Source organism: Schistocerca serialis, chromosome 2, assembly GCF_023864345.2.
Source record: "Schistocerca serialis cubense isolate TAMUIC-IGC-003099 chromosome 2, iqSchSeri2.2, whole genome shotgun sequence".
In the NCBI taxonomy this organism is placed as follows: domain Eukaryota; kingdom Metazoa; phylum Arthropoda; class Insecta; order Orthoptera; family Acrididae; genus Schistocerca; species Schistocerca serialis.
This window is the reverse complement of record NC_064639.1, coordinates 453,632,386-453,920,743: the sequence shown is the minus strand read 5'-3', so window position 1 is coordinate 453,920,743 and position 288,358 is coordinate 453,632,386. Positions and strand designations below refer to the sequence as shown.

The following is a 288,358-nucleotide window of genomic DNA, read 5'->3' as shown; positions in this document are numbered from 1 at the left end:
CCTCATTTTTTCGGATGAATCCGGATTCTGTTTACAGCATCATGATGGTCGCATCCGTGTTTGGCGACATCGTGGTGAACGCACATTGGAAGCGTGTATTCGTCATCGCCATACTGGCGTATCACTCGGCGTGGTGGTATGGTGTGCCATTGGTTACACGCCTGGGTCACCTCTTGTTTGCATTGACGGCACTTTGGACGTTACATTTCAGGTATGTTACGACCCGTCGCTCTACCCTTCATTCGATCCCTGCGAAACCCTACATTTCAGCAGGATAATGCACGACCGCATGTTGCAGGTCCTGTACGGGCCTTTCTTGATACAGAAAATGTTGGACTGCCGCCGTGGCCAGCACATTCTTCAGATCTCTCCCCAATTGAAAACGTCTGGTCAATGGTGGCCGAGCAACTGGCTCGTCACAATACGCCAGTCACTACTCTTGATGAACTGTGGTATCGTGTTGAAGCTGCATGGGCAGCTGTACCTGTACAGGCCATCCAAGCTCTGTTTGACTCAATGCCCTGGCGTATCAAGGCCGTTATGACGGCCAGAGGTGGTTGTTCTGAGTACTGATTTCTCAGGATCTATGCACCAAAACCGCGTGAAAAAATAATCACATGTCAATTCTAGTATAATATATTTGTCCAATGAATACCCGTTTATCATCTGCATTTTTTCTTGGTGTAGCAATTTTAATGGCCAGAAGTGTGCTTTACTGTCACCTGTGTATACTGTTTTGTGTCAAAATAAACACAACTTTTCTAAATTTCGGTTTGTTGCTTTACTTTTGGACACCAGTGTTGTATACGAACTTTAAGGAAATAGGAAACGAATGTGGTCTTCCTAGAGCAGGTAGGCATGGACATAGTATGCAGACAATTCAGCCAGTAAGAGAGGCCTTTGTGAGAAGTCTCAAGAAGGCAGTCCGCAGAGCCTCACGTGAGTTGCAGATTCCGAAGACATCAGTAAACCACATCGTACATAAGCAGTTTTTTTTCCGCGCGTTCAAAATCCAGATCCTGCAGTCCCTTTAACCGACGGATTACAGTGCTCATTATGACTTTGCTGTGGCCATGCTGGCTGAGACTGAGGAAGACGATGAATATCTGAAATGTGTCCTGTACTCAGATGAGGCCACATTTCATTTGAACGGCGTTGTCAACCTTTTTTCTTGAGTGAAACGATAGTCAGTCAATAGCTACCTCGATAAGTTGCAGTTATCTGTTGTGCCACAGAGTCAGGATATTCTGGACTTAATTTTCCAACAAGTTGGTGCGCCAACTCGTTGGGAGTTAAATATTTGTATCTATTTGGATACATTTCCAGGAGAATGGATCGGGCATGGTGGTCCCATCAACTGGCCTCCACTATCGCCGGCCGTAACAGCAGCGGATTTCTTCCTTTCGGGTTATGTCAAGAACCAGGTTACCAAACGCCAGTAAACGGCATCGCAGTATTACGGCGCAGAGTTGCTGACGTTATAACATCCATCCCTCACGAAATGCTAACCAAACATAGGTAGAATTGGAATATGGCCTGCATATTCTTTGGGCAACGAAAGGAGCACGCGTCGAAAATTATTAATTGTGTGTCTGTCTGTCTGCGTGTGTGTGCGTGTGGGAGGGGGGGGGGGGGGGGGTTACACAAAAACTTGAATACGTTACCTGCACTTCAAGATAAAAGGTATGAGACTAAGTGTTCTATTTTCTGCCTTAAGCATGTTTGTAGCCAGGGAAAGAGTTTTGGGACACTCTGTATTGGAATCTGGCGACTGTGGCGCGCAAAAGATATGCGACGATTCACACTGGTGCTCACAAAACCAGTCCTGGACGATACGAGCTGTACGAACAGTGGCCCTGTCATCTTGCAACTTAGCATCACCATTGGGGAGCAAACATTGTACCATGGTATGGACCTAATCAGTCAAAATAGTCATCATTATAATCCTTGAATATAATGCGAGCTTCGAAGATTAGCATGGGACTTCAGACGCACACCGGCGATATGCACCTATACATATGGCTGTAGTATCGTGTACACAAGAGCAGTCAATTGGCGGAGCTGTGTGGGACGTACGACGAACATATCAGTTAGGGCAATGCGGCGGAGTTTGGCATAAAGGGGCTATGGCAGCAGAGACCGGCGCGAATGCCACTGCTAACAACACGAAATCGCCTTCAGCCCCTCTTCTGGACTCGTGGCCACATCTTTTGGACCCTAGATGAATGGAAAACCGTGTCCTGGTCAGATGAGTCCCGGTTTCAGTTGGGAAGAGCTGATGGTAGGATTCGATTGTGGCGCAGACCCCACCAGCCATGGACCCCAGTTGACAACAAGTTACTGTGCAAGCTGGCGGTGGCTTCATAATGGTGTGGGCTGTGTTTACATGGAATGGACTGGCTTCTCTGGTCCAACTGCCTGCGAATGATTATGTTCGGCTTCTTGGAGACCATTTGTAACCAAAAAACGATTATTCAAATGGCTCTGAGCACTATGGGACTTAACATCTGAGGTCATCAGTCCCCTACAACTTACAACTACTTAAACCTAACTAACCTAAGGACGCCCTCCCGGTTGGCCGTGCGCTCTAACGCACGGCTTTCCGGGCGGGAAGGAGCGCTTGGTCCCCGTCACGAATCCGCCCGGCGGATTTGTGTCGAGGTCCGGTGAACCGGCTAGTCTGTGGATGGTTTTCAGGCGGTTTTCCATCTGCCTCGGCGAATGCGGGCTGGTTCCCCTTATTCCGCCTCAGTTACACTATGTCGGCGATTGCTGCGCAAAACAAGTTCTCCACGTACGCGTACACCACCATTACTCTACCACGAAAACATAGGGGTTACACTCGTCTGGTTTGAGAGGTTCCCACCGGGGGCCGAGCCGCACAATAACCCTGGGTTCGGTGTGGGGCGGCGGAGGGGTTAAGTGGACTGCGGTAGTCGTCGTGGGGATGTGGACCACTGTGGCTGCGGCGGGGACCGTCGTTTCTAGGTCCCCGGTTAACATACAATACACTACAACCTAAGGACATCACACACATCCATGCCCGAGGCAGGCTTCAAACCTGCGACCGTAGCAGTCGCGCGGTTCCGGAGTGAAGCGCCTAGAACCGCTCGCCTACCGCGGCCGGAAAAACTATGGAATTTTTATAGATGACAACGCACCGTGCAGCCCGGCCGCAATTTTTCGTGATCGCAAAATTCAGGTAAGTTCGAGCGAATGATCTGGCCACCCAGATCGCTCGGCATGAATCCCATCGAATATTTATGGGACATAATCTAGATGTCAGTTTGTGGAGAAAATTCTGCACTGACAACACTTTCGCAATTATGAACGGCTATAGAGGCAGCATGGCACAATATTTCAGCAGGGGGCTTCCAACGACTTGTTGGGTCCTTGCCACGTCGAGTTGTTGCACTACGCCGTGCAAAAAGAGGTCCGACGAGATACTGGGAGTCATCCCATGACTTATGTCACCTTAGTGTAAACTCGGCCAGAAGCTGGAAACACTGTGAAACAACATTTATCCAACCAAATGCCCTCCATCCGTTGCTCCTTAGTCCAGGCTTTATGGTTTCAGCACTAAGTTTTCCCTGTTACGACCATTTTCATCACTGATGGGTGCTTTTGTAATTCCAGCTCGCACTGCAATTCCCTACTTCTGGAGCTCCCTTCGTATTGTCTTGGCACTGACAGGATTCACGAACGGGAAATTCAATTCTGCTGTGACTTTTGCAGCTGTCGTCCTCGTACACTCCTGGAAATGGAAAAAAGAACACATTGACACCGGTGTGTCAGACCCACCATACTTGCTCCGGACACTGCGAGAGGGCTGTACAAGCAATGATCACAAGCACGGCACAGCGGACACACCAGGAACCGCGGTGTTGGCCGTCGAATAGCGCTAGCTGCGCAGCATTTGTGCACCGCCGCCGTCAGTGTCAGCCAGTTTGCCGTGGCATACGGAGCTCCATCGCAGTCTTTAACACTGGTAGTATGCCGCGACAGCGTGGACGTGAACCGTATGTGCAGTTGACGGACTTTGAGCGAGGGCATATAGTGGGCATGCGGGAGGCCAGGTGGACGTACCGCCGAATTGCTCAACACGTGGGGCGTGAGGTCTCCACAGTACATCGACGTTGTCGCCAGTGGTCGGCGAAAGGTGCACGTGCCCGTCGACCTGGGACCGGACCGCAGCGACGCACGGATGCACGCCAAGACCGTAGGATCCTACGCAGTGCCGTAGGGGACCGCACCGCCACTTCCCAGCAAATTAGGGACACTGTTGCTCCTGGGGTATCGGCGAGGACCATTCGCAACCGTCTCCATGAAGCTGGGCTACGGTCCCGCACACCGTTAGGCCGTCTTCCGCTCACGCCGCAACATCGTGCAGCCCGCCGCCAGTGGTGTCGCGAAAGGCGTGAATGGAGCGACGAATGGAGACGTGTCGTCTTCAGCGATGAGAGTCGCTTCTGCCTTGGTGCCAATGATGGTCGTATGCGTGTTTGGCACCGTGCAGGTGAGCGCCACAATCAGGACTGCATAAGACCGAGGCACACAGGGCCAACACCCGGCATCATGGTGTGGGGAGCGATCTCCTACACTGGCCGTACACCACTGGTGATCGTCGAGGGGACACTGAATAGTGCACAGTACATCCAAACCGTCATCGAACCCATCGTTCTACCATTCCTAGACCGGCAAGGGAACTTGCTGTTCCAACAGGACAATGCACGTCCGCATGTATCCCGTGCCACCCAACGTGCTCTAGAAGGTGTAAGTCAACTACCCTGGCCAGCAAGATCTCCGGATCTGTCCCCCATTGAGCATGTTTGGGACTGGATGAAGCGTCGTCTCACGCGGTCTGCACGTCCAGCACGAACGCTGGTCCAACTGAGGCGCCCGGTGGAAATGGCATGGCAAGCCGTTCCACAGGACTACATCCAGCATCTCTACGATCGTCTCCATGGGAGAATAGCAGCCTGCATTGCTGCGAAAGGTGGATATACACTGTACTAGTGCCGACATTGTGCATGCTCTGTTGCCTGTGTCTATGTGCCTGTGGTTCTGTCAGTGTGATCATGTGATGTATCTGACCCCAGGAATGTGTCAATAAAGTTTCCCCTTCCTGGGACAATGAATTCACGGTGTTCTTATTTCAATTTCCAGGAGTGTATTTTTCGTCACAATCCTCTTCAATGACCGTCTGTCGCGATCACTAAGCAGTCACCTTCATCTGCGTTGTGACTTCGCAGATGACGTTCTTCTGTTTTCCATGTATACGGTGCGTCTTGATAGACCAAACACTTCGACTCCCTTGGTTACGAGCACCAAAAGTTTGCTCACGTTCGAATTCAGTTTCGACATAACGTAGTCACAACTACACAGAATACTGTTTTGACCACGACTGATATCTGCAACGTATTGAAGGCTTTGCTCGGGTGCCGTTCGTGGTCAAACACAACAGCGTAACCTGTGTGTTTGTCTAGCACCAGCATTTATGTTCAGGCTAGCATTTTTCACGATGTTCCCTTATTTTTGTCCAACCCCTGTACGTCACCTCACATTTTTATTAACAGCTGAATAACTAAAACTATTGTATAGGGAAATAAATCCATCCTGAAGTCAGCCCACTTTCGTGTAAAACATTGATGAGGAAAAAAAAAGTTGTTTGGGAGAATATTGTACTCATCGGGACATGTGGCGCAATCGTCCGAAAGCAGAACGTGTGACATAAGAAATCTAAAACAGCTGGGGACCGTACACCACAGCAACGCCGGTAACGCCACTTCACAACAGAGAGAGGCCTCAGGCTCTGAAATTGTCGGGCGCGACGGTGACGACTGTGCGTGATATGGAGTGTTGTTGGAATATTGAGACAGTCATCAGTTTTAGGCTGAACACGTGAGGACATAAGATGTGAAAATTGTGGAACGAGTTTTATTTTTTTCACAAAGTGGTGAACGGAGTGTATTAATTTGGCTCAAGCAGTAGTAAGTGTGTGATAACAATTGATGCCAAATCAAATTCTAAGTTTTTATGCCCAGACAAAACTACAGTCATCTGGCCATAACTGTAGGTTCCTTAATTGCTCTGGGAGATGTCTCATTGGAACTACAACGTATGAAATATTACTTCATTTTATTAAATGAATAAATAAAAACATTTACGTAACTAGGTACAATTCTTTGCCACAGGAGTGTTTATTAATTTGCAACTGTCATTGACCATTAAAGCGTCTCTTGATGCACTAATTAACAAATTATTCTATTGAAGTACAATGTTCAACATTTACAAGAGTACATGTCCATTTGTGACTTGATAACACTATAATCTTACTCGATGATGTTGACTGCGTCAGCTGGGCTCATGAACTAGGGCAGAGCGCTTTCATGGTTGGCTCTATATTGACCCCCATGTGGGGGGTGCTGCTGAGCTGAGAGAGAGGGCATGAATTCTTCAGCCTCTCCCATTCGTCATTGGAGATTTGCCGCGAGACTTTGCTAACGTCTTTGATATGTGTTGCAATTTTGGTGTGGCACCGCGATCTCCGGGCGATACCAAATAAACGATAAATCAAAAGAAATAATTATAGTTCTCTTATTTCCATTAATTGCATACATAAAAAATGATTTCAAGAAAAGTCAGTGCACTCAAGCTAAGTTCAGCATCATCTTAAAGGGAACACACAGCAGATTTATCACATGTGTATCAGCGGATTCTTCTAAGATAAAGGCTCAGGACTTGCCTGCAGCAGATTCTTTCAATAACATTGCATTGCAGTCAAATGACATCATATGGACGAAATATATATAAAATCTGTTGAACAAATAAACACTTAAAAATTAACATTTAGAAGTTCATAAACAGTTTAATAAAGTAACATTACGTTTTATCTGGCTCCTCACACTAGGTTAAAAGAAAACCCAAAAATTATTCTTGACTTTCCACGCCAGAATAAATAAATCCCCATCATATACTTGCCTCCACATGAGAAGATTTCAACAGAAAGAAAGAGAAGAGACAGTTTGTAATGAAAGAGTACGTTACAGTTGCTCATTATTATGGAACTTAGTAAATACTTATATAACGCCTGTATTAGTTCTAGTGGCAGTAGTAGTAGTTGTTTTAGTCAACGATGGGTCACTTTTATAGGGGTACTCGACATGCCATGGTACTGCAATTAAAGAATAACAAAAATAGCAACATTCATACACAAGGGCATTTATACAGGGTGTCCCAGGAGGAATGGTCGATGGTGAGTGATATAATGGGAACGAACATTCGAAGCAAGAAGGTCCAGAAAACATCGGCTCTAAAATGCATACCTTAAGAACATTGAGCACAATTTCATCTTCGCTACTGTGAGACATATCTCTTATACTGAACAAGTGCTCATAGCTCTTAAGATATACAATTTAGCGCCCATGTTTACTGCATAGTCTTCTCGTTTTGGTCCATAGCACCTCCTCCCAAAATATGGAAAACAAAGCGCAACAGATTTATTTCACAGTATCTAAGATGAAGATAAATCTTTTAGAGACCTTGTTTGTTGGACTTTTTCGCTTTGAGTGATCGTTCCTGCCATATCGCTGAATATCGACCAATCGTCCTGTGACAGGCTGCATACTTATAGGTCTAGTTCGACAGGGATGGAAGAGGTAGGCGGTTGCTGTCTTATAGTAGAAACCATCCCGGCATTTGCTCCTAGTAATTTAGGCAAACCACAGAAAACCTAAATCAAGATGGCCAGATGAGGAGTGGAAGCCCCATAATACAAGACCAGTCTGTTTAAAACAGCATAATCTCATTCGATTTTTCTATAGTGTACAACACAGTTTTACAAACAAGTTATTTAATAATGTAAAAGGTTAGTGCTAATCCGTTCAATCATTTCTCGCTACCAGTCACTGCCCTCACTACACTATATATACATTATTTCGTAATGTCACATTAGACAGACTATCAGCTGACATCAGGGCCATAGTGTCGATGTCTGATGTCCATTTTTATACCGCAACCACGCATAATGAGTGAGATGTTGAGTTCAGAAAGAGGATAAGTAGTTGTACAGTATTAGACACTGCATAGCTTTGGGAATACAAGCTAGAGAAAAGGAAAGAAAAAAGAGAGAAGAACACAGTGTGAAAGATGTTTTATTATATTATATTGTATTATACTATTATGTTATTATGTTTCATTACATTATTATCGTTATTGTTATTATTATGATTAAGTTATTATTTACTCTTTTATCTAAGTAATCCTACACTGTACACAGTGTATTGATAAAGAGGTACTTTTTAACCGCATTTTTGAAAAAATTCCTGTTAGTAATCTCTTTGAGGTGACTTATTACACAGTTTTATCCCTTGGTAGAGTAACACCATTATGAAATCGTTTTACTTTGATTCTGGATTTTCGTGGTTCCAGATTCTGTTATCAAAGGTTTCTTCTCCTTTTTCTTTTTTTGGATAGTTTCTGTATCAGACACCCTTCAATGTCTTGAACGCATGTTGACTGGAAAGACAGAAGAACAATATTAAACATGTTTGGCTGCCACTGCAGCATAACTGGTTACTAACACATATGTCCTATGTTCGATTCCTGGTAACCACCTCGCATTTTCCTGTGATGTAAAACTCTGGAATGGCATTCACTCACCCTCGAGAGGCCTAATGTTTGTTAAAATAAGTAGTGAAAAAAGGCACCAAAAAGATGTCAAACAAAAGACTTGCACAGGGTGGGCCCCATTTATTAGCAATGTGTGAGGGTAGGTATTAATGAAGAATTATGTGCAGCAAAACCAGAAGTAAGACAAGGATGCTCACTATCCTTATATTTGTGGAACTTTTTCATTACAAATTAGAAGAGTAAATAACATCTAAATTGAAAGTAATGAAATAGGAAAAAAATTGATAAATTTTGTCATTTAAATATTTTAATTTCAGAAGACAACGTCTGCAGCCGAAAATTAGGAAAAGAACTGCAACAGCTTTCTACGAAAAAAAGGCTAGCGAACGTCCATCTTGACAGCTGCAGTCAGTGTGGCGGATTGCTAAGGAAAGGGGCCCAGGGTCGATTCCCGGGCAGATCAGAGATTTTCTTTGTGCAGGTATTGAATTTTGTGTTGCCCTTACGGTCATATCGTCATAATAAGAGATAGGTGAATTTGTACAGCCTGAAGCTAATAAAAAAAAGACTAGTGAACAAGCCGTTTAGTACAGAACAGAAAAACCGGTGTGACACATGTTCATCTGGAGTATGCTCCTACATGACTCTGAAAGCTGGACACTGTTGAAAACAAGAAGTGCTTAGAAGGGATGAACAAGGCTAATGAGGACTGACTGGACAGTCCACCAAATGAGCAAACTCTCACAGCATTTATAATGATGTAGAACATGCAAACAGAGAAGCAAGGTGTCTCATATCGCTCACAAGTAGGGAATTTAAAGTTAATAATTACGTAATCGACTGAGTAGTAGATACTAGAACACTTTATCCATGTGGCGAATGAACGTGAGTAAGCATTCATCTACATCACTCGTTGTGCACGCACACGTGGAATCACGCGGCTGGCAGTTCACGTGGCGCTCACACACCGAGTGATGGGCGACAGTCATGTGGCCTTGCTACAAGTGTAATGAAACATAGACTCTACCCATACAGCTTCCATACAATGTAGCGGCACTAATAGGCATGCGAAGCGTTCAAATGAATTTAGAATTAGAGTTTCTTTCCAAATGTCGATTTTCCATGTTTTCTGTGGAGAAGGTGTGTGCTGTATACCCAAGATTCGTCAAGTGTTATCACAGTATAACTATAATTAAAGTGATAACCGGATACTGAATGTTGTTTTAGCTATGGAATTGTATATTTCCGTGAAATAATATCTGCTGAATTGCACGCTTTCTGTCAGCCGCTAAAATCGCACTGGCATTTAAAAACATTTCGAATAGAATAAATTAAAAAGATTTACGGTGAGGAGTGAGACAACAGACAATTGTCAACTTTGTTTATAATTGACAAAAAAACTTCAGTCCAGCTACACTGTAGGTTTTCGTGAGTAAATCGATCAAATGAACTAGCAGGACTCGTTACATTTGATAATAAGAACAGAAAGAGAAAGGAAGCGTAAGGTGTAGTGGTGAAAAGAGATGGGCATTACTCGAACAGATTTCTCTCTGGATAGTTGTTCGAATAAGTAGATCATTCAAACAAATTTATTCACCAATAAATAATCTGGAAATTAAATAATGAGCAACATATAATGTCACTGTATTTTCTTCATTTTAATTCTTGTGCAGAATTAGTATTTGTTCTGTTGGCTCAGTGCAGTTTCTGTTTGAAAAACAACTTACTAATGGTTTGTCTAGAAATGTACCTTTGTGGCTCAGTGGCTTAAGTTCCAGACTACAAAACGTAGGGTTCGATCTCCTGTTGGTCCTACGATTTTCTCTGTTCTTATCTCTTCTTTCATCTATAACAATGACAATAAAACCAAATCAAGTTGCATCAGTCTTTAACCCCTTTCTTAGATTCCTAACACTATCGGATATGCGTGTCTCCTTGACATAATTACGCAATTCTTGGTTGTAATGTTACAAAATGAGTGGACCAAGCAAGAACTCAGTGATTCCTAACTATTAACTTCACCAGACTTTTAATCTAAAGTCTCCTAAAATGTTTACAGGATGCTGCTGGGTGTCCAACGTCCTCAAAAGTGTTTTGGACTGACTTTGAGTAAGCTTCCGTTAGAATATGCAATAGCTTTTAGATCTGACATCTATCTATGCAATTACGTAGGGCTTTGAGATACAAAAATTTTGAAAGAGACACTGGCTTCAAGTATATATAAGAGTTCGCAATATTGCAGCACACTGGCAACTTGTGTATCATGAAAGAGTTAAAAGACGATTGGAAGACGTTTTTCACGTTTCTATACCAAATGCAATTTTTGCAGCAAAGTGTTACCCACGATTTTAAAAAAGTAGTTCACCTCTATTGCTCTCCATGACCAATAAGGCTTATAACACACTTCAGTCATACAATACCCAAAGAAATGTCAAGGAAATCGACTCATGTATTTTCAGTGACATTATGACTCCAAAAAGAAAATTTTATTTGGAATGTAACTTGAGAAGCGAATTTAAAATCGAATTAGAACAAATAATTTGCCAAAAACTACAGCAGAATTAATGGTTTTTCAAATTTTGCTGAAGTAGATTATGAGCTGAAAGTCTTACATTTAAACCACGATTAAAGACAAATTCAGGAGTGCACTGCATGTATAGAACGTGTTTTCTTTAGTGTCACAACAGTAAATACCCTTAAATCAAATAACATTTCTGATGAGACATTTCAGAGTTGCTCCAAAAACTAATTTGAAAGAAATGAAAAGAAAAGAAATGGCAAAGAATTGGAGCAATAAATGTAATTGGATTTCAAATTCATATATTATTCTTAATATTTTTGTGTACAAATGGCCAATGAATGTTTATATTTGTGTGAGTGAATAATGTTCCATACAGCATTTGTTATTCACGAATAATGATTAGTAGTTTATACCTGTTTTAGTTATTCATCATTAACATAAATTTCACCCAAGTCCAGTGCTAAGCGAAGCGAATCGCGCATGCGCACACTGCAAATTCGCAGCCCATGTGGAAGTGAGTGTAGGCGCGTGAAATCCGCATAGCTACGGACAAGATCTCACGCGGCTGTGCCAACCGCGTGGCCGGATTTTATGCGCTCATGTGGCTGTCATTAGCATTGGTAATCTTTGGCAACTTCCTCCAACACTCGCGAAGCATACTCGCACTCTCACTTGGCCACGCGGTTGCAGGGCTCTAGTAAATACAATGTACATGTTCTAAAAGAGATAAATAAGCTGAGAAAGCTCTTAATAACGATCCAAAAAAGAAAGCAAAGCTTTTTGGAAATGTATTGAGATACAAGAAGTTTTTAACTGTCTTATTGGAAGGAAATTATTTTGAAAAGAAAATCATGGGCAAGCCAAGGAAGTTGAATGACCTGCTGGTAGCAGCAAAATTATGAAGAAGTCAGCACAAAATAGGTGATAAAAGTTGCAGCGACAAGGCATTGCCTTTAGAAGATCTTATTTTGCAATTTCTGTCTTCTGCATCTTCAACTCTTTCATGACAGCTTTCGTCTATCCTGTTGTTGAGAATCACAACTGAATGTTTGTGATCCGAGCTACAAGACATACAATCTAAACTATGTTCAGAATGTTTATTTTGGAAAAATAGAGAGGTACTGTCACTGGGGTAACTGGCATCCAGGGCAGACTCTACCTTTGTGTCACCACTCTACATCATCCCATTTTTTATTTGATCATCTTTGCTTCTTAGCTTGTTTATTCGTTTGATGAGGTGACCACGATTTTACAATGAAGTAAAAGGTACACATTTGAATAGTTCTTTTTGTACAGTACAGTTATAAATCGAAAAACACACAGTCCAAAGTCATATTGCATGCAACAGGAATGCAATGTCTTTTCATTACTTCATTACCCATCACTGTTAAACTGTAACAAACAAACCAACTGATGACGAGTCTAGTATCGAAACTGGCCAGTCACAAAATTTACGGAAATGAGTTAAAGTTATCAGTTTAAAGTACAAATAATTCTCTATCAGGTGAAACAAAAATATGCTTCGAAAGTGGCTAGGTCTTGATGTTACAGAGGACTGAATTCTTGGTTGTGCAACAGAATAGGTCAAGCCTTTCTGGCAGTTATTTCATAACCAGTCGTATCAAGAAAAGAACAATAAACTTCAAGTCGCAGCATTTTCGTCTGGAATCTTGTGCTGATAGATTACGCAATAATGGGACAGTATCAAGAAGCAAAATAATTCCTTATCTTGTGTATTCTTTGAAGAGGTAATATTTCATTTGTACATTGGCAACACCAATCTTTTGCACTAATTTCCGTGTTCGCGTCCTTTTTGCGGCAATTAGCGCGAAAGCAATCCTTTTTGCTGTACTCTTGTAATTTGTCACTAGCTGGGGTACCCAGAATAAAAGGATACCTTACCAGGCAAGAATTAAAAAAATTTATTGAAAATATTCTAACTATTTATAATACTAGTTTATAAACAAAATTTTTCATTTTGTTATCCTGGGTATATATACAAAATTTTTCGAAGTTCCTACTCTGGAGTAAGCTACGGATAGTTGACCATGAGAGAAACAGGAGTCTCTGAAGTTGATACCATGATATTTTAAAGTTTGTCCTTGCGCTTTGTTAATTGTAAAGCTGCAAGCTAATTTGATTGGAATGGCAGTTCAGTAGAAATCAGTGGCATTCTGGGGATAAATAACTTTCCAGTCATAAGTTCGGCTTCGATGATTTTATTCGATAACTGTTTGACGTTAATCCTTGTTCCATTACACAGTTTTGGTGAGTTGAGATTTCTGAGTAGTATGATCGGAGAGTCAAAGGTAGTGTAATGGCATTCCTGGTGCTTGCAAGGAGTCTAGAAATTCTGTTGAGAAGTTCACACATTCTTCAACGTTTATTGTATTCTCGATCGATTTGTATATTTTCTTGTCACCGGGAATTTTCTTTTGAATATTAAAGTTAATATCGTCGATAAAATTATTTTTTGTTGCCAAAATTTCCCTTTCAAATAGCCAGTCCAGATTGATATAATTGTGAACAATGTTTGGATAAATGTGGTCGGTGAGTTTGTTTTCAAGAGTGACTATGTTGCAGAGTTGGGTTGATTTGGTAGAGGAGACCAAACAGCGAGTTCATTGGTCTCATCGGATTAGGGGAGGATGGGGAAGGAAGTCGGCCGTGCTCTTTCAAAGGAACCATCCCGACATTTACCTGAAGCGATTTAGGGAAATCACGGAAAACTTAAATCATGATGGCCGGACGCGGGACCGAACCGTCTTCGTCCCGAGTGCGAATCCAGTGTGCCGGCCCACTGCGCCAGCTCGCTGATCACCGTTGAGTTCAGTGAGACTGGTCGTCTGGTCGGTAGGGTGTGTACCCTCGCCTGTTTGTAAAAGCTGTTGAGCAAAATGCGCTGTGGTTTCGATAGTTCAACTCTCACATAATTCGTTATTTCCAGTATTTGTATGTGTGGCCAGAGATACAATTTTTTTAAGCATGCATTGATGTCTTGTTCTGGTGTTGACTTGGGAATAACTGGAAGTGTTTGTCGAAAATGAGCATCAGTAGAGCTCCTCCAATCACTTCAGAGCTTCCTCGCAAGTCTTGTAATGTTCTGTCCATGACTCAGAGTGATTTTTTTATGTCCCATTGTGCATTCGTCCCAGAAGAGAATTTAGAAGTTCAACCCGTCCAGATGCTCTTGAGATTTTACATACCGGGCATGGGTCTTCGGCTATATTCAGTGGTAGTTGTAGGGCGGAATGGGCAGTTCGTCCTCCTTCCATAAGTGTGGCTGCAATGCCGGATGATGCCAGTGCGAGTACGATGTCTTCTTTAGCACGTATTTCCGCCAGTGTAGATTTATTAGGAACGTTTTCCCGGTGCCGATCCGGTCCATAATAACGTTGTAAATTTCCTTTCATTGAGGGATGGTCTGTTGTGAGCAATGTATTGAAATAGTTCGTTGACGTTGTAGCTTTTTTCCTTTGTAATTTCGAACTTTAGCACACTGATGGCATCTTTTCATGGTGCTTGCAACCAAAGTTGTACTAAGGTCTGGTTGTTTATTGCTAAACTTTTGTCTTATAGGAGAATGAGTGTTTCATTGATGATGTCGTCATTGAATTCTATGGTCAGTTCAGGATGATGTTGATTTGGTACAGTATGTCATCACTCATAGTCTCTCTGAAGGAGTCCCAAGTTGTTTTGGATTCGATGGGTTCAATGTTGTTAGAATTATGACGAATAAGTCTCATTTGTTCTGCTGAGGCTGTGTATGAGGCTCTTGTAGTATTAATTCCCAGTGGTTGTCGTTTTCCAGTAGTCCTAAACGTTGACATACTTCTCTGTACATCTAGCATAGGTAACTGTCAACAGTCTTGAGATCTGTGGAACTTGTGGTCCCCGTATTCCGTGTAGAAACATCAGGAGATAGGAATATTCGGCGTTGTTCGGATGTGCTGTGCATACTCCGCCTAGTGCGCCAGTTTTCAGGATTCCTGGATGATCTACCGGAATTCCTTGTTTAAGACGTTGAAAGACTTTTCTTGTTGTGTTCCACGTATAATAGGTAGGGACGTCGACATATAGTAATGTCTTTGCGAATGTAGCTATCTGTATGTCACAGTTGGTATAAAGCTGTTAATTTTGTGTTCTGAGATGGTTCGCTTGCAGCTTTTCTGGCGATGTCTTTTGTGTACTAAACTCTCTGTCCTTTCTCCAAACGTACTGCTAGATGCACAATTGGTTCTTGCGTTCGTGCATGGGAAAACCGTAAATTCGCCGCGCTGCTTCGTTACTGTTGATGTATCTTCCGATGTGGTACATGAGGACCTAGTCGTTTCTGTTTTGTTGTTCGCTGTCTTTGGCTATTTGAAATAAAGCCATGTCACTGCCTTTGTTCTTATACTTACAGACATATTTAATGGATTTCACTGAATTGTGGTATTTTACGTTTATGTGTGTTTGGAACTTTTGGAGTAGTGTGTTATATGGTACCACCTATTGATTATTTATTTCCAGTTCGTCGCTGCCTCATATTTGTAATTTTTGTTGTGAACCCACAGTTTTTGGATGATCGTCTTCTGTATTTGGGATATCCACACTCTCCGGTTCGTGTGTCGTCCAAGTATGGATTTGGGTATTTTTTGTACATTTTCCATCACTCTTAGATGGCGAATTATGATTTAATGGCTCGCATGGTCCGTGAATCACGTTTTTCACTAATATGTCGTACGGTTCCGCATCTTCTTGTGGATAGGGAAATTCAGAATAGATGATTCTGTCAATATACATGCGATGAATTCTGTCGTGTAGCCATATGAGATTGTATGAATGAGGCAGTCCTCGTTTTTGCTATTCAATTGTGTACATCCAGCCTCTAACGGTTTCAAAGGTGTGTTATTTTGTGAAGACTTCAGTAAATCTAATTTGTTTTTGTCGGAAATATCTTGCTATTATGTCGTGTCGATACATAGGAATTGACCGTATCTCCGTTGTTTTTTGATTTCTGGACACGACCAGTTACATGTGAACGTTATGAAACGCTCAGGTCCTCCATATTTTCTTATGTAGACCATGGCATCTTGATTGTATTCGTGCATGTGTCTCGAACTTCCTGTGTATGATGAGGGTGCGTTACCATTGTTCCAATGTCGTCAATGTATCCATCATTTAGGTCTTGAAGGTGGGTATATTCTTCAGTGTGTAGTTTCTTCTGATTCAGTCCTATGTAAAGCATCTGTTTTGCTTCTATTTTTGGATACATATCTACCAGAAATTGTTGGAAAAAATGGCGAGTGTTGAGAATGTGATTGTATGTTTCATTGTCTCTGATCAGTAAGCGGTAAACATAGAACTCCTTGGAAGTGCCTTTCTTGCTTGTTTCTAAGCCTGTTTCAGGTTCGATTTGTTTCACATTAAAATGATATCCGTCCTCTCCGAGCAGAAATATTAGTGGATGTTGGAGGGCATCATACGAAAGGCGTGTGTCTGTAATGCGTTGTAGTCCTCTTCTTCTTTGTACAATTGCGTCACGTTTCGTGTTTTCATTGTCCACTGTTACGATAGTGACTTCGACTATCTGAGGCGTATTAAATCGACGTTCGTGTCCCCCATGTGGCCTTTTGTCGTCTCGATTTACGACTTTATAGTCATCAGAAATCATTCAGTCTAGTGCTGTTTTGAATATGTGAATCAATTGATTGTATTCGTGTAAGAACCTCTGTACATCTCGGACTGCTTCACGTCTCAGTCCACTGATGTTCGTGCGTCGATGATCAATTTCTGTTTTATTTCCGATTAAAACTACTTGCAGAAATTTATGGTCTTCTTTGGGTAGTGGTAGTAATGATTCCATGTTGTGATGAAAAACATAACCGATTTTATTTCTGTTAATGTTGATAAAAGTGACACCGAAAGAATTCATTTGAAAGCAGGAGCTGTACGCTTTTATATGTTGAAGAAAGTGTTTTTATTATAGAGTTTCCCCGGTCATGTAAAGTAAAAATTCCTGCGGAGGTGCTTAACGTTTCTCTACTTAAGTTTTTCGCTTTGCAAAACTTACAGACATTATCCACGTTTCTGATTACGACGTGTTTGTGTTTGTTATATTCTTTCGTCGGTTCGTACTGGAATGCTTCATTTGTTGGGTTGAACTGTTTCCTTGTCCTCGTAAACACTTCTCGTAGGCTGATATTTTCATGGCTGGCCTGATATCGCTGTCTTTTATCATAAGATTGTGTCACAATTTTTTTATTCCTCAATACATTCACTTCGTTGTTCTTAGGTTTCTCTGCTTCTCGCGGTGCACATTCTCGTTCGTTGGAAACTTAATCGTGCTTCGCGCTCTTCGTCTATTTCGTTTCTTCGCTGTTATTTTTGTTTTCTTCGCTGTTATTTTTGTTTTCCCTGTTTTGCTTCAGAACTGGCAGGATCTCCTCCTCTTTTACGTTTGGGCATTCTCTAAAATATAAATCAAATCAACTTTTCGTCAACAAATTCACTAAGCACACTTTAAATAACTCACACTACGTTGTTCCTTTTTGTTCACTCACTGGACTACTTCCTCCCATCGCCACTAATAAGAAACTGACCTTCGAACCCACGACGGGGCTTGCTTTATATACACCTACCAATCTTTCAGAACATTCCGCAACATTTGAGAGTGTTCTGGAATGTTGCATTGTGACTTGGGATGTTCCAGGATGTTCCCGAACATTCTGGAATCTTCCCGAACGTTGCAGACCATTCTCGAACATACCACAATATCCAGGATCATTGTGGAACATTCTGGAATGTTGTGGAATGCTCTCGAACATTCTCGAATATTCTGGAATGTTCTCGAACACTCTCGAATGTTCTGAAATGTTCCATAAATTTCTAGAGGGCGAAATTTCCGAGCCCTTCTTTTTATCTTCAAAAGCATGCCCTCCCTTGATCGTAGCGGAACTCGTTTCTGAGTTTTATCAGCACGCACGTTGTACACTAACTTTTATAATGTATATTGACTAGCCCACAGACAGGAAAAACGGATATTTGTTGAACTGAAACTGACGCTGTTGTTTCTTACTTTTTTTTAGAAAACTTGCAACGCAAAGCTGCAATGATGCATGTCTTATGTTATAGCCTTATGAAGTAAAATACACACACCAAAAAACGTTTTCCATCACCCCGGTTCCCAGAACTCCTGAAGATAGACGTTTTCTGCGGATATTGTATCACAGACACAGTCCCTTTGATTGTTCAGTGATGTCACAAAACTCACCCAAAGATGTAAACAACCATGCATGAGCAGCGCCTATTGGACGGAGGGGGTCAGACAGCCGATCAGTTCCAGTCATTCCACCAGAAAGGAGGTACACGGCTCGTGTTGTCTGTAGCTCAACCATGCCTAGACGGTCAATACCGCGGTTCGATCGCGTCCACGTTGTTACTTTATACCAGGAAGGGCTCTCAACAAGGGAAGTGTCCAGGCATCTCGGAGTGAACCAAAGCGATGTTGTTCGGACATGGAGGAGACACAGAGAGGAACTGTCGATAACATGCCTCGCTCTGGCTGCCCAATGGCTACTGCTGCAGTGGATGACCGCTACCTACGGATTATGCCGGGGAGGAACCCTGACTGCAACGCCACCGTGTTGAATAATGCTTTTCGCGCAACCACAGGACGTCGCGTTACGACTCAGACTGTGCGCAATAAGCTGCATGATGCGCAGCTTCACTCCCGATGTCCATGGCGAGGTCCATTTTTGCAACCACGACACCATGTAGCGCTGTGCAGATGGGAACAAGAACATGCCGAATGGACCGCTCAGTAATGGCATAACGTTCTCTTCACCGATTAGTGTCGCATATGCTTTCAACCAGAAAATCGTCGAAGACGTGTTTGGAGGCAACCCAGTGAGGCTGAACGGCGTAGACAAACAGTCCAGAGAGAGCAGCAAGGTGGAGGGTTCCTGACGTTTTGGGATGGTATTATGTGGGGCCGACATATGATCGTGAAAGGCTCCAAATAGCTGATGATGATGTGATGATGATGTTGGGGTTGTGGGGCGCTCAACGGCGTGGTTATCAGCGCCCGTACAATTATCCAATCTTTGCTCAGTCCAATTTCGCTACTTTCCTGGATGATGATGAAATGATGAGGACAACACAAACACCCAGTCATCTCGAGGCAGGTGAAAATCCCTGACCCCGCCGGGAATCGAACCCGGGACCCCGTGCTACCGCGAGACCACGAGCGGCGGACTCCAAATAGCTGTGCGATACGTGAATGCCATCCTCTGACAGACAGTGCAACCATATCGGCAGCATATTGGAGAGGGATTCGACTTCATGGACGACAATTTGCGCCCACATCGTGCACATCTTGTGAGTGACTTTCTTTGGGATAACAACATCGCTCGACTAGAGTGGCCAGCATGTCCTCCAGAAATGAACCCTATCGAATATGCGGGATAGATTGAAAAGGGCTGTTTATGGACGATGTGACCCACCAACCACCGCCAGCCGGAGTGGCCGAGAGTTTCTAGGCGCTACAGCCTGGAACCGCGCGACCGCTACAGTGGCAGGTTCGAATCCTGCCTCGGGCATGGATGTGTGAGTGATGTCCTTAGGTTAGTTAGGTTTAATTAGTTCTAAGTTCTAGGGGACTGATGACCTCAGAAGTTAAGTCCCATAGTGCTCAGAGCCATTTGAACCATTTTTGAACGACCAACCACTCTGAGGGATCAACGCCGAATCGCCGTTGGGGAGTGGGAGAATCTGTACCAACAGTGCCTTGATGAACTTGTGGATAGTACGTCACGACGAATACAGGCACGCATCAATGCAAGAGGACGTGCTACTGGGTATTAGAGGTACCGGTGTGTACAGCAGTCTAGTCCACCACCTCTGAAGGTCTGGCTGTATGGTGGTAAAACATGAAATGTGTGGTTTTCATTAGCAATAAAAAGGGCGGAAATGATGTTATGTTGATCTCAATTCCAATTTTCTGTACATGTTCCGGAACTCTCGGAACCGAGGTGATGCAAAACTTTTTTTGATGTGTTTATTATCGAGTATGCCAAGTTCTTACAGATCAAATGCGTCATATGTTACTTACGTTTTCCTATCCCAGATCTATGTTATATCAGTTTAAAGGCATAAAATACAGGAATTGGACAGAAATATGGAAAAATCAGAAACTCAACACATTACCATGACTAATACAGTGTAGGATACCGTTGGCATTTAAAACAGCTTTCACTGGTCTCGGGATGGACTAATACAAGTCGTCAATGCTTTTGAATGGAACCTTACACCACTCTCACTGCAAAACAGTGACAAGAACAGGTAACGACAGTGGAGTTGGAAGAGCGATCAGACGTACCCTCCTCTTCAAAGTAGACCACAAAGGCTCAATAATAATGATATCTGGTGACTTTGGTGGCCAGGGGAGATGCGACAGTTCATCCTCGTGCTCCCAAAAGCAGTCCTGGACGATGTGAGCTGCGAAATCAGGAGGCCTGTCGTCTTGACACAGTATCACCACTGGTGAATAAGCATCGTACAACGGGATGAACATGATCAGCCAAATTGGTACATAATTCGTGGCAGGAATGCGACGTTGCAGAGTAACCAAGAGGCCAATGGAGTACCACGATACGGCTGCCCAAATCATCACCGAACCCCATCCATATTTTACTGTTGGGACGTAACTCGGTCACAAGTTGGAAACTGCGTGAAACAAGATTCATTCGTCCAAATGACTTTATTCCATTGCTCTACAGTCCAGGTTTTTTAATGGCTTCGAAACCACGTTTTTCTATTACGGGCTTTTGCAACACTGATGAATGGTTTTGTATTTCCAAGTCACCCTGCAAATCCCTTCGTGTTTTGGTGCAGACAGGTTTCGTGAGTGAGGCACTCTGTTTTGCAACGAGTTTTGGAACTGTCGTCCTCTTATTTTTCATCACAATCGTCTTCAATGCCCGTCCTTCACGATCACTCAACATACACTTGCGTCCGCGGCTGAGGTTTTCCCACTTCCCCTAAATCCTTTATAAATCTTCGATACGGTGGCTCTTGCAACAGCAAACACTTCGACTTCTTTGGTGGTGGAAACACGCACCATATGTGCCCTATCAATTTTCCTATATTCGAATTCATTTAGCTCCGACATGATGCACTATCTGTTACATAGAACACTATTCTGATCACGACATACGCTTATAACGTATTGAGGACATTTCACATTCGTAGTCATATACAACAGCGCAACCTGCAGGCTCCCCTAACATCAGCAGTTATGTTGGAGCATATATTCCTGCGTTTCCATATTTTTGTCTAACCCATGTACATCGAGCTCGTTAGTCAACGAGTCTGTGAGGCATTAAAACAGGAATAATCATGCGTGAATGCATTTGTATCTTGTAAGGTGTGGTTTGTTTTTTTCTTATTCTAGAATGGAGAACAAATGTGTAAGGCGAAATGACAAGTTTAATGTCGCAATTTTTCTCACAAAATTACACGCTTTTACAGTTTTCAACTCAACAACATAAAAACAGCGCAATGGATAACGCATCTTGCCAACACCAAAAAGTGAAATAATATTATACACAACACTCTTAAATATTAACTCTCTGAAAGAACATTAATCCTAAACACAATATTATGAAAGTTTAATTGGAAGTTTCTTTACAAAATTGCTCCTACATATACGTTATGATGTTGGTTAGTACTAAGAAAATCGTCCGATTCCGGTTCAAAGTTCGGTACTATTTAGGATGACAATCAAGTTTACGATGGATGGTTAGTCAAGTGACAAATCTGAGCGCAAGATTACACAAAGCCGCTCGAGTTTACAGTGGACGCAAGCTGGTGATTCAACAAAGTTTACACCTCTGCACGCGGTATTTACCTTAAGCTGCAATGTGCTGCTGACTGCAAGGCCGCTCTCTCCCACTGAAATTCCTACAAAACTAATCTGGCCTGTGCTGAACTTTCCAGCAGAAACTTTCCCTATGTTTCTCGATATGCGAGAAAACGTGTACTCAGCCTTAGTCTTATTACGTGGCGATATGCACGCGCATGGTTGGAGCAACGTGCATATTATAGTGGCCTCTCAGTTCTCTCAAGAACAATTAACTAATTTGGCTGGTTCGTTTCTCCACAGTTGGAGCTAAACGTTGCTACAGCTAATTTCTAGCTGGAGTGCAGCCGCTGTGAACGCAGTGTCCACACAAATTTCTTCTCTGCATCGTACGGAGCGTTTAACGCTCCTTTCTGCACTTGACGCCAGTTTAGTGAAGAGTCCCCATAGAAAATTTCTCTCTTGTCCTACTCATGGCAGAACTGCCTCCCTCCACTTGGGTTCCTTTTTCACGTCATGGCCTTTTTCGATCAATAGGAGCGTTCCTCTTATTTTGTAGGAACTCTTTCTACCAATCACAATGTCCCTTCTTTCAAACTGTGTCGAAACTTCAGTATTTTTCTCCTTCCTAGTGCGTTTCCGTCAATCGGACGCTTTGTGCCCATTCTAGATGCCTAAAGTACATTGACCTTTCTGAGTGTCACACTCACTGGACAAAAATGCGTCACTGGCTTTTGTTCGTATCCTGTTGGAATTCTGAAACGCAGCTTTCTAAAGCTTTTTTTCTTTCCCTTGTGCAGAGGTGCCGCTATACGCGTCCTCCGGCCTGAATCACCTAGCCTGGGGTCGCTGACCTTCCTCCTGCCACCCCTTTAAGTGGTTTCCGTCATAACTCCTGCAGCGCGGCTTTGCTAAGCCATTATGGGCTGGCTCTTCAAAACTAAAAGTGACTCACATTCCCTGTTCCACCTTCTGTTCAAAGACATGCATTGTATAGGAATGTGTGTTAATTACCATCGATTGGCTGTCATCCCTTTTTGCATTACATACTGATCGACAAATGTTCATAACTGCCGAATTACGTTAGGTATCATCTTCACCTTCTTGTTGCAATGTGTAAAGGTCTCATGTAAGGTGTGAATCTGAACATTTATTCTGCCACCTCACAACGATACATTAAGAAAATTTTGAAATCATCTCCTGCCAGAATGCGAAAGTTCATACAAATTACAGGACTTCCTATACCGACTACTTGGTTGAAAGCTGAAGTCCTCATCTACAATAATTTTCAGGCTATTTGTAGATTTTTAGACGCTTGTCCAGATGATTTTCTGGTCGTAATAAAGCCTAAAGAAACAATCAGACAAAAAGGACCTTAAGATGAACTTTACATAGGTTTTGCACACGTAGGAAAACTGTGGGAGGAGTGCTTTAAGAAAGAAGTAATGTAGACTATTTTCACAGACTTGAAGCTTGTGCTTGAAGATATGGGAAAACAGAGGCTAGTGCAAAGCTTACCCAAAATCCACTATTTGGAGGACGTGGTAACAGAAAAAATATTGACTAATGTTTTTTAAAAACAAGAAGCTCCTCTTGTATCTGTTGACGCAGAACATTCCATTTTTATTTACACATTTTAATGAGCATTCAAGGTTGAAAACTCACGCAAAAAATGGGGAAATGAAATACTGAATGTTGTTTCTACAGTGACAAAGGTAGGTCAATGTGTTCGGTGATGTTTCACTTGATTTCTCAGTGCTTGAATAAATTATTTTGGGAGGTTTGCGACTGTGATTTAATTACTTAAATATGCATTTGTTATTGACATTTTAGCACACTTTTCGCCAAAACGTCGTACATTTTTGCATCAAAAAATCGTAGGACTAATTATAACGTTCTTTTTTTATGTCCACCCTTCTGATTGTAGATTTGAGAGACTTCGACCATTCACTTATGTACTGAAATGGAATACCTACATCCATTTTCACGATGTTATTTATTATATGCCTATCAGCTTCGGTGCTTCAGTGCTGCCTCTTCAGGCCTTAACTGACACTGAGGATGTGCATGATAACACGTTCCTCATTCACCACATCTTTACTCACTCTCTTTCTCTGTATGGCACACTCACTTAGCTGCTCAAACCCCAGTACAAACACATCACTGTTCAAACATTATCGGATATTGTCGTGATCTACATATTCCAACAAGAAATACTGATTCTAAATGAAAATGTTGTCCTAACTATAATATAAGGACGTGCTGAACGATGTCTCCGAATTTTTTATGTGAAAACTCTTAAATCTTTTTAAATGAGACGGCGCTTATTAACATTCTTTGTCTTTATTCTTCATATCTGCATATTTATTTCTCAACACAGTCGCCCTGACGACGAAGGCATTGCTCCCAACGAGAGATGAGTTTGTTGATACCGTCACTGGAAACTGTAAATTTCGGTGATGGAGCCACAACCTCACCTTTGCTTGCACTGATTGATCACAACAACAGTGATGTTTTTTAAGTTTTGAAAACCCATAAAAATCGAATGTTTCCAACTCAGAAGCATGATCGAGGACAGTGAACCCAAGGCGTCGGATTGTAGCAGATGTCGAAGCGCTCGTGTGTGATCTGCATTGTCATGGTGAAGGACGAACATCGACTTCGTCTTTTCGGTTTTTCTAATACGCCGACTTCGTTACGTTACACACCGCCATGTTACAAGCTACAGTTCAGAGTCCTCTAGCAGCGGACGTTTGCAATTTGCGTCAGTAAGGCGGGTAACGCGACCGAGTAATATGCAGGAACATGTAATACCTCAACCGATAGTGAGAACGACGTAAAAAATTCGGAGACATTACTTCCCAGCGTGCCTTCGTAGAATACTTCAGGTTTCGTATTTACGTTTTTTCCAACAGCCACTGAAATTTGCATGGATAACCCTGCACCCTAATATTCAAGAGACTCCCGTATTAGCTTAGGCTAATGGTGGTATTGTCAGGTGGAAACGCTTACATTTGGCGAAATGTTGCTTCTGCTATCGTCTCTTATCGGATGAATTAAGTAGGGTCAACTTGAACATTACATACATCTCCTTGTTCAGCGGGAAGCCAAGGTTTAGCAGGACTAGCCAACAAGCTGTCGCTACCGTACTGTTTCATTGTGATTCGTAGGACTTGAGATCTGTCTGACCCAACCCAACTGAGCTACTCGCTTTTTTTTTTTTTTTTTTTTTTTTTTTAAATGGACTTGTAGTCCGGGGTGATATGTTGCAATACAGCATCACCGGTCTATTGCGGTCTAACTGTGTTGGTGGGGCAGTAAATTTCCACAGGGCAGTGATTCCGTCACTGCAATTCACTTTGAAGTTGTGGCTGTGGGACTTCTGGTCCCGTACCACCCTCTGACGGTGATAGTATTACAAGAGTCACGCAGAAAAATTTTGCCTAACATGGGCAGGTGAAGGTGTGGCGGTGGGACTTGTAGTCCCGTACGAGCTACTCGCGATGTTGTTGGGCATAATGTACACACACAGTGATGAGCCAACTGCGAGACTGAGTGCAGTGGAGTCGTGGACTACAGAAAGTATGTAAGCATAGAAGGGATGAACTGGGAATCACTCTGGCTACTTAGGGTCCGCAAATGGGGAAACTGTCGACATAGGTGGCTATGACGAGCGGCAGAGTGTACAACATAGCCTACTACGATTATGGAGGGCGAGGAATCATCGAGATCGGACGGTAGATCAATGGAAACGTGCTGCCGGGTTGGATGAATCACGTTTCTTGCTATACCAGATCAACAGTCATGTCGCGATACACCATCATCCAGGCAATTGGCTGTTCGAAACATGCACCATACCAGTGATGATGGCCAGTGGGGGCAGTATTATACTATAGGGGACATTCACCTCGGCCTCCACGAGACGTGTGGATGTAATCAAAGGCACCATGACAGCCGTGGACTACGTGAAATTGCTGCTGACCCCTTGCATCCCTTCTCTGACAGTGATGGCTTTTTCCAGCAGGATAAGTGCCCTTGTCATAAGACCAGAATCGTTGCAACAATGGTTTGAGGAGTGTGATAGGGAACTCACGATGATATCTTGGTTACGACATTTGCCTGATCTGAACTCGATGGAACGTATCTGGGATACTGCTGGGGGTCAGCAGGCCAGCAAAATACCCATAGTTTACGGAAAGTGTGTGACCTGTGAGTAGACATTGGAGCCACATACCTGTGGAAAGCTACTGAGGACTTGTCATATTCATACCGTGTAGAATCGCGGCTGTGGTGCATCAAAAGATCGACCATGACGCTATTAAGCATGTGGTCATACCTTTTTGGCTCATCAGTGCAGTATGAGGGCGAAGAGAGACTTCTCATTGCAGATGTTGTTATTTTTTAAGTCGAAAATTCACTTTTTTATTACAATTCCCTTTTATATCAAAGCACATTGATTGCTTTCCAGTGAATAGAAGTAGTGGGACAAAGCAGGTCCTGGACAAAGGGCCCATTGTTCTTATCAGCAAGGTTAAAGGTCATGGACAATTACCATTATCCTCCATTCTGAGGCAGTCCTCGTTCTTACCTTCACAGTCATAGGTCATTGTCCTGTCTGAGACAAGTGGTCTATTGTTCTCTACAAGTCAGTCACTCAGCCTTCTCAGTTTTATTAATGACCTGTCATATCTTAGGGTTCAATTAATGTCATTAATGACACCACTTTTAGCACTATTATTAACGACCTGTCAGTTTTATCATCATTATGAATTATCTGTTACTTTTATCACCATTACGATGATTTACTACCCAAAAATAATGATTTTCCTCCACCAGTCCAAAAAAACACCAATCCAACCTTCAGATTGACTCCTCACTTGTGTTCAGGTCACCATAGTGAGAGCATCAGTTGGGATAAGAAAAAAGAGAGAAAAACGCAGTACAGCAACCAGTGGGGTTGGTTTTGAGGAATGAAGGTAGGTTTTGTAAATCACGACAAGGAAGTACAGTAACAAATTTTCTATATTTATTCATAATTTTTTCGTTCAATATGTTCTTGGTTACAATGCAGCTCTCACAGCAATTTTTTTGGATGGGATACTTTTTCTCTTTGCAGTAATAATAATAATGACTACTAGCATGAAAATATAACATAACTATGTTCACAGTTCAGTATTTTTCCAATGAAACTCTTCACAGTCGCCATTCTTTGTTGGAATGTGAAAAAATTCTTTACAATGTATCTGGAAAAACTTTTATTGGAGAAGCTTTTACCAGTGATAAAAAGACACATTTGGCATGGGATACATTACACTAGAAAGTAAAGACTCTGAAGACTAGCATTAGGTGTAAAACCTAATGCAATATCTACCACACACACACATACACACACACACACACACACACACACACACACACACACATTCTCAGATGTGTACACAGTAGCCTCCACATACAGTATACAGTGTATACATACATGGTCTGCAGTCAGCCCATATGCAAGTGCATATACAGTCTACGCTGAGGTGACAAAAGTCATGGAATTCCTCCTAGAATACCTCCATTAGGAGGTTGGATCTCCTTTTTCCCGGCATAGTGCAGCAACATGACATGGACTCAAGAAGTCATTGGAAGTCCACTGCAGAAATATTGAGGCATGCTGCCGCTACAGACATCCATAATTGCGAAAGTCTTACCAGTGAAGGATTCAGTGACACTTGCAGGGAATGACACTTGTGTAGAGAGGGAATGCGTTGACATTTGTACGGAACCCGGGACATGATAGGTAGTGGACAGGGGGTTCCAGAAATAGGATACGCCGGCCATTTCGCCGCTACCTGTGTCGTATTCCGGGGAGGGTCATTTCCTGCACGAAGTTCCCTGTCGCTGCACCAGTTCTCCCAGAGTTCAGTACTGCAGTTGAACTCTGACTAGCAAGTAGTATTCCGTGTTTCAGTGCTGAGATAACTGAGTTCACTGAGACCATCGAAGGGATGCCTCTGCTGATTTACAACGGGTATCGGTATATAGGGGACTACACAAACAAGAAGGTGATGTGTAAATTTTTAAAAGTATAAAAGCAAAGGAAGGCTATTCACAAAAAATAATACAGTTTTAGGGGAAGGTAGCCACGTTTGTATTCCAGATGAAGTTGCAAATGAAGTACAAATACATTTTTACAGCGGAAAGAAGTGGGCAAAGAAACAGACGCTACAGTTCCGTCAGTTTAAGTTGAAGCAGTAAGGCAGCTCTTCAATCGAGACTACTACTTAGTAACATCGTTACCATCATACAGAAGTGCGAAACAATCGTTACTTCGCATTACGCAGAAATATGTGGGAACTACACCAGATCCCACCGATTCTGAAGGAATATTCTTCCAAGAAAATGATTTGCTCTTGAATAATGGTAGCAGTTTTTTTTTTACTTGCAGATGATAACAAGGGACCGAATGATAGAATACTGCCGTTTCCCAGCGAAAAGCATGTTTATCAAATTGCGAGTCATTATTTTGAATGGAACGTTCAAGAGTTCGAGCAGGCAGTTTGGATAGTTGTTTTTACTCCACGCCGACCTGAATAGTTCCTGGGAGAAAACAAACGCCATTCTAGTTCTTCACGCTTTGCTACCGAATATAAAGCTCGAAAGCAATGAACTTCTTTTAACGCTATTAGAACTAATGTGCCTGGAGGGAACACTGCACCTCTGATGATGGATTTCGAAATTGCCATCAACCAAGCAGCTGGAACAGAGATAAATGGGTCCGCAGCTCGTGGCCGTGCGGTAGCGTTCTCGCTTCCCGCGCCCGGGTTCCCGGGTTCGATTCCCGGCGGGGTCAGGGATTTTCTCTGCTTCGTGATGACTGGGTGTTGTGTGATGTCCTTAGCTTAGTTAGGTTTAAGTAGTTCTAAGTTCTAGGGGACTGATGACCATAGCTGTTAAGTCCCATAGTGCTCAGAGCCATTTGAACCATTTCTAGAGATAAATGGTTGCATTTATTATTTTAATCAGTGTTTGTGGAAACAAGTTCAGCGTTGCGGCCTCGTTACAGCACATAACGAAAACGAGGAAATACGCTTTCTCATAAGAAATGTATCCTATAGCAGCTCTGTTGAGGATGTGGCTAGGTGAGCAAGAACACCCACGCTCGCTCACCGACGTGGTCATGAGCGCTCGCGGTAAAATGATACGGTCAGACGTCGTTTCGTAGCGCAGCACGGTCAACCGTTAGTGCAGGAAAAGTGCAAACAATGTGCTGACTTCGGAGGACTGACCAGATTCGGCGTAGCTTTAGATACAAATATACAGTAGATACGGCGCATGGCTTAAGGGGAGACTACAACCAAACATTTACCTTTTCTTCTACTTTGCCGACAACAACAAAATTTTAAAATCGTGTCTACTCCGTAAAGATGTAGCGACACCCAAGTTTTGAAGTCCACAACTTCAATGGTTTTCGAGTTTTGAATATTTCATGCGATATAATGGCATTATTCAAAACCAGCTTCTGGTACTCACATCACAATTTTCACGCGCCAGATTTTGTAGGTACATTCACAAGACAAAGTTCAACGGTTGTGTGCGTTCATTTTATGAGGAATATTAATAATCTGTTTTCAGTATTTATTTCAAATTTCAGCCCTAAATTTTCTTTAATTGTCGGTACATAAATGTGATGATAAAATAAACAAATTACATTTCCGATAATATTAAGGCATAAAAGTATGCAAACACATCAAGCCTACTTCCAGCAAAAATTTCATTCACTCTGGTTAATATTTACGACAAAAAAGTTGTCACTGAGCTTAGAAATAGAAACTTATGCTAAAATGGATTTTAACATTTTATCAAAAAGTAAATGTTACAGCAAGGCACATAACCATTAAAATTCACCGGCACCATAACGTTTTCCCTTTCTCCCAATATGAGGCTTCTTCTTGTAATTTCTAGATGAGGGTAGCCTTTTTCTCCAGTTTTCTGAATAGAAATCTACTCACAGTCTTCTTGCGGAGTTGCAGTTGTAGGGATATCTGATTGTAAGCCAATGCCCATTTCCTTGGAGCTTGCTGACTGTACTGAAAAGGACTTCAGTGTATTCCCCAAATTTGCATTTACGCAGTCAACAGGCAAAGTAGTTGATTTTCAACGACTGGCTGCCAATTGTTTCGCTACAGTTTTCCTGGAAATCTTGCAACTTGTTTTTCCCAGTTAGAGTTTATGCGAAGTTGTAAGTAAAGATCTTTTAGATGGTGACAGAAATAAAAAATTATCTTTTGCATCTTTCGGTGTACCGCAACCCCTTACGCAGTCGGTATTTCGATCATTTCTTAGATGTACTTGTAATTCGTATGCAGCCAAAGATGTGAAATAGTCATTACATTTTCCTAAAAAAAATTGAAATTTTAGAATGGAGTCTCCCTTTATACTAAAGAATAGCTGTTTTTAAAGGAATGAAAAGTAGCGTGATGGCTGGGTTATTAAAGTGATCACCAACGTATCAGTGCAGGATGCCTAGTCTATACATTTATTGTATGCGATCGTGTCTTGATACGTTTGGTGTTCTATTAATGTGTTCCAAAGCTTTGAACATAACGAAAAAATTCAGTTTACAACAACAATACAATGGATTATACGCAAAAGATTATGTATACTTGGGAGGCGAACAGCAAGAAGCCGATGTGAAAAAATTAAGAAGAAAAAAAACCTTTTAAGTGATTTGATTGAAGAAAATATTGATCATATGGGAGTAGAGAAATAAACGTCTAAATAATTTTCCAAACATTTCCTTAATGAAAATACATTTTTGTTTTCAGGAGGAAGACTCAACGAACGAATTTGCAGTTGGATCAAGTTACCATACCTCAGCAGTTTGGTCCCTTAGGAATTCACACACATTTGAACATTTTTTGCGAGACCTCATTTCGTAGAACGAAAGTTGCTTTATACGGATACAGGCAGCTTTATCTACTCGATCAAAAACTGTGATCCATATGAAGTAATTACGTGCCACAGTAGAGAATTCTATACGCATTCTTATGAGGCCGATAATCCTTATGGTATTGTTCCTAAGAACAAGAAGGTTATCGGTCTCATGAAATACGAGGCGAATTGAAGAGTTTGTGGGATTGAGGTCCAAAATGTATGCATATCGTACAATAGACAGGGGCGCCCAGACGCAGGCAAAGGGTGTTAGATGTGCGGCATCTCACGCCCTCGCAGTGGAAGAATATTTGCAGTGCCTATACGGTCGCAGCGTTCAAGCACTACTCCGCACATCGTTCAGCAAGCTAGTATTCGATCTCGAGGTCACGAGGTGTACACTCTATTGCAATCAAAAAGTCGGATTGTCTCCTCATGACGATAAAAGAATCATTTGTGAGGATGGGGTAGAAACCCTCCCATACTCTCACTATTTACTTGAAGCGAAAGTACGGGTGGGGGACTTATAGAGAGATAGAGAGACAATGAGTGTGTGAATGAATGAGGTGTGGGGGGGGGGGGGTTTATGTATCAAATAGTATGGTTCTTTTATCATAGTGTAATTATTGGTTGTGAGTGTTACGTGTGGTGTAAGTGTGTGTGTGTGTATATATATATATATATATATATATATATATATATATATATATATATATAGTCCATATATATGGTCCATATATATATATATATATATATATATATATGGTCCATTGAACGTGATCAGGCCAAATATCTCACGAAATAAGCGTCAAACGAAAAAACTATAACAGCGCCACCTATCACAAAGCGAAAAAAGTGGTCCAACTAAAACTTTCATATTTCTTTATGTGCTACACGAACATGTAAAAAAAATGGTGGTTCCTATTTTAAAAAACGCAGTTGATATCCGTTTGACCTATGGCAGCGCCATCTAGCGAGCCAATCATATCGCCATCTGGTTTCCCCCTTCAAGCTAGATGAGTTTCGTTCTTTGAAATTTTTTCGTTTGATGCTTACTTCGTGAGACATTTCGCCCGCTCACTGTCAATGGACCACCCTGTATACGCAAAAACTCTTTGAAGTTTCGCCTGTACCTACCTTCACTCAGTTTTCTTGTTTTATCAATAACGAGAAACCCATACTGTGAATGATTCCAGCAATCAGCACATATCTTTACAAATTCATTGAACGACATGTCAGTTCCGACATGTGCCTGGTAAATGCATTTTAAATTCAGGTTGTCTTGTTTGAAGGCTATAATACCAATTGTTTGGGGATTCTGGAGTATGTTTGGCTTAGAGAAAATACATCAGCAATCATATGACGACCGAAACAGAAATATTTTCGAATTTGGTCTTGGTTTTCCACAGCAACATCGTCAAATATAAAGACGGTGTTTGGCTTTGCTTTATCAGATGGAGGGATATAACTGCTTTCACTGAATGTCGTGTATGCAACACCATCTATATCGCGCAATATCTCCTGCAGTAGCTGATACTTGGGTTGAAACTGTTTTTGAGAATACACAAACATGTTAAAATCGGACTCCATTACATGTGTTAGCATACTCATGAGAACATTAGTCTTCCCACAATTGGATGGACCTACAATAATTGCTTGTATATTATCAGAGAGGAGAATTCTGTTCTTCTTCTTCTTCTTCAGATCTTCTTTTGTATCTTCACAGGACCAGTCACAGACAACAAAGTCCTTGTGATGAGGGTGTTTCACCAACTCTATCATGATACTAACTACACCAGGTACCAACCGGTAGTTGACATATATAGAAAAGGAGAATAATAGTATGTGTAGCCCCTATAGTTCCATCACTTAACCGACTGAACTATATTGACTACACAGAGAAAACAGCTATATATTTCACCCATGAAGAGTAACTTGATCAGTCATCATCTCAATAACTCGTATAGCATTGAAAAAAAATAATATTTGTAATACTTTGACTATAATGAGAGAGGTATGAAATAAAACACAACCATGGTTTGAGATTATATAATCATAAATTATTTATTTATTTAAATATCATATATGGGATGTAGTATTTCAGGAATATCCTTACAATTTGTATGTATCTTCTTCTTCACACCTGTACAGTATTTACCAAATAAAGCTTTTTGACATGCAATAAATTCAGTGCATATCTCCCTCAAGCCAATAGATGCCTCACAGTACTCATGTTTTTCACACACACATTTAATCTGTTTCTCTTTAGGTTCAGCGTTCATGTGCAAACAAAGGTGCTGCTTAAGATCATCAACATGTACCCTATGCACATGTAGGGAAGTTACAACATCATTGTATGCAGAGTCTGTGCTAGGCAACCAACGATTCAGTCTGTCCAATGAAAGACATATGGCAGTGTCCAGATGATGTAACTTTGTAACTGAGGAATGTCCTAGATAAACACAGTTGTCACCCGATTGCACACATAATGCACAGTCATCATACACTGTTGTAATAAAAAGTGTCACACCAGTAAGGCAAATGTCTGGGCGAGAACTAGTTGGATAATACTCTGTAGTCATCTGCTGATTGATGTAGCACTTTGCACGACATATTTCATCCCAGTCGAACTCGGAAATTGGCACTTTAACACGCTTGGATACATCCATTCTCACATGCAGACCCCAGGCATGATGCACTTCTACAGTAATGTTCACATGTTTGGATCCACTGGGAGTTAACTTGTATGTGGAGGTGAAAAGCATAGGTGCACTTGACGTCTTCTTATCCACTGTATCTGCACTCTGTGGTTGCACTACCACAGGGATGTTCTGCTGGATGGATCATATGTTGGTGACCAGTACTGACCTCAAACAGCAGCAACTCCTTGTTCTGCTCCAGCAAGTGGGCTATGTACGCTACCGAATCCCATGTGGCCTCTACTGGTTCAGACGCGCTGGAAGCTGTTGCTGCACGTCTCGACAAGATGGCAGCCAAGGTTGCTACAGGTCTGGACGTGGCAGCAGAGCTTGCCATATTGGCGCTCAACCCTGTTGAACAAGCGTTAGACATGGACAAAGACACAAAAAAATTTGAATATGGTTAATATTAATAATAAGACTAACCAGAGAGAAAGGAGTGATATGGGATGCTTACTTTTCCGTTTAATCCTGTTGTGCATGACTGTGCTGGAGTGCGACTGCTGTTGATGCTTCGTTGTTCTTCTTCTTCTTGTGCTGCTGCTGCTGACTGACTGACTGAACAAGACTGAGGTCCCAGAGCTGCTGAGGCTTGCCTATATCTCCTACAATGACGTCACCAGATACTGCCATCCTATTGGTTGAAATCTAGCACATGACCAAATCAAGGGTACCTATTGGGTCCCGCCATTTTCCCCCACTGTAGACCGCCATCTTGGATTAAATCACGGAACGGACGACACTGCCCTCTGGTGGTGGTACCCTGTGTACTAGACCACTTGTGCCTCATGGTGAACACACTGCTTGCCAACATCTTGGATCTTGGATAACGGTACTCATCTTGGAGGACAGCACCCTCTGGTATCAGTCCAGACCTCATGGTGAACACATTGGATGGCTGTACTGCATGAAATTATTTGAATTAAGATTTATGTCCAGCACAGGTCGAGTTCTCTCCTCGCCATTTCCTAGGAAGAGGTGGTGGTCTGATGACGTAGGTTAGTGGAGGTAGCCCAATTGACCTATCTTCCCTCCTAATTTCAATCTTCCCACCAATTCGTAGGAAGAGGTGGCAGTCGGGTGACTTAGGTTAGTGGAGGTAGCCCAAGTGTCCGTTCTTTCCCGCCATTCTATTAGCTTAGTAGAGATACCCCAACTGACCTATTTCACAGCCAAAATTCAAACTTGGCGCCAGTTCCTAGGATGAGGTGGCAGTCAGATGACAGGTTAGTGGGGCTAGCCCAATTAGGTTAGTAGAGGTAACTGTGGTGTGATGCATTGTCCTGATGCAATTTAAACTTCCCACCAGAGTGGGGGCATGGCAGGGGGGCAGGGCACTTTCTTGTCATATTAGATAATGGTACCTGCATCATCTGATAATGTCACAGGTCCATTTTGGATGATGCCATCAACTGACATCATGACCGCCATCTTGGATAACGGTACTGTGGTATAGAGTCGACCTTGGGGTTGGGTGACATCGCCGCCATCTTGGATAACGATATTTTGGTGTAGAACCGGCCTTGCCCCAATACTAATGAGAACTTTAAAACCGCCAGTACCACCACTCATTTTCCAACACATCTTCTTGGAATGATTCTAACTGACCCATGTTTCAAAATGGTTCAAATGGCTCTGAGCGCTATGGGACTCAACTGCTGAGGTCATTAGTCCCCTAGAACTTAGAACTAGTTAAACCTAACTAACCTAAGGACATCACAAACATCCATACCCGAGGCAGGATTCGAACCTGCGACCATAGCGGTCTTGCGGTTCCAGACTGCAGCGCCTTTAACCGCACGGCCACTTCGGCCAGCACCCATGTTTCATCAAGGTAATACTCTGTTGAACTACTCCGACTCTTGTATTGTGAATCTTTGTATGGGATATAGTTCATTCTGCATCCAGGTCACTTCTTTGAACTAAAAACTCTCTTCTTAATATATCTGGAAGCAACATCTTTTAAAATTCTTTACCTTGACGAAGTGCTTACCATTGAAACCTGCATAATTGTGACACATTTTTGTTATGTCAAGCATTCATCATTCACATGTAGCACTTTAAAGCATCATTGTTAAAACTATCCATTTGTGTTACAGGTTCCTTGCAATTTCAATGCTTTCTAGGAGTCACGAAACCAACTGTTTCTATGGTTCCTACAGCTCTGACACTTCCCTTTACAATTCTCTTTACAGTTCTCTTCCTGGCAATATATGGTTCTGGAGTCCATTCTTGTGTTTTCCAATGTCAACGGTTGGAGACTTGCTTTTAAATTCACATTTTAAAAAGTTATAAATGCTGTAAATACTCCACTTCGCCTGCTTGTGAAGCACTTCATGTTTATTGCCATCACCTGACTTTTTTTAAATCGAACTTAAACATTTACATGATACACATTCACAGTTATACTACTGCAAGAAAAAAAGGAAACAAAAAATGGATAACTGCATGAATAATTAGGTTGTTGTGAAGTGCGGCAACAGTGCAGCATGTAGGAGCGAGATTCTCGCTGTCTAGCTGTAACTCTCTGCTAGCCACTCGGAAAGAGAATGAATATTATTGGCCGACAATGGCTAGTGGAAGGGGATGTGCAAAATGGCTGAAAATTGGGCAGCCTCCTTACATGATATGAACAATAGCCCAGTCGATGCCTACACTTCAAGATTAGCACACACACGAAAATCTTCCAAAAAGACACCACCTCTAATCCGCGTTGGTGTGATTACATAATTAGAGCATGTAGTTGCTGGACAAGATAATACCTGCACCTTGAGCCCAACAGCTCAGCACAGACTTAGCATTTCCCAATTTAATTAATTCTTTTTGTTGTATTTTACAAGACCTGCATCTTCCAGAATGGCAGAGAATGATGAGCTTTTCCTGCCAAATAAAAGAGAGATCCAAGCCCCACAAATTTAATTGGATAAATAAACACAATATTGTTATACCTCCTATAATGTAGTTGAATTTCCTGTCATGTGATCCTTCCAGTCCATCAGCTCAGCGATTTTTACCACCTATTTTTTCTGGGAGGTACGTAGAGGGAGGGGGCAATGGGTAGGACATCCTGTGGTGGTGGGATTGTGCATTAGCTCAATCAATCTCTGCAAATCAAGGTGAACACACATGTGAAAATATTTGAACAATACAACACCCTATTCTGCAGCATTGTAATCACATAAATAGGACATGTTGTTCCTAGACAGGGTGATACTTGCACCTTCCGTACCAACAGTTCTGCACAGACACATCGATTCTCCCACCCTTATTTTTCTTGGTGAAGAGGGGGAAGTGGGGGTAGGTGAGGGGAAGGCTGGGCGATATGCCAGGAGAGAAAGGGGTTAATTAATTCATTAATTTAATTAATTAGTCAATTAATTTGCTATCAAAAGTGTGCTTATATCAGTGAGGGGCAGGGTGGAGGATTGGGGATTTCCCAGAGGCATGGAGGAGGAGGAGGGTTAGGGGTGGGAAGGGCTTCTCAGAAAGGTGATTATCCACAGGGGTTCCTAAACCAACCTCCATTGGATCATAAATCATTTACCATAATAATAGGTTTGTCCTGAACAAATACTTGCACCTGAATGTACACAACCTGCACAAACGAAATGTGCCACAACAGACATTGCCCTACTACTACCATCCTTCTTCATAGCCACAAATCTTCCTTTCAAATATGGGAAACTGTTGCTTGTAAGTGTTAACTCACCTTGATGTTGAATAAGAATTATTATCTCATTGTTATTCTTAAATGTCGTTGAGGCAAAGAGTTAACGAGAGAAATGTTCCTGACAAATGGTTTAATCATCATACTGAACTGAAAGGTATGAATTGTTTGACCAATATAAGCTTTCCCACATTGGCGGGGGATTTTGTACACACTGGGCTTCCTTAATTCCAAGTCATTCTTTACTGGGCCAGGGAGCGCTCTAAGCTTGGTTAGCAGATGAAAAACACTTTGATCCTATACTTTCATAAAATTATTTCTATTTTCGAAGATATGCTCCAGCAAAAGGTAGGATTGTCACCGATTTATCTATATTTCTAATGGTTCCCATGAAGGTTCAAAATGGAAAGCTTGACACATCTGTTTGTCCGCATAGCCATTCTGCTTGTACACAACTTTAAGATGATGCACCTCGTATGTCAAGCTTTCTGCATTTGAAACGGCACAAGCTCTTCTTGCCAACGTCTGCATGCCACTGCGCATTGGAAGATGGTCGACATCTCAATGCATGCAGGCAACGGTCTGTGTGCATGAACTTTCTATAAGTACGAGGGCTATTCGGAAAGTAAGGAAGCTGGCCAGAGTGGCCGTGTGGTTCTAGGTGCTGCAGTCTGGAACCGAGTGAGCACTCCGGTCGCAGATTCGAATCCTGCCTCGGGCATGGATGTGTGTGATGTCCTTAGGTAAGTTAGGTTTAATTAGTTCTAAGTTCTAGGCGACTGATGACCTCAGAAGTTAAGTCGCATAGTGCTCAGAGCCATTTGAACCAAAGTAAGGAATGCTAGGTCGCGAAATGGAAACCACAGTGAAAATCAAAACAGTTTTATTTGCAACGGCTAGCTACACCTTCCAGCTACTTCTCTACACACGGGTCACTCAGACTTAGACATCTGTCGTAGCGTTGTACCAACTTTTCAATTCCCTCGTTATAGAAGACAGCCGCCAGTGCTTTTCGACAATTTTCTACTCTGGACTGCAGCTCGTTGTCTGTATCAAAATATTATCTTCATAGCCAGTGGTTCATTTGAACAGAGATAAACCTCAGGGGTAGCCAATTACGGGCTGTATTGTGGATGAGCAAACACTTCCCACCAAAAACGCTGTCGTAGCATCTTCATTGCCCCTGCAGAGTGCGGCCGAGAATTGTCGTGTAGAACGAACCGCATGACTGTTACGATATGTGGATTACATAGCTTCAGGAGAAATCTATCTCCAGGCCCTCATACTTGGCGGAGACGCTAATTCCTAGAAGTCTTTACATTCTCACAGTCAGCTCAGAACTGAAACGAGCGACATGATGCGATCGACGGGCGTACTACACACAGTGCCCAATGGATCTGTGTAAAGCTTCATCAGATTTTCACTGTATTTTCCATTTTGAGATCGATCGATCCTTACTTTCCGAATAACCCTCATACTATGTCCCAGTGTTCCATCGTCCTTTCTGTAGACCAAGACATCTAGAAACGGCAGCTTTCAGTTCTTTTCATCCTCCATCATAAACCTGATGCCAGGTTGAAGGCAATTAAAATGATGTAGGAAACAGTTAAGAGCTTTTCTCCAATGTGGCCATACCACGAGCATATGGTACTGAGGAAGCACAGTGCCAACAAAATTCCCTGCCATTGTGGGAAAGCTTATATTGTTCAAACAGTTTGAACCATTCAGGACCAATATGTTGAGCAGTAGCACCACACACATTTGTTTCAGCCTGAGAAATCTGCAGCAGTGGAGCACTTTCTTAGTAAGCTACATAAAATGTTGTATGAAGAGACACAAATGGTTGCCCCTGTATCCCGCTATTGGGACTGCATTTTAAAAGAACACCATGAAATTCGACTATCTGACAATCTTATAAACAGAGACAAGGGTTACCCTTTAAATAAGATTTAGAACCATGTTTTATCAGACGTTAAAAAACAATGGTTCTTCTTGTTCAGCAATCAGAATAGTTGTTTATAGTGATTTACCGATTTTGCCAGCTTCCACCACTCGGGTGTTATATCTTTACTTGTGCTAGAGGGCAATTAAGACGATTTTTTTGCATCTGCTCCTGATGTACCGTGGCATATAAAGGAGCAGCGCTCACAGCCTGAATTCAGTTCTGTCGAGTTCCGCGTCTCAACTGAAGACCTGGTGGACTGTGGAAATACTGTTTCAAGATGACAGTATGATCCAACTACAGACCCAAGAATAATATTATCAATTATTACATGAAGAAAGCCTACACAGTCATATTCCTAAAATGGTGTTTGCTCAGTTTGTTTGTCATTTGCCTATGTTGTGTGTGTGTGTGTGTGTGTGTGTGTGTGTGTGTGTGTGTGTGTGTGTGTGTGTGCGCGCGCGCGCGCGCGCGTTTTCAGGTCACGTATTTTTATTAGAACCTAGTGTTATTTAATAGTTGATTAGGGGCAATACAGTCTATAAATATTTAAAGAATCTTAACACCATAATTATGATTGGTAAATATTCCAAACCATGTCGAAAGTTGTGACTTTACGTTATCTCTACTGCCCCTCAGTCACTTAATAATGAAAGCAATAACTGTCAGTCAATAACATAGACTATATTTTTCTAGGGTGTAGCATGATCTTTGTCCCTTGAGAACAACTGACGAAGGCATACCGAAAATTAATGCCTCCGAATTTTTTATGCAAAAACTCTTAAAGCTTTTTACGTAAAATGAACGTCATTTAATTCTTAAACTTTATGGTTCACTTCTGCATATTTATTTCTCGTCATAGTCACCCTAGTAACGAACACATTTCTCCCAAAGAGACTCAGGCTGTTGATACAGTCACTGTAGTATGTTTGACTTTGATGATGGGTTCACAACCTCACCGCTGCTTACATCACTATCGAAGTGAAGTCCTCAAAGGTGATCTTTAAGTTTTGGAAACAGGTGAAATTTGAATGGGGCCAAGTCAGGACTGTATGGAGGATGCTCGACGACAGTGAATACAAGGCATTAGATTGTTGAAAATGTCAGAGCGCTTGTGTGTGTTCTGCCATTGTCATGCTGAATGACACGGTGCTCCATGTGTAGACGAACTCTTCGAATTCGAAAATCGATTACAGCATGCAGTTCTTCAAGCACTAACTTCGTTATGTCACTCACAGCTATGTTACATGCAAAAATTCAGAGCTCTTTAGCGGTAGAAAACTGCATGAGGAATAAAGGTATAGAATGTGAATAACAATTGTATTATTTAAAAAGCTTTAAGAGTTTTCACATCCAAATTCAGAGGCATTACTTTTCAGAAACTCTTATAGATGTGGAAATATTTAATTTCATGGTGCATTGAGATTACAAGTGTAGACTTACTTAATAACATTCTTACAATAAATCACGCAGGCTATTTGTTTGGATGATTATCTGCTTAGTGTAATATTTTAGCTAACACATATTTTCTGCAGTTATAAGACTATTAAGATTAGTTTCACAAAATTGATCCCTTAGGCCTAACTTCTGTTGTCAAATATTATTTTATCGTGTTATTTGTAACTCTTTACGCATGAAAATAGCATTGGAGTACTTACTTTATGGTTGGCAATCACGTTTTAAGCACTAATTTGGCGCATATGTGGAGTAACATTGCGATTCTTGACATAAACACTGCACTTTCTAGCACTAGGCCTACTGACGTATTTTTCCAGACATTTGAGACATTGGAAGAACATTGACACATTTGACAAGCATTATAGATGTGTGAAATAATTAACTGGAGGCATTATTGTGTCTTAAACCAAGTCTGGTTCTCAGATCGAACACTGAACGTCGCCAGGCATTGATAATGGTAAAGTTAAGGTGAATACAGATTACTCTGAAGTGACATGGGAACACGTGGGCTCACGTCATAATGCACATGATATGAAAATGCACTACAGGGTTTTGTGCTCATATGTTTATACTGAGCTGACGTGATATGGGAATGTCTTGGATGATACAATCTGACGCAACATGCCTTATGACGCATGGGAAGATTATCAAAAGATCTAGATTTTTCGTCATTAGTAGGAAGGCGTCAGATGAGTCAAGTGGTTTCTCCTGTACCGTTTCCAGTTATTATCTGAAGATGGAGGAGATGTTGATTGAGTACATTCGGTCAGATCTAGTGCTGTATAACCCTACAAAACCGAGAATATCATAACCAGCATTCAAGGAAAGAGACTTGGGACGAAATAGGAGAAAAACTCGACGTTCTAAGTTAGTGAAAACAATTATTTTTTCCATATATTTTATTAGTTTGTTCTTTTTTTACAATTTGTAATAGTTCAGTATGCATTATATTTGATACTACTAGGAAAAAGTATAAATTAATATCAAATAAAACCAGATATGAATATAACATATATTTATTATATAGATTAGATTATATGAATTTATAACTAAAAATAACACCCAAAATTGAAATCAAAACTAGGAAACTTCTCTGTTGCTGGTAGTAGCTCTTTGTCTTGTGGAATGGCATACTTGTTGCTTTCAAATCTTTTCCCCATCTCAGATCGCTCAAAAGTTATCCATCGCTACTTTTGCAGTAAGCTCCAACGTCAAAAACCGTGAATTTGTAATTTGCATCTAGCAAAGCTAATAAAACAATGGAATATGTGCCTTTGTAGTTATAGTACATGAACCAGAACCAGCTTGACATAAGATTTGAACGTGCTTGCGTCCAAAGTTCCCATGCAGTGTGGATTATTCCACTTCTCATCGTAATCTTTCGCGATCTGTTTCCATCCGTCTTTGTTTGGTTCTGGCATGTAAATCGGTTATACGGTTTTCCAAATTACCTTGCAACGCTCTTTAACTATTCCTCCAATGCAGTAGTTGAAAATCCAATCCGAAAAGAAAAGCCCAATGTTCTGTAAGAATTTCCAGTTGCCAAATAGGGGAGACCGGGGACCAAAGTAACAGGGTATGAACGTAACATCCCTCACGTACCTTCGTATGTAGCTTCAAAAATCATGTGATTCAAACAGTTATTCCCTTCATGTTTCCCAACTGCTTACCAACTGTTGGCCAGTATTGTAGAGTCTGTGTTGAGTGCGGCGCAGTAAAAAGTTTTTTCAGTGTCTCACATACGTTTTCTCAATTTTCTTAGTTTTGTGATAATAGTTGCATTATGCTGTAAACGTAAGTCTGCTGTAATAATTTAACTATGCCACCATTATCAACTTTTTCATTACTTGTACAGATTGTGTCTAAAATATCAGTTAAACAGAAAAGCTTGGTCGGGGACAAAAGAAACATTACTGCTGGGGACGAAAGTACAAGTGTTTCTTTCGTCCACGTTATTGAAAAAGTATTATTGGCTACAGGTCCTCTGGTTTCTTTCATTTTTTGGGTTAGCGAACAGTAAATTAGGTATGATACTGTTAGGAGTAGCAGCGTCTTGCTGAACAAACTCGTTATTACTGAACAGACTCGTTATTTACTTAGTTATTTCGTTACAGGAAACTATGCTATCAACACGAGTTAGGACAACTACAAGAGGACTAACTCCTACTACTATGTATCAAACTGCAGCAGATGATGTTGCAAATTATAATATAAGTATGAGAGCAGCAGCAAAAAAACACAATGCATGCCATGTGACATTGCATCGGTATATAAAAAAGAAAGAGAAACATATGAGTGATAGCAGCATACCAATGCCTCATGTTGGATATAGAAGTGTAAAACGAGTGTTCTTGATGAACAAGAAAAAATTGTAACTGAATATGTGATTAAAGTGTCGAAGACATTTTATAGACTTTGCCCTAGGGATATCCGTAAATTAGCTCACGAACTGGGAACGACAAACAATATACCAATTCCATCAACTTGGATGGACAATCATACTGCTTGTCCAGGCTGGTTTTCAGCATTCATGAAGAGGAATCCCCAGTTGTCTATTTGGTTGCCTCAACCAACAAGTCTTGCTCGAGCAACGAGCTTTAATCCAACAAATGTGAATGTCTTTTTCAACAACCTAGCGTTATGGGCAGATATAAGTTAGATCCACACACAAATGGAATATGGACGAGACAGGTGTCACCACTGTCCAGAAACCAAACAGGATTGTTGCTAAATGGGGAATAAGGCAGGTGGGAGCTATTACGTCGGCTGAAATGTCACTGTTGGTATTGCCATCAACGCTCAGGGAAACAGTACACCACCTCTCTTCGTATTCCCACACTTGAGGTATCATGGTCATTTTATTCGAGACGGTCCTATAGCTTGCATTGGAGCAGGAAGTGCGAGTGGCTGGATTCAAGAAGAAGAATTTTTGTTATTCTTGCACCATTTCGTAAAATTTGCTAAGCCAACTTCTGAGTACAAATGTTTACTGCTTCTCAACAATCACGAATCTCATATATCCATCAGAAGCCTGAATTTTTGCAAAAGCAATGGGACTGTTATGCTGTCATTCCCACTGCACTGCACACACACGATGCAGCCTCTAGAACATTCAGTTTATGGTCCATTTAAAAAGACGATAAATGCTTTTGCTGACAACTGGATCAAGAACCATCCGGGAAAGACCATGTCAGTTTATGACATCCCTTCAATTCTAATGCTCGGTTTACACTAGCAAGTTATTGCAGCAATTTACTTGCGCGATTTGCAAGTGTAAACACATCGCCAAGTCGACTCGCGACCACAGCAATTTATTGCGAAGTGACTTGCTGCATGTTTTCCGCTTCCACCTTCCAGTGTGAACATCACGCAAGAAGTATCTGCAAGTAACTTGCAGCTTTTAGGATTTATTTCTATTTCCTGCAAGTAGGAAGCGCAAGTTATAGTAAGTATGTCGTCTGCATAACACTCATATTTAACATTTGACTTAATGTAGTGACTTAATTTTATGCAACCATCTTACGTATTATATGTAAACAAATTTCAGAAATGGAGGAGAAATGGGAATGGATGGAGCAGGATACAGAACATCTTATTGAAGCCGTGGAGAGCTTCCCCTGAAATATGGAACGTGCATAACCGAGACTTTAAGGATAGAGTGAAGAAGATGAGCGCATTAAATGAAATCTCGTCGATATTCGACACATCTCTGAAAGAAGTACAGAGAAAGTAGCATAACTTGAAGACACAACCCCTTTGCCACCTGCATCCACTCGTTTGTTGTTTTAGGAGTCTAGAAAAAGACGATGTGTAATTATTACATGTTCTACTTAATTAGCTTGTCACTCTCCATTTTATGAACACTAGGAAAAAAACATTTTTATAAGCATAATATTCTGTAAAATGAAGTTTATTTCAATAAAAATTTAATTTCATTGTTGTGTTTTCACATAATAATTTCCCATTTTCAAGACGTCAAAAATGGCTGTACATACATCGGGTATGATCAGAGAAATCATGCTGACGGGATATGAAACAAGTACATTAGGGACTTGTATGAGTCTCCTACAAAGAAAAGATTTCAAAATGCAAAGTTTTTTGGTTGTTTGTTTCACATAAACAAATGAAATGCCTATTTTATTCGTAGCTCACCTGTAGCTACAAATCGTAGAGTGACTAGCAAACGTTCCTTTGCTGAAATAGCAATACAGAAGTTTGTGCCTCGTTTTGATATGACAGGCGCTATTAACATTAGGACATTCTGCAAAAGTTTTCAAAAGTATCCATGCTCTCGATACTAAGTTCTTGCAAAAGGTTATTATAGGCACCATTTTGCGATCTTCTCATTATCCACTCTCTAACCCAAATACTTCTCTATTTCTTTTTCACGTTTTGCATTACAATTATAAGAGCTGCAGCATATCTCACCTGCCTACTTGTCATTTTATACTTCGGCTGACACTCGTAGTGGTACTGAAAGCAAATGTAAACAGTATCAACAAGCTGTTGATGCAAGTTTCTTGCCAAAGAACTTGTGGAAGAATCTTGGTTAATTCTTGCGCTGCTGTGTAAACACAGCTGCAAGCGGCTAGGAATAACTTGCAGCAATAACTTCTGCAAGCAACTCGCTAGTGTAAACCCAGCTTAAGGGAAACACTTCCACTTGCTGTAACTCCCAAAAGCATTGCAGCAGGGTTTCACTGCACAGGTGTAGTACCATTTGATACGAATGCGTTCAGTGAAATCGATTTTGCACCATCTTCTGTCACTGATCGCCCAGCACAAGCTTCCAATTATGGAAAGCAAACTATGTCCTTAGCAGAATCATTAACGATTACTAGTGACCCATCTGAAGCTGGGAGACCATCTGATCCAGTAGCAATATGCGAGAAAAAACATTCAAATGTCACAGCCTGTGATGCAGGACGTAGTGGTTTACAATCATCTTCTTCAGTTCGTGCAGCTTTTTCACCCGAAGGTGTTCGTCCGTTACCAAAGGCAGGTCCAAGGCAAGAAACAAGAAAAGGAAGAAAAAGGAGAACGTCTGCAATTTTGACCGACATTCCAGAGAAACTGGCTATACAAGAGCTAAAGGCCCATCCCCAGGCGAAAAAAGCGGAAAAGAAGCTAAATTTAAAAAACAGCTGGCCAACAGTGCGAAAGCAGAAAAAACCTGAAGAATCATCATTGGAAGACAATGATAGCTACTGCCTTGTATGTGCCGAGACTTTCCGCCACAGTCATCCCAAAGAGAAGTGGATTCAGTGTTGGGAATGTAAGGGTTGGTCTCATATTGCTTGGACCAAAGGGGGGGGGGGGGGGGGGGGTGATATTTACGTGTGCCACAATTGTGAATCTGAAGAGGACTAAGGTATTCCTTACCTTTCTGTTTTATTGACTCACTGAACATGTACTCATAAAACCTCAATTCGTTTAGTGCTATTAATTGCTATTTCAATTAATATAATAATTGTAAACGAATGAGAATTGAAGTTTATTGATGTTTGATTAATTTTTTGTAATGGTAATGTACCTTAAGTTACTGTATGAGTCCTTTAGGTAATAAAATGTGGCTTAACTTATTATGTTACTTTCGTAAACTACCTGAGTCGCTATCGTCCCCGGTAACGGGCACAAAAGTAACCAGTACACTGATGCCTTAAAATTAGTTTTACAAATACCAAATATATGTAATTTTGTAGAAACTAAATTCATTTGTGTTAGGAAACATTCAGAGAACACACACACGAGTTCCTTTGGTTCCAAACGTTTATAGGGAGGTAACAAAAAATGCAATGTGCAAAATGTTACTTTTGTCCCCGGTCTCTCCCCTGTGAACAGTGAAAAAAAGCGCAGTTATTTAAGTGTTACTCTTTACGTTGTCCTTTGGCAACTAGGCAAACTTTTATTGTCTTTAGGCGCCCAATGAGAATAAATGAATAACTAATAGATAACTAAAGACTAACATAGAATTCTAAACTAATTTCTCTGTTCTAAGTAATGAATGTAAAGACAATTGAAGTAAACTATGGAATGCGTAGATCCAGGCTAAACACCGTAGAGCCACAAAATCAGGTCAGGCAGCAAAGAGTTTGAGCAAATGGGAATTTGAAGATAAATTGACTTTTTTGAATCCAACCCTCATAACAAGAAAAACTCGAAGAAATGCGGAAGAAAGCCCCAATAATGGAGATTAACATGGAGCACACGAAGAGACTGGCTTATGTCCAATTGATAAAACAGAGTCACAAATGGTCTCGCCAGGAAGTTCCCAGTCCAACCCACCAAGACACGACCTATTGCAAAGTGCAATCCCTACAATGGCGTAGGTCATCCACAATCCCATGGCCAATGTGTCAGATTCTCCAACAACTTTTACTTAACCTTCAATGAAACCCATAAGACCTTAGGTTGGTAAAAAAATCTTTATTGTCATCGGTACAAGAAATGGTTACAATTATGCTTTATTTATTTATTTATTTATTGATCCAACATCAACTGATTACACTTATAAAAGGTTTTTTTATTCCAGCCTTCTGTATAAGTCAGAGCCTTATTTACTAGAGTTACATATATTGCCTGGCATTTTTATCTATACAACTTTTTCTAATTTTAGTTGAGAGAACAAGGTTACATATATGGACTATACATAAAAACAGTTTATTATTGCAATATTTAGATTAAGGAATCTACAATTTGTGACACAGTATTCAGATCTGAGATTCAAATATTTACAGTTTGTGACACATTCTAAGATCTGAGACTACATACATTTTTAGATGGATGATCTTCCATCATACAAGTGTACTAAATCTAGAAACTTATCTATTGAGTTTACAGGATTCTTTAGGAGCCATAATTCTAATTCCTTTTTTAGTTTTGCAATGGGCAATTTGAAGGTATTAGGATGGAAGCAATTCAGTAGTTTTATGCCTGCATTATGAGGGCTTTTCCCATAATGTTGTTCTATGAGAGATAATGTGGGGTCTCTCTCTACCTCTAGTGTTGTCATCATGTGTTATGTTTTTCTTTATTAAGTGTTTTGTTAGTGTTTACTGCCATGATCATTACCTTCAGTACATACAAATTATGAACAATTAGTATTTTAAATTATTTAAACAAATTTCTGTAGAACTCCCTGGCACATTTCTTTCCCATAATTCTAGGTGCCTTCTTTTGTAAGATAAGTACACTTACCGTATTACCTTTACTGCTGGATCCCCATACCTCTGTCCTATAGCATAGATGGGATTCAAATAGTGCAAAATATATTTGCCTCAGAGTGGTGATGTTACAAAAAGGTGTCAGTTTTCTTAGGACATATATGGTAGTACATAGCTTTTTGCAAATTTCATTTACATGATCAGACCAGTTTAACTCTGCATCAAGTGTCAGGCCAAGAAATTTGGTCGAGTATTATTTTTTAATGTATTTGTCACCCATTAAAATTAGGTTTTCATGAGTTTTTTGTCTCCCAAGATCAAATTCAATATAGACAGATTTATTTGTGTTTAATTTTAGTTTGTTTGCATTAAAATACTGCAGAATTAAGCATGCTGCAGTACTGGATTCCACTTTGAGCCAAGAATAGCTTGGATTGCGGCATATTAACGTGGTATCATCTGCATATAAGACAGCTGTAGCATGGTTTGTTATGGACTGAATATCATTAACATAAATAATAAAAAGAATTGGTCCTAATATTGACCCCTGTGGAATACCAAAATTTATGTCAGTGGTGTTTGATTTGTATGCTCCCTCTGTAGTGCTAATAGACACAAGCTGCTTCCTATTTGTCAAGTAGGACCTCATCAGATTATGGGCTGTGCCTCGAATTCCATAGTTCCACAGTTTGTCCAGCAATGGTGGTGGTGGTGGTGGTGGTTAGTGTTTAACGTCCCGTCGACAACGAGGTCATTAGAGACGGAGCGCAAGCTCGGGTTAGGGAAGGATTGGGATGGAAATCGGCCGTGCCCTTTCAAAGGAACCATCCCGGCATTTGCCTGAAACGATTTAGGAAAATCACGGAAAACCTAAATCAGGATGGCCGGAGACGGGATTGAACTGTCGTCCTCCCGAATGCGAGTCCAGTGTGCTAACCACTGCACCACCTCGCTCGGTGCTGTCCAGGAATATAGTTGTGTCAAGTCAAATTGGTTTTGTAAGTCTAGAAAGATGCCACACACATGTTCTTTATTATCTGTTGCTTGAGTGACACCTTTGATTAAGTTGGATTCTGCTGTAATGGAGGATGACCCCTTGACAAACCCATAGTGCCCCTTAGAAATCACTTTTTTGCATACCAGGAACTTCCAGATTCTTGTGTATATTACTTTCTCAAAGATTTTGGATATTATTGGAAGAACAGAAATGGGTCGAAAGTTTTCTACTAGATTTCTTTTCCTTTTTTAAAAATAGGCACAACTCGAGCAATTTTCCACTCATCTGGAAATAGACAATATTCCATATGAAAGTTGATAACTGTTGATAAAAGTGATGCAATTTTATGTATACATTTTGTAAGAGTGTCCAGACTAAGAACATCATATCCTGCTGCATGGGAATTCTTTAAGCTACTCATTATTTTAATTATTTCTTCTTTGCTTGTTGGTGTCAAAAATATACTTCCTGACACTGGTGTTCCTCTGAATTTGTATTTATGATTTTTAAGTTGATTGTTTATGCTGGGGCCAACAGAAGCAAAGTAATTGTTAAATAAATCAGCTACCTTATTCTTATCAGTTATTATTGTGTCGCTTATCATTAAGTGATTTTCAGTTGTATGTTTCCCAGATTTACCTATTTCTCTATTTACTAATGACCATGATGTTTTGGAAATATTATTTGAATTTTGAATGACACTTTCAAAATGTTTCTGTTTTTCCGAAATTAGGAGATCTACATAGTATTTTTGATACTTTTTGAACTCTTCTTTTAATTTTTTATTGCTCAAGTCATTTAACATAGCATACTCATACCTTCATATTTTTTCTCTAGCCTCAGTGACTGAACTTGATATCCAGTATCGGGTTACAGCACGTGACTGAATTCTCTTTTTTATTAATGGGCAAGATTGGTTGAGATTGTAGTATAGTTCACTTGAGAATTTGCCATAACTACTCCAGTACTCCTGGAAATGGAAAAAAGAACACATTGACACCGGTGTGTCAGACCCACCATACTTGCTCCGGACACTGCGAGAGGGCTGTACAAGCAATGATCACACGCACGGCACAGCGGACACACCAGGAACCGCGGTGTTGGCCGTCGAATGGCGCTAGCTGCGCAGCATTTGTGCACTGCCGCCATCAGTGTCAGCCAGTTTGCCGTGGCATACGGAGCTCCATCGCAGTCTGTAACACTGGTAGCATGCCGCAACAGCGTGGACGTGAACCGTATGTGCAGTTGACGGACTTTGAGCGAGGGCGTATAGTGGGCATGCGGGAGGCCGGGTGGACGTACCGCCGAATTGCTCAACACGTGGGGCGTGAGGTCTCCACAGTACATCGATGTTGTCGCCAGTGGTCAGCGGAAGGTGCACGTGCCCGTCGACCTGGGACCGGACCGCAGTGACGCACGGATGCACGCCAAGACCGTAGGATCCTACGCAGTGCCGTAGGGGACCGCACCGCCACTTCCCAGCAAATTAGGGACACTGTTGCTCCTGGGGTATCGGCAAGGACCATTCGCAACCGTCTCCATGAAGCTGGGCTACGGTCCCGCACACCGTTAGGCCGTCTTCCGCTCACGCCCCAACATCGTGCAGCCCGCCTCCAGTGGTGTCGCGACAGGCGTGAATGGAGGGACGAATGGAGACGTGTCGTCTTCTGCGATGAGAGTCGCTTCTGCCTTGGTGCCAATGATGGTCGTATGCGTGTTTGGCGCCGTGCAGGTGAGCGCCACAATCAGGACTGCATACGACCGAGGCACACGGGGCCAACACCCGGCATGATGTTGTGGGGAGCGATCTCCTACACTGGCCGTACACCACTGGTGATCGTCGAGGGGACACTGAATAGTGCACGGTACATCCAAACCGTCATCGAACCCATCGTTCTACCATTCCTAGATCGGCAAGGGAACTTGCTGTTCCAACAGGACAATGCACGCCCGCATGTATCCCGTGCCACCCAACGTGCTCTAGAAGGTGTAAGTCAACTACCCTGGCCAGCAAGATCTCCAGATATGTCCCCCATTGAGCATGTTTGGGACTGGATGAAGCGTCGTCTCATGCGGTCTGCACGTCCAGCACGAACGCTGGTCCAACTGAGGCGCCAGGTGGAAATGGCATGGCAAGCTGTTCCACAGGACTACATCCAGCATCTCTACGATCGTCTCCATGGGAGAATAGCATCCTGCATTACTGCGAAAGGTGGATATACACTGTACTAGTGCCGACATTGTGCATGCTCTGTTGCCTGTGTCTATGTGCCTGTGGTTCTGTCAGTGTGATCATGTGATGTATCTGACCCCAGGAATGTGTCAATAAAGTTTCCCCTTCCTGGGACAATGAATTCACGGTGTTCTTATTTCAATTTCCAGGAGTGTAGTTTAAGTAAGACATAATATAAATTCAGTAATAGATACAATGTCAGCTAGATAACATAACAACCATTTAACAGAAAAAGGAGTTTCGAATAAAGGTTAAAGATAAGAGCACAAAGTTAAATCAGATATTAGGCCTACAAGAGTAAATACAGGTACAGCCAATTTGTTGTTACAAAAAGTGTGCTAATGCTCAAATGCACAATAAAATCAATTGAACTACTTCTAGACACAATAAGTTTAGTGATGGTATACATTTTCTTTCAGATATTCATCCACAATATAAAAAGATTTCTCCGTCAGGTAATCTTTGAGAACTTGTTTAAATTTTGGCAGTTCTGTATGAACACATTTGATATGCAGTGGTAGAGCATTGAACAGCTTAATGCTGGAGTAGTAAACTCCTTTTTGTACCAGAGTGAGACATTTCATTTCGAAGTGTAGATTGTTTTTGTTTCTGGTGTTATAGCCATGGAATTTACTGTTGTCTTGGTAGATAGAATAATTTTTGCACACAAAGGTCAGCAAGGAAAAATATACTGTGAGGCAGTTGTTAGGATACCTATCTTCCGAAACAATTGCCTGCAAGAGAGTCTTTGATGGACCCCACACATTATTCTGATTACTTTTTTTTTGGATGGTGAAACTGTTTTTTGCAAGTGGTTGGTTCCCCCAGAATATGATAGCATATGACACCAATGAGTGGAAGTAGCCAAAATAGGCAACCTTAATGGTGTCAACTTCAGCCATTGAATAAATTACCCGTAATGCAAATGTTGCCAAGCTAAGTTTTTTATATAGATTTAGAATGTGAACTGACCAATTACATTTGCTGTCTATGTAAGCACCCAGGAATTTTGTATCTTCAACTTTCTGTATTGGTTGATCTCTACATTTCATGTTAATTTCATCGAGATTACTTCATGATGTATGTAACCTCATATAATGAGTTTTATCTGCATTGAGTGAGAGACCATTTGAGGAGAACCAATTTAAGACGTCATTAAAAACAGTATTTGTAGTTTGTTCAAGATTGTGATCTATCAAATCGTCAATTAGAATTGTGGTATCATCAGCAAACAGGGTAAATTTGCTGTTTGTCTCAGAACAAAGAGGAATATCATTAATAAAGACGAGGAAAAGCAGTGGGCCCAAAACGGAGCCTTGAGGCACACCACACGCTATTGTGCCCCATTCAGATGAGGCAGGTTCTCCAGAAGAGCCATTTAGCATTACAGTCTGCTTCCGATCCTGTAGATATGATTGTAGCCACAAGCCAACAGTACCACCTAAACCGTAGTATTCTGCCTTTTTCAAAAGAATTTGGTGGTTTACACAGTCAAAGGCTTTCGCAAGATCACAAAAAATACCCACTGGAGACAGTTTTTTGTTAATGGCTTCTAAAACTTGGTTGCTGGAAGAGAATATTGCCTGTTCAGTACAAAGACCGGCACGAAAACCAAACTGATTTTTGCTTAAGATACTGCGGAAGTTAAGATGGTCTACAATCCTCATGTGCACAAGTTTTTCAAGAATTTTCGAGAAGGTAGTTAATAGGGATGTTGGGCGATAGTATGTAACAATGCTTTTATCACCTTTTTTAAAGAGAGTAATCACGACAGCCAATTTTAGTCTGTCAGGGACAATCCCTTCTCGTAGGGATGTATTGTGTATGTTGCATAAGACAGGACTAACAAATTTATAACAGTGTTTCAGTATTTTACCAGAAATATTGTCCACACCAGCAGAATTTTTTATTTTTTAATGATCTAATTACTCTTATGACTTCGCTTACAGTAACTGGAGGTCAAGATAACTGTAATAATCCACAGTGAATGATTTACTGCTTCCAGTGAAATTTACTGATGCACCTGGTGATCCCATACATAAACGATTTTTTGAAGTCATTAATGAAAACGTATTTGACACAATCCAGATACTTTTTAGGATTCCAATAGTTAAAAACAGAACCCTTATTGGATCATACTGTTGTTTATCTGCCCATTTGGCTGCCAAGAGCCCTTTCTGTCAGAAACAGGTAGATGTATCGACTTGAAATTTATGTGGCATACTAAAATATATCGCCCCCTTTGGTTGAAAAAAATTTAAGCTTCTACATGAATGGAATCAAAAGATTGGTCCATTTATGTCATGTATTTTCATATTTTCATATACTGACATGAATAATAGGCAAAAATCGTCGAAATTCTCAATTCCTGGGATGGAGAACTATCTACACTCCTGGAAATTGAAATAAGAACACCGTGAATTCATTGTCCCAGGAAGGGGAAACTTTATTGACACATTCCTGGGGTCAGATACATCACATGATCACACTGACAGAACCACAGGCACATAGACACAGGCAACAGAGCATGCACAATGTCGGCACTAGTACAGTGTATATCTACCTTTCGCAGCAATGCAGGCTGCTATTCTCCCATGGAGACGATCGTAGAGATGCTGGATGTAGTCCTGTGGAACGGCTTGCCATGCCATTTCCACCTGGCGCCTCAGTTGGACCAGCGTTCGTGCTGGACGTGCAGACCGCGTGAGACGACGCTTCATCCAGTCCCAAACATGCTCAATGGGGGACAGATCCGGAGATCTTGCTGGCCAGGATAGTTGACTTACACCTTCTAGAGCACGTTGGGTGGCACGGGATACATGCGGACGTGCATTGTCCTGTTGGAACAACAAGTTCCCTTGCCGGTCTAGGAATGGTAGAACGATGGGTTCGATGACGGTTTGGATGTACCGTGCACTATTCAGTGTCCCCTCGACGATCACCAGTGGTGTACGGCCAGTGTAGGAGATCGCTCCCCACAACATGATGCCGGGTGTTGGCCCTGTGTGCCTCAGTCGTATGCAGTCCTGATTGTGGCGCTCACCTGCGCGGCGCCAAACACGAATACGACCATCATTGGCACCAAGGCAGAAGCGATTCTCATCGCTGAAGACGACACATCTCCATTCGTCCCTCCATTCACGCCTGTCGTGACACCACCGGAGGCGGGCTGCACGATGTTGGGGCGTGAGCGGAAGACGGCCTAACGGTGTGTGGGACCGTAGCCCAGCTTCATGGAGACGGTTGCGAATGGTCCTCGCCGATACCCCAGGAGCAACAGTGTCCCTAATTTGCAGGGAAGTGGCGGTGCGGTGCCCTACGGCACTGCGTAGGATCCTACGGTCTTGGCGTGCATCCGTGCGTCGCTGCGGTCCGGTCCCAGGTCGACGGGCACGTGCACCTTCCGCTGACCACTGGCGACAATATCGATGTACTGTGGAGACCTCATGCCCCACGTGTTGAGCAATTCGGCGGTACGTCCACCCGGCCTCCCGCATGCCCACTATACGCCCTCGCTCAAAGTCCGTCAACTGCACATACGGTTCACGTCCACGCTGTCGCGGCATGCTACCAGTGTTAAAGACTGTGATGGAGCTCCGTATGCCACGGCAAACTGGCTGACACTGACGGCGGCAGTGCACAAATGCTGCGCAGCTAGCGTCATTCGACGGCCAACACCGCGGTTCCTGGTGTGTCCGCTGTGCCGTGCGTGTGATCATTGCTTGTACAGCCCTCTCGCAGTGTCCGGAGCAAGTATGGTGGGTCTGACACACCAGTGTCAATGTGTTCTTTTTTCCATTTCCAGGAGTGTATATACATAATTAAGTTTATACAAAACCCTCAGTACACAAGTTCAGCTTGCACTTACCTGGATTGACTAAATGTGCAATGTATTTTATGATGAATGATTCAGGTTGTTCGGATATTTTAAGCACAGCCAAAATGGGGCTACACTGTAATTGGTTCTTTCGTTTTAATGGTGCCTAAAGTATTAGGCTGTTATTGAAGAAGAGGAGAGGGTTGTCTGATGTATTTCTTTTTTATAAACAATTAAGATCATTCAGATACTTTCGAGCACAGCGCAGATGGAGCTACTTCACCGTGACTGGCTAGAGGAGAGGAGGAGGAGGAAAGGAAGGTGGATGTTCCTTTTTTTCGTTCTGGCACAATTGGGCGAGTTCCACCATCTTGATGTCCTTCATTTTAGTAGTATGCTTTGACTGGCTGGAGGGACAGTGCAGGGGAGGAAAGATTATGTCGTGATGACACCCCTGATAAGAATGATGACATCTCTGATAAGAATGATCCCTGATAAGATTTATGACGTCAGTGGTATGTAGTAGTAGACCAATGACGATTCTAGGGCTCTATTCAACTGCTATTCACACGGGAAGTGGCCTGGAAGTCTCATAGCTCTAATACTCAGTTTAAATAGGCCATGCGTGTTTGAGCAACTTAAGAAGGGATTTTATCAGTATTGTCTCAAACACAGTTATGCTAGATTCAACAGGGAACAACTTAATGAAATGTTGCAAAAATGAAACATGTCAGTGGAGGTATTCTTAGATAAAATTAGGAAAACCAATGCACAAATCTTTAAGTTGACGCAAAATGAGCATGTTGATAAGATTATTCTGCAATAAGCAGAGCACACAGTCACAGATGTTTTTTTGAGGGCGTTTCCAACTGATATGTCAATGAGAGGGTGATGGAAAATCCTGAGGGTCCGGCTGCTACCATTACAGATGCTGCACGTCTTGACTCAGGTGCAGGAGAAGTGGAGTGTTTCTCCCTTTGGGATGTGGGCATACTGTCCACATTTGTAAACAATGCCACCAACTGCAGTGTTATGAATGTGCAATGGTAGAGCATCAGTAGTGGAATGGTCGAAACAGAAACCAAAGTTAACTGGGTCATAGTAAGTATTTGTTAAACATAAACAGAAATTTATCAACTGATGAATGGCTTTCCCAATGAAACAGAATGCTGCAAAAGCATATGCAGAAATGGAGTGCTGCTTGGCGGTCATGATGCAATAGAACTGGTTTTTACTGGATACAGGGACTCATGTGTTGATAACACAGCGACAGCGTTAATGGCCTCTGCACACACAGCTCGCAAGAAATGCTGAATTGTAAACTTGGCTGAAAGTTCATAGACAGCAACTATGTTAAGGACAGCTGCAACAGTGGAAATTTAACCTACCTCGCTACAGTCTGGTTCATTGTGTGCTACAAACCATTTCATGATAAATTTATTAAGTGTATCTAATGATATACACATTTCAGAATGGTATGTGTATTTAATCTTTCCTTGCATCTTAAAGAATGGTATACACTTTCAGTTGCAGGATGAACAGCATTTTAAACTACATTGTACTGTAGTCAGAATAGCAGTTGAAGCAAAATAAAATTTCCTTTACAGAAAAGATTGTGCTCTTAACTATTTTCTGCTGCACAGACAGCTTGACAAGAAACTAAATGTTCCATGAAGAGTACAAAATAAATTTACATTCTATTCATATACTTTTTTCTATCCAGATGTTCCACTGTCACTTCCCTCAGAACAAGAGTCGCTGGATGTGGGTAGTGGTTAGCAAATCCATTATTTTGTCACTAACAACTTCCTTCTACTAATCTTCTTACTGCACTCTGTCAGTGTAACATATGCATGCTTCCCAATCAGCAACAGTGATTTTACCTGTTGCTACTGGATTAGTCGTTCAGTGCTGGCTACTTTAAACATTGTATTTTTATCTGCCACATATTTCACCTGTGCCCACACCAGTTCTATTGGATTATAATAAAAATGATAAGGAGTTACTCGAATCACACTGTCAGCCTGTTGCAGAGCTCTATAATCAGCTTTGTATTCTTCACCATTGTCTTTTGAAATCTTAACAAGCCACAACAGCTCTGCTCTTGTCTATGTTTCAATGTGTTGTATATTATTACTTTGCAGCCATGAAAGAATATTACTGTTTCTTGTTTTTGTAGCAGCTGGCTTCGTTGACAATAACAGAATGATAGCTTCCATTGTCTATAACAATGACAGAGCCTGGATGCAAATAAGGCAACAGTTGATTCTGAAACCATTCTTGAAATGTTTCTCCATTCATTTTCGAATGGTAATCAGAGTTGGTCTTTGATTTTGATCAGAATACAAGTTTACTTTAAGGCACAGATCCAGTAGCAGTGGAACTGGTATAATATATTATAAGATACCCTCCTTCTTCCACTGGAACTTTCAAGTTCTCTTACTCCTTTGTTGTTTGCCAAATAAAATTTCTAGTGTGGTTGCCATTTACCCAAGCCACATCCAAGTAATATACAACTGACGTTCCTTTTGATCTGTTTTCATTCATCAAACCCAGTAGTTGCATCTATAACAGTGAGCAATTTCACTGCCATGGGAAACCAGCTTCTTTCTTAAAATCTGGAAACCATCCAATGTAAAACAGGTTGATTGAGGTCATTGGTTCCTGTTACCCACTTTGGCACACTATGTTTATTCCCTGGAGACAGAAATTCCACTTTTTCAGTTGCCTGCTGGGACAGCTAGGCCCCCTGCACAGTTTGTGTGACATTACACCAATATCACCACAGGTCACTGCAGTGCATTCCTGCACTTTGCCAACCTCACAAACCAGCTCGCCTGAATCTGGTTCATGTTTGAATAACGAGTACACTTTAAAAATTAGGTCCCTTGCTTGGTTGTGAAATACTTGGTGCCATCTAGATGTTTCAACCAGTTAGAGAAATTCACAGAACACACAGAATACTACAGAACTCAGCCAGTCATAATTTCACTCAAATATGACACATGTTTACACAGTATGGAATGCGGAAACTGACTGGGCACTGATCGGCTAGCTGCGCAGCTGTCTACCATGCATTCCTGGTCCAGGGGTCATAAATGCTGTCACATACTGTAGACTGGACCTCCTGAGTAGGAAAAAACAAAGTCCCATGATGTAGGTTACGTATTGTAGGGACATGGTGTGTCATCATTGGGCATCAGCATTCCTCACTTTTTGTGCTGGAGCAATGAATTTTCAGGAATATATAGAAGTATTAACTCATGTCAGTGAGGGGCTTCTGTGCAATCCTAGGACAGGATTTTATGAGTAAATATTACCCAGAAATTGATATTTTGCAGCATACTGTCAAACTCATTGGGACATCATTCCAGCTGGGAACGATTGCTGCAAGTGATATACAAAGGTTCACCAGTCATGGATGTGGAACCAAATAAGTGTTGTGTACATCCATTAAAATTCAAATCACGTGATAAAGTACTGAGAAGTACATGAAAATTATACTAGGTGATTGTAGGTGCTAACCTACTGAACAATGTGTTGCTTGTTATACAATCATTGGAACATGATGACAAATTGAAAACTTTGCATTGTATTGCATGTATACGCATGGCACATCTGCAGGAAATGCATGGAGGGTACATGATTGTGGTGATTGTAGATAATTTTGGCTCTAGTGAAGTGGATCTACAAAAAAAAAAAAAAAAAAGGTTAGAGTTGCCATTCTGGACATCCTGGATGATGATGATTTTGATAGGTCAAGTGGAAACCCTTACCACAAGCAAACCATTGATGCAGTTGCATTACACAAGAAGGTGAAATATTTAAAAGGTAAGCTATGGAAACTTTTTTAATAAGATTTGCAGATTTGTTCAGTCCTGGTGGGCCATTACCAGCATCACTGATTACTCATCATGGAATACCAGTGGGGAATAAACTCCCAGTCTACAAAAATCCATATGGAATACCAAGGCACCTGCAACCCATAATGGAAGGATTCATCAATCAGCAGTTGTCTGGTGCTGTTATTGAGGAGAGTGATAGTCATGGTGAGCAACCATTGTGATTGTTCCAAAGAAGTCATCAGATGGAATGAAGAATTACAGGTTTTGTTTCAGTGACCAATAACATATCTAAATGTATGCATATCCTATACTGAACAGGACAGAGACTTTGGACAATATAGGTCAATGTAAATATTTCTGTGTGATGGATTTATAGAGCAGATATCACTAATTGGAAGTGGTTCCGGAAGACTGTCTGAAGATTGTGTTTACCATTTCATGGAGTGACTATCAATACTGATGGGTGCAATTTGGGTTTAAGAATGTGCCAGACACATTCTAAAAGTTATTGGATGGAATGTTACAGGGATTAAAACCATGGCAATGTATAGTCTATTTAGACAATGTTATTGTGTTTTCTAAAGATCTAGATGAGCATATAAAATGATTGGTAGAAGTGACTAAGAAATTTCGTTCAGCATGTATGACATTAAGTATTGAAAAATGTTATTTCACATCAACAGAGGTGAACTATCTAGGCCATGTGAGTAGGCAAGATGGTGTACAGACTGTCCTGTGGTTGATGTGTGTTGTCTGTGACTTCTTACCACCACTAACAATGAAACAACTGCATTCAATTTTAGGACTGTATAATTATTATAAAAATTTGCTAGAGGGTTTGCTGAAATTGCTAGACCATTGACTCACTGGAATAAAAGATGTGAATTTCCAGTGGTCAGCCAACTGTCAAGCCACATTTGAGAAGTTGAAAGATATAACAACTAGACTGGTATTAGTATTTCCAAATTATGAGAAGGAATTTATTCTATCCTGTGATATACGAGGGTAATCCCAAAAGTAAGGCCTCCTATTTTTTATTAGTACGTAGACCAGTTTATTTCTACAATGGTTTACATCAGTTTACAGTTTGAACATTTAGCTATTTTTCGACATAATCACCATCTCTGTCGATGCATTTTTATAGATGCTCTGGCAGTTTTTGTATGCCCATGTCATACCAGCTCACTGCCATGCTGTTCAGATAGTTATGAACCTCTTCTTTCACCTCATCGTTGGACCTGAATTGCTTTCCGGCCAAATGTTCTTTTAACCTAGGGAACAGGTGATAGTCACTGTGTGCCAAGTCAGGACTACAGGGTGGGTGGGTCGGTGATTATGTCCCACTGAAACTGTTGCAGAAGAGCAACGGTTTGCCGAGCAATGTGTGGGCTAGTGTTGTCATGGAGAATGTGTACGCCCTTGCTCAACATTCCTCTTCTCCGGTTCTGAATTGCCCGTTTGAGTTTTTTCAGAGTCTCACAGTACCTGTCAGTGTTAACTGTGGTCCCAGCGATTCCAATTCCTGGAATTATGCTATGGGGAGCTGTTGGACATGCCAACAGAACTGATTTGGTAATTACTGCAGGGAGACTGAATGCTTGCCAGTATGTGAGAAGAATGGAAGTGCCCTGTTGTCATGTTCTTCATGACCAGCGTACAAAATTGCATATTCCAGTACAATAATGCAAACACTACACTCCAGTTCACATAAAAAACACCTTAAGGAATGTCTAGATTCTTGAACTGGCCTGCCTGAACCCTTGATTTGTCACACATAGGGCACGTCTGGGCTGTGGTGGGAAATCCATACTTTTATACTGGCTTATAGCAGCTAGAAATTTTCATGAACTGAATGGCATGTTTTTCAAGATGGCAAGAGATTCTCCATTATGACATTTGGAGACTGTTTGAATCCATGCCACAATGAATACAAGAATCTGTTTGTGCCTGTGGGAGTCACACCTCATATTGATGTTGATGATAGACATCACTTCCAAATGAAATGAAAGTTTAATCATCTAATACCTGTTCTATGATGAACATCTCCACAAAGTTTGATAATTATCTGACAGATGCTTCACAATGTAACACTTTCCATTTTTATTAGTGTATATCTGTCTGATGTTGCTCATCATTGATCTGCCACAATTATGGAAGATATCTGTACTCATCTCGGTGGGAAAATAATTGACAAGCTGCCACTGAACTTAAAGTAAGAAAATGGAAATCCCTACCAACTGAAAAACATTGAAAACATACATCATTAGCCACTCTTTCTACAAATTATCTTAATAGCTAGATCCAAGAATTGACAAGTTTTGTTAACTATATGACAAGTAGCAGTGTTCGTTGTAAAGCTACACATCAAACAGCAATTTACTCTCAATAAGGATCACAAAATTTATGTTAGTAATTATTTTCTTCAAAAAATGCCATTGTAATCTAGTAATAGTGAAGCTGCCAATGTAATCTAGTAATAGTAAAGCTGCCAATAGCAGTAGCTGGTAGAAAATTAGTATAACTGAAAAGGCTGGTTTTCTTTTTCTTTTACTTGATCAGATTTAGCTTTTACAATCCTGAATAGCATTAAGCAGTATAATGGCAGCTTATTGTTAAAATACAGATACAGACGAAGTTTATGTGGTTTCCTTATCTTTTGTTAATACACACATCAAAAAAAAATTTGCATCACCTCGGTTCTGAGAGTTTTGGAACCTGTACACAAAATTGGAATAGAGATCAACATAACATAAATATCATTTCTGCCCTATTTATTGCTCATGAAAACCACACATTGCACATTCTATCACCAAACAGCATGACCGTCAGGGGTACTGGTCCAGATTGCTGTACACACCGGTACCTCTGATACCCAGTAGCACATCCTCTTGCATTGATCCATACCTGTATTTGTCATGGCATACTATCCACGAGTTCATCAAGGCACTGTTGGTCCAGATTGTCCCACTCCTCAATGACGATTCAGCGTAGATCCCTCAGAGTGGTTGGTGGGTCATGTTATCCATAAACAGTCCTTTTCAACCTATCCCAGGCTTGTTCAATAGGGTTCATGTCTGGAGAACATGCTGGCCACTCTAGTTGAGGGATGTTGTTATCCTGAAGGAAATCATTCACAAGATGTGCACAATGGGGGTACAAATTGTCACCTATGACGACAAATGCCTCGCCAATATGCTGCCGATATGGTTGCCCTATCAGTCGGAGGATGGCATTCACGTATCGTACAGCCATTATGGCACCTTCCATGACCACCAGCAGGCGTACTTCGGTCCCACATAATGTCACCCCAGAAGACTCGCTGGACAGTGTGTCTAAGGTGTTCAGCCTGGCCGGGTTGCCTCCAAACATGTCTCCGACGATTGTCTGGTTGTTGAAGGCATATGTGACATTCATCAGTGAAGAGAATGTGATGCCTATGCTGAATGGTCCATTCAGCATGTTGTTGAGCCCATCCATACCGTGCTGCATGGTGTTGTGGTTGCAAAAATGACATTGCCATAGATGTTGGGAGTGAAGTTGTGCATCACGCACCCTATTGCTCACAGTTTGAGTCGTAACATGACGTCCTGTGGCTGCACAAAAAGCATTATTCAACATGGTGACTTTGCTGTCAGGGTTCCTCCGCACCATAATCCGTAGGTAGCGGTCATCCACTGCAGTAGTAGCCCTTGAGCGGCCTGAGTGAGGCATGTCATTGACAGTAACCCTCTCTCTGTATTTCCTCCATGTCCAAACAATATCGCTTTGGTTCACTCCAAGACGCCTGGACATTTCCCTTGTTGAGAGCTCTTCCTGGCACAAAGTGACAATGTGGACATGATTGAACCATGGTATTGACTGTCTAGGCATGATTGAATTACAGACAACACGAGCCCTGTACCTCCTTCCTGGTGGAATGACTGGAACTGATCAGCTGTTGGACCCCCTCCATCTAATAGGCGCTGCTCATGCATGGTTGTCTACATCTGTGGGTGTGTTTAGTGACATCTCTGAACACTCAAAGGGACCGTGTCTGTGATACAATATCCACAGTCAATGTCTATCTTCAGGAGTTCTGGGAACCAGACAGATGCAAAACTTTTTTTGATGTGTGTATAAACTTACATATCCTTACACGTTCTCTTCCTCAATGGGATGTATGGAACATGATGAACAAGTCACCAGCTTATGGTCTCCATCAGCCTATGGAGGCTCCAAGTGGCTTGTGCATTTATGATATTAGCTTTTCACACAAAACTAAACACAATGTTTAGGAGATATTTCCAAGCTGAAAACCAGTACTGTGTTAGATCTTGAGGCATCAGCAATAATTAGCAAGAGCGTCTCTTGGAGCCGGGTCAGTATAAACTGTGTGTGGCATAACTGAAGGCTGTCCAACTCTCTCTAGTAGTGCAGGACACCCAGACTGACTCAAGCATGGTATTGGCTGTAGTAATGACTTCTTCACTGCAGGAGTATAGCTGAGACTTTGCAAAATTGTAGGATGTGCTTCACACCTCTGTTTTCGTCCGTATTTTTTGGTCTGACATTGAATTATCCACCTGAATTCAGTTGGTATTTTCCTGCCATCTCAGGAAAATGTTCTAACTAATTCTCATATAAGATGTGAGACTGCCTAAGCAAACTTATTCTTTTTAACTTAGGAAGATCATCCCACACACAAACCACAGTTTCTCACATTTTCCATATTGCAAATAATCTACTCTATAACCTGTATGGTGAAAGGCGGGCCCTGGCAGTTAAAGTTGGCTTATCATGACTACTTTGCATATCTACTATAATCAGTCATGTAATGCAGTTTTGTACACATCTCTTTGGTAATGCCTCAATGTTGCTGCAATGTTATATACACCTGTTGTTTTTTGTGATGTAGCTTTGGTACTGCAGTTGAAACCTGGTTGATAGTACTGCCAGCTGTTGGGGTTTTTCTTTCACCATGCAAAGTATAGAAACCATCATAACAATGAGATAGTAATAAATGCAGCAGCATTTATTGCGTTAAAGATAATGTGCTGATCTTCCAAAGCAAATACTAATATGATTCAAGTTTCATTGGAGGGCCAGTATACTTTGTCATGTACTTTCCTTAATCTTTTAAAATAGCTACAAACAACCTGAAAAATATTCAGTTACAATGTCTTAAGAAATCCACTGTGCCTTAAGTCTTTTTCATAACTTCAATACTGTACATAATAGTAGCAGGTGCTGATCCAGCACTCAGTTCAGTAAGGTGCAGGGAGGGCTGGAAAAGGGGGAAGGGGAGGAGTCACAGTTTGTTACATTCTCCCACCATAGGCACCTATAACAACAATAAAATACCAGTAAATAAAATATTTTAATACAGTAACTATACTAACAATTTCTTTACATCCTGCTTAGTACATCACCTTAGTATAACTTCCAAGAAATTTTAGCACAGAGAAATACAGCATTTGGAAAACAATTTGAGTAGTGCATGTGTCACGCAACAATTATAAAAACAACAAACTCTCACAAATCTGACAACACAAAAATTTACACAGTGTAGAATCAAAATGTGCATTCACCATTACCAGAATTTCACTTAGTACTATGACTGTGAACACAGGTGTGCAGATTATTGCTGTGTGATTATGTAAATGACAGGAATGCTCTTCATTAGTCTTCCCATATCTGACTTGACTAGCTCAACGTTTTTATGGCAGCAACATCTGGAGGGCACAGTGCAACAACCACTGACAGTTTGTTTTTAGATTCAAAAACTACCTTCTTTGACTTAGATGTAACATACTGCCTCTCAATTTCAATATAATATAGTGACCAAACAGATTCTGATGAAACAAAGATAGTGTTTTATCTCATAATCATAAACAATGACCCAAGTAAGTGTTAGAGAGAAATTACAGGAATAAAAGTGAAAGAGATGCATAATGTAGACTGTGTAGACTGAAAATTTAATTTCTTTTCTACATGTGCTTACACCAACTTGGTTGTACATCTGAATCTACACAATTAAGATTCGGCGAATTACAGTATTCACAGAGCTATTTAAGCAATCGTTCTTCCTGCACTCCAAACATCACTGGAACAGAAAGAAACTCTAACCCCTAACATGTGGTACAATGATAAGTACCCTCTGCCATGCTCTTCATTGCAGCTTGTAGAGTATGTATATAAATGTAGAGGTCCAGCACAAAACTTTGTATTTTTCCATCTTCAATTTTGCTCAAGAGATAGGATGTCAGCAGACTATTGTTGCATCGAATAACTATTTATTCTCCATATTTTGAAATTATTTGAAACAATTTTTTTTTTATACCATTTCAGTTTCACCAATCCTGTTCAGTAATGCTTCTTCACTCTTTGCTGAAGTTTATCATCATTAGAGGCAGACAATGCAAAGGCCTCAGCAAAGCTAAATTGGTTTTAATGTGTTCCATTAGCATATATTTCTCCATTGTTTTTCCAGTTTAAGGACCTGAAAACATCCTTTATGACTACCAATAAGAGTTTGGTAATAGAGAATTTCCTTAGCTGCTCCTCTTTTGGTTCTGAACTTATCGCTATACTGGTGAAGTCTAATGGAAATTGTATTAACAGTTGAAATTACAAACCCTAGGTCTGCTTCCATAGCTGATGGGTCAGTAATATGGAAAACCATATGAGGGGACTGAGTATTGTATTGTTGAACATTAGTTCATCCTCATTGACATGCAAGTCACCAAAGTGATGCCAACTATAAAGACTTGCACCAGGCAGCTATGCTCCCCACAGGCAAGGCTCCAGGACTAGCCACATGCATTATCATATGAACCCCAAACAAAGTGGTAAATCATACTCACTATTCCATTTTATTTTTATTCATGATGATATTACTGTCTTATGGAATGGACTTGGTCCCAAATAATTAAACTCTGAAGAGAATCACATACTTGCCTCTTGATACCCCACATGCCCCCCCACCCCTTTTTCTACACACACACACACACACACACACACACACACACACACACACACACACACACACACACACTCTCTGATGTCACTGATTGTTTTACTGTAATTATATAAAAGTGAATGACTCTGACTCTGATGTGATGTAAATAGAGACAGTCCTATGTTAACTTGTATGCATAATTAGTTCAGGAAAAGTAAATTGTTTCCACAGCATGGTTCTCTGTATAATTTTGTGTTTATCTTGATAGCCATCACAACCACACAGAGCCAAATTAAAGCCTGATTCAATGGGACCAAATGAGTCTATAATTTTGCAAGCATATTATCAGAAACTCCCTAATTTCTACAGTTGCTCCTCCTCCAGGCAATGCCTGATCTCCCTAATTTTTTTCCTTTCATTATTCTGTGGGGGTGGGGCCACTTGTTGGACAGAAAAATTTCCAAAAGCTTTGAAATAACAAGTTTGGTGGAAGTCATCAAGTGCTGTCATTCTCAAATACTGGATGAATATAATCTGGGTAATTTGCACATCGTGAGCTATGCTTTCTTGTTTCAAAACGTGTACATGGTTTCTGTCTTTAATACTTGACTTCTTGCGTCTAATCTTAACATTATAGCTCTTAATGATTAGATTATGACAGCATGTAAGGTCAGTGTTATAGAAATGTAGCCTTCTACAATTGTCACTATTGTTTCAACAATGGCACTGTCAAAAGCAGATTGCTGAGCTTACAAGACATACGCTTACACCTCATATACAAATGATGTGTCCCATTCACCACTCATGACAGTGCTCCAGTAGAAGACGATGACGCTGATCTGTTCACAGAAGTACTTGCTACTACCAAGAAAAATCTGGAGTGAAATCTCAGCAGTATTGCCTACCATGCCTCACAGAAGTTCTTGCTAGTATCACCGAAAATTTAGAGTGAAATCTCAGTAGTGTTGTCTACCATGTTACGTGGGAAATGTATCAGTAATTCTGTACTGACATTGACTGATTCCAGGAAAGGTATTCATCAACCTCCTGTAACACAATGAACAACAAAGATACAGTTCCTCATTGACACTTCCATCCTTCGCCCCATCTCCCACTATGCAACACTGATAACAGCCACCCTGTACACCTCCACCATTGTCAATGTTCATCTAATTATTGGGGTAGACTTTCTGTCATTCAGCGACTATTTACAAACTTCACCATCAATGTCTATTGATTCAAGAAAGTTGTGGATGAAGCTGCAGACATTTACAATGTATTGATGCAATCATCCACACAATTGCTGGTGGATCCCTGTATAATAAACTGCTTCACCAGTCACCAAAGTTCACCAATCTGTCAGCAGCTTTAACAACTGCACTCCAATCTACAATCAGTTCATAGTTACAATATCTGGAAAACCTGGAAACTGATTCCAAGGTGATCATCAAACAGGAATTTCTCTTCATTCTTGCCAAAGGAACCTGTTGTCTGCCAGATAGCAGTTGGCCATCTCTGCTCCACATTTTAATGAAAAATAATATTATTTTATGCCCATGCAGTGATTACTGACAACTAAATGCTCATACCATGCTCAATCATTACCACTGAGGACACTATCACTAACAGCTATGGCACACAAATGTTCCCAATGTTGCCTTGCACCATATTCTCATAACTCCTGAAATCATTCCGGAAACTGCTACCTATACTTTTGGACTTTTTGAATTCACTCATATACTATTTGAGTTAAGCATTGCTGCACAGACATTTTTATGAGTCTGTATGAAATATCTTGAATTCTGTAATGTCTACAATGATAATAGTCTCAACATATCATGTAAAGAAGCAGAGCATTCTTGCCATCTCTTAAGACTGGTCACCTGATTACAAGAACATTCAACACATAATGAACTTGACTGCCACAAGGCAGAGCAGAGGTGATCTCTTCATTTCTGAAACATATTACAGTATGTAAATTGAGCCTTATGTGTATAACAAATTTCTATCAAAGATTCATTCAAAATTATGCTCTCATGTGTACACCACTATGTGTTTCTGAAATGCTCTCGGAAGCTAGGGGACACTTTAAAATGGACTGCAAATGCAGATGCTGCATTTCTTAATTTAAAAGCCATAGCTACATTAGTAACCCTCACCATAAGCACTCGTAGCTCTTCAGCGGACACCTCATCAGCTGTGATTGGAGCTGTTTTGCAGCAATCTGTTATTATGGCAGCTCTTAGCATTCTTTAGTTAGCTACCATCCTTGCAAACTACAGCTTGATGTGTGACAGAGAATTTTATGCAGTCTATACTTCCAACAAGAATTTTTGACATATGGTTGAATGTCAAAATTCAGGTTTTTACTGATAAACTGTTAATGTTGGACATAAATCAGAAGCAAAAGAAATGATTTCCATGTGAAGACTGACTCCTCCACTTCATCTCACCATTTACAATGAGCACTGAACATACTGACGGTGAACACAATGTCCCAGGAAATGTCTAGTCTCACATCAATACCACAAAGAAAGAATTGATTTTGAAGCCCTGCATATTGCATGTAAATTAAGTAAAGTTACTCCTCACTGCCACACCTGGTCTGCAGCTCTGATGCGTCAAAATTCTACATACGAACTTAGGACAGCATTATGATGTTTCAACATGAAGGTTTTGATACAAGGCCACCTCTTTACTAGACAAATGTCACACCATGAATTAAAGCCCACAATACAGTTGCTAGAGAAAACACTTATTTGGCCGGGCACAGAGAGAAACTTAAAAAGTTTACTTTTCTGTGCAATGCTTGCCTATGCAAAAGATGAGCATGCATCTTTCAGGTCAAATTGGCATATTTATAACATTCATCAAGTGGTTTGACCATGTGCATATTGAAATAAGATTATTCCCACCATCTTACAGATAAATCTACTGCTTGACAACAATAAGCAGGTTTTTTACATTGACCTGAAGTCCTTCACTGGAGGATTCCATTCCGTAAAATTGCCAAAACATTTTTTCACAGATGGATTAAACAGATTCGTCTATCACTTCACATCAAAATAGATCAAGGTAGACAGTTTGATTTCTACCAATTTAAAGCTCTTGGGGCCACCACTTGCTGTAACCACAAACTGAGTAACAGCCGACAGTTTAATGGAACACCTAAACACTTAACTTATTATATCCTAGATGCCACACCTCCAACCACAGAACAAAAAGAAATTCCTAACTGCCTAGCTGGGTTTGTGAGCCACTCTCAAAGACAACCACCAAATCTGCCTATGGATTAACACTATGCTTGTCTACAGAATTTTCCCCGATACATAAATCTTATCAAAGCATCAAACTTTTTTCATGTTTTGGCCTTAAATCTGAAAGCTAACAGTCCAAGAACATGGTACACAACATCCTTTCATCTTCCACAACCAGCAGATATGCAAACAAGCTTTTGTTCACCATGGTTCCATCTGAAAGTGACTTCAATCACTTGTACGGTGGTTCATTCAAAGTAATTAAACATCATAAAAAAGTGTCTGATACTGATATAAATGGAATACCTACAACAATATTTATTGACAGATTAAAACAAGTCTTCACACAGTAGAACTTGTCACATATTGAGGTAAAAGAGTCTGCTAAAAATGTCACCAACATCCAGTTCTGTACCACCACCTTGCAGCTCACTACTGAGGACTGGCAATGTTATTGAATCACATCCCAGGAATTACCTGCTCTGAATGTCATGTCTGCTTTAATCCAAAAGTGCTGCTGAAACTTGATGGGGAGTGCCTATTACTCCTTGAATGGCAGGGAGATAGTCTGTGCGTCAAAACGACATTGCTGTAACAATTACCGTGCTATATTTTCTTGAGTAATTACATGTGATGACTATATTCTACATGCCATTGCAGTAGATTTGCTATAATTAAATGTTTTTTTCTGAACATGTCTATTGTTTTTGTGTCTTTTCTGTCTTCCTGTTTCCTTTCTTTTAGAGTACATAGAAATTAATCTTCTGGAATAACCCAATATTTCTCTTGTACATTACTAAACATTGGATTGTAGAAAAATGTTTCAAAATGCAATATAAACAACTCAAAAATTATTTATTCAATTTTGTAACTGCTATTTCACTAAAGAAAAAAAGACTTCCAGAAACACTGGTACCATAAGTACCTGTGAGTCTTACCAATTATCAGAAGAAAATTGTGAGTCTTACTGCATGATTTGAGTTTTGGTGTTTTTGCAGAGGACAGTTTCCAATGGACTGTTTGTGATACAGCTGATAGTGTGTCACATCACATCCATTTCATGAATGCCGACAAATCAACAAAACTTATCTCAATTGTATAATTAAATGTTTATAAGTTAAATAATTCACAAATAAAAATTAAATATTTCACTCCTTCACTGTTTATTTAACTCTGAGAAGCTATTTTTATCTCTAATGTGAAGTACTCTATTCAAGCTGAGAAGCAAGTTCACACTATTAGAGCCTTTCCCAGTCTATCTACTGCAACTTGTAGCCACGGACTCTTCAGATTCCTTATCACAATGGTGTAAGAGGTCTTCCTTGTGATTATACCCACTTGGATTCCACTTGAGGACTGCTTCCATTCACTTTTAACGAATTTTTTTCTCCTCTTTTCATATGCCCTGCCCATTTCCACATTGATGTCTTAATTCTAAAATGTCACTTCACTATGCAAATATTGTCAATTCTTTAGTAGTCCATTTCTTTTTTAGGGGCTTGTGTCAATCTTTCATTTCCCTCTGCAAAGTTCTCAATTTCCATTTATCCTTCCAATTTGCAAATGTCTACTAGCATTTTAGACTTTAAGACAACTGAGTTTCCTCCACTTCACTACATGAAAAGCTGATCATTACTCAAATACAATTCCCCTAAATTTACTAACGTGTATCTAGTAAATTCAACGCATGTTAATTCATCCAGTGATGTGATATAAGAGCAGAAACTGATTTTTTGCAGATCTTGTAGAAACCATATAAACAGTGGTAAAAGTTTTCAGTAAACACAAACTAGCTGTCTCCACACAATGAAACAGGTAATAATTTGGCAAACTCAAATGACGTGGCTCATAGAGACCTGTGCTACAGTCAAAGTCAATTATCTGTCTGTTTTTGGCTATTACTGAAGCTTAAATAACAGCATAAGTGCATGAATTAACACATTACCTAAAAAAATGCTGAATGGTCTAAAATAAATATAGAATGTGCAAATGTACAGACAAAGAGACTTTTGGTGGACACCTCAACAAATAGCATCTTCCTGAAAATGTGTGTGTGTGTGTGTGTGTGTGTGTGTGTGTGTGTGTGGTGTGGTGTGGTGTGGTGTGGGTGTGTGTGTGTGTGTGTGTGTGTGTGTGTGTGTGCGTGCGTGCATGCATGAGTGCGTGCGCGCGCGCGTGCGGGGGCGCGCGCGCACTTGCGTGCATGTGCGCTGGGAAGTGTGAGAACACATGGGACATGTTTTGTGAGAAATACATCAAACTGATAATGCCACAAAGTATTTACTGAGTAGAAAGCATAATTCTACACCTTATCACTCTATGTGGAAGCAAGGAACAGCACCAGCTGCAATTTTATTTTCTATCACTGCACCCAGTTTTAGCCCCCAAGGCCATTTTCAAGTGGTTATGAGCCTAGCATCTTGAACAGACATACTGTAGTTTGTCTGTGTGACTTCCATGGTTCCATGCTCATAACAACTTGAAAATGGCCGTAGTGGCTGAAACTGGTTGTGGTGATAGAAAATAAAATTGCAGCTGATGTCGTTATCTGTTTGCAAGTAGGTACTGCAGCCATGGACTCTGCACCATTGTGTTCCACACACTGCACAAGGAAATGTATCACTCTATATTTGGTGCCTGTATTGTTTCTCATTCATTCACGATGCTTTTGTCCGTTACCTGTTCACACCTGCAACCATCTGCCAAACCAAGATTATTTTTTGAAGTTGTATGCATACTTTAATTTTGCTGTTTTCAGCATTTAATATTTCAAAAGAATTTAATTTAATTTAATTTCCCCACAAGTTCTGTAACCCATGACAGATTTTTAGTTACATCGAAATCTGAAGCATACTCAAAAGACATAAGTAGTAAAACTTCATGATGAATGTAACACTTGAAGAAAATCAGAAGACATTAACATCAGTTTCTGATGAATTGTAAACAATTACACAATTACAAGGTAAGATACATATGTACATGTAACTTAACATGTTTGTCTTTGATTCTATACTCTTGTGCAAAACTGTTAAGCAAGCCCATGATTCACCATTTCAAGAAAGACAAGAGTCTTAAAAAAAATCATTTCTCATGTGGATTTAAAATTCATGTGTTCTGGTAAAAATTCATGTGTTTTAGTAAAAAAAGTTCAAAATAAAGTAAGCATTATTCGTAAATCATTTAAAGAACAGATTGACACTAATGCCTCTAATTCTGCACAAGCAGTTTGTAATTAATGATATACAGCAGAAGCTTCTGTTTATTAGCTGCTGTTGCCCTATTTATTTATTAACTCATTCCATGTACCTGAAGAGCCTTCCTACATGCAGCAAAGCATGTTACACACTGTGAGACTGAATGAAGGAATGGGGGAAGGAAAACAATCATGGGGATGTGAAGGTGCAAGGTAAGTAACTGAACAATTCTACGCCATGTATAAAACGAAAATTTCAATTTAGAAAATTGTGAAAATCACAAAGGGACAAAGACAATAGATGACAAAAGAATGACAGTTAAAAACAATACATGACAAAAGAACAACAATTGAGACACTGGGACAAAACAAGAAAAAGAATAGGCAAAAGTCTCTCTGTGATTTTAACTTACACAATTTCTACAAAAAGTGCAATTTAATGCACCATGTGAAGGTCTCAACCATATTGCAGCTGTTAGTAACTGCAGTACACGTATTTCAAAATTCTGACATTAACAGAAAAAGAGAAACTTTTTTGTTTCACTTTCGAAGTCATCAAATATGCCACACTCTTCGTATGTGTTACCAGTACATTATTTGCAACAATGTAGAAACATGAAAAAAAAAAAAGCTGATTCCTTAAGAACTGAATAGAACTGAGGTTTAAGTATTACAAAAAAGCAAGACTCTTATCTACAAGTAAAGGACTTGCGAGCAGTGTGTCGACTATACATGTTCAGAATTACAAATAATTTTGGAAAAGCATTTTGAAGCAAGTTTATTGCCTATTAATACAACATTTCTCTGCAGCTATTACAAAACTGCACCATATGCTTTAGATAACAGTAAAACTCTTTATATGGTGACTCATTCACATAGCATTCTGTGACTTCAAATATATTTAACATGTAGATGCAACGAAATACCACGCTACGGGTAGTCTGTCACAAGCATGACACACACAACAAATGTTTAAAGTTGTGGCCAGCAAACAGTGTACATGAAACTAGGCAACAAGGTAAAAATATTCAATATTTTTGGTCACTTTTATGTAAATAAAAAAATAATATATTTTATAAACATTATCACAGCACAGAAAATAGAGTGTTACTAGAATCATCAACACTGATAATGAGATTACTTATTTGCTTCTTAATCAAGTTGTGCAGTTTTAGCTGAAAGACTGAACTACATGGTGATATAATGACAAATGAAAAAATAAGAACACTAACATTATAGCAGGTTATGATATGCGTCACCTGTCTGGTGACTACAAGAGCTTTCTCAATTTGTCGTATTGACATTTTAGTCTGGTGACTACAAGAGCTTTCTCAATTTGTCGTATCGACATTTTAGTACCTAAACAAATATTATCATTCTCACGTAAAAAACAAAATTTGTTTACAAGACTGCAGGGAGCAAAGTAAGCACTGGAGTAAAGTGTGAGGAGCAATTACCTAAAATTTGCTAAATCAACAACTGCTCTGATAAAATATATAGTCTACATTTCATACAACATGGGTAAAAATCGAAACCAAGTAGAAAGTGGGAAAGAGAATATTATTCATTTTGTCCCAAAAGCTGAAGACCCAATGTACCACAACTTTTTTCTCCCTTTATTCCTCTCAAACATCTCAGATCCCACCTTCATCATCTAACGCCCATTTATCAGCTTAGCATAGCTGATTTTGTTTATTAGATGTTACATATGCTATCTGCTCTTTTATGGCAACAACAACATAAACTTCACTACAAAAAGAAAGAGATTTTCCCTACTACAAAAAGAAAGAGATTTTCTCCAGGGTAAAAATTCATTCTGAAGGAAAATATATGTAATTTCAAGTTGGTGATGAGGGAACTTACTGCAAATGGTACATACAAACTGCACGAACTAATGTTAACAGATATTGCCATGTGGCACACTAATCAGCTAGTCCTAAGTTGAGTATGAATAATCTCACTGGAGTATAATACATACAAGTGTGTCAAGTTTCACACATAATGCTTAAATCATGACTGCTACATTAAGACAACACATAACATGGGTAAATCAAATGTACATCTCAATAAATATACACTCCATACACAAAGACATACCTATAACACAGCAGTCTATAAACAGACACAAATGAATAAGCAGGTGGTGGCATAACTGCTGGCAATCTATTCAACACTTTGTTCCATTCAAGTTATACACAAGAAAATGCACTCTCGCCTCTTCTTTTTTTAAAAGAAAAGAGAAAGAAAAGAAAAGAAAAAAAGAACAGTACTGTGACCACTGCAACGAGGACTAAAAATGAAAGATGTGATTCCACTGTTTGAATGTTCTTTCTCACAATAACTCCGTATAATTAGTGCTTGTGTAAATATTCACAGTCAACCCCAAATTTGACAAACATTCATTCCATGTATGTTAATATGAAATATGAAGAAGGGACAATGGTACACATCCCCAAATTGTTTTAAACTGATTGCTGGGATTAGAGAGACGGAAACAATGTTTTCTGTGTATTAGTCTGAATTGTAGATTCTGTTAGAAAAAGAAATTATCTTGTAAATTGCAAACAATTACAATAACAAAACAAACAGAATTTGAATATTAAGTTGTTGAAGAAAGAACAAAAATTGGTGCTTGTTTCTTTCCTTTTCTTTTCTTTTGTATAAAAATAATGGTAACATACTGATAAGAAAGGGTAAGGCATGGATCAATAAACTGTGTGAATTGGCTTTGTACAGCTATAACCACGTTAAGTGAAAAAATAACCAATATACAACTTGCTGGAAGTATACTGGTTACAGTTACCAAAAACAGAAGTACGTGAATACATAACTTTTGGAAAAAAACCTCTTGCTTCGAGGTAATTCATGAATTGGCAGTATGGACTTTCGATCACAAAATATGAACTGCTACAAGGCTCTTTAATCACAAAACAAACAGCAAGAGAGAGATGAAAATAAATGAGATTGACAATGGAAATTGGAATTTTGAAATTTACTCATATGCTTAACTGAATTACTCATGTAATTCAGATCTATGACGTTAAAGAACAGCACTATACTTCAATCTTAATACACTAACTATACAAGCTTTTGATGCAACACCTTTAACTGAGGATTGGGAAGGGTGGTTAAGGAGCCTCATAGTATATTTTCCATAGATTCTGGGATCCTATTTTTAATCATGTCCTAATCTCTGCTGTCCCTCGGCCTGAAAGCAAATCTTTGGTTGTAAAATATAGAGATTTAATTCAGTTTTTTTCCTACAATATCGCACAGTTGCACTATATTCCTTTGTATAGTCTTTTTAATTATCTACTCTAGTTCATAATTATTGGGATTTTCTTGTTTTGTTTTAAATTAGCACACACAATGTAGACTACCATCCTTTCAAGTACACAGAAAGCTTCACTCTCATTAGGATACACAACAGAAAAAGAAAAAAAAATCAGATCATACAAATATTCATGAACTCATCAGTACATAAAAGTCTTAACATGACAAGTACTGCAACAGTACCAAGTATCTCTAACTCTGAACGTGTGTAACCAAAGGTGAGCATTACATGAAGCTCCATCCGATGTTTTTGTGACACTGACTGTAGATTCCCCAGTTTCATTTACTTCCAAATTATCTTATTTTATGGCACAAAAAAGTTTTCCCAAGTCACTCACTGGACAATACACTCATGCAACTAGATCTGGTCTGGAACTCTTCCATACTTCAACCTGCTATCAATACATATGCACAGAGAATTTTGCTATAAAATTTCAATCAGAGCACTTCCATCTCTACACAGACAGTAAATAATGCAGATGCTGGCATATGAATGGGCAATTTATGACAATTTTCTGTCAACAAGGTAAGCAGGCAAATACAATGGCTTCTACAACTTTTTTGGATTAGCTGCCTGTTTAACTTCACATAAATGTTTCAGCAATAGTAACTAACCAAAACTGTCAGTATATTAAAGACAAACATGTATACTTCAATCTTCACATACAAACAAACAAAAATAATGTTGAATAACATCCCCATTATCATTACAATGAATTAAAAAAATAGTAAATTTAAAAATTACATTCACAATTTGGAATCTTTGCTTTTACATGCTCTCATATATTAATAACTACATGTTCAATTACAAAGGTCAACAATAACAATATAAAAGGCATATATTGAGCACAAGAGAGGTAATCTGTCTAGGAAAAACTCCCAAGATAAAAAATACACCTCTGGCCACAACTTCCAAACTTCTCAGGCAAAACAACTCAATTGAACAAGAGCACCAATGTACAAAACGTACAGCACTAACACAATAATACTTGTGGCACCTTGAAGCATTATTTTAGAACACCATAGTAACTGCATATACTCTGCAAAACAAGCCAATCTGGAGTGTCCAGCATAGGTTTTTTATGATCTCTTGACTACATACAAAGCACATTTAGCAGTCAATGCCATTGACTGTTGCTCAGTAAACAACACATTTTAAGGAGGTCTTTTTACTATATTAGTAACTGCCTGGAACTTAAAATGATCTAACAGATTTTTTCCCTTCTTTCTGACATACATGTCAACATATAAAATAAACTGCACATTTTAACATACATCTATGTCAAAAACTATCTAGCAGTTTCAACCTTAATTCTCTTCATAGATTATTACAAAATAGCATAATAAACATATATATTTTTTAGACTCCACAACTGTCTCTTATCCATGCAATAAAGAATTCTATAACTGAAAATTGCCTTGTATCCAGAAAAGTACAAGACAGTACTTTGAGAAATTCCAGTACACAATATACTCTTTAATTTAAGGGCTTTCATTCTGTTAGGTGACTTCTGAGATGCTCCAACTGCATTTCCAAAGAGGCCCTTTCTTCTTGAACTTCTGCTAATTCTTGGTTCAGTTCCTGGCACACTCTAAGCAGCAGTGTGTTTTGTTCTTGAAGTTGACGCAAGGTGTTCGATGGCCTAAAACAATGAAGAATATTTACAGTGTAAATAATGTAGCAAAACAAAATGAATGTACTACAATTATATCAGTTTCGAGGGAGGGGGGAAGAGGCATAGATGTCACTCATATAACATCCGAATGTTGACAAGCAACAGTACCACTGCTTGTTCATAGTAATAATAACTGCACTCCCACCCAGTATCTTATCCTTAACAGACTTCAAGAGTTGCAATGCACACCCAAGAATTGATTTAATATTTACTTCTTCAGGATTAAGTTTTTCTTACTCATTAACAGTCACAGTCAGTATTTTGCTCTTTTCCGAAGAGTAGGGTTTTTTCCCCATGTTATTTCCGCAATGGCTTCAAGCTTTGCCTATTACTGCAGCCACATCGTCAAAATACTACTTCCCGTTGTCTCATTTTTTGACAGTTATTGGGTGCTATGCCAATTCCCTGGTCTATAGACATCATCTGTACCAGCTCATCGTCGTTTACAACATACAAATAAATGTCCTTGTGTGTTAGGTTTTATTCAAATGCTGAGGTTATGCCATAAGCTGACCTCTTTGTTACAATAGGGCAGCACATTACCTTACTCCACAACCACAGAGAACCTGATGTGGTGAAGAACGCTGTCTCAGTGTTCTAATAATGCAGCTGGAATTTCCTACGCATTAAACCAAAGAATGACTGTATCAACAATATAGCAATAAAAGCAAATTATCTTTAAGAAAACGAGGTCTTATACATGATGATCTAACATCTGTGTATAAAAATTTAATATCACTTGAGACAAGGAACCCCAAGCGGATAATCCACATCAAATAATCCTTAAGCTGAAGCAAGGAGAGCTCTGTTCTTAGGTGTCTACTGCTTGATGAAGGGCTCCTCTGGACATCACACTACAGTACAGACTTCAGTTACAGGCATACATACTGCTCCTGTTTATATACATTCTAATACCTTCGATCCACCTACATTAGGTCATAATCCCTACTGCTTCTTATCTCTCAGGATCCAGCCTTGCTGAATCTATCAGTTTAGCTGGTTTATATATCACAGCTACATCTATTTCATTTTCACTGCATTCATAATTACACTCCTGGAAATTGAAATAAGAACACCGTGAATTCATTGTCCCAGGAAGGGGAAACTTTATTGACACATTCCTGGGGTCAGATACATCACATGATTACACTGACAGAACCACAGGCACATAGACACAGGCAACAGAGCATGCACAATGTCGACACTAGTACAGTGTATATCCACCTTTCGCAGCAATGCAGGCTGCTATTCTCCCATGGAGACGATTGTAGAGATGCTGGATGTAGTCCTGTGGAACGGCTTGCCATGCCATTTCCACCTGGCGCCTCAGTTGGACCAGCGTTCGTGCTGGACGTGCAGACCGCGTGAGACGACGCTTCATCCAGTCCCAAACATGCTCAATGGGGGACAGATCCGGAGATCTTGCTGGCCAGAGTAGTTGACTTACACCTTCTAGAGCACGTTGGGTGGCACGGGATACATGCAGACGTGCATTGTCCTGTTGGAGCAGCAAGTTCCCTTGCCGGTCTAGGAATGGTAGAACGATGGGTTCGATGACGGTTTGGATGTACCGTGCACTATTCAGTGTCCCCTCGACGATCACCAGTGGTGTACGGCCAGTGTAGGAGATCGCTCCCCACACCATGATGCCGGGTGTTGGCCGTGTGTGCCTCGGTCATATGCAGTCCTGATTGTGGCGCTCACCTGCACGGCGCCAAACACGCATACGACCATCATTGGCACCAAGGCAGAAGCGACTCTCATCGCTGAAGACGACACGTCTCCATTCGTCCCTCCATTCACGCCTGTCGCGACACCACTGGAGGCGGGCTGCACGATGTTGGGGCGTGAGCGGAAGACGGCCTAACGGTGTGCGGGACCGTAGCCCAGCTTCATGGAGACGGTTGCGAATGGTCCTCGCCGATACCCCAGGAGCAACAGTGTCCCTAATTTGCTGGGAAGTGGCGGTGCGGTCCCCTACGGCACTGCGTAGGATCCTACGGTCTTGGCGTGCATCCGTGCGTCGCTGCGGTCCGGTCCCAGGTCGACGGGCACGTGCACCTTCCGCCGACCACTGGCGACAACATCGATGTACTGTGGAGACCTCACGCCCCACGTGTTGAGCAATTCGGCGGTACGTCCACCCGGCCTCCCGCATGCCCACTATACGCCCTCGCTCAAAGTCCGTCAACTGCACATACGGTTCACGTCCTCGCTGTTGCGGCATGCTACCAGTGTTAAAGACTGTGATGGAGCTCCGTATGCCACGGCAAACTGGCTGACACTGACGGCGGCGGTGCACAAATGCTGCGCAGCTAGCGCCATTCGATGGCCAATATCGCGGTTCCTGGTGTGTCCGCTGTGCCGTGCGTGTGATCATTGCTTGTACAGCCCTCTCGCAGTGTCCGGAGCAAGTATGGTGGGTCTGACACACCGGTGTCAATGTGTTCTTTTTTCCATTTCCAGGAGTGTATGTCTTCCACTCCAGACTATCACATAGTCGATTTGTTTGTTTTCCTATCACTCCTGCAATTCCAACATGCATCTCTCCATTACCCGGTGAATAAGCCTTAATTTTCTTTCAGTACTTGATCTCTAATATACTATTAAATTTAACAAAAGTGCTTCAGACCATCTTACTCTTCTCTTTAACATTTTTTCTGCTTGTCCAGCTGTCTTAAACTGCCATAACAACTTATGATTTGGTTCTACGACTTCATTGTAAATTTCTGCTGTTTTCTTTTCAATATAGTGGTTACACATGATTTAGGATTTTTTGTTAAAGCTTATCTGGACAAGAGGCAAATAGTACAACAGCTTTGGCAAAATGAGGGTCGTTAAAGTAAGTTACATCCATGTGTAGTCTTCCCAGTTTGAGGATATGGAAATTTCCTCTAGGACTGCTGAGAATAGTTTTGGAGACATGAGTCTCCTCGGCTCATTCCTCTTTCATTTCTAAATTTTTCATCATTCTGGTGAAGTCTAATGAAAGCTGTGGCATTAGCATATGTATTATTCCTTATTATAACATTTAGCAACTTGCAAATGAACCATTGCACTATATCCAATTTTAAAGCAAATTTGTTTTTTACCAATTAAAAAAAAACCATAGTTTTTCTATGCAGTTGGTAATGCTTTCACTGAATATGATGAACATTATTTAGAGGGAGGCGACATGTCTGTAGTTTCTTATGTATTTGCTCTCTTCTTTCGTTTGAACTACAATAATTTCAGCATTGATCCAGTATCGTGCAACTGTCTTCCTCAGAGACATTCTGTTAATACTTTTGCAAGATTCTTGTGTGCTACTTTGCCTGGAATACTATCAATCCAAGCACCTATAACTACTTCTAACCTCAACAGTTGCTACATCTCCTCTGGAATTACCTCCAGACTGTCATTATTTCTTAATCAACCATATGTATTTCTGACTAATCTCTCAAACTACACAAAATTCTTGTACAGTTTTGTCTTTATTGGTACTTACTGTCCCACCTGCTATACTCACCGACAAAATGTGATTCCTATGCAACATAAGATTATTTTATTCATACTTTCATTTCTTCCCATCCATTTTTATGGTATTTTCTTACTTCTCCTGTAAACATTTTCAAATAATTTTGTTCAGTTCAGCACAGTCTATCAAGTTCCTGTTATTGTTTGCTTGAAACTATCACCATACCTTTAAAAGCTGCAATGTTCCATTTGATACGCGTAGTGTTTAAAAATTACACCGACAAACTTCGAGGGGATGTAGAAGGTGTCTTGAAATAAATGAGTATAGGAAACAGTGTCCAAAAATGTCATCCAGTGAGGCTATAAAGCATCGATATTACAGGTGCCAGTTTCTCTGTTTGTATATACAGGGTGGTGACATTAAAAACTTTTGGGGTGACAGAAGGTTAAATGTATCAACATGAGGTAAGGGACCCTGGTCCAGAAACACACGATTCGAAAAGTATAAGTGAAAATCGTTCTGATACCTCTGACAGTGAAATACATGTACCGGTAATGTTGTTGCTCAGATTGTGTGGTAGGTAAGTTTCAGAGGTGACAGTATGGACCAAAAGAAGAAAAAAAAATCTAGTAAACATGCAGTGAAGATGAACAAGTGTTCATAGCTCCAAAGGTATGCATTTTAGAGCCAATGGTTACTAAATATTTATTTCTAGTTTTCCTCCATACTACCACCTCTAAAAGCTACATACCCTACTACCTTAGCAATACCAGTATCGGTACACATGTTCCACTGTCAGAGGTATCGAAACGATTTTCACTTATAACTTTAGGCTCATTCGTCTCTGTAACCAGGTCCTTACCTCAAACTAATACATTTATCCTTCTCCACCATTCCTGAAAGTTTATAACATCATGACGGAATTACCTTGTATGTATATACATACACACGCGCCGGTGCCTACAACTTCGACACCCTTTAGCAACACTAGATGACATTTCCCGACACTGGTCCGTATTCTAATTTTGTTCCTCAAGATGTCTATAACCCCTCAAAGTTTGTCGGTGCAATTTTGAAACAGCCTGTTTGTGTCTACCACATTTTCCTGACTGGTTGAGGATATCACTCAAATAATCATTCCTTTACTACATCATTATACTCTTCATTTTTTAGCTGATGAACTTCTTTTTATTCAAAACATAGAAAGAGAAAAGTAAAGCTTTTGAAATTACAAATTGCTTCCACAGCTACCACCCTTGGCTGTGGCAGTTTTTGTGCACGGGGCATCAGACTCCCACTGCTGGCGTCACCTGTGCCTGTGTTAATTATAGTGCAGTCAACCACAATTTCATATATTATTATGAAAAGGAAAGTTGCTGTAGCTTCAGTTGTCAGAGACTGCAGGTGTGTGTGTGTGTGTGTGTGTGTGTGTGTGTGTGTGTGTGTGTGTGTTTGATGAAGGTCTTGCTGGCCAAAAGCTTTATTTGTGACGGTCTTTTTGTTGTGCCTATCTGCGACTCTGCATCTCCGCTGTACGGTGAGTAGCAGCTTTCCTTTTCATAATATTGTTACATTAAATCCTGGATTTTCCATTGTTTGACAGTTTCATACATCAAATATAGCTCCCCTAACTACTGCATTTTTCTACCATATCCTTTCCAGTCTCTGCAACAACTGACAAAAAAGAAACAGCAACAAGGGTCTGTAGATTTTTGGCAGACACTTCAATGATATTCCGCAACCCAAAACATTTTTATGTTCCTACTGTGCAACTTCTATCAAAACTAGGCACCCTCCCCCTCCACCTCCCCTCTCCCCCCCCCCCCCTCTCTCTCTCTCTCTCTCTCTCTCTCTCTCTCTCTCTCTATCCCTCCCTCCACCCCCCCCCCCCCCCACACACACACACAAAACAACAACAACTAATAATACCACCACCACCACCACCACCACCACCACCACCACTGCTGCTACTGCTACTGCTGGAATGAGGAGTTGTATCAGATGGAGTAGGCAAGGGGACAGAGGATGCGAGGAGGGAACTGAGGGATGGAAGGAAGGGAAGTTGGCAGCTGGAAAGGTGAGACAGCAAGCACACAGTACATAAATGTGGCACCAATGAGCTAGCTCTGACACACAATGATGTGGAAGAGTGGACTCGATGGGGAAAACAGAACACAGGAATACGGAGACTGCTGAAAGATAGCTGTTATTGTGGGGTGAGTGAAGTGGGGAAAGGGGTAGGGAGGGTCAGTGTATGAACAGGGGTGCAGCTGAGTGTGACCAGGAATATCGGCAGTGATTGAGGCCAGGAGAACTGAGGGATCAAAGACTCTGTTACTAGGACAATTCCTATCTAAACAATCAAAAGAAGCTGATACGTAGTGGGGGACTGACATGCTATACGATAAGACTGATTTAACAGGTGTCCCTACCTCTGTTAAGCTAAGATATGTCTGTGACAGGGCCAGAACAGGACGTGGATGGTGAATGAGGCAGGTCTTGCACCTGGATCTCCCACACTGATATGACCCTTGTAGCAATGGGTTGGAGAGGGTGTTGCATAACAATTTAATAGGATATTTCTTAGACTGTGTGGATTGCATGCTATCACTCTGGGAGAGTTGGAAAGGATTGTACTTGAAACTTTCCTCATTTCAGGACATTTTAAAGTTAGTTGAAGCTTTGCCACATGATATGGTCAAGTTATACCAGTCCAGGGTGATACTGACTAATGAGTGGAATTCTCCTTTGCAGTTTTTTCAAGGGGATGCTCCTATGATCAGAGGCACGTGTGCATATGGTACAGTAGATCTGTTAGCAAATCACATTTCGAGGGAAATGTGTTGTCGGCTAAGACCTTTTTAGAGTGAAAGGGATGGCCTGAAGATCATGCTATTTTGGACATCAGATAAATCTCTCTGTTTCTGCATTATACCAATGACTGCACTGTTTTCCGTAACCCCCCCCCCCCCCAACCACTTTATATACCCTATACTGCTAGTGCTGGCACCTGCTGTTTGTGAGTTGTGGCACATTGATGTCAAACATAGGAAGTGGTGACATTAATGTGACTGGATCATGTATACTGTATGCTTGCTGCTTCTACTCCCAGAAACCGAGCGAGGTGGTGCAGTGGTTAGCACACTGGACTCGCATTCGGGAGGACGACTGTTCAATCCCGTCTCTGGCCATCCTGATTTAGGTTTTCCGTGATTTCCCTAAATCGCTTCAGGCAAATGCCGGGATGGTTCTTTTGAAAGGGCACGGCCGATTTCCTTCCCCATCCTTCCCTCACCCGAGCTTGCGCTCGGTCTCTAATGACCTCGTTGTCGACGGGACGTTAAACACTAATAGCCTCCTCTCCTCCCAGCCATCACCCACACTTCTGTTCACATCTCACTATCCCTTCCTGCTTCCTTTCATCCCTCACTCACTCCAACCTATGCAATCTGTCATCAGGACAACAATGTTGTAGAGACAAATGTGAGTTTGTAAAGAGATAAGAGAGTGTGTGTGTGTGTGTGTGTGTGTGTGTGTGTGTGTGTGTGTGTGAGTGAGTGAGTGAGTGAGTGAGGGGGGGGGGGGGGGGGGGCAGGGGACATGCATGCACTGCATGGAAGTACCATCCCCCTGTCAGTCAGTCAATTCCCAGGCAATTACCAACATCAGGGGTGGGGGGGGTTACTTCTCCATGTATCATATATGACTATAGCAACACTCAGGCCATCTGCCATCTGGTCAAGTAGGTCACCACTCGAATCACCGAGTCATCAGCAGTCACGGTGTTCGCTTCTGCCATGAAGTCACCATCGCTTAGCCATAATACTGACAGGATTTCCTGCCAATCATGTCCAGCCACTGCCTGATGGGCTGAGGCTAGAACTGCAGCCCTCAAGTAACTGTGTGCTTGCCAACAGTGACTGTTGCCAGCCAGATGTCACGTGCCTCAGCTGGGCAGGACTCAGGTCACCCCGCTAGCAGCGTAACAACAGTCAGCCACATCATCATCTGACAAAGCACTGATAGGAAACTTCTACTATGCAAAGTTCCTCCACACTGAAGCCACATTGTGTGTAGCAGCCTAATGCAGTCTTCACAACAACGATCCTATATCAACGGCTGCGAGATCAGTGCCTGACCATGCTGCACCACCGGACAAGGGCATGCACCTGTAGCTGCTCAAATTCGTTGGAATAATAAAGAGTTTACATTAACGTTCTGTCTTGGTGCAGCTATCTTACTCCTCAGGTGGACTCTTCTAACCCTCGCCATTCCACTGAAACCATGATGCCCAGATTCGAGAGCTGATCTCCATCCTGACAAACAGAACATTTCTTCCACCTCTTCAGAGAGATCACTGCACACCAGGCCACTATAATTTATTCTAACTAGTTACCTCTGAAGAAGGAAAGCATCCAAAAACTTCTTTGTTTTCACTCTTGTTTATTTGCCTACAGACTACTCAATATCTCAACTCTACAGCGAGTTTTCATCTTAACTCCTTCCGTTATTTATTGTCCACCAAGGATTTCCTGAAATTTCCTAGCAGATTAAAAGTGTGTGTCAGACTGAGACTTGAACTTGCCTTTTTGTGGACAAATGCTCTACTTTGAAACCTCTGTGAAGTTTGGAAGGTAGGAGATGAGCTGATGCCACTAGCAAAGCTGTGAGGTGAATCATGTTAAGCTTGGGTAGCTCAGTCAGTCGAGCACTTGCCAAGGAAAGCCAAAGGTCATGTTAGAATCTTGGTTCAGCACACAGTTTTAATCTGCCAGGGAGTTTCATATCAGTGCATACTCAACTGCAGAGCGAAAAATTTATTCTCTGAACTTTGTAACCATATGTATACTTTGTTGAGCATTGTCGGTAGGGAGCAGCACAATGAGAGCTGTTGCTGGATAAACTTTCATGCGGCTGTAACTCATTTCACAGAGATTTCTCACACAGTTTCAACAGGCATATTATGGACAATGTGATGGCTTTTCTTATTCTATCACAGAACAGAATACTCAAGCATGAAGATGGACCTCTCTTACTGTAACAGTAATGACACTGTCTCCTAATGAGCAATGTCCACTACATTATATTCCAGTTGTGATAGTAGGCCACATTTCCCCTTCCACTTCTGAGTGACAGATGTCAGGCAGCAGCAGCTGGTCAAGAGACATAACAGCAACAGAGAAGTAACAGATTTTGTGACATTTTACAAGTTTCTAACCAGGAGCGAGTTGTATAGTTTCATCTGTGTGTTTTCGTAGTTTAGTTTTTTAAGTTTCTGCATGTTAATTTAACATGTAACAGACACAGTTCTCAGGTTTTCATCTGTGTCAGAAAGTAAACCAATTTTCTCACATATTACAAGATCCTAATCAGGAATGAATTATTTAGACTCACCCAAGTGCTATGGTGGTTCAGTTTTTGAATCTCTGTGTATTAACCTCATTTAATGGATACAGTTCTTGCATTTCCTCCATGTCTATAGTAGAGTTCCGTAGTGTGTGTCAACTGTCATTATTTGTCTGCCATGTATCTGGCAGATCGAACGAGAAATAAATAATTTGTCTGTGTAGTGTATTTTTCCACGGTCGTTAGTATGCATAGGTACTGTGATTGCTGTGTGCAGATGAAAGCCAAGATGGTGACACTTCAATCTCAGTTCCAAGCTGCGATGGCTTTGGTTACACAGCTTGAAGCTGCAGTGGACGGGCATCAGTATTGTGTGTCAGTGATGAGGATCAAACGGACATCCCGCACGTTTGAGTTCACCGATCAGTCCATGGCAGTGGTCAGCCCAGTAACTGCTTGCACTGAGGTTGACCCCTCCTCCACAGTCGAGTGGGAGGTCGCCTAGGAGCACGGCAGGTGGCAAAAGACTTCCCAGTGGGCCGAATGAAAGGCCTCTCTAGTTAGCCTGACAAACAGGTTCGAGGCACACTCTGTGGCTGACGCTGTCCCTCAGCTAGATGCAATTGCTTGCCCTGTTTCAGAGGAAACCTCCTGGCCTGCAAGATGCAGATAATCATAAAGGTAGTTGGGAGCCCCAATGTTAGGCACATTATAGGGGCCCTTAGGGACATGGCTGCCAAGAAAGGGAAGAAAGCTAATGTGCACTCCATGCGTGTACCGGGTAGAGCCATCCCAGACGTGGAACGGGTCCTTCCAGATGTCATGAAGAGCACATGGTGCAGCCAGCTACAGGTGGTGGCTCATGTCAGTGCCAATGATATGTGTCGCTTTAGATCAGAAGAGATTCTCTCTGGTTTCAAGTGGCTCACAGAAGTAGTACAGGCTACCAGTCTTGCTTGTGCGAAGAAAGCAAAGCTCATCATTTGCAGCATAGTCGACATAGCTAATTGCGGACCTCTGGTACAGAGCTGAGTGGAAGGTGTGAGTCAGTAGTCCCGATGGTTCTGTGACCATGTAGGCTCCAGATTCCTCAACTTGCGCCATACGGTGGTTAGGTTTTGGGTTCTGCTGAATAGGTCAGGAGTCACTACAAGCAGTAGGCGGCTACCCAAGTAGTAGGGAGCGAGTGGTTTTTTTAGGTTAAATGATCTTGGGGGTGGAAACAAAAAAAAAAGAGCTTCGGTCTCAAAGGGAGCAGGTTGAACACAAGAAGAACGTAGATCCAGGACCATCAGTATAACAGTCGTAAATTGTCATCGCTGTGTTGCGGAAGTATCAGAGCTCCAAGCACTAACAGAAAGCACTGATGTTCAAATGGTTATAAGCACTGAAAGCTGACTAAAGCCAGAAATAAGTTCAACCGAAATTTCTGCAAAGAACATAATGGTATTCAGAAAGGATAGGCTAAACACAATTGGTGTGTTTGTTGCTATTAGAAGTAGTTTATCTTGTAATGAAATTTAAGCAGATAGTTCCTGTGAGTTAGTATGGGCAGAGGTCATTCTTGGCAACCAGAACAAAATAATAATTGGATTATTTTACCGACAATTGCTGAAAGGTTCAAAGAAAACTTGAGTTTAATTTCAAACATGTACCCAATACATACAATTATAGTTGGTGGTGACTTTAATGTACCCTCGATATGTTGGAGAAAATACATGTTTAAATCTGGAGGTACACATAAAACCTCATTCGAAATTGTGCTAAACCGACTATCTTAAAATTATTTCGAGCAATTGGTTCATGAGCCCATGTGAACAGTAAACAGTTGTGAAAATACACTTGATGTCTTAGCAACAAATAATACTGAGCTAGTAACGAGCATCAAAATGGATATAGCGATTAGTGAACACAGGTTGCCGTAACGCGACTGAATACTGTAATCCCCAAGAGTTCCAAAAATAAACTAAAAATATACCTATTCACAAAATCAGATAAAAATTCACTCGACACCCGTCCAAGACACTATCTCCACTCCTTCCAAATTAACAATGTAAGTGTGGGCCAGATGCGACTTGAATCCACAGAAATAGTATCAACAGCAATTGAGAGAGAGAGATAGCAAATAAATCAACAAACAATGGAACTGACCTTATTGATACACAAAACGAGTCAGAACACTATTTCAGAAACAACAAAAAAGCATGCCAAATTTAAACAAAAGCAAAATCTCTGAGATTGGCGATCTTCTACAGAAGCTCGAAATTTAGCATGGACTTCAATGTGAGATGCTTATAATAGTTTCCCAATGAAACTTAAGTCTCGAAATATGGCAGAAAATCCTGAGAGATTCTGGCCGTATGTAAAGTATGCAGCGGCAAGACACAATCAATGCCTTGTGTATGCAACAGCAGTGGAAATACTATCAACGACAATGCAGCTCAAGCCGAGTTACTAAACACAACCTTAGCATCCAACCATCATAACTTAGGTTTTCTGTGATTTCCATAAACTGCTTCAGGCAAATGCCAGCATTGCTCCTCTGAAAGGGCACGGCTGCTTTCCTTCCCTATTCAATGGGAACGAATGACCTCACTGTTTGGTCCCCCCCCCTGAACCAACCAACCAACCACCTTCCAAAATTCTTACAGCAAAGACAACAAAGTAAAAATTCCATAATTTGAATAATGAACAGCTGCCAACATGAGTACCGTATTTACTCGAATCTAAGACGCACTCGAATCTAAGCCGCACGTGAAAAATTAGACTCGAAATCAAGAAAAAAAAAATTTCCCGAATCTAAGCCGCACCTGAAATTTGAGACTCGAAATTCAAGGGGAGAGAAAAGTTTTAGGCCGCACCTCCAAATCGAAACAAAGTTGGTCCATTGTAATATGAGACACAATTTAGGTTGAATGAATGACGATACAGCTACAGTAGGCTCGAGTCATAAGCTTAGCAGTTAAGCTTTACTAGGTAGCCATTGCTATGCGTCACGCGCTCCGTCCGTATATATACGTGTACCTTTCCTTTTTCACCTTGAATTAATTGCTTACTTTGCTTTGATCTGGTAAGTGCCGTTCTGTTTGTTATAGGTGTTTACGTCACTCTAAGCTGAAAATGCATTACTGTACTGTGTCATGAATTGTTTGTCGCATTCTGATAATGAGTGCTTATGGCCTGTCCCTGCTCGCGGCACGGCTTGTTTTCGTGCGCGCTACCGCCGCTTACAATTAAAAAAGAGAGGAATTGTTTCATTAGCAAAACAATGGCAAGAGACTGCTATTTGTTGTTACTTACACTGCTGCTTTCTTTGATAATGATCAACAAGAACCAAATAATATATTGCTTTTGATAGAAGACGTTCTGAACGAGAGTTTAGCGAAAATTTTTCTCCGTTTGAAAATCTTTGCAGACGCCTCTTTAGTACATTACATTCTGCACAGAAATTAGAGTCATCTTAGATTTAAAAATCTAGTCAATTGTCGTGCATCATTTCTGCCTGTATCACTATTAGGCATAAGAATAATACAAATATAAACATGACATGATATGTATATTCTTCCGCGTTTGCTGTTGTCTCACCCTAGTTTCGTAGTTTATTCGGCAGATAGGATTTAAATGAGATAGCAGCGAACACGAAAGAATACACGGCAAAATGTTTATATTCGTATTATTCTAATGGCGAAGAGAATACTGTATGTGATTCACAATTCATGAAAGTTCCTATTAGCAACCATCTCTTCTCACAGGTAGGAATAAATTCAGAACGTAGTGTTGGCCATATTGACAAACATCCCAAACAGTCTTGCCAGTCGGATTTTCGTACTACATTGAAATGCTGCTACATTCGAAGATGAACAATACGGAATTTGTATTTATTTCGTTGGATAATGTATAAAATGCAGTGGTCGAAACTCGGGGCGGAGAAGAAGGCTTGTCTTCCACCCTTTTTTTTTTTTAAATTTATTTACTGATGTGGAGATTTTGGCGCTAGTATTTATCTTTGTGCCTGCAAAGCATGCCTATGCAGCGCTGCATATATTCGATGGCAGAAGTCATTTGTGGCGGCACCTACCAACATTTTTCAGAACTTCCGCTTACTTTGCACTCGATTCTAAGCCGCAGGCGGTTTTTTGGATTACAAAAACCGGAAAAAAAGTGCGGCTTAGATTCGAGTAAATACGGTAACATAGAAGTAGATAACCTTGGTCTAGCGAAGCAACACAGATCCCTTATAAAATCAAGACTTCTGGTTCACACACTGTACCAATTAGGTTCTTTCAGAATATGCTAATGCAATAGCTCCATACTTAACAATCATATACAACCGCTCGCTAGAAGAAAGATTCATACCCAAAAACTGGAAAGCTGCATAGGTCACACCAATATCAGAAAAGGCAATAGACATAATTCACTCAATTACAGGCCCATATCATTAAAGTCGATATGCTGCAGGATTTTGGAACATATATATTGTTCAAACATTACAAATTAGCTCAAGACAACAGTCTACTGAGAGACAGCCAACACAAATTTAGAAAAAACAATTCTTGTGAAACATGGTTGGCTCTTTACTCACATGAAGTGCTGAGTGCTACTGACAGGGGATTTTGAACTGAGCCTGTATTTCTAGATTTCTAGAAAGCTATTAACACTGTACCACACAAGCGGCTTGTAGTGAAATTTTGTGCTTAATGAATATTGTCTCGGTTATGTGACTGGTTGCATGATTCCCTGTCAGAGAGGTCACAATTCATAGTAATTGACGGAAAGTAACAGAGTAAAACAGAAGTGATTTCTCGCGTTCCCCAAGGTACTGCTAGACGCCCTCTGCTATTCGTTATCTATACAGATGATTCAGGAGACAACCTGAACAGCCATCTTAGATTGTTTCCAGATGATACTGTGATTTATCATCTAGTAAAGTCAAAACAATTTAGAAAAGATATCCACATGTGTGAAAATTGGCAACTGACCCTAAATAATGAGATCATGCACATAATTGCCAAAGGTATCCATTAAATTTCGGTTACATGATAAATCAATCGAATCTAAAGGCTGTAAATTCAACTAAATACCCAAGAATTACAATTAAGAACAATTTAAATTGGAAAGAACACAAAGAAAATGTTGTGGGAATGGCAAACCAAAGACTGTGTTTTATTGGCAGAACATTAAGAAAATGTAGCAGATCTACTAAGAAGACTGCCTGCACTATGCTTGTCCGTCATCTTTTGGAGTACTGCTGCACGATCTGAGATCCTTACCAGACACGATTAATGGAGTACATCGAAAAAGTTCAAAGAAGAGCAGCACGTTTTGTATTGTCGCAAAATATGGGAGAGAGTGTCATTGACATAGACAGGATTTGGAGTGGGCATCATTAAAACAAAGGCCTTCTTCATTGTGGTGGAATCTTCTCACGAAATTTCAACCACCACCCTTCTCCTAGGAATGCAAAAATATTTTGCTGTCACCAACCTACGTAGGAAGAAATTGTCATCATAATAAAATAAGAGAAATCAGTCCCCACATAGAAAGATATAGGTGTTTCTTCTGTGCACTGTTCGAGATTGGAACAATTGAGAATTATTGTGAAAGAGATTCAATGAACCCTCTGTGGGGTAGTTAAGTGTGATTTGCAGCGTATCCACGTACATGTAGATGTATCTAATAGAAGTGTTAGAAAGTGTTCTATAGTTGTGGATGCAAGGTCAGGGGAGATCAGTAACTTTGAGTGTGGAGTAGTGATTGGATGTCGCCTGAGTAACAAGTCCATCGGGAATAATTAAAGTGGAAATGCAAAAGAAACTATCACAGCTAAAACAAGAGCAGGCACACAATGTACTAAACAACATGCACTGCTGAGCACTGCAGGAGGTGGTTGTAAAAAATCACACAAAATAAGCAGAAGTAATCACTTGTGAGTTCCAAAATGCTGCACACAGTTCTCCTAGCAGAATGACCGTGCATCAGGAGCCAAAACAAATGCAGTAAAATGGTGTAGTAGCTCCTCATATGCAACACATTTCCGTAGTCCATGCTAAGTGACACTTTAGGTGGTGTAAAGACAGTGAATGATTGGGAATGGATGATTTGGAGTGATTAACCATGTTATGCCTGTGACAATCTGATGCAAGGGTTTAGATTTGGCACATGCTTTGAGAATACTACTTGCCTTCTAGTGTGACACCAACAGTAAAATACAGACGAGGTAGTGTTACAGTATGGGATCTTTTTCATGGTTAGAATGTGGTCACCCTATTTTGCTAAAGTAAATGCTAAATGCAGAAGGACATGAACACATTTTACAGCGTTGTGTACTGCATACAGTACAGGAACTGTTCAGAGATGATGACTGACTGTATCAGCATGAAAATAAACTCTGTCATGAAGCAACATCTGTGAGGCAATGATTTGTAAACACTAAAATCCCTGATGCTGACTGGCCTGCCCAGACCCCCAACTCAACCTAATGTAATGCTTTTAGGACTAGTTACAATGTCAGCTTCACTCCAGACCTGAGCATCCAACACCACTGACTTATCTGGTTTTGAATCTTTAGGACAAATGCACTGCCATTGCCCTATATACATTCAGATACCTCACTGAAATTGTTCCCAGGAGAGTTCAAGCCATCATAAAGACAAACGGTGGACCTGCCCCATGTTAATGTCCTGCACAGGTATCCGGATACTTCTGATCAGATAATGTATGCAGCCAATCACTCATGTATGGTACTTCCTGTTACAAAAGGAATAGCAGTGGTTTGCAATGAACTCTGCCTTTTATCACCACAGTGTAGCAGAAGGGCTTAATAATTTGGTTGGTTGTGAGAGAAGGGGGGGGGAAGGGACCAAACTGCGAGGTCATCGGTCCCTTGTTCCTGGTAAAGTAAGTACACAAGGGAAAGAAGAAAAGGAAAGAGACGTACAGCACAATAACAGGCGAAGGAAGAACCAGAAGAACGACAGAAGGACACCAACAATACTATGGACAAAACAAGAAAAGAAAACCACAGAGAGAAGCAAGAAACATGTAGGAGGGATAAAAACAAGAGAGCAGATGACTTTGGCTGGCCAACCACAAGAATAAAAGGAAAAGCCAGCCACTCTGCGACACAGTAAACCATCCAGCCTAAAAGCATTAGAGTGGAGAACACAAAGGGACGAAGGACATGCCCTAAAACTTATATAGAATGATAAAACCAACCGTAACATATGAAACATAAAACTAAATTAGCCGATGGGTAATGAGTCTGGTAACTGAAGAGCTGCCGCAGGGCAGTCAAAGGAGGACAGCTCACCAAGATATGGGCCACTGTCAGCCTGGCGCCACACCAACACTCAGGCAGGTTATCATGGTGCAGGAGGTAGCTGTGTGTCACTCAAGCAAGGCCAATGCGGAGTAGACAGAGGCCCGCTTAGAGGTCTACCACACATTCGTAGTGTCCTTCATGGCACACAGTTTGTTGTGCGTACTGAGGTTATGCCATTCCATCTCCCAAAGCTGCAAAACCTTGTGGCATAGTACTGAACACAGGTCAGTTGCAGGGAAGCCGATCTCCATAAGCGGTTTCCGCGTAACCTGTTTGGCCAGCCTATCGGTAAGTTCGTTGCCTGGGATGCTGACATGACCTGGGGTCCAGACAAACATCACTGAATGACCGGCTTGTACCAGGTCATAGATGAACTCCTGGATGGTCACTACCAAAGGATGACAAGGGTAGCACTGGTTGATAGCTGGTAGGCTGCTCAAGGAGTCAGTACACAGAAGAAATGACTCCCCAGGGCATGAACAGATGTGCTCAAGAGCACAGGATATATCCACCAGCTCGGCAGTGAAAACACTACACCCATTGGGCAAGGAATGCTGTTCAATATGTCCTCCAGAGACATACACAAAGCCAACACGATCATCAGCCATCGAGCCGGCAGTGTAAACCACTTCATGGCCTCGGTATATGTGAAGAATCGAGAGGAAGTGGCAGCGGAGAGCCGTGGGGTTAACCGAGTCCTTAGGGCCATGTGAAAGGTCCAGGCAAAGCCGCGGCCTAGGTGTACACCATGGAGGTGTAAGTGAATGGACCATAAGTATAGATGGTAAAGGCAAGGACTCCAATTCGGAAAGAAGGGATCGGACACAAACTGCGATTGGAAGCCCTGACCTGGTCTGCCGATGCGGGAGATGAACCGCAGTGGGTGGGAAAAGGAGACAGTAATTCGGATGCGCAGAGGAACTACGAACATGGGCAAAGTAACTGGCCAGCAGTTGTCCACATCTAACCTGCAATGGAGGGACTCCAGCCTCCACTTGGATGCTGGTTACCGGACTCTTACTAAAAGCTCCTGTTGCTAGGTGAATGCCACAATGGTGCATTGGATCAAGTAAATGCAATACTGAGGGTGCCACCGAACCATAAACCAGAGTCCCATAGTCAAGGTGGGATTGAACAAGGGCTCTGTAGAGCTGCAGCAGTGTAGAGATATCTGCACCCCGGTTGGTGTTGCTCAAGTACAGCATTGAGGTGCCGCCAGCACTTCCACTTAAGCTGATGAAGGTGAAGAAGCCAAGTCAATCGGGCGTCAGAAACCAGTCCTAAGAATCGATATGCCTCCATTACAGTGAGTGAATCGTCATTAAGGTAAAGTTCTGGGTCTGGATGAATGGTATGATGCCGACAGAAGTGCATAACCCATGACTTTGCAGCCAAAAACTGGAACCTGTGGGTTAGAGCCCATGATTGTGCCTTGTGGATGGCTCCCTGTAGGCGTCACTCAGCAACACCAGCACTGGTGGAGCAGTGCAAAACGCAGAAGTTGTCTGCATACAGAGAGGGTGAGACGGGTGGCCCTACAGTTGCTGATAGACCATTAATGGCCACTAAAAATAGATACACTCAATACAGAGCCCTGCGGGACCCAATTCTCCTGGATATGGGGTGGGAAGGGGGGGGGGGACGACGACGACTATGGGAGGCACCAACTTGGAAATGGAAAGTATTAAGTGACAGAAAATTTTGAATAAAAATCGGGAGCAGGCTTCGGAGAGCCCACTCGTATAATGTGGCAAGGATACAATGTTGCCAGGTCTTGTCATACACTTTTTGTAAATCAAAAAAGATGGCAACCAGGTGTTGGCAGCTGGAAAAGGCTGTTCAGATGGCAGACTCGAGGGACACAAGATTATCAGTGGTAGAGTGACCCTGGCGGAAACCACCCTGACATAGAGCCAGTAGGCCACGTGACTCCAGGACCCAACCCAACTGCTGACACAACATACGTTCCAGCAGCTCACAAAGAACGTTGGTGAGGCTGATGGATCGATAGCTATCCACATCAAGCAGGTTTTTACCAGGTTTGAGCACTGGAATGATGCTGCTCTCCCGCCATTGCGATGGAAAGATGCCATCACACCAGATCCAATTGAAGATGACGAGGAGACGTCACTTGTAGTCAGATGAGAGATGTTTAATCATCTGACTGTGGATTCGATCTGGCACAGGAGCTGTGTCAGGGCATGTGCAAGGGCACTGAGGAGCTCCCACTCTGTAAATGGGGCGTTATAGGATTCACTTTGGCATGTAGTGAACAAGATGACTTCCCTCCCAGCTGCCATTTGAGAGTGCAAAAGGCTGGGGTTAATTCTCTGACCCAGAGGCTCGAGCATAGTGCTCAGCAAAGTGCTCGGCAATTGCAATTGCGTCGGTAGATAACCGGCCCCTTACTTTAACACTAGAAACACCTGTTGGGGTCTGGTACCTGAAAACGTGTTTGATCTTTGCCCAGACTTGAGAAGGTGACACATGGCGCTCAATGGTCAAGATGTATCTCTCCCAACACTCCTGCTTCCGTCGTTTGACAAGTTGACCAACGAGGGCATGGAACCGTTTAAAGGCTATGAGGTGCTCCAGGGAAGGGGTGCCCCTTATGCCGCTGTAGAGCTCACCGACACTCCTTAACTGCTTCAGCGACTTCTGGCGACCACCAAGGGATCACATTTTCTGCCGCAAAAAGGATAGTTGTAGTCACTTGCTCAACCTCCACATCGATGTTCCCATATAGGGGAGATTCAATGGTGACAGCGAAGGTGAAAGTTTCCCAGTCCGCCTTGTTTAAAGCCCATCTGGGCAGGCGTCCATGGGCCTGACGACGGGGCAGTGACAGGAAGATGGGGAAGTGGTGTGATAAACCTTTTGCATTTCTTTTATGTTTTCATCTTCTTTAAAGGCAAAGAGATAAGATGAAGTGGTAGCCCATCATAGAGCCTACGCCTACCGTCAGGTATTTTTGATTTTCAGTTGTTAAAAAACAGAGGAGTTTTTCTTGTACCAGTAGGAGGAAGGAAGGATTCGCGCTCAGCTAGTGAACGAGTGAGAAGCATGCCATTATAAGCGAGTAATTGTAGACCACCAGTTTGGGTTCGCTATGAATAAGTAAGGAGTATGTATTTCATACGTGCACCATTTAGAAGAATACAGTATTGTTTTATTAACAGAAAGGTCGTCTGAGTTGTTATTTTAAATAGAACGATAATTACAAAAACTGAGCCCACCTGCATACTTTGGAAAATTACGAAGATCCGGTAAGCTCAATGGGAACACAGTCAAGACTTTGAAGGTGAACACAGCGACCAAACCTAGCATTATAAAGAAGGGTAAGCGCAAATCTACAGTGGAGAAAGAAACTACTTCCCCCCTGGAAAATAATATGAACTAATATGAACTTGTTTCCAGGCATAGCTCAGCTTATTGTGCTTGTCATTCATGTCAAAACATTAATCTCATTAATTCAATGCATTTTAAAAAGCCACACATTTCAACATTTTATTATCATCTATTCCATTATTTTATTATATTATATACGGAAATAAGTCTCTTTATTTAGGGAGACAGTATAGTGGTCACTACTACACAGGTCGTCATGTGCTCTCCAGTGGATAGACAGGAGAAGTCCAGGGCTGCAAATTGATAAATCAATAGCCGAGAAACTACCATGAGCCACACTGAAATGTGTGGTGGCCCCAGTATTTAAGAGGCAGAGGTCGAACTGAGAAACTAAAGTTTCGACATCTCTGCCTCGGCAAGTAAGCACGGTGCCACCCCACAAGGGGTTATGGGTGTTAAAATCTCCCAAAGGTAGGAAAGGTTTTGAGAGTTGATCAATCAGTGCAGCTAATACATTCAGGGGTACTGCACCATCTGGAGGAAGATATACATGTCAGATAGTTATTTCCCGCGTCATCCTTATTCTGACAGCCACAGCTTCAAGAGGGGTTTGAAGGAGCACAGTTTCACAACAGACTGAGTTTAGGACATAAACGCAAACTCCACCTGACATACTATTATAGTCGCTATGGTTCCTGTAATATCCCTTATAGCCATGGAGGGCAGGGGTCTGCATTGCCAGGAACCAGGTTTCCTGCAGGGCACTGCAGAAAGCAGGTGTAAAGCTTGACAGTTGCCATAGCTCGGCCCTTGGTCTTGAGAATTTTTTTTTTTTTTTTGCTGCTCCTTGGGTTTCTGAGAATAAGCGTGAAGCCCTATGACAAACTGGTTTTGGGCTCTTCAGCTACTGGCGGGTGTCATCGTTCCCACTAGCAGAAACCTGGGAAGGGAGTGACCCAAGGGACCCCTTCTTATTGAGAGGAGCTGAAGAAGACTTAGGCTTCTCTGGCACAGAAGTGGGGACTGATATCCCTGATGGTTGGGGGGAGGGGGAGGGGGGGGGGGGGGGAGGGTGCTGCTCCTTAAGTAGGTGGTGTAGGAGCAACAAGGAGGGAAGTGCCCCCCACCACCACCATCAAGGGGGCAATGTAGTCGTCCGGCTCTCAGAGGTGACAGGTTGGCGGAGCTGATGGGACTAGAACTGTTGTAGCGGCGACATAAGACAATGTCATACGTACAGGATGTACGCGTTCGAATTTCCTCTTAGCCTCAGTGTAGGTTAGTCAGTCCAGGGTCTTGTACTCCACGATTTTCCTTTCTTTCTGGAGAATCCTGCAGTCAGGCGAGCAAGGCGAATGGTGTTCTGCACAGTTTACACGGATGGGAGGCAGAGCACATGGGAGTACGGGGATGTGATGAGCGTCCCCAATCTCGACATGTGACGCTGAAAGTACAGCGAGGAAGACATATGACTGAACTTCCAAAATTTATGACTGAACTTCCAACATTTAAGGCACTGCATCGGGGGAGGGATACAGAGCTTTACATCACAGCGGTAGACCTTCTCCGGTAATTTATCACCCTCTAAGGCCAAGATGAAGGCACTGGCGGCAACCTGATTGCCCCTTCGGATTCTGGTGGACATGAACCAAATGTACACCTCGCCGCTCTAAATTGGCGCGCAGGTCATTGTCAGACTGCAAAAGAAGGTCCTTGTGAAATATGATACCCTGGACCATATTTAAGCTCTTATGGGGTGTGGTGGTTACAGAAACACCCCCAGGTTTTCACAAGCAATGAACGCCCATGACTGGGTAGAGGATGCCGATTTGATCAAGACTGACCCAGATCTCATTTTGGACAAGCCCTCCACCTACCCAAACTTGTCCTCAAAATGCTCAACAAACATCCGAGGCTTTATAGTCATGAAAGATTCCCCATCAGCTCTCGAACATACAACATACCGGGGTGAATAAGAGCTGCTCCCATCCTTAGCCTAACATTCCTCCCATGGTGTGGCCAGGGAGGGGAACGATTTGGGGTCGTACTTCTGTGTGTTGAATTGAGGCCATGAACACTTAGAGACTGCTGGTATTTGACCACCAGCAAGAGATGATGGACTATGCTTCATTGCGTGTCATGTATACATGTCAGATAGTTATTTCCCGTGTCATCCTTATTCTGACAGCCACAGCTTCAAGAGGGGTTTGAAGGAGCACAGTTTCACAACAGACTGAGTTTAGGACATAAACGCAAACTCCAACTGACATACTATTATAGTCGCTATGGTTCCTGTAATATCCCTTATAGCCATGGAGGGTAGGGGTGACATTATACTGAGTGCCCTATCCGAAAATTACCTCGAGCAATTAAACAGAGAACCGACTCGTGGAGATAACATCTTGGACCTACTGATAAACAGACCCGAACTTTTCGACTCTGTATGTACAGAACAGGGAATCAGTGATCATAAGGCTGTTGCAGCATCCCTGAATATGGAAGTTAGTAGGAATATAAAAAAAGGGAGGAAGGTTTATCTGTTTAGCAAGAGTAATAGAAGGCAGATTTCAGACTACCTAACAGATCAAAACGAAAATTTCTGTTCCGACACTGACAATGTTGAGTGTTTATGGAAAAAGTTCAAGGCAATCGTAAAATGCGTTTTAGACACGTACATGCCGAGTAAAACTGTGAGGGACGGGAAAAACCCATCGTGGTACAACAACAAAGTTAGGAAACTACTGCGAAAGCAAAGAGAGCTTCACTCCAAGTTTAAACGCAGCCAAAACCTCTCAGACAAACAGAAGCTAAATGATGTCAAAGTTAGCGTAAGGAGGGCTATGCGTGAAACGTTCAGTGAATTCGAAAGTAAAATTCTATGTACCGACTTGACAGAAAATCCTAGGAAGTTCTGGTCTTACGTTAAATCAGTAAGTGGCTCGAAACAGCATATCCAGGCACTCCGGGATGATGATGGCATTGAAACAGAGGATGACACGTGTAAAGCTGAAATACTAAACACCTTTTTCCAAAGCTGTTTCACAGAGGAAGACCGCACTGCAGTTCCTTCCCTAAATCCTCGAGCAAACGAAAAAATAGCTGACATCGAAATAAGTGTCCAAGGAATAGAAGAGCAACTGGAATCACTCAACAGAGGAAAGTCCACTGGGCCTGACGGGGTACTAATTCGATTCTACACAGAGTACACGAAAGAACTTGCCCCCGTTCTAACAGCCGTGTACCGCAAGTCTCTAGAGGAATGAAAGGTTCCAAATGATTGGAAAAGAGCACAGGTAGTCCCAGTCTTCAAGAAGGGTCATCGAGCAGACGTGCAAAACTATAGACCTATATCTCTGACGTCGATCTGTTGTAGAATTTTAGAACATATTTTTTGCTTGAGTATCATGTCGTTTTTGGAAACCCAGAATCTGCTCTGTAGGAATCAACATGGATTCCGGAAACAGCAATCGTGTGAGACCCAACTCGCTTTATTTGTTCATGAGACCCAGAAAATATTAGATACAGGCTCCCAGGTAGATGCTATTTTTCTTGACTTCCGGAAGGCGTTCGATACAGTTCCGCACTGTCGCCTGATAAACAAAGTAAGAGCCTACGGAGTATCAGACCAGCTGTGTGGCTGGATTGAAGAGTTATTAGCAAACAGAACACAGCATGTTGTTCTCAATGGAGAGACGTCTACAGACATTAAAGTAACTTCTGGCGTGCCACAGGGGAGTGTTATGGGACCATTGCTTTTCACAATATATATAAATGACCTAGTAGATAGTGTCGGAAGTTCCATGCGCCTTTTCGTGGATGATGCTGTAGTATACAGATAAGTTGCAGCATTAGAAAATTGTAGCGAAATGCAGGAAGATCTGCAGCGGATAGGCACTTGGTGCAGGGAGTGGCAACTGACCCTTAACATAGACAAATGTAATGTATTGCGAATACATAGAAAGAAGGATCCTTTATTGTATGATTATATGATAGCGGAACAAACACTGGTAGCAGTTACTTCTGTATAATATCTGGGAGTATGCGTGCAGAACGATTTGAAGTGGAATGATCATATAAAATTAATTGTTGGTAAAGCGGGTACCAGGTTGAGATTCATTGGGAGAGTCCTTTAGTCCATCAACAAAGGAGGTGGCTTACAAAACACTCGTTCGACCTATACTTGAGTATTGCTCATCAGTGTGGGATCCGTAACAGATCGGGTTGACGGAGGAGATAGAGAAGATCCAAAGAAGAGCGGCACGTTTCGTCACAGGGTTATTTGGTAACCGTGATAGCGTTACGGAGATGTTTAACAAACTCAAGTGGCAGACTCTGCAAGAGAGGCGCTCTGCATCGCGGTGTAGCTTGCTTGCCAGGTTTCGAGAGGGTGCATTTCTGGATGAGGTATCGAATATATTGCTTCACCCTACTTATACCTTCCGAGGAGATCACGAACGTAAAATTAGAGAGATTAGAGCGCGCACGGAGGCTTTCAGACAGTCGTTCTTCCTGCGAACCATACGCGACTAGAACAGGAAAGGGAGGTAATGACAGTGGCACATAAAGTGCCCTCCACCACACACCGTTGGGTGGCTTGCGGAGTATAAATGTAGATGTAGATGTAGATTCGCCATGATACCATCCACTCCTACCAGGGGCTCTTCCCACAGGCGCCGCCTGGCAGGATGGCCACTGCTGGGAGTCCCGATGCCCCAGGATGACGGGCATCTACTCCTCGGCATATGTGAGGAGTGAACGGCGCAGGCATCAGCAGAGCGATCCCTGTGTGGTCAGGGAGCTACAACCAACAGGGTACATGGCTGCCCTGCCACAATGGACTAGCTACCGTGCTGGATATCAGGCACAACCAAGCAAACAAGTCCATTATCATCAGCGTAGAAAACGATACTGCACAGCTGATGGAAAAATATGCACCCAGGAGGGTGATCTCACTCACCAGTTGTAGAATGAGCAGAAGTGCATATCCACGTCGACAAAGGATGCGATAGGTCTCAACGCATGATGGACACAATGCACCATGTAAGGCATCCTTCCTCAATTGGCTCACTTTTCATTAAAAATTCTAAAAACTGGATATCAAACCACTCAGGGGACAATCACATACAGGCCAAAACATGCGAGACTTCTTTTAGTTGCCTCATACGACAGGCTGGAATACCTCGGGCCTATTCTAACCCCCGGACCCACAGGGGGAACTTAGCAAGTGAATGTTTTTAATGTGCAGCCATGAGTGTCCGCAATTTTTGCTGAATTAAATTCAGGATTTTTCCCATAAATTTTAGTCAGGCAAAGTTTTCTGTTTGTCTATAAATCAGCAGTTATGTCTGTAATTAATTTTACTATCAGGGGTATGATGTTTAATTAGCACATAAATATGTTGTTTCTATGTATCTGATATTCAGTATTAATTCAAATAATTGTTTAGTAATTTTTTTTATTTTTTTTTATTTGTCCGATGTACACCTTAGGCAGTGCAGCAGTGCGCTGTGGTTGGAGTTCACCAGCATATATTCTTACGTCACAGCAGATAGAGCATGGACCTACCAACACTGCACAGACTGCCAAGGAGAGCCTCCAAGTCTTGCACCACCCAAGAGTTGGCATGAAGACTCAAGATAATAATGTATATAACATTGATGTTGAAAATGTTGAAAAACTATTGGCAAAGAGGACATTAAAGATGGAGCAGAAGCTCAGATAAAGAAAGGGCGGGGAAGGACATCAGCTGTGTCCTCTCAAAGGAACCATCCAGTCTCTTGCCTGAAAAGATGTAGGGAAAGCACAGAAAACCTAATTCAGGAAACCGGAAATGGGTTTGAACCATCGTCCCCCCAAATGTGAGTCCACTGTGCAAACCACCATTCTATCTCACTCGGTAACCTCGTGCAAGCTTAGTATCTGCTCATTACACAACTCTGTATGCAAGCATCCAATAAATGTTGGCTGTTATACAAAATTGTCGCAGGTCATTTTGGAAACATTAATATAAAAAGATTACAATTTAATGAATACACCCAAATCAAGAACTGTCACATTTTTGCCACCTGAATCCCTTACCAAAACAAAAATTTTATGCCACATTTCCTCTCTTCTGAAGATACAATCTACAAATGCACATTTCAAGTCAGCAAAATATTCACAGACTTCTATGCAGATCCAGTAATTTAAAGTGTACAATTTTTTGATATTTGGTTTATGGACTAACTTTCACTAACATGGCTTCCATTTTGATCATATCACTGCTATTAAGTCATACAAGTCACAATGTTTTAGAACATACCAGATACGTCATGTTGGTAATACCAGTATCTCCCTTACACTTTCTCAGATCTGTTTCTTCTTCACAAGGACTGGGCTGAAGCCATGTAGACTGTAATCTGCTATATTTACTCAGATTATTTTTTAGAAATTACATTTCAGTCATGTTTATTGTAATACAGGGTTGTTCACAGGTGTAAAGTGACTCTTCTAAAATAAAAAAGGTGGATAAATAGACATTTAAAGTCAAGTAATATGAGATGCAAGGGGAGGAAAACCTGTGAGGCTATGTTACCAACATGATCGTCATTTTGAAAGAAGCAATCTTGGATGCAACTAGTCATTTTCAAATGGAAAGAGCGGTCACATGACATATCAAATACACACAGAATTATGGGGGAAAAAAAAACCAACCAACAATTATTGGTGACATTCATTTAAGCATAGTTTTATACATTTAATGTTTCCTCCTAATAAGCAACATGATAGCAGTAGTTTTAACACAATCCAAATACAATGAGATCTGCTACAAAGCCAGAATTGAAACACAAAGTTAATGACCATTGAAATGTGTGACTTAGTTTGAAATTATCCTATTTATTGACACTTTGTATGCATTAAACATTGTGTTGTCTGTTAGCTAAGTTGCTGATGAATGGAAATCATTCAAATCAGTCAATGTATATCAGTATCTGCTAATCCAGGTATTCCCATCAATGACCTGATCAAGTGTCTTCTTGGACTGCATGAACAGCACTGCTATAGGCAATAGAAAGGCGGGTGGCAGGATGGAGCAAGGGTACCCATACCCAGGGTAAGACACCCCCCACCTCTTAGGGAAAGGAAAAAAGTATGGTGTAGTCAGGTGGTGTTCTCTCACAATTTAAAAGTTAGCATTGCACAGGTTTTTAACAAGATCGGAACCGGAACATTTTTAATGCTACTTGTAAGTCACAATTCATCTTCAAAAATATTAAAAATACTCCAGTAACCAATGTCTAGCCCTTCCCACCTACAAACAACTGTATAGGCGCCCTTGGGATGGAGCGAGAATAAGTAGGTATACAGAAAATCTGGAACACACTAGCACCTGCTGTAACATCTTACCCCATTTAATAATGTTGTAATTTAAGAAACAGATTGTCACACATATCATTAACCTTTGCAATAGAAAAAGGGTAGGTCAATTCCAACTCTCTAATGTAGACCTTGTGTTGCTTTGTGCAAAAAGAAGAGCTAAAGGTCATTTTTAGCACACAATTTTCAGCTACTGCAAACTAGGATCAAATCACTGGTTGCAAAAGAACTAGCTATGATGGGGGAAAGATTTAGAAAAGGTATTGCTGATGGAATTATATTGGTATCTACATCAACTGATTTACAGAGACCATACATTGACTTTACTTTCTACATATAAAGCTAACATAGTCAAACTGCACAATGAAGAATGTGTGTATCACAACAACATATTATCTTACTAACTTAATATCTTCCTTTCCGGCTTTCCAGCAGCATGACCGCTTTTTATTCAACAACAACTATCGTATAAAGTACTACAGTGATGTTTCCAATCTAATTTTTATTATTTGTGTCTAATTGCTAATATTTCTATAACTTTGACTGAAACCTTATAATGATTAGTGTTACTGCAATTACAATATCCAAGAGAACATTTTGAATCTTTCAGTAAAATGCAACTAAAAATAACATTCTTGCAATATCAAACCAGAATGTTGCAGTAATGATGAGCAGATAATATGAAAGAGAAACAGACTTTAGAAAGAAAGCTTACCCTCCCCCTACAATAGATATGCAACTGTATATTGATAAAAAAAATTAAAAAATCATAGTCAGCTCTGTCACCCTATTACCTTAAACTTCATGGAGTATAATGAAATGGTTCACTAAAATTCTCACCTAGAAGTTGATGGCTCATGCTGGTGCCTTTGTTGCTGACTGTCATCCTGTGGGCTATCCTGTTCAGGAAGGACACCAACTCCAGCATCAGATGCACCTGACAATCGAAAGAGAAACGATTTATTTTATCTCTCTGAATTGTACTTATTTAAAAAAACACAAGTCATTTAATCATAGCACACCAGGCAGTAAGGCGGGCTCAACAAGTATCAAAAAAAGTAACTAGGATTTACAAAATCAGTATTAACACAATGGGCAATGGGAAAAATATTAATTCTGTTCACTAGGCATGATAAAGAGGGAGGGAGGGAGGGAGGGAGTGAGTTACAGGATGTAAATAAAAAAGGGGAGTGAGGATGGCTGTGATCAAAAAGGGTGAAAATATCATTAAAATTATTCAGGAGTCCTAAAGTCCTTGTATGTAAGTGTCGGATGTGGATAAACTTGAGGACGAGATAGGTAGCTTCATCTTTGTCATTACGTTGCATGGTATAGTTGGTCTGTGTCCATATATTCTGACTGACAGCATGGGAGTGGTTGTGTCAATGTGAAATCTGAACAAAACTTACATATCTGTTGACAAATTGGATGGTTACCTTCCCAAGAACACTTACAAACATTAAGGCAGATATATATGGTCTGGTAGAAAGTATTAAGCACATTTTCAAAGATGCGCCTCTCATGGGTAAACACCTAATAAGTATACTATGAAGATCAGACACATGGCAAAAGGTTATTGTGGAAATAAAGGAAGGACTTTTTGGCACCCATTAAAGAGGATAGCTTAAGAAGTTATAGTCTTAACTTTTCTTATAAAAGACTATCAAAAACACGCAAGTATTCAAAAAAGGACAGCACAGTCCAGCTATATAAATTACTCAAACCTACTGATGAATACGAGTATAATATCACGACTCAAACTTTTCCTGCTGCCACTCCTCCGAATTGAAATTAGTGCTCGTGCACTGCTAGCATGGAGTGCCTATTAGAATTTTCATCTTGGCTGCTTCATTGCCCTGCTGTGTTTGTGTCACCAATTTCTTCCTCACTAATCTCTTCTGTTTCTCTTGATTCAGCACGTAATATTTAAAAACAGTCACTTGTCCTCTTTCTAATTTCAGTGAACGACTAGCAGTACCCCTTGGTATGTGATAACATGCATTAACATACGACAGTTAACAGGCACAGCTACATCATCCACCTCAGATGCTTAGTTTGTTCCCCTGACAGTCCCTGACAAATGTATTTTGTGAAGCTTTTCTTTCCTTGGTATTCTTTTGTGAACTATTTTGTTCCATGTTGATCTTGTAGCGGGACTTTGAATTTCACCGCGCTACACTCGTTCCCTCAGATAAAAAATATCCCGTCGCAGCGGTATGAGCGCTCGACGGCAGAGAAAATACTAAAATTGTAACTCTTTTTTTGTTTTCTATTCGTGTCTTAATTGTCTCTCGAGAGCGGAAGCTTAATGCCGACATGATCTGATGCTGACGTAAAAAACTTATTAGCTAGTCTTGATCTGATTTTAATGTGTAGACATTGTGGAAGTTGTTATGAAATTCGGAGGATGGAGAGAAGCAACTAAAATAAATTCCATTTAATATCAAGACGGTTTTGGATACATTACAAATTCCTGGACAATGAAACTTACTGCAAGATTTTGGAGCAGACTTTTCACGCAGAATTGAAGGAGATTTTTGAAGACCTGGACGCCGCACGAAAGAAGACATGTTAACCTGGTAAAGGATGAAACCTTATCTGCGCCATTTCCCCCTGTCAGTTACATTTTGTTATTCTCTCTTCTTTTTCAATAATTTTTGTAGTGGAAATTAGTTTAACTTTTGCTCAAAAACGCCACAAGGACCACCCCAACAATAGCTTTTCCGAATCACGAAGTCCGATAGCTTTTCTGTAATACAAAGTCCAATTTGCATTTCTTTCTTTCTTTCTTTCCCTTTTTTTCATGGTCGTTAACGATTAAAAAAAAAAAAAAAACATTTTCACTTACGATTTCTTCCCACATTTTCAACCTTTTCTTTTTCTTTTTCTTTTCTTCTCTCTTTTTCTTTTTTTATTAACCACTAAAACTGGCTCCCGCGACAGGACGTAATTTTCGGATGTGTCGTTTTTGAGCGAATTTGAAACTTTAATTTGTATCTTTTCCCAACAGAGAATAAACAAAAATCCTGAAGTTTAAACGGTAACGAAAACACCAACTTAATTGTACCTAAGCAAATGATTATACAACAATATTGTAAAGACTTTTGTAACTAATTCAATCTATTTTCTTTTCATGGCATATATTGATGCAAAACTGTTATTTTGAGACCTTTTGGTGATTATCCGATGGAGATGTATTAAGAAAATCCATATTTTGCCGAATACGATTTACGCAGAAGTGTTTGACCAGCCGCTGCAGGACAGAAAATTTAATGGTGAGTCACACAATTATGTTTCATTCAAACATTCAATAGCCAACTGCAGAATCCATTTTTCCTTTTCCACACATCCTGTAATTTTCTTCTAGATTTTTCCAAAATTATCTATCTCTATTGTAGTTTGTGGTAATTATAGTATTGTTGTAGCATATGAAGATCGTGAATTTGACCGCCAAACAGTCATTTGTTATGAAAAATTTTGTCTGCCCTGCTGCATCTTTCTCAACCATTGTTTGCAATAGAGAAATCATTTACATTGACGAGAAAATATTTCATTCTAAATTTGAGTCAAATCTTTATTAATCAGACTTATATTATTCCCTTTTTGACTTACAATTACACATCCTATTACAATGGAACGCGGTAAGGTAGAGAGAGTTTCGGCAGATGAGTTAAGTGAAGTAGATTCATCTTTCAACCAACAAGAAAGTCCGCATTTCCCTCCATGGACGAGTTCACAGATCAATGCAATGATTTTGCCTCAAACTAGCAACATTTGTGATAATACACAGATGGCGACTTTAAATGACGAAATGTGGAATGGACACGAGACTACACCATCAGCGCCATTGTTAACATCAATGTCAGAACCGAATATGAGACAAATTCAGCAACGTGACACAAATCGGACACAGGAGACTGACAAACTGGACCGACTATTAGAGTTATTTGCAGACATGAAACGAGATGTTAGTCAGAAAATTGACGCAAAACTGGATGCACTTGGTCAGGACTTTAAACAACGGCTAGATAAAAGCGATGAAAAATTTGACGTATTAAACCATACTATGACCAAAAATTTTGAACGAATGACAAAACAGATGACAGAATTAAATAACACCACTCAACAGCTCAGCCAGCTATTTGAGACATTGTCCGACCGAGTCACTAAACAGGAAGAAACTTTGGTTACATTCACACATGAAACAAAAAACAATATCACCCGATGTGAGAATCAGTTAACTCAAATAGTTAATGTGCAGCAGGAAGTGAACACCCGTGTGGAAGAGTTAGCTCAGGCCCACACTTCAGCTAGCTCCACCCAAGAAAAGCTGACTGAAGAAGTGGGAAATATTCCAACAGCTCACAATGGTAGTTCTTGAACAAACCCACCTCAAAGAAAAGATAGAAAAATTAGAAGACCGAGCGGACTTCGCGTCACTAAATGACGACACCAACATGGCCGAGAGAATTGTACATGAATGTAAATTATGTGACGACTATCTGGACAAAAAACTTGAAACAATTACAAAAGACATACTTTCAAAAACAAAGACACATGTTAAAGACGAGACAAAACACATAGAAGACAAAGCGACAAAATTACGAGACAATGTTGTGCCGTGTTTGGCGATTGGTGCAAATGCATCATCAGGGAACGACAAAATAGCTAAAACCATGGCTAATGACACAGACAGAACACCTATTGTGGAATCACCTATTGTTGTTGTTGTTGTGGTCTTCAGTCCTGAGACTGGTTTGATGCACCTCTCCATGCTACTCTATCCTGTGCAAGCTTCTTCATCTCCCAGTACCTACTGCAACCTACATCCTTCTGAATCTGCTTAGTGTATTCATCTCTTGGTCTCCCTCTACGATTTTTACCCTCCACGCTGCCCTCCAATACTAAATTGGTGATCCCTTGATGCCTCAGAACATGTCCTACCAACCGATCCCTTCTTCTGGTCAAGTTGTGCCACAAACTTCTCTTCTCCCCAATCCTATTCAATACTTCCTCATTAGTTATGTGATCTACCCATCTAATCTTCAGCATTCTTCTGTAGCACCACATTTCGAAAGCTTCTATTCTCTTCTTGTCCAAACTATTTATCGTCCATGTTTCACTTCCATACATGGCTACACTCCATACGAATACTTTCAGAAATGACTTCCTGACACTTAAATCTATACTGGATGTTAACAAATTTCTCTTCTTCAGAAACGCTTTCCTTGCCATTGCCAGCCTACATTTTATATCCTCTCTACTTCGACCATCATCAGTTATTTTGCTCCCCAAATAGCAAAACTCCTTTACTACTTTAAGTGCCTCATTTCCTAATCTAATTCCCTCAGCATCACCCGACTTAATTAGACTACATTCCATTATCCTTGTTTTGCTTTTGTTGATGTTCATCTTATATCCTCCTTTCAAGACACTGTCCATTCCATTCAACTGCTCTGTCCTTTGCTGTCTCGGACAGAATTACAATGTCATCGGCGAACCTCAAAGTTTTTATTTCTTCTCCATGAATTTTAATACCTACTCCGAATTTTTCTTTTGTTTCCTTTACTGCTTGCTCAATATACAGATTGAACAACATCGGGGAGAGGCTACAACCCTGTCTTACTCCCTTCCCAACCACTGCTTCCCTTTCATGTCCCTCGACTCTTATAACTGCCATCTGGTTTCTGTACAAATTGTAAATAGCCTTTCGCTCCCTGTATTTTACCCCTGCCACCTTTAGAATTTGAAAGAGAGTATTCCAGTCAACATTGTCAAAAGCTTTCTCTAAGTCTACAAATGCTAGAAACGTAGGTTTGCCTTTCCTTAATCTTTCTTCTAAGATAAGTCGTAAGGTCAGTATTGCCTCACGTGTTCCAGTGTTTCTACGGAATCCAAACTGATCTTCCCCGAGGTTGGCTTCTACTAGTTTTTCCATTCGTCTGTAAAGAATTCGTGTTAGTATTTTGCAGCTGTGACTTATTAAGCTGATAGTTCGGTAATTTTCACATCTGTCAACACCTGCTTTCTTTGGGATTGGAATTATTATATTCTTCTTGAAGTCTGAGAGTATTTCGCCTGTTTCATACATCTTGCTCACCAGATGGTAGAGTTTTGTCAGGACTGGCTCTCCCACGGCCGTCAGTAGTTCCAATGGAATATTGTCTACTCCGGGGGCCTTGTTTCGACTCAGGTCTTTCAGTGCTCTGTCAAACTCTTCACGCAGTATCATATCTCCCATTTCATCTTCACCTACATCCTCTTCCATTTCCATAATATTGTCCTCAAGTACATCGCCCTTGTATAGACCCTCTATATACTCCTTCCACCTTTCTGCTTTCCCTTCTTTGCTTAGAACTGGATTTCCATCTGAGCTCTTGATATTCATACAAGTCGTTCTCTTATCTCCAAAGGTCTCTTTAATTTTCCTGTAGGCGGTATCTATCTTACCCCTAGTGAGATAGGCCTCTACATCCTTACATTTGTCCTCTAGCCATCCCTGCTTAGCCATTTTGCACTTCCTGTCGATCTCATTTTTGAGACGTTTGTATTCCTTTTTGCCTGTTTCACTTACTGCATTTTTATATTTTCTCCTTTCGTCAATTAAATTCAATATTTCTTCTGTTACCCAAGGATTTCTACTAGCCCTTGTCTTTTTACCTACTTGATCCTCTGCTGCCTTCACTACTTCATCCCTCAAAGCTACCCATTCTTCTTCTACTGTATTTCTTTCCCCCATTCCTGTCAATTGCTCCCTTATGCTCTCCCTGAATCTCTGTACAACCTCTGGTTCTTTTAGTTTATCCAGGTCCCATCTCCTTAAATTCCCACCTTTTTGCAGTTTCTTCAGTTTTAATCTACAGGTCATAACCAATAGATTGTGGTCAGTCCACATCTGCCCCTGGAAATGTCTTACAATTTAAAACCTGGTTCCTAAATCTCTGTCTTACCATTATATAATCTATCTGATACCTTTTAGTATCTCCAGGGTTCTTCCATGTATACAACCTTCTTTCATGATTCTTAAACCAAGTGTTAGTTATGATTATGTTGTGCTCTGTGCAAAATTCGACCAGGCGGCTTCCTCTTTCATTTCTGTCCCCCAATCCATATTCACCTACTATGTTTCCTTCTCTCCCTTTTCCTACACTCGAATTCCAGTCACCCATGACTATTAAATTTTCGTCTCCCTTCACAATCTGAATAATTTCTTTTATTTCATCATACATTTCTTCAATTTCTTCGTCATCTGCAGAGCTAGTTGGCATATAAACTTGTACTACTGTAGTAGGCGTGGGCTTCGTATCTATCTTGGCCACAATAATGCGTTCACTATGCTGTTTGTAGTAGCTTACCCGCATTCCTATTTTCCTATTCATTATTAAACCTACTCCTGCATTACCCCTATTTGATTTTGTGTTTATAACCCTGTAGTCACCTGACCAGAAGTCTTGTTCCTCCTGCCACTGAACTTCACTAATTCCCACTATATCTAACTTCAACCTATCCATTTCCCTTTTTAAATTTTCTAACCTACCTGCCCGATTAAGGGATCTGACATTCCACGCTCCGATCCGTAGAACGCCAGTTTTCTTTCTCCTGATAACGACATCCTCTTGAGTAGTCCCCGCCCGGAGATCCGAATGGGGGACTATTTTACCTCCGGAATATTTTACCCAAGAGGACGCCATCATCATGTAATCATACAGTAAAGCTGCATGCCCGCGGGAAAAATTACGGCTATTACAAGTCAAAATTACAATGTGCTGCTTTCTTTTCCACCAAACGAGCAATATTACGGTATGACACCTAGAGTAGCAAGTGACACAAACCACGTCAATAGTGCTATACCAACTGGCAAGGCCGATGACACGTTTGTAAGACATGGGTATTTCCAGACATTTTCCAGTGAGGACAAGCACAAAGTCCACCCTATTGTGTTTATTAGATCATTTGACGGTGTTTTTCCATGTAGTGGGTCAGAAGTCGATAAAATCAGATACGTCACCAATCTCATGAGAGGACGAGCAGCTAAGTGGGGTGCCGCTATGAAGCGGCAGTGCCTTACGTTTGAAAAGTTCGAACAAGCCTTCTTGGACGAATTCTGGTCCGAGAATGAGCAACAGAGTCTAAGGAGAGAAGTGTGCAACCCCGAGGCCTATGACCCTAAAAAAGAGACATTAAGACAATACTTTGAGAGGTACCTAGACAAGACACTGTACTGGACCAAACCAGCCGACTTGCCAGTGATAATTGACGCTTTAAAGAACCACTTACCCTTTCCATACTGAGACAGATTAATAGGAGTACCAGAGAATGATGTCAAGACTTTCTTAAACTTCTTAGATCAAATGGACGTAGTTTACAGAGGTGATTCACGCCATTCAAATTTTACTCATGTTAGTAACCAAAATCAGCACCCACCCCAAAGGAACCGTAGTGACGGTGGTTGGTGGAACCATCCCTCTGCACCGCGACACGGTACAATGCCTGCGTGCGAAACATATTCAAATGGAAACGTGTATGACGGTAGGAACAACCGCAGAAATTCGTGGAATAATAATAACAACAATAATTATCACCCATATCAAAATGGTAACTACATGCAAAATGAAAATCACAGACAGTACAACAACAACCGCAATGGGAGACGTGAGAATAACCGGTACAACCCGGGCTACTTTGACAAGAACATGCCATATAACAGACATAATTACCACCGAAACAACAACAATCCCAACAATCAATGACAGAATATGTGGAACACACAAAATTCACACATGACAAATCATAACCCTCCACGGAATCCGCCGCCGTTCCCCAGTACAGTTATGCACTCCCCGCCACGAAGTAGCAATAACAATTGCGGCGCGCCATCAGCTGACGCGTGGGCGCCAACCGGCCGGAATGTAAACATAGTGGAGCTGGTCAATGAACCCGGCCAAACACAGCAGACGACGGGAAAACAGTCGACGACCGAGCTAAGCGCTGGTGCTTCGGTCGTGAGGTGTTGTAAGAGCGCAACGGCTGAGACAGTTTGTTTCCTCAGGTACGACGACAAAAATGACAGAAGAACAGGAATTAACAAACCTATCAAGTTGATGACCTCGTTCTTTTGCGTTCACATCCCAAGTCTACAAAATTAAAACAACTGAACATAAAATGGCCTTTACAAATGTCTGCTTGTGTCTGTGTATGTGCGGATGGATATGTGTGTGTGTGCGCGCGCGCGCGCGCGCGCGCGTGTGTATACCTGTCCTTTTTTCCCCCTAAGGTAAGTCTTTCCGCTCCCGGGACTGGAATGACTCCTTACCCTCTCCCTTCTTTTGTTTGGTAAGTCTCATCATCTTTGTTTTTAGATATATTTTTCCCACGTGGAATGTTTCCCTCTCTCTCTCTCTCTCTCTCTCTCTCTCTCTCTCTCTCTCTCTCTACCTATCTATCTATCTATCTATATAATTATAATAGAGGGAAACATTCCACGTAGGAAAAATATATCTAAAAACAAAGATGATGTGACTTACCAAATGAAAGTGCTGGCAGGTCGACAGACACACAAACAAACACAAACATACACACAAAATTCAAGCTTTCGCAACAAACTGTTGCCTCATCAGGAAAGAGGGAAGGAGAGGGAAAGACGAAAGGATGTGGGTTTTAAGGGAGAGGGTAAGGAGTCATTCCAATCCCGGGAGTGGAAAGACTTACCTTAGGGGGAAAAAAGGACGGGTATACACTCGCGCACACACACACCTATCCATCCACACATATACAGACACAAGCAGACATATTTGGAGACAAAGAGTTTGGGCAGAGATGTCAGTCGAGGCAGGAGTGCAGGGGCAAAGATGTTGTTGAATGACAGGTGAGGTATGAGTGGCGGCAACTTGAAATTAGCGGAGATTGAGGCCTGGTGGAAGGTTTGGAGAGGGTGATTTTGATGAAGAGGAGGTCCGTCCTCCGTCACAGTGGGACTCACCTCCTCTTCCTCAAAATCACCCTCTCCAAACCTTCCAGGAATTTCTGACTTCCAGCCTTGCATCTCAATCCTTCTTAAAAAAACCTTAATCCTACTCCCAACATCACCACTGCTGAAGCCCAGGCTATCCGTGATCTGAAGGCTGACCGATCCATCGTCATTCTTCCGGCGGACAAGGGTTCCACAACCGTGGTACTTGACCGTCGGGAGTATGTGGCTGAGGGACTGCGTCAGCTTTCAGACAACACCACCTACAAAGTTTGCCAAGGTAACCCCATTCCCGATGTCCAGGTAGAGCTTCAAGGAATCCTCAGAACCTTAGGCCCCCTGCAAAACCTTTCACCTGACTCCATCAACCTCCTGACCCCACCGACACCACGCACCCCTACCTTCTACCTTCTTCCTAAAATCCACAAACCCAATCATCCCGGCCGCCCCATTGTAGCTGGTTACCAAGCCCCCACAGAACGCATCTCTGCCTACGTAGATCAACACCTTCAACCCATTACATGCAGTCTCCCATCCTTCATCAAAGACACCAAACACTTTCTCGAACGCCTGAAATCCTTACCCAATCTGTTACCCCCGGAAACCATCCTTGTAACCATTGATGCCACTTCCTTATACACAAATATTCCACACGTCCAGGGCCTCGCTGCGATGGAGCACTTCCTTTCACGCCGATCACCTGCCACCCTACCTAAAACCTCTTTCCTCATCACCTTAGCCAGCTTCATCCTGACCCACAACTTCTTCACTTTTGAAGGCCAGACATACCAACAATTAAAGGGAACAGCCATGGGTACCAGGATGGCCCCCTCGTACGCCAACCTATTCATGGGTCGCTTAGAGGAAGCCTTCTGTAGTGGAAATTGGTTTAACTTTTGCTAAAAAACGCCACAAGGACCACCCCAACAATAGCTTTTCCGAATCACGAAGTCCGATAGTTTTTCTGTAATATGAAGTCCAATTTGATTTTCATTCTTTCCCTTTTTCACGGTCATTTACGATTTTAAAACCCCCTTTTTATTCACCATTTCTTACATTTTCAACCTTTTTTTCTTTTCTTTTCTTCCCTTTTTCTTTTTTATTAACCACTACAATCTTATGTCAGTTCCTCACTTTGTGGATATTCTTCCCGATTATGTTCCACTCCTTTGTTGGATACTTTACTTTCTTATAGCTGACTCTTCCATTATTGTTCATTAGCAGGTATAGATGGGCAGTGGTTTGTTCTCACAGCATGCTAGTTTCTGCCCCAAGGTAGTTACTTTCCAGTAGAAACAGCCTGATGTGGTTCACTTTGTGATGTATTTCTCCCAAATTTATTGGGACTTAGGTATTGCCTGGCTTACATATCTTCACAGCTCCACTCAGTGTACTGTACGAGTATTTGTGACACATCTGCACGATTCTCTGTAACTAAATTGCCTTGCATTTTGTTGGACGTGTGGTAATCACAGAGATCCCTTTAAGATGTCAGGGTCGTAACATTCACTCCCAACTTGCAGAATCACCCCCCCACACACATCAGCCAATTGCAGCCCTTACTTTCCTAGATTATGTTTTGCAACACAGGAAGTCCAACATCCCACATTTTTGAGAGTATTTTGGTGTTGACAAAGTCTACCCTCTGTACCAAATACTGTAGTCTGCCTTTGTTGTGTTGCTAACAGTCTCTCGTCTTGGCCGGAAGTTGCTTACAGTTGTCCGCTTTTGTTTTTAGAGAGCAGCTGGCTCACCATTATTCCTAGCAGTTTGATGTTCTCATATACTTGGAATGGACTGTTTTTGTCTGTTTTGAAGCCTCTCCTGACTGGCATTGGGCTAGTTTATCTGCAGTTTAGTTTATAGTCAGATGTTTCATGTTCATGAACGCTACTATTGAGTTCCTCTAAGTCCTTCTCCAATCATACAATGACATCCTTGTTGTAGTAACACGGTTCACGTTTTCCGTCACACTTCAGAGTAAACCGAGAACTGTCTCATAGGCATGCCCAATGTGAACTCACTGGGCACAGCCCATGCTGCCTGAGTTGTTGTTGTTGTTGTTCCGCTGGCAGAGGTCGCGGCCGAATTCTCACATGCCCTCTGGTGGACGGGACTCTATTTGTGGCAACTACCGTCTGTGATGCGCCGTGCCGATGTGCACCTCCCGCGATCTTTCTGGTGGCTACTGCACTCCTCCTCCTTTGGGCGGTGAAGCCACTGTGATCCACTGCGTCGGAAGGTGGAGCGTCGTGCAGGAGTGATGACCTCCACGTCCATTGGAAGGCTGGAGTCGAGGGGATCTGCCAACCCTCGAGCCGGAACCTTAGAATACGGCTGGAAGTGACCGACACGAAGAGGCCCCCGTCGTCCCACCACCAGAACCCGGGACAGAACGGGAGACAGGCCGTCGAATTCTGGATCCCGGTCCACCCCGGGAGGGGCAAGACCCAATGGCGGGGACGATGGGGAAGGGACGACCACAGGTGAACCGGCCGGCTCTCGCTGGGGCATCGCGAACGATGGCGATGCCGGTGCTGGAGCTACTGGAGGCAGCCAAGGCTGAGAGCCATCACAGTGCGGCGGAATCACAGGGGGGAGGGGTGGTAGCGTCCCCTGAGAAACCAACACAGGTGTCGGCAATGGGGAAGCCGGTGCCCGAGGGGTCGGAGAGTGGGTGCCCAAACGTGGACGCAGCTGATTTTGGTGACGACGTACCTCCCGGTCCCCCGTCTGCAAGGTATAGATCCGGCAGCCATTTCGGCGCAGGACCACCGCCGGTATCCAACGTGGATTGCGTCCAAACCCACATGCCCAGACCGACATACCCGGTGGAAAGCCGGGTACTCCGTTTTGCAAAGACTGGCGAGGACCGGGCCGAAGGAGGTGCAGCAGAGTACTAGGTTGGTGCCCGTGGAGGAGCTCTGCGGGGCTGCATTCTCCCATAGGTGTGGTCCGGTATGCCGTCAGGAAAAACGTCAACACCTCCTCCGCAGGAAATTCGTGCACATACTTTTTCATCTGTGTCTTAAATGTGCACACCATGCGCTCGGCTTCCCCATTCGATTTTGGATGAAAGGGGGGAGAGCAAACGTGACGAATACCGAAGCGCCTACAAAAATCCTGGAAGGTCTGCGACATAAACTGAGGTCCATTGTCCGAGACCAGGGTGACTGGCAGACCTTCCACAGAAAAGATTTTTGCTAGTGCCTGAATTGCAACTTCTGAAGTGGTTGAGGAGCAGTCAACCACATTTGGGAATCGGGAATAAGCATCAATGACAATGGGCCAAAAGCCATTGAGAAACGGGCCTGCAAAATCGATGTGAACACGTTCCCATGCCTGGGTTGCAGGCGGCCATGAAGAGAACGCTGACCTGGGAGATGCCTGTTGGCTCGTGCACTGGGAACAGGTGGCCACCAAGTGCTCAATTTCTCTATCAATACTGGGCCAGTACACATGTCTGCAAGCCAAGGTTTTAGTACAGGAAACACCCCAGTGCGCCTCATGTAATAACGTGAGGACTTCCCTTCGCAAACTTGCAGGAACAACCACGCGAGGAGCTGTATCATCGGTAGCCAGAAGGAGAACTCCTTCCAGCACAGAGAGGCAGTCTCGTAGAACAAAATAATTACGAAGAGGGTCAGAGGCCCAGCCTGGAGGTCGGGATGACCACCCCTGCTGAATGAGGCGAAGTACTTGCCAGAGAACCAGGTCAGCTGCCGTTTCCCTGGCGACTCTAGAACTAGTGATCGGGTAGCCATCAACCGCTTGGCAGGACGCCACATCCAAATGAAAACACATAATCTCTTTTCGATCGAACTTAGGATCCGGGCCCACCAGAAGACGGGAAAGAGCATCTGCGTTGGCATGCTGTCCGGTAGGGCGAAAATGAATGTCATAATGGTACTTAGAGAGGAACAAGGCCCAGCGCTGTAGTCTGCGGGCCACCCTATCCGGAATCTGACAGGCGGGGCCAAATAACGATATTAACGGCTTATGGTCAGTGATTAACTGAAACTTCATGCCATATAAGAAAGGGTGAAACTTGGTAACAGCGTAGAAAATGGCCAAAGCCTCTTTTTCCACCTGGGAGTAATGGGCCCGTGCAGGACTAAGAGTTTTAGACGCAAATGCCAGTGGCTGCTCGGAACCATCTGCATTGCGATGGGCCAGGACCGCCCCCACCCCATACTGCGAAGCATCTGTAGCTAGGACCAACGGCTTATGGGGGTCAAAAGTAGCCAAACATGGCGCTGACGTGAGGAGGCCTTTCAATGAGGTGAACGCTCGCTCGCATGCAGGCGACCAATCAAAAGAAACACCCTTGAACAGAAGGCAGTACAGAGGGCGGGCGATTGTGGAAGCCCTGGGAATGAACTGGTGGTAATAGGCAATCTTGCCTAAAAAAGATTGTAACTCCTTCAGCAAAGCGGGCGGCGGAAGGTCGACGATAACTTGGACCAAACTTCCTAGCGGCTGGACGCCGTGCCGAGAGATTGTGTAGCCCACATACTGGATGGACGGTTGGAAGAAGGCTGACTTAAGCAGGTTGCAACGCAAGCCCACAGACCTGAATTTGAGAAAGAGGGTGCGAAGGTTGTGCAAGTGATCCTTCATGCTGCGGCCCGTGACAATTATGTCGTCCAGGTAATTAATACAATGAGGGATTGTCGACGTGACGTGCTCAAGATAACGCTGGAATATCGCCGGGGCACTGGATATCCCGAAGGCCAACCGCTGGTATTGGTAAAGGCCAAACGGGGTGTTGACAACCGCCAGCCGTTTGGAGTCCTCATCAAGAGGTATCTGATGATAAGCCTCCGAAAGATTGATTTTCGAAAAATATTGGCCTCCCGCTATGGCGGAGAACAATTCATCAGCACGAGGCAAAGGATAGGTGTCCACCACCAATTGGGAATTGATAGTGGCCTCGAAATCGCCACAAAGATGTAATTTTCCCGAGGGTTTCCTGACAATAACGAGGGGCGAAGCCCACTCACTAGAAGAAATGGGAAGAACGACCCCTAGGGCTGTCAGCCGGTCGAGCTCTTCTTTTACCTGAGGGCGGAGAGCCAAGGGGATCTGCCTCGCGTGTAGAAAACGCGGGCGAGCTGATGCCTTCAACGTTAAGTGAGCTTCAAAGTCTGAAACATGCCCCAGGCCCTCCTCAAAGATATCCGGAAAGTCAGAGATCAAAGATTCTAATGATTGATAGGGAACGTCTTCGGAGACCAACTGTATGCTGTCAGCGATAGAAAACCCAAAATCTTGAAAGGCATCCAAGCCAAAAAGGTTAGCGGAGCTCGCATCACGGACAACAATGAATGTAATAGGCCGAGTGACTGATTTGTAAGTCACATAGGTAGTGAATTGACCCAGTAGGGGAATGAACTGTTTATCATAACCACGTAGACGCCGGTAAACTGGCGCCAACGGGGGCGACCCAAGGTCGGAGTAAGTTTGTGCATTCCACAAAGAAACAACTGCCGCGCCCGCATCTACTTGCAGTTGTAATCGGCGCGACCAAACAGACACCTCAATAAAGAGTTTGTGGGCCGATGCGTAGGGAGCCTGGCCCGATGAAACTTCCTGAATGTCAACGTCCATGTCTTCTGTAACTGCTTCCTTCGATTCTTTCGAGGCTGAGCGGCAAACTTTAGCAATGTGTCCTTTTTTATTACATTTGCGGCAAACAGCCCAACGCTGGGGTCACTCCGACTGATCGTGATGTATATAGCACGATGCACAGGACGGTAACATGGGCCGGCGCCCGGAACTCTGTTTACGCGCCGTGCGGGAGCGGCCGTAACAGCCGGATTGTACGGCTCGCACGTCGTCCACCCCGGACGCAGTGGATGCGGCCACATCGCCCTGAACTGCCGCAATGTCGCACCACGCTTCCAACTGTTGACCGGTGGCGTGAGAGACTTCATACGATTGAGCACTGGACAGGACTTCCTCGAGGGGAGGGTCTTCTAACTGCAGGGCCCGTTGCCGGACCTCCCTATCAGGGGTCGAACGAACAATGACGTCGCGCACCATAACGTGGGCATATGACTCTCGCGACTGCTCCATGACAAAATGACACTTGCGACTAAGACTGATGGGGCTGCTTCTTGCATTGATAGAACTCGACCTTAGCCGCCACAACATGCATGCGGCGGCGGTAATATGAAGACAGTAATGAACACAATGCGTTAAAAGACAAGGACGAGGGTTCCTGCAACGGCGCAAGCTGCCGCAAAACTTGATACAGGGAGGGAGATATCCAAGACAAGAAAAGAGCACGATATACCTCCACATCGGCAACATGAAACGCCTGGAAATGCTGCCGAAGGCGATGTTCATACGCGTCCCAATCCTCCGCCGTCTCGTCATACGGGGGAAAGGGAGGAGGGAATGGCGCTGGAGCAGACGGCGTGGAGAGCAACGCCAGAAGCACTTATTTCATGGTAGCCATGAGCTCCGTCTGCTGCTCAACCAAAACCCGCACTAAATCCTCCATGCCGCGGATAAGCTGCGAAACCGGAACGACGACGCAACACGCGAAAGAACGACCCTACTCATCGCCAATTGTGTAGTAACATGGTTTACGTTTTCCGTCGCACTTCAAAGTAGACCGGGAACTGTCTCATAGGCATGCCCGATGTGAACTCACTGGGCACGGCCCGTGCTGCCTGAGTAGTTGTTGTTCCGCTGGCAGAGGTCGCGGCCGAATTCTCGCGTGCCCTCTGGTGGACGGGACTCTATTTGCGGCAACTACCGTCCGTGACGCGCCGTGCAGATGTGCGCCTCCCGCGAACTTTCTGGTGGCTACTGCACTTGTCACCTGCATACGCTTGAAGTTCACAATTCATCATTCCGACTAGTGGCTCAAATGTTAAGTGCCACACCACTAAGATTTACAGGCCTGGGGTCAAACGAAGATCACAATGCCCATAAATTGTATGTGTTGTTACATTTAACTGAGGCCAAAACACTGCAACATTACTGTAATGGGTTTGGTCAGTGTTAAATGTTTTACAGATGTTTAGTAACAAAATGCATCCATAGATGGCAAAGCAGTATTCTTTAAATCATCATCATTTGTGTTAAAATTTATCTTTGTGTTCTCAGTATTCCTCATATTGCTGCTTTATTTGTAATCATGATTCATTGAGGTTTATCATCAGATGCAAAACTTGCAGATGTGATAAACAATAACAACACTCTGGATAATGTAGAGTATGATTCATATGATTCTGAATACAGTGGTGTGCCTGAAGGTATGTATTTACTAATTTGCAACAGTGTATGACTGCTCACAATTGTGTAACATACACATTTCTGCTGAATGAGCTTTTCTGTAAGTGATGCACATAGTGTCCTTTTAGTGAATGAGATCGATGACAGCCCGTCTGCAGGTGCAGATGAGAATGATGAAGGTATTGGGTCAAATCCAATGGCTGTGCCATATTTGAAAGACAGTAACTGGACTGTATTTGGCATTTACTGACCTCTGCCTGTGAACAATACACCCAGGCAGATATTAGTCAATACTGATGACTCTACTTCTATACTGGATTGCAGTGAAGTCTTCCTTACTTACAGTGGCATAAATGAATTTAAAACACTGACAAATTTGTATGCATCACAGACAATCCAGATGGAAAGAAGCGGAAATAACCTGAAGCATCATTCAGTTTAGTTCCTGGAAACCAGTAACTACAAGTGAGACAATGCATTTCTTGGGTGTTCTTTCCCATATGTGCATTTCAAGAAAGGACAGAGATTTTGGATCACTGGAGAACAGGATAAAAAGAATGTGTGCACATTGTCTACAAGGCATCAGGTCATATTTGGTATACCAACTAAGGAAAATGGGAGTGTGGTATTGAAATTACTTCAAGTACTGACTTACAATATGAATAAAATTGGAGAGGATATTGGAGACCAGCACTTTCAGTCTAATCCATTCCAGCACAGAACTATGAAATGGTGGTGAAAATTATATTTCCCTCTGCTGCTGATAGGGGCATCAAATGCGTTTTGGTTGTAGAATGCAGTGTACAACAAGAAACTCATTCAACAGAATTTATAACAATGCTTGCAGCTCAGCTTGCTGCAGATAATACACTTTAAGCCGTACAAAGTAGTGAAGAAACAACAGGCTTGCTACCAGAGACACATTTTGCATCACATACCTGCAACTACTAAGAAATATGCTGCTCATGTGTGTCATGTGTGCAGTTACAGACACAAGAAAGAGAGTGGCAGGGCTTCTTGTAGAGAGACTTGCTACCAGTGTGAACAGTGTGGTGGTGCAATGCTTGGAATCTTGTTTTAAAATTTTCTACACTGAAAAATCTGTGTGAAATTTATATGAAATGATTGTAGACAAACAGTAAGATATAACATAATACCATAAAATTAGTTAAAAATAAAAGTTAGATTTTCTTCTTTGTATGACTTTTCTAAATTCTTAAAAACACCTAAGTGATTTTTATAACTTTAACTCAAAGCCGTGCTTTCCAATGCAGTTTCTTTCATACAGAATTAAAGCAGAAAATTGCAGCTTTAAAATGGTGCAAAATATGCCACATTCCAGTCAGCAGCTTTGATGCATTGATTTTTTAAATATTGTTAAAACTGCCTGGTTTCTATGGACAGGTACATAAATTAGACCTGGTACTGAGAATGATAACAGAGAGGCAGCATGGATGTCAGGTGAATTGGCCATTCATGATAATCTTAACAACTGGTGCGATCATACATATTTTTAATCATTTGAATAAAGTTTCCACCAAATCTGAAATGGTTCAGTAGTTTGAACAAGTAGTGGTGAGAAATCTGGTCAAAGGCTTTATCTTGGCCTGATGCTAAAACTGCTGCATTTGGTCATGACAGTGCACCAAAAGATATGATCTCTCTCTAGTCAGCTAGACTTACGAGAGTGTTCATGTTGATACTGCTACAGTCTGCTGTTCTGTATGACTATCTCTCTGACATTTTTTATTCTAGCCCCTACACAAGTTTGTAACAAGCGTTCAAGAGGGAGTAACTGCATTCCAATCTTCATATGATACATAGAATATGCCTTCCCCTCCCCAAGGAGGATCATTCTCCTTGTAATCAGTCAAAATACACTAACAAATTTGCTCACACTTAAGCCCATTACAATAATTTTGGTATGTCAAACCAGGCACAATATATAATTCTGAGGCACTCAATGAATATGTGCAGTGATTTGAGAAGAAAAAATTTCTTCGGAGCACTGTACTGTCCTACACATTATTCATTAACTTTTCTTGCAAATTTAACAAAAATAACCCGCAAGATAAAAACACGTGGTACCTAACAACATTACTTTCAGAAATCTCATTTAACAATTCTCTAGCCTGGAAAAATAAAAAGTAAAAACACATATATTCCTTGTATGTAACTACTCACGGGCAGTAGGTTTCCGGTAAACTTCAAACGCCCCATGTTTTCTTGGCATCTGCATTTCTGCAGTCTCCTCTTCCTCCTGCCCAAATCTGCCAAAATCCGCAAATCCAGTTTGATCTGACACTAGTGACAGCACATCGCCTTCACTATGCTGCCCAATCAGCTTTTTGTTTGGTGATGTCTATAATCACAAAATGAAATCATTTTAAAATGTGCAAATCAAAGAGTTATTTGTTTTAGTAAATAAGCTACCTACATAGCCACTTGACATAAGCTCTTCCACTTCCAAGTTTTCATTGTAGTGCCATTAGCTAATCAATGAACCACAGGATACTATTTAATATTATAATGTACACAAAACAAGTTATCTTTATAGCTGTTCATTTATTTTCTCCTAACAATTCATAGATACACGAATAAACAGCACTGAACAATACTCCTGTTTTCCAAGTATTGGTTTTTTTAGCTGTTACTGCTAAATTTGCACATCTTGTCATTGTCATTTTATTTGGTGTGCTAGAACAAGGTTGTGACAGCACTAACAATTAAAGAAAAATCTTAAAAATTGAGATAAAATATCATCTAAATAAATTTAGTCATTTAGTTAATGTATGCTTTCAAGAAGGGAGATTATGGTTTAATATACAATTGATTAAGAGGTCATTACAGACAGAGCATGTAATCATAGGCTCAAAACTGAAGACGGATGGAGAAGTACATCAACCATGTCCTTACAAAGAAAGCACCTCAGCAATCTCTCTCAAAGATTTATGGAAATCACAACATAAATCTGGATGGTCAGATGTGGATTTGAGCTGATGTCCTCCTGTACACAACTCTAATGTCTTACCACTACACCATCTCGTTTGGTGCTTTCAAGACATGATTCCATGTCACAGCAAGCAATCCCCTTCCATATTTACTGAAAGCTTAAATACTGTGTATGTGATGTATAAAAATAAGCCATTCCAACTTTCATCCAAATGTATTAAACTGTCTTGAGGAAAGCGAATAGACTGGACATTGTGTAAACTGCAAATCATTGTGATTTAGTCATTAAGTTAAAAATGTGACTAAGTCCTACACAAGTACATTAACTGAACTTAAAGCACAGTTGCTAACTAACATGAACTCAAAGCCTTCTAGTCTATATGATTGTTCAAATATGCATAAGCAAAGTGTACCAATCCAACAAGTTGCATCTTCTATATAAGCTCCAGCCTACAGGCTGGCCAGCAAATTATGAACTTTAAGTAAGAACAGTACAAAACTGAAACCAAAAGATGGTACCTTAAACTCAATGGTCTTTAGGAATAAAATTAAATGATTAGTCATCGCATCATGCTACACCACGAAGTAGGTTCCTTTGATGTTTGTAGTTTTTCCCTAACACACCAATGTATGAATGTATACAGTGTCATTTCATACTTAACACATTTTATCAATTCTAGTAACATTCTCTGAGTAACAACGATACATGCTAAGATAATATTGGTAGAGTAAGAAGCAGTAGTAGAATGTTTGCGTTCTACATTAAAATTTATGCACAAAATCTATGCTGGACTCAGCCTCAAGAGCAATTTTGAGAATTCATACAGTGACTCCCCATCACCAAAAAATGCAATTCCTCTGTCACTTCTGAACCGCATCTCACTACTAGTCTACTTTAAATTCATTAAAGACTAAAACACAGGCAAGTAAGAACTGGTATTACCATTCCAATTCACACAGCCACAATGAAAATACACACGAGGGCTTCATGCAGGCGGCTGATGCAAGCTTTAGCTGCAGTGAATGCACAGACTCTGATAAATCAGTACGGTGCCACCATAGCTTGAACTTGGGCACCTCACTGAATATGATATGAAAATTATACTACAGGAGCCACAGATACAGAGAAGTAATTTATTTGGTTACAAGCAGAGAATGGGGAATCCCCTGATTTAAGTGACTTTGACAAAGGTGAGGTTGTTATGGGAGAATGAACCCAAAACCGATAAAAATTGCCATAAGGTTGTCATCAGGTTATGCTTTGTGGGGAAAGTGTGGTAATATGAGATTCTGTAGTATATAGCAGTGCATATAACTGGGAAAGTTACAGATACTTCAGCGTGCACAATTCACAACAGATTGCTAGAAATATGAGTCTGAAGCGGATATCCTGTATTCATGGCACGGTTCACGAAATGGGAGTGTCAGTAACAACAATTAATACAGGGTTACCACTGCTGGATCATGGAACAAATGAAATGAATTCCCCCATCATATGACTCAAATTAACATTTACATCCTGTTAATAATTTTGCCTGATTATACAACCTATCAGAAGATCCCCTACTCAACACATGCACCACAGTAAATACACAGTGAGGTGGTGGCAGAAATAAGCTATGAGTCACCTTCACTTGGGTCCCCTGGAAAACTATGAAGGTTGGAAAATGTCCTCTGACAGCTAAAGCCAACACTAAAATTATTGCTGATCACTTGTATTCTTATTGGCTGATGCACTCTGCACCACACATAGCATCTTACAGGATGACAATTATCTATTTATGTGAGGCCTGAGTCAAGATACAGTCACATAAGAAGAATGATGACACTTTCTAATTGAGGCACTGTATAATTCATCTGGCACCAGTTCAGGTTGCTATTATTATTTTGGATGTGGGGCACTGAACAACACGATCAGCAGCACTCTTATGAAGAATCAGCAAGCCATTCTCATGGGTGGGAGGTGTGAAGCCTCCCTGCTGTTTACACTACTGGCCATTAAAATTGCTACAAATGAAGTGCTACAGACACGAAATTTAACTGAAAGGAAGAAGATGCTGTGATATGCAAATTATTAGCTTTTCAGAGCATTCACACAAGGTTGGCGCCGGTGGCAACACCTACAACGTGCTGACATGAGGGAAGTTTCCAAACAATTTCTCATACACAAACAGCAGTTGACCAGCGTTGCCTGGTGAAACGTTGTTGTGATGCCTCGTGTAAGGAGGAGAAATGCATACCATCACGTTTCCGACTTTGATAAAGGTTGGATTGCGGTTTATCATATCGCGACATTGCTGCTCACGTTGGTCAAGATCCAATGACTGTTAGCAGAATATGGCATCGGTGGGTTCAGGAGGGTAATATGGAACGCCGTGCTGGATCACAACAGCCTCGTATCAGTGGCAGCTGAGATGACAGGCATCTTATCCGCATGGCTGTAACAGATCGTGCAGACACATCTCGATCCCTGAGACAACAGATGGGGGCATTTGCAAAACGACAACCATCTGCACGAACAGTTCAATGACGTTTTCAGCAGCATGGACTATCAGCTCGGAGACCATGGCTGCGGTTACCCTTGACGCTGCATCACAGACAGAAGTGCCTGCGATGGTGTACTCAACAACAAACCTGGGTGCATGAATGGCAAAACGTCATTTTTTCAGATGAATCCAGGTTCTGCTTACAGCATCATGATGGTCGCATCCATGTTTGGTGACATCGCAGTGAACGCACATTGGAAGCATGTCCTCGTCATCGCCATACTGGCGTATGACCCGGAGTGATGGTATGGGGTGCCACTGGTTACACATATCAGTCACCTCTTGTTCGCGTTGCCGGCATTTTGAACAGTGGACGTTACATTTCAGATGTTACGACCCGTGGCTCTACCCTTCATTTAATCCCTGCGAAACCCTACATTTCAGCAGGATAATGCACGATCGCATGTTGCAGGTCCTGTACGGGCCTTTCTGGATACAGAAAATGTTCAACTGCTGCCCTGGCCAGCATATTCTCCAGATCTCTCACCAATTGAAAACGTCTGGTAAATGGTGGCCGAACAACTGGCTCATCACAATATGCCAGTCACTATTCTTGATGAACTGTGGTATCGTGTTTAAGCTGCATGGGCAGCTGTACCTGTACACACTATCCAAGCTCTGTTTGACTCAATGCCCAGGCATATCAAGGCCATTATTACGCCCAGAGGTGGTCGCTCTGGGTACTGATTTCTCAGGATCAATGCACCCAAATTGCATGAAAATGTAATCACGTCAGTTCTAATATAATATATTTGTCCAATGAATACCCATTTATCATCTGCATTTCGTCTTGGTGTAGCAACTTTAATGGCCAGTAGTGTATAATAGTATTAAAGCCCACCTCCCCTTCTCAGCACTTCGTGGATGAGACCCAATGGTCAACAAAATTTTGAAAGCTGTGAAACACTGATGTCAGTATTGGTGAGGAAGGTGAGCAAATCTACAATCAAACTGAAGGTGGCCCTGATGCCAATATGTAAAACATATGGTACCAAAATATGCTGAGCCGAAAGTGGCAGGGTTGTGGATCATCTTGCTGGAGGAAAAGTGGAAGTGAATTGATTAATGGAAGTTGTGAATTCCATCCACACTTTCCTCTTCTGTTGTTCTATCATTCGCCTCACTAGTGCTCTCGCAGACTTGAAGGGATGGAGATTTATGTAGTTGGACGATGTTTGAATTCTGCAATGCGGTGCGCCCGGCTTTGACTAGCGAGCAACAGTCTTCATGCCACTAAGGGACAGTCCATCATCTGAGATAGTTACTAGACTGGGGAATGGAATTTGCAGCAACTCATTGGATCACACTGATGACATGGTCCACCATCTCCTGGACACATTCCTGTTGTTCCAAGACGCCCTGCTGACTATCACATCAAGTTTGCCCTTTTAACAGACAATCTTTATCATCTGTCAAACACCATCGAAACCAAGAGGTGGATCCACACCAGAAAGTAGTCACTGGAATGTAATCTGTGACCACTTCCCTCTGAATTAAGTCTGCAATAGCCAGGGAGCAAAAACAAAGGTCAATGGCTAAAGATGACTCTGTAGCTGTAGTAAAGCGTGTCAGGTTAGAGTTCAAAAGGCAGATACACTCTAAATAGACAAGCAGCTTGATAATTCAAAGCCTGGAACACATGGTAACAAAGCAAACTCTGTACACTGAAGTCCCCCACTACGACGAATGTGTAGGGGAGTGCTTGGAAGAACTACGTCAGTGCATTCAGATCCAACAGATTGTGAGCTGGAAATACAAACAACACACTGTGATCTTAAGTGGTGTGAGAACTTGCACTGCAACTGTCTGTATGGCCACAGAGGCATGAAAGGAATGGCATCTGTCATTGACGTAAACAGTCACCCCATTCTTAGTCCTGTCTACAGTACAATCATCCTTCCTGTAGGAATGGTAGTCCTTTTAACTCAGGTGTATCAGTGGCTTTAAAACGGGGTTTTTGGAAGCAGCTGAAGAATGGTCTCTCCTGGTCTAGGAGCTGTAGTTTGTAGTTCTTCCAAATGTGAGTGGTATCCATTTAAATTCCACTGCAACGCAGAAGTTTCTATGGGTACCACTGATTAGCAATGGTTGCCCTTGTCATCCTTCCTTGGTGGTGGTGATCTATTCAAGAGGTCAGGGGGAACATTAGAGAGTGCCCAGCTCTCTGGTTCACCAAGCGAGGTGGCGCAGTTGTTAGCAAACTGGACTCGCATTCGGGAGGACGACGGTTTAACTCCACATCCGGCCTTCCTGATTTAGGTTTTCCGTGATTTCCCTAAATCGCTTCAGGCAAATGTTCCTTTAAAAGGGGACAGCTGACTTCCTCCCCAATCCTTTCCTAATCCAATGGGACCAATGACCTTGCTGTTTGGTCCTCTCCCCCGAATCAACCAACCAACCAGCTGTCTGGTTCCTACACGCAGACCACCACCACCACCACCACCACCACCACCACCATCTCCTGCTGCCTGGTCTGAACTAGTAAACAAAATCATTTCCATCTTTTTCAAGATCTTCCAATACTTCTTTTCCCGTCTGACTCTTAGTTTAGGATCTTCTAGGGCGTTCAGTAACAGGACATTCTCGTAAGGTGTTGTCTCCAGTCTTCATGAAATTTTTCATTCATTTTTAAAATATTTCACTCTGTTTCAATATTCTCATCTTGTGCAGCCCTTTTGTCTCTCTGAAACCACATCTCTGGTGTTTGATTTTTGTTTTTTTGTTTTTTTAACCCAGCTTTTGCTTCCATAGAATGACACAAGAGCCGCCATCACTTTATAGAATTTCATAATGGTCCGTTTTTGTACTTTATGTCCCAATGTGCTGCTAATGGTACCACATACAGCCGGGGGTTTATGTATTTTACTTTCAATATCAGAGTCAAAATCAAAACCTATAATACAACCTAACTATGAGATTTGAGATACTTGCCCTAAAACTGAATTCTACAAAACAATTTTTGGTCTGATGTATTTTCCCCTGAATGCTGTTATTTTTATTTTTTTACTAAAAAATTTAAGTTGTATTTACTGCATATTTCCTCCAAGTGGTATATGGATGTCTGGGGGTCATATTCATTCTTTTGAACAATAATGATATCATCCGCAAACAGAATTTGAGTATTCCTCATTTGTTATCTTAATTACTTTGTTCACTTTAAATTTTCATTTATGAAGAATGAATTCAATGTAAATATTAAAAAGGGAAGGTGATAGACCAAACCTTTATTTTATATCTTGGTTAATAATTATTTCTTCTAATTGTTTCCTACCCGTGTTCATTGCAATGCATGGATTGCTGTAAGGACTTTTCGCTACCTCTATTAGGTGATAAGGATATCCACAGGCAGACATGATCTTACATATAAGTTAACAAGACTTACAAGGCCAAAAGCCTTCTCAGGGTCAATAAAGGTCATATGGGTTTCTATATTAAGTTCTCTGTGCTTATCGACAATGTTTTTAATTACAAACATACTGTTTGTGCATGAATGATAAGATCTAGGCTCATTTTGTTATCCAGAAATAACAGCTTCTGTGATATTCTTCATGAAGCTATTGATTATCTTTGACAATAGTTTGTAGTGTGTTTAGAAGACTGATGCCATGATAGTTTTTACAGTCATTACATTTGCTTTTCTTGAATTGGGAGATTACCAAGGGTCGAGATCTTGCAGTTCATCCAACATTCATTTATTAATTGTATAAGTCTTTACCTAGGGATAGCCCTCCATATTTAATTAGTCCTGCATTTATTTGATCTACTCCAGTAGATTTTTTGTTCTTCATACACATATAAACACACATATTTTGCATAGGATTCTTCATTCTATAAGTAATTAGTAAGTAATCAACCACAGACCTTATCCTCATGCACTCTGTTAACTTGTGAATGTCTTTCTTTCTGTAAAATGTTACTCACCATAAAGATGACACAACAGAAACATGTCGAATGGGAGAAACAATCTGGAGTGGGGTAGTGAAAGGGGGTTGGTGATAGCAGGGCAGATGGGGTGGGGGTTGGAGGAAGAGGAACTGGTGTTGCCTGTGAAGCATGAAAGGACTAGAGGTAGCAGGACAGGGCTGCCAGGTACTTCAGGAGGCTGGGGGGACAGGGGAGGGGGGGGGGGGTCATGGGAGGGGGTGGCAGTGAGCATGAAGTGGAAAGAAGACGAACAGAGAGAGAGCACACAATGAAGTTGAGGGGGGGAGGAAGGAGGATGGGTGAACTGTGATAAGGCAAAAGGACAGAGGAAGCAGAAACAGTTACGGAGGATGTGGAGACAATAGGTTACTGTAGACTGAGGTCTGAATGTGTTTCCCTTTCTGAAGAAGGCTATGGCTGAAAGCTTATATGTAACAGGCTTTTCATCAGGCCTATCTGCATCTCAATGTGTCACCTTTACAGTGAGTAGCAATCTATCCTTTCATAATATTGCTGATATTCCAACCTGGACTTTCCATTATTTATTTCCGTAAAATGTGTTAGTAAAAAATTTATTAAAAAGAGGTAAACTGGCCTAGTTCCAATTAATTATTATTAAAAATCTTTTCTCCAAATAGTCCAACTACCGTATTTACTCGAATCTAAGCCGCACTTTTTTTCCGGTTTTTGTAATCCAAAAAACCGCCTGTGGCTTAGAATCGAGTGCAAAGTAAGCGGAAGTTCTGAAAAATGTTGGTAGGTGCCACCACAACTAACTTCTGCTGTCGAATATATGTAGCGCTACACGGGCATGCTTTGCAGGCACAAAGATAAATACTGGCACCAAAACCTCTGCGTCAGTAAAAAAAAAAAAAAAAAAAAAAAAAAAAAAAAAAAAAAAAAAAAAAGTGGAAGTAAATACAAATTCCGTATTGTTCATCTTCGAAAGTAGCAGCATTTCAATGTACTACGAAAATTCAACTGGCAACACTGTTTGGGATGTTTGTCAATATGGCCAACTCTATGTTCTGAATTTTTTCCTACCTGTAAGAAGAGATGGTTTGCTAATAGGGACATTGATGAATTGTGAATCACATACAGTATTCTCTTCACCATAAGAATAATACGAATATAAACATTTTGCCATGTATTCTTTCGTGTTTGCTGCTATCTCATTTAAATCCTGTCTGCCTAATAAACTACGAAACTAGAGTGAGACAACAGCAAATGCGGAAGAATATACATATCATGTCATATTTATATTCGTATTATTCTTATGCCTAATAGTGATACAGTCAGAAATGAAGCACGGCAATTGACTAGATTTTTAAATCTAAGATGACTAATTTCTGTGCAGAATGTAACATACTAGAGAAGCTGCACAGATTTTCAAACAGAGAAAAATTTTCGCTAAACTCTCGTTCAGAACATCTTCTATCACACGCAGTCTATTATTTGGTTCTTGTTGATCATTATCAAAGAAAGCATCAGTGTAAGTAACAACAAATAGCAGTCTCTTGCTATTGTTTCGCTAATGAGACGATTCCTCTCTCTCTCTCTCTCTCTCTCTCTCTCTCTCCCTCTCTCTCTCTTTTTTTTTTTTTTAATTGTAAGCAGCGGTAGCCCGCACAAAAGCAAGCCATGCCGCGAGCGGCGACATGTCGTAAACACTCATTATCAGAATGCAACAAACAATGCATGACACAGTACAGTAATGAATTTTCAGCTTAGAGTGACATAAACACTTATAACAAAGAGAACGGCACTTATCAGATCAAAGAAAAATAAGCAATCAATTCAAACCAAACGAAGCACGTGAAAAAGGAAGGGTACCCATTTAAATACGGACGGAGCGCCTGACGCATAGCAATGGCTACCTGGTAAAGTTTACGACTCGAACCAAACAACTGTAGCTGTATCGTCATTCATTCGAGCTAAATTGTGTCTCATATTACAATGGACCAACTCTGTTTCGATTTGGAAGTGCGGCCTAAAACTTTTCTCTCCCCTTGAATTTTGAGTCTCAAATTTCAGGTGCGGCTTAGATTCGGGAAATTTCTTTTTTCCCTTGATTTTGAGTCTCATTTTTCATGTGCGGCTTAGATTCTAGTGCGGCTTAGATTCGAGTAAATACGGTATACTCTCGCATTAAAATCACTCTTGATGATAACATGGCCTGTCTTGTTAGTTTTGTTCACTTTTTTCTGAATATCATCAAAAAAAGTGTCAATATCATCCTCCTTTCCCTTCTCTGGGCTGTACACATCGATAAGAGTTATATGACTTCCTGGAATTTGAAATCTGACTGTCTTTATTCTTTCATTTATGGAGCTGTATTCAAAAATCTTTCCTCACCATTCATCATAGACTAAATTGCTACTCCAGCACTAGCTCTTTTCCTTTGGGGAACACCACTGTAATCCAACCAGTAGTCTGTCAAATCTCTTGTTCCTTTTAGTTTTTTCCTAGTTTCTGTTATTAATGCAAAGTCCACTTTCCTCTCTTTGAGTATGTGATGTAACTTGCTCTCTCTCTTGTTCCACACTGTCGAAGACACATAATCAGTAATGCCAAATCATTTGTCATTTCAGATTTCTCGTTTGTCAACAGTTGATCCATTCCTGTATTCGAAGCTGTCAGTGAGTGTGCCAATAATTTTACAATCGCTAACAGTGCTATGAGTGCTGCGCAGGGTAAGTTGTGTGCTGGGACTGCTACAGCTAGGTATCGCGATCTACCTGATTTTCTGTCATCAGGGTTATATATCCTAGACCACAAAATCACCTTCACAAAGGGACACTGCTCACTAATCTGAGATCTAGCAGCAACTATTTTTATTTCTAATGACTTTTTGTGTAAAATTCTGTACTTCATGGGAGGAGTTGGCTGCATGGGTAGAGTGGTGGCTTAGTTGGCCTCTGATGGTGTGCAGTGGTATGCGGGCAAGGTTCCAAGTCCACTGTCCATTGCTGACGGCTTCTAAATGGTATCAGGGTCATGTGTAGCTTCCCCTCCCCCCCTTCTCCCCCCAACAGTCCCCACAGGCAAAATGACAAGTGGATGTACTCATATTGAATTCACGGTCTGTGTTTGTGTGCAGGCATCACACTTGGCAACTGCCTTCTTAATGGCCGGTCCAAAAGAAGTATCGAACACCAGAGGCTGCATTGCATTGACAGCTTTTTTAACTTCACCAAAGCATATACATTTTGTTCAGCTTCTGAACTTTTCTTTCCTCATTACAAACCCTGCACTTCCTCCTCCATGCTGGGTGATTCCTGGAGCAGTTTATACATTTCAGAGGAAACATACAGAAGTTGCCGGATTAGTGAGCTTAGGCTCCACAATTTCCACATGTAACCCTCCTGTTAAGTGCCACAGTGGTAAAACCAAATTTTGGATATTTGAAACATCACACTGGGTTGGGAATAAATGATTGAACTTTAAGATGGATATAGCCTGCAAGTATGTTCAGGTAAGTCCAGAGTGTTGAAAGTTAGAATAAATGTTGCAAGCTTCTCCAATGTTCTGCTGAATCACCTCATATAATACTGCGCTGCTTTGATGTCCACGTTACTTCATTCTTCACATAATTCCTCAGGGTCCATCTCCATTATACTGGAGCAGGTAATCACAACTTTACAAAATTTAAGGATGTTATGCACCTCAGCCACAACAGGTTCACCTAAGGCTTTGCATTCCAGAAGCTTAGGTATTTGGTGTAACATGGCAGTTTCAACTGCAATGTTCCATTACGAAGTCTTTTAATGTTTTTCAGGAACCCAGCAATACCCTCCAATGCCTTGTGAAGATAGAAAGAGGATACCTTCTAAAGGATTCCTCTGCTCTCTCAATCATAATGTAAGTGTTATGGCAGGCTAGTGTCCTGTAGCTATAATTTGGGAACTACTTTTCAGGAAGACTGACTGACTGAACTCTCTCTCTTGAGTGGGTGTGGGTACTACCTGATAGTACACCACCCTATCAGGAGCAGATGTGAATTGAGGTCACTACTCCATACGGGTCCCACATGCCGCTAGGGACACAAATGTCAACCCGGGCAGAGCCCCGCATATCTGGTCAAGCCATGTACCACTGTCAGGTGCCCAGAGGTTGACCACTAAGAGACTGTTTTACTTCCACAAGCATTCAGTACATCCTTGTGGTTCATCTGTGAAAACAAGGCATCATGCCCTGAAACACACAACATTCCATTGCCATGCCAAACAATGGTCCCAGTAGCATGCCAGAGATTACGGTACAAGAGGTCTGGTCGCACTGGCCATTTAGCTCGGGAAATGCTGGGTTGCTGTGCCCATAACCAACCACTCCCTGGAAAAAACACAGCTCTTACTTAAGTTATGGGACATCCTACACAGGGTGTATATGCGAACAAGAAAAAAATTCACGAATTTTTCCCAGATTTCCCAGCTGAAAATACACTTTGTCCCAGGAGAAAATACACTTTTCCTGTGTTAAGTGACAGTATACTTTTCCTCAGAACTATAAAACTTGTCAATCTTTTGAATGATTATGGTTTGTCAAGTGTAAATTAGACCTACTACAAGCAATAAGCTTTATGTTCGGAAATAGTTTCACGTTTCATTAATATGCTCCAGCTTCTCAAACAAGAGATCGAAAAGTAGTAGTACGAACTTTTTTATAAGTTTGGAATCGTCATATTCTTCCATAATTTGTGTGATGACCCCATTTCTTCTCCTTCCTCTTCTAAAAAACGATCTTGTCATCACTAATTATGTTACTATTCCTACCAGTGTCAAAATTTATTCCCTGGTTGACTTCACTCCCCCGTCACAATCACCGGTTTCGTTATCCCACGGTTGTTCTCCGGTTAGGCATTATTATGTGTTCATACAACGTGTTTTCTGCGCTACTCCCAGCATAAAACTTAGGTGGCTGCCACCGGGGACTGTACAACTGGCCCTTGCTAGTGTAATGGTCTGGTCAAAAATTTACTGTCAAAATTTCATTTTCTTGGATACATCGAGAAGATAATACGTAATTTGTTATTCCTGTTAGTTGTTTATTTCCACTCTGGTAGTCAGAATCTATGGATTTTGCTGGTAATTATAACAATGTTGATCATTCACAAACTCAATCAACCACATAATCAGGCAGTGATCGGCATTCTTTCGTTTGGCTTTATTCCGCTCAGCTCGTATAGCGCCATCTGCTTCTGTCCGCATGAAAGTTTATTTCTAGATGCGATCAGGATTCCCCTGGCTGAGACATGACATACACTATGCACACATTCAAAAATCAGCTTATTCATTCAGAAATATATGTAGAATATGTCCAAAAACCAACAGGTATGAGTTTCAAAATAATATGAATAATCGATTTTCCTCAAGAATATGAATTTGGCACCCCCTTCCCCCCTGAAATTGCCGCCTGGGGCAGATACCCCAGTTTGCCCCTTGTGAATCTAGCAGCTTGCGCATGCCAATAAAATTTTTCCGGGTAGCACCTTGCTGCTACTGCTTATACAGCTAAAAGCCCCAGTTCTGTAGACAGAAGAAGGAGAAGGTACTACACATACGTAAGTCAACTGTGCATGCGCATGAGCCTGCTCACAGCTGCTCAAACGAATCTTATGTAAGCAGTTGTGATGTCACACTCATCACAGGCAATTTGTTGTTATGAAGCATTGAATAGTCTTCCTAAAGCCTTCGACACATTTTGCCGTTAGCAGACGCTTATATGAGCACTGTGTTTGGTTGTTGTATATGGCACCTTACCTTGGCAACTTAAGTTTTATTTTTATTTATTTTTCTTTTTTCTTTTTTTTTTCTTCTCTTGTTCAGGTTTGTTGAGCCATTATTATTCTGCAGTAGCCGGGTACAGTAATATCCTTTGTTAGAGTACTGTTTCATACCAGGCAAAATTACAAAAATTTAACTGAAAACTAAATTAAATAAATTCCTGGAATCTTAAAAAATTCCTGGGTTTTTCCTGGTTTTCTCCCAGATAAAGAAAATCCCAGGTTTTTCCAGGATCTACCGGTTGTCCCAGGTCTTATAAACCCTGTTACAGCTATAGCTAAGGCTAGGTGGCTAAGCTACCATCGTCACACACCTCAGCATCGTTGAAACATATGAAACATAAGATATGAAGATGGCATCTGTTGAACTATTATGGTTCTCTGTGGATTGTCTGCCGCGAGTAATGGGAATAATGGCAGGGGCACTGCGAATGTAGTGTGTGGACTATAAGTTGAGAATGTGGGTCTCATGGGGAGGGTGCCGGCGATAAGTCAGACCAGTTTATGACCAAATCCTTTTCCTTACACTTTTTTCTCTTTTTCAAAAATAAATAAAACAAATTATGACTGATTAATGACTAAAGACATTGATAAATTAAATCTATTAATTTAAGAAATCAATATAATATTAATTACCGTGCTTGGGGATACACGAGGAGGTACAACTGGAGGAATACCTAACAGGCCACCAGATTTACCTGAAACAAAGGTAAATACTTCATTAGACCTAAATATTTCTTTAACCAGATCTACACTCAACTAAATTTATTTATTGGACAATTATACAGGGCATCCAAGGAGGAACGTTCAATATTCAGGGATATGGCAGGAACGATCATTTGAAGCAAAAAGTCTAGTAAACACGGGCTCTAAAATACATATCTTAAGAGGAATGAGCACTTTTTCAGTAGAAGACATGTTACACAGCAACAAAGCAAGTGCTCAGAGCTCTTAATGTACGCATTTTAAGAGTCCACGTGTACTGGAGTAGTTTGCTTCAAATGATTGTTCCTGTCATATCCCTGAATATTGACTGTTCCTACTGGGACATTCTGCATACAACAGTGAGCTCTAAGTTATTACTATTCAAACTCATAATTCTCAATTATTATGAAAATCATTCATTCAACCCAGAATTTAACTTCTTCTGGAGAAGACAAATGTTCATGGATGATACAGGAGGCAAATTGACCCCTTACAATAAATACACACACTATTTAGGATTCCTGTCCCTGTTAAACAACAGTAGAATATAACAAAGAATGCAGGAAAAGGAACCAGAGGTCAAATGGCAGAGAGAGAGAGAGAGAGAGAGAGAGAGAGAGAGAGAGAGAGAGAGAGAGGAAGGGGGGGGGGAGAACAAGTGATGGTAATTGTGTTGGGTTGTGCAGAGGAGAAGAAGAGCAGGCACATTCGTACACCACCCAAACATCGTCACATTTGTGAGAAGTTTTAACAGTATGCCAGGTTTATATATCGACTTCAACTGAGTACGATAAAATGTTTCTCATGTATTTCCAGAACTGGCATCCGATATCCTTTTACAGTGCTCCCATGTATTTTCTACATACATAAAATGTGTTAACATTTGTAAATATTAACATTTATACATGAAATCTTAAGAATGTTCAAGCTTGTTTGATGTTTCATAAAAAAAGGGGGGACGAGAGGAAAGGTTCAGAATGAAGACAGTGTGACTGTTGGAAAAATACTTTAGAAATGGCTGTAACAAGGAGGGCCTAAAAATTCCACCTGATCAACAATTAATTTTCAATAAATATCTATAAACTGTTAAGTGTAGTATTAAATGGGTTAGAAGCTCTAGAGGTCTAATTGTAACACAACATGCATGAAGCATAAATAAATGCAACATATGAAGGGTCACTACTCATTTCAATAGTTTGTGAAACAGTAGTGCTTTGTGCACCACAAGAAGATTTATTTTACACCTTATCTGTTACTTCCAAACTTGGAAACAAACTGAATAATCACCTCAGCTCTACAAAACTCACTCATCAACAAACAATGATAGTTTTATAGCCTTATTAATTTAACACAAAATTTCAGCAAGTAATGAATAGTATTTATAATGATACCAACAGCATGACAAAATTTCAGCAAGTAATGAATAGTATTTATAATGATACCAACAGCATGAAAAGTTAAATACATTAGAGATGGTAATTCCATAGAAGACTGTAGAAAAGAATTAATGATTATCAATACAGATATCATACCCAGCCTGTTGAGGTCCAAAGATGAACTCCTTGCATGCGTACGATAAGGTCTAGGTGGAGGAGGAGGTGGAGGCTCCTTTTTGGGCCCTATCTGAGATGATGGAAGACTGGTTGGCCCAGACTGGGCGCTGTGGAGAAAATATTAAGAAACTTGTAAACTATTTCACATGGATGTTTATCCTTTACCTAAATTTGATGAAAATTTTCAAAAAGAAGAGTCTGATGACTCACCCAGGTATGCTGTTGACTTCTTCAGAGGTTGGGATGACAGCTGGCTGTGGTGGAGGGGGTATTGCTCCAGGTCCCAGAGCTGCACAAACAATATATTTATTTGAAAATGTTTCCATACCACAGCTGGAGGTCAAGAAAATTGAGGTGGCTGAAGTGATTCTGCCAGAATTTGTTCCAATTAGGAAATTAAGTCACAGATTCGATGCTATCGAAATAGAACATACTGCAAATAGTATCATGGAAGCTAACTTGTGACAATGATTTTTACAGCAGTATAACATCTTCCCTGAACATACAGCAATTTAACTACTTATGCAAACAGAACAGTTTCAAAAAGTATAAATAATTAAAATCATATTTCAAACCATAACACTGCACTTCAGTTCTACATATATTCAAGCCATTTCTTCTTCCCACACTGTGAAACAAACTAAGTAGTATAATATGCTAGAAAATGGAAACAAATAATGGCATGTATGTACCCAAACCCAATGGTAGCACTTCGTTGCTTCTAAAAAGAATTTCTAATTTCATGTTTACACTTCCTTTCTTTCTCTCTTCCTTCCACGACTGGTTCAACACGGTTGCTATTGGAAAACTGTGAAATCCAATATTTTACAGAATGCCTAAGCAGTATAAAGAAACCAAAAAGCTTTACAAAGGGTATGAAATGCATCTTATTTAAGACTCTGCCTAGGCATTTAATGTAATGCCAGTTAAGTTTAATGCAAAGTATGAAAGGAATAATTATGTTACTTAGAGTTCTTACTTCTCATAATAATTTCTTTTTATAATTCTCTTCACAAACAAGACGACAGATTAGCAATGGGCAGTTGCATTGCAGATTTATGGGCCAACATTCTTGTCAAATACATTGTATTTCAGGAATAGTTCATCCCTGTGCGAGAAAAAACATTATGTTGATGACATTGATTCTTTTCAGTGGCCACTCTTCTGAAACACAACAACTTGCCAATGAATTTCATAAAATGTATCCAAAGAAGTCATTTACATATTAAGTCGTGGATTTAACAACTTGGCATTAACCTCTTAATGATTTGGAGATTCCAATATGTGGAATAAAAACAGCCAGCAGTTGTGGTGTGTGTGACCAGTAACAGATAAACGTGCAATTGACACTCTAATATGTGTATTATGTTATGTATGAAAAAGCCAGGCTGCTATTTTTACAATTGTCAATTTTAATTATGACTATGCCTACTGGCAGCATGTCATGATCAGAATGTAAAACTTAATAAGACTTCTGAAGAAGGCCCATTTATATGTGTTGAACCAGGTCAAGAGCTCTTTACTTCCACCTTCCACAACTGGTGGCTGTTTTTATTCCATATATTATATTGCACAGATGCTGATGCAGCCATGCTTAAAAAAGATTCTAAAATTTGGAGATTTGCAGGGAAAAAAATGTGGCTCGGGTTCCATGTTACATTAGCGTTCGTTTTTCCCCAGTTGGATAAATGGTTAGGGACATGCAAGTCACCTAAGTGACAGGCCAATTTCTGCTTCCCTCAGCTTAGCAATTGCAATTTGCACTCTTTATTCACTGCAAACTCTCTGAACAGTGGGCAGTGGGGCACTCAACTTTTGAGTATTGTAGTAAGTATGAGTGACGACAACAAAAAGATATCCACCACATCATCAGGCCATGATGTGAGACTTAGAATTTGAATAATTAAATTTTTTAACCAATAGTTCCTCTGCAATCATTTGAGAAAAACTGCATAATAAATCCAAAACATTTGTTGTTTTTATTTTTTTGTTACAAGTAAAACGTTTTCTGAAAAATTACTTCAGCAACTTTGCTTTGTTTGGATACAGTATGTTCTTTCAGCAGCACTGCAGATGACTCAACTTTCTGCTTTACTTGAATCAAACCGACATGATTCTTTGCGTGCCACAACTAACATGGACACGTCTCCAGCAGTGGGATCAACTGTTTGAAGCTATCTACATAGTGATGTAGGTTAAGATACCAGATATCACAGCCTGCAGCCATTCACCCTGTTGTGCCCTTGTTTGAGAGTATTCAAAAATCAGAATTTTGTGTGACGCTCATTAGCTTTAAAAAAGTACTGCTGTATGGACTGGTTGTGTGGCTTAATGAGCAAGGTAAGGGCCTCACATGCTGAAGGTTGTAGGTTAGAATATCATCATTAAGTACTCAGCATTTTCTTATTTTTAAATCTTTATTGCAATGACTTTGATAATTAGTTGTATTCAGTTAATTGGATTAAATGTAATTTTTTATTTCTATCACTTTGTCACACCATTTTAATCACCCCAATCTTTATTTGCTCTCATGTTTCCTTATATCATTCTTTTTATGCTTGAAATCTTTGTTTACATGATTTTAATTAATTTCATGTATTAATTTCAATTTAATTTCTATCTCTTATCATCCTATTTTTTCATCCATGTTACTGTATCCATTATTTCTATTCCTCATTTTGCTTGAATTACATTTTACTTACAATACCTTCTTTCAGTCAAGTCTAATCTGTTATTATTTTCTCCATAGTACAAACGGAATCTAGGCTACGTTTAAATAAAATGTCTGTATGATGATTACCATCCCCGAAACCGGAACACCTCTTAACAAAAAATACATTTTTGATACCACTGCACAGTCAATATGAATAAATTTCATCTTTTGTTTTTTAACTGATAGATTGGCATTTTCAAATATTTAAATACTATAATAGATAAACATAATTAAATTCAGAATAAAATGTTCACTCTACAGCGGAGTGTGTGCTGATATGAAACTTCCTGGCAGATTAAAACTGTGTGCCGGACCGAGACTCGAACTTGGGACCTTTGCCTTTCGCAGGCAAGTGCTCTACCGACTGAGCTACCCAATCACGACATCCCCCAGGCTGTGGCTAAGCCATGTCTCCGCAATATCCTTTCTTCCAGGAGTGTTAGTTCTGAAAGGTTCGCAGGAGAGCTTCTGTGAAGTTTGGAAGGTAGGAGATGAGGTACTGGCTGAATTAAAGTTGTGAGGACAGGGCATGAGTCGTGCTTGGGTAGCTCAGTCGGTAGAGCACTTGCCCGCGAAAGGCAAAGGTCCCGAGTTCGAGTCTCGATCCGGCATACAGTTTTAATCTGCCAGGAAGTTTCATAATTAAATTCAGATTCTTAAAAATTCTGAATGGGGAAAGAAGATATAAAGAAAAAATGAGAACAAATAAAAAAGTCCATATGGTGAGTAAAATGATGTGACAAAGGAATAAAAATCATATTTAAACCAATTAATTGAATAAAAATAATGATCGAAGTTATTTTAATAAATATTTAGAGGTAAAAAATTTAAAGCACCTGATGAGATTCAAACCCAAAACTTTCACATGTGAAGGTTTTACCCAATCCATTACACCACACAGCCAGTCTATACCATGCTCCTTTTTTAAAGCTACTAAGTGTCATGCAAAATTCAAAATTCTTTTTTCAATGATTACTCACGAACGAGGGCCCATCAGAGTGAATGGCTGCAGAGTGTGATACGTGGGATCCTAACTACATTACTGTATATACAGTTCCAAAAAGTCAATCTCACTGCTGGGAACCTCTCCTTGTAAGAATAGCAGCAATGAATCTTAACGATGCACACTAAGCTTCACAAGAGAAGTCCTTTAAATGAGTTAAACATGTACCTCATGCAAGTTTTTTCTTATTTTTGTGCCATCTCAGCCAACTTCAGATACATACTAAATCTCTCTCTCTCTCTCTCTCTCTCTCTCTCTCTCTCTCTCTCTCTCAACTTTCCTTGCATCTGCTGCTTATATTGCACACGTTATAACAAACAAGGACATTCAGTTACTTAGCATTGTTCTCTGAATTTTATTCACTTAATGCTTCCTGAATGAAGCTAGGATGGATGGTTATTACTTATTATTTGCCTTTTGCTGTTTTAAGTGTTCTGCAATTTGAAAAAATACCAACACCAAAGTTCTGCTCATGTAATTCTTCACTTCCTTTGCTGACAATACAATATTATGGAAAGGATACATTGCTACTCACCACATACAGCAGGTGCTGAGTTGCAGACAGGCACAGTGAAAAAGGAATATTTTCAGCTTTCAGACAAAGTCTTTCTTCAGAAGTAGAATTCTCACAGCACAACAATAACATCAACAACAACTCTCACATCAGGTGTGTGTGTGTGTGTGTGTGTGTGTGTGTGTGTGTGTGTGTGTGTATGGTATTAATATTATCATCTATCCTTTCCATAATACTGTTGTTACTCCATCCTGGACTTTCCCATTATTTGATTTTGTTGACACTATGCAAGACAAAAGCATGATATTAGCTCCTCATGAAACCTCTTAATACTTTTTAATGTCTCATTCTTCCTTTCATACCTGCTACATCCTACTACCAGGTTCTAAACAAATGCTGAACTTCAGGATAAAATCAAAACTATTACAGTTAATAAAGGCAGAATAACTGGAGCTTTGAGAGATAAGAAATCAAAATCATATGTATTTCACCAATAATATTTGAGATTTTTCCAAACCTGCTGGTTTCTTTGCTTGTGGCCTCTGAATGGGTCGAATTTCTGCTGGTGCTGCATCTGTGTGAGTCACAGCAGTAGAGAGTACTTTCTTGGGGCTGCCTGAGTCTGCACTTCCACCAAATTGTTCATATGGAATGGCTTGCGGTTCAGATGGTTTTCGTGGTGATCTGCAAGGTTCTTCTTCAACTGCCGCACTAGCAACTGCCGCAACCACACTGACACCCTGTGACTCCGGTGTGACTCTCAAAGCTACAGGATGCAGAATTTTAGGATCCTAAACAAAAATGTAAAGACAGTTACTCAACAGCTGCCACTGTAATATGAAGGGGCATAAACTAATACTTTTATTTTCACATATTTGTGGTTCTAAGAATTAATTACATACATGGCATGTTTAAAAGTTAGAGCCAGCTGGCTTGGTGGGAGGAGGGTGTTTTTAATACCCACACAGACAACATTTTCTGTGTGTTCACCATTACTCTTCAAATACCTGACATAGTGGAACATGCCCTTTTTAACATCCTGTATAGAATTTTGCCACGTGGTATTTTTCCCAGCCTAGAACTGAAGTTGATAGCACTCTTCATTACCTTCAGAACAATGAAAAGCAATAAATTTCATGAAAACCAGGAAAAGGCAAGTCTCATCATGCAGTAAGTATCGCCGTTAGGGGATGTTCACATACCAAGTTCTGATTGCTTGGATAGTGTGGGTGGTAATATGTGGCTGTGCACATTACTGAAACTAGATAATTCTTGATATCGGGGCCCAATGTTATCGATTCTGAATGGCAAGTCTCAGATTCCCCAGTGTCTGATAGTACACTCCAGATGTTATTGGTGCTCCTTGCTCTTTTGAGTATTCCTGTTTTATTCATAACTACTATCGCCATGATTTTATATCCAAATTTTATTTATTAAATATTTTGGTTTTGTGATTTTAATGATAGTACTGCATACACTGTTGTTTTGACTCCATACAAATGTCATGAACCTGTTTCTCCATTTGCTACAGTGCATTTCTAAAAACTCAGTGTCAGAGAGGGAAAACAATATTCACTATAGCACAGTCAGAAAAGATCACTGACAGTTCCAGAGTACTTGGCACAGCTTCTTCGCATGTCTACCTCAACTAATCATAAAAGATCATTTTGTATATATCTCTACAGCAACTCCTCAATGTCCTTTCACTTCCATACACAACTGTTGTTTGTGTCTCCAGCCATTTGTGGTTTGCAGAGAAAAACTGACAACAGCACTGCTAGCTGTCAGGTATTTTCTTTCACCAACTCTACTGTAGTCAGTATACTGTGGCTATTAATGGGTGGACAAGTGCAAGTTGATATTTGTAAAGAACTAAATTTTCTACTGTTAGCTCATACTTTTGAGAAAATTTGTATAATGCAAGATGTAGCAGAAATAACTCCCAAATTTTAAAGATTAATAAGAATAAAAATTGACATTCACAAATTTAATGCACAGCTTGAAAGATTAGTTTCGGCCATTTACATCACACACACACACACACACACACACACACACACACACACACACACACACACACACACACACACATTATATTTTGAAAAGGGGTTTCATCCAAATGATGAGCGTTTATTTCTATGCACATCTGAAGTCTCTCCCTGAAATTCTAAATGACCTTCTTTGTCATGTCTTGTGATATTGCCTCAATTTTATGATAGGTAGATGCATTCAGGTCATGTAGCATTCACAACTTATGACTGAAGATGCACGCCTGGAGTTATATCCATACAAGAAACACACAAGGGGTGATATGGGGAAACTGGCTGGCCACAGAACATCACCCCATGACGAAACCAGACACCCTGCAAACATTTTCCTAAGGAGGCCCACTGGCACCCTGGCTCTGTGTGCAGTGGCACAATCATTTGAGAACTACATAGCAGGATGTCCTAGGTCACTGATGTCAACTCCAGGAAGTTGCATAGCAGTTGTACAGATCACAAGATGCTATCACTTTCTTGGGCCTGCCTGAGTCTGCTTTCTTCAAGAATGTATGAGCCTATAATTCCAAGATCAATGACAGAGCACCAAACAATTATATATTCACTGCAGAGCAGGCACTCAAGGATCTGTCGAGCACCACTTGCAGCCCAGTTCTGAAAATTTTGTTTATTGACATTGCCTGACGAATGAAAGTGCACTCCATCATTAGCCAGTAGACTGGCGTCAGCTTCAATGGACAGCTTCCATGTTAGTGTCAAAACATGCTCTACAATTGGCCCACCAACATTTACTAAGTTCCTGCACACTCACCACTTTGTACAGATGGTTGTTTGTTTGTGTGTGTGTGTGTGTGTGTGTGTGTGTGTGTTTGTAAGGTAATAACTGAGGATTGTGCGACTGGCCAATCACTTAAAAACAGATAAGCAAGTCACCCTGATAACGCACTAAGAACCTCCGCTTTGTCGTTTAGGGAGTATGTCGGGGATTTCATTGAATCTTAAAATTTGTGCTACCATCATCTCGTTGTCTGCTAAAATAGTAGCAACATCTAAATGCAAATTAAGCTGTTCCCTACTTTCTGAATGCAAAACAATCAGTTAAATGTGGCACTCTAAATATGTATGACACAAGCACTGTAAGTTCCTCTCAGGAAAGCAATCAGGTTATGCCCTATCCTTAGATGTGTGAGTGGGACTTCATCTTGTCTGTGTAGTTGGAAGAGGATATGCCACACGTGTTTCTCATTCATTCCGTGACCTCCTCCTTCCCACTGACAGAGGACACTTGTAAATCAATACTGAGGTGACAGTGTTTAGGGAACAGCACACTAAACAGGATTATCAGTACGTGCCTGCTTGGCTGCAACACCTGCCAGTTTCTTTCCCTGAATCGCATGTTTACTGGTTCTCAGCAGTACGAAACCTCTCTCTGGAGCCTTCATAGGCACATGTTTGCATCCTGGACATTCTGTGCTTATGTGTTTTCTGACATACAATGTATAGACTGAATGGCGTACAGTTAGTCAGAATAAGCAATACATTTCTCAGCACAAATACACAGATACTGTCAAGTTTGTATGTAGCTCAGCATAAAAAAGAGGAGGAAAAGAAATTTAATTTTAAAATTTTTCACAAAACTGCCTTTGTCATCACGGTAAGCAACAAATAGAAGAATTGGCATAAAATAAACAACTGTTGTAAGAAGGTGGTTTCACTGTGGAATCACTTGGACATACAGTTTTCAACCACCCATCATTTTATAAGACATGGTTTCACTGTGGAACCACTTGGACATACAGTTTTCAACCACCCATCATTTTATAAGACATATTTGAAAGCAATTTTACGTGTTTCCTTGACAGAATGCCTCATCTCTAAACTTCCATGAGCTCATGATGCCTAAAATAAATATATTTCTAAATAAAAAACAAAAATCAGCCTAAAATGGTAATTTATATCAAATTGCACCAGCAGTTTCATTTCAAAACCACTCATAAAAGCAGTAGTACCACCACAAATTTATGTTGCAATACTTTTTGACATACATTGAGGTGACAAAGCCCATGGGATAGTGATGAACACATATACATATGGTGGTAGTATTGCGTACACAAGCTATAAAAGGGCAGTGCTTTGCTGGAACTGTCATTTGTATTCAGGTGATTCATGTGAAAAAGTTTCTGATATGACTACCGCCACACAATGGGAATTAACATACTCTGGACACAGAATGATAGTTGGAGCTATACGGGTAGGACATTCCATTTTGGAAATCATTAGGGAATTCAATATTTCACAATCCATTGTGCCAAGAGTGTGCCGAGAATACTAAATTTCAGAGATTACCTCTCACCACAGACAATGCATTAGCTGACAGCCTTCACTTAATGACCGAGAGCAACAGCTTTTGCATAGATTTGTCAGTGCTAACAGACAAGCAACACTGCCTGAAATAACTGCAGAAATCAATGTGGGATGTATGAGGAATGTACCCATCGGGACGGTGTGGAAAAATCTGCATTAATGGGCTGTGGCAGCAGACGACCCACTCAAGTGCCTTTGCTAACAGCACGACTTTGCCTGCAGCACCTCTCCTGGGCTCATGACAAAATTGGTTGGACACTAAACAACTGGAAAATTGTGGCCAGTTCAGATGAATACTGATTTCAGTTGGTAAGAGCTGATGGAGGTAGGATATGAGGGAGGGTGTAGGCAAACAGCTTTCTGGATGCTACTGTACTTCAGTGGGTAATAATCACTATGTGGACGATGTGGCCTATTCTACACCATATTTTAAATCTATGTGACAATGCTATGCTGATTATATTTATGTTTTGACGATGCCATTATGGCCGTATCACTTTAGGACATGGTGTAAAAAAAGATCTGAGGATGGTCATTACAGACTGAAACCTGTCATCGTCTAAGAAATCATTTGTGATCAGAGATTGGAATAAAAAAGCGCAAGGAAACTTAACATCAAATTTTGAAACTGTGGACTGAGACAAGGAAATGCACTCTCATGCATGCTTTTTAACATAGTACTGGAGAAGGTAGTAAGGACAGCTCAAATCAACACAACAGGCACAATACACAACAGAATGGTGAAGCTTCTTGTCAATGCATATGATGAGGATATTCTTGCAAGAACACAACTAGCTACTAAAGAAACATCTTGGGTACTGGTGGTAGCAGCAATAGAAATGGGATTTGAAGCGAACATGAACACAGTAAAACGAAATACAGTGAATAATAAACCAGAACTAAATACAATATTAGAAGTTGACCAGATGCAAATAGAATCTGTTAGTGAATTTGTCTATCTAGAAACGCTGATAACATCACAGAATGATATTAGTATGGAAATAAAGTGGCCCATCCACACAGCTAATAAATGCTGTTATGGGCTGGCCCTCCAATTTAAGTCTAGAAATCTGTCCAGAAGAACGAAGTGTCAGCTGTATGAAACTTTAATGCATCCTGTATTAACATATTGCTCAGAAACTTGGACACTAATACAACGGTGTGGAGAGCTAATAGCATGTTTTGAACAAAAGGTGTCATGCAAAATCTACAGGGCAACTAATGAAGGTGGAGCGTTGAGCAGACAATAAAATTTTGAACTTTAGATATTATATAAACAGTCTGGAATTATAAAGTTCATTAAAATAAACTGCATGAAATGGTTTGCCCATGTTTTTCATGTATAACATTAGTACCCAAACAAAACAGCACTGCTGTCTGACAAAGAGCAGGGGAAGACCAACACTTTGATACTTGGATGATGTGCAAAAAGATTTAAAAATTATTTGTGTCAGAGCATGGAGAAGCAAGACAATGGATGGAGACTAACAGAGCGATATACTACAGCAGGCCAAGCCCCACAAAGAGCAGTAGAGCCAGTAATAAGAAGAAGAATAACAGAGAGGTCAGTTTCTGTACAAAATCCTGAACTGGCAACACTTTCACAATCACGGACAACTATAGGGCACCATGGCTCATTATTTCTGCAGTGGATTTCCAATAACTTGTTGAGCCAATGCCACATCACACCAAGATGGTGCACTACACCGGACAATATGAGGTCTGACATGACAATACGAGGTATCTCATGACTTTCGCCACCTCAGTGTACTTACTTTCACTATCAATAACCTCCTCAATATAATAATTGTCAAATGTCAAAGTATTGTGACAACACAACAAAAACCACCTCCAACATGTGTTTGTAATCTGAAGATGATCACTGACTTTTCAAAACCAGCAATGGCACTGAGAAATGCTCAAGTGATAAGTATCGAACAATATAAAAATAAAAGTGTCCATGATCTTTGGGTAAGTCGATTTTACAAAGCATCCATAATCTTGTTGAATCTCTCAAAAGATTTTGAAGTACTGGGATGGAAGTGCCCTGCCTGCTCTATAAACTCATGAGTAAGGCACTTCAAGATGTCTTGTGCTTACAGGTCTCTTATGTGTGGCAACCATGACAACTTAAAATTGAATGTAAATCCCATAAACGTCACCAAATATTTAAACTTTAGGTAATTATCCCCAAGTATTAAAACAGGTAAATTAAAAAGACAATAATAATGGTTTATAATAGAGGGAAACATTCCACGTGGGAAAAATATAGCTAAAAACAAAGATGATGTGACTTACCAAATGAAAGTGCTGGCAGGTCGATAGACACACAAACGAACACAAACATACACACATAATTCAAGCTTTCGCAACCAACGGTTGCTTCGTCATGAAAGAGGGAAGGAGAGGGAAAGACGAAAGGATGTGGGTTTTAAGGGAGAGGGTAAGGAGTCATTCCAATCCCGGGAGCGGAAAGACTTGTCTGCTTGTGTCTGTGTATCTGCGGATGGGTATGTGTGTGTGTGCGCGCGCGCAAGTGTACACCTGTCCTTTTTCCCCCCCTAAGGTAATATTTAAACTTTCTGCTCCCGGGATTGGAATGACTCCTTACCCTCTCCCTTAAAACCCACATCCTTTCGTCTTTCCCTCTCCTTCCCTCTTTCTTGACAAAGCAACCGTTGGTTGCGAAAGCTTGAATTTTGTGTGTATGTTTGTGTGTCTCTCGACCTGCCAGCACTTTCGTTTGGTAAGTCACATCATCTTTGTTTTTAGGTAATAATGGTTTAAATTGACATACACACGGCTGCAAAATACTAACACGAATTCTTTACAGACGAATGGAAAAACTGGTAGAAGCCGACCTCGGGGAAGATCAGTTTGGATTCCGTAGAAATGTTGGAACACTTTAGGCAATACTGACCCTACGACTTATCTTAGAAAATAGATTAAGGAAAGGCAAACCTACATTTCCAGCATTTGTAGACTTAGAGAAAGCGTTTGACAATGTTGACTGGAATACTCTCTTTCAAATTCTGAAGGTGGCAGGGGTAAAATCAGGGAGCAAAAGGCTATTTACAATTTGTACAGAAACCAGATGGCAGTTATAAGAGTCGAGGGGCCTGAAAGGGAAGCAGTGGTTGGGAAGGGAGTGAGAAAGGTTTGTAGCCTATCCCCGATGTTATTCAATCTCCATATTGAGCAAGCAGTAAAGGAAACAAAAGAAAAATTCGGAGTAGGTATTAAAATCCACGGAGAAGAAATAAAAACTTTGAGGTTCGCCGATGACATTGTAATTCTGTCAGAGACAGCAAAGGACCTGGAAGAGCAGTTGAACGCAATGGACAGTGTCTTGAAAGGAGGATATAAGATGAACATCAACAAATGCAAAACAAGGATAATGGAATGTAGTCAAATTAAGTTGGGTGATGCAGAGCGAATTAAATTAGGAAATGAGACACTTAAAGTAGTAAAGGAGTTTTGCTATTTGGGGAGCAAAATAACTAATAATGGTCAGAGTAGAGAAGATATAAAATGTAGACTGGCAATGGCAAGGAAAGCGTTTCTGAAGAAGAGAAATTTGTTAACATTGAGTATTGATTTAAGTGTCAGGAAGTCATTTCTGAAAGTATTTGTATGGAGTGTAGCCATGTATGGAAGTGAAACATGGACGATAAATAGTTTGGACAAGAAGAGAATAGAAGCTTTCGAAATGTGGTGCTACAGAAGAATACTGAAGATTAGATGGGTAGATCACATAAGTAATGAGGAGGTATTGAATAGAATTGGGGAGAAGCAGAATTTGTGGCACAACTTGACTAGAAGAAGGGATCAGTTGGTAGGGCATGTTCGGAGGCATCAAGGGATCACCAATTTAGTATTGGAGGGCAGAGTGGAGGGTAAAAATCGTAGAGGGAGACCAAGAGATGAATACACTAAGCAGATTCAGAAGGATGTAGGTTGCAGTACGTACTGGGAGATGAAGAAGCTTGCACAGGATAGAGTAGCATGGAGAGCTGCATCAAACCAGTCTCAGGACTGAAGACAAAGACAACAACAACAACAACAACAACAACACACTCATCTGTAGAAAACTTAAAAACTTTTGTGTGTTACCCATTTTTAAAAACCTGCTTGCAGTTAGTTGTTGGCATGCTGCTATTGCAGGTTTTAAGAAGGAACAACAACACACTCATCTGTAGAAAACTTAAAAACTTTTGTGTGTTACCCATTTTTAAAAACCTGCTTGCAGTTAGTTGTTGGCATGCTGCTATTGCAGGTTTTAAGAAGGAACAAAAAACTGTGAAACTGTCCACAATTAAGGAGCATTTGAATATTCTTCATACTGTGGAATTTGTGCTATTGATGGCAGTAGCAAAGTTTACACTAAAAATATTTTCTTGAGTGACACCATTCTTCTGTTCAAATCTATCAGAGAGAACTTCACCACCTCGGGGGGAGGGGGGACCGTTATGATATACGAGTATGCATCTTGCCACAGAAGCCCCCTGATGGAGCTATCAGATTACATTGTGCCTCTATGTAGTGTTGTGTATTTTATTTCAATACAAAATATGTGAATTAAATACTGTCTTCACAGGAAAGTCATTTGTAAAACTGACTTCAGTAGGATCAGGTTGTTTATAGTTGAACTGTAGCACCTGAACCCTCACTGAAAGCAATTAAGAAGCTGACTAGCTTTGTGTGTCCAGACCAGATGACAGTTAACCATTCAGTCCAAGGTCTTTCACACACAGCACATCAAGGTGACACTTCTCCAATTGTTGGGACATGTTCAGTCCCTCTCTGGACTGAGGAAAGGGACCATTACTGTCTTCCATCACTAGTCCCTGACAGTTCTGAATACATCTCACCCATGGGGAAGGGGCAGTTATAGGACTCTCAACTACTGGATCGGAAGTTCACCTCAAATGTTTTCACTATTGCACGGTGGGAGTGCAGCACTGGATACACATTGGTAGTGGTGGTACTCCTGTTGAAACTCTCCACCTTTGCCTAGGTGGTGTCCAAGTGGTGTTTACAGACACCACTTCTTCAGTATAATTGCTACTATTGCCCAACTTCATTTTCTACAATTCTTTATAATGGCTTTCCATATTCATGTTGAGATAGTAGACTGCTTTATCTACTACAAGGACATATACAGTATATGGGATATACACTGTGATAGTGACTGTTTGCAAGTCTTAAATGAGGGGAAGAGGTTACAAGTTCCATTTTATTAACAAAGACAATTATACCACATACAGCCTCCTCTCCAATGAGGTCATCCTTTTCTTGGGATGCTGTAGCCTCTTAGCTTCCTAAGGTCAATGTATTCAAAATCTGTCTAACACATAATCACAAATATGTTCTTGTGCCAGTAGGTCCCATTCATCCACTGAATGCATTCTAGTTACACTGCATGATGAGAGCAGTTTTATCAATGATTTTTTCTAAGTGTTTCCACATTGTCTTATTGCCAATATTGCAGCTGAGGATTCATGGGAGGAACTGCTTGGTTCGCTTCATCAGAATTCATACTGCATTACTCCTAGTCTTCTTCAGAATTGTCCATCAACACAAAACTGAGATTGTCTGATGATTTCTGATCCAGTCTGTATGTTTCTGTTTATTCACTTTGTTTTTCCTTTCAGTCATAGCGAAGATTACAGCTATTGTGGCAGGTCAACTGCTGTAGAATTCTTAACCAGTCAGGCCAAGTATAGTGGCTCTCTCACTTAAGAGTCATCAGGCACATTATCTCTGGTGTCTTGGCAAATATCTGCGATTTTGTTTTTGCATTGTTTAGCTGGAGTCAAACCAAACAATTACTGCTCATCATCTTCTTCACACGATGCCTAGTATCAACAGAAAACATCTGTTAGTTTTCCAATACAAACAAAATTATTTTTAAATCAGAATTGTAGTTGCCCACTTGATAGAGTGCTCCCAAATTAGTCTAGTCTGATATTTGTTTTATTGATGTACAGGGTGTACATAAACTCTGGGAAGACTTTCAATTATTTATTGCACAGGAACTAAAAGTTGTACAGATGTCATACATGTTAGATTTTGAAGAGAAACTCAAAGTTTTAGTTTGTTGCATACCCATCCCAGCTTCTGCATTAGCTCCAATTTGAATGGTTTCATATACAGGTTCTGTTGGAGGACTTTCCACACTGTCACTGGAGCCATTTGAAGCTCACAGGATGCATGACACAACAACTTCTTTGGATTCCTTATGAATGTCTCTCATATGCACTCCCCATTCACTTCACTCACACTGGACCGTTCGCTTCTCTTTGCTGGGCACAAGCAACCAGTTGTAACGAATTTCTTGTGTCAATGATACATTGCCTTCCCTGTTGGTGGCTTCTTACCATACTTGGTTCTAAACATCCATTGAACAGCTGTAGCACAATTGTTTTTGTCGAACTCCAACACACAGAAAGCTCGCTCCAAACCTGAACTCACCATGTTTGCGACTAGCGCTGATTATTGGCAAATTACCAAACTATGCTGTGGCAGTATACTTGAAAAAAAAAAAAAAAAACTTTCAGTGTTTCTCTTCAAAATGACATATGTATAATATCTATATAATGTTCGGTTCTTGTACAACAAATAATTGAAAGTGTTCCCGGACTTTATGTACATCCTGTATATTAACAGGAGCAGCAAAACATGAAAAATAAACAGCAATCCAGCAGCAAATCAGCAGTACTGTGTGATTGGCGTAGCTGTCATCAAGGGTCAGAACAGTGTTGTCGCTGCTCGAATACTGATTATTCTTCAAATTTTACTGTCCCTGTTAACAGGAATCGATAAAACAAATATCACACTAGACTAATCTGAAACCCTTCTATTGAATGGGTACATAAAATTCCACTTTAAAAAAACACTTTGTTTGTAACAAGAAACAAACTGATGCTTTCTGTCAACACAACACACAGATTTAAAGATGTTTTGAGCACTATTTGTTCGTGTGACACCAGCTACACAATGCAAAAACAAAATTGCAAACATCTGCTGAAAACCCAGAGAAAATGCATCAATCCACTTTTGGGAGAGACACTCTGTTTACAGAACATGGGTGGCTGCATACATTTGTTTAACTTTTTCATCTCATCATAAGGCACTCGTATGGGCACTTATCTACTACTTATTTTCCTCTTGAAAATTCTGCAGTTCCAATCCATGCTGTGTGGTCTCTGAGTGGAATTATAAAGTGAGAGTGTGACGCTCACTTATAGAAGGAGAAATTCTGCATTAGCATACTACTAAAAATTTGGACTGTTTACAGTTATTATAAAAGCAGCCGTCTCTTTCACATTCACAAGTGACTCACTTCATAATATTTTGACAATCTGTTACTCTTTCAAGTCATTCCTTCCTCAATTCCTTTGCATCAATATTGACAATGCCATGGCAAGAAGCTATACAATCACTTGATTTAATAGAATTATGCTTTCCTCCACAACTGTGAAGTCCACTTTTTCGATTTAAGTAGGTGGTCACTCTATTCACTAGTAGTCATTTCTTTGAGCAGCACCCCATTCTGAAGCCATTTCATTGATTTTAGCACTGTAATTAGAAAACACAGGACTCAGGACTTCACAAATTCAGAAAGGTGCCACTTAACCAAATGAACCTTTTAATCATAACTAAGTTTTGACACCGATGTGCTCTACTACAATCCTCATTTTTTTCTAGAGGATTATCCTGTTATTATCTCTTTGATGATAGGGTGGTAGTTACAACAATTAGTGATTCACACGATATGGTGTGTGTGTGTGTGTGTGTGTGTGTGTGTGTGTGTGTGTGTGTGTGTGTAAAGAGAGAGAGGATGACGATGACGATGATGATGATGATGATGAGACGATGATTATTATTTGTGGGTAAAAGTATAAAACAACAAAGTCGCCATGCTATTGCTTGAACTAAATACAGACAAGTGTGATGAAACTCTATGAATTAATAAATAAAACAACCAAGTTGTATACATGCATAAGAACTGAAAATACAACCCTGATATGGTGAGCATCATAAAATACCATCTACCGTCAATAAAAGCAGCAGCATCAACAAGTTCGTTTCCCTGGAACTCTATGTGCACCGGAACTAAGTAGAAAACTATTTCCTTTTGTTCCCTTTGCAAGAGAAGGAAAATGTCCTGCACTTTTTACACCAATCTGCTGGGTCCATCTGACCAACAGATACTGTGGGAATTTGATCAGATCACCTGCCTCATTGCCCTCAAATAGCAAACAATTATATGTAATAAATTAAAAAAGACTCTGGTAGCCCTATCCTGACGACCATGTCAGGAAACACGACACGGCAGCCAGTAAAATCCCCTTCCCGAGACCCATATGTGTAAACAGTAATCAAATTTGGGTGGCAATGTAAAATTTTGTTAGATTTAATTTTAAAAATATTGTTTGGGGTACAATTCTTCCTGTGAGCAGTCAATTCAAAAAAATAATCTGGGCCCCCTCAGCAGACAGGAGGGTCCCCTACTCCACCCCTAGCTATGGACCTTAATTTTGCCCCCCCCCCCCCCCCCCCCCCCCCCGACCTGTAGTAACTCAAGCCATTCCGTAACACAGATCCCACATGGCTTTGTTGCCCATGGAAAGTGACAGAGCAGTTGTTCCAGTGGCAGTTATACAATGGAGATGAATGCTAGTAATTTAGGAGCAGAGACAGCACTGTATGCTTGGCAAACCACAAGGACAAGACATTGAATACACAGCACAGACAGACCAGCCTCTGCTCACAGGCTAGCAATTGGATTGTGCAATAAGACCCTGTTCACAGCCTAATACTCCTCATGGCAAACCACATCCAGCATTTTGAGATATGAAGGCCTTGCTGATCCATAAACCTGGCATCCATATTCAAGCCGGGGTCACAGAAAAGCCTTATAAAGTTGGAGTGGACATGCCCTATAGGCTCCCAAAGACACATGACTGACACATTTAAGGATGTTTAAAGCCTTATCAAAAGTGAGGTCCAGATGTTTCACCTTCTCCTTATAAGTGAGGACCATATCTCCCCCCCCCCCCCTTCCCCTCCCATTTTAAAGAAGGTAAATTAGAGAGAGAGTGGGAGTGATTAGAACCACCATACACAGTTTTCTCCTACAAGTATTTAAAATCTGTGGTATTAGACCATTCCTCCAACCACCTGTTCATCAAATGCAACTGTCAAGTAGCTGTTGCTAGATTGGAGGAGAAGTCGTCCACAAACCAGGAGCACAGCATGGGACACTGCACTGTGGACTTAACACTGTTTATTGCAATGGCAATTGCCATAACACTTAAAACACTCCCTTGAGGGACACCATTCCCCTCCTCAAAATGGTCAGACAGGACCTCATAAAAGTGGGCAGATGGCCACAGAACCCTTACCGAAATGAGGTGCAACAAAATATTATGCCTCCAAATTGTCTCATAAGCCTTTTCTAAATTGACAAAGACACTGATAAAGTGTTCCTTAGGGAAGAAAGCTTATTGAGTAGCTGCTTTGAACAGGGTCAGCCTATCGAGTGTGGAGACGTACTTCCTGAAACCACACTGGGAGTGGCTTAGTACAGACCTGGTTTTGAGAACCCACACTAGACACCAGTTGACTATACGCTCAAGCATCTTTCCTATGCAGCTTGTGAGACTAATGTTACAGTGACTACTGAGGTTAGTCTAATCATCCCCTGGTTTTAAAGCTGGGATTAAACCGTATTCTTTCCACAAGTTGGGAAAATCTCCTGTTATTCAAATTTCACTGAAGAGTTGAAGGAGAATATCCTTCAACCCTGGGTCCAACTGTTTCAACATGCTGTATGTTGTCAGGTCATGACCACGCACAGTATCACGAGCTACAGACAATGCAGACACCAACTTCCAAATAGAGAAAGGCTGGTTGTATTCCTCCATGTTGCTGGAAAAAGAAATCAAAACCAACCCTCTCCTGTGTCTCCCGATAACAATGAAAAGCTGGAACCTGGCTAGAATCGGGCCACGATTATCTTATATGACGTAGCCAGTGTCTGAGTAACGTCTGTTGGCAATGTTAGGAGCCAACCTGCTTTCGTATAGTTGCTATTGTTGGTTGTAACTCCCATCTGAAAATCCTCTTAATAGCTTCGCATATTTTGGTTGTGGATTTGAAACTTGTGCCAATACTCCTGCATACTCTCGCGAATTATTTTCCTAGCCTTTGCTTTAGCCATGAGGAAGGCTGCAAGGTTCGCATCTATAGAGCACTGAATGAATCTTCACAAAGCTGTTCCCCAGTCAGTGATAGCAGAATGACATTCATCATTCCACCAAGGGACACACTGCCTCCTAGGTGCTACTGATGGCCTGGGGATGGATGTATCGGCAGATTGGTGAATCACAGTCACTACGTGATTCACCCAGTCCTGGACACCTTTACACTCCTTGAAAGCAGCTAACTGTCTGTATAGCAACCAATTAACCTTTCTGAAGAACTATCTCAGTTGCTTCCTTTTGTGATCTTTCCCATCTGGGAGATAGATCCAAATGGGGAAGTGGTCACTATCATGAAGGTCATCATCTACTTCCCACTGAGCATTATCAGCTAGGATAGGCAAGCACAAGGAGTGGTCTATTGCTGCAGATGAACTTGTAGCAGTGCTGAAATGTGCAGCAGGACCGAAGTTAATCTATATGATGTCTGCAGTTTGAGTGAAATCCTCGAGTATCTGACCTCTGGGGCAAGTGGTGTTGGATCCCCACAGAGCACTCCTAAAAGAGAAAGGGTCAGGGCAGTTCAGCAGTAAGCTGCTTGAGGTAATCACTGTCAGTGGGCTCATGAGGTGGGATGCATAGACAGTATACTGTGACATTAACATGGGCCACTCTCCTAAGAGCAACTGCTTGTAGTCTTCTGGTTAACAACACAAGTGAGGAGTGAAATTTACACCACTACCACCGCTTTTGCCCTGTCACCAGTAAGGTCGCCTTTCCTAAGGTGATAGCTTCCAAGTACATGTGTATTAGTAGCTTTAAAATATGTCTCATGAAGACGTAGGCAGACAGGTCTATTCTGTACAAGGAGTCTAAGTTCTTCCATGTGGGTTCTGTATCCATTCATATTCCACTCTAGTATGGAAGCCATTTTGGCAGTGTAGTTTTATTGTAACCCTATCTTAATGCTGGTATTGTGAGACACTTGTAGAACTAGGGGAAGTGAGGGGCAGAGGAAGGGAGGGGGGGGGGGGGGGGATATGAAGGCTGTCTGGATCAGGTGACAAGGCATTTAAATCTATGATGATGTCCCCAGTTGTCAGACATGCCACAAATGCATCTGATGGTGACTGGGACAGCTTTGAATCCGAACGCCGTAATCCTTTTCCTGCCCCTTTCCCTTTGAGGAAAGTGGGGAAAGGGAAAGTGAAGAGGCACTCTGCTGTTGGAGTGCCTTTTCAGTGTACACATTAAAGTAGTTCTTCCTCTTCCACTGGAGCTGTATGGATTGATATACCTTTACCTTCTATGCTTTGGCAGGTACAGGTACAAGTACAGGTGCTGATGACGGATAATGGGGTGCTAGTCATTGTGTGTGTCACAGTATCTACCTTGGGAACAGGTTTCTTCACCAAGTAAGCAAAAGAAATGTCAAAGACAGGGTGTTTAATTGCCTTCTATTCTTTCTCAGCTTCCGTGTAAGGGATCCACTTTATAACACATTTATTTCTTGAATTTTACGTTTCTCAGCAAAAACTGGGCAACTTGGTTCCAGACTGGGTGACTTACAGAGCAGCTGATGCATATCACTGGAGACATGCACTCAGTGCCATATTTATGTGCTGCCTTTCCACATTTCCTGCAAATCACTTTACCTCTACAATTCAGCATTGTGTGGCCAAATCACTTGCATTTGTAGCACCTCATAGGGTTAGGTATAAAATGCCTAACCCTACGTTGTAGAGACCCTGCCATGATTTATTCAGGCAGCATAGGAGAATTGAAGGTGACACAGCAGATGGCAGTCTTCTCACACTCTCCATTAGTTCTTCATGTCCTTTGTTCCATGTCTACTATCCCCTGTGATGCTCATGCTTGTTTCAGATCTGTTACATCCGAGCTCGTAACATCACCGCATGTGACCACGTCCTTGCTTGAGCTGAGAGATGTATGCACCTCAACAACAACATCATGGTCACCCAATATGTGTGACTTCTTAAGAAGTTCCACCTGCTTTAATCCATTATTTTCAACCAACGAAGAACCATTATGCAGTTGTTTAATAGACCTTAAGATTCCAGAAAGCCCTTCTAAGCCATTATGAATATAGAAAGGGGGCACTTTTTCAAATGTCCCCTCTTTCCTCTTGTTCACCAGAAACACATTTTGATTTATGACTCCTTGAGCCCCATTGATAAAGACCAACTGATTATCAGGAGAATTAGCCTCATTCATTTGTTTTGATCTATGGGTGTGAGCACTCCCGAACTTCACACCTATCACACTGAGAGTTAAAGAATTTCATTTTGATGGTTCCATCTCATTCCTATAAGCAGCTAGAGAAATTAGAGTCCACTCAGGCAGAACCCTGCTTGCCCGAAAAAGCCTTATACGATTGAGGTGCAGCAGGTCCCCAAAGAACGTCCACTAGCGACTGTTACGCCTAGACAGCCATGCATCTCATCAGCAAACAGTACACCTTCAGGTTGAGATGTTTGTAACATTCTCATTCATGACCCAGGTGGTTAAGCCGTAGAGGCAGGTCTCCAGAGATCACCGACTAGTAACTGTTCAACAGAGAGAGAGAGAGAGAGAGAGAGAGAGAGAGATGTACCGCCTTCACAGTTAAGCCAGAATCCCCGTTTCCTGTGACAAGCGCTGTTGCAGATGATTGATGGTCTTTGTCACCAGTCCTCAGCTCAGGCACCCAGGAGTCTCAAAACCCATACCCAACCTAGACAGGACACTATCCTTCATGTTCTTGCCATTGGTCACACACCAGGAGGCAATTTGTTTTTGAATGCCTCAACCCTAAAAGTACACTTTTCTACAGTGCCATGGGCTGTAATACACTGCACTTACCCAAGTATAAGATGATGACCCCTTTTTTTTCTCAAGAGACCTCTTGTGAAAAGTTCATTTTTTTAATTTCTTTTTTAGTTTTTTTATTAGTCTAACTAATCAAAATTACAAATTATCTGACAAAGTATCTGCCTAAAATGTTAACATTATACCCATTCTAAATTTATGTCATTTAGTGACTGTCTACATTCTGATAATACAAGGAGAAATAAAATTAACGAAAAGAAATGGTTTCACTATTTTAATCATCATCATCATCATCATCATCATCATCATGGCATATCGCGGACAAGAAAAAAAAAATTCCCGGATTTCCCGGTTAAAAATACACTTTCTCCCAGGTGAAAACACACTTTTCCATCTTAAGTGACAGTACACTTTCCCTCGGAACTGCAAAATGTATCAATCCTTAGAACGATTATGGTTTTAGATATGGGTGTGGAATTTCCCGGCACTTTAGAAAACGAAACTCAGGGAAAAATACACGTTTTGGAAATATCTTTGACATGCAGCAACATGTATGCTGCGTATTTTTGTATTACGAAAGTATAAATTGGAACTCCACCAAACACCACATGTTACTTTCTGAATCATTGAAATCGAGATAGCGAAGCTCTTTGGAAGCCAGTCATAGCTCATGTCACGTGATGTCGCCAGCCGATGACAGCAAATATTCAGAGCATAGGAAGCGTGATGTAATCAGCCAACAGCATCATTGTTAAGTAGTGGTAACACACAAGTTAATGGTTTAAATTAATATACACAGTGTTGCTACAAGAAAAGCAAAGCTTTCACATATAATATTGGTCTCTAAGGTTAATAAGCTGCAAGAACAGCTAATCTTTCGCATATAATGTTGATCTTTTTTGCACTTGTTACACTTTAAGATATATCACACAAATGTGCCAGTAAAATTTTTAATAATGACATAAATGTCTGATCTTGGGTTCGAAATTCTTCTAAATGCCTTGTCATCAAAGAGCTGATTTTTAAATGAGAGTCAAACGCTCTGCGATTTAAGAAATTCATGGTAGATTCTCGCGCATAGTTCAACTTACGTAAAAGGATATTTACTTTGAAAGGAACACTTTTCAAACCAGCATTCGCAATATTTTTCTGTGACCTGTTAGAAATTGGTTCATTTCAGCAGTTGCCAGAGAGTGCCAGATAACAGGTGACATCCCACTTGCGCAGCTACCATCACGTAGGAAGCCCGTATGTACGTACATGTAAAACATTGAAAGAGCTTACATTATGTTTTAAAAGAAGCAAGACATCACAAGATACTCCAAGAGTATCAGAATTTCGTGAAGCATACTGAAATGTGCACATTTAAACTGCAACTTAAAGTGCACATTCGTATGTCCAGATTCCCAATGAGGTAGACCTCAACCTGACATTACGCTTTTCAGTGTGGTTTTCGGGGTGTAAATTTTCTTGGAGCACCAGTACTGTATTATATCATGTTTGTTTCTTTATTGTGGCATAATGCCATATGTCCTAGAAGATGAAAATGTGCACTTGAAATGCAGTGAACAGTTGAAATTAGCCAGTACTGTGGAAAAACATTTCATTTCAGATACATTGACTGCCTCTGCGGAAAAGGTTAATAAAGGCCAAATTTCTTTAACAAACAGACAAAAATAACTTGATTGTTCTGCAAGGCGATTAATGCTTGACTGTCAGAAAGATGGAAATAAAATAAAATCTGAAACTAATAACATATGTTAGCCTTCCGTAATTATGTGAATGTATTTTAATTCACTTGATAGCCCCCGGCCACAGATATCGGTTTTATTTTCATCTGGCATGAGAGTAAACAAAGGGGAAACAGCAAAATCACTAAATGTAAACACAGGTCACGTGGAGACTACCCACTATAACTCAGACTGCTCTGCGCATCAGCCCTGGATCTATGATATTTGTGAACTGGGTCAATACTGGAAAAAAAATCAAATTTTCAAAAACATGTGCATCTTGTAGACTTTTACTGCCTCGAATTTTAAAGTCGATTCAATTTCAGCTACAAATGGATTCAGGCAAACTGCAGTTTAAGTGTGCTCCATGGTCCTGAAAAGCCAAAGTATGCAGTATTAGATTCCCATGATTGGCAAAACGACGTAATTTCCTGCCCACTCACTACTCCCCTCCCCACTTTCACCACAGTTCTCAGCCAAGCTGGTATCACTGTTTCCCTCTGATCCTTGTATAGTGCTAAGCTTGAGCAGCTGTGAAACAAACTGCAATATATAATAGGGTGCATCTCATATGTAACAACAACAACTAATACATCAATACGACTGCAAACAATACTCAGTCCAATTCACATACTTGCTCTCATCCCGACAGCTACCAACATCTGTTTATACATTTCCGCCTATGGGTCTTGCCGCTGTAACTTGTTCTTGCAACAACAATTACAGTCAGTTTTTTTCGTTTGTTAGACACTACATTCTAGATAAATTTTCCTTCTTGTTTTGTCTGAATGTCAGCATCACATTCTAAAGCTGTTTAAAGGCTGGTAATGTTTTCACCCAGTATTCTATTATGTGAACAGTGACTGCATTTCTCACTTTCAATCCACTTAGTAAATCAGTACAGTCTGAAATAAAATATTTATCTGGTTTCAGAAACAAGTAATGACCTCCAATTAAAAAGTGGAATAATGGTTGTACACAGTATCCATACACGTGTGAGAACTTTTATTGCAAACCTGTTCAAATACAACAACGGTTCATAAGATGATAGAATTTTGTGCTATTTCCTCCCGTGTTTTAAAAGACTGTCAAGTTTTAAGCAGAGCAATAGACTGCTATAGTAGCTAGTTCATAGTTCCACGCACATCCCTTGTACTAGCACCACGTGAGTCAAATGTCACATGATTGTTCGAGCACCATTAAGACTGTATCGAGATCGAGAGCTCTGTCATAACAGGACATCTCGAGCCTGTTTGAAGGCAAATATTATTTGCCCATCCTTGCCCTTCCAAATTCTTAAAAGTAAATTTGCACATGACCTCAGTAGCCAAAGCTTCATCTGTAAATGTGTGACGAGCCCTATGTACTCTATTAAACAATGTAAAAATTATAACCTATGCAGAAATAGTTTAATCTACGAATATAAGACAAACCTGTATTTTTTAAATGACGAATTGGGAAAAAAACCTTGTCTTATAATCTAATAAATATGGTATGCTCAATGTCACAAATGCATGCTGTTCATCTTCAGCTGAAAATCTTGCTCAATGGTTCCACAATCAGTTTACGAATAATATGCCATATTTTCACAACATTCAACTGATTAAAATTGCCACATCCAAGAAAGCAATCACCAAATTACTATTTAACAAAGATGTTAAATGTTACACACAACAAAAACAAAAACAGTAATAGCACTGTGCAAGTGTATCTATACATACTAAAGTGAACAACACACACACACACACACACGCTTTTATATGATGCTATAACAGCTGAGTAGCAATGGAATACATTAAAGTGGTCTCTTACTTTACCTGTTCAACAGCTGATTTATGGAAATCAAAATTCACTGGCTTTGGACCTGGAGATGATACAGAACTCGTGGGAGAGTCCACAAACTTTGTCCACTGCAAAAATGAAGCCAAATTAACTGAAATGTAGCTGTAGATCAATTACACCATTGCACACTGCTACAATCTATTGTTTCCATTTCTCAAAAATAGCATTTCGTGAACAATTACGAAAACTGATGCATTTTCCCATGAAGGAACTATTTATTCAAAGCAAAAGTATTTTAAATGCACTGGTGTTGATGTCAATGGAAATTTAGTGATTAACACTAACGTCTTGCACTTTGTTAAAAGTCACATGGATTAATGGTTAACATGTAACAATCTAACACCAAAATTATAATCAACTTCATTTAATTCGAGCAAACTTGGCGGACACATTCCTTTCAGTAAATTGTATATTTCATCTCTGTTCACCAGTCCCTAAAACAGTATGTCTCGTCTCTGATGTAGGACAAAGTTTTACTGTAAATAAGTAGTAAATAACATGTACATATTTAAGAACATATTTCCATCATGTTTTAGATTTAAAGAACTGTGTCGATAATAATGCTGCTGCTTTTTATCTTTCTATATGAGAGGCACAACTTCTTGTCTATATTTATAACTTCTCTAAATTCTCTCTAAACATAGTATAGAGATATTATCTCAAATGCATTTCCTTTCTTGGCATCTGAAATTATATGACCATGCCCTAAGGTGATACAATTTCAGATGCCAAGAAAGGAATTGGATTTGAAATATTATCTCCACCCCATGTTTAGGGGGGAATATGGAGGATATGTTTATCAATTCAGCAACCTTACAATGATTTAAAAGCAGTCTTTCAGATTTGGGAAAAAGGAGATATTAATTATATGAACTAGTCACGTGAGGATGTACTGTTGAACTGCGAAATTTGTTACAGTCCACCATATTACAAAGTAATTCTTTCCTCAGTAAACACAATTCTCAAAAAGAATTCCATCACACATAAAATAGATACATATTATATAGGCAATACACAAAATGGCTTTAAAAAACCAAGTTGTGTGTGGCAATAACTGTAAGTATTAAGTGGAAAAAGGTAAAAAGCACAAAAAAGATTCATGTAACAAAATATTTGTTTATTAGACTGTGTGTGTCAAGAACACACTTTTATTATTTTTCCCAGTCACACCTCATTTTGCTATATTTTGTGAGCCTTAAACTGAGTTTTGTCACTTTCACAGCAGTCTTCTGCCCGACTCCCCCCCCCCCCCCTTCTCTCTCTCTCTCTCTCTCTCTCTCTCTCTCTCTCTCTCTCCCCCTCTCCCCCCCCCTCCCTCCCTCTCCCTCCTCCCCCCCTCCATATATCACTCTACCTCAAAACTCACGCAGGTCTATAAAAATTTTACAACAGTGCCAGTCACCATTTACTATGATTGGCCGAGCACAACTTTTTACCATATCACACAATCCAGCTATCAACAACATATTCAATGCTCAAGTAACAATTTTGTCATTTTGTGTGTCTACGCTTACTGATTGTTGGTACTCAAGCCTAACTTTTTTCATGAAGAACAGTTCTGTTTAACATTCTGGACATTTTTCCTGTTGGCACAGATATTTTCTGTCTTGTATAAAATTTTATCAGTAAATTTGGTTGACTATCTACCTTTCCTTTCATCATGAATAACATTTCTTCTATCGTATATGAAATAAGGGAAAAGCAACCACTCCTCTATAGTGGGTCAATGCATGGAGCACAGCAACACTTAACAGAAAACAGCCTTCACATTAGCTTCCAACCACCAGCTCTTTTCCAGTAATACACACACATTCAAACACACCACCAATACATCCAAATGCATACTCCCATGGCTAGGGCACGGTTTTTCCATCCAAAAATTCATCATACCACAAGTCAAAGGATTTTTTACTTAAAATCATACACAATTAATTATGAACCAGTTTAGACCACTGTTTATGCTTTCCTATGTAGAAAACTGATCCCAGCACAAATGTTGCCCATGGTGGGATTTAGAACAGATGCAGCCATTCTAGATTCATTTTTGAGAACAACAGTGCCCTAACTGGAGTCCACTGAATTGTGGTAACTCACACAAACAACAAAATAAATATCACTACTATCCATCGTCAAAAAATGTCTAGCATCGATTTTTGTTAAATTTCTTTCCTTACTCTCCATGTCCTAGCAGACTGCACCAAGAATGTAATTAAAGTTCAAAAAATACAGTCGCCAACATATCTGTTCCATACGGAACCAAACATGATAGACTGTATTACTTCACAAACATTTCACACTAAAAAAAAAAGAAACAAATTTGTTATTCTAACAAACAATACTCCACTAATGCAGTACATTTTGTATAAAAGAGAGTGCACAGATAGTTGAAGGTTTCTATCAGTAACTCACTACTTTGTGAATACAAATACATTTAAAATTAACATCTTTAGTCGCCATGAATAACTCTGAATTAGAAAACAGATTATAGTAAACAATAAACATGCACATACTTCATTGGGCCCAGGTCATCTTTTCAGGCTAGAAAGATGATCTACTACAGACAAGATGTAAAATTCATAGTTAATTTTGGGGAAAACTTTATTTTTATTTATTTTTTTATTTTATTTTTTTAATATTACTACTTTCTAATGCCATTAATGTCTGAACATGTGTTCAAATATTTTTACTTCAAACAGAGGATGGGCTGTCTTTACATTAAATAAGTAATCTCTCAGCAGCGACAATAGTGATTCACAGAAGTTAAACAAATACAAATTATTATCACTTGTTTGCAATTAGGACCTTGCTTCTCCCGATCAAGACTAACATTTTGATGCTGTCCCTCCAATTTTGCATAATCATCTCGACAGTTGTCATATTATCTGAAAACTGTTCCAAATGTGGAGATAGAAACCAAAACATTCAAGTCTCCATCTGTAATATAAAATATTTGTAAATATTAACATCTTCAGCAGGAAACACTTTACCTTCATTCAAGTCTCCAGCTGTAATATAAATATCTGTAAATATTAACATCTTCAGCAGGAAACACTTTACCTTACTAACGTCCTTGTTACTTCCCCGTAGTGGTGAATCGGTGTCACCACCCGCTGATGGTGATGGGCTGGGAGGGCTGTCTGCAGAAACCAATGTTGTCGTCGGCTCAGGTACAGGTACCACTGTAGGGGGTGGAACTGAAGTAACTTGTACAGGTGCTTGTGGGGGTGCTGAAGGCTGTGTCACCGATGCCGGGAGTGGTGGAGCCAAAGTAGGTGGTAAACAGTCTGGCAGATCTATGTTATTACGCCGGAGTACAACAAGGTGCATTGCTGTGTTGAATTCCTCAATAGAGAGAGCACCATCCTTTGTTACATCAGCGAGTTGCCTGTGCACACATTAAGTTAATTAAGAAGGCTCACTAACTATAATTTACAAAATAAATGTTGTGATCTACAGAGATACATCACAAACTATATAAGGACTGTCAAGTTTTAAAAGGCAGAAATAACTTTTTAGTGAGTAACAATCCATCACTTAAGAACTTTGAAGAGATAAGGACTGGAAGTTTGGGCAAAAATAATGGCATATGTTGGATGAGTGGTAAAATCATGTATAAAATTCAAAGCAAGTTTTTTCCTACAAAGTTTGGTCCTATAAAGTTTGGTCAATGTAGTAAATGTTGTAGCTGGTTAAACAGTTAATTTGAAAATAATTAATATCAAATCACAAAAAATTAGTGTAGAGAAGGTACTAGTACACTGGTAATACTGACAACCACACAGAAAAAATGAAAAATCAACACTTTCTAATTTTCTTGTTGATTTAACAACAACTCAGCAATGGTAATACTTTCCCACGTGACCTTTCTGGGAAGACAAAATTTTTGTCACAAATTAGTTTTCTGATTTATTAGTAATGTCAATTTTTAAGAGCGTGCTGACTTACCATATCTTTCTCAGCTCATGAACAGGTAACCTTGATTTTTCAAAGAAAAGACGTGCAACAGAACCAGCAACCAATCCTGCAGGATCTGGTTGCAGTGAAAGGAATTGAGCAGTGTAGTATTCTCGTTGCTCTTCAGTGATTGTCCACACCTCTGATGGGTCACCATCATCATCACTGCTATGGCGGTCCGATGACTCCTCTTCAGTCCCGAGTAACTGTCGTTGTTCTTCACATACTATTTTTAATCAGAAAATAAAATTTTTATCTGAATATAATAGTTTTCACAAATCACCAATTAAAGCAGTGAGCAGGGACTGCTTAGATATAGCTGTAAATAGTGTGTTAATATTTTTGGGTGCTCTGAAACTGCAAACAACGGTTTTCATTATTTGGTTTGATACACAGAGCCTCAAGAAAAAGATGTGATACAGTATGTACACTTTTCTCCAACTAGTATTACAAATGTAGATGACAGTCCTACAGTAATGAGGAGCTATAGCAGAGCACGTCTACCATTTCTCTGATTAAAGCTTAACTAGTAGCTGTGTGCATTAAATCACAACAGTGTGCTCACTGACTGCAGTCATCCTATTGGTAACCTTAGCAACCATCCAAACAGCAAAATAGCTCTAAACGTGGTTTTCAACATTATATGCCGCAGTTTAAAGACTGAAGGTCTCTTCTCATTATATATCTCTTAAAAGAAATTAGTTTAACGATCACTGGAACACTTTTTTGCATTGTAGAGCAACAATTTTCATGTTTTCTACCTGTTCCACTTATGCAAGGTAATGTGTAAGTGAAAAGTTTCATATCACTGTCATTCTGTCATTACAGTTCTGAGGAAACTTCATCAGTGATCAATTTGAGCACTTACAAATACCAACAACATTCACAGATGGAATCGGCAGTTTGAAGAAACAGAATGTGTGTGCAAAGCAAGAATTACTGTCCAGCCACATGTATTAGCACAAAAGTTGAGATAATTCACCTTTTGTTTGAACTTGGTCCATGGAAATCAACACATGAAGTCACTAGGAAGCAGCAAATGCTACAAACAACATTTGGCATGTTCTCAAAACAAAACTGAAATGTATATTTCTAATGTGCTCTACCAGTGATTACATATAGGCTTCAGAATATACGGTGTGAAACAGATATCACTTAGATGATGATTGTGTGGCCAAGGGAAGCCATACAGAACAGTAAACAGTTTTGAACTGTCCTTATATTCTCTGTAATTCTGTATCACATGCACTACATAGTTATAACTGTTATATTCATTGACAACCGGTTGCTTACAGACCATCTAACTCAGAAAAAGAATTCAAGAATGCATCAGATAGTGACATGTGTTCTTTTCACAACAGCACACTGCACTACTACCTCAGATGCCTTTTACCACAGCCAATTTACCTGTGGTTGGAAAACTAACTGTTGTGATTAGTTTCAGTGTTATTTGATACATGCGCATTAACAGTTAACTCCTTCAGACTGTCAGAAGTTAGCAGTGAAAGTTCAAAGAAAATTAATACAAGCACTATGATCCTGTGAAATAAATTCAGTGCTGCACTTTAACAGCAAGTGTATAAATGTATCCAGCTGGAATCACAAAGCTGCTGCTGCCACAACCATTCTGACAATGCGAGTAACGATATACCGCAAACATCACCTTTACCATGTTCAACTGCAAACAAGTGTCAATCAAGTTTTTTATTGTTTCCAGTATAGTTTTTTATGGAATGTTGTCACTAATGTAATTTTATGTGAAATTTCAGCTACAGTACAGACTCAGTTGAAATTTAACATGTCAAATTTATGAATGACTTTACAGGGAAAAATCAAATATTATACTAATTGTGCAGGTACAGAGTGCATCAGAGTTTTAAAATTAAAATTATGTCGACTGCCTGCTGTAATGCATGCACTGAAATAAATGTATGATAAAAGTTAAGAAGAGTTATATTCACTGAAAGAAACACACCTATTCCATGCCACTGTGCAGCTGCTGCCCAGTTACGCTCCTGTACACTGTTAGTGGGGGTAGGAGAGTCACTGGCTGTGCTTGATGCTTCTGGTGATCGACTCTTCTGTCCACTTGATAGTGACAGAGCACGTCCATTATGAGTTGGAGAATGCCTCCCAATCACCTCACTATTGCAAGCCATTCTCCCAGCAGCCACCTGTTCAGACACACATAGAGGTTCACTTGAAAGCCACAGGCACAACTTTGCATAGTTAACTATGCTCTCTGACAATTTAACAGCCTTTACAGTATATATCCTTGGTTTTATCAGCCACATACAACCTTGAATATCTTGAAATGCTTGCAATGAACTGTGCGTTGTGTGTCAATTTAAGCATAATAACAAGTCATAGAAATTGCAAAAATATTTCACTTCAGACTCGGAACAGAGTACTGTAGAGTCTCATAAGTCATGAGAGATGTGGAACTAATCATGAAATATGTATAAGGGGGAAGCAAAGACTAAAAGGTAGAAAAGTAAGTCTATAACAATACACACGAGCAAAGAAATGGTTACAAAGATGAATCTAAGATGTGACCAGTCCACGAGCTTTTGTAATGAAGTGATAAAAAATTTAGTAATGAAAGCAATTTTGTGAAAAATAAAATACTCCTTTAGATTAAAGGAGTATGAAAATTAAATGTCTCTCTGAAGCTTACAGCACTACTTCATGATGCCTCTAAGGGCTAACTGTATAATACAGTTAATCTTAGATTCGGGTCAAAAAATTAACTCTAGTCAAACTGAACTCAAAAATCTGTACTGTATGAATATAAAGCACAGATTTTTTTTTTCTTTTTTTTTTTTTTTTTTTGTGATTAATTTTGAATAGCAAAATTCATGGATCAAGTCAAGTTCAACTGTAGTTATCAGTTCACAACCTATCAACAGTAATGGTTAAGGAGAACATCAGCAATGTAAGTAACTAGAGCAGATAATTTCTCCAACAAGAATTTGGAAAATCTGATCTAACTGTAACGAACAGTACTTTTATGGATTTCAACAACAGCCAATTAAGACTGAACATCTTTCTCAAAGCTGCTCTCTCGGTTTGAACAGCAGTAATTACACTTACACACACACACACACACACACACACACACAACACCCACCCACACAGTTTTAAACTATACACAATCCAGTGCTCACCGAAGGTCAATCTACCAAATTCCCAAATTGCTCATAAAGTGCAGTGATGAATGAAATTCTTAAGCACTTGCAGGTAAATAAGCAATGACATCTTTAACAGCCAGTAAGCAGACAATACAGATGTATACCTCTACTGCAAGGTATACTGGTAGTTTCTTTAGCACTGTATATCAATAGCTCTAAAACATGGAAATTGTTTGGAACTTTTGTCCATACTGAAAACTGCCTAAATCAGTAGCTAATACCTGTAATAATTGTTATGGCATCATACTCAGCAACGAGCTGAAAGCCTGATGCAATGAGATGGTCTGCAACAGCTTTTGTTCATGGTTGTGATCCATTAACTGCCAAATGATGAATTCGCTACAGAACTGATCACAAATATACTTATGAAAACATTATGCTATGAAACCATATTGCCTGAACATGTCACTTGCTGTTCTTGCATTCTAGGCCACTGTGGTGCAGCATTTTAATTGCAACAAGCTTAAGTGCTAAAATGAATGGTGAGTGGCTACTAGCCTGTTGTTGCCTTTCTACTGATTAAACTTTAGCAGTTTCTACGATGATTTTACTGCATATTTTATCAAGAGGCTTCTCATTTGGCTTTATGAGGCCAAGAGGCTCCCGTTCCAGTCCAAACCTTTCTACCACAAAAAAAAAAAAAAAAAAAAAAAAAAAAAAAAAAAAAAAAAAAAAAAAAAAAAAAAATTGTGACTATGACTCACATTAGTAGCCACTGACACTCATCACTACACCACAAAGGTAGGAGACACTTAAAGAGCTGAGAATTATATTGTTCTTTTCATTAATTATTCTGATGAGTCTACTGAGAATGGTAATGAGTTCCAAAAAATCCACGCCTAGTTCACAAAAGAGTGAATCTATTCTTGGAATTACATGATAAACAATTTAGACAGTATGAGATTTTCACTCTGCAGCGGAGTGTGCGCTGATATGAAACTTCCTGGCAGATTAAAACTGTGTGCCGGACTGAGACTCTAACTCGGGACCTTTGCCTTTTGATCTACCATCTGACCTACCCAAGCACGGCTAACACCCCATCCTCGCAGCTTTATACCTGCCAGAATCTAGAGCACTTTCCCGGGAAAGGCAAAGGACCCGAGTTCGAGTCTTGGTCCTGCACACAGTTTTAATCTGCCATAAAGTTTCAAAATGGTTCAAACGGCTCTAAGCACTACAGGACTTAACAATCGAGGTAATCAGTCCATAGACTTAGAACTACTTAAACCTAACTAACCTAAGGACATCACACACATCCATGCCCGAGGCAGGATTCGAGCCTGCAACTGTAGCAGCAGCACGGTTCCGGACTGAAGCGCCTAGAACCGCTCAGCCACAGCGGCCAGCTGCCGGGAAGTTTCAATTTAGACAGTGTCTTGGACAAAAGCACTAAAGTAATTAAAACTAAGACAGACAAATGTTGTGCACGAAAGCCTTCTTGGTCCTCTGTTTATGTCGTCATGACATTTTTAAAATTTTCTGTCACAATTTATCAGCATTTTTTGTCAAATAAAGTCAGCAATGGCTTCCTTTCATGCCTTTACTTTGTTGGTAATAAGTATTTTATCAGTTTTTGCCTCCATTTATGTCCTAACACTGGGCCAAGATGATTTTCAGCAACAAATCTTTTTTGCTGTAAAGAAGATTGAGAAGTGTGCCCTCTTCTGCTTGTTATTTTTCACCTTTAAAACATGAAGCCTTCAATAATAAATGTGTGTAACAATTAATATCTGTGAGCAAAGCCTGAGATTCATGTCAACAGCCGATTTAATGGAGTTGCCTAGTATGTTTGGAGGAGGAGAAGACTGGTGTTTAACAGCTCGTCAACACAGAGGCCATTACAGATGGCTCTCAAGATCAGATTAGGAAAGTAGAGAGAAGAAAGTAGGCCATGTCATTCCAAAGGAATCATCCCAGTGTTTGCCTCAAATGACTTAGGGAGATCACGGAAAACCTAAATCTGGATGGCTGGACGTGGCTTTGAACCATCGTCCTCCCAAATGAGAGTGCAGTGTGCACTAACCGCTGTGTAACTTTGCTTGATCCTAGTATGTTCCATATTAATTTAGATCAATACTGAACATAGATCATTTGATACAAGTTTAGTATTACAAAATATAGCACATTCATAAACTAGGTTCATTTTCTGAACTAAGGTCCAAATTGATCCACTGTCAATGACATTTATACAATCACCATAAGTGTTGGTACTTAACAACTAGAAACTAAAGTTTTGTCACAACTGCACAAAAAGTCAAGTTCTGTTTCTTCCCATCTCCTCTTATAGGCTTAAGCTTGCAGTGTGTAAGAAATTTTAATGTATCACTATTCGTGCACCTTTTTAATTGTTTAGTGAGGTATATTCACTGGAATAAAGTTATAAAACTACAATCCAACATCATGGTAGTGCCTCTATCACTTCATTACTCTGCAAAGTACTTATTTTCTGGCTAGTCTAGGTATTCAATAAGTAAGACTGGTTGTTCTACAGTTGCTCTGCAAAATAGCAAACCACACTGCAACATAAAATCTCACCGTAATATTCTGTTCACCTGTGAGATTTCAATAACAATAAGGTGCACTATGTAGGCTATGAGAATAGACTACTGTATCCCACGAAAGGACCAACAAACAATTAGTATCATGAAATGAGTGCGAGCAGGCAGATCAAGTAATAACTTTAGGGCGAATTGCATAAATTTCACTGACTGTAGATCAATTTTTACGTTATCTCAGAAACAGAATTCAGTTCAGGAATCCATTCTGTTGTGTATCACTCAAATTGGATCAATTGTATGATGTTTGGTGATGATCTACATAAACACAAACACACTTGTTAGAACTTCTAAAATCAGCTATCAGAATGATTAGTGTTCTTCAACCAAATATTAATGGTACATTACAGATACATGCTATTTATTATTGATGGTGTCATGCTGTATAGAGGGCGGAAAATAAGTGTCAAACTGTGTGCTCTTCAAAACTTCTCCACAGCTGAAACAAATTTATTGTTGGAAATCTTATTGTAATAACTGCACTCTGAGTCAAACTTACAATAACTCTGCATTCTCCACACGAACCAAGAACGCCAGAGGCAAAAGAAGAGAAATATGGAAAAAATTACAGAGAGCTGATCTGGGTTTGAAGCAAAGATTCTCTGGGCAATTATTCAAGATGCAAGCACTGAACTACTGAAATAATCTTCAATCGAAATTAGCTGATAAATATTACTGTGCTAAATGAAGCACATTTGTATAACACTATCTCTGTTCATCAATAAGCATGCAGTTGTCATATCAGTTTCAGCTCATGTTTGGTAGTTAAAAATTTAATACAAACTGTGTAGTTGCTGCCATTTGAGCCTAAAGAGCATTTTTGTGAGAGGTATTAATTCATTATTATCTGATTTCATACTTCATATACTGAACTGTTCACTGCAAATATTCCACATTTCTCTTCCTTACATCGCCATTCAATTATCACATTAATTATGAATCACCTTCAAGAATTGTTATGAAATCAGTTATTGTCTGCACTCATTACTTATACAGCCGGTACTTTCCATACTCTAACCTTACAGATCTAAAAAAATATTTTTAAGTTTAATAGTGGGGAGATGTGTGTTCACATATTTACTAACATTTTTTATGCTAGTAACAACTCCTAAATCATTTTCAACTTGCACTAGTTCAAAATGAAAGCACTGTTTTGTAGTGTCACTAGGTTGTGAACTGACTATTACACATAAACTTTGTTTTATCTGTGAAATTTAGACAATCAAAGCTGACCCTACTCCATGGTGATATAATCTGATTGGTTGGTTGCAGGTTACTGGACTAAACAGCTAGATGATCAGTCCCTTGGTCAAGAGATAGTTCATCTGGAGTTAGTACACGCGCGCGCGCGCACACACACACGCGCGCGCGCGCGCGCACACACACGCGCGCGCGCGCGCGCACACACACACGCGCGCGCGCGCGCACACACACACACGCGCGCGCGCGCGCACACACACACGCGCGCGCGCGCGCGCGCGCACACACACGCGCGCGCGCGCGCGCGCACACACACGCGCGCGCGCGCGCGCACACACACACGCGCGCGCGCGCGCGCACACACACACGCGCGCGCGCGCGCGCACACACACACGCGCGCGCGCGCGCGCACACACACACGCGCGCGCGCGCGCGCACACACACGCGCGCGCGCGCGCGCGCACACACACGCGCGCGCGCACACACACGCGCGCGCGCGCGCGCGCACACACACGCGCGCGCGCGCGCGCGCACACACACGCGCGCGCGCGCGCGCACACACACACGCGCGCGCGCGCGCGCACACACACACGCGCGCGCGCGCGCGCACACACACACGCGCGCGCGCGCGCGCACACACACACGCGCGCGCGCGCGCGCACACACACACGCGCGCGCGCGCGCGCACACACACGCGCGCGCGCGCGCGCACACACGCGCGCGCGCGCGCGCGCGCACACACGCGCGCGCGCGCGCGCACACACACGCGCGCGCGCGCGCGCGCGCACACACGCGCGCGCGCGCGCGCACACACACGCGCGCGCGCGCGCGCGCGCACACACGCGCGCGCGCGCGCGCACACACACGCGCGCGCGCGCGCGCGCGCGCGCACACACACACACGCGCGCGCGCGCGCACACACACACGCGCGCGCGCGCGCACACACACACACGCGCGCGCGCGCGCACACACACACACGCGCGCGCGCGCGCGCACACACACACGCGCGCGCGCGCGCGCACACACACGCGCGCGCGCGCGCACACACACACGCGCGCGCGCACACACACGCGCACACACACACACACACACACACACACACACACACACACACACACACACACACACACACACACACACACACACCTTGTTCCATAGATCATAAATACAACATTTCCTAATGATGTGGAACATGTTATTTTAACATAAGTTTTCTTTACACAAAATAATTAATTAATTAATTTTCTCCGTCACTACTTCATATCTAAGAATTCATCTATTGAGTAGAAGAAATTGTCATTAAGAAAATCTTTTAATTTGCTTTTAAATGTTGGTTGGCTATCTGTCAGGCTTTTAATACTATTTAGCAAATGACCAAAGATTGTTGTGGCAGCATAATTCACCCCTTTCTGTGCCAAAGCGAAATTTAATCCAGAATAGTGAATAGCATTGTTTCTTCTAGTGTTGTAGCTATGCACTTCGCTGTTATTTTTGAATTGGGATGGGTTATCAATAACAAATCTCATAGGTGAATATATGCTCTCTTAATGATTAATTGCCCCAAAATATGATGCCATATGAAAGCAGTGTATGAAAATAGGCACAGTAGGCTAATTTACTGATATGTTTATCACCAAAATTTGCAATAACCCTAATAGCATAAGTAGTTGAACCTAACAGTTTCAGCAGATCATCAATGTGTTTCTTCCAATTTCTTATCAATGCACACACCCTGAAATTTTGATATTCTACCTTACCAACAGACTTGCGTTCATAGTCTATATTTATCAATGGTCTTATGCCACTTACTGTACAGAATTGTATAAACTATGTTTTCTCAAAATTTAGTGACAGTCCATTTGCAGAGAACCGCTTAATAATTTTCTGAAAGACATTATTTGCAATTTCCTCAGCTGATTCTTGCTTCTTGGGTGTGATTACTATACTTGTATCATCAGCAAAAAGAACTAACTTTGCATCTTCATGAATATAGAGTGGCAGGTCATTAATATATATTAAGAACAATAAGGGACCCAAGACTGAACCCTGTGGGACATCATTCTTGATGCCTCCCCAGTTACAGGACTCTGCTGGTTTTTGTAGACTATCTGTACTGTTAATTTCAACCTTCTGCATTCTTCCAGTTAAGTATGAATTAAACCATTTGTGCACTGTTCCACTCATACCACAATACTTAAGTTTATCTAGAAGAATTTCATGTTTCACACAATCAAAAGCCTTTGAGAGATCACAAAATATCCCAATGGGTGATGTTCGGTTATTCATTGCATTTAATATTTGATCGGTGAAAGCATATATAGCATTTTCTGTTGAAAAGCCTTTCTGAAAACCAAACTGACATTTTGTTAGGACTTCATTTTTACAAATATTTGATGCTACCCTTGAATACATTACTTTTTCAAGAATTTTGGATAAAGCTGTCAGAAGTGAGATTGGGTGGTAGCTGTTAGCATCAGATCTATCCTCTTTTTTATACAATGGTTTTACAATAGCGTATTTCAGTCCATCTGGAAAAATTCCCTGTTTCAGTGAGCTACTATATTTGTGGCTGAGAATCCTACTTATTTGTTGGGAACAAGCTTTTAATACTCTGTTGGAAATGCCATCAATTCGATGTGAACTTTTACATTTGAGTGAATTTATTATTTTCATAATTTCAGTAGAAGAGGTGGACTGAATTTAAATTTTATCAAATTGCATAGGTACTGCCTTTTTCATATACTGCCTTGCATTTTCTAATGAATAGCTGGAACCTATTTTCTCTACAACACCTAAAAATGATTATTAAAAATGTTTTCTACTTCTGACTTCTTGTTAACAAACTTTTCATTGTGTCTGATAGAACTACAGTCTTTCTGTGCTCTCGGTTGCCCTGTTTCCCTTTTCACAATATTTCACATTGTTTTAATTTTATTATTAGATGTGCTAATCTCAGATATAATGCACATACTTCTGGACTTTTTAATAACTTTTCTTAATACAGTGCAGTAGTTTTTATAATGTTTCATTGTTTTGGGATCATTACTCCTCCTAGCTATAAGATACATCTCCCTTTTCTGTTTACAAGACATTTTTATCCCTTTAGTAAGTCATGGCTTTTTACATGGTTTCTAACAATTATATTTCACAGTTTCATAAGGAAACTGTTTTCAAATATACTCACAAAGGCCTCATGAAATAGGTTAAATTTTAAATTAGCATCATGTTCCCTGTACACCTCATCCCAGTCTAAATGTTGCAAGCTTTCCCTAAAATCTTGAAGTGTTAAATCGTTAATGGAATGCACTACTTTGGAGGACTGTTTTGCATTACTGTATGGAGCTATACCATATACTGTAACTAGCTGTGCATCATGATCAGACAGACCATTCTTAACAGGAAAAGTTTTTTGATTAAATTTATCTTGGTCTATGAAAACATTATCTATCAGTGTTCTGCTTTCCTGTACCACCCGAGTAGGAAAACCAATAACTGATGTCCAATTGAAAGAACCAAGTAACACTTCAAGGTCAAGCATTCTATCTGACTCTTTCCGAAAATCTACATTGAAATCTCCACAAACAATAATTTGCTTTCCTTTGTCCGACAGGCAGCACAACAAAGAATCAAAGTTTTTCAAAAATAGTTGAACCATGGACCTTGCCGTTGGTGGGGAGGCTTGCGTGCCTCAGCGATACAGATAGCCGTACCGTAGGTGCAACCACAACGGAGGGGTATCTGTTGAGAGGCCAGACAAACGTGTGGTTCCTGAAGAGGGGCAGCAGCCTTTTCAGTAGTTGCAAGGGCAACAGTCTGGATGATTGACTGATCTGGCCTTGTAACAATAACCAAAACGGCCTTGCTGTGCTGGTACTGCGAACGGCTGAAAGCAAGGGGAAACTATAGCCGTAATTTTTCCCGAGGGCATGCAGCTTTACTGTATGATTACATGATGATGGCGTCCTCTTGGGTAAAATATTCCGGAGGTAAAATAGTCCCCCATTCGGATCTCCGGGCGGGGACTACTCAAGAGGATGTCATTATCAGGAGAAAGAAAACTGGCGTTCTACGGATCGGAGCGTGGAATGTCAGATCCCTTAATCGGGCAGGTAGGTTAGAAAATTTAAAAAGGGAAATGGATAGGTTGAAGTTAAATATAGTGGGAATTAGTGAAGTTCGGTGGCAGGAGGAACAAGACTTCTGGTCAGGTGACTACAGGGTTATAAACACAAAATCAAATAGGGGTAATGCACGAGTAGGTTTAATAATGAATAGGAAAATAGGAATGCGGGTAAGCTACAACAAACAGCATAGTGAACGCATTATTGTGGCCAAGATAGACACGAAGCCCACACCTACTACAGTAGTACAAGTTTATATGCCAACTAGCTCTGCAGATGACGAAGAAATTGAAGAAATGTATGATGAAATAAAAGAAATTATTCAGATTGTGAAGGGAGACGAAAATTTAATAGTCATGGGTGACTGGAATTCGAGTGTAGGACAAGGGAGAGAAGGAAACATAGTAGGTGAATATGGATTGGGGGACAGAAATGAAAGAGGAAGCCGCCTGGTAGAATTTTGCACAGAGCACAACATAATCATAGCTAACACTTGGTTTAAGAATCATGAAAGAAGGTTGTATACATGGAAGAACCCTGGAGATACTAAAAGGTATCAGATAGATTATATAATGGTAAGACAGAGATTTAGGAACCAGGTTTTAAATTGTAAGACATTTCCAGGGGCAGATGTGGACTGACCACAATCTATTGGTTATGACCTGTAGATTAAAACTGAAGAAACTGCAAAAAGGTGATGGGACCTGGATAAACTAAAAGAACCAGAGGTTGTACAGAGATTCAGGGAGAGCATAAGGGAGCAATTGACAGGAATGGGGGAAAGAAATACAGTAGAAGAAGAATGGGTAGCTTTGAGGGATGAAGTAGTGAAGGCAGCAGAGGATCAAGTAGGTAAAAAGACGAGGGCTAGTAGAAATCCTTGGGTAACAGAAGAAATACTGAATTTAATTGATGAAAGGAGAAAATATAAAAATGCAGTAAGTGAAACAGGCAAAAAGGAATACAAACGTCTCAAAAATGAGATCGACAGGAAGTGCAAAATGGCTAAGCAGGGATGGCTAGAGGACAAATGTAAGGATGTAGAGGCCTATCTCACTAGGGGTAAGATAGATACCGCCTACAGGAAAATTAAAGAGACCTTTGGAGATAAGAGAACGATTGGTATGAATATCAAGAGCTCAGATGGAAACCCAGTTCTAAGCAAAGAAGGGAAAGCAGAAAGGTGGAAGGAGTATATAGAGGGTCTATACAAGGGCGATGTACTTGAGGACAATATTATGGAAATGGAAGAGGATGTAGGTGAAGATGAAATGGGAGATATGATACTGCGTGAAGAGTTTGACAGAGCACTGAAAGACCTGAGTCGAAACAAGGCCCCCGGAGTAGACAATATTCCATTGGAACCACTGACGGCCGTGGGAGAGCCAGTCCTGACAAAACTCTACCATCTGGTGAGCAAGATGTATGAAACAGGCGAAATACCCTCAGACTTCAAGAAGAATATAATAATTCCAATCCCAAAGAAAGCAGGTGTTGACAGATGTGAAAATTACTGAACAATCAGCTTAATAAGTCACAGCTGCAAAATACTAACACGAATTCTTTACAGACGAATGGAAAAACTAGTAGAAGCCAACCTCGGGGAAGATCAGTTTGGATTCCGTAGAAACACTGGAACACGTGAGGCAATACTGACCTTACGACTTATCTTAGAAGAAAGATTAAGGAAAGGCAAACCTACGTTTCTAGCATTTGTAGACTTAGAGAAAGCTTTTGACAATGTTGACTGGAATACACTCTTTCAAATTCTAAAGGTGGCAGGGGTAAAATACAGGGAGCGAAAGGCTATTTACAATTTGTACAGAAACCAGATGGCAGTTATAAGAGTCGAGGGACATGAAAGGGAAGCAGTGGTTGGGAAGGGAGTAAGACAGGGTTGTAGCCTCTCCCCGATGTTGTTCAATCTGTATATTGACCAAGCAGTAAAGGAAACAAAAGAAAAATTTGGAGTAGGTATTGAAATTCATGGAGGAGAAATAAAAACTTTGAGGTTCGCCGATGACATTGTAATTCTGTCAGAGACAGCAAAGGACTTGGAAGAGCAGTTGAATGGAATGGACAGTGTCTTGAAAGGAGGATATAAGATGAACATCAACAAAAGCAAAACAAGGATAATGGAATGTAGTCTAATTAAGTCGGGTGATGCTGAGGGAATTAGATTAGGAAATGAGGCACTTAAAGTAGTAAAGGAGTTTTGCTATTTGGGGAGCAAAATAACTGATGATGGTCGAAGTAGAGAGGATATAAAATGTAGGCTGGCAATGGCAAGGAAAGCGTTTCTGAAGAAGAGAAATTTGTTAACATCCAGTATTGATTTAAGTGTCAGGAAGTCATTTCTGAAAGTATTTGTATGGAGTGTAGCCATGTATGGAAGTGAAACATGGACGATAAATAGTTTGGACAAGAAGAGAATAGAAGCTTTCGAAATGTGGTGCTACAGAAGAATGCTGAAGATTAGATGGGTAGATCACATAACTAATGAGGAAGTATTGAATAGGATTGGGGAGAAGAGAAGTTTGTGGCACAACTTGACCAGAAGAAGGGATCGGTTGGTAGGACATGTTCTGAGGCATCAAGGGATCACCAATTTAGTATTGGAGGGCAGCGTGGAGGGTAAAAATCGTAGAGGGAGACCAAGAGATGAATACACTAAGCAGATTCAGAAGGATGTAGGTTGCAGTAGGTACTGGGAGATGAAAAAGCTTGCACAGGATAGAGTAGCATGGAGAGCTGCATCAAACCAGTCTCAGGACTGAAGACCACAACAACAACAACAACAACAACAACAACAGTTGAAAATTTCCCAATGGGGACTTATACACGGCTACAATTATAAACGCGCCTTTATTTAGTTTAAGCTCACATGCACATGCTTCTATGTGTTGCTCCACGCAAAATTTTTTAGTTTCCAAATTTTTCACACTATGACTGATTTTAACATATTGTGATGTAAGCTAGACATTGATTGAATTATGAATGTTTGTTGGTGCGGTAAAATCAAAGCACTGAAGTAGAAGTGATAAGGTTAAAAACCTAATGGATATCAGTTGAACTGGCAATAATAAAATAATGTGAGAGAAAGAATCAGGTTATTAAGTGGTTGGAGTCAGTCAAGAGTCACCAAGAGCTCTGCATAGGATGGGGCGATTCCTCTCACAGGCACCCCATCATCCCTGACCCATTGTACCCAGAGTTTTAAACAGGGTAACAATGTCCACCAATCACTGGGGTACAATTCCTAAAATGGAAATTAGGTGTGATGGAAAAAAGGGGGCTAACCACATATAAAAACAATTGAAACAGAGTAAAAGAGGGATGACACAGACAGCTGGCAAAGGAGGTACAGTCGAGGGTCCCTTAAGCCTAGCATGTGGCAGGGGATGCCCCAATATCGTGCTTAGCATGGAGAGCCAAAAGCAGGGAGCATTTGACCAGGATATGAACTACATCTGTAAGGCTTTGCACCCGCAATGTGGGCATGGCTCATTACATAAGATCAAACTGTGGGATAATCTGTAATGATTAATTCAGTGGAAACATACAACATGAATTCCATGTGGGAGAAATGAAAGGAAGAGCATTATTCAGCAGCAGTTCCCTTGACAGTGCAGGGTTCATTGGAGGGCATATAGTCCACCAGATAGTTTTCAATCTCCGAGTGACGAGAGAGTTTATTTAGACCCACAAATCCCCACCTGGGACTGTTAAAGTCAATGTTGGTCAAGTAATCGCTTCTTAAGCCGAACAGTGTGGAAGTTAATTCCCCAGGATATCCACATGATGGTACCCAGAGAAAGGCAATTGAGCAGGCAGGACGACTAAGGTCATAAGAAAATTATAAACAGCTGACACCAGAGTGTGACAAGACTAGCATCAACCAATAGCATGGAGACTGTCGTTTAGTCACTACAAATTGAAACGTGATCACAGGAGGTTTGTTTAATAACTTGTAGGGCCCTGTTAATGGCCACGAGATCCATTACAAAAACACTACCCATTCCTTGCAAATGATGTTCCTGACCAGAGAGAGATGTAATAGATTATCCTGACTTGTCTACAGTTTTAGAACTGCCAGTGTTAATAACAGAAGCACCTTGATACTCTTGAACTGAGAGGAACAGCTGCCGGAATGTCATGGGGGCAACAAACTTTAGGATCTTTAACAGACCAGTCCTAATTCATGGTTGGGGTTTTAACCAAGGGGTTGTGCATGGAAAAATGCAAGGAGTACATTCTAAAGGGGTTAAGCACAGGTCCCAGGAGAAGGTCTCGAGGCACAGTCCAATGGTTATCCTGCTTGAGGGCAGTTGTCAGAGTGTTGATGCCCCTTTATACAAAAACAAGTGGTAAGTTGGATGATTAGGAAACTATTGGATGTTGAAAGTTAAACTGAGCTACAGTTGACAGTTTCAGAACTGAAGAGGTAAGATCCCCACATTGGCAAGGACACTGTCTAGTCTGGAAGGTACCAGTTTCATTCCACAATAATGAACTGGATCCAATTATTTCAAAGCTAAAGGTCCCACTGAGCCATAAACCTGGCACCCATAATCTGATCAGGATGAGACTAGAGCCCAGTAAATATGGAGAAGAGTAGCACGATCTGAACCACACGAGATCTGAGCAAGACAGCAGACAGCATTACACTTTCACATGCTGTTAGTCTTGATTGGAGAAATGTGGGGCAGCCATTCAGACTTTTATTAATGCAGAGTACCAAAAATCGAGGTCATGCAGCATAGTCCAAGTGCTGGGTACCCAAGTATGGTTTCGGCCAGGATAGACTGTGATATGACAGCAATGCATGACTCTTGTATGAGCAGGAGAGAACTGGAAACCATGGGAAAGGGTCCAAGTGGAGACACTTCAGAAGGTGCTTTTGAACTAGCGTTAGGCCACAGCTAGAGATCAGAAACCATACCAAATGCAACAGTCATTGACATACCACATAGGGGTGACTGCCTGTCTGATGAAGGTCACTTACTCACTGATAGCAATGAGGAGGAATGCAACATTCAGCATGAAGGCCTGAGGAATGTATTCTCTTGGACCTAAGAAGAGTTGAGTGACTTATCAATTTTAGCCCAAAACAACGGGTGGGATAAAAACCGATAAATAAAAATAAGTAGGGAGCCTCGAAAGCCCCAGTCATAGAGAATAAATAAAATGTGATGGTGCAACATAATGTCACTTGCCTTATGTGGATCAAAACGAACTGCAATGTGCTGTTTCCATTAAGAAATAGCTAATCAGATTGCTGTTTTCAACCGAACGAGATGGTCAATTGTAGTCATCCCTCCTGGAAACCACACTGACAGGGGGAACAAATAAGTCCACAAGTCCAGAACACAACACAATTGTCAGGTTACCATCCTTTCACGCAATTTTCTGAACATTTTGGTAAGGCTAATCACTTGATAGCTGTCAATGGTCATTGGATTTTTGCCTAGTTTAAGGATAGGGATGCTGATATTATCATGTCACTGCAAAGGGAAAACACTCTCTAGCCAAATATGTTTGAAGACCATAAGCAGATGGAGACCTTGAGTAACATTCAGGTGCTGGATCTTCTAATTATGAATTAAGTCATAGTCTGGGGCCATACTGTGTGCCTGGTCAAGAGCTTGCAGCAGCTCCCAATAAGTGAAAGGTCTTTATATAATTCGGTGTGATGGGGAATGCGAAGGAAGGAGATAAAGAAGGGGGAGATGTCTTCAACTTGTCTGTTATGCATCCGAATGGTATCCCTGCAACATGAGGATAACAACACTGTGATAAAGCAGGTCATAATGTGTTCGGCAAGAACTGACACAGCGGCAGAAGGAAGAGCCCCTTGAAGTTTGTTGACAGTCCAGAAGACTATACAGCTTGGCCCTCGCCTGGGGACAAAATGACATATGTTCTTGAGGAGGAAACACACACTTTTACCATTTCTTCCTACTGCATTTAATTAAACAGCAAGTCTTAGTGTGAAGCTACTTAAAGGTGATGACGGTGCTCTGTGAACAATATTGTTTGAGATGTTGCAGTGCCCTCAAATATGCTGAAAAGTTGTTGCAATGTCTTTGGTCCACCATGGCACCAGCTGGCAGTGATTGGGACCTGTAGAAAGGGGATTAGCAGCTCCAATAGTGCAGCTGATTGCATCAGAGACACCTCCCACAATCTCACAGATGCGATGTGTCAGAAGAAACGAAGGTGACAGAGGCATACATCCGCCAGTCAGCTCTTCAGAAAGCCCAACATGGTAACTGGCCCATCACATGGTGATAAGGTGGTCACAAGAGCACCCGAAAGCAGTCACTGGCACAAAGGTCATCATGTGGTAACCACTGTAGCGAAACCACAAGATTGAGTGAAGAGCTTTTTGGGTCAATAACCAAAAAAAGTGTCATGGACAGCACTGAAGTTGGTAGTAATACCATCATTTGAGGGGAGACAGATCAAAATCAGAAAGCAGCTGGTAAATTGGAAGACAGATGGCATGGTGCTTCTCCACATGATTTACTGCACTGAAATATGCAAGCAGGAGCAACAGGAGAATAGGGGTGAGAGAGGATTATTGGATTACAGTGAACATCTCAAGGTAAGCAGTGCCCTCTGTGGAGGAAGATAAATGTTACAAATGGTGACTACTGGGGTCATTTACACTTGCACTGCTAGTGCTTCTAATGTCGTATGGATGAGATTACACTTACTGACAACATCAGTGCAAACCAATGAATAGACCCCTCCAGATGCTCTCTCAGGACAAGTATGGTGCTGACCAAAAATAACTCAAGGAGTTGGAGAATGGGCACCAGGGAATTGTGTTTCTTGGAAATGAACACACATTAGAACAACAGGAAACTAGTTCTTGTAGTTCCAGCACATGTGAGTAATTTAATGCGTTCCACTGAATTATCACATTAAGTGTGTCCAAGTCAGGAGTGAACAGCCCAGAATGACAGATCAGGCAATAGGATCACTGCCTGTCACCAGTGGCAGTGGAATGAAATCAAGGAACGTTGGTTCTGAGTAAGATGCCATGGGGGGATCTGGTGTCTCCAGACAGAATACTCGGAGAAGCCTTCTCCAAAGACTTTTCTCCCCCCCCTCTTTCTTTCACTACCTTTGGCGTTCCAGAATCTTGTGAGGGCTTATCGGCTGTGGCCATAGGAAAAGAAGAAGAGTGGACAGGTGTGGGACCCACAGTCCATAGCTCCTTAAGCCACTGGCAGGTGTGCACATATTGTAGTGCAGGAAACCCACGAGGGGAGGCCCATCACCTCCCATGGTCTAATTTGTTTACACAATTGCTGTAGTTGATGCTAAGGGAGTAAATATGTCAAGTAGGGCCAATGGTCTGGCCACTGTAGTGGCAAAGGTCGACAACACTGAGACCTGATATAAATTATCATATTTCCACTGAGCTTCAAAATATGAGAGGCAATTGGAAGCCTTCAATTCCTGGATTTTGGATTCTTTCATTAGGGTACCACACTTCAGGGATCAGGGAAGGTGATCATTTCTGCAACTGACAACAGGTAGTACAGTAAATGATGAGTTTTTACGATGTAGTCGACCACAGTCTCCACAAATCAGGTTGCATGCACACCGGGAGGCATATGCCTGAGTGTTGACATTTAAAGCAGAGTGTTGGTATTTAAAGCATCACATTGGGGGTGATAAATACCACTCCACATCACAGCAGTAAACCACGATTTTGATTTCTCTGAAACTGAATTCCTCTCAAAAGCAAGAATTAATGCTCCAGTGTCAACCTTGTTGTCTAGTGGGCCTTGATGTACACAACATATGAAATGGATACCACACTTCTCCAACTAATTGTGAAATCCTCCATCCATCCACAGTGTTAAGTCCCTGGGAAAAAATGGTATCCTGTACCACATATTAGAATTATGTGGCAGTGTGGTAACTTGTACATGACCGAGATTCTTACAAGAGAGTAACACCCGAAGCTGGGTAGGATTCAGCAGTCTGATTAAGACGGATACACTTTGTAATTTATTATGAGAAGAGACTTTCTCAAAAATGTTTTAAATATTCTCTACAAAGAACATTGGCCTAGTACAGAAATGACTATCTGACAGAGTGCAAAATTGGAACTGAGAGGAGTACATTTCTGCAAATTGTGCAGCTTTGCTCCTATGGTGTGAGCAAGGAGGGAATGTTCTTAAGGTTGTAACGATCTGCACTGAAGTAGTCTGGTTTGTCCGGAGAGACTACTGGAGCCTCACAGCCACCAGCTGATAGTTTTCCGGTGCCCCCAAACTGACAGGCACATACACACAATCTCCTCGGCATGCATGGAGAGGTAACAATTCAACCATCGACAATACATTCCTTGCTTAATCAGGGGGCTATCACCAGAAAGGCACCTGAGCAACCCTTACATGGACTGTCTACCACACTGGCTATTGGGCGACCTTTCCCACGCATGCCACACTTAGTTAAAATATTTAACTGAAACAGGTAGTGCAAAATAATGAAACAATATGGGAAACACCATAATCATCCTATGAGGAAGCTAGGTTGACAGCATGGAATCTGTTCTAGGGACAAAATCTGAGAAAAGGTATAGTCAGAGAGTAAGACTGCAATGGGCTAGGTCACTGTGCCTGTGTACTCACGAAACTAGGCAAGACCCTTGGGGGCACTACTGTGAGATTAATGTTTATACAACTATGATTTCAGAGTTCAGCTTGATATGAACTCATTTTATCTGCATCTCAATGATCAACTTCGTTGTGCCAATAGAAGTCGGTGTTAGTTTAACTAGACACAAGTCTCACACTACACATTTAAAAGAACATTTTTGTTTTTAATCATAGCTGCAGTTATTTTCATGTATATAGAATTAATTTACTTTGTAACAGATATGAGATTGCTCCACCACTAACTTCATTAAACCTTAAAATTGCTACTGGAGGAGCACATAGTAGACTGAATATTTAACCCATGCACCAAAAATTAAAAATTATTCATAAGCTGGAAATTCAACACATTCAATTCATTATCCACAGTTTTTCTGTCATAATATGCTATACAAGGTTTATCTCCTGTAGGCTAATTAGAAGATGATGACTGGTAGCAGTGCTTGCAATAATGGAAGGATTCAACAATCAGCAACAACACACACACATACACATGCACACACAGAAACAGCCACTGTTACCTACAGGTACTATGGCCTGATACTGAATACGTCTGGGGTTGCAGTCAGGCCTTAGAGCACAGAGACAACAGTGGCCGTGCGTGCGTGTGAGATGTACATCTGACAAAAGGCTTAGTTCAATAGCTAACTATACCTAGCAGTCTTTTTTCACTATAACTACCCACCTGGCACTCAATGCTTCATTTTTGTGGTGAGCAGCAATACATTATTGTTGCTCCGTCTCAACTACTTAAAGAAACAAATCCTATGCTACACAATTCCAATAAGCTCAAAGCTGTGGTTGTGGTTTTGTAGCTCCACAGAAAAATGCTTAATAAAATAAATGTCTTAAGTGCTTCAGTTAGCATTTACTTATGTTTTTCATTGGTACTCACAGTTCACACAGTTTTCAAGCAGTTGCACATAAAGTATCCTTGTCATTAGTCTATGTAGGTACACAGAAGGGAAGCAAACAACACAGAAAATGAAGCAGTTCTAATAAAAACAGCACAATAACCGAGAAAACTGTTCCTGGAGCTTTGATATATCTGATAGTCGCAGAGAAAGCTCTATGTAGGATGGATTCACCTACTTGGGACACGTTATGGGCAATTTTTCTTTCTTATAAATGAGGAAAGTATAATAAAGGTTATATCCTTTGCTCACAAAGAGCTTTTTCTGTTCTGGGTCTTGAATGAATTGTGACATAAGTCACAACTGGAACAACTCACAACTACACATAGCATCCAAAATTTCCAAGAAATCTCACAATATAAATTCCCTCTACAATCCCCTGCCCCTCAGGGAGGTTGTTCCAGTACAGTGTCACATATCTCTTAAGATCCAGTCAACACTAAAGTTGCAGTGACACTCTGAATAATGACAAATAAGTGTTTCACAAAGATCCTGACTTTATTCACCCATATAGAATTTGTAGTATATTCTTCACAGATGTATTATTAATACCACAAATGCTGTAACAATTTAAGATAAGCTGAAAAAGGTGCAAATAATGCACAGAGAAATACAATAGAACATTTTTTGTGTAATGTTAACACATTATATTATAGAACAACTCTGAAGTGCCTGTTTTCCATACAAATGTTATGCTGACAACACAGACAGTAATATGATGCCAGGCTATCTCACTAACCTGATTCAGACTTCTATCAGTGTCACTGAGCTGTATTAAGTCAGGGCTGCCTGCACTCTGATTAACATGGCATCTCTCCCACTTCTCTATGAAAAAAAGGTACAAAAATATTATTGAAGAATATTTTCAACTGAAACTTCAGTTCCAACTACAAATAATATTTGTAGAAAACAATCACTAAGTAGAAACAGATATTACAGACCTCATTTATAGTACTCTTATAAATATGTATCTAATACAAATCTCCACAATTAAATTACTGAACAATTAATCACCATTTACAAACAGATTTACACACACAGGCAAGAGATGGGGAGGAAGAGAATGAGGGTGGTTGAATGAAGTGAGGAGGAGGAGGAGGAAGAGAGAGAGAGAGAGAGAGAGAGAGAGAGAGAGAGAGAGAGAGAGAATGTATAAACCTCACCCATGCTGTTGTTTCTTGTGAAGCGAGGTAAAGGTACATCTAAGTTAGTTTGAAATAATTCTGGACGAATTGGTAACCCTGCCTGGAATGCGGCAATAAGCTTCAGTGTCCAGTAGAACTGTCGGCGCTCCAAATAATTACTTCTTCCAACTCCACATATGTCTGTAATCTGGAAAGAATTAGGGATAGAGTTCACTACTGCCTTCACAAATAAAGTTATTTACTCATAATAAATCACAATGATGCAAAATTCACAGGGAAAAATATGCAAAATATGAATCTTTAAATACTATTACAAATACAGAAAGTTTACAGAAAACCTGAAATGGACTTTATGAATATTTTTACTCGTAATGAAATTTGCTTTTCTTGTTCCAGTACTGACAAGTAAGCACTTCACCTTTATCATTTTAACTCCTGCTATTAGTTTCACAGTGTTTTCATAAAAATTCGGACTATGTAATGCAATGCTTAAATTACTTTTTCAGAACACCAGTATCTAGTACTTTTAATGTATGTCACGGCAGCAAGGACATCACCTTATTTGCATAGTGCTAAGTATTATCCTAATTCTAGATTATATCAAATTCTCTTCAATTCTGCTCGCTTTTCCCATATTACAATTTTTGTAAAAATTTCACGTATTAAATATTGTGTCATAACAGAACCATCAATTACAAACTATTCATTTGTTTCCATGCCATGCTCCAACATGAAAATCACATATTTTCTTTCAAGAGCTTTACTTACAATAACAAATTAATAGAGATACAGTATTTATTCACTCGTTCATTGTGTTCCTTAGATCCCATCAAGCTGTGAACCTTCTTGAATGTGAAATGAGTCTACAAATATGTTAACGCATATACAGTATCAGTTACTAACTACCACACGCTGCTTAATATTACTGTGCTCACACCATCTAAATGTAGCCTAATAATTTAGGAGGAAAATTGCTGTTTTGGAACATGTACATATTACTCTGCAATTCACACTTACGTGTTTTGCAGTTTCAGACACTTACTCTACGATTCCACTTTCAAATAGCACATCTGAGAAACAAACACCTATATATTTCTGTGTGAGCTGAGATTTATCTTATCACAACAGCCACTGCACTCTATGTAGGCAGGAGTCAAAATGTTTTAGCTTTTGGAGTAGTAAGTTTGTTACTGTAATTTTGTGAAAAATCTCACTGCAACTAAAAACTCCTTTCTTATAATGGTTAACAACCAATACTTGCTTAACACAGCCATGACATCTATTTCCTGTTTGGTGATAATACAATCTCCCATTTTTTGAAACTTGACAATGTCCTATATCAATCCTATCTGGTAAGGGTCCCATAATGCACAACAATACTCCAGAAGACAGTGAAAAAGTGTAATGTAGGCAGTCTCTTTAGCTGATTTGTTGCACTTTCTGTGCGTTCTGACAATAAAACAGTCTTTGGTTCCCCTTCTTCATAACATATTCTATATTATGGAACCAATTTAAGCAGTCTGTAATTGTAATCCATAAATATTTATCAACAACCTTTAAATTTGTGTTATTTGTTGTCTAACTGAAATTTAAGATTTTTTTTAGTACTAATGTGAATGATCTCACACGTTTCACTGTTCAGGTTCAAAATGCCACAGCAAGTAGGTATCTTGCTTAAATCATTTTGTAATTTGTTTCGATCTGATGACTTCACTAGATGGCAAAAAAATTGTATCACCTGTGACAAGGGCTAGTCAAATTGTCTCCTAAACAGAACTTGGTGCTTCCCCATTTCTAGTAAACAGCTACTCTTTGTCTTCCATTAGAAGCTTAACATTTATTTTCTTACACAGGTATTTTTCAAAGAAAGTACTTTTTACACTTGTAATGTCACAGACCTGTTTACAGTACATTATTACATTTCTTGTAATGTTGCAGTAGAGCACTAACTGAAGCAGCACATTTATTTTTAATTTTTTTTTAACTGTTAAGAGTTCACAGTTTCTAGGTTTTCGTCCAATGACACCTCATTTAAATTCTTTGGACCAGCGTAACTAGCTCCACTCTGGATCCTAGAGTGAGTGAGAGAGAGAGAGAGAGAGAGAGAGAGAGAGAGAGAGAGAGAGAGAGAGAGAGAGAGACTAAGGCCTTTTGGACCAAAAGCTTAGTCTTTTTGTTGTGCCTATCTACGACTCAGCTTTTCTGCTATTTAGTGAGCAACAACTTTCCAACTTCCCTTTTCATAATATTGTTACATTCCATCCAGGATTTTCCACTGTTTGAAAATATTTGTGTGTCCTTTATAGTGACTGTACAAACTGAACTTCCAATGAATCTACCTAAAGTCATTAAGCAGCAAATGTATTTGTTAGTGAGTGTGAGGGTTCAGTATCCCTCAAGAAGCCTTTGCAAGATGTACTGTTATCTATTTTACACAATATTCTTACTGCTCACTTCTGCTGCATGAATACATTATTTACTTTAGGTACACTGCTAGAACAGATAATCCATGTGACAACAGGGACTGAAGATATGCAAAATAAGCAAACACTCTTGTCCTTGGGTCAACACAATGAGAGATACTGCTAAGAGGAAAACATGCTTATCTGCACTTTTCAATTGGATCAGTTTTCCATTTTAACTTGTTATCTGATTGGCCCCTGAAGGAATTTTCCGTACAGTGTATGACCATTAATATCTACTTCTTGAGCCAGCAGGTTACTTTTGCTTGTCAAACTGAATATGAGAGATTACAGCTTAAAGTATTTGCTGTGGGCAAATTTTGACCATTTCAGAAAAATATTTGAGTTGTTTCTCAAATTTGAGCTTTGACCTTTGCTTAATATGCTGGCATCATAAGCAAACATCACTTTTTTTTTTTTTTTTTTTTTGACCATCCTTTAAAGTCACTGGCAGATAATTTATATACGTTAGGAATTAGAGCAGATTCTGTATGGAGCCTTGTGAGACCCTGGATGTAATGATTCTCCATTCCAAAATTAGTTTAATTCCTGTTACACAATCCGTCAAAGTGACATTGCTTTCTGTTATGAATGTAATAATCCACCCATGCAAGATGTATGTCATTAATGCTGACCAATGCTGTTTTCCAAATGGAATTTTGTGGCATCATACTGTCAGGATAGCTTTCCTTGTTTAGCCTTTCCCAAACCTCATTTATGAGGTATTTTATATCATTTTATGTGGAGAATCCAACATAATAGTTAAACTGAGAAGCAGTTAACAGAAGACTTAGTTAATATTTTATAATAACATACATTCTCACAAGAATTTGGCAAAAAAACTGGAAGAACTGAAATGAGTCTGCAATTAATGGTGGTCTTCTTACCTCCAATTTTATGCAAGTGTGTTACTACAACATATTTAAGTATGTCAGGAAATATGCCAGAGTCAAGGAATGAGTAAACAGATAGCTTAAAGGCAGTTCTATTTGCCATCACAAGATTTTTATAGTCTCCCAAAAACTGTTGTAACTATCATAATTAGTGACTCACCTGATGAATTCGTAACTGCCTCAGGGACTGCATTTTAAAACTAATGTGTCTGGTAGTAAATGAAGTGCCTGACAAACAAAAACTAATGCACCTTTGTTTCCAGAATGAGATTTTCACTCTGCAGCGGAGACTGTGCCGGACAAGACTCAAGTTCGAGTCTCGGTCCGGCATACAGTTCTAATCTGCCAGGAAGTTTCACCTTTGTTTGGTTGATACTTAATGAGTAAGTAATCATTGAATCTGGTTCAAAAATTCTTTCTCTGTCATGGTTTTCACGAAAGCAATTGTTTGGAAACTAAATTTCACTTTCACACTGCTTTTACTAAAAACTGTGCATTTGTGGAAGTTTGCTCCACCAGTAATATTTGACATTTTAGTATATAGACTATTCTACCATAAGCAATGACTATATTTTACTTCTCACACCATGTCTTTGGCCACAAATCAAAACATACTGGGCCACAGGTTCGATACCAGCTGCATCTTAAATTTTGGATAAAAGTAATCAGCAGTGGCAATCAATGACTTTCAGCACAAAGAGTCACCTTTTTTCTGCCAAAGGCCTTGCAAAGAGAGCAGAGGAGTGAACAGATGTTCAGGACACTGTCTTGCATTTAAAAGTGGACAACTGACTCTAAAAGGAGGAAGAATCAGCAGTAATCTGTGGTTTGAGGAGGCAAAAGGCAATAGAAACCACTGCGTAAAAGACACAATGTGCGTCCACATGACATGTGGTCTGTAACTGAAAAAAAAAAAAAAAAAAAAAATCATGATGATCTCTCCACTGAAAAAAATATTCTGGATTAGTCTCATATTCATATCTCCAGGCAGAGCCTGATAAAAGGGAGGTAACCAAGAGAATAAGATTGCTGAAGCAACAAATGGTTAACATTCCATGAGTCAGGTAGTGGAATATTGGAAGTCAAAGCGTGAGGAAGGTTATAAAATATGAAAAGGGAAAAACAAAGTCCAAGTTAAATATAGTGGGAGTCAGCAAGGGCACTCACACCTAGAGGGAGGGTGGGGTGGGGGGAGTAGTTACATGTTTTTCTTTCTGTAAAATGATTTAAAAGCCAATATGGTGCAAGTTTTTAACAGTGTCAGAACTGGAACTTTTTTATGGCAACTTACATAATGTCATTCGTCTTCCAAAATATTAAAAATACTCCACACCCCATGCAACACCTCATGGCCTGGTTCTGTGTGGTTGATGTCAAACCATTCAGCAATATTTTCTTTGTCAACAGTGTCACACACTGGAGTACATTTCAAAACTGCAGCTAATGTTATTAAGAAACAGTCTTCTTCATTGATGGAATTACTGATTTCATCAATTTTAAGGTTAATGTTCTTCCACAACTTGGCTATGGTTGATTGTTTTAGCTAATACTTCCACCTTTCGCCTTTGACACTTAATAAATTGCATCTAGTACAGTTAATTGTGTCCAAAATGTTTGAAGACTGCTACTCTCACCAATGACAGGGTGTACACAAGGACAAGAAAAAAAAATTCTCAGGTTTTTCCCAGATTTCCCTGTTAAAAACACACTCTTCAGGATGAAAATGCACTTTTTCTGGATGACAGTACACTATACCCTGTGTTAAAGTATAATTTTTTTGTGTGTTAAGTGACTATATTGTTCCCCTCAGAGCTGTAAAATGTATCAGTCCTTTGAATGGCAAAGGTTTTATACACTGGCGTAGAACTTCCCAGCACTACCAGCAAAAAACAACACAGTTTGGAAATATCTTTAATGCATAACTATTTACATTGATTATTTTGGTATTTCGAAAGTATAAATATGAGTTCATAAGAAGTGCGATGCTCATGCTATGATACAGAAACAGAGACCTTAGTAGTGCTCCGAGTGGCCTGGCAGTGAACTTTGAATTCAGACACTTATCAGAACACAATCTGCAATATTTTCCCGCGACCTGTTAGAAAAGTAAACAGTTGTGACGTCATGCTCATCAAAATAGTTTGTTGTTATGTAGTATTGCAAAGTCTTTGTCCTAAAGCCTTGCACATATTTTGCTGTTGACAGACACTTGTGCTGTCTGTGCAAACTAAGTTGACACTCAGCACCAGAGGCTATTGGGAACAACCCAAAAGGCATTTTGTATTTATGGTCACTCTCATCGTCACTGGACGAAGTGTCAACTCTTAGTTTGCACAGACAGTATGTGCACTGTGTTTTGTTGTTGTAAAGAGCATATGTTCTTTGCAACCAAAGTTTTATTTTCATGTTATTCTCTCATTTATATTTTACTGCTGCAGTATGATTCTGCAGTAGTGGGCTAAAGTCAAATTCTTTGTTAGAGTATCAGTTCTTACCAGTCAAAATTATAGTAATTCAACTGAAACTTAAAATAATGAAAAATTCTGGGAATCCTAAAAAATTCACATGTATTACCAGGATGAAAAAACTCCCAGGTTTTTCTCATGTTTCCCAGTTGTCCCGGGTCATATAAACACTGAATAAGTTTCCGTAGCAGACTTCCTCTCTAAATTTTCTTCATGGGAGCAATAACATCCTAATCCACTGGCTGTATTAATGCTAGAACCATGGTTGGGTCACTCGTGACTCACTTCTTAATTCTGTCTTTTGTCGCTCTTTTACATTGTTGCCTAGAGTGCTGAGTTTCTGTGACTTTTTATGAAATAAGGTTATTAGCAGCAGTTCTACTTAATTTTACATTTTATGGGGAACCTTAAAAGAGAAATACGAATATTCACATAGAACCGCAATGGGGCACTTCTGACCCCCTCAGCTGCAGCCACTATAACAATTACATTTTTCACGTAGCTTCCTGCTTATTGTTAAAATGTGTGTGGTCAACAATGGCAAAACTCCCTTTTATCTCATTGCCAGACAACGTTGCTCTTTTTTTGCAGAAGGTGAGAAGAGGGAGAGCAGGTTGAAACGCATCTACATCTACATCCATACTCCGCAAGCCACCTGACGGTGTGTGGCGGAGGGTACCTCTATCGGTTCTCCCTTCTATTCCATTCTCGTACTGTTCGTGGAAAGAAGGATTCTCGGTATGCCTCCGTGTGGGCTCTAATCTCTCTGATTTTATCCTCATGGTCTCTTCGCGAGATATACGTAGGAGGGAGCAATATACTGCTTGACTCTTTGGTGAAGGTATGTTCTCGAATCTTTGACAAAAGCCCGTACCGAGCTACTGAGCATCTCTCCTGCAGAGTCTTCCACTGGAGTTTATCTATCATCTCCGTAACACTTTCGCGATTACTAAATGATCCTGTAACGAAGCGCGCTGCTCTCCGTTGGATCTTCTCTATATCTTCTATCAACCCTATCTGGTACGGATCCCACACTGCTGAGCAGTATTCAAGCAGTGGGCGAACAAGCGTACTGTAACCTACTTCCTTTGTTTTCAGATTGCATTTCCTTAGGATTCTTCCAATGAATCTCAGTCTGGCATCTGCTTTACCGACGATCAACATTATATGATCATTCCATTTTAAATCACTCCTAATGCGTACTTCCAGATAATTTATGGTATTAACTGCTTCCAGTTGCTGACCTGCTATTTTGTAGCTAAATGATAAAGGATCTATCTTTCTGTGTATTCGCAGCACATTACACTTGCCTACATTGAGATTCAATTGCCATTCCCTGAACCAAGCGTCAATTCGCTGCAAAACCTCCTGCATTTCCGTACAATTTTCCATTGTTACAACCTCTCGATACACCACAGCATCATCTGCAAAAAGCCTCAGTGAACTTCCGATGTCATCCACAAGGTCATTTATGTATATTGTGAATAGCAACGGTCCTATGACACTCCCCTGCGGCACACCTGAAATCACTCTTACTTCGGAAGACTTCTCTCCATTGAGAATGACATGCTGCGTCCTGTTATCTAGGAACTCCTCAATCCAATCACACAATTGGTCTGATAGTCCATATGCTCTTACTTTGTTCATTAAACGACTGTGGGGAACTGTACCAAACGCCTTGCGGAAGTCAAGAAACACTGCATCTACCTGTGAACCCGTATCTATGGCCCTCTGAGTCTCGTGGACAAATAGCGCGAGCTGGGTTTCACATGACCATCTTTTTCGAAACCCATGCTGATTCCTACAGAGTAGATTTCTAGTCTCCAGAAAAGTCATTATACTCGAACACAATACGTGTTCCAAAATTCTACAACTGATCGAAGTTAGAGATATAGGTCTATAGTTCTGCACATCTGCTCGACGTCCCTTCTTGGAAACGGGGATGACCTGTGCCCTTTTCCAATCCTTTGGAACGCTACGCTCTTCTAGAGACCTACGGTACACCACTGCAAGAAGGGGGGCAAGTTCCTTCGCGTACTCTGTGTAAAATCGAACTGGTATCCCATCACGTCCAGCGGCCTTTCCTCTTCTGAGCGATTTTAATTGTTTCTCTATCCCTCTGTCGTCTATTTCGATATCTACCATTTTGTCATCTGTGCGACAATCTAGAGAAGGAACTACAGTGCAATCTTCCTCTGTGAAACAACTTTGGAAAAAGACATTTAGTATTTTGGCCTTTAGTCTGTCATCCTGTGTTTCAGTACCATTTTGGTCACAGAGTGTCTGGACATTTTGTTTTGATCCACCTACCGCTTTGACATAAGACCAAAATTTCTTAGGATTTTCTGCCAAGTCAGTACATAGAACTTTACTTTCGAAATATTCCTGCCGAAATATGGCCTAGTCAGAATGTTTCGTCGGCGTATCCAACGCATCTGACCGTGTATGCAAGTTCTGCACAGTCAGTGCTGTATTTCATTAAATTCGGTTTTAGTAATGCATTCTAACTGTGTAAATGGTGCTTGCATCATACAAATTTATTAGGGCCAAATGTCTATGAACAGAGGAGGGCATTATAAATGCCTTAAATGAGATTTTGGATCGTGCATCTGAGGGCTAGCTACCGGAGCCTCCATCTGAAGAAGAATCTCCACCACCTGTAGTTACAGATTTTTCATCAGATGATGTTACTCCTCAGGATGTCCTACTGAATATTGATGAGGGAGGAATACATGTTTGTTTGTGTGTTTTTATAATAATTATTGTTTATGGATGTGCTGCATAGACAGAGATTTCAATTGCAACACATACGGTTATACGTCGTTGCTTTCTTGAGTTTTTACATGTCTTACAATGCATTTATGAAGGTGTGTTTTTTGTTCTAATATTCCACAAAATATTGAATAACAATATGTAATGTAATACTAATTACTACTGTTACAGGAACAGCTGCCAAAAAGGATAGGTCAACTTGTGGCTGTAGGCATCGTGAACAATGAAATGACTGAGGCTGTGGACTATTTCAGTGTCCTTCAGGTAGAATATTGTAGCACCAGATGGAACAACCTGGAGAGTGGGAGTTATAGGTGACTGTTTAGCTGGCAGATATGGACAACAGAATGTTTTTAAAGACCACACAGGACCATCTCCACATGGAATAGATAAATAAATAAAACCATGAATGAGAACTGCTACAGTGCAGGGGTCAAATGAGTGGACTATGAACAGTGAAGCTTTTATAGCTATATCGTACATCTGTGGTGCTATAGTAGGAAAATGCTTATAACTAGACACATTGTGGTCAATGAAGTGGCGAAATAATTTTGTGAAGTCAACAATGGCTCGTGACAGATTCAGAGAGATAATGTGTTATCTCAGATTTGACACTAGATCCACAAGATCAGAACAACTGAAAGAAGACAAGTTTGCTTTGGTATCAGAAATCTGGTATGCGAATGCACAATGTAGCTACAAACTGGGTCCATATATAACAATCAACGAACACCTTCTTCCGTCAAAGTGCCACCGCAGATTCACACAGTTCACGGCCTCAAAACCAGACAAATATGGGCACAACTATTGGATGGCAGTAGATAGAGACTCCAAATATATTGTGAATGCTTTCCCTTATCCAGGAAAGGATGACTGTAGGCCGATTTTGTTGTGGAAAAATTGATGCAATCTTACCTCAATAAAGGAAGATATGTCACCTGTGACAATTTTTTCACCTCCTTGGCTCTCTCTGTAACCTCAAAAGCAAATGCTACAAGTCTAGTGGGCATCATAAATCATTCTCACAACGAAATTCCAGGCTCTATCAAGAAGGCAAAAGATGTGTTATACAGCGCATCAGTGTTGAAGAAGAATGATACCACACTGACAGTTTACCAGGGAAAGAACAACAAGAATATCCTGATTCTTGGCACTATGCTCCTCATGTTAAAATTGAAGATGGTTTGAAAAATAAGTGACATGCAGTTACATTTCATAATGGCTCTAAATGTGGAGTGGACATGGTGGACTAAACGGCTCACAAACACACTGTTGAAGCACCATCATTGGCCCGTTCACACGTCATTTTACAACTTGCTGGATTTGGCTGGGATAAATGACCGTGTATTGTAAAATGCTATAAATGAGAAAAAGTTGAAACACAGACTTCATACTGCAGCTGGGGGAGGAGCTTGCTGAGAAGTAAGCACCAACCAGGACGTCTTGTACATCAACCACATCTGAAGACATTCCTAAGGGACAATAAAAGTGAATACGTTGCCTTGTAAAGTCTAGCTGTGAAGGAAACAGATCATTTGTAAAGTGTCATATGTGCAAGAAAACCGTCTGCAACAAGTGTACATCAAAAGACTATTATTTTCGCTCATTATGTGATAGTAGACAGTAAAGGAGGTCAGCACTTCGATCTCTACGTGAAGATCCTAATATTGTGATCTCATCAACAGCTTAAGGAAATGCAACTGAAATCCTCTCCTGAAATCCTCTCCAGACCAATGTACTCTGGCTCTAAGGCACAATTTTTGCAGCGCCTAAGTTCTCTTCACTCTAACATCAAGTTCACAGTGGAGATGGAGAAAACAGCAAACTACTGTTCCTGGATGTATTGGTGTGGTGAAAAGAGGATGGCACCTTGGGACAAGCTGTATTGCTGTAGACCTGCACACACGGACTTGTACTCACAGGCCAACAGCTGTTGCCAACCTTCACAGTGAACTGCCACACTTAGGACTGCCCGAGCCATATTAAATTCATACAGCTTATCTGATGAGCTTCGCCACCTAAACACTGTATTTTTAGAGAATGGATATCCTAGATGGGAGATCCACTGTGCCTTATGCCTAGTGTGTGTTAGACAAAGTGAAGAGCTGGAAGAAAATGAACAAAGATGAATGGTCATCTTGCTATATGTCAGTGGTGTTTCCTCAATCATCAGAGTATTATTTTAAAAACAAAATTAAATGTGTTTTACCTGCGCCAATGAAACTCTGAGCTGTTAGGCTCAGTGACAGATTAGGGCCTCGTGTCTATAGGATTCCATGTAGCTGCAGGATGTCATACACTGGATAAACTTGGTGCACTATGGAAGACAGATGCATTGAAATCGACGATATACACATCTGGACCAGCCAGAGAAATCTGCAGTGGCCGAGCATTGTCCCGGTACAGGATATAATATGGAATACAAAAACACCAAAATTCTCTTATTGATATCTTCATAGTGGGACAGCATTATTAAAGAAGCAGTGGAAATTTACAACTCCACTAATTCACTCAATGGGCACACAGGATACCAACTCAGCACAGCGTGGGATCCATTGCCAGCCTTGTTAAAATCACAGCAACTACAAAGGGGAACTGTTGGTCATGCAAAGGATGACACTGCAGTAGTTACATACACTTGCAAATGGCAATAGCACAGATGGTGGACACATACATTGTAGGCCACTCCCGACAGAGGGCATTGGGGTCCTGACGGCAGCACACAGTATGACTGACAGGCTCTGCACATGTGTCGAAGCTGTTGCTTCATCTTTGTCACAGAATCTGATGCACACATGCCTGTGCAGCTTCTTCTCAGACTGCCATAACTAGGAGGCCTTGGTCACAACCTCAGCAGTGTGTTCACCACACATGAGGATGACAGTCAGTTGCATTGATAAAATAATGTGGAAATTTCACAACATCCAATGTCTCACCTAAGAACCATATTAACAGCATAATTATTAACAACAGAAAGACTGTTGACTAACTGCTGTCTTACTTAAACAACTGACTTTGCACATGACAAAAATAATGCCTCTTAATCATGTTAAACCTACATCACAATGGTTGAATCATATTTTGAAATGCGCACCAAATTAAAGGTCCAGAATTTTTCATGTAGTATTCGCTCTGGGGCAGTACTGTATCAGGAGCAAAGTGACTGATCCCCACCCACTAACATCTTATCTCATGACATGAGCTTATCTGAACTTTGCACATGCGTGTTAAATATTTAGAAAAGAATATTTTTTTGCATTATGCTGCTGGAATAATAAATTTACATTTTCTTCTGCTTAAATATGTACCAAAGAAATTCTCATGCTACAAGATGTAGTTCACTCTTTAAATACTTTTAATTTAATTGTATTGAGAACAAGTAACCTACTGAACAGAAATTCATTCACCAGCTGACCTGTGGTAACTGACATTACCAGTAGTGCAATAACATATGACTGCCAATACAAAGAAAATGCAGATAATTACAAATCAATAGTGCTTCATTATTATTCTTACAGATACCTGTACGAGGAAAATTTTTTTATTGAATTTTCGTAACACTCATTACGTTCTGCCTCAAGTATAAATCTTTACCAGTAATGCAAGGTTTTTCACACCTCAATCTCTATCATTAAAAGTGAAATGGATGTAACTTAGTTCTTAGGGCATAATATTAACCATTATCACTTAGGTAGAAAAATATCAAACTACAATGATGTGATCAGAGTGCAATTTTGACTATGTAATAACAATATCATTACTGTATCCTTCCATTTTATTTCCTTCGATCATGTCTTTCAGAAGTTTCAATGTCTTTCAGAAGTTTCAACAATACTTATGTGCACTTAAAAGCATAATGTGGTTTTCGGTCTATTTTTAATTAAAGTTTCATTGGCAGCAAACAACTGGAAGCTGGGATCCCTATATACAATCAATGCACTCTTCTTTGTCATGATAACCATAAAACAGAACTTTTTTTTTTACACAGTTACAGTTAACCAAAAAGATCAGTTCTCTCTATTCACACTGAGAAATCTCTCTCATTGTATTTAACAACAATATGGAAAGTATAGATTGCTACTCAGCACAGTAAAAGCGCACTACCATCACTGTAGGACTTGGCCAACTCATACAAATACCGGGGTATAACACTTTGTAGAGATATGAAATGGAATGATCACATATACTCAGTCACAGGTAAAGCAGTTTATTGGTATAATAGTGGGGAAGTGCAATCAGTCTACACAGCAGATTGCTTACAAATCACTTGTGCAAACAGTTCTAGAATACTGCTGAAGTGTGTGGGACCCATACCAAACAGGACTAATAGGGGATACTGAACATATACAGAGAAGGGCAGCACAAACAGTTACAGGTCTGCTTGAGCTGTGTGAGGGGGTAAAGCAGTTTATTGGTATAATAGTGGGGAAGTGCAATCAGTCTACACAGCAGATTGCTTACAAATCACTTGTGCAAACAGTTCTAGAATACTGCTGAAGTGTGTGGGACCCATACCAAACAGGACTAATAGGGGATACTGAACATATACAGAGAAGGGCAGCACAAACAGTTACAGGTCTGCTTGAGCTGTGTGAGGGGGTGTCACAGAGATACTGAAGCAACTGAATTTGAAGACTCTTGGAGAGAGATGTAAACTAACACCAGAAAGTCTGTTAACAAAGTTTCAAGATCCGGCTTTAAATGATGATTCTAAGATTCTAAGAATATACGACAACCCCCTATGTACCCCCCCCCCCCCGCACACACACACACACACACACACACACACACACACACACACACACACACACACAAGGACACAAGGATTGTGAGAGTAAGATTAGAATAATTACAGCATGCACAGAGACATTCAAACAATCATTCTTCCTATGTTCCATACATGAATGGAACGGGAAAACACCCTAATAACTGGTACAGGGGGACATACCCCCTGCCATGCATCTCACATTGGTTTGCAAAGTATAGATATAGATGTAGATGGAATATATTGTGCAGTACATTTTCATAATATAACACAAAATATTCCATAAAATTTAAACTGAATTCTTAGTTTCCTGTTCAGCAACAACCTTGGAATTGGGACATTTTAAAAATGCAAGGTTTCGAAATGATCATCAAGCTATGCTACAAATTTAGTCCACTGCCACAGCCAGTTTTCCTCCATTCACACTTGTTGGCTTCACCAACTCACAACCAAACTATAACATTGAAATTACGAAACAATATCCTGAGAAATCCTGCCATACTCCAATAAATGCATACGAAAACCAGTAACCAACTTTATAATCCATAACTGACAGATGAAAAATCATCAGTTTCACACTATCCATGTTGAAAACAACTGTAATCAATTCGTATCTCCTGCAGGTTTTCAGTGACTAAAGTATACTGTTACCCAATTGGCTACGACCAACAGAAACAAATCTTCAACAACAGCATGCAGTTGAAGAGCCACCGACGCCATAAATGTACTTTAACCACAACACATGGAGGAGGTGGAGGAGATGAGTCACAGATACGCACAACAAAAAAGAATACCAAAATTCTTTGGATTGAGAGCTTATAAGATCTAGGAATCTCCCACCCTGTGTGAGTGATTATACATGAGCATAGAGAGAGAGAGAGAGAGAGAGAGAGAGAGAGAGAGAGAGAGAGAGATGCTTGACTGGATGTGAGTGAGTTTTCTTCTGCAGTGAGCTGCAATATATCCTTTCCATACTATTCCATCCTGGACTGCTCATAGTTATTGTACACTGCATATTTTCACTCAATACTTCCCAGTGGTATATCTTACAAAGCAATGCAGCTATGGTCAGATAAGCATTAATTCAACAGGAACATATAAAAAGTTGAACTGTACATTTTGCTGAAATTTGTTCAGGGACCTTTATGGATTCCTACAGGTACCATACATGCTAGTATGTATACTAATATACCTAATAGTATTTGTGGTTAATCACAAAAGTGAATTTACAATGAGCTCTGCAATTCACAATCACAATACTAGAAGTAAAAATAAATTTCACACAGACTGCGCGTCAGTATCTGTGGTTGAGAATAGAATTTTTAAGCTGGTGTAACAGACTAGAACACGTCGGCAGTAGACATCAGGCTGGAGATAAAAGTTTTTTGATATCAAACGATACGTAAAACAATCTCTTTATCAAACCACCTTCAATTTGGTTGGTTGGTTGGTTGGTTGAAGAGAGGGGGGAAGGGACCAAACTGCTAGGTCATCGGACCCTTGTTCCAAATTAAGCAATGCCACACGGGCGAGAATAAAACAAGAGAGATTAACAACACGAACAGGAGAGAAAGGAAAACCACAAGAACGACGGAAGTGCAACAAACACTTAAATGGACAAACAGGAAGAAGAAAACCACAGAAACACAAGAAACAGGTAGAAGAGATTAAAACGACAAAACAGATTACCATGGCTGGCTGACCATGAGAATAAAAAGGAGAAGCCAGTCACTCCGCAACACGTTAAAACCTCCACACTAAAAGTATTAGGGTGGAGGACACAGAGGGACAAAGGACATGCACTAAAACTTAAATCAAATGATAAAACGTGTCCTCACGAATAAAATGTAAAACTAGATCAGCCAATGAGGCGCTGTCAGATAAAATTAGCGGCAACAAGTCCGGTAACCGAAGATTCGTCGCAGGGCAATCAAAGTGGGACAGTTCACCAGAATATGGGGCACTGTCAAACGTGCGCCGCATCAATACTGAGGCGGGTCTTCATGGCGCAGGAGGTGGGTCACACAAGCGTGGCCAATGCGGAGCCAGCAGAGAAACACAAAGTCCCTGCGAGAGGCCTGCGTGGAGGACTGCCACACATTCATAGTCTCCCTAATGGCATGCAGTTTGTTGTGCGTAGCCAAAAAGCCTGGCGGCGTAATAACAAACGCAGGACAGTTACTGTAATGCCGATCTCCATAAGCGGTTTCTGTGTAGTCTGTCAGCAAGTTCTGACATGTCCTGGGGTCCACACAAACACCACTGAATGACCGGACTGTACCAGGGCATAGATGGACTCCTGGACGGTCACTACCAAAGGATGACAAGGGTAGCACTGGTCGATAGCTTGTAAGCTGCTCAAGGAGTCAGTATACAGAAGAAACGACTCCACAGCGCATGAACGGATGAGCTCAAGAGCACGAAATACAGCCACCAGCTCTGCAGTGAAAAACTGCAACCATCGGGCAAGGAATGCTGTTCAATATGTCCTCCATGGGCATACACGAAACCTATGTGACCATCAACCATCGTCGTAAACCACTTCATGGCCTCGGTACATTTGAAGAATCGAGAGGAAGTGACGGCAGAGAGTCATGGGGGGAACTGAGTCCTTTGGGCCACGTGAAAGGTCCAGGTGAAGCCCCGGCCTATGTGTACCCCAAGGAGGTGTACGCGAATGGACCTTGAGTATAGGTGGTAAAGGCAAGGACTATCTAAACGATAGAAAGGATCGGACACGAACTGCAACTGTAAGCCCTGACCTGGGCCACCGATGCAGGAGATGAATCACTGTGGGTGGGAAGAGGATGTGCAGGAGAAATACAAACATGTGCAACATAACGGGTGAGCAGTTGTGTATGCCTGACCTGCAATGGAAGGACTCCACTACAGTGAGAGGATTGTCAGTAAGATAAAGTTCCAACATTGGGGCCAAAAACTGGAAGCCATGGGCTAGTACCCAAGACTGCACCTTGGGGATGGCTCCCTGTAGGCACTGCTCAGCAACACCAGTACTGGTGGAGCTGTACGAAATGCAGAAGTCTTCTGCATACGGAGAGGGTGAAAAGGACGGCCCTACAGCAGCTGCTAGACTGTTAATGGCCACTAAAAATAGAGGTACACTCAATACAGAGTCCTGAGGGACCCCATTCTCCTGGATATGGGGGGGGGGGGGGGTTGGAGTGGGGGGGGGGAGGGGGGGGGAACTATGGGAGGCACCAACTTGGACATGGAAAGTACAAAGTGACAGGAAATTTTGGATAAAATTTGGGAGCGGAATTCAGAGACCCCACCCTTATGATGTGGCAAGGGTGTGATGTTGCCAGGTCATGTCATACACTTTTCCTACATCAAAAAAGATGGCAACCAGGTGTTGGCATCTGGAAAAGGCTGTTCGGATGGTAGACTCGAGGGACACAAGATTATCAGTGGTAGAGTGACCCAGGCAGAAACCGCCCTGGCACGGAGCCAATAGGCCACGGAGATGAAATAGCTGCAGAGGAGAAAATTGTAAAAGACAATGCCTTGTAGAAATCCTCAGATAACACACAAGACACTGTACTTAGTCTACAAAAGGCGAAAGAACAAAAATGCAGCAAAAGAAGCAGGAAAAAGGAAATAAAGTCATCTAAAACATTATATTCATAGAAGGTGCAAAATAACTAAGCAGCAATAGCTAGAGGAGAAATGCAAAGGGGTAGAAGAAGTTACAACTATAGATAGTGCTACCTAAAAGAAAACTCAAGAAACCTTTGCAGGAAAGAGAAGCCTCTGCATGAATATCAAAATCTCAGAGTGCAATCCAATACTAAGAAAAAATGGGAAATGGGAAGCAAAAACACTGGAAGATGGAAGGAATACAGAAAAAAAAGCTGTACAAAGGAAATGAACCAACAAATATTATCAGGTGAGATGAGTAAGTAGATGAAGATGAGATGGGAGATATAATATTACGAGGAAAAAATTGACAGAGTGCAGAACAGTTTCAGTCAAAACACAGCCTCTGCAGAGTCAACAACGTTCCCTTAATTACTGATATCCTTTCGAGAACATACCAAGGCAAAACAGTACTACCTGGTGTGCAAGATATACGAAACAGGCAAATCCCTCAGACTTGAAGGAAACGCCAATTATTCCAGTTTCAAAAACGCAGGTCCCGACAGGCGAGAATATTGCCGAATCATGAATTTAATGTATCATGGTTGCAAAATACTGACAGAGTTATTTACATAAGAATGGAAAAAACTGGTTGAACCCGACCTCAGAAACAATCAGTTTGACTTCTGGAGAAATGTATGATCATGCAATGCAATACTGACAATACGGTTAACTTGAAAGATAGGTTGAACGAAGGTGAGCTTGTGTTTATAGCAATTGTAGATTTACAGACCATCATGTCTCTCAATCTGTGCTTTGAGCAAGCAGTAAAAGACACCAAACAGAGATCTGGAAAGGGAATTAGAGTTCAGAGAGAAGAAATAAAAATTTAAGTTTACGACCACACATTGCAAAGGACTTGGAAGAATACTTGAATGAAGTGGTTAGTGTCTTGAAAAGACGTTGTGCAATAAATATCAACAAAAGTAAAACATGGGTAATGGAATTCAGTGAAATTAAGTCAGTCAATGGTATTGGAGTCAGATTAGCAAATGAAACACTAGAAGTAGTAGATGGGTTTTGCTGTGTGGGCAGCAAAGCAACCGATAACAGCTGAAGTAGAGAGGATACAAAATGTAGACATACAGTAGCAAGAAAAGTATTTCTGAAGACAGAAATCTAGTAACTTTGAATATAAATTCTAGTGCTACAAAGTCTTTTCTAAAACTATTTATATGGAAGAAAGGGAAACATGGGGAATAACTAATGGAGATAAGAGGAAAACAGAAGCTTTTAAAATATGATGCTGCTGCAGAAGAATGACAAAAATTAGTTGGGTGCATCAGAAAAGTAATGATGCGGCACTGAGTCAAACTGGGGAGAAATGAATGTTATGGCAGAACTTAACTAAAAGAAGTTATCAGCTGACAGGACACATCCTGAAGCATGAACCAATAGTCATGGTTAAGTGGGGACCACTGGTTCATTTGGTATGTAATGTTCCATTACTTTAACAGCATGTGAACAATTCCTTTGATGGTAAAACAAATGTTGGATTTTCAGCCAGTTTTTTGTGTCAATAATGAAACAAGAACAGAAAATTTGAATCTGGGCAGAGTTAACCAAAATTAAATAAGAATAATGGTTCTGGATGATCAGTTCTACCTTGATAATCCAAAAATTGGCTTAAAAAAGCTGTCTAAAAGGAGTATTACAAACAATATTATAGATGAAACTTAACAGCTATTTTTTGTCCACCTTCCAACTTAATGAAGTTACATGACAACTTGCAACAAGTGTGCAGTATGCTTAGAATACACTGTAGGAGTACAATAGATTCAGTGAATATATTGAGTTAATAATTTTACAATGGCTTATTTGTTGTGCTTCTGATCATTAGCACAAACAGTACACTTTGCATCTAACTACAGGAAGAATAATAAGTTTGAGGAGGCAACTCATTCATTAAATGAAAAGATTGTAAGTTTCTACATATCACATTAGTAATGCCTAACTTAATATTCATATGTGGACAACAAGAAATCTGTGTAAACAACAAGAATGCACCAATACACAAGAAACAACAAAGTACTGTGGATTTTACAATTTTATGTCTATTGACAGCTGTATAAAAGGAGTAAAATAAATAAATCTAAAATTATTACAGACAAACTAAGATTAATCACAGTGTACCTATTTGCAATGATTATTGCCTATACTAATATATTCCATCTTTCACTCCACATTTTTCACGACCCTCTTCCACTATCGGGCCAACATGTAGCCTATTAATTTGCATGCAGATCAATGACTCAATGAGAACGTCAAACCTGTAGACTAGTTTTAAATTGTGCCTTGCTTCTAAATGATTAGTTTCAAGTCCCCCCCCAACCCCAATTGTAATATCAATACCACAAAAAGATATCTGAGGCACATAAACACAATATCTTTCATATGTTGACATATACAAAAGGGTCTGTCTGAGATGTAATAATCACGTGTCTTACCCTCAAGTATACTTGTGTCTTATCATCATCATCATCATCATCATCATCATCATCATCATCATCATCATCATCTTTAACAGTTTCCAGCCCCAAGCTGGGTTTGTTTGGAACATAAGCCTCATCATCTAGTCCTGTTTTCCCACCATCTTTCTGTGTCCACTCCGGTCCAGTCCTTCCTGTTCTTTTAACACACTCCTCTACACCTTTCAGTCACCTGTCCCTCTGTCTTCCTCTTGGTAATTTTCTTTGTATCTTCATTTCATGTATCTTCCTGGGAATCCTCTTGCTTTCCATTCTCTTTTAAGTGACCATACAATCTAAACCTTTTTCTATCCTGCTTTGTAAAGGTTCCTCTTTCAATACTCCCCTTTTATTCCTCATACTATCTCTCCGTTTTACTCCTATCCTGCCTCTGGGGAAATTCATTTCAGATGCTTGCAACCTGCTTACATCTCGTTTCTCCATTACCATGTTTTAAATGTATTGGCTAAGTGTTGTGATTTAGTAATTTCTATACATTATATCTTTGCTTTTTTGTAGGACATCTTCATTCCAAACTAGGCTCCTACCATTTTGCAGGAATGCTTCTGAGTGTCTTCTACATTCACTGATCACTTTCTTCCACTTTCCTCTTAATACTTGTATATATATTTTGAACTATTTATTTTCACTAGAATCCTATTACCATGACAATCTCTGCACCATTATGAGATGACCCTTCAAGGTTGAATAAAAATAAACAAACAAATGTGTCTGGATGATGCTAGTAGAAAGAAGGTTCTACAACAACTACAGCCTACTTATATTTGATCATCATTGTAAAACCATTCCCAAGAGAATACTTCATATGTTGTTGGAACATATGAACATGAAATCACTATTAGTAAGTATTGCACTGCATTTCGTTCTAGAGATCTGGAATCAGGGCTTTCAAGCCTATATTTTTTAACAGGTTAACACTTTTCTCCCCACATCTACAGTATATCACATCCAGTCCATAATCCTGTCTTGAAGACACCCCTTGCTCCTATAGCAACAGTACATAAAATTGATTTCTTCACAAAAACAGTGATACAATGTCATATTAACCAAGGGAATGTGCAGGCAACATACCTTAGTAGTGACCAGAATATTTTGTATCAAATAATGATCAGGACTTCATTGATATTGTCCAGACAGTAGGAAACAGGAAACATGTCTATTTTCTTACACAGGATAAACATCATGAAATACCAAAGGAAATGGCACCAATGTCCAGTTCCCTCTCATTTCATATAAATCTGCTTTTGCAAAATTATTAACTCTACAAACAAAATTCACCTACAAATTAGCCTTCACTGTGAACACAGCAATACAATGACTTCGCAAACGCGTGAGCAGCAGCAACACAACACGGAAATATTATGAATGCTTAATGACAGCCAAGTCCCTATGAGCAAGCAATCAGGAACCGAAATTAATAATCACTTACCGTAACGTTCAAACAGCAGCAAAGATCCATTCTCTTTATTTTTGTGTATTATATTCCAAGTAGAAGACACACAAAATGTGAACATACCTGTTTCAAGATACCAATAGGGAGATTTGCACTCTTAAACAGTTCGGCTGCTTTAGACAATGGTATTTTTCCTGTATTTTCTAAATCACAGCATGCAAACAAGTCACCAAAGTACCGCTGTTCACTTTCAGTGAGCTGTATATCTTCCATTTTCTAAAGAAAATTATTTGTCCATATCCTAACCGTGCAACAGAAACTACGCCGGTTCATAAACCAAAACACAGTACATCCCAGATGTTCTCTACGCTGCCAACATACATAACACCTAATTGTCACCAGTGCCGGTAACGTACATCCTCACTTTACGAACCACTCAAAGCTAAAACACAACTACCTTCACCATTTTCGTTTTGCCTCTTTACAGGAATGCCAAATTAAAGCCATTAATTCACAGTCTCACACGCTTATTATTCTCATCTTTGACGCACACTATCTGACCCGAAACCATTGCGTCAAAGCGCTTCTCCGTCTTGATTTTCTGAGCATCCTGTTCACATCGAACAACCTTCTTGTGTCAATGTAATCCGTACACTTTTTTTTTTAACTACAGCGATGCCCGATTTGTACTGTCACATCAACAACAATGTGACGTGCGTAAGAACAGCACAAAATAGTAAAACTTGAACAAATCAAAAAGGCAACAACACAGTCTATTTGTTGCTATATGTTACATTATTCCTACTGTAGAATGATCTATAGCATTGTGCCTATAATATAGAGAAATGATAGAACTTTCTGAAGCACAGAAGCTAGCAAAAAGAGCAATCAATCATAAAAGGTACACATACAAACAACGAGTCAATCCTGGACTAAATCACATACAGAGAGTCGGGAAAAAATATTACGCACAACTCGTGCACTTATCCTTGTGACTGTGAAACGTATTTCATGAATGGTAGAATTCTAAATTGGCATCTACACTCCGCACGCCACCTTAAGGTGAGTGGCAGAGGGTACTTGTGGTACCACAACCTTTTCCTCCAGTTTTCCTGTTTCATTCATGAATGGTGCGTAGGAACGAAAATGATTGTCGGTAAACCTCCGTAAGACATTTAATTTCTCTAATTTTCTCGTCCTGATCATTTCGTGGGACGTGTTTGGGATAAAGTGGTTTGCTGCCTGTCTCTTCCTGCAACACAAGCTCTCTAAATTTCAACAATAAACCTCTCTATGATTCACAACCCCTCTATTGTAGCTTCTGTCACTGGAGTTTGTTGAGGCTCCCCGTACGGCTCTCCCACCAAGTAAACAATCCTGTAACGAAACACACCGCTTTTCATTAGGTCTTCTATATCTCCTCTATTAAATGGTTCAAATGGCTCTGAGCACTATGCGACTTAACTTCTGAGGTCATCAGTCACCTAGAACTAATTAAACCTAACTAACCTCAGGACATCACACACATCCATGCCCGAGGCAGGATTCGAAACTGAGACCGTAGCGACCGCTCGGTTCCAGACTGTAGCGCCTAGAACCGCACGGCCACTCCGGCCGGCTTCCTCTATTAAACCTACTTGGTTTGGTCCCAGACTGTTGAGCAATACTCAACAATCCGTTGAACGAATGTTTTGCAAGTCAATTATTTCGTGGAAGAATTACGTTTCCTAAAGATTCTCCCAACGAATCTCAATTTGGCATGTACTTTACCTGCTATTTGTTTTATGTGGTCGTTCCGCTTTAAGACGCAGTGGATTGTTTCACCTATGTTTAATTACGTTAATTACTGTTTGCAGTGGTCTATCGCCTGTACTGTAATCGATCAGCCACGAACGAGACCCACTGTCACAGTAAGATTGCCGACTTCCTAGGTCCGCGGACATATAGGAAGCTGAGTTAAGGCTCCACGAACGAAGTCATTAGAACTCTTACACGGTTGATAAAGAAGTCTTCAACCGAGGAGAGTGCTCAGAAAGTCCTGTTGAGTTCGGTTGGCCTATTAACGAGACATTTTAGATTACCACACATTCACAAAGAAAACATTCTGCTGAGACCTGTCTTAAGTACCATTGGTTTGCTCACCTATTTAATTGCCAAGCTCTTGACATCACTTGGAACAGACGTGGGCCGATTGGGCTCTGTTATCAATAATTTGGTAAATTTCTTCAGGAAACTGAATGGGAGTTCGAGGACATAGCAGTTTCGATAAGGTATCGCCGTTTACTGTGGTCCAACTTATGGAGGTGCTGGAATAGTTGAACCGGATGTTTCCTGCCAATTTGCAGAACTGCTTAAATATTAGCTCATGACTACGTTTTTCAAATTAAACCATGAGTCACGACCATGCACTTCAAACGGAACGACGAGTTTCGTGAACAGATGGGTGGTGTGGCTAAGCGGAGCGCCTGAGGCTACATTACAGCAAATTTATTTATGAAATAATTCGAAGAACAGATATTAAGAACTGCCAACAAAAAACCGAATATACGGTTCCGTTATGTGAACGATACATCTGTGCTGTGGAGACTTATCAGAGAGGAATTAGGTACAGTGTTGCTGAGTTTGACTACAAAATCTATTTTCAGTTGTTAATTTCACCAACATACATCAGTACATATACAATGATCTTAGACACCTCTCCACAGTGAGAGATTAAGATCAATGAAAGAGGATAAAGCATGCAGATGAATAGATTGTGATTACGGTGGTCGTAACAAATGTATAACATTCTGTATATAACAAGACTACGACTTGTTCCTACTACTTTATGTGTCATGTATACTAAATTAAGAATTTTTTTTACATCGAGCTAAGGATTAAAGAAGTTAATGATTTATTAATAACCTGAATACAAAGTATTAATGTTAAGGATTTCTCGGAATTCAAACATAACCATCATTTGAAAATATTCAAAAGGATGGAAATGCGCTACACCGACAGAGAAAAGTGAAATATCAGGGTGGAAGAAGGTACTAGGAGCCAGATCAAGAATTTTATTAGTATAGAAGAAATTTCTATTTAGCCTCAGGTAAACAAAATGAGTGAGTATATTATTAGTAACGTGACTATGTGTCTTATTAATCATTATTTTATTGTTGTGTTTTGTTTTCGTGGCAAACTGCAAATGTTCCATTATGACTTGGATATTTTTTCCTCTAAGTTTTCACACAAGAGAGGTCGGATATCTGGAAGGGAAGCATTATTTAGGTTTTACAATCACACAATGGAGCTGATGCCTACACTGTGTGTAAATAAGGACATAAAGCCAGTTTTCGACAGGTGTGTATTACTTACACGTGCATTACCCCACCACCACTCTCAAGTAAACTTAATGTGGAAACACCCCACTCACACACGTTCATGCCAATTTATGTGTAAGTTACAGATGTTAAAAGGCGTTTATCTTTCTTGCACAATGCCACTTCCCCCACCATCGCCTACAAGCTGCAGCATCTGCCGGTAGGTGGATCTGCTCTCATTCTGCTCTGGTTCATTCAACATCACAGATCTAAAATCGTTTGTTTATGTATGTGAAAAGTTTTAGCGTTAAGCCAAAATAATGGACTTAGCATTCAACTAAGTAAATACATACCGTAAAATGGGACACATAGAAACAGTTTTCAAGAAAATTTGACAATTTTAAAAAGAAATACGAACATCAAAATTGTATGGGATGGGCAAACAGACAAGGTGAAAAGGGACATGTCGAAATCGGTTTTGAATGCAGGAGAATAAGAAAAATAATTATCTAGTTCAAAAAGGTTTGATTCAGGTTTCATTCAATACAGAAGCTAAGAATATTGCATGAATTGTGTTTATTATTCTGTTTTCCAAACAAAAATTGTTATGTTACTAATTACTTTATTGTACTATTAAATTGATGACATTGGTTTCTTTGTTAATACATCAAGTCACCAACATCATGTTGAAAAATGGTGTCCTTGAATCTGCAAGTCCTACCCCAAAAGTAACAAAGAGCCTTTGAACAACATCTGCTTAACTACAAAATGACTCCTCATCTGTTAAAATAAACGTATTAAATCTGCTCGTTTTTGAAAAAAAAGTCAACATAAGTTTTGCCTTCTAAATTCACATGCATAAAACCTAAACAATTGCTTACTTTTTTCATATACTTTAATCACAGCATAATCTATTGGGTCGAGGACAGCGCCCAGCGGTTTTTCATTTCCTTCAAAATTTTTGTTTTCTTCTGAATAAACACCGATGATTACTGTTTCTGTCCACCCCACAAATTCTGGGATCACAGCTCTACATTTTCAATTAGTCGACACACAAGTTAGGTTGGAGTATACTTTAAAACTGGACTGTTGGCTTATGAAACACGGCTGGAAATTTGCTTACCAGATACATAAAGTAATACAATTTATAACGATACTTACAAATAAAGTTCTAAGTAAGCAAATTAGGCACTACATTTGATGTTTGTCATAGAGTGAACAAAACATGAACTGACAGTGTCATCAGGTTTGAAATTCAGAATTTCCCTATTAGATTGGTTCAGTACTAACCTAGACAAACAAGTCTTTGAATGACATTCACATTTGTCATCCAACACAATAACTTATAACTTTTTTGCAAGTGTCGTTTCTATTCACTCCACAGTTTCTTTTCAGTCAGGCAGCAGTAGCCTGCCATGACACAAGCAGCAACAGGAAAGTAACCGATTTTGTGACTTTTACGAGTTCCTAACCAGGAGTGAATTGTATAATATCATCTGTTTGCCTTAATAGTTTAGTTTCTTGTGTTTCTTCGTGTTCATTTAATATCAAATAGCCACAGTTCTCGCGTTTTCGTTTGCGTCGGAAAGTGACTCGATTTTGTGATATATTACAAATTCCTAATCAGGGGCAAATTATTTAGTTCACCTGAGTGCTTCGGTAGCTAGGTTTTTGAATCTCTCTGTGTTAATCTAATTTATCAGACACAGTTCCTGCGTTTTCGTCAGGGGCTACAGTAGAGTTGCACAGCATGTGCCGATAGTCCGTTTATCTGCAAAGTTTAGTTTTCCATGGTCTTTAGTATGGACTGGGACTGCGATTGCTATGTGCAGATGAGAGCCGAGTTGGTGACACTTTGATCTCAGCTTTAGACTGTAATGGCTTCGGTTACACAGCTTGAGGCTGCAGTGGATGGCACCAATGTTGTGGGCTAGCCGTGGGGATCCATCAGACGTCCAGCACAGCCGAGTCCTCCGATTGGTCCTCACCGGTGGACAGCCCAGTTACTGCTCGCACTGAGGTTGACCCCTCACCTGTGGTCGAGTGGGAGGTCGCTTCAGGACGTAGCAGGTAGCGAAAGACTTCCCAGGCGGCTGATCATAAGGCCAAACAGGTTCCAGGCGCTGCCTGTGGCTGACGCTGTCGATGAGCCAGACGCTGTCGGTTGTCCTGTTTCAGAGGAAACCTCTCAGCCTGCGAGATCCAGACAATCACAGAGGGTGGGATTATTGATAGTTGAGAGATCCAACGTTATGCTCGTTATGGGGCTCCTTATGGACATGGCTGCCAAGAAGGGAAAGAAAACCATTGTGCACTCTGTATGCATACTGGGTGGAGTCATTCCAGATGTGGAACGCGTCCTTCTGGATGCAATGAAGAGCACAGGGTGCAAACTGCAAAACGTTTTAGAAAAGATATCTGAATGGTGCGAAAATTGGCAGTTGACCCTCAATAACGAAACATGTGAGGTCTTCCACATGAGTGCTAAAAGGAATCCGTTAAACGTCGGCTACAGGATAACTCAGTCAAATATAAAGGCCGTAAATTCAACAAATACCTAGGAATTACAATTACGAACAACGTAATGGTTATAAAGAATAATCATTAAATTATTCACGATTGCTGACACGCTGCAATGTTAAAAGTTCTCACAAACAACTTAAATTGGAAGGTATATGTAGAAAATGTTGTTGGGAAGGCTAACACTTGGCAGGACACTTAGAAAATGTATCAGATCTATTAAGGAGACTGCCTACACTACGGTTGCTTGCCCTCTTTTAGAATACTTCTGCACGGTGTGCGATCCTTACCAGATAGGACAGTTAGAGTACATCGCTGGACACCATTAAAAGACAGGCGTTTTTCGTTGCGGTGGAATCTTCTCAAGAAATTCCAATCACCAACTTTCTTCTCTGTATGCGAAAATATTTTGTTGACACCGACCTACATAGGGAGAAACGATCACCACGATAAAATAAGGGATATCAGAGCTCGTATGGAAAGATGTACATGTTGGTCCTTTCCGCGCGCTATACGAGATTGGAATAATAGAGAATTGTGAAGGTGGTTCGATGAACCCTCTGCCAGGCACTTAAATGTGATTTGCAGAGTATCCATGTAGATGTAGATGTAGATCCCATTCTGTGGTCCTTCTAAAGTGGGAAAATGTTCTTGGTCAGCATAACAGGAATATCAGTCTAGCAGTCACCAGTTCTTTACGATCATTTATCGGTAATAATGTAACACACAATGATTTGAAGTGGTGGAATGGATTAAAAAGAATTGTAACAAACTGTGGGGGCTTATTAGAGGAAGCAAAGGAGGCTGGACATCCTCACTTTTTTGTAGTATAAGTATTAGTAGTAATAACAGTAATAATTATTTTTACAATAAACTGTTAAGCAGTTTTGTCAATAAGCGCAAAAGGTCGTTAGCTTGTGTTATTTCTTCTAAGCCAGCAGCACTAGAGTGAAAATCATACTGCAAAAGCTTAGCTCTAACCTAAAGCAGACAGAGGTACGAAGCATATGGCAAGAAAGCAAGACACAAGATAGGCTGCCTATAAATGCTCAGTTGACATCACTCCCACAAACAGGAAAGGGGATACAGGCTGCCTTAGCAATGCTGCCACATGCCTCCGTCTCACGAGAGGACAGTAGTCGTGTTGCTGCCTGTGTGTGTTTCCTTTAAGGCTGTTGTACATGGGACCAGTAAGGGCAGTCAGTTGTGACAGTCAGAAGTCGACGCCACCAGTTTACTGGCCAGCACGCGTATTCACGAAGCCAGTAATAGCGTCCAATATTTTCTCATCTGTGACTGCCAGTGTGTTGGTAGAGGTGGTAGAGTATACGGTGTTAAGTGTTGGTTGGTGAAAAATATGGAATGTGTCAATGATACTGAGTTTGAGGAGGCTGTTGATGAAGTGGCTGGTGAAATTGTTGTAACTTTAAGTGAGGATGTGAGAGCCATTTTAAATCAGCATAGACTGTGAGTTAAGGACTGAATAGGTCAAAGAGAAACCCTTGGAGCATATCCACTTTGTTTCATGAACTCTCAGTGTAAGATGCTTTAGAATATGAGAGGCAATTGCGAATGAAAATTTTGAACAATTTTAAGAGCTTTTGAACGCAATTGACACACAGATAGCCAAGAGAGATACTATTATGAGAAGTGCAATAATTCCCAAACAAAAACTAGAGGTCATAATGTGCTACTTAGCAAGTGGTAACAGCATTCAGTCTCTAGCACTATTATTTCGCTCACCAGCGATTCAAGATTCATTCCTGAAGTTTCCTTGTCATGTGGATTAAACACTACTTAAAGGTACGTTTTACTAGTTGATAATTGTGTAATTTGGTGAAAGAAGAAGTTTAGAAAATTGTCTAGGCATACTTTATATTATATGTTCAGACCGAAACTGAAAAAGTAAATTAAAAATAATTTAATTATTGAATTGTTTTTATGTAGCTTAGAAGTTTGAGCAATATAAATAAACAAAAATAATTATGTTATAATTTTTAACTGATTATTTAATCATTATTATTTGGGATTTTTTTATCTATAACCTACTATTATGCCACTCTGACAAAGGCAAATAAAAGATTCATCAGGTTTTTTCTGAGGTATTATAGTAGACAAAAATGAAACATTACTTTATGAAGACCTTGACTCAGCTTTGACTTCTGGAGAAGCTACTGAAGATTTCTGTATATCATTTCATCAACCGTGAATAGGTCTGAATTCAGATTGGTAAGGTCTTCCTCTTCATCTGACAGATGCAAAGATGTACTTCCGTATTGTGATGCAGAAGTAACTGGTGAATCTGGTGGCAAGTGCTTTAGCTTTTATTTGGTGGTAAGGTTCTGGAATTTTTCTTGCAAGATCGCAGATCTTCTGCCAGGTGTTCTCAATTGGCCAGCAATATATTGGTCAAACAGATCATACTCATCCACTTTTCTTTTGAAGACAGTGGTCTATCTGTAGCATTTTTTTAATTTGGTAATTTTTCTTTTAACCTTGGAAAGTTTTGAAAGTTCTCGTTTATTTGAAATTGGAGTCTCAAATTGGTTCTGTTGTGCCAATATTCCCGTTGCTTTCACTGTGCTCTTTGCTATTAGATGGCTATCATTATACATGTCTTGAGTATCTTGTTCTTCATTTTCTTGGCCTTCAGTAAGGACATTAATGGCTTCCTGTTGTCCAACATCATCATCTTCAGTGGAGCGTTTCCGAAAAATACAAATGTAACATTATAGAAATTTTACAATTATTTACAGTTTTGAATAGAATATTCTTAGGTTTCTGAATTAAATAGAATATTCACTGGTTTTTATATAGACTAGTAAATCAATAAATTATATTACAAAGTTTTTTTTAAGGTTCCTCAAACTTTGGATGAGTGGAGACACAAACAAAATAATTTTGAGATCAATTGGTGGGCTATCTGTAGCCTTTTTATTTTTTTAATTTGGTAGCTGCCCTTTTAACATTCGAAAGTTTTGAAACTTCTCGTTTCTTTGAAATTGGCATTTCAAATTGGTTCTCTTGTGCCAAGATTCCTGTTGCCTTTACTGTGCTCTTTGCTATTAGAGGGCTATCATAATACATGTCTGGAGAATCTTGTTCTTCATTTTCTTCGCATTCAGTAAGGACGGTAATGGCTTCCTGTTGTCCAACATCATCATCTTCAGTGGAGCATTTCTGAAAACTACAAATGTAATGTTATGGAAATTTTACAATTATTTGCAGTTTCGAATAGAATATTCTTAGGTTTCTGATTTAAACAGAATGTTCTCAGGTTTTTATATAGACTAGCAAATCAATAAATTGTATTGTGAAGCTTTTCTTAAGGTTACCCAAACTTTGGATGACTGGGGACAAATACAAAATAGTTTTGAGATCAAATTAAATTTTCCATCCTGCTGTGGTGCATTGGATGGTAAACATATGTCCATCAAACATACACCTGGAAGTTGTGCAGAATTTGACCAATATAAGGGGGTTACAGCTTAATACCATTTGCTTTGGTTGATGCTAATTGTAAATTCATTTATGTAGATGTGGGCATAAATGGAAGGTCTAACGATGGAAATGTGTGTAGGTTGTTACTTTGAAAACAGTCACTGACAAACAAAACATGAATTTGCCTTGTGATTACATTATTGTAGCAGATAACGCATTTTCCCTGTATACAAACTTGATGAAACCATTCTCAAGAAGAAACTTAAATTTAGAAGAATTCATTTTCAACTACTGGTTATCAAGAGAACAATGAGGTTCTGACAACATGTTCGACATATCAGCAGCTAGATTTGGAGTATCTCGAAAAGACATCAACGTTAATTTATCCACAGTTGATCTAATTGTGCAACCTGCATTTACAGTTCACAGCTCGTTGCATACAGTATCACCAGGTATGTACTTTGAATGGGGATGGGCTGATTATGAAGACACAGAAACATGAGTGCTTTATCCAGGCTTATGGCACACACATGGAACCAAGCTACCATCTCTAAGTAGTGTTTCTACAGAGAACACCTACTCAAAGCAGGGTTCAGAAAGTAGGAATGAAATGGCTGCTTACTTCAACGAAGAAGGACAGGTTCCTTGTCAAATGTAGGCCATCGGATTGTAAATATTGTGGGAGATGACTACTGATTCAAACTTATAATTTTATCTGTTTTTGTACAACGATTTAGCTTTTTTACCCTTGTAAAACTGGAATTTTGGCAATTTCTTATAACAGTTCAATCTAGAGATACAGAATCACGTAAATACGTTTTCATAAATAATCAATAAAAAACAAATTATTCATTAAATTATTAAAGAATGTTTGTTTCATTTTTCTATTAAACCTTTTGCTTAAATAGTAAAATACAGTTAAACATTTCCAATTATTAACAAGTCTAAAATTCTAAAAAGCCAATTATTAAGTATTTTTATATTCAGTAATTTTTAAGCCTTGTACTTAGAATACAGTATGTTAACTTACCAAATCTGATTGAAAGTCTTGACTCACGACAACATTGTCTAGAAATGTGTCAGCCATTTTGAACCAAGGCAGTTTCAGTGTATAAACAGCATCAGCTCCAACTCCACTCGTTTTTGATGAGATGACCTTTAGTAACTCACTTCTGTATATTGTCTTGATAATCTTTAGTCTAGTTCTCAAAAATGCAACATCAAGAACAACTAAATCGTGACTTATAGGGTCTTGATAGTCTTTATTCTAGCTCTCAAAAATGCAACATTGGAAACAACTAAACCTTGACCTACAAGGTCTTCTTCACAGTTTCAAAATACTACTTTCCCTTTTTATTTTGTTGGAGTTATCTTCATGACATATGTTCCACAGTAGTTCTTAGTTTTGTAAAGTTTCTAAAAATGTTTCAATATTATCTGCCCCCCCCCTTAACGTTCTTCTTAGGACCAGTATCTTTGTTTGCTTTTGAACAAGACATATTAACACAGAACACAACAGCACAGCACAACAACCACTTGATCCAGGCACAAAAATAATCGCATGGCTCCTCACACACCACAGCTGAAACAGCTGTGCTATTGGTCACATGACTTGCTACTGGCCTCTACACTAGCCACAAAGGTCAAACATGTTTGACTTTACTGTCCGCCATTCATTAATCGCCATGGAAGGTGCCAGTGCACCTAGACATAAGACCAATAGCATGATAATTGGTGGAGGCCAACAATGTACAGTTACAGTGGTGTCAATACTGGTCCCATGTAAAGCAGCCTTTAGTTTAGTTGTCCTGCATACAGTGAATGTGGATGAAACCCAACGTTATGTAAGTACTGATGTAATGCTTTTGACTGAGTATATCATTACTTCCCCATAGGAGCTTTCATTTTCATGGATATGTGAAACTGATGTGAAATTTTGAAGAAATGATGTCCAGCAATGGAGGTAGACTTTCTTTAGAAAGATACGTTCAAAACACATGCATTTCAAACTCTTAAGCACAAGAAATATTGAACAACACACAGTGGATTTCGACAATGTGAAGAAATTGTCTAGAGGTTTTGCATGGCATGCTTCTTATTAAGATCATCTAAGTAGTTTTATTTCATTTAAAGAACTATCTACGCAAGTGTTTTGTATTTCAGAGCTGTTTAATGAGCATCACAACCCAATGAAAACGAGACACAATAATCAAGTGAAAGCTAACAGAGAGGTTATGCAAATTCTGATTGACTTCACAAGTCTTGTGTAAGAGGAGCTAGATTTCTGGGGTCATGATGAGCGACAAGACACCCTGATTCCTCGAAATTTCAGAGCCATTTTTGAAACTGTGCTGAACAGATGCAAAAATTTGAAAGCACATTGGAACAAATGGGCCATTTCTGGGCTATTACAAAACTACACAGAACGAAATGATTATATGTATAAATGAGTCAGTTTGTGAACTTACACATTCAAGTTTGGATAGAACCTCGTTTTATGCCTGCCCCATGGATGAAGAACAAGTCTTTTGGACAAGTCACAATGCTCTATTGTTGTGGGACTGGTGGACTGCAATAGCGACATTCAAGAACATTTTCTTGGTTTTCATGATATTGGCCAAGCTAGAACTGCTGCTGCTTTAGTCATTGTGCTGAGTGGTGTATTTGAGAATTATGATTTGAAGAACAAACTGGTGGCCCAAATCTCTGTGGCGCTTCTGGCAGGAAAATTAAATAGTTTGCAAGCTAAGGTCTGTGAAATTGCCTCCCAAGCTCTTTTTACTCAGCGCAGCGGAACTGTTCTTGTATAAAACCAGTAAGGAGTTTTGCTCACACTCCAGGGTATTCCTGCTGTCTTCTGCCAGTGTCCCAAAAGCACAGTAATTCTGGACAATTGTTGGTAAAAGCACTCCCTCCAGCAGTGAAACGAGATGGAACTATAATTCCAGAATAATATCTGCCATTCTCGAAAACTACCTGGAGTTTTAAATAGAATAATTGAAAGTCCAGACTTTAGTGCAACGACTACAAGAGAAGCCTATGATTTGAAAATTACCGTCCTAGAGTCTGACTTGTTTTTCAAAGCATATTCGTAAAGACTGAAGTTGTTTTCAACATTCTTGAGGAAAAACCAGTGATGCACAGTTTTGCAACAACGTTGTCTCAGAATGCATAGCTACCACGAAAAGCTTAAGAAATGAAGATAAATTGATTGATTTTTCCAATTCCATGAAACTCTAGGTAATTGACAACCTGAAGTTCCACGAATAGAGCTGAAAAGATGGATGAATACAATGGCAATCCACAGCTGTCAGAATACTAACTGGTTTATTTCGAGGCATTGGATAATATTGTAACACAAGTGTAAACAATACCTTCACGTTGTGATAAACTGCTCTTCTTTAAATTAAGCAATAATATTCAGTTCGCCAATTACGCTCAGCAGTTCTCTGTAGACAGCGTTAATTCAACATTAAGGGCATGGTGCGTTCTTCAGTCCCTCACAGTTTCGTGTAGAACTGGAAACTGTATTTTCTTCCCAGCATAAATAAACATTGCAGGTTGTCTGTTTGAGATGTAATCAAAAGAATGACTGAGAACGAACTGGATCAAATTCTTCGAGAAGCTTTCGAACTATTTTGTGTAACTGGTGCCATTCCTGCAATAAGTGCTTCAATTGGAAGGGGTTTCTCTTGTCTCAAATGCGTAACAACGTGCAGGCCACGCAAACACACAGCAGCCATCGAAGTGCTGTCTGCAGTTCAACGCCCCGCGTCGCATCAGTAATCCTGGTACGCCGCGCCGGCAACGCCATACGTCGTGCAGAAGGAACTAAGTTAAGTGAAAAGCTGTTAAAAATTTTACTAATCTGCACTAAAAGACTATCGGCAATGGAACTGCCAGAAGAAACCGAGGTTAAACTTAAATCAGAACCTATGTCTGTTGAGGGAACTGTAAATCCAGACAACGGTTCAAGTGTAAATATGCATGAAAATAGTAATGTTAAAGTGAAATATGAAGTATTGGCTCCTGACAGTAGTGCGAAAAGGGGCAATGATTCAATAATAGAGACCCCTGTAGTAAAGCAGAAATTAGAAATTGTTAATTTATTGGATGATAGTTTATCTGATGAGTCAAAAACGAAACAGTCATCAGAGATGGTAGAGTTTAAAAAGGATAAGTTAGATATGAGTGATCGATCAGGAGTTTCATTTAGTTTTGATGATTCTGGTGTTGGAGCTAGTTTTTCGTCACCTGAGTGTGATAAAAAACCAGCTAGTGAGCAACCCAAAGATACTGGGGCTATTGATTTAAATGTTATATTACAAGCAATAGCTACCAGTGATGCAAAATTGTCAGCCAATAATGCTGAATTAAAGTATGAGATTGTGGCCAGCCAAACTAATTTTAATAAACGGTTTGAGGTAATGGACAATACCTTCAAGGCTGGTTGCAATAAGTTCAAAGAGGATCTGGACAGTTTGAATTATAAAATTGATTACAATCATGAGGATATTAAGAAAAAGTTGCTCAACAATTTTCTGAAATGTATAAAACAGTAAAATCCGAAGTTGCTGAGGTTCACAAAGACTTCCAAATGGAAGATGCGAAGCTGGAGCACAAGTTAACAGAAAAGATCGAGGCGGAATCTGAACTGTACTCAGATAGGTTTAAAGACGTTAATATAAAAGTAAACATATGTCAAGCAGAAGTAGACGCAATCAAAACTGATACTACTCATATTGTGCAAAGAGTAGATAATGTTGAAATGAGAGTAGAAAATATTAGTACTAACATTGCTAACATTGAGAGTAAAGTAGCTTCAGTATCTTCTGGTAATGGTAGTATGCAACAAATTGTAGCTGCAAACGCCGCTTTTATCGGGTGTCGGCAGTTCTTGCGGTTCGATCCAGATAAAAACATCCACCCACTAGATTTCTGGAACGATTTTGAAGATGTGATTCCACCAACTTGGTCTGTACGAGAGAAAATCTCATTTATTAGAAGCCATTTAGCACGTGACGCCATGCGTTGGTCAGCTGATGTTATGTTGAAATGTAAAACATTAGCAGAATGTAAAACAGCTTTCATTAATGACTATTGGTCTAGCAATAAGCAAAATGAAGTGTTGAGAGAATTTTGGAGTGGAAAACGCTTCAATGTAGGCAAGGAATCTATTAAAGAGTTTGCCAGGTCATGGATCTCACGTTTGTCACATTTGGCCGAAAATCTAAAACCTGAAATGATAATACTAGGTCTTGAAGCCAAACTGCCATGGTATTGGCAAACTAGAATCATATCTGCCCCTAGAGACAATCTGGATCGTTTCATTGAATATTTGGAATGTGTAGAGTGTGTTGCTGCCAATGAGGAGCAAGCACGTAATAACAGTAATGCTAACAACACTAGTAGTAATTTTAAGAACGAGCAGAATGGCAATGTAAACATCAGAACAGTAGGTGTTCGTCATCCTAAGAGAGGTAAGAATTGGAGAAATAATTATCAGAACCAACAATGGCATCCAAATGATAATAATTTTGTTCTAAACAAAATTATGCAGGTAAGCAACAGTGCGGAAAGCAATGCTGTGCCAGTTAACTATAAAGGAAACAGTAGTAGGCCGAGGCAGGAAATCTAGTTCCCGTCTATGAGGACACTGGCGCTCACCAGGCGGTTATTTTTCCTAAGCTAGTAGTTACAGTAATTGGTAAGACAGATCAGAATACTCAGACTGAACATGTGGATGAGGAGTCGGTAGCATCCAAGGATACAGCAGAAATATTAGATCACTCACAGCATTTGATAGATACCGTGTTAGAGACGCTTTCTAAGTGGGAAGAGAAAGAGAAGGCGCAGCAGTGTAACGGTAGGGAAGAGCTACAAAATATTGAATTGTCAGGTGAAGAAGTAGAAGAAATTCATGCTTATATTTTCTATGAGGATGATGTGCTCTTATCTAAAGTGCCTGTGCAGGATGTTGATACTGTACTAATAGATTTAGGACAGGAGGTAAGTGAGAATGTAGAGGATAGCCTGTTGGGGGTCGATGAACCCAGTAGCTGTGACCAGTTGTCACTTGAGAAGGAACCCGATAATATTAGTGAAAGTGGTTTAGCTGTAACTAGTGTTATGCCCGGTCTGGAAGCGCAGAATCGCTCAGACTACAGTAATTTGGGTCATGTTCAGCAAACTAAATGTAATGATGTCGTGCGGTGTTTCGATTTGAAATTAATAGACCGACAGGAAAAGGCAGCTGAAAATGTAGTTCAGGAAACCCCTACACACTTTGACCTAAATGTAATGAAGACAGATATCGATCACTTTAGTTGGAGACAAATCCAAAAGGAACTATTGGATGAGTTTGAGGAACCACCTGTACAAACTAGTATAAGCCACCCTATAATAATACTGAATATGTTGGGTATCAATGTACATTGTCTCTTAGACAGTGGAAGTGAGGTGAGTGCGATATCTCAGTCCTTCTTTCATGCATTACTTGGTAAAGACAAGCTTACAGTAATGAAGGTATCAGGACTAAGAATAATTGGTGCTACTGGCAAGGTGTCAAAATCTGTAAAGCAAGAAGCTTTGCTGCCCTTTGATATTAATGGAAATATAATTGATCATCCATGCTTAATTGTAAACAATCTCAATATTGAGGTTTTAATTGGCATAGATTTCCTGTCGAAATATCAGAGTGTTGTTGACTTTGAAAGAAGCCAGTTAAAAATTGTCTTACCGATAACCGGAGTAATTACGGTAACTTTTATTGATAAACATGTAATAACTAATGATGAAACTTGGGAGCTGCCTATACGAGTTCTGAAAAAAAGGAGATATTGGGACGAAAGTGTTAATCTTAGTAAAAGTAAGCTAAACACATTAGAAAGAAAGAAGCATCATGACGTAAAAGCTGTACCCACCAGTTTTGAAATAGGTCAGTTAGTCCTTGTCAAAACCAAGGAAAAATCAAAGAAAATAAATGCAGAAACAAAGAAATTTATGTTCATATACCAAGGGCCTTTCAGGATCATAGGAAAACCACATGCCAATGCATATACGCTAGAGTACCCTAAGAGTAAAAAGCTATTAGGTCTCAGGAACGTGATAGACCTAAAGAAGTTCATAGGTAGTGAATGAATTCTGTAGGGAGGAGGTTGTTCTGTAACCTCTACACAGTGTGGCAGCTGTGCAGTCCCAGCTGTGTGAGATCTTCTTTCCTTTTCAGGTCTCACTCATTCTTCATCTTTCCTTTCCACCAAATTTCGGCTCTCACTCTCAAATACTAAAATCTTCCGGTATGACTATCAAGCCATGAGTTTTGTAACCATTCTATCCACCGATTAGTGAAAAAAAACCTAATGTGACAAACCTAACAGTGACATAAACAACAGAGAAGTATGATGTAATTAAGATACAAATGTATTTGAGTAACAAGTATGTATAGAACCCTGGTAATATTACAGGTACAAAGTTGTTGTTTTATTTGAAATGGTCCACCAACAGTAATTTAAAAAGATATACGAGTTCGTGTATAAGCAGGATCTGAAGTGGCAGTGAAACCTATTGTATGCTGTAGAGCTAACTAATTAATAGTAAAAGAGATTGCTTAGTGGTTTGAAAAATATGCAGATAAGTTGTAAAAATGAACTCACCTTGTGTAGCAAGGAATGGCAGTGTAATAGAATTGAACAGTGTTTGTGTTTGAGACGTGAAGGACACGTCCTTGAAATATTTATAAGGTTGGAGCTGGCCGTTATTTGGTGTAGTGTGTGACAAGACATACCTACATGTATTGAGGTTATGAGTTGGAGGCGTGAATGCGACCATAGGTACCCTTATGTTAGATGAGACAGAGCAGCTCATGGCGTCCTATAGGTTTAAGGAATTTAGCATTACGCTCGTCCATAATTACTTAATGCACTTTAGTGGTAGGTCGAGAGAGACTATCTGTGGTTTCAGCGTCCAATCGAGTGGAAGTGGATTGCCACGTGAGCAAACTGATCAGCTGCAATACACTATAGATATGAAATAAATGTGCTATCCTATGCGTTAAATGTTAATAGAGTGAGTGTTAAATAAGTACATACACTAGCAACATAATTGAGTAATGTAATAGCAGACGTGAAACATTATTTATAGCTCAGCATAAAAACACTTCGATGAAGTAAGTACATAATTGCAGATGTGGAACTTACACAGCAGCTGAGGACCAATAAGTGGATTTAGTAGTCAACTAAACGTAGTGTGTTTTGAACACTCGGAACTGTACTATTACCACAAGTTACTCACATGTACAAAGAGGCTGAGAAGACAACTGCTAATAAAATATACTCATACTATCTCTAAGAATAAGGTAATCGAAGATGAGTCAGCTAAGTAAATAAAATACAGATTTGTCAGGAATGTGCCGAGCATTGGTTCAGTGTTCCGGCCCAGAAATAATAAATTGAAATTAAATAGGATTTATGATAGTATGTCTTGAGCATAAATTTTCTCTAGTATGTGACTAACGGCGTTTTGAGCCATTTGTTTAAAGATTTTATGACTGTTAAGTAACCGTGAGAGTAAAATTGAAAAAGTTCTCTTAACTTTGTTCAAGTAACATATTGAAAGATAAAATGTATATATCCCCATTTCATTGTCACCCACCCTTAGATATTAAGTGAACAGAGTCTGAGGCACTCTTTTTGTTTGTTCTACAGGATAAACCAGATAATGGAAGCTGCATGAAAGCATGGAGTGACTTGGACACAACTCACAGTGACCTCTCCCCTTTCCGCATGTAATTTAGAGTGAACGTGAAGGACACAATCCATAGCGACTTCCCCTCCTCTACCCTTGTGAATGGAAGTGTAGAACGCCAGCCAAAGCAGCTACAACCACGTGTGTAAAAATGAAATTGTCATGATTTGTGAAATTTTCTTTCAGGTTTAGAAGAGACTGCTAAGATATAATTATCTGTTTATGTATCATGAATAACTGCGTTGTTTTCTTTGAATTTGTGTATGTAAAAATGTATTTAATGGATTTAAGATTTTCATAATTTTACATATTTTATGTGTTTATCTGTCTAAGGCAATATGTATGCTAAAGTGTTTAATTGATTTTGCTTAAATTTTGAGTGATAATGTTGCTTATGAGGCAGTGAACATGCCAGCAATTTAAATAATTGAAGTAGGTAATCAGTTTTCTTTTAATATTTCTATATGTTTACATTTAAATTTTAATTTTCATCGGGAGTTAAGCTGTACTCTTGCTTCCCTTTTTGTAATTATTTTTTTTCTCTTTCTTTTTTCCATTTACATTCAAAAAAATTAAGTAGAGGGAAGCAGCCTACTCACACCGTATAAAATTCACACCAGTCTTTCCATTGTGTGCCAGCCAGTCTGCTGTAACTAGCTTTGACAACATAAATGTTGCGCAATACTTTAAAAATAAAGTAAATAACCTGAAACGTTTCTAGCATGTCAGGAGTAATACTAAATCAATATGTGTTAAATATCAGTTCAATAACTTTAACCATTTTCGAAATTTGGATGTTTTTCTGTAAAAATCATTGGCGCAACAGAAAAGAACTAGAAACTTAAAAATTTATATTTAGATTCCTTTTTCATAATAATTTAGTAGAAACAGTATTCTGGATCTCACAAATTAAAACTTTAGTTGAAATTCATGATTTCTGGTTTTTGTCATAGAAATTAAGGAAGCAAGATAGATTAAGTAGGCGAATAAATAAGGCTAGGATGTTTAAATTTAAGTAGAAGGGAGATTCGCTATAATCATAAAGATGTGAAAGTTTCAACAGAATAACTATAAAAGTATAGCTATAGCATATTTCCAAAGGGCAAGTTCAGAGCTCGTCTACTGCGTGTAGTGTAATTAAATTAATTCTATCGCCCAAAATATTTGACTTAGCCACGTCAGATATTTTATTATGATTACTTACCTGTGTGCTGATTGCACATTTAAATTGAGAGCTTCATTGGCCATCAGCAAATGGAGCAACGATTTATTTGATACTTAAAGTGGTGCATTACTAGCCCAGCGATTAGCCAGAAGAGCCGATTTGATCAGGCGTTCCCTTAGCCGTCCGCACCGCGGCTTTATATATAAGAACGCTGCGCAAGGAAAAAAGGCCCCAGTTCTCTCCAGACGCTGATTCGCGCACTATCTGTGCCGGGAGTCGCGTCGCATCGGTATCATTGCTATAAACAGCCTCGGATGCCGTAATAAGTTACTCGGGATACGCGTAACCATGAAATCCTTTTCGAGTGAAGTGTTAATTCTGGGATGACTTTAATGATCTATCTTCAGTTTGCGTATGTCGTATTTTCATGTGCCGCCGCGGGACAGACATTCTACCATTATTTAGCGTGGCATTTGATGAACATTATCATCAAATTATGGCGAGCATTCACTTAAACCTTTAATTTGAACAGTTATAGTTGCATCAGCGCATTAGACTCTGAACTGCTCTGGTAGTTGGATTGTGTGGAGTCTTTTTATGGTCTGTGACTTTCAGAATATAGTGATCATTTTAGAGAGAATGGTTTTTGATTATGAATCCCAGACAATCTCCTAATTCCTCAGAGCTATAAGCTGTAGCTATAAGTGTATTTCTCAGATGAAGTGGGCACTGGGAATTCTAATTACAGGCTTCACGTTTTTGCTAATCACTTTCTGGTTGCCAATGTTGTAGTTAGAGAGCCAGTGTTGAAAACGGCAAACAACAGCATTAAATAAAAAATAGGAACATTTTATATGACAACTACTCCACCCGTCGCCCCACATATGTTGCTAATCGGCCGGGAAACGCATCTTTTCTATATTACATTCTACATTTTATATAACAATTACTCCACCCGCCGCCCCACATATGGTGCATCGGCTGGGAAAATCAAAACATTATTTATATAAGCAATATAACTTCACCTGCCGCCCCACACAGTCTATTAGCCCATTTATATATAAAAGTGAATGTAATTGTTATTATTATTACTATTACTTTTATTAGCAGCAATAGTAGTAGTATTAGTAGTAGTAGTGTTAGTAGTAGTGGTGGTGGTCGTTAGTTACGCTAAGTATTTGTACCTTAAAAGGGAAGGAAGGGGATTATCCAATATGTTTCCTGGTGTCCAATGAATCTAGGTTCATGATCCTCCACTGATAACTAAGCGTGTGAGCTTGCAGAACAGTCAATTGTAAACGTACAGAATTTTATATATATATATATATATATATATATATATATATATATATATATATATATATTGCTTTAGTCATTGAGCGCGAAATGGAAATTTATTTGCGGCCTGAGAGAATTAAAACTATTCTTGAAACAAATTAAAAACCTGTGTAAATATAACGGTGTGGGCACTGTCACTGAGTAATCACAGTTCTGCACAGCAGTATAGAGTTTGCTGACAAAATTAAGTACCATATTGGTCAAGAAAAACATATATTTACAGCACCTACGCCCTATCTGAACACTGACTGGCCCTGAAAATAAAAATAAAGCTAAACTGTTGAAGCAGAAACTTTACGTTCTGATGTAACTTCGGTGTATTGTAGATAATGTAAAAAATTAGAAATAGTGCCTTTCAGAATGCAATACATTCAAAAACGATTTTCGAACGAAATGTCGACCTCAGCAGATAACGCCATTATTAAAGTATTGGATGTTCTCGAACGATTCCTACGAGCTGCCCATTTCTATACTCATTATTTGTGGGTCTGTTTCTGATTTGTCAACATCACTATAAGCTCTTTGGCCAAAAGCTGCACAACTCCCCTACGAACAAGGGTAACCTACAATTCTCAAGACTATGTGCAGTCATGACATCATTTTGACGTCACACGCACTTATCAAAGACTGCAGGAACTGCTACTGACTTTTGTTAACATTCGATGCTATAGTTCAATTCTTTTATCTTGGCGGCTCGCGCATGCCCGCCCAGACGCTGGACATTGCTGCATTGCCAGTTGCACACGACGCACGCGCCAATAGAAGCGGCGCCATAGTATAGCATAGTTCGCAAGCTTACGTGTAGGGGGGAGCGCGCAGTTCATGAAGTAAAGCCACCACAGCCGCATTAACCCTTTCGCTGCTACTAAGACGTGCTCCCTGCATTCCGCGCTGTGGGCGATTTTGTCACTGCACTGCTCGCCTGTGCAGACACATTGTGTTCCGACTGCTTTGACACTCTTTATCATTCGATTCCACAAAAACTATTTGGCTCAAAAATTAGATTTTTACGTATCTTCTTGACTGATACCTTCCCTCCATAAATGACTTAATTTTGTTTCGATGTTCAACGCAGTTATTATGCAGCATTAAATATAGTAAACCTTTGCACGAAATTTTTAAGAGTTTGCAGAGGTAAAAGTCCATAGAGTATACTTTCCGTATGGTCGATTTTAGTTGCCACAATGTTGAGAATGGAATGTGGACAAGATACCTATATATTTCATTTAATTTAAGTACCACATAAGTGTCGTATGTAATATTGAGAAATATTCCACCTTTCGCGACTGTAACAACAGTTTTACTTACACTGGGCGCATTTGGCTTTATTTTAAAGCACTTCAATCAATCAAAAGGAAGTAGACAAAATACATTAAACAAAACTGTGGACTTACAAAAACATTGGGACTTGAATATACCGTCTGTCAGTGAAGTGCTCAGAGCTATGTCAAATATAATTTTGTGTGTGGCACACACAAACAGCATTTATTTGCTAAAACACTGATGAGCCAACACAAGCGTTGAATATTGCGCTACCGCAGCACAAAACTGCGAAAGGTGACTTGGCAATGGAGGACACAAAATACAGTCCTCTTATGATGCTTCAAAAGAGAGAAACGCGCCTGGTCTAAATAAGTCGCTTATTACAGTTGCAGAAGAGGGATATATTTCAATACCATTGGTAAAACTGCGACCGTGGAACAAAAACAAGAAATAGAACATGAATACCATTGTGTATGTGCCATACCTTTCACCGATGGAAGTGCTTTAAAATAAAGTCAAACGCGCCGTGTGTATATAAAACTTTTATTACAGTCGCGAAAGACGGAATATTTCTCAATATTACATACGACACCTATGTGGTACTTAAATTAAATGAGATATTGTTATACAGTAAATATTATATGAAATTTAGGTATCTTGTCCACATTTCATTCTCAACATTGTGGCAACTAAAATCGACCATACGGAAAGTATACGCTATGGACTTTTACCTCTGCAAACTCTTCAAAATTTCGTGCAATGGTTTACTACATTTAATGCTGCACATCAAAACAAAATTAAGTCATTTATGGGGGGAAGGTATCAGGCAAGAAGACGTGTAAAAATCAAATTTTTTGGCCAAATAGTTTTTGTGAAATCGAATGATAAGTGTGTCAAAGCAGTGGGAACACCATGTGTCTGCACAGGCGAGAAGTGCAGTGATGACAAAATCGCGCACAGCGCGGAATGCGGGGAGCACGTGTCTGCAGCAGCGAAAAAGTTAATGAAGAGGCAAAGCACTAGAAATTTCATTCAAACGAATAAAATTCGTGAAGTAAGGCACTCCAATATTGTTTTTAAATAAAGAAAATATCAAGCACCGCAGAAGGTTTGAACTCATAACCTTTCACTTGGCATCCCAACACCTTAACCGTTCCGCTACCTCAACTCATAAAACAGTGTAACTCCATAAGGACTCTAACACCTCACGCAACTACTTATAAACACTGTTGGTATGACTATGAATTACTCACGCTTCGTCGAAGTACAATAGCAAATAAACAACTACCGCTGTTCTTTATGGCGAAAAAGCAGTTCGTGAGATTGAAACAAACACCTTTCCTTGCTATCGCCTGAATTAGGAGTCTTATTGGTTGTTTGGTTTAATTAATTAATAGAATATGAAGCAATTGGTATAAAGAATGATTTTTCCAAACTTTCTGTAAAAGAAAGTCTGCTATCAAGACATTGCTTTTGTTCTATTACTTTATTTATGATTCAACGTTTCTAAAACTGAAGACACTCGTCCGTGCTCTGCACTGCTGTCAAGATCTGGCAACGTCGTTCTCTGTTCATTGGCTGACTGTGTTTTGTGACGTCAGATGCGCAGAACGAACCTAAACTCGGCCGCCAAGATATATGACGTGCACTTTAGGTGCTTGGGAAACGCCATGTTGGATTCTGTAATTTCATATCCTAACTCGTGTGTTGTGAAAGTACGCCGTTTCAAGTCCATGGCACATCGAAGATATATTAAAACGCGTCACTCTTGGTACTATTTGATATACTTAAACCTACAGCGCTTAATAAGCCCTCACGAGATATAAGTTATAGTACAAAGGCTGGAATGCTGTTCTATTTTGTTCATCATAAGAACAAAAACGATGTAAACAAAAACAAAAGCGACGATTGGTAGATAGCAGTAGTATACGTACACTTGTAACATTGCTACACTCTTGAAAGTAGTTCCTCTTTATGTTTTAGATATCTCCTTACTATATTGGGGTTAACAAAACTTTATGATATTCTAATGTATTAACAGCCATCAACGTTTTTCTTAATCATATTTTAGTGTTGTAGATTTTATTTCAAAAATCGTGTACAGCCGCATTCTCTGTACTGTTGTGCTCTGAATTGTTTGGCTGTTGATACGTAGGATGAAAATCGCAGATGTTGCTTCCAGCTCTGTAGTGAAACATATGCGTTGGCCATCGTTAAAAAGTAGCGAGAGACAGACTGTTCTCGAAGTTTTTCACAACCTTACAAAAACAAATCTGCGTTGAAGTTTTATGAGGACTTTTTTCACTAAATTTTTTGCGTTTTTGTAAATAAGATGTATAGCTGAAATGATAGTAATCTGGGATAGTCCCTGGATCGCTGGTTTAACTCTTGATTTGGTTTCCTTTTTTATTTTCATTCAATTTGGAATGCTCACGTATGAAATACACGAAACATACGCCAATTAAAACTTATCTAATCATTATTTTTTTCGTAAAACGACGTATTCTTGTTTCTAATTAAATACTGAACAAGAAATTCCAGTTTCGGTCGCAAATATAAATCCTTGATTATTCGAGATTCAGTAAATTAAGACAACATAGAAAATTAAATTTTTGGGAGAAAAACGAAAAATCAGATAATTTTTATTTGGACTACATCGATTTCATGCCACAGATATGGTCTCACAAGTGCCAGAGTGATAAGTGTCATAGAAACATGGAAAGCAATAACTTACAAGACATCGAGGGCACCATAGAAACGTTACATTTTTACTGTTGCCCCTGTACCACTGTATAAACCGAACAGAATTGATCTGGAATCAAGTTAAGGGACTTCTCACGAGAAATAAGAAGACATTTAAGCTGACAGACGGACTGTAACTAATGCATGAAGCTTTGCACACGCCAATGCTGAACTCTGGTGGGATACAGAACGCCACGACATATGGAAGAGGAGAAAAATTTGATGCGTGGATAGCTTCGTGGATCGGCTCGTTATCGAAGTAGCAGGCGATAATTCTAGTACTGAAATGTATTTTTTGGATTCGGATATGGAAGAAGTTCAGAATGACCAGGTGACTTATTGTAAGTAATAGATTCAGTGGCTTCAATATTTAACTATACTATGAAATCCCCGCAGTACGTTTTTGAGTCACATACAGGTCGCACAGAAAAATTACCTTGTGTTTAAGTTATGAATTTTCACTACTCTTGTTTTCAATTACAGTATTATGTTATTCAAGAACGAGAGCGTATTATACTTTTTGTCTCGTTCCCTAAGGAGCGTGTGGTATGGCTGGAATTTTGCTGAATGTTATTTCATTCTGTTTAAAATTAAATGACATTTCAAGCTGTATTGTTTTCTGCTCATCTCTTTTTATGTCTTAAATGCAACTGCTCATATCACTGCAGGTTATTTGGACCAGCTGGATGACCTATGCTGTCCAAGTTCAGTACGCCAGTAAAGCTGTTTTCCCATATGATTGTTCAGTCGAAGGGCACATAACACACAGCATAAAACGTATCCCATACTTCACTGCACTCGAGACAGCTTGGGTTTCGCTCCATGTAAAACAAAATCCAATGAGATTCCATAAGAAGTGAAAGAATACGTAGTGTAAAGTTTACGTCAGGTTTATTCTTACGATGAACACATTATAGACGATCGTGCTGTAGTGGCTATAAGCGTTGAATTACAAACTGTAGGATAGCTATGAAGACGGTTCACGTCCTTTCCATCTCAAATCTTAAAGGTTCTGGGACTTATTTACTAAGCTAATAGAAGTATTATGTCCCTTCTGTAATACGCAATGTTACGCAGAGTATCTCTCTCTCCCTCATGTGTGAGTTGTCATTGTCAATATTTTATAAATGTGATAAATGTATTCGTGTTCTGAAACAGCATTTGTTGACACATTGAGGATCTCCGAAAAAGTGTCCCTATTGGTAAAATTTGTTGTAATAAAACGACAAAAAGTGTAATATTGCTTGTTAAAGATGCACTTTACTTGAAAACGATTCTTTCGAATAAAAGTGTCTTAAAAGAATCATCTCATAAATTGTCCTTAATACAATTCATAGACGGCTGAGACTAAGTAAGTTACGTCTTAATTCTTTTGCAGATGTGTTAGTCTTTTCTATGCGTTTTATTCTGAATAGTAGTTTGCTTTGCACATGATCAACGTACAGGATTTTTTTTTATTAACCAGATTCTTCATGTGGCAAATTCTGTGTATGTGCTGTCTTCTTTGTGGCTCAGAGCATACCATTTCCACTAACTTCCTGGGCTGATCGTTGGAGGAATTTGTTACAATGCTGGATCATTTCATGCGAGGCATGGTTTCTCTTATTTTATATGATGACCATTTCTCCCTATGCACATGGAAAGCAACAAAATAGTTACAAATTCCGAGAAGAAAGCTGGCGACTGAAATTTCGTAAAAAGATTTCGTCACAACGAAAAACGCCTTTGTTTTAAAGATTACCAATCCAACTCGCTTATGATATCTGTGACACTCTTGCTTCTGTTTGTGGTAACACAAAACGAGCTGCCCTCCCTTGAACTTTTTCGATTTCTCCTATCAACTCAATGTGGTAAAGACCTCATACCGCACAGCAATAAGCCTACCGCAGTGGAGGGTGATGTAGCATCTTCTTAGAGTACTGCTAATAAGCCGTTATCGTTGGTTCTTCTTTCCCATAACATTTTATACGATTTTTTCAATTTAAGTTGTCTGAAACTGTAATCCCTTGGTATCTGGTTGAATCTACAACCTGTCAATTACTGTCACTATCCATGTAACTGAAAATCAAGAATCCAGTCACGCCGTTAAGATTATACGTCATAAGCAATCAGTTTTATTGAAAATGGTTTGGCGTTAAAGGCTTTCTGGAAATCTAAAGATGTGGAATCAACTTGAGGTCTTCTGTCAAGAACACTCGCTACTTCACATGAGTAAGGAGTCACTGGTGTTTCACAAGAACTACAGGGTTATTACAAATGATTGAAGCGATTTCACAGCTCTACAATAACTTTATTATTTGAGACATTTTCACAATGCTTTGCACACATATACAAAAACTCAAAAAGTTTTTTTAGGCATTCACAAATGTTCGATATGTGCCCCTTTAGTGATTCGGCAGACATCAAGCTGATAATCAAGTTCCTCCCACACTCAGCGCAGCATGTCCCCATCAATGAGTTCGAAAGCATCGTTGATGCGAGCTCGCAGTTCTGGCACATCTCTTGGTAGAGGAGGTTTAAACACTGAATCTTTCGCATAACCCCACAGAAAGAAATCGCATGGGGTTAAGTCGGGAGAGCGTGGAGGCCATGACATGAATTGCTGATCATGATCTCCACCACGACCGATCCATCGATTTTCCAATCTCCTGTTTAAGAAATGCCGAACATCACGATGGAAGTGCGGTGGAGCACCATCCTGTTGAAAGATGAAGTCGGCACTGTCGGTCTCCAGTTGTGGCATGAGCCAATTTTCCAGCATGTCCAGATACACGTGTTCTGTAACGTTTTTTTCGCAGAAGAAAAAGGGGCCATAAACCTTAAACCGTGAGATTGCACAAAACACGTTAACTTTTGGTGAATTGCGAATTTGCTGCACGAATGTGTGAGGATTCTCTACCGCCCAGATTCGCACATTGTGTCTGTTCACTTCACCATTAAGAAAAAACGTTGCTTCATCACTGAAAACAAGTTTCGCACTGAACGCATCCTCTTCCATGAGCTGTTGCAACCGCGCCGAAAATTCAAAGCGTTTGACTTTGTCATCGGGTGTCAGGGCTTGTAGCAATTGTAAACGGTAAGGCTTCTGCTTTAGCCTTTTCCGTAAGATTTTCCAAACCATCGGCTGTGGTACGTTTAACTCCCTGCTTGCTTTATTCGTCGACTTCCGCGGGCCACGCGTGAAACTTGCCCGTACGCGTTCAACCGTTTCTTCGCTCACTGCAGGCTGACCCGTTGATTTCCCCTTACAGAGACATCCAGAAGCTTTAAACTGCGCATACCATCGCTGAATGGAGTTAGCAGTTGGTGGATCTTGTTGAACTTCGTCCTGAAGTGTCGTTGCACTGTTATGACTGACTGATGTGAGTTCATTTCAAGCACGACATACGCTTTCTCGGCTCCTGTCGCCATTTTGTCTCACTGCGCTCTTGTGCGCTCTGGCGGCAGAAACCTGAAGTGCGGCTTCAGCCGAACAAAACTTTATGAGTTTTTCTACGTATCTGTAGTGTGTCGTGACCATATGTCAATGAATGGAGCTACAGTGAATTTATGAAATCGCTTCAATCATTTGTAATAGCCGTGTACATTTTCTGAATCCGTCCCGATTATGTGTCAATAGACAATTTGCTTCACGGTATTTCATGATATTGGAACAAAGCATGTGTTTCTGAATCCTGCCGCAATTCGATGTGAATAATATGGGTCTATAATTCAGCGGACTGCTTCTATTTCCTTTCTTGTATAGTGGTATGAGCTGTGCAACTTTATTGTCTTTAAGTATGGATCTTTGGTCGAATAACTGCTAAATATTAACCAATTTCCATAACTACTAAATATTAACCAATTTCCAGTCCTGGAGATTTTGAGTTCTTTTAAGTATGGAGTGCTCTTTTCGCTGCTTCTGCAACAGTGTTTTGATCTGTTCTGTGTATCATGGGGGATTCGTTCCATCTTATTAATTTATTTGGTATAACTCAGTTGCCATCAACATTACTTCACTGAATGTAAGCCACATCTAGCTGATGCCTACACAGTATGGAAGAAGTCGAGACTGTCTCTTAGGAAGGGGTCAACGGAATTATTACCTACTTTTTTAAATACAGAGCGTATCAAACAGAATCATCCTATTTGGCACGTCTACATTTCTGAAAGTAATTAAGATGTATAATGAATTTAGTTTCTTGATGAATGGGAAACTCAAAAAGTTTTTTTATACCTTTTCATAGGTGTTCACTGTGCTCCCTTGAGATGAATGGCATTTGTCAATGCGGTATTCAAATTGTTCCCATATGGCAGCGAGCATGTCTTCAGTTACAGACTCCACAGCTGCTGTTATGCGATGTCTCAGTTCATTCATTGTTGTTGGTAATAGAGGCACATAAACAGAGTCTTTTATAAACCCCCACAAGAAATAATCACATACAGTAAGGTCCAGTGACCTTAGAGGGCAGTAATGTAAGGCTGAATCATTTGGATCAGTGCAACCGATCCATCGTTCAGTAATCCCTTGATTTAAAAATTTCCGCACTTCCAGATGCCAGTGTGGAAGTGCCCCATCCTGTTGGTAAATGAAGTCGTTCGAATCAGTCTCCCACTGTGCGAAAAGCAAGTTCTCAAGCATATTGAGATATGTGCTTCCTGTAACAGTGTCCTCGGCAAAGAAAAATGGATCATACATCTTTTCCTGTGACACTGCACAAACCACATTAAATTTTGGAGAGTCCTTCTCATGTTGTACAACTTCATGTGGTTGTTCCACACCCGATATTCTCGCATTATGACAGTTCACCTTTCCATTTCAATGGAATGTTGCCTCATCACTAAACACTAAGCCTGGAAGAAAACTGTTATCCTCCCATTTGCCAAGAACGAAATTACAGAACTTTACATGTTGTTTGTAACCTTCACGAAGAGCTTGCAGTAGCTAAATTTTGTATAGTTTCATGTGTAAAAGCTGACGCAACACTCGACAGAAGGACATCGGGGGACATGTTGAGCTGCCGAGCTGCACGGCGAACGGATTTCTGTGGTCTCCTTGTGAAACTATGGTGGATGGGTTCGACATCAGTGTCGGACACTAGGGGACGGCCCGGCGATTTGCCTTTACTCAAACAACCTGTTTAACGGAATTGTTCATGCCACCGTCTAATACTCAGTGCTGTAGGGGGATCCACATCATACCTACATCTACATATAAATCTACGTGATTACTCTGCTATTCATAATAAAGTGCCCGGCAGAGGGTTCAATGAATCACCTTCAAGCTGTCTCTCTACCGTTCCACTCTCGAACGGCACGCGGAAAAAATGAGCACATAAATTAATCTGTGCGAGCCCTGATTTCTCTTATTTTATCGTAATGATCATTTCTCCCTATGAATATGGATGCCAACAGAATGTTTTCGCAATCGGAGGAAAAAACTGGTGATTGAAATTTCATGAGAAGTTCCCGTCGCAACGTAAAGCGCCTTTGTTTTAATGATTGCCACTCCAATTCACGTATGTCTGTAACACTATCTCCCATATTTCGTGATAATACAAAACGAGCTGCCCTTCTTTGTACTTTTTCGATGTCATCCGTCAGTCCCACCTGATGCGGATCCCACACTGCACAGCAATACTCCAGAATATGGCGGACAAGCGTGGTGTAAGCAGTCTCTTTAGTAGACCTGTTGCACATCTTTAGTGTTCTGCCAATGAATCGCAGTCTTTGGTTTGCTCTACCCACAATATTATCTATGTGATCGTTCCTAAATTTAGATGATTTCTTTTAGTATTCATGTAAATAACTTCACACTTTTCGTTATTCAGGGTCAATTACCACTGTTCCCACCATATAGATATCTTATCTAAATCATTGTACAAGTCGTTTTGATCATCTGATGGCTTTACAAGACGGTAAATGGTTCAAATGGCTCTGAGCACTATTGGACTCAACTGCTGAGGTCATAAGTCCCCTAGAACTTAGAACTACTTAAACCTAACTAACCTAAGGACATCACACACATCCATGCCCGAGGCAGGATTCGAACCTGCGACCGTAGCGGTCGCGCGGTTCCAGACTGTAGCGCCTAGAACCGCTCGGCCACTCCGGCCGGCAGACGGTAAATGACAGCATCATCTGCAAACAATCTAAGACGGCTACTCAGATTATCTCCTAGGTCGTTAATATAGATCAGGAACAATAGAGGGCCTATAACACTTCCTTGGGGTACACCGGATATTACTTCTGTTTTACTCGATGACTTTCCGTCTATTACTACGAACTGTGACCTTTCTGATAGGAAATCACGAATCCAGTCGCACATCTGAGGCGATACTCCGTAGGCACGCAGTTTGGTTAGAAGACGCTTATGAGGAACGGTGTCGAAAACCTTCTGGAAATCTAAAAATATGATATCAATTTGACATCCCCTGTCGATAGCACTTATTACTTCATGAGTATAAAGAGCTAGTTGTGTTTCACAAGAACGATATTTTTTGAAACCGTGCTGAGTATGTGTCAATAAATCGTTTTCTTCGAGGTACTTCATAATGTTCGACTACAATATATGTTCCAAAACCCTACTACAAATCGACGTTAGTGTTATAGGCCTGTAATTCAGCGGATTACTTTTTGGGTATTGGTGTGACTTGAGCAATTTCCCAGTCTTTAGGTACGAATCTTTCTGTGAGCGAGTGGTTGTACATAATTGCTAAATATGGAGCTATTTTATCAGCATACTCTGAGAGAAACCTTACTGGTATGCAGTCTGGACCGGAGGCCTTGCCTTTGTTAAGTGATTTAAGATGCTTCGTTACACCGAGGATATCTACTTCTATGTTTCTCATCTTGGCAGTTGTTCTTGATTGGAATTCAGGAATATTTACTTCGTCTTCTTTGGTGAAGGATTTTCGGAAAAACGTGTTTAATAACTCTGCTTTAGTGGTACTGTCATCAATGACTTTACCGTTGTTATCGCGCAGTGAAGGTATTGATTGCGTCTTGCCACTGGTGTGCTTTATGTATGACCAGAAGCTCTTTGGGTTTTCTGCCAGATTTCGAGACAGTTTCGTTATGGAAACAATTAAAAGCATCTCGCATTGAAGTACGCGCCATATTTCGAACTTCTGTAAAACTTTGCCGATCTTGGAGATTTTTCGTTCTTTTAAATTTAGCACGCTTTTCTTTTTTTCTTTTTTTTTTTTTTTTTTTTTTTTTGTTGTTCTGTAACAACGATCTGACCCGTTTTGTGTACCATGGGGGATCAGTACCATCACTTATTAATTTATGTGGTATATAACTCTCAATCCCCCCCTATGAACCATGGACCTTGCCGTCGGTGGGAGGCTTGCGTGCCTCAACGATACAGGTAGCCGTACCATAGGTCCAACCACAACGGAGGGGTATCTGTTGAGAGGTCAGACAAACGTGTGGTTCCTGAAGAGGGGCAGCAGCCTTTTCAGTAGTTGCAGGGGCAACGGTCTGGATAATTGACTGATCTGGCCTTGTAGCACTAACCAAAATGGCCTTGCTGTTTTGGTACTGCGAACGGCTGAAGGCAAGGGGAAACTACAGCCATAATTTTTCCCGAGTACATGCAGCTTTACTGTATAGTTAAATGATGATAGCGTCCTCTCGGGTAAAATATTCCGGAGGTAAAATAGTCCCCCATTTGGATCTCCGGGTGCGGACTACTCAGGCGGACGTTGTTATCAGGAGAAAGAAAACTGGCGTTCTACGGGTCGGGGCGTGGAATGTCAGATCCCTTAATCGGGCAGGTAGGTTAGAAAATTTAAAAAGGAAAGGGATAGGTTAAAGTTAGATATAGTGGGAATTAGTGAAGTTCGGTGGCAGGAGGAACAAGACTTCTGGTCAGGTGATTACAGGATTATAAACACAAAATCAAATAGGGGTAATGCAGGAGTAGGTTTAATAATGAATAAAAAATAGGAATGCGGGTAAGCCACTAGAAACAACATAGTGAACGCATTATTGTGGCCAAGATTGATACGAAGCACACACCTACCACAGTAGTACAAGTTTATATGCCGACTAGCTCCGCAGATGACGAAGAGATTGATTAAATGTATGATGAGATAAAAGAAATTATTCAGATATTGAAGGGAGACGAAAATTTAATAGTCATGAGTGACTGGAATTCAACAGTAGGAAAAGGAAGAGAAGGAAACGTAGCGGGTGAATATGAATTAGGACTAAGAAATGAAAGAGGAAGCCGCCTGGTAGAATTTTGCACAGAGCATAACTTAATCACAGCTAACACTTGGTTCAAGAATCATAAAATAATGTTGTATACATGGAAGAAGCCTGGAGATACTGACAGGTTTCAGATAGATTATATAATGGTAAGACAGAGATTTAGGAACCAGGTTTTAAATTGTAAGATATTTCCAGAGGCAGATGTGGACTCTGACCACAATCTATTGGTTATGAACTGTAGATTAGAACTGAAGAAACTGCAAAAAGGTGGGAATTTAGGGAGATGGGGCCTGGATAAACTGAAAGAACCAGAGGTTGTAGAGAGTTTCAGAGAGAGCGTAAGGGAACAATTGACAGGCATGGGGGAAAGAAATACAGTAGAAGAAAATGGGTAGCTTTGAGGTATGAAATAGTGAAGGTATCAGAGGATCAAGGAGGTAAAAAGACGAGGGCTAGTAGAAATCCTTGGGTAACAGAGGAGATACTGAATTTAATTGGTGAAAGGAGAAAATAAAAAAAATGCAGTAAATGAAGCAGGCAAAAAGGAATACAAACGTCTCAAAAATGAGATCGACAGGAAGTGCAAAATGGCTAAGCAGGGATGGCTAGAGGACGAATGTAAGGATGTAGAGGCTTATCTCACTAGGGGTAAGATAGATACTGCCTACAGGGAAGTTAAAGTGACCTTTGGAGAAAAGAGAACCACTTGCATGAATATCAAGAGCTCAGATGGAAACCGAGTTCTAAGCAAAGAAGGGAAAGCAGAGGATCTATACAGGGGCGATGTTCTGGAGGACAATATTATAGAAATGGAAGAGGATGTAGGTGAAGATGAAATGGGATATATGATACTGCGTGAAGAGTTTGACAGAGCACTGAAAGACCTGAGTCGAAACAAGGCCCTGGCAATAGACAACATTCCATTAGAACTACTGACGGCCTCGGGTGAGCCATTCCTGACAAAACTCTACCATCTGGTGAGCAAGATGTATGAGACAGGCGAAATTCCCTCAGACTTCACGAAGAATATAATAATTCCAATCCCAAAGAAAGCAGGTGTTGACAGATGTGAAAATTCCCAAACTATCAGTTTAATAAGTCACAGCTGCAAAATACTAACGCGAATTCTTTACAGATGAATGGAAAAACCGGTTGAAGCCGACCTCGGGGAAGATCAGTTTGGATTCCGTAGAAATGTTGGAACACGTGAGGCAATTCTGACCCTATGCTCATCTTAGAAGAAAGATTAAGGAAAGGCAAACCTACGTGTCTAACATTTGTAGACTTAGAGAAAGCTTTTGACAATGTTGACTGGAACACTCTGTTTCAAATTCTGAAGGTGGCAGTGGTAAAATACAGGAAGCTAAAGGCTATTTACAATTTGTACAGGAACCAGATGGCAGTTATAAGAGTCGAAGGTTGGGAAGGGAGTGAGACGGGGTTGTAGCCTATCCCCGATGTTATTCAATCTCTGTATTGAGCAAGCAGTAAAGGAAACAATAGAAAAATTCGGAGTAGGAATTAAAACCCATGGAGAAGAAATAAACTTTTGGAGGTTCGCTGATGACATTGTAATTCTGTCAGAGACAGAAAAGGACCTGAAAGTGCAGTTGAACGGAATGGACAGTGTCCTGATAGGAGGGTATAAGATGAACATCAACAAAAGCAAAACGAGGATAATGGAATGTAGTCGAAAGAAATCGGGTGATGCTGAGGGTATTAGGAAGATCTGCAGCGGATAGGCACTTGGAGCAGGGAGTGGCAACTGTCCCTTAACATAGACAAATGTAATGTATTGCAAATACATAGAAAGAAGGATCCTTTATTGTATGATTATATGATAGCGCAACAAACACTGGTAGCAGTTACTTCTGTAAAATATCTGGGAGTATGCGTGCGGAACGATTTGAAGTGGAATGATCATATAAAATTAATTGTTAGTAAGGCGGGTACCAGGTTGAGATTCATTGGGAGAGTGCTTAGAAAATGTAGTCCATCAACAAAGGAGGTGGCTTACAAAACACTCGTTCGACCTATACTTGAGTATTGCTCATCAGTGTGGGATCCGTACCAGATCGGTTTGACGGAGGAGGTAGAGAAGATCCAAAGAAGAGCGGCGCGTTTCGTCACAGGGTTATTTGGTAACCGTGATAGCGTTACGGAGATGTTTAATAAACTCAAGTGGCAGACTCTGCAAGAGAGGCGCTCTGCATCGCGGTGTAGATTGCTCGCCAGGTTTCGAGAGGGTGCGTTTCTGGATGAGGTATCGAATATATTGCTTCCCCCTACTTATACCTCCCGAGGAGATCACGAATGTAAAATTAGAGAGATTAGAGCGCGCACGGAGGCTTTCAGACAGTCGTTCTTCCCGCGAACCATACGCGACTGGAACAGGAAAGGGAGGTAATGACAGTGGCACGTAAAGTGCCCTCCGCCACACACCGTTGGGTGGCTTGCGGAGTATAAATGTAGATGTAGATGTAGATGTAGATTATGTTAGGAAATGTGACGTTTAAAGTAGTAAATGAGTTTTGCTATTTGGGGAGCAAAATAACTGATGATTGTCGAAGTAGAGAGGATATAAAATGTAGACTGACAATGGCAAGGAAAGCGTTTCTGAAGAAGAGAAATTTGTTAACATCGAGTATAGATTTAAGTGTCAGAAAGTCTTTTATCAATGTATTTGTATGGAATGTAGCCATGTATGGAAGTGAAACATGGACGATAAATAGTTTAGACAAAAAGAGAATAGAAGCTTTCGAAATGTGGTGCTACAGAAGAATGCTGAAGATTAAATGGGTAGATCACATAACGAATGAGGAGGTATTGAATAGAATTGGGGAGAAGAGGAGCTTGTGGCATAACTTAACTAGAAGAAGGGATTGGTTGGTAGGACATGTTCTGAGACATGAAGGGATCACCAATTTAGTACTGGAGGGCAGTGCCGAAAGTAAAAATCGTAGAGGGGGACCAAGAGATGAATACACTAAACAGATTCAGAAGGATGTAGGTTGCAGTAGGTGTTGGGAGATGAAGAAGGTTGCACAGGGTAGAGTAGCGTGGAGAGCTGCATCAAACCAGCCTCAGGACTGAAGACCATAACAAGAACATTTAAGTTGGTCTGCTTTGGTGTGGACTTGATCTTGTGAGAGTTACTGCAGTCACTGAGTGGTAATGTATGAAAGCTCTGACCAGGCTGCTGTCTAAACTAATAGAGAGCTACTTAGTCTTCATTTTATTGTGTGAACATATGAACTTTGAGGTAGTAGAAAAGAAAAAGTACTTGGAGGAAAAAGATCAGGAAGGAGCGATAGTTTTAGATAAAATATTCTTGGTTAACAAAAAAACTGTTCAAATTTGTACGACCAATGCTTTAGTTTCCCTGGTTTGCAATACTTATGGTGTGTTCATGGTGCACAAATTTCAGAATGGAATCCAGTCTCAACAGGTTAATACAAGAGCGAGTTAAGCCATTCCACATCTGAAACGGCGGTACATTAATAACTGATGTAGCTGTCAGAATGGTGAATGCAAGCATGCAAACATTTATGCACTATTTCATACAGGTGCCAGATGTCAGTTTGTGGGATGGAGTTCCATGTCTGTTGCACATGGTCTGTCAATTCAATGGCAGTTAATCCTGGTTGTGAATGATGCTGCAGTTATCTGATGGTGTCCCATATGTGCTTGATTAGAGATAGTTCTGGTGATCAACCAGGCCAAGGCAGTATGTCGACACTCTGTAGAGAATGTTGGGTTACAACAGTGGTATGTGGGCGAGTGTTACTTTGTTGGGAAACACCTCCTGGAAAGCTGTTCATGAATGGCAGTACAGTTGATCGAATCACCAGATATATGTACAAATATGGGTGATGCTCCTGTCATACAAAATCGCATCCCAGATCATAACTGCAGGTGTAGATCCAGTGTGTCTAGCACACAGACAGATTGGTTGCAGACTCTCAATTGACCTCCTTCAAACCAAAAGACGGCCATCACTGGAACTGAGGAAAAGCCAGGTTTCATCAAAAAACACAATAGGCCTCCACCCTGACCTCCAATGAGCTCTCGCTAGATACCACTGAAATCGCAAATGGCTGTTGTTTTGGTCAGTGGAATGCACGTAATAGTTCGTCTTGCTCGGAGCTGTCCTTGAAGAAACCGATTAGAAACATTTCTTTGTATCACTGTTGTGGCAACTGCTGCTCAAATTGCTGCTGCAGATGCAGTACGATGCGCTGAACACAATGGCCTTCCCTCTCGGTAGTGCCGCGTGGTCGTCCAGAGCCCGGTCTTCTTGCTACCATACATTCTAGTGACCACCGCCGCCAGGAATCATGTACAGTGGCTACGTTCCTGCCAAGTCATTCTGCAATATCGCAGAAGGAACATCCAGCTTCTCGTAGCCCTAGCACACGACCTCATTCAAGGTGTTGAAAATCGCATCTTAATCGCCTTTAATACATTCCTGAATGATATAAACTCACCACATTCAATCTCAACGGTAAATGACGCTCACGACCCTTACAGCGCATATTTAAAGCAAACCAAGTCTGAATCCTTATAGTGGCGCTGCTAGTGTCACTCTTATACGACTGGCGCGAAATTTGAATAGACTTCGTCTTTCAAATGAAGAAGCACGCCTGCCAACTTCCGTCTACGTCGCACAACTCCTTGGTGTTGTGACTTTTTCCCGTCATTTGCCACTATTTTCTTTCCAGGAAAAGATCCTTGAAACCTCAAGCGCTTTCTGCTTGGTCCAACGTTCAATTCAGAGAACGTTTGGTTAAAACAGATGTTACTCGCATATTTTGGTAGGAAATCTGTTCCCGCCAAAATGTTCTTACACAAATTAGGCACAAAGAAAACGCCGTGTAAATAAATTACACCATCAATTTTGACTTCCAAGATGACTTCGTTCCTGATTGGCCTCATGTAGCTTCCAATCGCCATTTTAACTTCTACACAGAATATGTTACGGTGTCCTCATCTTTAAAACTATTAAACAACGATTCCGAGACACAACGAACGTCGCTCCCAGAGTTGACAACGCAGTCAACAGCTGCGTGATTAATAATCACACTAACGAGGACCTTAACTTGCTCGACATATTCTCTCTGCAACTCGGTTTCAGCCAATAAATCCCTCTCAGTTTCCTTAAAACTATCTACACACAAAGTATAACATATGATACACTAGGAGGTTTAACATGTGTATTATTACAAAATATTTCGTCGAAAGCAGCGCGGAAAGCGAGCTCACTATCATTCAAACTGCACAGCTTCCTTCGAACACAAAATTTCTCTGTTGCCCATGTTTGTGGTGGCAACAAACTAATCATTATGGACTGCAAAAATAATCACATATTTCGAAACTACACTCTTCCTTACTGAGCCGGTCGTAATATAGATCCTCGACGGCAATTTGTTGCTCATCGTCAACAACGCAAACGTTTTGACTTTCTCCCATCAATCTGCAATATTTAAATCACTTACCCTTCGATCAGGCGCCAGTGTGCTATTCACTGTGCCTGTATCAGAATTCATAGCAGCCTCCTGCTGATCAGTAAATTAATCGTTCTTACACACAAGACTCACTGTGCATCTGAATTTTAATTCAGCTGCGACAGGTTCCATTTCCTACACTATAGCTACATTAATTACTACTGAATTATCGTCAATAGAAGCCTGATTCGCTCTCCGTTTCACTTCATTCATGCTGCGTCCAGTTTCCACACAATTTCAAGCAACTTTCCAAGCACAGTCTCCATGGAAAACGTTCCAGCCTCTCTTAAATTATTGTTACGAACGCTAAGATTTTCACAGCCTTTCGGTCCGTTATTATATGGCGTCCTCCTCCCCTCACAGATCACAGGCTGGAGAAAATCTAGTGTCTTGGTTCAACCACTGGTGGTTCCCATTTAGATTCTCGTTGCTGCCCTGTCTATTATCCGCCCGTCGATCCTGACTAATCCTGATTTCCTCGATTGTTCACATTATTCTTCAGGTTCTTAACATCGCGTTGGAGCCACTCCTTATCAGCGTTTTATACGAGGGCTATCCACAAAGTACATTACGTTTGCCGGCCGCGGTGGTCTAGTGGTTCTAGGCGCGCAGTCCGGAACCGCGGGACTGCTACGGTCGCAGGTTCGAATCCTGCCTCGAGCATGGATGTGTGTGATGTCCTTAGGTTAGTTAGGTTTAAGTAGTTCTAAGTTCTAGGGGACTGATGACCACAGGAGTTAAGTCCCATAGTGCTCAGAGCCATTTGAACCAGCCACATTACGTTTTGGAATTAAAAATAAATAAAGTATTGGAAATTTTTTTTATTATATACAGATGAAAGCCACACTTAAATACTACTTTTCTACATAGGTGCCATTTAAATTAAGGCACTTATCGTAGCGATGGACGAGTTTGGAAATTCCTTCGTCGTAAAATTCGGCCGCCTGCGCCTTCAACCACGTGGTTACCTCTTCTTTTGGGACAGAAAAGGTGTGATTTTTGTGGATTTCCTGGAAAGAGGCACCACAATAAACTCTCAAAGGTATTGCCAAACTCTGCACAACCTCAGAAGAGCAATACAAAACAAGCGGAGGGGAAAGTTGTGCTCAAAGATCTTGCTGATTCACGGCAACGCCCGGGGCCACACGGCAAATGCCACTCGTGAAGTTCTCGAATCCTTTAAGTGGGAGTTGTTTCCTCGTCCGCCGTACAGTCCCGACCTGGCACCGAGCGACTTCCACTTATTCCCAGCACTGAAGGAGTGGTTGGCTATGCAGCGTTTTGATGACGACGCACAGCTTCAAGAAGAGGTAACCACGTGGTTGAAGGCGCAGGCGGCCGAATTTTACGACGAAGGAATTTCCAGGCTCATCCGTCGCTACGATAAGTGTCTTAATTTAAATGGCAACTATGTAGAAAAGTAGTATTTAAGTGTGGCTTTCATCTGTATATAATAAAAAAAATTTCCAATACTTTATTTATTTTTAATTCCAAAACGTAATGTACTTTGTGGATAGCCCTCGTATATCATGCCAAGTTCTGTCTCCTCCGCCAGCGTGCTTATTGCGCTAACACTTGACATAATCCAATCTTACTACGAAATCTACAAAACCTTCAATACTTTCTGTGGGTCTGTTCACTAGATCCCACGGTAAATGATCAGGCAGCCGCCTCTATGAGTAGAGATTTCCGTGAGTGCGCCCAGTGTTTGGTCAAATGGTTCAAATGGCTCTGAGCACTATGGGACCTAACTTCTGAGGTCATCAGTCCCCTAGAACTTAGAACTACTTAAACCTAACTAACCTAAGGACATCACACACACCCATGCCCGAGGCAGGATTCGAACCTGCGACCGTAGCGGTTGCGCGGTTCCAGACTGTAGAGTTTGGTCCAGATGCACTGACTTCTACAGATCAGCTTCGCAAAATTAGAGGAAGCTACGCCGATTTCTTGTGTAACTTGGCCCGTTGAGTAAAGCATTCAACAACTGTACGTGTTTCCTAAGGACCCGGTGCTTGCTGAGCAGAAGCGCCTCAAATCTGGGGTAATCACAAAACGCGTATGCATTTTGGTTCGTCCATGTTTGTGTACTTTCGTCTAGCTGACGTTTGCTGAACCTTTTTTTCACCTCGTCAGTCATTCCTATAATGGTACAGTCTTTGCATGAGACTATGAACTCAACCGCATGGTACTTATTCTCTCCATTAAAATATTTAATCTCACAACTCGCCACAAGCTGCGTACATACTCTCCTCCCTTGGTACATCGCTACATTACTCAATATGACCCTAACGCACGCGATCTCTTTCGCCCTGTCCTTGTCTCATCTTATCTACACTCTGAGGCCCCGTTTTCAGTGCGAATTCAGTCACATTATCCTGTTATAAGAACCTTATCTGCATAGCATCCATTCTCTCCCCCAAACCCTTCTATACCATACTAATCCGGCCTGACAACTTTTTATCCTGCTCATTTGACGCTAATTCCCTTTGTAAGCTCTTAAGTCGTCTGGTTTTCAATTTTAATCTGATTCCCTCTTTTTCGCTCTTGATTTCATGTAATCCTCCCAACTTCTCCACAGTAAACTGCATCTGTACAAAAAAATTCCCAGCTACTACAAATTCACTAATGTCTCCCTCAGATTTACCATGACTCTTCATACCACTCTCTGACTGTTGAAAGCCATTCTCACTTGGCGACTTTTTAATCCCACCAGACACGATTCTGCAGTGACAAGCCAAACGCAAATTCTGCGGCGCCCTCTGAACTCTCGATGGTTGCTGGTATGAAGCACATTTGCAACTGTCTTCATTACATCCCTTAACTTTCGTCTTACAGCATCCACACTCTCACAAAACACACGTTTGTTAGCGGTCATCCGATCCCGACCATTAGTCATTTTGCCTTATCAATGCTACTTTACGACAACATGGTCATGGACTGAACTTCCATACTCACGACTAGCCCACTCCAGCACGCTTGGTTAGAGAGAATGAGTCGATGAGTGGGAAGCGGCTGTAGCGCCACTGTCCTCAGACTCGTCATACTCGCGGATCCACAATGGGAAGGGAGCCAGTGAAATAACAATGACGCCTTGGTTTCTAGCGTACGAAACCGTCAACTTTAGATCACTATTCGCTCCATTTCCGATCACTACAAGGTACCCACAGCTTTCTCAATGCAGTCAACTTAGTCAGCCTTGTCTGACAGATGACACTGTGTTCAACGCATCTGTGTAATTGCAAATGAAACTAGATTATTAGTTTCGAATATTGGATAGTCGATGTCCTCTGTATATGATCATAATCACAGGGCGACGTTAAAAATAGAACAATACAGCTACGACTGTGTCAGTGTAGTAGGGCGTAGACTTTGTAGTTAACATTGGTGGTGACCAGAAACCAGGGAATATAAATTCGAAGGTTTAAAGGCACATTTGCAGGTTTGGCGTGGATATATAGTAAAAACGTTGATACAAGTACAGAATATAAATAAAGAATTACATAAGATACACCACTGGCCATTAAAATTTCAACACCAAGAAGAAATGCAGATGATAAATGGGTATTCATTGGACAAATGTATTATACTAGAACTGACATGTGATTACATTTTCACACAATTTGGGTGCATAGATCTTGAGAAATCAGTACCCAGAACAACCACCTCTGGCCATAATAACGGCCTTGATATGCCTGGGCATTGAGTCAAACAGAGCTTGGATGGCGTGTACAGGTACAGCTGCCCATGCAGCTTCAACACGATACCACAGTTCATCAACAGTAGTGACTGATGTATTGTGACGAGCCAGTTGCTCGGCCACCATTGACCAGACGTTTCCAATTGCTGAGAGGTCTGGAGAATGTGCTGGCCAGCGGAGCAGTCGAACTTTTCTGTATCCAGAAAGGCCTGTACAAGACCTGCAACATGCGGTCGTGCATTATCTTGGTGAAATGTAGGGTTTCGCAGGGATCGAATGAAGGGTAGAGCCACGGGTCGTAACACATCTGAAATGTAACGTCCACTGTTCGAAGTGCCGTCAATGCGAACAAGAGGTGACCGAGACGTGTAACCAATGGCACCCCATACCATCACGCCCGATGATACGCCAGTATGGCGATGACGAATACACGCTTCCAATGTGCGTTCACCGCGATGTCGCTAAACATGGATGCGAGCATCATGATGCTGTAAACAGAACCTGGATTCATCCAAAAAAAAAAAAAAACCGAGCGAGGAGGCGCAGTGGTTAGCACACTGGACTCGCATTCGGGAGGACGACGGTTCAATCCTGCGTCCGGCCATCCTGATTTAGGTTTTCCGTGATTTCCCTAGATCACTCCAGGCAAATGCTGGGATGGTTCCTTTGAAAGGGCACGGCCGACATCCTTCCCTAATCCGATGAGACCGATGACCTCGCTGTCTGGTCTCCTCCCCCAAACGTTAGTGCACAGTAGTACACGTTACTACACGTTTATGTACGTTAATGTATGTGACACACTTCCCTTGTAGTATACCAGTTGGAGCTACGTCATGAATGAACGAGCACTGCACTCCTAGTGGAGTGAAATTCTCATTTAATAATTGAATATCCAACTCGTATATTCATTTATGGCATATGATTAAAATTGAATTGGAAATGAGTACTTAAGTAATTGATACGTTAGATGCGCGATGTGGGTGTCACATGAGTTCAGTTACATTCGCTAGCTTACTTCCAGAAGACTATCTGTGGCGCCCACTAGCTCTGCATGCGCGGCATGAAGAGTGCCCTCTTTTGGTGGCGATGTGTAGTAAGTCAGTTGGGCTCTGGACCTCGTGGCGAACGCACCTGCTTGAAATTTTTTAAATAATAAAGATATATATCCAAGTCCTTCTTACCACGAATCGTTAGGAGGAGTTGGCAGTCGAGCGAATGAGGTTAGTACAAGTGTCCTTTCTTTCGTACCATTTTCTTAGCTTAGTAGAGATATGTGAATTGACCTTTGTTTATGGCCAAAATCAAACCTCTTGCCAGTTCGTAGGAAGAGGTGGTGGTCGGGTGACTTAGGTTAGTGGAGGTAGCCCAAGTGACCTATTTTAGCGCGATTTTCTTTGCTTAGTAGAGATAAGCGGGGTGTGATGCATTATCCTGTTGGAATTCAATCTTTGCGCCAGTTTGTACGATGAGGTGGCGGTCGGATGACTTATGCTAGTAGAGACAGCCCAAGTGATCTATCTTGCAGCGATTTTCTTTGCTCAGTAGAAATAAGAGGGGTGTTAGGGAGTATAATGTTGGAATTTCAACTTCGCACCATTTTTCTGGGGGAGAGGGGGGCGTGGCACATTCCCGCCAAAAGCCACCGCCTTGGGTAACAGTACTTGCGTCATTAGCTGACGTCATGGTCACCATCTTGCATGACATCATACGCTGTTTCCAAGTCTACAATCCGCCATTTTGGATGATGTCATCGTCGCCATATTGGATACATCTAGCAACAATGAAGTGCGGCGTAGAACGAACATTGCCCCAATACTTCTATATGGTTAATTTAATATGATATTTTGTGAATACAGTCCTAATATTTAATATTGTGTTTCATTTTTGTTACAAGCTACTGTTCCAATTAAATGGCGTTTTGGCGAGGTTAAAGGTTCCGTGTCCATATCGAAGTTCCAGTATGAACCAAAGCTTCAGAATTATTCAAAGAATGAACTCCGATATTTTCAGTAAAATCATGGTCAATTTACAATGAACAGACGTTATTCAAAAAGCCATTGTCAAGTGCGCAAAGTTTGTATAAACTGATCACAATTTTTTATCATTAATTATTATTATTATTTGCTTGTTCTTCGATATACTCAAACCAGACAGGAAAAGCTATCATAAATCAAAAGTCAAACACCTTTTAATGATTACTGTCAGGATAGCTATTGCTGTCAGCCACTGTGGTAAGAGTTTTCTTAGCGTGAAGAATTAACAGATGCCAAGAAACACAATTGAACTTGGCAGCATGAGCTTTCCTTTTCCCACCTGCCCTTGCAGACACTCAGTGGGAATACAAACGTCTAACTCACAGTCTAGTTACACCTTCCAAAAACAACAGAATACAAAAGGAATTCCCCCACCCTCCTATCCAAATTCGGTGATTAGACGAGCTTATTAGAAAGTGTATTGTTAACTGGAGAAATTCAAATAGCGAGATAGTGACAGGGCTGGGAGCATTACATCACAAACATATTCGCTTTTGCAGCTGATGCATCTATCCCACAGACCCCGGAACTGCAAAAGATGCAGACTGTCCCCAAGGCAGTGTTCTTTGCCTTCTGCTGTCACTTATCTATATAAACGATTTAGGAGACAATCTGAGGAGCCGTTTTAGGTCGTTTGCGGATGATGCTGTCGTTTATTGTCTAGTAAAGTTATAAGAATTTGCAAATAATAATTGCTAAACGATTTACATAAGATATCTGTATGGTATGAAATTTGGTAATTGACCTTAAATAATGAAAAGTGGGAGGTTATCCATGTGAGTGCTAAAAGGAATCCGTTAAACTTCGGTTACATGATAAATCAGTCAAACCTGAAGGCCATAAATTCAGCTGAACACCTAGGAATTACAATTACAAACAACTTAAATTGGAACCATCACATACATAATGTTGTGGGAAAGGTGAACCAAAGACTCTGTTTTATTGGCAGAACACTTGGTAGATGCAATAGATCTACGAAAGAGACTGCCTACACTACGCTTGTTTGTCCTCTTTTGGAGTTCTCGTGTGTGGTGGGAGGTCCTTATAACATAGGATTAATGGAATACATCGAGAAAGCTCAAAGAAGGGCAGCACGTTTTGTATTATCGAGAAATAGGGGGTAGAATGTCACTGACATGATACAAGATTTGAGGTGGAAATCATTAAAACAAAAGAGTTTTTCGTTGTGGTGTAGCTTCTCACCAAATTTCAATCATCAACTTTCTCCTCCAAATGCGAAAATATTTTATTGGCACCAAATTACATAAGTAGAAACAATCATCAACAAAATGAGGGAAATCAGAGCTTGCACGGAAAGATATGTGTGTTCGTTTTCTCTTCGCACTATTCTAGAATGGAACAATAGAGAATTAGTGAGGAAGTGGTTCGATGAACCCTCTACCACGCACGTACGTTTATTTTGCAGAGTAGCCATGTAGACGTAGATGTAAATGACAAAACATTGCTTTGTAACCAAGGACAGGTGGATAGAGTTGTGAAGATCATCAGAAGTGAACCTAGGAGCTTTCTGGAAGGTGACGGCAAAGGCTCAGCAAACACTTAGAGAAGGGGAAGAAATTTGCAGTTATATGCAGATTGGAGTCAATCAGGAGAATTTCAGGTACAGAAGAAAGAAGTATAAGAGCCATCATAAAGCGAAACATAGTTCTTCCACATAACCATATCTTATTGCATATGAGTAAACAATGGCTGAATATTTTTATAACATAACTAGTGGAGTACCTGGTGTTGGTTGGGTATGTGTTTATTTCAATCTTCTTTTAGTCCATCTCCCTCTTTCCTCTCTCTATCCCTCTCTGTCCATCTCTACCTTCCCCCATCTCTCTCCATCTCCTCTATCCCCTCTCTCTGTCAACCTTCTCATACCTCTGTCTGTGTCCATCTGTTTCTCCCCCCTCTCTCTGTCCATCTTCTCCTTCTCCCTCTATCTATTTCCTTTTCACCCTCTAATCTCCTCCTACCCATCTCTTTACCATCTCCTCCCACCCTCTCTCTGTGTTCATCTCCTCCTCTCCCTCTCCCAGTCCATCTTCTCCTCCCCTCCCATACTGTTCATGTTCCCATCTCTCCTCTGTCAGTCCATCTCCTACTTTTTCTTCTCTTTGTCTGTTTCCTCCTCTTCTCTTTCTCTATCCGTTTCCTCCTTCCCTTTCTCTACCCATCTCGTTCTCCCTCCTCTCTGTGCCCATCTTCTCCACCATCTTCCTCTATCTGTCTCGTCATTCTTATGTCCATCTCCTCCTCTCCCGTCTTCCCCCATCTCTGCCCACTTCCCTCACCATCTACCTCCATCCATCTCCTCTTTTCTCCTCTCTGTATGTTCATTTCCTCTAACCCTCCCCAAACTCTCTCCACGTTATCATCTCCACCCCAGTAGGAGGCTGGTGGTTCATATCTCTACAGTATGTCTTTCCAGATTGTATGTATGCCAAAATCTGATTTAAATCATTCGAAGGGTTTAGAATGAGCTTTTACCCATGGCTTTGCCCTTGTACTAACATGTGAAACATATTTCACATATATTTTACATACATCACACGTGTTTCTTCACATTTCACCTGTGTCTAGCGAATTTTGCACTGCAATTTGATTTTTACACAGTCCAATTTATCTCGTGAACTGTGTGCCATATAGTGATATAGTTTTGCAGGTACATTCAGTGGTATAAATGACCACTGTCTAGCAAAATTTGTTGTGACTACAGTTAGTGGCAAAGAAGCAATAGTCCGCAGCTCGTGGTCGTGCGGTAGCGTTCTCGCTTTCCGCGCCCGGGTTCCCGGGTTCGATTCCCGGCGGGGTCAGGGATTTTCTCTGCCTCATGATGACTGGGTGTTGCGTGCTGTCCTTAGGTTAGTTAGGTTTAAGGAGTTCTAAGTTATAGGGGACTGATGACCATAGGTGTTAAGTCCCATAGTGCTCAGAGCCATTTGAACCATTTGAAAGAAGCAATAATGGAAAACATCATGTATGGTGTGGCAGTTTTTCATTCATCTCAGTGTTTTTCCTGTCATATATCCTGAACCATGTGTCATTCATTGACATACTTTTCTCGGTGTATCTAGCGGCATAGGCTGTCACTGTGAAATGTGTTGCGAATAGAGTTAGTAATGAAGAAGTAATAAATTAAAACGTCTTTGTTGATGTGACAGGTTTTTATCCATTTCAGTATTTGATGTCACATCTGAACTATGTGTCATACAATGATATAATTTTGTAGCCCCATTAAATGACATACCTGGATATATTCTGCAAAATGTGTTGTTAATAGAGTGAATAGTAAATAAGTAATAAATTAATATGTAATGCACAAAGTGGCAATTTTCCACACATTTCAGTATTTGATGCCACATCTCCTGAATTACATGTCATACAGTGATATGTTTTCGTAGGTACATTCAGCAGCATATGTGCATGCTGTCTACAAAATGTTTTGCGAATAGAATTAGTTGCAAGAAAATAATGAATTTAAACGTCATTCATGAAGCGACATTTTTTCACGCGTTTCAATGTTTATGACGTCATATTTCCTGAAATGTGTGGCATATGGTGACATAATTTTGATGGTACATTCAGTGGTATATGTGAAGACTGCCTACAAAATTTGTCACGGATATGGTTAGTAGTAAATGTGGCAGTTTTACTGTATGAATAGCAAAAATTTATCAAGTAATAACCTTTTTTCCTCCAGTATTTTGAGGGGATTATCAGTGAGAAACAGTTTTGTAAAGGTTTGAAATTATGTGTAAAATTCGTTGCAAGTCAGTAACAAGGGAACATTCTCAGGAGTAAACACACTCACAGGTATGTAGGGAGGTCAAAGTAATGTAATAGGTATTTTTAATTTTTGCTCAAATTTCACTTTTAAGGTGTGATACACTCTTTCCAAAAGGAAATTTGGTATATTACATTTAGAGGGAACATAAGTATATTCAAATCACTGATACATAAAAAATGTGCTTCATGTAAAACTTGAGATGTAATTAACATTCTTGAAATCTGTACATTAAATTTTTTTAATAATTTACAATATTATGAAAAGGATAGATTCCTACTCATTGTAAAGATGACACATTGAGTTGTGGATGGGCACAGAAAAAAGACTGTTATTTATAAACTTTCCACCTAAGCCTTCTTTAGATAGTAAAAGTGCACCCACTTTCACACAAGCGAGCACATCTCACACTCAAATGACCGCTATACCCAACTGCTCCAATATGGAGGGGGGAGGGATAGCAGGGTATGGATGTGGGAAGAGGAGTCGGCACTGCTTGGCAGAGAAGGCAGAGACTAGAGGTGGCAGGACAGGGCTGCCAGGCACAGCATCGAATGTCGGGGAGGAAGAAGGGGAGAAATTGAGGAACAGAAACGAGTGGAGCAGAGAAGAAGAAAAAACTGGTGAGTGTGCTGGCAGAGAGCGATGCACAGTGAGGGTAAGGAAAGGTGTATTATGAGGAGATAATATGACACAAAGGGAGGAAATAGTTGGGTGGAGGATTTTCGGATTCTAGGTTACCACAGGTTTAGAGTGAGATGATTTCCAGAGTGGAAAATGTGTTATAAAATAACTTCTATGTGTTCAGAAAAGATGGTAGTGGAGAAAATAATCCAAATGGTGTAGGTTGTGAAGCTGCAACTGGAATCAAGCATGGTATGCTCAGCTGCATGTTGTGCCATAGGGTGGTCAACTTTCCTGTTGGCCACAGTCTGACAGTGGCCAGTCGCCTTTCATCCTGGTGGACAGCTGGCTGGTAATCATGCCAAAATAAAAAAAACTGAGCAATGATTGCAGCAGGGCTGGTATATTACATGGCTGCTTATATAGGTGGCCTCACCTCTGATGGGGTAGGATAAGCCCGTGAGAGAACTGGAATATGAAGTGCTGGGTTGGTGGACTGGGCAGGTCATGAATCTGGTTCTTCCAGAGGGATATGATTTCTGTGCCAAAGGGTTGGGAGAAGGAGTGGCATAGGGACAGACTAGGAAGCTGTGGAGGTTGGGTGGGTGGTGGAATACTACTTTTGAAGAGGAGAAAAACATCTTGGGGAGAATGTCCCTAGTATCAGGGCATGATGATAGATAATCAAAGCCCTGATGAAGGACATGGTTTAGTTGTTCCAGTCTGGAGTGGTACTGGCTGACAAAGGAATGCTCCTTTAAAGCTGGTTCTTGAGGGGGGTTGGGAGAATTGAGTGTTTGTGGTAATACATCATTGGAAATATGTTCACTGAATAGGTCTGGGGAGTAGTACCTGTCTGCGAAGATCTTTGTGATACCTTCAGGATACTTAGCAAGGGAGATCCTGTCAGTGCAAATACACTATCCCCATGTGGCCAAGCTGTATGGGAGAGATTTTTTGATGTAAGGTTTGACAGCTGTTGAAATGCAGGTACTGTTGGAGGTTTTAGGGTGAACAGAGTGGAGGAGGCCAGCAACCAGGAAGGTTGCATGCTTGGTTGGAGAGGACCAAGTGAAGTAGATAGAAGATTAGATGTTGAGTTTTCGAAAAAATGACAATACGGTGTCCTGGTCCTCAGTCTAGACCATGAAGATGTGTAAATGTGAACTAGATCAGGGGATATGGAGTTTTGGGAGGCTTGGAGGGTTTCCTCTAGATGGCCCATCAACAAATTGGAATAGGAGGATGCCATGTGGGTGCTCATGGCTAAGCCACAGATTTGTTTGTATAATTTGCCTTCAAAGGAGAAGTAGCTGTGTGTTAGGATATAGTTAGTAAGGTGTATGAGGAATGAAGTAGTGGGTTTTTGGAGTCTGAAGGGTGTTACAAGAGGAAGCATTCAGTAGTGACAAGACCATGGACATAAAGGATGTTGGTGTGTAAGGAAGTGGATCAACAGTGACAAGTAGCGATCCAGGAAGTAAAGTGGTGGGGATGGTGGACAGTTGGTGAAAGAAATGGTTGGCATCTTTGATGTCAGAAACAAGATTTCGGACAGTAGGTTGGAGGTGGTGATCAGTGTGGGCCAAAGAGGTTTCAGTGGGAGAACAATAACCAGCTACAATCATGCATCCAGGATTGTCGGGCTTGTGGATTTAGGGTAGCATGTTGACGATGGATGTGTGAGTAGCACCCACTCTTCCTCCTGCACACATACCCCTCCTTCTCTGCCCCACTCCACTTCCCTACTCCCTATTGTTGTTCCAGTTAGACGCATTTCTGTTGTAACAGTCTTCTCGTCATGCCTGTTTGCATTTCGATGTGTCATCTTTACGGTGGGTAGGGATGGGACCTGGATAAATTGAAAGAACCAGAGGTTGTACACAGTTTCAGGGAGAGCGTAAGGGAACAACTGACAGGAACTGGGGGAAAGAAATACAGTAGAAGAAGAATGGGTAGTTTTGAGGAATGAAATAGTGAAGGCAGCAGAGGATCACGTAGGTAAAAAGACGAGGGCTAGTAGAAATCCTTGGGTAACAGAACAGATACTGAATTTAATTGATGAAAGGAGAAAATACAAAAATGCAGCAAGTGAAGCAGGCAAAAAGGAATACAAACGTCTCAAAAATGAGATTGACAGGAAGTGCAAAATGGCTAAGCAGGGATGGCTAGAGGACAAATGTAAGGATGTAGAGGCTTATCTCATGAGGGGTAAGATAGATACTGCCTACAGGAAAATTAAAGAGACCTTTGGAGAAAAGAGAACCACTTGCATGAATATCAAGAGCTCAGATGGAAACCCAGTTCTGTCGTTTCTGAAAGTATTTGTATGGAGTGTAGCCATGTATGGAAGTGAAACATGGACGATAAATAGTTTGGACAAGAAGAGAATAGAAGCTTTCGAAATGTGGTCCTACAGAAGAATGCTGAAGATTAGATGGGTAGATCACATAACTAATGAGGAGATATTGAATAGAATTGGGGAGAAGAGGAGTTTGTGGTACAACTTGACTAGAAGAAGGGATCGGTTGGTAGGACATGTTCTGAGCCATCAAGGGATCACCAATTTATTACTGGAGGGCAGTGTGGAGGGTAAAAATCGTAGAGGGAGACCAAGAGTTGAATACACTAAGCAGATTCAGAAGGATGTAGGCTGCAGTAGGTACTGGGAGATGAAGAGGCTTGCACAGGATAGAGTAGCATGGAGAACTGCATCAAACCAGTCTCAAGACTGAAGACCACAACAACAACAACACGATGGGTAGCAGTCTATCCTTTTCATAATAGTGTTGATATTCCAACCTGGAAATTGTATTGTCTGATTTTGTAATAATTTGAAATTTATGTATCCCACCACCACTAACTAATTTTGAAAAATGAAAACTTTTGTTACAGGATGAACTAAAAACTTTTATTCCACATCCATCCATGCATAATAACGCTGGTTTGCGAAATACCATTTTTGGAAAATAAGGTGTACCCACTGTGCTGTCACAGTGTTTTCAGTATATCTACTTAAGATATCTTAACATTCATTTTTATTCTAATTATTTCTTTTAGATATTTTTGCTTGTTTTAAATTGTTATTTTACATTTTAATTTGATGTTTATTTTTGTTTTTTGATTTACCATTTCACATACACATTTATGTTAAAGTAACTTATTCTCATGATATAAAATAATTACAATAATTATTATCTGTAAATAAATGCTTAAAACATAACTTTCATTACATCATTCATAGACAATGAAGGAAATTTTTTCACATTATACAGCGATGGACACACAATATAAAATTCAGCAGGATTCACAAGTTGTGGTGGGCGATATTCTAAATATCCTGACTTGTACTAGTCATGTTTCAGTATACTGGAAACATTTGCAATGAGAACTGATTATGTATTGGTGATTGGAGCTTGATTATATTGTTTCTCAAGTAGTGATTGACATCATATTCATTCAGCACAACTAGATCCAGGGTCTGTCGTCTCTTGAAAATCAAGATGAGGGTTTCCCCACTAAAATACTGAGTGAAACTAGCACCCATTACTTAAAGTCTCTGAATTAACAATCACATCTGAGTGTATTCTTACATATGACGTACTTTTGCGGGGAAATACTCAAAATCAAAGAGCTGATAACCTAATTTGTTGATGCGAAATTTCATTTGTTAAGCATAGAATACATCATGGCAAGAAAGTCTGTTATTTTCATTTATGTTGAACTATTAGCTGTAGTAGTTCACAGTACAAACAGCACAATATCTTTTCAAATATTTCTCTAGGAAACGTACGATTTTCAGAACGACAGCACTGAAATGACGTTTTTTAGTTGTAGAAAAACAAAAATGAAAGTTATTGGTCGGGTTTTTCAGCAACTAATCATTCCAATTATAATGAAAAATTGGCATTACATGTCAGGTAAAGCCTTTGTCTGTCTAAGGCATTTTCTCCCCTCTAGTAATGTTTAGGTATTCAACATATTATCAACTTTATTTTACAGTTTTGCAGTCAGGGATATGTAGTTCACTTACTATTTTATCTTGCCATAGCAATCACTAGTGGACATATATTCAACACAATGTCTGTAAAAAGCAGTTTCAGTGGAATATAAGTAGTGCACTTAAATGATTATTTTATTTAAAATGGAACAGTGCTTCAGTGCATTGTGAAGTAAAATCTTTATTTCACTTACACAAAACGAACTTGCAATTTATTAACCATTGTACTTCATCCAAATCTTTTTCGTTGACTTCAAAGATAATTAGGTTCGTGTATTTCCATCTAATTTAGTTAGAGTGGAAAATACATTCAGGACTATCACTGCATGAGCCATACTAGACAAAAATATCATGTGATTATCAGGGCACAACTGGGGTTTTCTCTGGGCACTCATGTTCGCAGATAATCTCTTGTTTATGCAAATTTTTGCACAGAATTTCACTAACCACTAAATCAGTGGGGTTCCGTGGACATTGCATCACTTGTGACACCAGCTCCCCATGCACACTTTCATACCGTTTACGTATTGATCTAGGATGTGGTAAGCCAATATCAAATATAACACCAATATAACCACATTTTCTTGTAGAATATTAGTTGACTATTAATCCAAAAGACCTCAAAGCTGAGCCATATTGTATAAGAAGACAGAACCTGCGATCTTGGTAAACTTCTGTGACAGTACAGCTTCATTACACCTGATATGCCATTAATCACTGGAATTTTCTCTTCATGTGTGTAGTTGGTCTCCTGCAAGGCCATTATCATATCATCCAGATTACCTTTTTGCTGCTTGAGCTGACAATATGCCTGCTTAATGAGCTTGATTTTTTTGACATACAGTGTACAATTTTTTCTTGATGTGCTCAACATAGTCTTGAGTTGCTTCATTGTGATTAAAGGAAACACCTTTCGCCCACACTAGAAACCAAATAGATACATAAAATAACAAAATTAACAGATCATGTCAAGGTTTTGATGCAAATAAATTATTACTACTTTCTGGACTAGCAGTCCTGGAAAATGTGGGATGTCAGTTGTGCTGTTTAGCATACCTTATATGTCATAATCTGATCACCGGTGACTTACATAGAAGGAGGCACCATATATGTTCAAAGAAATTAATTTTATGGATGCGATAACGTCACACAGATGAAAATGTCTTACTGAAATGATAATTAAAAATGTTTGCCCAATCAAGTTAGAAAATATTGGTTCCACACCACGCACATATATATTACTGAGGTGAGGCATCATTTATCTTTAACAGAAACAAGTGGTCACTATAACAGTCAGGTTTATTATCATAAAAATCAACATTTGGGCTACCCATTGTTATAGTTGAATGGAAATTGAGTAACTGGATAAGGAATTACAATCATGATATCTAATCTTGGCAGAGGCTGGTGGTCACGATAAAAGCATAGTTATGAGAATTATTCGTGGATATCACTGGTGACTGAAAGAGCGATTAGATGTTTACAGAAAGAACATGGAAAAGTAAGTATGAACACCAGAAAGCTTACCAAAAGGCATAATGAGGGCAACTAGCTGGCTGTGCAGCATTAAAATGCAGTGAGGCTTCTCAAGGGAGTGAATTAACTTCATGTTCCTTCTGCACTGGTCTTTGCAACGTCAGTCCATCTTACCAAACTTGCATAGTATGAATGAAGGAGGCATCAGCAGTAGCGGCTGGAGATTCTGAGTTCAGCTCTCACTCTCTTTATTCAGTGCTCAAACGGAGACACCCATCTTTATAACAGAAAGGCTAATCTCATCAGTAGCCTAGCAGCCTAACAGTAAGTCTTTATTCCTCCATCTCCTAGCAGCAAGTGTTTTTATCTTAATGTTCTGAAACTTGACTGTCTTTCATAAAAACAGGAATCTCGCTGGCTAATAGAAGGAGATATATTTTAGCAATATAGTTTAACCAACCCCTACATTTTGCGGATTTCGTTATTATAAACCAAGAGTGTTGTGGCATGTAGAAGAAGCTAGGAGACCTCTCCCAATACCTGATACGATTCTGAAGCTAACTAATAAGAGCGCTCCCACTCAGACAAGCATTAAAAAGTATGCACTTTACCAGAAACATCTCTATGAGCAAATGGAAACGTTTGTTTTAGAAATTAGAACAGAATACTATTCCATAGAGTGGCCGCTGAGGAACAGCAGATCTCATGCTCGACTTTGGAAAATAACACCTGGCAAGATTTTCTTATCTTAAAAGCATTCTTCGAACAATGCTGTGTTTTTCTCTGGCAAATGTCTCTTCCCATGAATCGATTAAAATATGTGGACGAGGGAGGATGTGAATGCTGTGGCAGCTACCTAAGGCTAAGACTCAGCCCTAGGTTAACAAATTCACAACTCTGTTCGTTTCTCTCAAGAAAACTCTTATCTTTTGTCGCTTGCTTGTAGGCTCCCATTTCTGGAGTGCCTCACTGTAATAAAAGAGAAGTGAAAAGAAGGTAATGAGCAGGACAGTCACTGGTGGTAATGGATATGGTCTGCAATTACAATGCAGCGCACATGAATGGCTGCATTGATCCAGGGTATGGCATATAATATTCTGTAATACATTGTGTGACATTGTAACAGAAAACATGCCACATCATATCACAGTTGCGGATAAAATGGATGCGAATGAAGTTGGGCTAAGATTCATCTGTAGCACAAGTTCATTAAGAATATTTTAACTGGATAGCGTTATTATCTTTATTTTAATTTTACACACTCATTGTTTGATGAGAATCATGCAGTGAACGACAAGGTTGAACCAGGTGCCAAGGTAAACAACCTGAAAATATGCAAGCACACTCATATACAACCCACATCACATTCATACACATGTAATTGTGCAAAGAAATCTTTATTTTGGCAAACATATAATAATAAGGAGAACACCAGCAATTAAAATATTTCACTTTCATAGTAGTTACTCTTATAATGATTATGTATGGATACAGTGCTATTATAGACATACATACAAATAAATTCCTTGTTGTCAGCATCCATATATCCTCAATTCAATTCACATTTAATTACTCCATCCCCTATTATGACTTTATAACACCAAATCATTCATTCACCTTCTACTATTGGCTAATACACACACATTACATCAAAAAATAGGAAAGGACTTCCAGCCACATAGGTGCTTATGCCTACACTATTCTGAAAAATCATGTATGGTAGAAAACACTTTAGAAAATCGACACCAAATTCTATTCAATGAAACATCTGTCATTGTGTGAATGAATTAATTTTGGGATAGCATCATAAAGGAAGCGGTAGAGGTAAAAATATCTGAAAACAGCATCAAAGAGAACGTTGGTTTGCAGCTCAGCACAGCCTGGGACTTCTTTTTACTTGACCATAATGAGGTTGAAGTGGGCACGACAAGCATGGGATGCAAACATTACCACATTTGGAGAGGGTACACCTTCGATGTCACAGCCAGCTGCACAGCTATGTAACAGCGAGTTCACAACGACTCAGCAGTCATTTACCAGTTGGCAATGGTCAAGGAGAGCTCAGGCAAAAGTTCATGGGATTTTAACCAATTGACGTGGCACATATGCAACATGTGTAACATCACATGAAACAACAACTACATAGTATTGTACACTGAACAATCAGTATGACACTGATAGAAATGCACATGCAGAAGATCACATTGAAAAACAAAGGAATGACAGTTACAGAAACGTGTGTTCAAAACAAACGAGACATAAGGTGTAATAAATCGCAATAAATTTGTGTTACTGTTTGGTTGTACACCAGTCATAAGTTCTTAAAAGCATATATACAACAAATGAAAACACAAAATTACTACTAAAGCTTACACTAACTTATCTTGCGCAAACACTTCTGTTACCATGTAGACAGTATGAAGTACATGTCAGTAAATGAGTATCGTACTACCGATATTAGTTTAGACAATCTCAAGCATAATTGACACAAATTTAACATGTTTTCATCTTAAAGATGACAAATTTTCAAGTACTCACAAACTGCGACACTGCTGATGGCATGCATCAGAATTACTATGTGCATTAAAAATATGGAATAGATATTGTTTGGCTAGTGGTGGGCAGGAAATCGCGTATCTCTTAGAAATCACAGTGAATGAGAATTCACAGACATCACAATAACAACTTTACAGAATCTAACTTCGATTTCAGTCACAGTTAGCAGTCGCAAGTAGCATTTCACATTCAAAGCCGTGAGCCATCTATTGTCCAAAGTTCGTGCTACGCTAACTGCTATCGAGTCAAAATGCGATTTCTGTGACAAATCACAACAAGAAGTTGCAAGTAGCAACTAAAAAGGGTAGTTAACATTCTTCTCCTAGTGCCATCTGTTGACCGACATACGTACTTCGTTATGAGAGCCTTTTTCCTCACGAGATCGACGTACTGTGTGTGCATATGAAGGGCTTATTTCAATAGTGGTACAATTCCATTTTTCTTCATTTCGAGATACAGAGTCCTAAAGTTAAATGAGCGCTGAAAAATCTGCAGTTGAGATACCATAAATATTCGATCATATGGCTTCTTGTTAGAGGTGAACCTTTCTTTCTGTTTGTTTGGATCATTAATTTCAGAAGCATTATAGACAGAAAAGTGGAGGTAATGGACTTGTACCACTATTGAAATAAGCCCTACATATTATATGACGACATGCACATTCAGCAGCAGCTATGGTTGGTAAAACACAGCTGTGACTCTGAATGTATTATGTTAATATGAAGAAACATTGCCTTTTTCTCCCGAAAATATCAAGTAACCTAAAGAATGTATTTGATTCTGCTTCCAATATGGAATGTAATGTGAACACAGCAGAACTCAGACATCTGTATAAGTGTAATGAAATGAAAACAGTAGTTTTGAGTCATATGAATACCTCACTTTTGCTCTGACACAGTTCAAGACTCTGGAGAAAAGTTTTACACCTGATGTTCTACATGGCAACTGCACACACAAGAACTTTTTGCCGACACTACTACCACCTACATAAGTAAGCTTTTCCTGTGTTACTTTCAAGTAATGCACTTAAACTATTCCTGATTTAATTGGAAGATCTGTACTTCCCACTTTCATATCAACAGCCTCAAAATGCATACTCTAGGCCTGTGTCACAACAAGATTGTGGAGAAAGGGGGGAGGGGGCGGCATGTCACTCTCCAACAAGTGTTAACCAATAAATAAGTGGCAGAAAATTAACGGGTGTAGGACGGCTTAAGATGTGGAAAATGAGATTTTCATTATTCACTCACTGTATTTAACATTTATTATTCCTTTACCCCACATAACAACTTCAATAAAACACAGTTTAATCACTCATTCTGCACACTTATTTCATTATGGCACTTTTAATCTGCAAATCCTCTAAGAGCTGTCTTGAATCTTCACGATTCTCTCTCAAGAGCCTTGATGTCGATGAATATGTACAGCAACCAGTAATCAGAGTCGGAACAGCGTCTGCAAAATCACAAGGTTTATTAAACGTTTTTCCTGTCACTAATTACAAGCAATGTAATTGACAGAGTAGTATTGCTAATATTTGCTGTAATGAAAGCCACTCAATGGGGTATATTTCACGTTTGCGAGAATGATCTCATTTGCAGTAATTAAGTTCATCGAAACACTTAGAAACTAACCTCTAGTCTGACAAAGACAGTATAAAGAAGCAGTGGCAATTTCTTCACATCTGTTGACAATTATATTTTGAGTTATCACTTTACTGAGTGACTGAAATGTAGTTCGGGTACCTGTGAACATAAACAATAAGTTAGAATTCATTTTCTAAACACGAAATATTATGGTACTGTGTGGCTAATTACATATTAATTACACTATTAATATTTTCACAGTTGTTTCTTCAATACAAAATTAAAGCAAATGGAAGAACAAACGTAAAACATAGTTACTAATGACAGTTTTGTTGAGATGCAATTTTCTGTGTGGACAAATGTAATTACTTCATACAGTGGAAAGTCGCAGAAATCGCAGGAGTCACAGAAGTCGTAGAAATCGCAGAAGTCGCAGAAATCGCGGAAGTAACAGAAGTCGCAGAAATAGCAGTGGTAGAGTGTGGAGGGATTCCTTAACTGCGACAAATCACAGTTAAGAATAACAGATACTGAAAAGTAGCATTCACAGAAATCACTGACATCGGAAAATCGCAGTTTAGCCCATCACAGGTTTGGGCCAAATGGTCACTCTTTAACATTCTTCCGAAAAAAACAAAGATAAAAAATTACCATACACAAAACAACAATTAATACTCTCAGCTCAGGCAATACATTGTTCGTCACACACATTGTTTCTACAGGAGGTTCAATGCACAGAAAATGCAGAAACGAAATGTCTAATGTTTATAATTTCAATAGATCTTCTTGCAGAAACCTGACATGATTCACAAGTCCAAGTTAATAGCTTGCCTAGATGATTCATTTTGATTTTACTTAATGTGGTGACTACAAAGTTTACATCCATAGTCTGCTCTTTACAATAATTAGTCGTTCTCCAAATCACTAACAATGTCCAACAGCATAAAGTTCAAGAGTTCCCAGCTCTAAGATTTGATCAGTCTTCAGTAAATTGCTGAACAGCTCTAAAAATGTTCGTGATGCATAACTGATTTACGATAGTGATGAGCATAACTGAAATGTTCATTCTACCATTCTAATAAAGATGAAAGAAGGCTTTGTCAGTAGCAGTACTCTTCATGTATGTGAACAGTGTAAACCAGGATTGAAATGAAAAGTTAGAGCAAGAGATCATTTTGTCTGATAGGTACATAATATGAGGTAAGATAAAAAAAAACGACGAATATACTTTTTTAGCAGCAGTTGCTGACGTTACAACCATTTGATGTCATTTGGCCGATAGCCTGATCTGTTGAGACATGCAGCTACAAGTTGGATCACATTCTGACTAGTCACTGAGTGTCCACAGACACTAGGATGAGATTTTGTCCGCCATTTCTATAGCACACGAGGGATTTCAAATAACGAATGAACATTAAGTTCTGTTTCAGGCTGCGAGAAAGTGACATAGAAACTCAAGAAACATTTAAACTGCGATATGGCGCTAATGGTGTAGCTCTGAAGACTGTTTACAAGTGGTATGCGCGATTTAAAAGCGGAAATGAGTCAGTAAAAGTAGAGCAACGGTCGGGAAGTCCATTACCTCAAAAGCAGAAGTAACTGTGCAAAACGTGACAAAAATTGTTTGTTCAAACAGGCGAATAACTAAGCTACAGCTTACCGAAATCTTAGCATCGCGTGCAGGTCCAATAATTAGTGAATGAGACACGTGAGTACAAAATTTGTTCCCCGACTTTTGAGTGATGAACAGAAGGAAAACCGTGTATCAGTTTGCACAGAGTTGCAGCAGCAGCAGCATCAACTTCATTCAGATCTGAACCTCATGTCCAACATTGTAACTACAGATGAAACATGTGTCCATGAATATGACTCTGAGTCGAAAATTCAGTTTCCAATGGGAAACCAGTGAATTTCCTTTCCCTAAAAAGGCACATCAGTAAAAATCATTATTTTTTATGTATATTGATGGAATTATGCGATAAGATTTCGTTCCAAGTGGAACAACTGTAAACGCTTCATTTTACAAGGGCGAACTGCAACGTTTGCAAAATAATGTATGAAGAAAGGGACCAGGAAAATGGGCCAATGGCTTCATTCGTTGTAACGACAGTGTTCCGTGCCACACCTCACTTTTGATTCGCAAGTCTTTAGCCAGAAAATGTTTTCCTGTCTGTCTAATGCTCTTTACTCACCAGATTTAGCATCATGCGACTTCTGGATGTTCCCAAACATTAAAACCGTTCCTAAAGGAAAAAGTTTTGACACTCTTCCTGACACTGAGAGGGCCACAGTAGAGCAGCTGAACACCATTCCAAAAGAATCCTTCCAGAAATGCTTCCAGTCATAGATTCAACGTTGGGATATGTGCATTGCTAGCTAAAGACAGTGTTTTGAAGGAGATTAAATCAAATTCCATGTAAGCTTATTGCTTTGTTTATAACAAAATTATTCACTATATTTTTTGATCACATCTCGTATTTACCTGCGCAGAGTGACCTAGTGGGGATATTCATGTCTATGGAAAGATCCTTGTATAGACCTTCCACACAGGTCTATTATTGTTCATGTCAACTTACAGCCTGCCTGATAGATGACATTGCCAACATGGATTTGATGACCTCTGTACTACCGTTTCTTGCTCTTTGGGACAGAAGTGTTGGGAGCTGCAGTAAGTAGGTCAGGTGCGATCTAATATTTTGTAGCAATGTCCAAGAATGAGTGGAATGGCTAGCAGCCTGTGCTGAAGAACGATTTGCTGAGGGTTGCATGGAGGCAGGGGAGTATGTGCTGACAAGGAAAGGGCCCCTTACAACCACACTAATGTATGGTATAGAATGGCCATGCACTCAACGGAGCCCATCACCAGTTCTCGTTAGTCAGTCAAGGCCAAACTCTTTCATTGGGAGAGCAGTATCTGCCGAGGCACACACTTCATCTGTCTATGCAGTCGTGTGTTTGCATTGGTCATATATATATATAGTAACAAAATTAAACATAAGACAATTACATACAGAAACCAAGTTTACATAAAACCAATATAATCCTTGAAATTGAGGAAACTGGATACTTTTTTACATTGTCTCTTTCAGTTGCACTGATAAAAATTTTACTGCAGTGGTTACGTTTTGGACTGGCACACACATCTCAAACCACACGCCTTGAAATTAACTGCAGTTATAGTGCTAGAAGGCAGATAGTACACTTTTATGTACAGAAGCCATTCGAGACTTTTGCAGCCATATTACGTAAATAATTGCGGTTAATAACTAGATGTGTGATCTGAGAATGGGTGTGTAAGCCAAAAATCGGTAACCACGGCAGAAAAATTTTATATCAATACAACTGGGAAGGACAAAATGAAAAAAAAATCTAATTTCCTCAATATGAACCATTGTGAACCTACAATTCCCTGGCAACATGCCTCCAATAAGCAAATCCTTGCAATTCTTGTAACAAAAGAGTACTCATTACAGTCCTGTGGCCTCAAAAAATTTAACAATTAAATTGGGCTTTCAAAATTGAAACAATTGTTTATAAAGTGTTCACAAACAAGGCTAGACTCCATACATGATGTTACAAGCATTGGCGTCATTCAGTTCAGGCTCCTAGGCCTCTTAACAATTGTCAGAACATTTAATGAGCAAAAGTATGGGCATGATTCTGCCTTAATCTATCATTATCGATGAAGTTCACTAGGTCAAGTTTATTAATTAGCTTCATTACTATCAGTTAGCGGATATGCGATAAATGTATATGGCATGCAGTTTTCCATTAGATTTCTAAGTTATCTGTGGATGCTAGATGGAATAGCATTTTAAGCAAGTTTGTTACATAAGTTATTGGCGCACCCACAGTCAATTACTGTGATTGTACTGTAGGTAATCATACTCCTGGACTCTCATGATGGTTCTTTCTCTTTCTGTCTCTAATATCCTCTTTTCTTACTCATCCTTCAGTTAAAATAATCCGTTGTTAATCTAAATTTTGAAGGACAGTCCTAAACACACAAGGATACACAAACATACCATAAGTTTTATGACTTCACAAAGCATGAAACTTTATTATTTCATGTCATAACTGCAAAATTTGTATGTAAATAATGGAGATGTGCACATCTCTGTATTTTACCTTTGTTTTTATATTACGATTAGGTCACTTGACTCATACAAATGTCTTGTTAATGACGATTCCACTCTGATATGACCTACCTCCATGGTCACATGTAAACAAAGAAATAAGTACTGCAAACGTACTGCTCTCGAAAATGTACAAGCAATATGAAAACGTAGATGCTGTGGATCTCAGTGGTATAGGATGTAGATTCCACACTACACATCGACTACACTTAAATGGGCTAGGGAAGCAGCCTGTGGTGGAAAAAATAAGCAGAGGTCTCGTCAAGAAATCGCAGATAAGACATACAATAACAAAGAAAACAGATCCATCTTCACAGCTTCTCCATTTACCAAAACATCAATCATCTCCCTCTTGTGCACAAGTGGTCCACCGCTCATTGGAAGAAAAGAGTCGGATTCCAATAACTCAGAAGATGAGGCTCCCATACAGATGATTTTTTTATGGACAAATCCTTACCAAGCAAGAAGGAAGTTAGTGCTGTAAAAAATGCCCTCAGAGAACTCTAATGTTAATATAAAATCAGTTCTAGTAATCAAATTACTTGCAGCAGCAAAATTCTTTCTGTTTGCTATCAAAATATTCAGTCAATAACAAACAAAATTTTAGATGTAGAGATTTTACTAAATACAGAACTCTGCTTTATCAATATTCTGTGCATTAGAGAGCAGTGGTTAATTATTGACTAGATTGTCTCTTTATCTATACCAGGTTACATACTAGCAAATTATTTCTGTAGAAACAGTCATAAAAATGGAGGCACTGTAATTTTTATGCCCATGGATATTTAAATTTCCTTTTGTCTTGTATTATGCCTATGGATATTTAATTATAGCAAGGTCTCAAATATAGATCCATTAATAAATTTCAGCATCTCAGTGCAAAAAGAGACTTTGAGCTGGTACTCATTGAAGTCAGTGTGGCATATACAGTTACAGCATGCATTTATCGCTGCTGAAATGAAAGTTTTGGGCCATACCTAAATAAACAGGCACCATCTAGACAAAAAATTCAATAGTGTTGTGCGGGGACTTCACACTGACTTTCGTGGAACCAGCGAAAGAAAAGAACTACTGCTCAACCTCACAAATACTTTCAACTTAAAAAAACTATAACAACTCCAACAAGAATTACAAAAACTACTGCCACTGCCCTGGTTCAGATATTTGTGAGTACATACTGTACTGCAAAATGTATAGGTATAAACCTTAATGATCGTGAAGCTCGAGTTGCCACCTTTCAAATCTACTTGCTGGCCACCCAGAACTGTAAAAGAACTGTAACAGCAAGAAGTAATATAGAAATTCAATTCCCTATTATAATGAGAAAGGTAAAGGAAGTTTTTCAAGTAGATGAGACCAACAAAAAGTATGAGAAATTATCTAGCGTGTTCAGTGATTACTTTAGAACTACATTCAATCACAAAACACAAGCAATAAGACACACAACTCCAAATGCAAAGAGATGGATAAGAACAGTTATCAAAATCTCAAGAGCAAGGAAAAGAAAATTACTCAGGTACAGAAAAAATAATAACATACCCCACTTCTGAACAACTACATTCAGAAATACCTTCAAATCTACAAAAGAATGATACCCCAGACAAAAAGAATGGCCATTGATAAGTTCATAACAGAGACATTAAATAAAAGCTAAGCAACATGGAAAGTAATAAAGAAGGAAGCGAATAAAGAGTCCCCTAAAATGGAAAATATCACTCTGAACCATGACAGCAAGAGTGTGACTGGTCCCCAACACACTGCAAATATTTTCAGGTGTTACTATGCAGATATCACAAATACTTTAATAGACAGTGGCAAAACAGATACTAGAAATAAGCAGAAAAACAAAGTGAAATTATGTTCCTCTACATTATATATGTTTGTGGGACACCTCCAGATGAAATGATCCATTTTGCATCAACTCTTAAGAAAATGTCATCAGGAACTGATGGCATTTCTGACTGAATCATAAAGCAATGTGTTACACCAATGGCTCTTGCAGTAGTCAATTCGTTTTTTCTAATAGGCACATTACCAGACTGTTTAAAAATTGCTTAAGTAGTCCCAATTCATAAGAAAGGAGGCAAATCAAATATGTGAAACTATAGACCAATTGCCTTATCATGCAGTCCCTCAGGGGTCCATCCTTGGACCAATCCTCTTTATACTCTATATATACTATTTAGACCTCAATATTGAGTGACAAATACATATTTTTTTGCAGATGATACAAGCATCCTTATTACTGGAAACATTACAAGTCAGCTACAAGCAACTACAAATAAAAGTACAGTACAGCTAAATAGAAGGTTTGAAGAGAATAAACTACTGATAAGCAAAAAAGAACAACATTCCTAAATTTCTGTTTAAAAGATGATGCATGCAACACCATTATGGCAATAAATTCCAACAAAATTTCATCATCACTTGAAGCAAAATTTTTAGGCGTATAGCTTCAAAATAAGTTCAAATGGCATACAATTACAAACAAAAAAATGGAACACTAAATAATATATGTCATTGACTATGGTTACTCTCTGTTAAAGTAAGTTTTAGTTCTATCCAGACTGCCTACTCTGATTAATTCCATATTATCCTACTGTATGGAAATATATTCTGGGGAATATGTCACCTAGTTTACTCATTTTCCTAACACAGAAAAGAACTGTAAGAGCAATGCAACAGGTTCATCAAACAGATTCTTGCAAACCCCTCTTTCAAAAATATTCAATCCTCCCACTTCCCTATATGTACATACCAGAAATCTACAAGTATGTTAGAAAGAACTTATAAGACATAAATAGAAATTTAAATATGCATGGGCATGATATAAGATGAAAGGAAAAGCTTCTTGTCCAGTCAATAAGGAAACCAGTCCACAAAACTTCCGCAATGAACAGTGGTATGCTAATTTATGATAGTCTTTCACATAAGGTAATCATATCATCATCCACACCCTTTTGCAAAACCTTAAGGGATTCTTATTAGATCATTGCTTCTATTCAGTACTAGAATTTTTAGAACATTTGAGATACAAGAGACTTGAAACAAGACAGTGTAGCTACTGCAAGAAGTGAAAGCTCTTTTGAAATTAAAGTTAACATTTATATATCTACTAAAATAATACTCTTTGTTAGAGTGCCGTGTTGCTGTTTTGTCTTGTGTTTGTTCTGTGTTCCACAATCTGGAAATATTTTTTGGATGAATGGGTAAATAAATGGTCTTCACCGGATTCTGGTGTCTGTGGATGGTAATTGAATTGCTTAATAAAATGGACTTCCACTGGATGACAATTGCATCATCTATGAACAGCATAAGTAAATATACATGGAAAAATCGTACATTATCAGTTGCTTGCACACATAACTTTACATAACATGGTGTGTTACTAAACTAGCCTAGAACAAAAAGTCGCTCATTGCTGCTAGCTAATGCCACACTTAACTACAAGTACAACAAAAATCTTCATCAGGTCACTACTCTATCACATCCAGTAAAATATTATAAGCTCTGTGACTCATGGTTGCTATAAATAATAGCACAGTGCGCTTCACTATTGGCTGCAAAAATCAATTTGTTGTTGTTGTTGTTGTGGTCTTCAGTCCTGAGACTGGTTTGATGCAGCTCTCCATGCTACTCTATCCTGTGCAAGCTTTTTCATCTCCCAGTACCTACTGCAACCTACATCCTTCTGAATCTGCTTAGTGTATTCATCTCTTGGTCTCCCTCTACGATTTTTACCCTCCACGCTGCCCTCCAATACTAATTTGGTGATCCCTTGATGCCTCCGAACATGCCCTACCAACTGATCCCTTCTTCTGGTCAAGTTGTGCCACAAACTTCTCTTCTCCCCAATCCTATTCAATACTTCCTCATTAGTCATGTGATCTACCCATCTAATCTTCAGCATTCTTCTGTAGCACCACATTTCGAAAGCTTCTATTCTCTTCTTGTCTAAACTATTTATCGTCCATGTTTGATTTCCATACATGGCTACACTCCATACGAACACTTTCAGAAATGACTTCCTGACACTTAAATCAATACTGGATGTTAACAAATTTCTCTTCTTCAGAAACGCTTTCCTTGCCATTGCCAGCCTACATTTTATATCCTCTCTACTTCGACCATCATCAGTTATTTTGCTCCCCAAATAGCAAAACTCCTTTACTACTTTAAGTGCCTCATTTCCTAATCTAATTCCCTCAGCATCACCCGACTTAATTAGACTACATTCCATTATCCTTGTTTTGCTTTTGTTGATGTTCATCTTATATCCTCCTTTCAAGACACTGTCCATTCCATTCAACTGCTCTTCCAAGTCCTTTGCTGTCTCTGACAGAATTACAATGTCATCGGCGAACCTCAAAGTTTTTATTTCTTCTCCATGAATTTTAATACCTACTCCGAATTTTTCTTTTGTTTCCTTTACTGCTTGCTCAATATACAGATTGAACAACATCGGGGAGAGGCTACAACCCTGTCTTACTCCCTTCCCAACCACTGCTTCCCTTTCATGTCCCTCGACTCTTATAACTGCCATCTGGTTTCTGTACAAATTGTAAATAGCCTTTCGCTCCCTGTATTTTACCCCTGCCACCTTTAGTATTTGAAAGAGAGTATTCCAGTCAACATTGTCAAAAGCTTTCTCTAAGTCTACAAATGCTAGAAACGTAGGTTTGCCTTTCCTTATTCTTTCTTCTAAGATAAGTCGTAAGGTCAGTATTGCCTCACGTGTTCCAGTGTTTCTACGGAATCCAAACTGATCTTCCCCGAGGTTGGCTTCTACTAGTTGTTCCATTCGTCTGTAAAGAATTCGTGTTAGTATTTTGCAGCTGTGACTTATTAAGCTGATAGTTCGGTAATTTACACATCTGTCAACACCTGCTTTCTTTGGGATTGGAATTATTATATTCTTCTTGAAGTCTGAGGGTATTTCGCCTGTCTCATACATCTTCCTCACCAGATGGTAGAGTTTTGTCAGGACTGGCTCTCCCACGGCCGTCAGTAGTTCCAATGGAATATTGTCTACTCCGGCGGCTTTGTTTCGACTCAGGTCTTTCAGTGCTCTGTCAAACTCTTCACGCAGTATCATATCTCCCATTTCATCTTCATCTACATCCTCTTCCATTTCCATAATATTGTCCTCAAGTACATCGCCCTTGTATAGACCCTCTATATACTCCTTCCACCTTTCTGCTTTCCCTTCTTTGCTTAGAACTGTGTTTCCATCTGAGCTCTTGATATTCATACAAGTCGTTCTCTTATCTCCAAAGGTCTCTTTAATTTTCCTGTAGGCGGTATCTATCTTACCCCTAGTGAGATAGGCCTCTACATCCTTACATTTGTCCTCTAGCCATCCCTGCTTAGCCATTTTGCACTTCCTGTCGATCTCATTTTTGAGACGTTTGTATTCCTTTTTGCCTGTTTCACTTACTGCATTTTTATATTTTCTCCTTTCATCAATTAAATTCAATATTTCTTCTGTTACCCAAGGATTTCTACTAGCCCTCGTCTTTTTACCTACTAGATCCTCTGCTGCCTTCACTACTTCATCCCTCAAAGCTACCCATTCTTCTTCTACTGTATTTCTTTCCCCCATTCCTGTCAATTGCTCCCTTATGCTCTCCCTGAATCTCTGTACAACCTCTGGTTCTTTTAGTTTATCCAGGTCCCATCTCCTTAAATTCCCACCTTTTTGCAGTTTCTTCAGTTTTAATCTACATGTCATAACCAATAGATTGTGGTCAGAGTCCACATCTGCCCCTGGAAATGTCTTACAATTTAAAACTTGGTTCCTAAATCTCTGTCTTACCATTATATAATCTATCTGATACCTTTTAGTATCTCCAGGGTTCTTCCATGTATACAACCTTCTTTCATGATTCTTAAACCAAGTGTTAGTTATGATTATGTTGTGCTCTGTGCAAAATTCTACCAGGCGGCTTCCTCTTTCATTTCTGTCCCCCAATCCATATTCACCTACTATGTTTCCTTCTCTCCCTTTTCCTACACTCGAATTCCAGTCACCCATGACTATTAAATTTTCGTCTCCCTTCACAATCTGAATAATTTCTTTTATTTCATCATACATTTCTTCAATTTCTTCGTCATCTGCAGAGCTAGTTGGCATATAAACTTGTACTACTGTAGTAGGTGTGGGCTTCGTATCTATCTTGGCCACAATAATGCGTTCACTATGCTGTTTGTAGTAGCTTACCCGCATTCCTATTTTCCTAGTCATTATTAAACCTACTCCTGAATTACCCCTATTTGATTTTGTGTTTATAACCCTGTAGTCACCTGACCAGAAGTCTTGTTCCTCCTGCCACCGAACTTCACTAATTCCCACTATATCTAACTTCAACCTATCCATTTCCCTTTTTAAATTTTCTAACCTGCCTGCCCGATTAAGGGATCTGACATTCCACGCTCCGATCCGTAGAACGCCAGTTTTCTTTCTCCTGATAACGACATCCTCTTGAGTAATCCCCGCCCGGAGATCCGAATGCGGGACTATTTTACCTCCGGAATATTTTACCCAAGAGGACGCCATCATCATGTAATCATACAGTAAAGCTGCATGCCCTCGGGAAAAATTACGGCTGTAGTTTCCCCTTGCTTTCAGCCGTTCGCAGTACCAGCACGGCAAGGCCGTTTTGGTTGTTGTTACAAGGCCAGATCAGTCAATCATCCAGACTGTTGCCCTTGCAACTACTGAAAAGGCTGCTGCCCCTCTTCAGGAACCACACGTTTGTCTGGCCTCTCAACAGACACCCCTCCGTTGTGGTTGCACCTACGGTACGGCTGTCTGTATCGCTGAGGCACGCAAGCCGCCCCACCAACGGCAAGGTCCATGGTTCATGGGGGGGGGGGGGGGGAAATCAATTATACAACACAAAAAACGTCCTTGAAGGGCAAACTTAACCGAAGTCTTGTGCATTGCATTCAGTATTGTACTCTTCCTACACTGCCTCAACGGGTTCAATTTCATGGTGAAGTCGTCCAAATACAAATCATCTTCTTTATTTTTCCTTGCAGCCTAGCGCACAGCTGTGAAATGGTTACTACCTATTCAACAAATCTCTTGATCTGCGAAAGATATCTCCTATCTTTCAAACTGTGACCACAGAAAGTTTCATTTTCTGCACCATTATTATGAATAACTTCCCTGACTCTGTGTGGCTTGCAGAATATGTAGAAAACTTGTGGCTAATAGATCTGTTTTTGTGTGACCTCCTCGTTTTCAGTAACACTTTATCGCCCACAATCTCGCTTCATTACATCGCATTCTGCGGTTATTTTATGGCGTCTCATTATTCACATCATAGCCAATGTTTATCTTCTGCATACACATGTCCTCATACCAATACTTCAATGTTCACACATTCTCCTGTCTTATTCCACTGCACAAAATAGCTCCTAATTACCTAATTCCTAACTTTCACAACTTATAAATTTACAATGAATGTTCCTGCGACTGCATTTTGCCTAATGGCGAAATCAAACACTTGGCCATCAACTAATCTCACTGCATCAGTCTACAGTTCGACGCTGAGACTCACAAGGTTCTCAGTGTAATGGATGTCACTTTAGATCTAATTTTCGTCCAGTTGTGTCATTTTATCCCAGTGTCTGGTTTCGATGAGTAAAACGACAGGTATTCATAGGGAATCAGTTCTCAGTAATTTAACAACCTTCATGTACACTGATGCTCTACTGCTCTTCATAATTATGTTGCCAGTTGATTTGTTCTCACTTCGAAAGTTATCTGATATTCTGTCATTCTACCCATTCCATAGTCCCCACAGATCCCACTTCCTTTTTTTGTCAACTACTTTAAAGTCACAATGGGCAAACACTGTTAATTGTTTCTCCATCATTATTCTCCCTGTCGTCTCAGTACAGCAACACATTTTAGATCTGATTCATCGTTAATTAACCTAGGTTCAGCTACAGCTCCTAACTCCTTATTAGCCTGTACTGTATAGTCATCAGGTACAAAAAACAATCTCCTCTTGAACATCTGTAACATCCTGCACTTGAGTTGTTCTTTCTTTCTTTCTTCCTTTATCGTCGCCTTGTCCCATGTCATGTAGAGTCGGTGTTGCTCTTCTGGATTCTTCTCCTCCATAGTACTCTATCCATTGCCTCTTCCTTCTTCCATCCTTTCTCTCTTGGGTCCCCAGATATCTTATCCTTCCACCTCATCTTCGGTCTTCCTCTCCTTCTCGCTCCTTCAATCTTTATATCTTCAACTCTGTTTCCGATATACTCTTCCCCTGCACTTCAGTATGCTCTTTAATTTTGTTTGTAACTGCCAAAACCGCTGTCACCCTGTCTCCTACTTCAGTCTGTTCATTTTCCGAAACATTAACTTCCTGGCCTTTCATTTCATCTGATCTCATATCAAGCAATTCCGATCGTATTAAATTGACCTTGACTACCTCATTGTCTTTACTTTCTCTAACACCACCTTCCTGTTGTAACATAGTCTCGAAAGAATGAATGTGTAATAAAATTATTTAACTTTAATCCTCCAAAAGCTAAATGTTGGGAGGTGGAACACATCAAAATAACCACAGCACGAGCACATGAAAAATCATGGATAATTAGAACTTCAATGTTGACTTTTGTTAAGACTTGTATTAGGCCAAAGACAGCTCCATTACCTCTTATTTACTGATTTCTTTTAGAGCCAGTTGCAGTATCATCATTGGGGACTGGAAAAACTTGGTGACAGTGGACCATAATAATATGAAGTATAATGCAACAAATGTTTTGCTTTACACAGAATGTAATCACACTTCATAATTAGGGATTTTAGATTGCCAGGCTCCACTTGTAAAAATGGAAATGCAGATATGATGGTCTGCTGACATTACACCAAACCAATTGGTTTCCAATATAGTTAAATAGGTGGAAGAGAAACAAACTCTATATACAACAGTAATAAACTAATATGGGCCAATTGCTTGATAACATTATTGTTATATCCAACACTACAGAGAATCAGGAAATGCATCCTTATGTTATGTATGTATGGTATTATGCTTTACAGCAGATATTGACATAGTTTAAGCCTCTTCCACTTTTGTCTGCCCATTCATTTCTGAATACTTGCCTCCTTTAATATTTCCCAGCATTTGATATCTCCTTTTTCCTCTTCCCCTTTTTCCCTCCACCATTCCTTCTATTCCTTCCTTCAATAAACAGTCCCTCCTCAAACAATGCCCAATCCACTTCCGTTTTCTCTTTCTGATGACTTTCAGCATGTTTCTTTCTTCTCCAACTCCTTTTAATACTTCATCATTCCTTGCTCAGTCTCCCAATTTCACTTTCTCCGTTCTTCTCCATATCCACATGTCTAATGCCTCCAATCTTCTTTCATCTTTCTTCCTCAATGTCCAGGTCTCCGCACCATATAGTGAAACGCTCCAGATGTAACATTTGGCAAGTCTTTTCCTCAGATCTTTGTTTAGTGGGCCACAAAGTAATTTCTGTGTCCTTTTGAATCCTTCTTTTGCCATTGCCATTCTTTTCCTAATTTCTGTTGAGCAATACATATCATCCATTATTACAGTTCCCAAGTAATTGAAGTTATTCACTTGCTCTATTTCCTCTCCCCCTATTTTCATATGGCATTTTCTCGCATTTCCTCCAATTACCATGCTTTTCGTTTTCTTCTTCTTGTTAATATTCATTCAATATTCTTCTAATTTTGTGTTTAGGTCATCTAACATTTGTACCATCTCTCTTGCACTCTCTGCCATCACAACCATGTCATCTGCAAATCTTATACACTCTACTCTCCTAACCCCTACACAAACTCCTCTCCTTCCATCAAAACTTTCACTTATAATTTCCTCCAGACATATATTGAACAGTGTTGGTGATAAACAACAACCTTGTCTTACACCTCTTCCCAGTTCAATTTCTTCACTCATCACACCTTCTATTCTTACTCTTGCTCTCTGGTTCAAATATAAATTTCTAATTAGCCATCTATCCCTCCAATCCCTCCAGTCAACTCTATGTTTCCTTAGGATTTCCATCAGTTTATCCCATCTGACACAGTCAAAAGCCTTCTCAAGACCAGTGAACTTAACATACACCTTCTTTTTCTTCTCAAGGTACCTCTCCTCTATCACTCTCAGTAGCCCAATGGCATCTCTAGTTACCACTCCTCGCCTGAAACTGAATTGTTCATATCCTATTACGCAATTCAGCTTTCAATATAGCCTTGTGTTGAGCATCCTCAGTAATACTTTGGCTGCATGCGATATCAGGCTCACTGTTCTATGTTCCTCACACTTTTTGCTGATCTTTTTCTTCTCTGTAGGTATTAAGATACTTTCTGTGAAGTACTTTGGCCATTTTCCTATCATGTATATTTGATTACACAATTCAATCAACTCCCTTTTCCCATCTTTCTCCAATGACTTTAACAGTTCTGCAGGAATCTCATCAATTCCCATTGCCTTACCATTTTTCACCTCCTTCATAGATTCTTCAATCTCACTAGTTAGTACTGCATTTCCTTTGTCATCATCTGCAACTTTGTCTTCTTCTTCTATCCCAAGGTTTTCTTCACTTGGTCGACTGTCTGAAGTGTATAGCCATCCTATATATTCTTCCGATCTTCTCATTATTTCTTGTGATTCACTCACCATTTTACCATCTGCTGCATCTGCTTCCTTTAGTCCATTGTTGTTTCTCTTTTCCATGAATGTCAAATCCATTGCTTCTTTGTACATCAAATCATATTTTCCTTCTATGTCTAATTTGTTTGTCTTGTCAAGACTTTTCTGTCACACATTTCTCCTTTGCTTTTCCTGTCTCCCTCCTTAATTCATTATTTAACCTCCTGTAGATGCACTTCCCTTCTTCTGTATTTACAGTTTTCCATTTCTTGCGATCATCCATCTTGGTTATCATATCTGGTGTTACCCAATCTTTCTTTATTTTTTTCCTCTCCTTCCTAATCATTTACAGCACTACAGACTACTATTTGATCTCTAACATAGCGAGATACATTAATTTGTTACAATGCCCCCTTGATCAGCAAGTGTTCGGAAGTTGACACATAACAGTTTTACTTTTTATGTAAATAGTGTAAGAGGTCCATGATTAAGGAATTTGTTGCTAGTGCACTCGAGCAGATGTAATTTCGATGGATTGCTCACGCGCTGCCTGTGATATGTAAGCTGTAAAAGAATCTCAGACCAGAGAGCAGTGTTGTATGCAGTAGGAACAGTGTAGCACTTGTAGTAGTAGTAGTAGTAGCTATGAGTCTAGTGTATCGTGTTGGCTGGGTCGGTTGTGTGGAGCGATGGCGGTGCCTGAGCATTGTAGTATAAGGTAAAAGATGCCTTACGCATATGTAGTATTGTTATATTAAGTCCCATGTAAATGCTTTTAAAAAGAAATCTCTTAATAATTATCTTTCTTATAAAAACTAACCTTTGACAATTATTCAACTCAGTTTAAAGATTTTACTAATTTCTCCAATCCACAGTCATCGTGATTATTGTAATGAAAAGTCAGTTGTTTATTTTTATACATGACAAATCTATCGGCCAGCGTTGCACTGAGCTGTGCCAGAAATATTTCTTATAGTAGCAGATATATATGCGCTATCTGGCAACCTTATTGAGGTAAGAATTTTCAGTTTATTCAGAATGATCTTTCAGGGCCATGAAGCAGCGCTGCTCACGTCCAAAACTCACCAGTTTAAATTCACAGTCATTATTGAAAGGTTATAAGTGAGCGACAATTTTATTGAGAAGTTAGTCACATTGTATTATTGGTAGGTTACGAAATTTTACTGATGGGAGGTTTTGGAGTGTATCTGTGGAAGGTTACGCTGAATGTGAATTACATACTTATATTTTTTACTGTTCGGAGGTTATTAGACATATTATTTATCTTTGGGCAGGTTACAATAGTTGCAAACAATTAATGCAGATTATATTAGATTAATTATTCATTCCATAGACCCACAAAAGAGGGGATCCTCCTGGGCGTGGAACAAGTCAGATAAACACATTACAAAAATGTAATTAGAAAAACTTGAGTTTCATTAATTTTAATGATCCTCAGTCAATAAACAGTAAAATTATGTGCATGAATTAAAATTAAACTTCTAATATTTACAGGTTTAATACTTACATCTGCTTTCATTAAATCCATCATTCACACAGTTGCTAGTTACTTGGCAGTTTTGAATATTGTGCCTTAGCAACATTCTTCTGTTGAAAGTCTCTGTTTATCAATGGTGTTATGCTGTTTACTGTACAGAACTTTATTACTGTGTTTTCTCAAAATTTCTTAAGAGTCCATTTCCAGAGAAGCACTTCCTAATTTTCTGAAAGGCATTATTTAGAATTTCCTCAGCTAGTTCTTATTCATTGCGTGTTATTACTATACTTTTATAATCAGCAAAAAGAACTAGCTTTACATATTCATGAATATAGAACAACAATTCATTAATATATGTCAAGAACAATAAGGGACTCAAGGCTGAGCCCTGTGGGACATCATTCTCCACACCTTCCCAGTTACAGGACTCTGCTGCTTTGGACTATCTGCACAGTTAATTTCAACCTTCTGGATTCTTCCAGTCAAATACGAATTAATCCATTTGTGCACTATCGCCCTCATCCCACAATAGTTAAGATTATCTAGAAGGTTTTCATGATTCTCACAGTCAAAAGCATATGAGAGATTACAAAATATCACAGTGGGTGATGTTTGGCTACTCAGAGCGTTTAATATCTGATCAGTGAAAGCATGTGTATTATTCTCTGTTCAAAATCCTTTCTGAAAACCAAATTCATATTCTGTTAGTACTTCATTTTTACAAATATTTGAAGCTACTGAAATGAGATTTGGTTCACTCTGTTCAGTATGCCAAACATAGCATTGTGGTGGTATCATCAGATGTATCACAGGATTAACATTATCGTCTTTATATATGCCATCACTGTAAAATTACACTTGCAGCAGAAAGAAGCGAGCCACCCCCTATTGTTGCAGTTATTCATGTTATTTGTTTTATTCTGGAACACCTTAATTTGTTCATCTTCAAACAGGTAAACATGTAATAAAATTTACTGTAAATATGGCATTGTCCCTACTCCATATATGCACTTGGGTGACGTACGTAATTGATACAGTTCAGTAAGTAGTGTGGGATAAGTACTTTCACTACCTGTGGTAATAAAAGAGTGTCTGGTATTTTTTGTCTTACATCAGTTGCTGCTGTTGTACATTACTGATCTGAGTCATAACTTTATCGTTGTCTTGTGGCTTTGCTAAATTTTCCCTGAATGTATTCTCAGATGGTTTCATTTCAGACTGTGAAACTTTTTCCAAAGAGAATTCTGAGAGGATATCTCACTAACAGTCTGCTGAACAACACATGGCACTCCTGAATTTAATTTTGAATTGTTGTTAATTAACACTTCTCGAATACTGTCTCTGTTTTGGACACCATAGTATCTGATTTAGCTAACACTTGATTTATGATAGAGGGCATTTCCTTACATGTAGATGACATTTCAGTGCACTGACTAGACTTTTCTTTACAGTAGAAGACATTTTACTATATTCAATGGACATTTTATTCATGTTAGTGCATATTTCATTACATTTAGCTGACAGTTCGTTACAGAACCTTGTTATTTGAGATAATAATCTATTTTCCAGATGACAGTTCGTTACAGAACATAGATATTTGAGATAATAATCTATTTTCCATTTGTTAAAAACGTGTCTTTAATTCAGCTTCTGCCTCACAAAGAGATGCATTAATCTGATCTTAAGTGTTAAAAGAAGTTGGATTCATTTTCTTATTATGCACTTCCCTTTGGTTGACTTTGCTATTTTACAATAGGACCTAAGTTGACCCAAAATCACGTGTGTGGAATCACATACTCCAATTTAATATTAAGACACACTTAATATTTCTGAGCGAGATTGTTCCAACACAAAATTATTGAGATGAACACGCAAGACATCGCAGTGCCATTACAAGCACTCAACACACAAAGCCAACCATGTTGTACAAATCAGATTATGACTAGTGTTAAAATTAATTGCTGTAGAAATATCAAGTTTTCTACTAAGCAAGAGCTTGTTCTGAATGAGTACAATTGGTATGCCAGTGGCCCTTACCTTTCCTTTTATGGCACAGTGTAGATATCAGAGGTGCAATATTTAAAAAAAAGTGTTCTAGTTCGTCCAGTTACACATATTTTGGGCGCTTACAAAAGGTTTTTATTCTATTTTTCTCTGGATTCTCTTGCAGTTTATCGGACTCATTCCTTCAGTTCTTCATTATTTTTTGTTGTTCATGAAACAAATAAAAATTATTAAAATGTTATATTAATAAAATTAGCATATCATACACATAAGGATTATGTGACACCAGATCACAATGTCACCAATGTAATGTATCCATCAAAGAATGAATGTGTAATGAAATGATTGAACTTTAATCCTCAGAAAGATAATTGTTCAGAGGTGGGACACATCACAGTTGCCATAGCAGGAGCACATTAAGAATCTTGGATAACCAGAATTTTAATGTTAACTTGTGGTAAGACTCTTACTAGGCCAAAGATGGCTCCATTACCTGCTACTTTCTGATTTGCTTTAGAGTCAAGTGTAGATTTATCATTGGAGAGCAGACAAGCTTCGTGATGGCAGGCCACGAAAATGTGAAGTATAATGCAACAAATGATTTGCATTACATAGAAACAGTAATCAGATTTCGTAATAAGAAATTCAGATTGCTTGATTCGACTTTTAAAAATGCAGGTGTGTATATGATGATGCACTGATGGTGTGCAATCGACAGCTCACCAAACCAATAGTTTTCCAATGTAGTCAAATAGCTGACAGATAAATAGACTCTATATGCATCTTTAGTAGAGGAACATTGACAAATTGCTTCTAAATAAAAACATAAATGAACTTAAATATTGTTATTGCTATAACCAAAATTAAAGAGAATGAGGAAATGCATCCTTACATGAAGATAGTCACAAGACAAAACTTAATAAGGAGGAGACTTTATTTTGAAAAATTTGAAACATTCAACAACAGAAATGATTCTAACCCTTTGCTGGGATACAGATTACAATTTGGCCTGTGACACAGTGAGAAACATTAATTTGTAACACTTTAACTTCTTGTGTTGTTATGCTTAATTTATTTTTGCAATTGCTGATTTTATCCTCAGTGACATTTTTCGATCTGAAGCCATACTACCCATTTGGAATGCTATAGATTACAATTTGATCTCTGACATAGCAAGATATATTAATCTGTTACACCATTCTTTAACTTCTTCAGTTGTGGTGCCTAATTTATTTTTGAAATTGCTGATTTGATACTGAGTGATGTGTTTCGATCTCTCTCCTCATTTCTTAACTTCTTCCCCCATCTTTCTGTCTAGCTTCCCAACTCGTTCGTCACATCCTTGTGCATGACCTGTTACCTGTTGTTCTAGCCTCATAAATGGTCATAATGTTCCTTGAACTGTTCTTCAATATTTTTAATACATGTATCATTTTCCTCGTCTTTCTTCTTGAAATTTTCGTCTTTTCGTAATTTCTGTCGGCCTTTTTGAAATTTTCGTCCGTATTTTTCAAATTATTGTCTGACTTTTTGAAAAATTCGTCTGTCTTCTCGTCAATAATCCTATTATGCTCTTCCTCCTTTTCATGCCATTCAT

At 40.2% G+C, this 288,358-nt stretch overlaps 1 protein-coding gene across 2 annotated transcripts; it reads right to left on the bottom strand.

The window, feature by feature from the left end:
- Nucleotides 1-72,363: 72,363 nt before the first annotated feature.
- Nucleotides 72,364-211,034, bottom strand: LOC126457339 (ralBP1-associated Eps domain-containing protein 2). Of its 2 annotated transcripts, XM_050093552.1 has the most exons (14): nt 210,620-211,034; nt 189,619-189,787; nt 189,195-189,280; nt 169,772-169,970; nt 167,788-168,022; nt 166,900-167,227; nt 163,818-163,910; nt 143,384-143,657; nt 138,847-138,925; nt 138,616-138,743; nt 137,015-137,076; nt 123,359-123,536; nt 104,800-104,896; nt 72,364-77,098 (listed from the first exon to the last, which is right to left on the bottom strand). In XM_050093552.1, exons 1-14 carry the CDS (start codon nt 210,767-210,769, stop codon nt 76,948-76,950), a joined length of 2,229 nt encoding a protein of 742 aa, XP_049949509.1. In that variant the 5' UTR covers nt 210,770-211,034; the 3' UTR covers nt 72,364-76,947. The 2 variants fall into 2 exon arrangements, with proteins under 2 accessions (XP_049949509.1, XP_049949510.1); XM_050093553.1 differs by lacking the exons at nt 189,195-189,280; nt 189,619-189,787; nt 210,620-211,034 and adding an exon at nt 188,437-188,809.
- Nucleotides 211,035-288,358: the final 77,324 nt, after the last annotated feature.

Excerpts from the sequence above, each read along its gene's own strand:
- LOC126457339 (XM_050093552.1), bottom strand. The coding sequence starts at position 210,769 with ATGGAAGATATACAGCTCACTGAAAGTGAACAGCGGTACTTTGGTGAC. Across the intron at positions 169,971-189,194 it reads CTGATAGAAGTCTGAATCAG|GTGGCTGCTGGGAGAATGGC; the intron begins GTTAGTGAGATA and ends GTGTCTGAACAG. Across the intron at positions 137,077-138,615 it reads TTTGGACCTCAACAGGCTGG|GTAAATCTGGTGGCCTGTTA; the intron begins GTATGATATCTG and ends CCTTTGTTTCAG.